The sequence below is a fragment of the Cupressus sempervirens genome, chromosome 7, assembly GCF_028749045.1.
Source record: "Cupressus sempervirens isolate cs-2001-9-10 chromosome 7, ASM2874904v1, whole genome shotgun sequence".
NCBI lineage: Eukaryota > Viridiplantae > Streptophyta > Pinopsida > Cupressales > Cupressaceae > Cupressus > Cupressus sempervirens.
This window is the reverse complement of record NC_143124.1, coordinates 592,757,929-593,046,286: the sequence shown is the minus strand read 5'-3', so window position 1 is coordinate 593,046,286 and position 288,358 is coordinate 592,757,929. Positions and strand designations below refer to the sequence as shown.

Here is a 288,358-nt window from a genome sequence, read left to right as displayed (position 1 = left end):
CTAAGCTATGAAGAATTTGATAATATCAAGGATTGCCAAACCGCTTTTGACATGTGGAACAAGCTGAAAGAAATCTATGGAGGAGATGACAATGTGAAAAGAGCAAAAGCAAAAAGTCTAAGAGGACAATTTGACCAAATGAGAATGAGAGAGGATGAAAACATTGCAAAATATGTTGATAGAATCAAAGCATGTGTCAGTGCAATCAGGGCATCTGGAGGTGATATCAAAGAAGAGACGGTTATAAGCAAAGTTCTCAGAACCTTGCTTCCCATCTATGCAATCAGAGTTTCTGCAATTCAAGAAAGAAGGTGTGAAGCAAATCACAATATCAATTTGGAGGCTATAGTTGGAAGACTAACTGCATTTGAACTAGACAATTTTGACAACTATGTTCCAGCTTCCAAAAACACTGAATCAGCATTTGAGGCCAAACTTTCACTCAAAGATAGAGGCAAAAAGAAATCAGAGTCAGAAAGTGATGATGAATCAGACCAAAGTTTAGACAGTGATCTTGAAGTAATTGAAGCTCTACTGGCAAAGAAATACTCCAGAGGCAGAGGAAAATATAAAGGTAAAGTTCCTCTAATCTGTTTTTCATGTGAAGAAATTGGTCATATTGCAGCTAGGTGCCCAAACAAGCAGAACAATGATGAAAAGAAGGGTCATAAATGGAATAGAAAGAAAGATTACAAATCATTCAAGAACAAAGGTAAGAAATCATGTTTCATGGCTGAAAATTCTAAGGATTCTGATAATAGTGAAGATGAAATTGTTTATATTGCTATGAAAGATGATTCTGATAGTGATGAGGAAGATAAAATGACTCTTATCTCTCATATAAGTATGAATGATACATGGATTATAGACAGTGGTTTCTCTCATCATATGACTGGTGATAAAACTAAGTTTGATCAGTTTGAAGATTATGACGGTGGCAGTGTAAGGTTTGGTAATAATGAACCTCATTTCATAAAAGGAAGAGGAAGAATCTCTCTAACCAAAGAAATTATATGCAACAATGCCTATTGGGTTGAAGGTCTTAAACATAACTTGCTAAGTGTGGCACAGTTACTCAATACTGGATTTAAGGTGGAATTCATGCATGGAAAGGCAAGACTGTTGAATGAGCAAGGAAAGCTGATAGGATCTGGCACACAAACTAAAGGTAACTTGTTCTACCTAGAACTTGGTGAATGCTCATGTTTTATTGCTCAAATTGAAGAAAGTTGGTTATGGCATAAGAGGTTGTGTCATGTCAATTTTGATAATCTGGTGAAGATAAGCAAATTCAAAAAGGTAAGAGGCATTCCTAATATAAAGAAACCTAAGGTCGGTTTATGCAAGAATTGTCAGATTGGTAAAATGGGAAAGACTAGTTTTAAAAGTAAAAGCTATCAGTCTGAAGATATATTAGAAATTGTGCATACTGATTTATGTGGACCCATTGGAATTGAAAGTTATACTGGAGAAAAGTTCTTCATTCTTTTTGTTGATGATTACTCAAGAATGATGACTGTTATGTATCTAAGGAATAAATCAGAAGCTTTTGAGAAATTCAAATGGTACTTGGAAAGAGTAGAAAAAGAAACAGGAAAAAGATTGAAATGCTTAAGGTCAGACAGAGGTGGTGAATTCATTTCACATGAGTTCAATAACTTCTGCATTGAAAAAGGAATTAAAAGACAAGTTTCAGCACCAGGAACTCCAGAACAAAATGGGATAGCTGAAAGAAGAAATAGATCCATTATGGATTGTGCAAGGACCCTAATGATTGAAAAGAACATTGCTATCAAATACTGGAAGGAAGCTATCAGCACTGCAGTTCATACCTTGAACCGAGTACAACTGAAAAAGGACTCATTCAAAACTCCCTATGAATTATGGTATGGCTACAAACCCAATGTAAGTTATCTGAAAGTATTTGGAATCAAATGTTATATTTTGAAGGAATTTAGAAAAGGTAAATTTGATGTAAAAGGAGATGAAGGAATATTTCTAGGTTACTCTTGTAAAAGCAAAGCATATAGATGTTTAAATCTATCTACTCACAAGGTCACAGAAAGTGCACATGTGAAAGTTGATGAGTTTGCAGAGAAATCAGAAGAAGAAAGCAAGAAGGTTCCTGAAGACTACAGAAGATTTATTTACATTGAACCTGATACTATACCAAGTACTCCAGTTAATCAGGAATCCTCAACTCCCGAGTCATCAATGACCGAGTTGCTGAAAGTTCAAACCGAGACACAGGAAGTTTTTACCGAGCTAAAAGAATCCGAGTTACTTTCAGACTCTACCAAGCAAGTATCTACCGAGTCTGAATCTACCGAGCCAGAACAGCAAGAATCTGAAGTACAAAGGGACAACAATGAAACTCATTCAAGAAGTAAAGAACCTGTGTTAGCTAAATATGTCAGAAGGCATCATGCACCAGATCAGATCATTGGAGACAAATCTGAAGGAACTTTGACAAGAAGTAAGTTAAAAGGCACTTGTTTACTTGCTGATTTTGAACCTAGAAATATCAAAGATGCATTGGCAAATGATAGTTGGATTGAGGCTATGAATGAAGAAATAGAACAGATAGAGAAAAACAAAACATGGACTCTTGTATCTAGACCCAAAGATAAGAATGTGATTGGAACAAAATGGGTATTCAGAAATAAACTAAATGAAGATGGCAAGGTATCAAGAAACAAAGCTAGACTAGTATGCAAAGGATATGCTCAAGAAGAAGGTATAGACTATGGAGAAACCTTTGCTCCTGTTGCAAGATTGGAAGGTGTAAGAACCTTACTTGCATATACTGCTCACAAAGGATTCAAAGTTTATCAGATGGATGTCAAGTCAGCATTTCTCAATGGAATACTAGATGAAGAAGTTTACATTGAACAACCTGAAGGTTTTATTGATCCAGATAAGAAGAACATGGTCTGCAAATTGCACAAGGCGCTGTATGGTCTAAAACAAGCTCCTAGAGCATGGTATGAAAGATTGCATAACTATCTTATTCAGATTGGTTTTCAAAGGACTAATGATAACAGTAGCTTGTATATAAAAGAAGGTCTAGATAATAAGATTGTTTTGGCAGAAATATTTGTAGATGACACTATTTTCACAGGCAATGATGATCTATGCAAATAATTTTCAGAACAAATGAACAAGGAGTTTGAGATGTCTATGTTTGGTGAGATTAAATTCTTTGTAGGTCTTCAAATCCAACAAAATAAGAATGGCATCTTCATCACACAGTCTAAATACATCAAGGAGATATTAAAAAATTTTGGTATGGAGGATTGTAAACCAGTTGGAACCCCTATGTGTACTGGATTGAAACTCACCAAGGAAGATGAATCCAAAGAAGTGGATCAAACACTGTATAGATCTATGATTGGAAAGTTGCAGTATGTAGTACATACTAGGCCAGATATTGCCCTTGCAGTCGGTATTGTAGCAAGATTTTCAGCAAAACCAAGAGAAACTCACATAATGGCAATCAAAAGAATAATGAGATATTTGAAAGGAATTGAAGATTATGGGCTATGGTATAAATTTGGAGGTAATTTGGATTTGAAAGTATTTACTGATGCTGATTGGGCAGGAAACCTTGATGACAGGAAAAGCACAAGTGGAGGAGCATTCTTTCTTGGAAAAAGATTGGTTTCTTGGAGAAAGCAAAAAGCAGAATTGTATATCCCAATCTACAGCAGAGGCAGAGTATGTTGCTGCAGCAGTAAATTGTTCAAATATTGTTTGGTTTAAGCAGTTATTGCAAGGAATGAGGATGGAAATCAAAGAACCAGTTGTTATGTTCTGTGACAATACTAGTGCAATCAATATATCAAAGAATCCAGTGATGCATTCTAAGACCAAGCATATTGCAATCAAATATCATTTTGTCAGAGAATTGGTACAAGACAAGGAAATCAGATTGGAATATGTCAATTCAAAGGAACAAATTGCTGACATATTCACAAAGCCACTACCTAAGGATGCATTCTTGTATCTCAGAGGTAAGTTAGGGGTTACACCCCTATCCGAAATTCACTAAAAACAAGTTTTAGTGATGCATCAACACATACCAAAATGAAAATCTATCTGTTGATGCAGTCAAATCTGGAAGCTTTGCATATGAATCAGTACTAAAGGTACATTACAATTCATTTTAGTTCTATTGTCTTTGGCATTTGTTGTCAAAGAGGGAGAGATTTACTTTACTGTCATATATTTCTGAAATTTGTGTGAAAAAGAAAGTTCTTATGTAATTCCTTCACAGAGGGAGATTACTGAAAGAGGGAGAGTCTATCATCTTAGAGGGAGAATTGTTTTGATAACACATTATGCTGATAAGGACTTGTTTTCAAATTTCATTTTTCTATGACATGTTGTGTTGCCATCAATGCGAAAGAGGGAGATTGTTGGATACAATTGATAATTGCATGATTGTCTTTGATGTTACACAAATGTCATCAGACAGAGTCTACCAAGCTCAGAAGGTAAGTACAGCTGTTGACAGAGTTTACCGAGCTTGCAAGGTAAACAAAGGAAGTTCAGTGTTTACCGAGCTCACTCGGTAATCAAAGGATTTGTTGCCGAAAGACAGTGTTTTCCGAACTCACTCGGTAAACAAAGGATATGAGATAGGTTGTCAGTATTTACCGAGCTCACTCGGTCATCGAAGAAAAGTAGCAGACAGTGAAAAGTAGTAGACAGTAATAACCGAGCTCACTCGGTCATCGAAGAAAAGTAGCAGACAGTGAAAAGTAGCAGACAGTATTAACCGAGCTCACTCGGTCATCGAAGAAAAGTAGCAGACAGTGTTAACCGAGCTCACTCGATCATCAAAGGAAAGTCGGAGAAATCAGTGTTTACCGAGTTCACTCGGCGACTGAAGGATTTCACGAAATTCTCTGTATTAACCGAGCTCAGTCGGTTAACCCAGGAATTATTTTCTGTGCAGTATTTATCAAGTTAAGTCGGCCAGCGAAGGATTTCTCGAAGGTTAAGTAATTAAAGTTAATTACTTTATGTAATGTATGAAGCCGACTTATAGCACAATTATTTATAATTGTAACTTGTATTTGAGCTGACTTAAAAATCTGAAAGGTATATATGAAGGATCAAGTTGCGAATTCAAAAAAGGATGTACGAATGTGAACAAACTAGCAGATATGATTGAATATCTAATATGCGAATTATAAGGAAGGTCAGAGCAAATTTTTGAAGGACTAGTGATGCAAAGTTGCATTTGATCAGAGAAGATCCAGAGGAACAGAACAGAGATCTGTATCAGCAAAGATAAGTTGTATTTATTTCAGATCACTCATTGTTACTTTCTAACAATTGTAACAGTGTTTTCAAATCTCTTAACAGAGTGGGTTTAACAGCCTTTTGTAAAATCCTCTAACAAGGTGGCAATTCAGTTGAATTGATCTAAAGACCTCTAGCAAGGCCACTCCTAGCAGGGTGATTAAATCCTCTAACAAGGTCGCACCTAACAGTGTGTTTTGTAACCTTTAACAAGGTTGGCTCCTAACAGGGCTCACTTCAGAAGAGTGAAAAACAGTAACTAGTTACATTGGTGGTTTTTCCCATATTGGGTTTCCACGTTAAATCTGGTGTCTCTTGTTTCTTGTGTTTTCAGTTTGATTATATGAATATCAGCAATGAGTATTTCCTTTGACATCTTAAGGGACTATGGGAAAAGTTTTTGTAGTAACTGATTCACCCCTCCCCTCTCAGTTACTCCATTCTCATTTCCAACATATTGAAGGAAGTTCATCAAGGACCCATTATTTTTGAAGAGGTTTGTACCTAAAGGGCACATTGAAGTCGCCTTCACTCTCATCATCATAAGAACATGACCCCCTTTGAGAAAGGTATAATTTTATGTGCTTATTAAATTTCTTTAAAATATTTTGGCCTCAAGTTGATCTCCTTGATTTAGACATACTAAATGTCTCACTTTCTTCTTCCATTCCTACATTTTCCTTTCTCGAGGAAGACCAATCTAAAAAATGCCTATTCACTAGTACCTGCACTCCACAAAATAAGAAAGATAGGTGGAAATGAGAGAGATGTTTTATAGATAGTAAAAGACATTAATCTCTATTGGGTGTATTGAATTATACCTGATGATCCATGAGACTGTGTGGAATACTTGTAAGAGGGCTTTGGGTTTCTAGATATGTAAATCAATTGTCTTATGTTAGCTAAAAAATTCATGATACATATTTTCTAAATTACATTGAATATTATCATCACATATGAATTATAAACATTAAAAGGTATATGAAAAGTTAATCAAATTAATCATTGATCTATCAAGAACTCAATATTGAATAACATAGGCATTGATCACATAACTGTACATTTCATTCTTGTCATTGATACTCAAACCCCCCTTCAATGTTAGCTAATCAAACCCCCCCATCACTGATATTATTCTTCATCCATCTCATCATTAGGATCATCATCATCATTGACATCACCACCACCACTATCATGGTCATCATCATCATCATCATCCTCCTCCTCCTCGTCATCATCATGATTAGTAGCAACATTATTTGCATCAAGAGCATCATTGACTAACTCTCGATCGTGATCCACTTCTTCCTCTTCGTTGGTATCTTCTTCTTGTATCACATTATACTTTATTGGCCTTCCTCTTGGATCATGTCTAACAGAAAATGACCAACTCAGTTTATGTGGAACCTCTACGTAAAATGCCTAATCACATTGGCTTTGAAGAACATAGGTCTCATCCCCAACTAGCTCAAACAACCTTGTATTAATTATTGGAAATCCATTCTCATGCTCAATAATAGTTCTATTAGAATTATTTGGATTGAGTCATAGTCTGTACCATTTGATGACAAAGAGAATTAATTTGAAGGAATTAAAGTCACAATCAAGTATATCAACCAAAGTGCCATAGTATTGATTTCGAGATTCTTGAGGATGTAAGTTATTTCTAGATGAAATATTGATCACCTGGAAGACTTCACCTATCCCAAAATCACAAGTTCTCTTCATGTCATCAAATAGTTTGATGAAAAATTTATAACCATTGCATAACATATCCTTGTGGTGTTTTGCCTACAATTATGTTAAACATGTATAAATTATGGCATCATGAGTTAAAAAATATATGGTTGATTAGCAAACTTATAAGTACTTGGAGATCTTTTAAACCATATGCTAAATCTATTTCCTTTTGTGTAACATTGGGATCTGCATTACAACGAGTTTGTATAACCAATGAAGACACAAATTCTCATTTTAATCTATGACCAAAATGTTGACATCATTCAATCCATACCATCATCCAATATGATTGTTTGCAATAAACAAATGTATTGCATCCCACTCTTTAGAAACTATGCAAAAGTAAATAGATGACTGACAACAAATTTATTTTGAAGATTAAGAATTAATTAACTACAATAACATCTCATAATTTATTACCTCTCACTTTCTTAAATCTACCATTCCCCACCTAGTACTCCCCTTCAAATTTTTTAATGTAGCCTAGATCCCAAATGCAATCTATATGGGTCTTTGCTGCAAGATTAGAAAGATATTGAGTAATGTACACCATCATCTAGTATACCATATATCCATTAACCATAGAACCCTTGGGACGTGATCTTTGTCAAACCAAACCCTTCAAAAATTTCAAGTGTCTCTCAATCTTTGTCATTGACCTATGTTGTATAGGTCCACACAATTCAATCTTCTCAACTTGGTGTATGATGTAGTATTCTTGTGCATCAAAAAAAGTTGAAGGTAAACACTTTTGCATTTCACACATTAGTAGAATTTTTTTTTTCCCCAATATTTTATATCTTCTTTATGCATTTCCTTATATGATAACCACCTACAAGGGATCAGAGACATAAAAACATATAAATATGAGACTTTACAATATATTACTCATCGATATATTGAAAAAATATCACTGCTTACCTCATTTATTTTCTAAGATCATATATCACTTGTTTGATATTATTGTCAAAGTTGTCTAGGAGTGATATGGGTAGCACATACTACAAGAATTGTCAACTGGTCATTTTATTCTTTTCTAATGTAATACAATGAAAATTGAATGCAATTTCACAAATATATTGTAAATACAGAAGACCATGACTTACCTTGATGAAGGTATGCCAATCATGCTTTTTCAGCCTTGGCCCAAATTCACTTTTCTTTAATATGAGATTTCTTATATTTGTAGCAAATCCTGTAATAAATTGAATTTTTCATATGGCTTCTTTTATGACATTACTTTTGTACTCCGTTAATAACCAAAGAAGGGAACTTTCATTAATTCGGTCTCCATTTCTATTTGATTCAATGATATCTTTCATTGTATGATTGCAATCATGAATTTCACTACAAATTTTGGCAAGTTTTTCTTTGTCACACCTTCCATCCAATACTTTCCACAATGTCTCTGTTACATTCTTTCCAATATGCATAGTATCAAACTAATGCACAATTTGTAGCTGCTCATAGTAGGGCAACCTACTAAATTCTCTGGGATAATATTTTAGTCCCTTTGGAAGGTGGTCAATGATGCCTTGACAACCTTCATGATCATTAATTACATAATTAGCAAACAAAAAAAAATCAAAATATATAATTTCCAAATGTAAACCATTGGGTGGAGCTATACTACCTCAAATTCTATTATATCCAATTGCCATAGGTGAGGTGTCATTATTTTTGACTTTGATGCAGTCTCTTCTTTCCCATTGAAAAGGTGTTCTCAACAATTTTACACTTATGATTTCTATGGACACCTGCTTTCTTAAAATTTTAGAATGATGAGATTTCATCTTTGGACCATACATTGGACATGCAAATTTTCCCTTTATTTGAAGACATACAAGATAATGATACAATTGGATTAAATATGTTCATTTTTGGAATGAGTATTATTGTGTACAACTATATTCCAACATAACATACCACAAAAATGTGTCAACCCTAGGGCATCATGAATTGTCCACACAAGCATTACATAGAATTGAAATTATTTTTGTCCAATTGGTCTAGAGATATCATACATAGTGAAACCATTCCATAACACTAGCAACTCGTTGACAAGAGGTGCAATATATACATTCATATCTTTCACTTGCTACTTACCTAGTTGAATGAACAACATTAGATAATTATTGTGGTCATTTCACTCCAAGACTTATAATTACATGTAGATAACAATAAAATATTAAAATACCTAGAACAATCATTGCCAACATAATGTACCCCCTCTTTATTGACATCCATGGAGAAAGGTAATTGTTGATAACAAAAATAGGCCATACCAAGTAAAATGATCTCATCTCTCCAAATGGATTGACACCATCAGTTGCTAGAGAAAGCTTGAGATTTTGAGGTCCTTCTTTAAAGTATGGCCACTTTTCCTCTATGTCCATAAATGTTGAACCACCTGTAGACATTCAAATAATGTCATCTTGACTTCTATTGCATACATGGTAATCCATAAATTATGCCAAGCTACTACACCTGAATAATTGTTTAAGATGTGGAATAATGGGGATGTAATGAAGAACCTTGCGAGACACCTTTTTTGTCACTTGATCATATCGATATATTCTCATATGGCATTTGGAGATTTTTTTTGCATTTTCATGTTCTTTATGGTGTCTCTAGCTAGAGTTGATGTGGAGGAGGATAAAAATGGCTCACCTCATAGAGATTCTATGCTCTCCTTTTTGCACATTGAAAAACTAAAAGCTGATACCATGCTGCAAGCTGACTCATGGTTGTATAACGAGCTAATGAGTCTCAAAAAGAAAGTGAAAAATATGCAGCAAAATCAGGATATGGACCAAGGTAAGCTCAGTCAGATGGAAATTCAGGTGGGAAACATACCAGTCAAAATTAAAGACTATGAACAAAACCTTTGGTTGCTTATCAAGGAAAGTGGTAATAAAATGGAACATGTTACATCCAGTATCTGTGCTACTACTGCAAGTCTTGGAAAGTTTACCAATGAATAAATTATGTCGCAAGGGGGTCCTAGTAAGAGAACTAGGTAGAGTTCTAGGAAGAGAGTTGTAGAGGCTATTGGTGGATCGACTGCTGATTCCATTCAAGATACTATGGAGATTGGCAAAGAAGTGGTCAAAATGATCAAAGAGATGCAATAGTAGCTTTTACCAGTCTTTGGTCTCTAGTTTTTGTTCTTGTCTCAGTCTTATTTACTGGTCCTAGTAAATGGTTTTTGTTTATGGTTGTGATATCTAGTTTTTAATCAGTTGTTCAAACTAGGTTCCAGGTCCTTGTAAAACCTAAGTTCATTTTTTAGATTTTTTTGTGGTTTCAGGTCCCTGTAAAACCTAATTTTGGTATTGTTTAAATAGTAGGTTTTAGGTCCTTGAAAAACCTGGTTGTGTTTCATGCTTTATCTTTTCTACTTTTGTTGAAGGGTTTTAGGGCCCCTTCAAAACCTATTTTTACTGTAATCTAAAAACATGATCTTCACGACATACATCTATTGCTTGATACTCCATTCCAATATATTTCATAGTGGCACATAATTCTCATACGAGTGAGGGAGAATATTTGATGGTGGTAACAAAAAGTCACCTATAAACCTACACCAAAAAATATAAGTCATTAGTATAAACAATCTTAATGGTACATGTTTCACCTTTTATAGACTATAGTTACGTATATGACAAACCTTAGCATATGTAACATTGTTATGTTAGATAAACCATTCATAACCTTCAAATTCACCAAAAATAATACAACAGAGAGAAGAGTTGATTGGGATCCTTTGTAAAGGGTCATTTTTGCCTTCTCAAATAGATGTAAATCATGGATGGCCTCAATGCCATCCTCATCATAATCATAATCATCATCGTTATCAACAAAAACAACACCATTACCAAATGTGTCATGGATCATTGCATTCGTACCGGCATCTTCAAATTTTTTTAGGCACATGATCATCATCTTCCATGAGATTATGATCTTCTCCTTCAATACTCACACCTCTATGTTCTTCCATATTCATACCCCCATGTTCCTCCCAGATGTGGTGGTCCATATCATGTACTACCCTGAGGAGATTGACCTATATAAAAATGATGATAATCAAACCCCCCTTCAATGTGATAACCAAAACCCTATTTTGTGGTTCATATGTATATTAATTGAAAAAACAATATAACAAACAACTTACAAATGGATGATAATCAAACCCCACTTTAATGTGACCATTGTAGTGCCTCTCACATTTTGTTTTTGCAAGTCATCTTGATAGATGCAAACTTGTTAATCTTTCTTTGTGATGTGATCATGATTGGGACCATGAGTGGTCTACACCCTTGGGGTGATTAGATATATGTTATTTTATCAGTTGGATTGGTTATGCTTATGGCTGATTTATGAGATTATGATGTGTCAGATGGTTTCACTAAGGTTTGTGCTAGTGGTTACCAGGGTTGATATGGTATCATGATGTTGTTCCATGATTACCTAGAGATGTGTGCAAATATTGCACTATATATTATTAACTTGCTACACTTGACTAGGTTCCTATAATAGTGGTTAGTCATTTATTTAACCATATTCACTTATATGCTTAATTGCCTTGTTATGTTATTTAATAACCATTATTAACTCCATTATTAAGTGCTTAAATAATTGGAAATAAATTGTCCATGTTGGATTCATTAGTTATGCGCTACGAATATTTACCTTGTTCATTTCAGTAATTTATGCAAATGGGTTATTTAAATAAAATTAATTAGATGCTTTAATTATGTGATTTTACATAATTGTCACTTTGGCTTTTATTATTGTGCATCTACACTTGATGATGTTTTTTATTCTATAGGACTTATATCGATGACAATGGCACATGGAGTTATTGATCAAACCTTTCATGTTGAGAAAATATCATCCCTGTATGGGCGATGTATCTTTATTATTATTTTAATCCTCTGGTAATTGGTAAATCTAGATTCATAATGTATTATGTGATTAGACTTGTGAGTGTGTTTGTGCATTTAGGATTCCACATTGGTCATGGAAAAGATTAAATTAAATGATGTTTAATGGGTGAGAGGGACTTTAATTATTTGATTTAATCTTTATTTTATTGCTAGCTAATTTGTCATTATTGGATTCCAATTCAATTGAAATCACTTGATTTAATTTGGGTTAAGGGAGCCAATTAGATCATTTAATTGAAATAATCTAATTAATAAATCACTTTTTTATTTGAGGATTTTGGAGCAAATTCCTCCAAACCCACTTGTGAGAAATTAGAGATTTGATCATTATGGGAGTTTGGTTAGGCAGATCGTTGCAAGGTCAGTCTCATTGGATTCATATCAGGATTTTTTCTATGCCAATGTTTTCATTCAATTTAGTGTCCCCATTATTTTATGATGGTATTTCATGTTTTGCTCTCTTGGCTGTGGGGTAGGGCTTTGGAGTTTTATTGGTTTTACTCTGTTTTAGCTTCTATTTTATGTTGCTAAATGTAAGGGAGTGGAGAACTAGTGTTCCTCTCCATTTTTATGCATTCATATTACCCAATTGGATAGGGGTGAGCATTTCTATTTTGTAGGAAATTAGAACTACAAGTTTAAGTGTTGTTATGTAGCTGGATTTTTGTGAAGTATCTGGATCCATGATTTTATTTGAAAAGTGTGATGTTGGGTAAATTTGATCAGTGGGTTTTTTATTCTATCAAATTCCAAGATGTTTTAGTTTTGGGTGTTTTGGCTTTGTCTCATTTTGCATGCCATTGAGGTTTTTACCCATTTCTTTGTTTGAGTTATTTAGAGTTTTGATCTTGTAGCCCTTGCCTTAATAAATTAGGATTGTGGAGTCAAGATGGTTCTAGGACATTCCAAAGTATTGTATTTCTCGATCCAAACTCATATTTCCACAGTGGATTTTGTGGACTTGTGTCTTTTGTCAGATTTTCTAGATTGGGAATCTGTGACTTTTTTGGGAATTTATTGGACCCTTGGTCTTGTGATCCTATACTTGAATTGAGGTTTCAATTTTATTATTATCCAAGAACTTTGAGTTTCAACTTTTTATTCTTGCCTTGATTTGTGTGCTACCCATATTTTGTTGGGATTTGACATTGGTTCCTTGGATAGTGGAAATGGATTATATTCCTTGTTTCCTTGTATGTTATGTTTCCCCTCATGGACATTGAGAATCATGTAGAATCCATACTCCCAAATTTTGGCTAATTGAGTGAGTTCATGATGCTTGGTGATTTATTATGCATTGGGATTTGTGTAGAACCCATACTCTTGGATATAGGCCAATTGAGTGAATTTTTCTACTAGCAATTTTTTATATTTCTCATTTAGCCCTTGTTATTTATGATGATCGTATAGTTGGTGTGCCCACACATGAGCATGTGTGTGTGCACTTGTCAAGTTCTTACAAGACCCAAGCTCCCGGTTGCTTTTCAGTTGAGTTATGTTCATTGGGGTTGGGTTGGGAAATCGCATTGCCTACAGGCACTTATCATGTGATGAGCATGGGTATGTAGGATAGGTTAGTGTAGGGGATTTTCTTGTAACCCTAGATCATATACCTGATAAGGTATACATGTAGAAGTTTCTAGTCAAGTAATAATTAAATAAATTAATGGGTTATTAAATAAGATATGAAAATATCACATTTTTTCACAAGGCTCATCCAGGGATGTAGCATGTTGGCCTTCTAAGGGAGTCCTGAGGGGAATGGCCTGTAATGATGTTCAACTTGGAAGTCCCAAGCAACCTACTCTCCACTAGAGTCCCTACATAGTAGGCCCATAGAGTGTCTGACTAGGACCTGTTGTATTGCATTGTCTCATGATCTTGATTTTAGTCCTTCGTACTATTCGACATGACTGATTAGCCATTGATGGATGTTTGTTTTGTGTGGTTGGGATCAGATCATTATCTCCATCAACATAGTGGGAGTGGGCCTATGGGTGACACGTGTTTGGGAGGCATAGCTACCTATACCACTGCTGGGGACTGATGTATAAAGATGGTCTATTTCTAGTTTGAGGCTGATGCTGGATATTTACTTGGTACTTTAGTGTATCCAAAGCATGTTCCTTTGTGATTTATGTTTTACTTTGGATGCATTTGATATCATGTTTAGATGATAGTAGTTGTTACTTGATGCATCCCTTATGATGATGTTGTATCTTATGGTTTAGATGAGATTCCTTACCATTTCTTTGGATAGTGTTGCTATTGATAGATTAGCATGATTGGGTGTATTTAAACCCTTATGTTGTTATTGATAGTATTGGTGAGAATGATCTCATGATACAACTCCAACTATCTTATTGTCAATTTGAGATTCATGCTTAGATTCATGCTTAGGGGATGGCTAGGGCCTTTGAGGTCTCATTATGCTATTACAGATGGGAGGAAATGAGCATGATTATTTTTAGTTTGGCTTCATTACTGGTGCTTTCCTTCTTTTGATATTTGATTTATGCACATGTATGTTCATTGCAATTTTTCTTTTCGCATGATTACATTAAATGATATGGATTAGATGTTAGATGTATTTGATTTCCTTTATGTTTTTGAGTATTCACACCTCGTTTAAAGTGGTTCTGGTACTCCCTAGTATAGAGGTTCTAACTATATCTTCCTTCTAGAATTGTCATCAGGATTTTTCCATGTAAAAATGGGTAATATTGGTTCAACATTGGGCAAAACTAGAAATGTATCGCACGACTATAGGAAGAAGTATTGTGCAATACTAGAAAGTTTTGCATGGTGGTAGAAAGTTCTATCGTGTGACATTGGTAAAGTATTGCAAGGTAATGGTATATTTTATCGTGTGATACAAGAAATTATCACTTGATAGTTGTAAGAAATGTCGCACAATATTGGAAAAGTATTGACTAGTAGTGTTGTACAGTGTCATACAAACTGGAAAAGTATTGCCTAATTTTTATGCAAAAACTTGCTTGGGAAAATATTAGGTATCTCTAGACTTGTTGGTTGAGTTTCAAAGGGTGTTTTGGATACCCTCTAGGGTTTCACCTCTTCCTAGGTCTTGATAGGTCAGAGATTAATGGTTTACGATTTGTGTAAACTTTCACAGATGGTTTTGGATGCGTTGGTAAGTAGTGACACTTGGAGATCATTGGTTGCTTGGATTGTTGGTTAAGTCTTCCTTTGTGATGTTTTTGATCAGTTGCATGTTGATGTTGTATATATCCATGCTTAATACCTTTAAAAATAATTTATTGGCTTTTATTTATCCATGTTCCAAGGATCTCTGGGTGGGGTATTACATCTAGTATTAGAGCCTTGCTGAAAACTATTGTTCAATTTTATTTTGTCTTTGATGTTATACAAAATGTCAAATCTTTACTAGTCAATGTCTACCAAGCTCACTTGGGTGATGAGGCCAATTTTCAATGTCTATTGAGCATTCTAGAGATAATCATGATCAAAGAAAGTATCTATTGAGTTCACTCAGGCACCAAAGAATGTTTGTAAAAGATAGTGTCTACCGAGTTCACTCTGGCACCAAAGAGAAGTTGGCACATAACTAGTGATAATCAAGCTCACTTGGTTACCAAAGGAAATTTAGTTCAAGAAATAGTGCTAACCGAGTTCATGCGATTAATAAAGGAAGTCTAAAAAAAGTCTTTTCTAAGTTAGTGTTGACTGAGCTGGGTTGGCTAATGAAGGATTTTATTCATTCAACATATTTAGTTTGATGAATTTATTTGTTAAGTCTAGCTGAATTAAGGGATGAATATTAAATATTTTTAAATGTATTCAAGCCAACTTGACAAGGAAAAATATATAAGCATATGGTCAAGTTGCAGATTTGAATAAGAGAAGCATGGGATTGAAAAGAAAAATAAAGGAAGCAAATTGGAAGGATAACAGAGTATCCTAAGTTGACTGAGTTGCAAAGTTTTATTTGATCAAGGAGGATCAAGTATTCAAGCCAAAACATAGATCTAAAATCAGTAATATAGTTTCATCAAAAATCAATTCATATCATTGTTACTCTCTAGTAATTGTAACAGTGTATCAAATCTCTTAACAAAGTTAGCTTAACAACTATTTGCCAAATCCTCTAGCAAGGTGGCATTTTTATATTGAAGTGTCTAAATACCTCTAACAAGGCCACTCCTAATAGGGTGACTAAATCCTTTAATAGGGTCACACCTAATAGTGTGTTTTGTAACCTTTAATAGGGTTGGCTCCTAACAGGGCTCACTTAAGAAAAGTCAAAAATAGTAACTAGTTGCAATTTTTATTTTTTTTATTTTTACAAATTGGGTTTCCATGTAAAATCCTGGTGTCATATGTGTTCATGTTATTTTCTTTATGATTCTTCAAATTAGTTAATTGTGGTTAATAACATGAAACATCTTAAGAAGCATTTATTTCAATAATTGTCAAGTGATTCAGTGCTAATCGAGTTACAACAATATTTTTAGTTTCAACAGAGTTTGGTTTTGATTTGTATTGACATCTAAGGGATCTAGCATATATTTTGTGGTAAATGATTCACCCCTCCCCTCTCAATTACTCCTCTTATATTTCCAACAATTTGTATCAGAGCTTTTGGTGCTTGTAGAGAAGGTTTCAAGGACCTAAGCTAAAGATCAATATGTCTTACAAAAGGGAGATCCCTAAGCTAAACATGGATAACCTCAAGGCATGGTAGGAACTCATGATATTTCACTTGGAAATAATTGGAGACTCAGGCCTAAAGTACCTAGACACCAAGTATGTGGCACCTACTGGAACTATGACTATTGAAGAAATTACAAAAAAGAAGAATCATAACATTATGATGATTGATATTGCTTCAACTCTCAACTATGTTGAATTTGATGAAGTCAAAGATTGTCATATTTCTTATGAGACATGGATCAAGCTCAAAGCCAACTATGGAGGTGATGAAAATGTAAGGAGAGCTAAGGCAAAAAGTCTCAGAGGTCAATTTGATCAAATGAAGATGAGAGAGGATGAGAACATTGCAAAATATAGTGATATAATCAAAGCCAGTGTGTATGCAATCATAGCCTCAAGAAGAAAGATAGATGATGAAATAGTGGTAAGAGAGGTTCTCAGAACACTTTTTCCTATATATGGAATTAGAGTTTTAGAAATTGAAGAAATGAGATGTGATCCTAATAATGATCTATCATTGGATGCACTAGTGGGAAGGTTGACAACATTTGAGTTAGATAACTATAATAACTATGTTTCTAACTCTAGCAACCTTGAGTTTGGATTTCAAGCCAAGCTATCACTCAAGAAGAAAGTTACAAAATCTAAAAGGCAATAGGAAAGTGAGGATGAAGATGGTTTTGATGTAGATCTTGAAGTCATTAAAGCATTACTTGTAAGAAGATTTCCCAAAGGAAAAGGAAAGTACAAAGGCAAAATTCCTTTGATCTACTTTTCTTGTGAAGAAGTTGGTCACATTGCTACAAGTATAAGGGATAAAAGGACTTCAAAAGCTACAAGGATTACAAGGGCAAAGGTAAGCAATCCTACTACATTGCTAAAGATTTTGATAGTAGTGAGGAAGATGATGAAATGGTCTACATTGTTGTTAAAGATGAATTAGATGATGAGAATGAAAAAATGGCACTTATTTCACACATTAGTAAGAATAATACATGACTTATTGATAGTGGTTTTTCTCACCATATGACTGGTGAAAAATCTAAAATTGAAAACTTGGTACATTATAATGGTGGAAGTGTTAGATTTGGCAATGATGTACCATGTTATGTGAAAGTTAAAAGTTGTATTGGACTAACCAATAATCTCAGATGTGATAATGATCATTTGGTTGAAGGACTAAAGCATAATCTACTTAGTGTGACTCAAATGAATAACATTGGATTCAAGGTAGAATTCATGAATGGAAAGGCCAATCTGCTGGATGAGAAAGGAAATCTGGTTTGGATTGGCAAGAAAACAAAAGGTAATCTATTCTACTTAGATCTTAATGGAAGTTCATGTTTTATTGCTCAAGTAGAAGAAAGATGGTTATGACATAAGAGGTTATGTCATGTGAATTTTGATAACCTAGTACACATAAGAAATAACAAAAGGGTTAGAGGCATTCTAAGCCTAAAGAAATCTAACATGGGAGTGTGCGAGAATTGTCAAATTGGTAAGATGGGAAAGACAAGTTTTAAAAGAAAAAAATATCATTCTGAAGAAGTGCTAGAGCTCATTCATACAGACTTTTGTGGACCTATTGGCATAGAAAGCTACACAGGAGATAAGTACTTTATTTTATTTGTTGATGATTATTCAAGAATGATGACTTTTATGTATTTGAAGGATAAATTAGAATTTTTTCAAAAGTTCAAATGGTATCTGGCTAGAGTGGAAAAAGAAATAGGAAATAAACTAAAATGTTTAAGATCAAATAGTGGTGGAGTATTCATTTCTAATGAATTTAATGAATTCTAGAATGAAATAGAAATCAAAAGGCAAGTGTCTACACCTGGTACACCTCAGCAACATGGCATTGCTAAAAGAAGAAATAAATCAATCATGGATTGTGCAAGGACCCTGATGATAAAGAAAAATGTTTTTATCAAATACTAGAAGGAAGAAATCAACACTATAGTTCATGCCTTGAACCGAGTTCAATTGATGAAATATTCAAATCAAACACCTTTTGAATTATGATATCGCTATAAACCTAATGCCTGCTACTTTAAAGTATACTGGAGTAAATGTTATATTCTAAAGAAGTTTGGAATGGAAGATTCTAGACCAGTTGGAACATGTATGCCTATTGGACATAATATTTCCAAAGATGATGATTCAAAAGAGGTAGATTAGACTACATATAGATCAATGATTGTAAAAAGTTGGTATGTAGTGCATACAAGACTTGATATAACATTAGCAGTTGGAATGGTGGAAAGATTCTCTGCTAATCCAAAAGAAAGTCATATAATATTATGATGATAGTAAAAAAAATAATGAGGTATCTAAAGGGTATTGAGGATTATGGTTTGTGGTATAAGAAAGGAGACAAATTTGAATTGAAAGCATTCACTAATGTTGATTGGGCAAGACACACTGATGATAGAAAGAGCACTAGTGATGGAGCATTATTTCTTGGAAAGAAGCTAGTATCTTGGAAAAGCAAGAGGCATAACTATATCTCTCAGTCAACAACATAAGCATAATATGTTGCTACAGTAGTTAATTGTTCAAACACTATTTGGTTCAAACAACTATTGATAGGTGTAAAGGAAAAAATCAAGGATCTAGTTGTTGTTTTATGTGATAATACCAGTGCAATAAACATTTCCAAGAATCCTATGATGCATACCAAAACCAAGAACATTGCAATTAAGTATATTTCTTAATTTATGAAAGACAAGGAGGTAATATTGGAATATGTGAATACAAAAGAACATATTGCATACATATTCACCAAGTCATTACCTAAGGATGCATTTGTGTATCTAAGAGGTAAGATAGGGGTCATTCCCCTATCTGAAGCTCACTAATTAGATTTTAGTGATGCATCAATCAAGCATGTTGAAGATCAGTCAAGTTGATGCAGTATTGTAAAGGGAAGATTGCATATGAATCAATACATTAGGTACATAAAAGTCCATTGATTATGATATCTTTGGCATAAGATGTCAGAGAGGGAGAGTTATGTCATACATTAGAGAAATTTTAAGTCTAATAGGGATATTTTGTTTTTATATATCAAAGATATTCTTTATATATGTTAGAGATGTCAAAAAGGAAGATTGAACTTGAAAGAGGTATTACAGTCATTGCAAATAGAGATTGATGGAAGATGGAGTTCAACTGATAAATGAATTTTTCATGGATAATAATCAGAATGAGACTAAGGATATTATCCTTACTTTTATATTTCTCTAAAATTTCATTGTATTATGACATGTTGTGTTGCCATCAATGCCAAAGAGGAAGATTTTTCAAAACAATTATTCAATTGTATATTGTCTTTGATGTTACACAAAATGTCAAGTCTTTACTAGTCAATGTTTGCCAAGCTCACTCAAGTGATGAAGATAGTTTCTTGTGTCTGTCAAGAATTCTAGAGATAATAATGTTCAAAGATAGTATCTGTCGAGTTCACTAGAGCACCAAAGGAAGTTTGCAAAAAGACAATGTCTTCCAAGTTCACGAGCACCAAAGAGAAGTTGGCACGAAACCGGTGTTAACTAAACTCACTCAGTTATCAAAGGAAATTTAGTTTACAATGGAGTGCTAATCGAGTTCATGAGGTTTACAAAGGAAGTCTGAAGAAAGTCTTTTCTAAGTTATTATTGACCAAGTTGGGTTGGCCAATGAAGGATTTTTTTCATTCAACATATTTAGTTTGATGAATTTATTTGTTAAGTCTATTTGACTTAAGGGATGAATATTGAGTATTTGTAAATGTATTCAAACTGACTTGACAAGGAAAAAGATATAATTATAAGGTCAAGTTGTGGATTTGAATAAGAGAAGCATGGTATTGAAAAGAAAAACAAAGGAAGTGAATTGGAAGGATAGCAGAGTATCTTGAGTTGACTGAGCTGCAAAGTTTTATTTGATCAAGAAGGATCAAGTATTCAAGCTAGAATAGAGATTTGAAATCAGCAATACAATTGCATCAACAATCAGGTCATATCATTGTTACTCTCTAATCATTGTAGTAGTGTATCAAATCTCTTAATAGAGTTAGCTTAACAACTATTTTCCAAATCCTCTAACAAGGTGGCATTTCTAGATTGAAGTGTCTAAAGACCTCTAACAAGGTCACTCCTAATAGGGTGATTAAATCCTTTAATAGGGTCACACCTAATAGTGTGTTTTGTAACCTTTAATATGGTTGGTTCCTAATATGGCTAATTTTAGAAGAGTGAAAAATAATAACTAGTTACAATTGGTGATTTTTCCCAATTTGGGTTTCCACATTAAATACTGGTGTCATATGTGTTCATGTTATTTTCTTTATGATTCTACAACTAAGTTGATTGTGCTTAATAACATTAAACATCTTAAGAAGCATTTATTTCAGTTATTATTGCGTGAAAAAATTCTTAGTGTTTTCCAAGTGATTCACTACTAACCGATTTACAACAGTATTTTCAGTTTCAACAGAGTTTAGTTTTGATTTGTATTTCCATCTAAGGGATCTAGGATATATTTTTGTGGTAATTGATTCACCCCTACCCTCTCAGTTACTCTTATATTTGCAAAAAGCCCATGTTCAAATATTGGGATCTCTGCATATATGTTTCCCACATGGCTGATGTTGTGGTTCTGTGAGTGTGAGTTCCTTGTTGACAGCTTGTGAGCTTTGTTGGTTAGGTATCTACTTAAGATGGACTTGCTTATCCAATAGATGCAACTAGAGCAATGTGAGAAGAAAGAAGTAAGTCTTCCTAGTTATCCAGATGAAATTGATGTGCCTTAGCATGGCTAGTTGCTTGTGTGACTCTATTGGATGGAGCCATTGATTGGTGTCCATGTGTTGGCCTTGAGTGCCTCTTTTGTTTCTCCTTGTAGAGTAAGGTGCATTGTTTTCCTTGTATTCTCCTATTGTAAGTAAATAACTGAATCTTATTTGCAATTATGTGTTATGTCAATTTGGTAATGAAATTTTTCTTTAATTGAGAAATGATTGTATTGTGAATCATTGCAAGGAAGTAGGTGTTATATTAAATCCTTTGGGTTAATGACTTATGTCCCCAAAATGTTTGCTTCTTAAGCTCATGGACATTCTAGTAAAATTTTTCTATATATAAATGTTGCATTGCATGGAAAATAATTAAGGAAATTAATGTAGTTTACATATTCATGAGGTTATTAATGGTATACTACTTGATGTGTGTGAGTGTGTTCTCTAACGTTGCTAGGATGATGTATTCCTTAGAATTGTGTGGTGATTTATCCCTCTTGTGTGACTGTTCTTAGTCATCACATGTAATGTGATTTTATTGATGCCTTATTTTATTTGGCTGGAGGTACTTTCCTCATGTTGTTGGGCTAGCATTGGTTTTCAGTTTTTTCCTTTCTTGGACTAGTCATCAAATTTCTCTAACACTCTCTTTGTGGCTATTGTCACACTTATTGTTGAAATGAGCTCTTTGGTGGTTTACTGTTCGAGTTGACAATTCCCCCATTTGGGCTTTTTGTTTTTGGTTCATGATGACTATTCTAAATGTGTTTTATTGCTGCACAGTCTTGTGTTGTGACTCTATCACATTCATCTCAAACATTTGGTAGTACGTACAATGGATAATATCATAGAGAACATACCAGTTTATGTTTGTGAATAGAGGTAAATGTGTTAATGAAAATGAAATTGTTTAAATGACAATTAAATGTAATGTTTTAGATTATGGTAAAAACAAGTTTTGAAGGGACCTCAAAACCCTTTCACATCCTCAAAAAAGGAAACAATAAGCCGTCCAATCGGAAAGAGTCCTTAAACCTACTAGAAGCAATACCAAAATCAAGTTTTACAGGGACCTGAAACCACTAACAAAGTCTAAATAAAGTACCCAGGTTTTACAAGGACCTGGAACCATCAATATAGTATAAAAACTAAAAGCTAGAAAATAGGACCAAACATAGGAACCAGAAGTAACAACTAGCTAACAAGACTTGAACAGGAACCCGACCAAAAAAAAAGACCCAGGAAACTATTGCAGTTCTGTAATCATCTTAACTACCTCCTTACCAATCTTAGCCATGTCCTGGATGGAGTTAGCAGCAGAAGAAGCAACAACAATCAAAGATTTCTTCCTCAAACTCTGTCTTGTCCTCTTGCTAGGGCCCTCCGAAGATATGGTTCCTTCATTTGCTCTTTTGCCCAATGTTGCCACAACTGCACAGATGCTTGAGGTTACCTGCTCCATTTTTGTTCCACTTTCCTTGATGAGCATTCTAAGATTCTGCTCATAATCCTTTAGTTTTTTTGGGATATCTCCCATTTGCACCTCCATGTGATGAATAATAGCCCAGTTAGCCTCTTGGTTATGTTGCAAGGTATCTACTTTCTTCTTCAGCCCCATTATTTCATTATAAATCCAAGAGTCGACCTGAGGGAAAGAGTCAGCTTTTTGTTTAGTAGAGTGAAGGAAGGAAAGTTTGGTTTCCCTCGTTGGGGAGTCACTCACGTCATCAACAGTGGTGTGTGGTAAGGGGCCAACTTTATCAATTTGTATCTCCCCATCTAACAGCTCCTCCTCACTAGGCTCCACAGGAATATGATGGCTCTAGCCCTCCTTATCTTGTCCCTCTATCTCCTTTATAGGAGTGAAAGCTATCCCCATGTTTTCCTCCTCACTCAAAATGGCTGGATCATCGATTAAATTTTCTTTCTCTTTATCACCTCCCCCAGACACAATATGAGTATCCTCATTATCAGTCTTGCTCTATTCCAAGTTATCCTCAAAAGAGTCTTCCTCTCTCCCTTCCTCATTTTTGTCTTTCATATTCGGATAACCATCCAGGTTAGCGCTAAAATCTCCAGCATCTTTCCCTTCCTCTTCCTCAGGGACATCCTTATTTGAGCCTTCAGTGCCCTCCACCTCCGCATCCTCTTCCTCAATTTGTCTTCAAGAGCTCGAGGGTTTCAATTTAGCCTTAACTTTCTCTTTAACATTCTCATCAGTTTTACCTTTTAAGGGTTTAGGACTCTTTTTCTTGCCAGTGGATGGAGACGAAGCAATGGCTTTATTTTTACAAAAACCCTCAATGAGAAAAATCAGACCTTCATGTAAGATGGGTTGAGACTGTTTCTTTCTATGGGCATTCAAACTTTGGAGCAAAGAAAACTACAAATAGAAAGGGAAGGAAATTTTGTCCTTGTACCTAAATTTAAATGTAATGTTATTCTTGAAAGAAATTTGAAAAGATATGTACTTGTTTTATGATAAGTGACTCTTGAACACTTGCTTCGAAAATATTTCACTTTCATTGTGCATTGATGTTTACATTATTGTTAACTAATAAAATTGTGAAAAAGAAGTAATGATGGTTTTGATGTGAGAATTATCTTTCATTTCATGTCTTATGTCAATTTGAGCATGCCTTCTCTTTTTTGACATTTTGTCTATTGCTTGTCTTGGTAACCAATATTGTCTGATTTTTCCAATGTGTTTTATCTTGAGTGGTCACTCAAACTATTAGATCTTAGGAATCTCTAAACTCCATCATGTTTTAAGCCCTGTCAAGATGTTTCTGACACATTTTGAATGGAGTCAATCAAAATCTAGACATGAAAGTTATGGCCTTCGGAGGGAAGATAATTTTTGTGCTTCCTTGGAGTTGTCCTTTGTTAGTGGGTGCTATTCCTAATGTAGTTGGGTGTGGCTTTATTCAAATTTGAGGTTGAGCCTAGTTTTGAGCTTTAGTACTGGTGTATTCCCTTATGCTTGCCTCTCTAGAGCAAGTAGGCTAGCATGGTTATGCCACTAGCTCAGTTAGTGTTATTTGAGTATGTTTATGGTTGGTGTTATTGTGAGTTTTCCCTAATGTGTCTTGGGTTGAATTAGTGTAGAGGTTGAGAGAGACTCCCTCTCATTCCTAATACTCTGTAGTTTCTTTCTCCCTAAGCTTGTATCTTTAGGAGATTATCTCAGTCAAGTTATTCATTTATAGTTGACTTGAGTTTGGAGATTTAGTTTAGTAGTAGGTTGGGTGATGCATTCCTAGCATGTGGCTAGAGAGAGACGATGTCTTTGGACAAAATTTACCATAATTTGCACTAGTGAGAAGTTAAACTTATGATTTTGTGCATTAGTCAAATTCATTCCAATCTTGTTGACAAGTGATGCCTTGTTTGCTTGGGTTAAGTAACCCTAGTTCCCAGTGATAGTTGAGCCTTTTGTACGATAGAGACTAAGTGCTCTAGTGCTTAGTGGTTAGTTGCAGAGAGTATCCTTTGGAGTGTGCAATTTCGTTAGTGAACCACCATCCTTTTTGTTCAAAGGGTGAGACTACATGGATTCAAGGATGCTCATATGTGGCATAATAGTGTTCTTGGGAATTTTGGGATGGTTATTCTCCATGATTCCAACTTTTGTTGGAAGTCCATAGAGTTTTGACCTAGTTTTGTGGTCACTTGGTAGATGCATTTTGTAGTTGGGAACCTCCTGACGAGGTGAAGTGGATTTCCTTACCTTGTAGCATTGGATTTATGGATAGATGAGTTTTCCTAGTGCATAGGAAGTTCCTTGTTGAAGGACCTTGTGTTAGTATGTCACCTATTTTCTGGTGGTTAACCTATTTTAGGGTTGATAAGAAGGTTTGTGAATGTTGGAGTGATCTGGATTTGACTTGTGGAGAAGTCAATGAGTCATTCCTATTGTTTAGTTTTGATTTTGCACATGGTGTGTTTGGTCTCTATTCTTGGATTACAGACTTCTAGGAGTAAGTCTAGTCTTTGGGGGGGATGTTGTAGTTCCTCTCCCATTTGATTTATGTATATCATCTTGATGGATGCAACCTTTTTTTTATCTTTCTTTGTGTAGTGATCATGATTGGGACCATGAGTGGTCTACACCCTATTTATGTTATTTATTAGTTGGATTGGTTATGCTTATGGCTGATTTATGAGATCATGATGTGTTTGATGGTTTCACTAAGGTTTGTGCTAGTGGTTACCAGAATTGATGTGGTATCATGATTGTAAGGCCCACACTAGTACCCTACTATAGATCTTGATGAAATAAATATGATCAGGAGTTAATTAGGTTATGATTGACATTTTTGTTACTAATAATGATTAATGAGATCCTATTAAAAGACTAAAGTAGATTTTGGTTAATATTGTTGGGTGGATATTTTGCAACGGACAATTTTGGGTAAAAATTCAATCGCAAAATAGGATGACCAGCCACATCATGTGAGATAGAGTCTCTCCTACCTAAAAGGGAAGGCTCCCCCTTCTCACTGTTCCTTGGATCAACTCAAGGTAAGCAAGAAATTGAGAGATTTATAAACTGGGTGCTACTATTATCCTTTCTTCTTAACTTTCAAGAAAGGATCCACTTATTCATAAGGCCAATAATGGGCAAGGTGAATCTCTAATTACACTTCTATCATGAGCTAGAAACAATGATACCAATAAATTTTAACTAACTCAAAGGCTAGCCAAAATGTACCAATTTGGCTCTTAAGTCCTGTTGTATTTCTATATAGTAAAATCTCTACAATTAGGGCACAAAGACTCCTAAAAATAAGAAAAATCTAACTATTTTGCGAATCAAGATGAAAATACAAGCTACAGACAAAGCTTCTAGCTATGGATTTTCACAATTGCTCCTAGTCAAAGCTCGGGCTTCAATTGTTTCTTAACTCTTTTCTATCAATCACAAGATACAATATCAATGACAAAAGATAGTAGGAATCAAAGGTAACTTGAATGAATTATAGACAAAGCTTAAAATTCACACAAATAACAATCTCACTTAATCAAAGTTAAGTCTCAAATACTCCTTTGTATTCACTTTCTCTCAAAATAGTGCTACACAAACAAAGTTCTGCTAGCACAATTTCTCGAGAGCTCTCTTGAATAAAGATAATGATCCTTTTACAATGAGGGGGCACTCCTTTATATAGGCAAAGAAGTTGAGAAAAAGGGGGAGGAAAAAGTGGGAGCAACTCAACCAAATTTGACTAAGTCTAACTACAAAAACTAAAGGGTTGCATGCAACTGCACATGCAACTCGCATTACATACACATGTAACTCAAATTACATGTAATTACACTTTTTCATGTAATGCATCTTCTTCAACTACAAACATGGAAGAAGAAGAAAGAAGACGGAAGAGAAAAGAAAAATTTTGAAAGGCCTTGTACTTGATGATGCAATCCTAGATGATAACATGATTGGGAGTTCTTGTACCTTGTACTACTGCATTCACATTGATAACCATAGTGTTGCATCTTTTGACAACCTCTAGCTCTTTTTGATGAATTGTCCATTATCATGTGGAAACTTGATGTGATCCATCTTTTCTCGATCAAGTTGTCATGAATTCTCCTTTGTAGATCATCACAAATTGGAGTCTTTGACACTTTGAAAACCTTCTTGACGATGTTTGGATGTACACTCAAAACAACTTTCCATCAGCACCTTTAACTCCCTTTTTTTTTTTTGAAGTAAAGTGCTAGGTGCATGGGAATGTGTGTAAATGGAGATTGTCGATTTCCAAAAAGTGACTTGGGCTTTCAAGATGTCACTGCACAAAAAATGGATTACATGTAAATGCAACATGTAATGGAAGGTGGAGGGTGAAATGAGATGCAAGTGTGAGTGAAAGATACACTTTACATGCATATGCAAATGAAGGCTAAGATGTAAAGCATGGAAAGATACAGAAACATGTATTTGCTCATGGAGGTGTGAATGCATATGGAAAGGAGAAAATGACATCTTTTTGACTTTTTAAAAAGTGACTTTTAGTCAAAATTGGACTTTTTAGATGCAATTACATGTAAGATATTTTGTGTAATCGTGTCGTGCAAATGAAAACAAAAAATGAGATAGATGAAAACAGAAGTGAAAAATGGGATTACATGCATGTGTGAATGGCGAATGAGGTGAAAAACATGTAATCACATTTGTCGGATGAGATGTGAGATGTAATGACATGGAAATGAAATGTGAAAAATGATAACACTTTCGCATGTAATGAAGGAAAAACAAGTTTTTTGGAAAAAAAAAACTTGCAACTTCTCCAAATGGAGAAAAATTGGCAAACAAACACACAAAACCAAAACAAAAGAAAAACATACCTTTGAAAACAACTCAAAACATGCCAAGATGAAATGCACTCCAAAGATGAAATTCGAATTTGGAACTTGGGGAAGAACCAAAAATATCAAAATGAAGGAGAAATTCATATTTTAAAGGAATAATGCACATTCTAAGGCAAATATTCTTACAAATGGTATCCATTCAACGATTTCATGCATAAAATCAGCAAAGATAAGCATGAATTAAAATGCATGAAAGAAGAGGTCCACTTACATGAAGATTAAGTGCCAAAAATGAAGGAGAAAGAGCTAAAATAGCAAGTTTTATAGTCTTAAGACCAATTCTCCCTTAAATTCGAATTTTCAAACAATCTTTTGACTTTTTTCTCACTTGCATGTAATGGACATTCAATGGTCAGATTTGACATGAAAGTGCCAAATAAATGGTCTCCATAAACAATATCATGCATTTAAAACTTTAAAAAAATCCCTTTTGATCAAATGTATGAGTTGAAAATGTAATTTTTTGTGTTTTTTGAATAAAAACATAACTTTTTTATTCAAAAATCTGGGCCATTTTTGCAAAAACGTGTCAAAAAACTACATGTTTTTGAGTCATTTTTGACTTGTGAATGCAAAAAAGACTTCTGCAAATGGATATACATGGATCCAAATGCAAAAATGTTTCTTTAAAACACATAAAATTGGAAGGAAAAACGTGTTTCTCCAAGTAAAAATGATTTGGTGTTTTAACACCAAAATAATGATCACAATGTAATGGAATCAGCAAATAATGTCAAAAGGATTTGATTCCAAACAAAAAGCATGTTCTAAATTTGAAGATTTATGGAGTTGTTTGCAAAATTGTGCCCTAGCTTAGGAGTTTTGAACACATTTTTTGGGTGCAATAAACTTATTTTTGATGAGGGCAAAATGATCACCTCTCCAAAATGTGTTGAATGCAATTGATTTCATCCAAATCCATGGAAAAAAATCAAAAGTTTTAAGCAAAATCAGATATTTTTGGAGCAAGAACATGTTTTTTTTCACATAATAAGACATTTTTATGTTCATTACATATTTTAAAACATGGTGGAAGGCAAAAGAGGACCTTTTAGAGTCCATTACATGTTTTAAAATATGTCTTGAGACATAATCTCACTTTTTGAGACTCATTGCATATTTTAAAATGTGTAAGTCTCTAAAATCTCACTTTTTGGAGTTACATATTTTAAAATGTCTCACCTTTTTGATACACAAGCATAAAAACTCAAATTTTCATGTCATTGCATCAAAAAGGTCCACTTTTACAATCTTTTGATGTAATGGCATGAAAAGTATCCTCAAAGTGAATTTTTAAGTGCAATAGCATGAAAAGTTTCCACTTTTTATAGATTTTTATATGCATTTGCACATAAAAAGTCTACTTTGATGCATTTAAGTTATGTATTTCACTTAATTTTATAAAAATGTCATCAATATGGGTCAAAAATAACATTTATGCATCATATTAATCAATATAATACATAAACATTATATTAAAATGACATTTATATAAGTATTTGATTTAAAAATATTTAAAAAAAAAAGTAACTATATAGTTCTATAGTCACTTTAAGTGAAAAATTAAAAAGTAACTCAACTTAAAATTATAACATAAAGTGCACTATAGTCACTTTAAGTTATAAATTTAAATGAAAAGTAACTTCAAAACATAACAAAAAGTGAGTAAAATGTTATATTTTCAAAAAGTGAATGTCAAAATGAAAATATAACATTATATTTTTAATTCGTGCTGTTGCACCTAAAATGTCCACTTTTGAGGCACTAAAATGACTATATCTCTTGACTGACAACTCTGATTGACCTCTAGGTTAGACCGAATCGAAAGAGAAAATGAAAGGCATGACACGAGCAAAACCAAAGGACTAAAAACAAATAAACACAAACTCAAAAGTAAAAAATGGACTTTGAAGGCTTCAAAAATCAAGCAAAGGCTCGACAAAAAGAAAAACAAAAAATACTTGATGAAGGCCTTCAATAAAAAGATTCATTGTACCAATTGGTACTGATTGGTTGATCAATACTAACCAATTAAATAATAAAATAAACTCAGAGAAATGCGAAACTAATTTGAAAAAGTTTCATACTATTAGCTACATTTTGTGGTGACAAAATGCAGGACAACAAATATAAGTATAATACTTATTCAATAACATTAGGTCGATAAGATAAGACTACATGAAAAAAATGAGACTATATGTGTTCAAGCTAAGAACCTGGTCAGGAGATTCAAGGTATTATCTACAAGGCAATTAGGAAAAATAAACTAACATTCACTCTAGTGAGAACAACAATGAATGTAGGTTATAATGACAACAAGACATATGGTCACATTCGAAAATTGGTTTTAAATTATTATGACATAATTATGGGAACATTCTAACAGTCTAAGGAATTAACCCTATAAACTCACACACAAACCCCTCGTAATGTGATAAAGGGATATTGTTAGGAATGTCGCTATGTATAACTTGATTGGAAGGATACTAGTTAACAAGTCTGCATATTAGTGATTTCCACTTAAGACATATACTAGGATCCATTTAATTGCTTAAATGATTTAATAGATATGACTTTAGTATTTCATAGTTATGATAGACAAGTATTGCAATAGTGTTTAGAATGGTAATTTCATTATGATAAGAAAAAAAAATGTTGATACAAATATTTTTATATTGCAATGTTTTGAATATTTTATGGAAATAATTAGATTGAAGTTAATTGAATATGTTAATGCAAGTTAAGTGATATTGGATTATTTTGCACTTATCTGCATGTATTTCTATATTATTTCATTGGGCTACTGACATTAAGTTGAGTGTGCAGGAAAGTGGAATGTAACATCCCAGATAGGATATTTTTTGGATTTCCCTTAACAATACCTTTAGAAATTAAACCTTGAGGATAACTTACAACACATTCGAAAACCAGTGAAATTTCCCAATTAAATAACTATCCTCAAATATAACATTCAGAATCGGGTTTACAAAACATGAGACACAGTGCTACCATAAACCAGAAGATTCTTGAAATTTATAGAACTCGTTATTTGCAATAACATTCAAAATATCAACATGCAACCAAGGTTCATAGACTGGTATGATAAAACCAGAAAACTCTAATAATTTCTCAAACAGTGATGTTGCTTTGTACAACAGCAATATAACATCTAGCAACTAAACGTTATTGTATTTTACAACAGCAATACAATAACCAACAACTAAAATTCAATCTTAGACACAGAAGTTATAGTCAAATTGGAAAAACAAGGAAAGAACCTGTAAGCTCGATGAGACACCTGAATTGATATCTCCCCTGACAATGGGTTTTCGTCCACTGTTTGCCTGCACGAGGGGCTACGTCCTCACACTGGCTGAAACCTGAAGCTTTCTGAAAACTCTCCAAGAGAGAACTAGAAATCTGAATATGAAATCAAGCCTCCTCAATAATGAGCAACTTTCTCCTTTTTAAAACAAAACCCTGACTCTTCAGCTCCTCTTTGGTTACATCTTATTCCCTAGTGGCCCTTCAACTTCTACAAAGCATTTCATCTTGTTCCTCCTTGTCCCCTTTGTCCTCAATATAACATTAAATCGACCCTTTTAATATTTTGAGCCCAAGTCTCAAAGTCAATTTAATATTGCATGAAATAAGACTTCAATATTTTCTAATGTTCCAAAGGGAACATTACAAATCTCCCCTCTTTAAAATTTCTTGTCCTCAAGCAATTCGTACCAGGATCCCATACGAGTCTGCAGGCAGCCCTGAAATCCAAACTAAAAATAATGTTGGCCAAACTACGAAGCCAGGTGTCTCCCTGCAATCTATCAATCAACCGAATCCCTGGATCCCATATAATTCTCTGAAAAAACTCAGCACCTGCACCTGTAAATTGCTCAACATTGATCAATACCATGATCACAATAAAATCCTCATCCAACCAAAGATACAACCAGCCAACACTTGGATCCTTGATCAACCAATACATTGTGTCAAACCTGTCGCCACCTGGATCCCAAAACAATCGAACCCCACATCCATTCGCTATATAGAGGTAAAAATACCTGGTAGTGTCTATAACACAACATCTCTCTATAGCTTCCGCTAAACTCCCATGGATGTGATAACCAACCAAACCATCATGCCAACTGATACCATAGTCATCCTATAACCATGTATCCATAAGAGAACCTTGTGACATAGTAGTAGCAAACCATGTTGGATACATATCAGCATGATGTACAACTGCCAGCTTTCCCTGCAAGTAATCCCCCACAAACAACTGAGTCGGACACTTGTAGCCGCTAATCCCATCTTCCGAAGATGGTGAACACCCATCCCACAAAGGATGATATAACTTTGTAACCAAGCTGGAACTAACTACTACCTCCGAAGATATCGCCAAGGGAGTAGTATCACTAGAAAGAACCATGCCAACTACTGACTTACCAACATCACACATAATCTCTAATACAACATCCCTAGTCTCCGTGCCATCAGTAGTAGAGACCACCACCATGTCAGGCATACCACAACAAACTGCTGCAGCACCCAACTCAATTGAACCTGACCCCAGTGGAAGAGACTCCGATATGCCAATGCTAGTGTCAAGGATGGATGCATCCCCTTCTCCACTGTCTCTGACAATCTCGACCATGGACATCCTCAGATCACCAGACACCATACTCTGTGACTGTATAGAATCTGGTAAAGACTGTAGTCATTCCAACTCCATGGACACCTCAGCCAAATGAAATTGTGACTCCTCAAAAGCCAACTGTGTACTCTCAAGAATCTTAGAAGTCACCACGAGCTGCTAAGTAAGCTCACTCACCTCATCTTCCTTGACCAACAATGCATCATATGCTGTACTGCCCCACTCCATAAGATGATCTCTGTCAGCTACCAACTGCATATAATTCTGTCTCAAAATCTGGATAGCCTCCCATAAAGAGTGGATCTCTATCAAGGAAAAATAACTACCTCCCTAATCAACACTAGTAGGAGAGCCCCATCTATAAACTACTAACAGCTGATGGGCAGCATCGAAATGCTGGCAATCGATGGCAATGTCACGCTCACTAACTCTCAGCTGACTAAACACATGATGGCACTGGCTAGACTATCTCCTACAATCCTCCTCTGCCACACTATCCATAGGAGTAGACACAAAATTACTAATCTTCGGAATACTACCATTCACAATCTGCAAATCAACTCCAGGGCTCATATCAACATACAAAGTATCAAAAACTGTAGAATCGTTGTCCAACTCCTTTGTACCGAAAGAAATTGTCAAGGAAACTAAGTCCTCAAAACTGTCCACTACATCCGCTTGGATGTCATCAATGCCAATACAACCCTGGGACTCATCTGTAATCACTAAAAACTCAGATGTGCCTAAATCATCATAAGCCCACTGCATCCTGAGTGGTCGACTGGAAATGCACACAACTCCCAACACCAGTGTATAGAAACTAATACCAACATCAGACAAGTTGCTGACACATGGAAGGACAACACCGTGCAATCTGCTAATCAAATCTATGATAGCACCCAAACAATCACTGCTACCAAAGAGTGATAACAATCTCCAGTCATCTGAATCCCAAACACCAATATAACAATCCTGAGTCCATATCCGTAAACTAGGATCAGCTGGTAACTCAAGCAAACTGTTTACTCGAGTAATATGACTGATACCAACTAACTCCATGTCATGCTCATCCACATGTCTCTCCGAGTCCTGTAATGCCAATGGAGTACTCCCTAAAGAAACTCGAGTGTCCTCAAGCTCGCGAGAAAGCTTGTCAACTTCCTCCTTCTTTCTCCTCAAGGTATCTGAATAGACTCTGGCAAGGATAAGAAGATGGTCACGATCTGATAGCAGATGTAAATAACTCAAATTCATTGTTCCCATTCCTTCCCTAATTGCCTATAAGTCAACATAAGAAGACTTTGCCTGAATTCCCTTATGTCTTCCCTGTAACTAAACCCTCTGGATGTGATCCTCTATCATATCTCGCATCCTGTCATGATGCGATAATGAAGTCACAATACTGTCTACATTCACCTTTAGCTGGCTAGACAAATCATGTGAAGTATTTCCAGCCTCAACCTCATGTGACGAAGCATCCAAATGTGCTTGGCGCTCCCTCTCAGAAAAGTCATGAATACTCAATGTTTGTTCTTTTTTGCCAAGTAACTCACCATCGTGCACAACAACATCCTCATAATCATCATACGAACTCACTATGCTGTAGTCATTGCCTGTCGTAATCAAACCATCCTGAGTACCTGTGACACCACCCTCTAGCAACCTGTATACAACTGTCTCAACTTGAGTATCAAGTTGACCGTTACTATCAATCTGCATAATACCCTTCACCACTTCCTCCTGCGACTGAGTAGGAGCTGAATCTTCTACCTGGCTACTGATATGTTTTCCAAACTCCTCATGCGAGTTCCTAGTAATTGTATTAGCCAGTCTCTTGTTATCTGTCCTGTGAGATGATCTGTGTATAAATCTAGTCAACTTATCCATGGTAGCTGGATCAGCCAACTTGTCACTCAACTCACGGTTTATTTTGACCATATCATCAACTGCTTTCTTGATTTCAACCCAACTATCTGAATGATTACTTTTTTTGCTGCTCTGTGGTTCCTCTTTCAAGAAGGTAGGCCGTGTGGGACGGTTAACTGACCATGAAGTGAACCTCTTCCTGTCCATTCTGCAAACAATACTGAGCAAACTCCTACAGCAGTCTAATGATCACTGTATTACTCTGTTCTCAGAATTAGTCAAATGTTTGCAAATCCTGTTAAATTTTTATTTTTTATTTTTAACCGTTCCCAAGTTCCTGTAGAATCTCCCAAATTTTCTATATCATTCAATGTATTAAAGTCCAGTCTAGTTATGGAATAATAGAGATAGACATTTCATCATACAGTTTGCAGACCACTTGGAGTAATACTAACATTCTTTGAACTGATACTTGCTAAGGAAGAATCTGAGGTTTATAAAATGCACAGAATCTTAATGTGAAAATAATTTGGAGGCACAATCCAAAGGATGAACTAATAAGAGATGATTCAATTCTGTACTGTTAGATCTAATATCAGGACTTCCAAGATTTTCCACAAATTACAAAAATACTTCCCAGCCTTTGTAATCTGAATGTAGCCCCAAATATATGTTGATATTCAAAAAATAAAGGGAGGAGTATTAATCCCATTCACAAACAATACACAGAATAGGATTTAAGAGCACAACGTTACAGACCTTTATTAGGTTAGGTTTGCTGATAACGACTCCTGCTGTATTGAGCCGACTAGTTAACGATCTAAGAGTTGTAGACCACTTCTGGATTCAATTCCATTTCCCATATTTAATCCCAGTCTTTTCCAATGACGTGAACCTGCTACTATATCTCTATGTTCCTATTTTTGGACGTGATTTTCATGTAAGCTTCTCACTTCCTTCCCATAACTATAAACACTGTAGTTCTGTAAATTCCTATCTCAACGTGAGTCGGACTTGTACTGGCCTGGTATTTACCACAACTTTCAACATACACCGGTATTTTCCAAAGAATGTTACGACCAAAATCTGAATTATACTCTGCAGACACTTCCAATCTTCTGCCAAGATTCGTCTTACTTAGATGTTTTACCCTTGGTTTCTAGTGGCACAATACTTAATAGAGTAGTTTTTATTTCTTTTAACTACTTATTGCAATTTTCTATTCTCATGCTATACGTTGTATTCTGCAAGTCTTCCAATCCTTTAGCATTATAAATTCAACATGTAAATCCAACACGTGCCCAGCTTGAGCCAACTTTGGTAACTTTTTGACAACTCCCGAAAAAAAATTTAAACGTTACACCTGCCTTTACATCATTGGTTCTATAGCTCTCCTTGAAACCTATCAATCCTATTCGGATTGGTCAACAAAACTGATGAATAATGGCAGTCTATATGTCCGTTACCTTGACTGGTGCTTCACCCACGGCTCCTCAAGAATAGCTGTCACTGGTGCCTATTCTAGATTTGTTGTTACATTTAGAATACTCTCTCTCCACGATGTGTTCACCAGCATGAAGTTGAAAATGCCGCCCAATTTAGCAAGACAAATTTTAACGCTATCTCAAAAAAACCCTTCTAGACTGCGTATGACTACACATAAATTTGTGAATTCAAGGCCCGATGGAAAATGCTTACAGTCGCCACGCGTAGCAAAGAGCCTTTAATCTTAATGCCACAGGTCTGAGGTGTCTAGGGATGAATTTTCGCTGCACTGTTCAATTCTCGCGTGTCACAATCTGCTACCTGTACACTCACAAGTTTGCCAAAAATGCCTGGTTTATCCACTCTACCTCTGGTTCATGCGTTCAAATCCTCTGTTACCTTTGATACCCGTAACTCCTTACTGCGCGAGAGACAAATGTTCGGGTAGGTCGAGAATCTTTTGTAACGCTAAGGCTCTGCCATTATAGCTTATTATCTTTATTTCTGTGATCTTAGAGTGCATAAAATATCTTAGAGGCTCTCAGTGATTGGACACCATGACTGTAAAGATTGCAAAACAAGAATATGTTTCTTGATAATTTGATGCTTCTGCATTATCCTTTTAAAACATCTTTATACTTTGCCTGCCACTTCTGCAATTCCTTCAAATAGACTTTCTTTGTCCATTCTGTTGGAGGAGGAGAAAATTTAAACAGCGTAAAGCTGCACTTGCAATGTATGCAACAGATTTCTTTCCATCTGTACTAGGTTGACGTCCTGTATCTTATTATTGTTTCAATGTTCCCCTTCAAATTGGCAAAATAACTAGGCTCTGTTATAGCTTCACAGGCTGGCAGGAAAACCAGCTCTGATACCACTATAACATCCCGGATAGGATATTTTTTGGATTTCCCTTAACAATACCTTTAGAAATTAAACCTTGAGGATAACTTACAACACATTCAAAAACCAGTGAAATTTCCTAATTAAATAACTATCCTCAAATATAACATTCAGAATCGGGTTTGCAAAACATGAGTCACAATGCTACCATAAACCAGAAGATTCTTGAAATTTATAGAACCCGTTATTTGCAATAACATTAAAAATATCAACATGCAACCAAGGTTCATAGACTGGTATGATAAAACTAGAAAAATCTAATAATTTCTCAAACAGTGATGTTGCTTTGTACAACAACAATATAACATCCAGCAACTAAACATTATTGTATTTTACAACAGCAATACAATAACCAGCAACTAAAATTCAATCTTATACATAGAAGTTACAGTCAGATTGGAAAAACAAGGAAAGAACCTGTAAACTCAATGAGACACCTGAATTGATATCTCCCCTGACAATGGGTTTTCATCCACTGTCTACCTACACGAGGGGCTACGTCCTGACACCGGCTGAAAGCTAAAACCTTCTAAAAACTCTCCAAGAGAGAACTAGAAATCTCAATATGAAATCAAGCCTCCTCAACAATAAGAAACTTTCTCCTTTTTAAAACAAAACCCCGAATCTTCAGCTCCTCTCTGGTTACATCTTATTCCCTAGTGGCCCTTCAACTTCTACAAAGCATTTTGTCTTGTTCCTCCTTGTCCCCTTTGTCCTCAATATAACATTAAATCGACCCTTTTAATATTTTGAGCCCAAGTCTCAAAGTCAATTTAATATTGCATGAAATAAGACTTTAATATTTTCTAATGTTCCAAAGGGAACATTACATGGAACCATGGAAATTATTCAGGGAAACAAGGTTCAAACCTATGTGAACATAGTAAAGCCAAGGTGAATCTTTGGAAGATTCAAAACCTCGTTGTATTATGTTTGTTTTGTAATGTGATTGCGCATGGGTGTTATAAGTTTAAAGATCCGAATGATGTAGAGACATGTCATTGTGATGTGTAAGTGTTTTAATGTGTGTGTGTGTGTCATTTGACACTTGCGTTGTCTACGTGTAAATGAAATGTCATATAAGGTTTTTGGGCATAAAGTCACTTAACCTAAATTTAATCCCCATTATGAAATTAAGTTAACCCACCTTGGAGAGTGTTAGGATGAGTTACCTTCATGATGGAATTCAAATTTAAATTTTGGTAGGAACTTTAGAGAGAGCCTAAAAGTGGTTCCCAAGAGATATTTTGGTGAAAATAAGTCTTCCACATGATAGTAGTATAGGTTGGGGGTTTAAATATACCCATAAGTTGGTTTAGGGGACATAGGAGACCCTCTAAAATAATCATTTTCAAGCCAATTCGAAAATTAGAGTGTCACATGACTTCTTTCCTCATCCCACCACTTGGTTAAGTTCCTATTGGTAGAAAGGTATAGGGGTGTAAGAGGGGCAGGTGGGGATGGAAGTGGAGGTCCTTTTAGGGAGCTTGTGCCAAACTTAGTGGTTGTTCACCCACTCTCTAATTGTAGAGACACTTAGGGTTTTTGGGAGAAGAAACTTGGAAGGCAAGGAAAGAAAGCTCTTCATCACCATTTCATAGCCATTAGCTTTGAAGGAGGTTAGTGCTTCATGCCATGTTTTCTCTCATCTCTTGAAAGTTGGAGGATGGAAAATGTAAGAGTGTTCTTGTAGGATTTATGTGTTGCATGTGGTGCATGTGGTAAATGTTATGGATGTGAGTGTGTTTGTTGAATCTATTTTCCTTTGGTTTTGTTTCTTGTAATGTTGTGGTGGATTGAATGTTTTGTTGGGTGTGAAGGCTTCATTCACCCTTGGGAGGGAAGAGAAGCCTTGGGGTGAAGGGGTTAGTTGGGCTCAACATTGAAGTTGAGAAATCCTCCTCTTGGAGAGGGGATAGTTTCCATGGAGTATGGGCTCCATTGAAGCCATATGCCTTTCTATTGTTCTATGGGAGGTATAAATGAGGATATGTGAAGAGGAGTAAGTGTTGATAGCCTTGTTGAGGCATGTGATTATTGATAGCCTTCTTGTGGAATTTTTCTTAGAAGTCTTATTGAAATATTGCAATTGCAAGATTTGTTGTTTTCACAAGGATATGGCATTCTCCTCCTTGAAGAGCCCACCTTCACCCAATGTTTATGATTCCAATTGTGAATCATTGTGCAAGCCTTGGTTGGGGATTGTGAATGTGTTGTTAAACTATGGCATTCATGTTGGTTCTTTTTATTGAGATATTGTTTGAATGTATCTCAGATGATCCTTGTTTCCCCTAGCGCAGGGGTGGCCTCCTTGAGGCCTAGGTTGGGAGGTGAGCTTCCATGGTTCTTAGTTTTTTATTTTGTGTTGTTTGCAAGTTTTGTGAGGATGGATCCCTTTGTAAAGATCAGGGTTTCATCCTTTGGCAATGTTGAAGAACCAGGTGTTTGTGAAGAGTTAAATTTGGTTTATGTCATTTTGTGGTAGTGATGTGTTATCAAATTTTCATGTTGTTGTAAACATGTAAGGTGAAGCTGAGAATTTGTAAATAGTTTTATTTGCAAGAGAAATATTGTGACACTATTTCAGTTGTATAGGGAGTAAAATATCATTCCATTTTAAAGAATATCCAATGTTGTTGGGTAACATACTAAAGTCATGTAAATCAGCTCATTGTTCTTGCTTGGATTTGTATTACTTCTATAAGTCCTAAGAAGCCTTATGTGAGAAAGATATTGTAATGAATTAATCAATGCAATCTGAATGTTTACATTTTATGTTTCCCTATTATGAGGTTGTTTTAAATGGCAAGAAGAGCCCTTGTTTTCAATAGGTTACATGAGATGATTCATTTCTGTTCAATAGTAAGAAATTTTATGTGTGGCCCAAATTTCCTATGGAAACATTATGCAATTGAACTTGAACATTAGTGTATTAAATATATATGATGTTAGATTATATAGATCAATCCCTAGATTAGAAAACATTAGTATGTCAACACTTTATTTCTTAAATGTTCATGGTAGGTATGGAAGAAATTCACTTAGCATGATTTTATAGGCTAAGATTTATAAGGAAAAATAAGTGTTGTAGGTGCACTTCTATTCTTGGAAAATGTATGAGAATGAGGAATTAATTCCTTCTTATTACAGATCAATATAATATTCAAAAGAAATATGCCTAGGATATTTCATAAAGAGTACTATTAGGATTATCATACCCATTTAAGAGGCAAAGGCAACTAGTGTTTAAATGATTATCTAAGAAAAATAAATGTATGACCACTTCCATCGTTAAAAAAAAAAAAAAAAACAAATCATAAAATATTATCCTCTAAGGATGGAAAGAATTTGGGTTAAGTGCCTTTCAAATCAAGGCTCCCTTCAATCTAAAAATAATAATAAATATAAGTAATGGATGTTGACTAGGCATCCCCACCCTTTCTCCATTCCTTGGGCATGTGAGATTTAGTGTATGGGGCTGATCACTATTTTGACATAAGTCAGAAAGCCTCCCCATTTGGCGCCCACCTTTTAGGGGAGAGGATAAGTTTAAAATATAATTTAAAGCTATTTTTTTATACCATCACCTCACATATTGGGAGGAGCATCAAATGCCTAGTATGTGGGAAGAGTTTCAAATTTTGCAGCAAGCACCCATACGTTTAAAAAAAATGAAAAGGACAAATCATTAAACAGACCTCCCTTTCCGCCCACCACCACCATTTCCATTGCCTTGGAAAGGGTTTAGGCACCTAGTGGGGTAGGATTATTTTAAGACTTAAATTTTGTTTCCTAAGGTTTCCATGTCTTAGATAATACAAGAATAAAGGCCATTCGAATTTGCCTTGAGAAAACGTAACCCCACTTGGAAGGAGAGAAGGGCCCATGACCCAAGGCCATGTAAATTCGCTTGGGGAAGATGTAGGGGCTCTAAATAATGGTTACAATGGGAGGCATGTGCAATTAAGATATAAGCAATTAAGAGGGAGAATATAGACCCCATTTAAAATTAATAAGTCATGACTTAGTATAGGATTGTAAGATAGACATAGGTAAGGGAAATTTGGGTAGATTAATACATGTGCTATGGTGTTTGTAGTTAGTGTCATAAATTAATTGGTTTAAAAAATTATTAGATTAGTTAGGATTAATGTTAATAAGTGTAGAAGTTACAAGTAACAAGAGCTCTGGTAGAGCTAGAGTCCTTGCCTATTGTTTAACCAAAAGACGCTAAGATAATGTACATGTTAACCTAAATTGTATACTTGTTAAGATAATGTACATGTTAGCTTCAAAGTTCAAATAATTCTAAATCTTAAGCACATTAATTATGACCTTAAAGAATACAAGAGAATTTCAAAAAATAGTTTTACAAATTATTGTAAGTATGATTTCAAAATATAAGAGCACTTAAGAATAAATAATGTCGCAATTTCTTGACAAACTGATATTGGAAAAAAAATTAACATATGAAGAAGGAAAATAATACTATTATATTTTAAAATTATTTATTTTGATTATTAAGTAATAAATAATTTATAGTTTTTTTAAAGAAATTAAATATATCATTTGTGAATCAAATAAATTCAAACCCTAAAACTTTAAGAAAATAATGTCTCAACAATGTAAAATGAAATTGAAAATTAACTAAACAAAATAAAATGTAAAGTAAAATTTAACAAATGTTAAATTAAAAATAATTGTTCAAGCTATTTTTTCTAATTTGAATTTTTTGTAATATCTTAATTTTTAAAGATTATTATCATTTCTCCAATTCAAATAATAATAAGAAAAATGATAAGACAACCATGAATGAGAAGATTTTAATTACTTTGAAATTCTAAATTTTTTGTTTTATTAAATGGAGGTTTGTGAAGCTTCTAGACTCGTCGTCTTCCTCTCTCCCGAAAGGGCCTGGCTTTAACTGGAGGTGCATCAACAGCCAAAAGTCGATTCGGCTTCATCTCTCGAAGGAGATTCGACCAACCATTAGAGGGGGGCCATAGCCGAGCCTACAACAGTCGAAGCACAGTGCATTCCATGGCCTTTGTTGTCCCTTGCCAATTTTATCTCAATCTTGTGGAGTTTACCATACTGTGCTTCGTAGCCTTTGAAGAAATAACGAGCTCCAAAGATTGTCCTATTGCAGTGAGAGGAATTGAACTTCTCCCCACTTTAACATATGCCCTTCCACTTTGCGAGCACAGGGCCGAGGCCTCTATCGTTGAAGCTCTCACTCTTAGGCCATATTCTGGTGTTAATCACGCCCACAATCACATCTTGACCGTGATTGGATTGAAGCCCCAAATTATAATGCGAGGAGCCTCCCAGACCCAAAAACTGTGGGGAGTGGGTTGTATGCATTTGCCTTACAGCTGATGGAATTACAGCCACGGGCCATCCTTGCTCTCTCGAACTACAGCCTCAGCGCTGCTCAGCTTTGTTGCAAATCCAGATAGAACTATATCATAACTATATAACAACAGTTCTTCATCTTCCCCTTTTGAGCCTGAACTAGAAGTTGCCTCGTTGATGAGAGAGGCATACCAGTGCTCATGAAGTGAAACATGCAAAGGATTCATGGACCTACCTCGTGTGAAGAATGTATGGTTTCCTACCTAACACCTCAGCCATAGCTGTGGTTACATATCGAGGTAGGGAATTCGACCAACCCGGATCGAGAGTTGCATATGAATTCAGGCTGTCATCATGGAAAGCAGTATCTTGAAAAAAAGAGAGGTGGATACAGTTCTAAGAAGAAGATGACAGAGGAAGTATTTTTCATTGTCCATGGCCAGACTACTTTGTTTGTCACTTTTGCTTAATTCCCCAAACTCCCTTGAAAGAAGTCTTCGAATTTAAGTGAACAAAGTCGTGGGTTGGCAATGAAGAGCTCAGATGCAAATTTCATTTGAGCTATGTAAACTTTGGAAAGAAAATCCCATCCACTCCAACTTGCGTAAACTTTCAATTGGGTTTTCAGTGAATTAAAACTTTGACAACTGAGCTTATGCCCAGGTCAAGAGTGAAAGCAGTGAATAGAAAAGGCAGAGAGCTATAGGATTCCTCTGTCACTGTTTGATGTTATTATTCTCATTTCTTTGGATTGTTGATTGTGACTGGTGGTTTGTAAATAGTGCTTGCTGCTAATCTTTCATGTAAGAGAATATAGCAGGGGTTTGAGTATGCCGAGTCTTAGCATAGTCATACCCTTTTTTGGCTACCTGCCATGGCATCAGCAAGGAACTTCTCTAGCACTGTCTCCCTTGCATTGCGATGATAATTTGATGGAGGCGACTGTTTCTAGAAACACTTCCATATGTAGTTCTGGAGTCTTTCAAAGCTTTTGAGAAATGAGTTATTTAGATACTTTATATTTTATGATTGGCCAAAATATTTGGAAGAAGCTTCCAGATATTTATTTTCTAGAATTTTTTGTGGCAATAAATCAAATTAATCCCTGGTAAAAATGTTATTAGCCAATCAAAAAAAGAAATTATTGATTAAAAATTAATTAAAAAATAAAATGATTTTCTAATCTTAGAAGTTGAGGGATTTTGATTTGAAAAATTAATTGTATGTGCATGTGGAAACATTAGTTCCCAGAGGGACTAATAAAAGGATAAATCACAAACTAGTTAGTGGTTACTATTAAATTTAGTTGGTAGTTAATATGATTTTCATGTTAATTAGTTGGCAAATTAATAGGTGTCTAGGGGTAGTTAGGAGTCGACAATTTTTTTAAAAATCATTTCTTTTAAAGATAAAGAGAGGAGTTAGATAATATAATAAGAGAGAGGTGTAGAGTAGTATACTTACAATATTATATATTGAGAAATCTAAATTGTAAATATTATGGAATTTGAATTTGAGTTAGTAATGGTGGAAATAAAATAAAAATAGACTAGGATTTAATTAAGCCAAAAATGTAAGTTGCTTTTGTGTTATCATTTTAAGATGATATGGGTTAAGTAAATTAAGTATGGGTTAGAGATTTATTAGGTAGTATTAAAAGCATATTTGGCATTACCATAATAAATTTATTTGATTATTAAAGTATAAATTTTGTATTTAATTGTTTCTCATTGTAAATCTTTGTATCAAACTTAACCTTAGGTATGGTTGATGTTAAACAGCTTGGGGAGATATTTTAATGGTTATTTGGGATAGCTAGCTAGTTAGTGAGGGGTTAGTATTATTATAATTTTTTTTTTTAAAAAAAAAAGGATTCTAATGACATGTCATTTGTATTAAATAATATATATGAATAATTCATTCATCTTAAAATATATATGCATAGAAACCTTATATAATTAATTCTCCTATAATTTAGCAACACTCATTTCATGTAGGGTATATTGAAGTCTGTTATTGACATTAATAATGAGTGATCATTGAAAGTATAATGTTACTATATGTTATGCGATGGTTGATACATCAGGAATAATTATCAAATGTCACTATAAATATAAAGCATGACATCCAATGGAATTGTTTAGAAACCATTTTAATGATAAGTACTATGATATTTAGCCCCCACTTGATGCATATGTTTGTTACAACACACACACACACACACACACACACACACACATATACATATACATACATATATATATACATATATATATATATATATATATATATATATATATATATATATATATATATATATATATATATATATATATATATATATAATATTTGCAATACATATATATGATATATTACACTAAGAAATTTATAGGTATGTACTACCTCATCCTCTAATGGAAACGAGTATTGGTGATTGACTTCATACATAAACCTCCCTTTATTCGGGATGCACCTTTCATCTGACCATTTTTTACTATCTAGGAAATATCTATACTTGACTTATAAACATCTGGTCCTAAATTATATTTATCAGTGACACCTAGAGCTTAGTTGATTTAGTGGTTGTAAGCATGACAACAAACTCAACTAAGTGTGTTGAACTTCTATAATGTAAACATTCTATATTCAATGTAATATCTATTCAATAATAATTGGTCAGATCAATGTTTGTTTTGCTAAGTAACTTAAAAATAAATTAATAAATAAATAACTAGTGGTTGTGTTTTTGGATTGTAAAAGTTAGGGCATGATAATGATATTGTTCTATGATTGCCCTGAGATGTGTGCAGAGATTGCATTGTGTATTAATATCCTACTACACTTGACTAGGTTCCTCTACCAGTGATTAGTAATGTATTTGACCATATTCACTTATGTGTTTAAGTGCCTTTTTTATGTTATTGAATAACCATTATTAACTCCATTATTAAATGCTTAAATAATTGGAAATGAATTATCGATGTTGGATTCATTGGTTATGTGCTACGAATATTTACCTTGTTCATTTTAGTAATTTATGCAAATGGGCTATTTAAATAATTATTTAAATGAAATTAATTAGATTCTTTAATTATGTGATTTTTCATAATTGCCAGTTTGGCTATTATTATTGTGCATCTATACTTAATGGTGTTTGTTATTATGTAGGACTTATATCCCCGATAGTGGCACACAGAGTTATTGATCAAACATTTCATGCTGAGCCAATATCATCCATGTATGGGTGATGTATCTTTATTGTTATTTTAATCCTCTAGTAATTGGTAAATCCAAATTCATAATGCATTATGTGATTAGACCTGTGAACGTGCCTGTGCATTTAGGATTCTGCATTGGTCATAAAAAAGATTAAATTAAATGATGTTTAATGGGTTAGAGGGACTTTAATTATTTGATTTAATCTTTATTTTATTGCTGGCTAATTTGTTGTAGTTGGATTCCAATTCAAATGGAATCACCTAATTTAATTTGGGTTAAGGGAGCCTGATGCAGGAGCATCCTGGGTTTCCTTGTAATCCTGCACTTTTGTTCATTCTGTCAATTGTTGTTAAGTTCTTAAGTTAATGCTAAGTCTTTGGTTGTTGAGCGATTCCTTTTGTTGTCAAGCTTCTTTGGTTGCTGACTTATCCCTTGGGTGCTGAGTGATTCCTTTGGCTACCGAGCTCCTTAGGTTGCCAAGTGATTTATTTGGATGCCGAGTTCATAGCTACTGCTAAGTGATTCCTTTGGATGTTGAGTGCCAGTTTTAAAAAGCTTACATTTGATGAGTAATCTATGTCTGGTTCCAGTTTGGGCTGACTTTGCTCACATTTAATTTTGGTATAAGCTGTTAATATTTGTTGAGAGCCAACTTGTGGCTTTTCTATGTTCTGGAATCTTTTGTAAGCCATTTTGGAAAGTATTCAAGGAAGTATAGGATTGCGTTTTAGAGTAGAAGAGAGAAAGAGAAGAAAGCAAAGAGGTGGTATGTGTCTGGAAGTGCAAATTTGAAGTTGTATTCTTTACATTTTGGCCATAACCCAAAAGGCCTTATAGCTAGGCATGTACGTTGATCATTTGATGAATCTATAAGAAATATTTTGTTCTCTCCCTTCTTGGTGTTGTTCTTGTGTATTGTTTCCATTGTGTTAACTCTTGCAGGGTGGATTGGATAGCTAGGTGTGCCTTCGACCTTGGTTCTTCTTTTCCTACCCACATCAGGTGGTATCAGAGCTTGAGGTTTGTTGTTGTGGAGATTAGATCATGTAGAACCCTATTTTGGATATTGGTTGTAGGGTTGTAGATCTATGAATTTGACCTATAACTTGTAGAGGGTTACAATCTTTCAGGAACCTAATTTGTAAAGATGGTTTGAGGTAGAGAAAATGCTAATAATGCTATATTGGATCAATTGAGACAAATTGCAGCTAGATTAAATGTTGTGGAGACAACCTAGAGGAGAGGAGCACATCTTGATGATGTAAGTGATGATGAAGCAGTAACATCAAACCATAATCCAAAACTTGAAGAAGATCAAGATGAGGAAAGATTTTTGAGAGTGTTGTCTAGGGCACATTCGAAGCCCATTGTAGAAGTTGTTCCTTATGATGGTAAATTGAATACCAATACTATACTGGATTGGATCTTTGATATGGAGAAGTTCTTTGAGTATGAAAACACTCCTAATAATAGGAAGGTGAAGATTGCAGTTACAAGGCTGAAAGGTCATGCCTCACTATGGTGGGAGCATTTGCAAACTGATAGACAAAGGAGAGGAAAGAGAAGATTGGAGCTTGGGTGATGATGGTGAATAAGATAAAAAACAAATTCCTCCCTACTGATTACCAAGTTAGCTTGTTGAGAGAGATTCAAAATTTGAGACAAAGAGACATGAGTGTAAAGGAATATACTAAGTAATTCTATAGATTAGACATTAGATCTAGACATGTGGATGATGATGTTGAGAAAATTGCAAGGTACATAAATGGATTGAGATTTGGAATTCAAGATGAGATAAGTTTTGTGAAATTGGAGAGTGTGGAAGAAGCAACCTTGTATGCCTTGAAAGATGAAGAGATCTTGACAAAGAAGTATGAACAAAGACAAAGAGGTAGAGGTGGTAGACTCCAGAGAGGCAGAGGTAGATCTTATGGAGAAGGTAGCATATCTGACAATTTTGTGCAAGACAAGGGCAAATCTAAATGGAAGAATGATGACAAAGACAAGACCGAGTGGAAAGGTGGTAGTTCATACTAAGGAAGTACTGGATCTTATTGAGGAAGAGGTAATTCTTATTCTAGAGGTGGATTTCATGGTAATTATTTCAGATGTGGTAAAGAGGGACATAGATCTTTTGAATGTAGATCCTCTAAAAGTGGGTAAGATAACAGAAATGTTGTGATTCAAGGAGATGATGAGGGTTCACCAAGTGGACCTGAAGTTGGAGAAAATATAATGGTGAGAAGAACCTTATGTAATAAGGGAATTGATGAGGAACCTATCCTTAGAAGAAGTCTTTTCAAAACAAGACGTAAGATGGTTCGAAAATGTTGCAAAGTGATCATTGATAGTGGAAGTTCCACAAATTTAGCATCATAAGAGTTGGTTACAAAGTTGTGGTTGTAGAGGTTGAAGCATCCTAAACCCTATCATGTTTCATGGATCAAAGATGAGCTTAAAAATATTGGTAAGTGAGCAATGCCTTGTGAAATTCAAGATTAGACATTACTTTGATGAAGTTTAGTGTGATATTATGCCTATGGATTATTGTCATATTCTATTGGGTTGACCTTAGAAATATGATACATATGCTATACATGATGGAAGATTGAGTCAATATACGCTTTGGGTGAATGGGAAGAAACAAATATTGCTGGCTTTAATTGAAAGTCCAGATAAGGTTAATTGTATTGTTGTAAAAATTTGCATGGTTAATGGGAAACAATTTGAAAAGGAAATGAAAAGGAATCAAGTCTATTTTGCTATAATTCCAAGGAAATTGAACTGTGTCAATAGTAGCTGAGTGCCAAAAAATAGTGTTAGTTGAGTACCAGTCAGTGGTGATCGAGTGACAACTGCTAGTATTGACCAAGTACCAAATGAAATTGTAGAATTGCTGAAGGCATATAAAGAGATTGTTGTAGAGGATATACCTAATGGTTTACCTCCAATGAGAAGTATAAGTCATTGTATGGATCTAATTCCTAGAGCTAGTTTTTCGAATAAAGAACCATATAGATTGACACCTAAAAAAATTGAAGAACTTAACAGACAAGTGCATGAATTATTGCAGAAAGGTTTGATTAGAGAAAGCTTGAGTTCATGTACTATACCTACTATATATATTAGCACCTAAAAAGAATGGAGAATGGAGAATGTGTACTGATTCCATAGCTATCAACAAGATTACAGTGAAATATAGGTTTCCTATGATAAGGATGGATGACATAATGGATTGTTTGAGTGGAGTAAAGTATTTTACCAAGGTTGATTTAAAGAGTGGCTATCATCAGATCAAAATTAGAGAAGGTGATGAATGGAAGATTGCTTTTAAGATAAAAGATGGTTTCTATGAATGGTTGGTTATGCCTTTTGGTTTGACTAATGCACCTAGTACTTTCATGAGGTTGATGAATGAAGTTCTAAAAAGATTCTTGGGTAAGTTAGTGATTTTTTATTTGGATGATATTCAGATATTCAGTAAGACTAAGGAAGAAAATCTTGAGCATATTAGACAAGTATTGCAGAGGTTGAAAGAGGAAAAGTTACTGATTAATTTGAAAAAAGTGTTCTTTTATGCAAGAGGAGATTGTGTATTTGGGATTTGTGATTTCAGTTGATGGATTGAAGATGGATCCTAAGAAGGTTAAAGCAATTTTGGAATGGCCTACACCTGAGAATGTGAGTGAGGTAAGATCATTTCATGGTTTGGCTAGTTTCTATAGAAAGTTCTATTAGTGAACAGATTGTCTTTCTATTTATATGATGATAATTTACTCTATGCCCAAGATTTTGAAAGTACAAAAATGTTCACAACAACTGAGAAAAATTCATATTATTATTTTTCTCTCTGTATTTATAGGTGTAGCTCCTTTGAAAGATTTATCAAGGAATTCAAATTAATTTCACACTTTTTTAAGAAAGTGCATAAGGACTCTCACATACTCTTGGGTAGTGTGGTGACAATTCATTCATGCAATAAAGGAAAAATAATTCACAAACTTTCTCCAAAAACACTTATTCAAAGAAAGGAGTTACATAAAAACTTAATAATAATCATTTAGGAAATTTACCTAAAATAATTCACGATAGAAACAACAAAAGACGTCTCCAATCAATAAATCAAAGCTCACAAAGTAACAATGATTTAAACACTTCGAACACCAAGTTTCAAAGCAGGATCCAAGATGATATATGTATGTATGTATGTATGTATGTATGTATGTATGTATATATGTATGTATGTATGTATGTATGTATGTATGTATAACTTTCTTCATGCACACAGTCATTCAAAAGAAAACATATATATGCTATCTATCAATTACTGTTAAAGTATCTACTTATCAAAATATTTTCTAGCTATCTCTTCTAACCCCTAATTAGTTCAATGCCCCAACATTTATAGTATCATTAAAAATCCGAAAAGCCTCCATTAAAGCCCAGCCATTTTGGTTCAAACAGTTAAGATATGAATAAAAAATAGTTATTTAAAATGGTTGCCAAAATATGATCGAAAGTAACTATCCTGATCAAACTTCATCACCGGTCTTCTCTTCTTCACCCACGGTTTGCCTCACCAATTTCCAGCTTCTGAAGGTGTTCATGAATTCTTGCATTGGATGGGAATGGGGGTTCTTTAAACTCAATAGCTTAGCTCTACACACATCCTTTTTCCATTTGAATTCCTCTATTTTCAAGTTCTAACATGGCATGAGATTCCTGTTTAGACATAACATGGATTCGATATTTGCTAGTGTGACGAAATCACTAGCAGTAGGTGATTCATTATCTTTGATCTTTTCAATAGTATCATTGAAGCTCTTTGTTAATGCTTCAGAATCCATGTTCCCATCATCAAATTGTAGAATTCCTATAGGGTTTACTATGTTCATGTCCTTAAGAAGCTCCTTATGCATCCCAACAATCTAGCTTTCAATGGATTGCATCTCTTTAATTGCTTCTTTATAAATTGATTCTTTCCAACCCATGTCATTTTTCATGATGAACAACATACATGAATCCACATTTTTCATTGGATTCTCACTTAGAAATTTAAGCACTTCAAATCTTTCAACTTCAGTCACCTGAAATACAACTACCTAGCACCGGCTCCATTCGGTTTCCCATCCTAGAATCAGAGTTTGAATCTCTCCTAAGAGTGTTTATCCTTCAACATACACAATAGTGAACTCTAGGATAAACTTGTTACCTTCTTTGATAATAGTATTCACCCAATCCTGCATTGCATCTGCGAGTAGCTTCCCCTTTTACATCTATTTTACCAATTGTTGGTTGTCTACAAAGTTGAGGTCAAAGGACTGAGGAGCTTGAACAATCGATAGGGCTCTGAGACTCATCAAAGAATCAATATAAGTAGCCATAGTCACCACTAAGGCCTTGAGTTCCTTTTTCTCTCTGCTATCCTTTTTAGATTGGGTTAACATATGATCAACTGAGAATTTAAATAAATTATTGCTTGTATTTCTATTGATAGTTCCAAGTTCAACCAAAGTAACTTTGAAGCCTATGCTATCAATCTCTCTAGTTTCAGACTTCTGCTTATATGTAGCCAGCTTTGCTATGATTTTCCCTATTACTAGGTCTTTGATTAAATGACATCAGTTTTCATCTTTTTAACTGTGGAACCACATGCTACATATTTTGTTATGATGTCTTTCACAGGCATGCATACTGGCTATAAATTTCTTTTCTTATTGACTAAACTTGACAACTAGGATGGGATAATGGGGTTAATAGAGATTGCTTGGGTATCTTGGGTAGGAGTCATGAATTTAGGCTGATCCACCCTATGAGCTTCAATAAACTACATGTTTCCATTAGGATTGTCTGAGAAATTGAAACCATCACCCGAATCCTATCCTTGAGTTAGCATCCTTTCCTTTTGAACTTCTTGTTGCATGAGGGCTTCAGACTTAGTTTTAGATCTGGTTCGAGGAGCCATGTTCTGTGTGAGTGCTGGCATCTTTTTCTACTTGCTGAGAGTTGACACACTTGCAACAAAAGATGAAACTTGGATGTCAGAGGTCAATGGTTTAGAAAAAGAAACCATTTTTGGAGATAGTTCATCGACTACTTTCATGCTCTGCCTCCTTATCCAGTTGTCTGTATGAGAGAGAATGGATCTAGTTCTTAGATTTATATCATCTTCCTCTCCTTAATTCCAATCCACTTCCAATTTTCTTAACTCACTGGCTTCCTCCCATCTAGGTTCAATAATATCTGAACCATCTTTAATTACTCTTTCAAGTTGAAATTTCAATTTGAGGGAGCTAATCTGTTGAAGCGTTAATCTTGAATGGTCCCTTTTTAAGACTTCCTTTTCATTCTTACAATCCTGCAATAAATCTTGCAAGTGTGGAATTGTGGATGACTAACCTTCCAGACTAAGAACTTGAGCTGCAAAACCCTTACAATCAAAATCTCTTCTCCCTTGATAAGACATGAAACCAAAGTCGAGAAAATTGCTTCATATGACTGAAGCATTGATCATGCTGGTACAAGTCAAAGGGGCAAGCTTGATAGGAAATACCGACTCCTAATTTTCTTGCAAGGGATTATCTTTAATAACAAGGAATAGTTTGCTATAGACCTCAACTAAAACAAAATAATCAAGTGCATAGCGCGGTAACCTTATGGGCTCATCTTCGAATCTTCCTATTCTCAAATAGGTGAACTTCAGGAATTGTATGTAATAGCTTCCATAATTTTGAATTAGTTTTTGAGTTTCTTGGGAATAGCCTGGGCATGGGTGACTTTTTTAGAGATAAATGTACACTTTCTATCAATACATCATGCACCTTCCTATAATTTTCCAACACTTTATCCTTTTGCAACAAGGGACAATATTGATAGATTGTTATATCTTCATTCCAAATCTCATGGGGTAGGGAAGTGAGATTACTAACACAAGCTATGTAGTATGTAAGGTAAGAAGCCATGTAGAAATTCTCCCTGGTTCTTTAACAAGTCTAAGTTGTGTCCTTAAAGAGCTAGCAATTATTTCTACCCAATCCATCCATTGTTCTCCCTTTAAAATAATTTCAACATAATGGAACATCCATTCCTCAAAAAGGGGGACATCAGCCAAACCTTTAACTCTATGTAATATTACGACAAGATCATAAATATGGGGCTTTAGGTGATCCTTTGTGACTATCTTGGGTAGTCTTGAACCTTCACCATAACTAGTCATTGTCCACTTTCTAGCTAGGATGTTACGATATTCTTTTGGGGTTTCTCGGTGTTCAGCTGGGGATTTCAGCACCAAGGCAATGGTCTCTCTAGATATTGATAGAATAGGTTCTCCATCCTTATTCAGGATACTCTTACTCCTTACATCATAATGGTTGATACAAAGATGGAGCAATTCAAGGCTTAACAAGTAAGGAGGGAAGGCTATGGCTTCAATTAGGCTGCTAGTCAAAATTTTCATACAACCATTGAATTCATCAGCTTGCTCAAGGAAATTTGACTATAATTTCTCCAACCTAACACCTTCTAAATTTGTATCACAAATAACGGGTCTTTTTCACTCTAGACTTGACACATTACCAAAGAAATGCAATATAGATTTCATCTTAAACAAGGAAAAAAAAGGGCTCAAACTGATTTTATTTTTGAAATGCATATAAACAGTAGAAAAAAGAAGGCTTTTATGTATTCTCACCTGCAAGTTGCTAAGAAAATAACCTCTTTTCCTATCTCTTAGCAGCTCCTCCTTTGAATTTCCTTTTTGCATGGTAAACAAAAAGAAAGACTACGCTCTTTTTAAGGAAAAGAGAACTTACATGCAAAATTACAACCTTATAACGAGGCATTCATGATAGATCAATTGCAGCTAATTTTACATGTTCAAAATCTTTTGACGTGACCTTTTTATTAAATAGCTCCTTTTTGTGGCTGTCCTAATAATGATTAGCTTTATCTGACACCCAATCTTTCCTTTGGCAAAAATATTTTTCACTTTAAATCATGATGGCATTTTCCCATTCTTGAAATTAAGGCACCCACTTTGAATGATCACCTATTGACATGATAATTCACGCCATGTGAACTTGAAAATTTCACCAACCCACAATCAATTTTGCTAAAAGGCCTTCATTATAGAACTACTTTGAACTACTTCAAACCAAGCTTTGAAGGGGTTCGAATTGGTTCAAATGAACATTCCAAATTCTTGTGTTAATTACTTGTAGGAAACAAAATTTAGCATAAAAACCTTTGGTTGAACTACTTTGAACTAAGGTTCAAAGTGGTTAAAAGTGGTTCAAAGTGGTTTGGACAAGGATGAGGAAATACATGAAGCTTCAGGTGACTTTGTCCAATGCTTTTGATGATCGGGAAAACATGAAATGACAATGAGAAGCTTTGACGACTAGATAGGCAACCTAGGAAAAGTTCCAATTATGGCGACTCATAATGTGGTTAACAAGTTCATGAGAAATTTCATTGCTATTTGTAATGATATGAAAGATACAATGAGAGGAGATAAAAAGGAATTCAAGTGGACACATGGAGGTGATAAGAGTTTTGAGACTTTGAAACAAAAGGTTGCTGAGTTTCTTGTTTTTGGCTTTGCCTGACTTCAATAAGGTATTTCAAGTTGAATGTGATGCAAGTGGTAATGCAATAGGAGCTATATTAAGTTAGGAAGGTAAACCTGTTTCTTTCTTTAGTGAAAAGTCAAATGATGCTAAAAGGAAGTATTATGTGTATGATCAAGAATTTTATGCTATTGTTCAAGAATCAAAGAAGTGGAGACATTATTTGATTCCTAAGGAGTTTGTGTTGTATACTGATCATAAAGCTTTACAATACTTGGGAAGTCAACATAAATTGAATCAAAGACATATGAAGTGGTTGTGTACTTGCAAAATTTTACATTTTTCATTAAGAATAAGAGTGGAGTTACTAACAAATTTGTTGATGCATTGAGTAGAAGATGTTCTTTGTTGACTAAAATGAAGGTTGAAGTTCTTGGTTTTGATGAAATGAAAGAATTATATGATGTTGATCCTAATTTTTTTGAGGCATGGAGAGAGTGCAAAGAACCAAATCTGATAGATCACATAAGTAAGTATGATGAGTATGATAAGTAAGTATGATGAGTATTCCATTCAAGAAGGTATGTTGTTCAAAGGTATTTAGTTGTGTATTCCTAGAAGTTCTATGAGGTTGAATCTGATTAAGGAAAAGCATGGTGGTGGATTGGTTGGACATTTTGGAATTGATAAGACATTGAGTTTGGTGAAGGAGAAGTATTATTGGCCACAAATGTATAAGGATGTTCAAAAATTTGTGAAGAGTTGTGGAGTTTGTTAAGTTGCAAAAGAAGTAAGTCAAAATATTAGTTTGTATACACCTATTACTGTTCCTATGAAACCTTGGAGTGACATCAGTATGGATTTTGTTCTTGGATTACCTAAGACAGTGAAGGGGTTGTAGTGAATTTTTTTTTCTAAAATGGCTCATTTCATACCATGTAAGAAGACATCAGATGTTGAGCATGTTATTGAACTTTTCATTAAAGAGATTGTGAGATTGCATGGATTACCAAAAAGCATTATTTTTGATAGTGATAGTAAGTTTGTTGGTTATTTTTGGAAGACTTTGTGGAAGAAAATGGGTACTAAGTTGAAATTTAGTTCTACATTCCATCCATAGACAAATGGATAGACAAAGGTTGTGAATAGAAGCTTGGGTAATTTGCTGAAATTTCTAGTAGGAGATAGGCCAAGTAATTGGAAAATGGTATTGGTACAAGCTAAGTTTGCATATAATAATTATGTGAATAGGAGTACAAGGAAGACACCTTTTGAGATTGTTACTAGAATGTAGCCTAGAGGAGTATTAGATTTGAGGGATGTTGTTGGTGAAGACAAGAGAAGTGCTGCAGGGGAAGCATTTGCTGATTTCATGGAGTCTTTGCATAAGGAAGTGAAGTTGAGGTTGGAAAAAAGTAATGAAAAGTATAAGGAGAATGCTGATAAGAATAGAAGACATTTTTTTCAAGTTGGTGATGAGGTGATGGTTCATTTGAAGAAAGGAAGATTCCTTGTTGGAACAAACAATGAGCTAAAGATGAAGAATTTTGTACCTTGTAAAATCTTGAAGAAGTTTGATAGTGGTAATGCTTATGAAGTTGAGTTACCTAATGAGATGGATATATCTCCTATATTCAATGTTGCTGATCTATATAAGTATCATGAGTCAGATGATGAAGTTGTTGCACCTAATGATTATCCTAAGAAGTAGATTGAAGAAGTTGAACAAATATTGAATCAGAGAGTTGACAAGAGCATAAGAGGAAGATATTACTATGAATATTTGGTGAAGTGGAAGAATAGACTAGTTGAAGATGCTACATGGATTTCTCAATCTGAGTTAGATGCAACTTAGGTTGTAACACTTGCATGATTTAGGAGAATTGTTTCTCCAACCCAGGTTGTCTAATGTAGGAGCATCCTGAATTTCCTTGTAATCCTACACTTTTGTTCATTCTGTCAGTTGCTGATGAGTTCTTAAGTTGATGCGAAGTCTTTGGTTTCCTAGTGATCCTTTGGGTGCTGAGTGATTCCTTTGGTTGCCGAGTGATCCTTTGGGTGTTCAGTGATCCTTTGGGTGCCGAGCGATTCCTTTGGTTGCCAAGATCCTTTGGTTGTTGATTGATTTCTTTGGATGTTGAGTTTTTAGTTGCTACCATGTGATTCCTTTGGATGTCGAGTTCATGTGGATGCTGAGTGGCAATTTTAAAAAGTTTTCATTTGCTAAGTAATCTATGTCTGGTTCTAGTCTGGGCTGACTTTGCTTGCATTTAATTTTGGTATAAGTATTTAATATTTATTGAGAGTCGACTTGTGGCTTTTCCATGTTCTAAAATCTTTTGTAAGCCATTTTAGCAAGTATTTAAGGAAGTATAGGATTGAGTTTTAGAGAAGAAGAGAGGAAGAGAAGAAAGAGGATTGTGAAGAGGTGGTATATGTCTATAAGTGTGAATTTGAAGTTGTATTCTTTACATTTTGGCCGTAACCCAGAAGGCCTTACAATTGGGCATGTATGTTGATCATTTGATGAATCTATAAGAAATATTTTGCTCTCCCCCTTCTTGGTGTTGTTCTTATGTATTGTTTCTGTTGTGTTAACTCTTGCAGGGTGAATTGGATAGCTGGGTGTGCCTTCGGCCCTGGTTCTTCTTTTCCTACCTGCGTCAAAGGCAATTAGATTATTTAATTGAAATAATCTAATTAATATGTCACTTTGCAAAAGTGCATATATTGGCTAAAAGTGAGTTTATTCTCACTTCTCACATTGTTATTTGAGAATTTTGGAGGAAATTCTTCCAAAGCCTCTTGTGAGAAATCAAAGTTTTCTCATTGTCTGGGTTATTTAGAGTTTTGATCATGTAGCCCTTCCCTTAACAATTAGGATCATGGAATCAGAATGGATATAGAATATTCTAGAGTATTTTATTTCCTAATCTGAAATCGTGTTTCCATAGTGGATTTGTGGACTTTTTTTGTCAGGTTTTCCAAATTGGGAATCTGTGTCTGTTTGGTGAATATTATTGGACCCTTGATCTTGTGATCCTATTCTTGAATTGAGGTTTTAGTTTTTTTGTTATCTAAGAACTTTGAGTTTTGGCTTTTTATTCTTGCCTTGATTTGCATGCATATTTTGTTGGGATTTTGGCATTGTTTCCTAGGATAGTGGAAATGGATTATATTCCATGTTTCCTTGCATGTTATGTTTCCCCTTCATGGACATTGGGATTCATGTAGAATCTGTACTCCTAGATCTAGGCTGGTTGAGTGAGTTCATGATGCTTGGTGATTTATTCTGCATTGGGATTCATGTAGAATCCATACTCCTAGATATAGGTCAGTTGAGTGAATTTTTATACTTCTATTTTTTATGTTTCTCATCCAGCCAATATTTTCTATTCATCATGTAGTTAGTGTGCCCACACATGAGCACATGAGTGTGCACTTGTCAGGTTCTTGCAAGACCCATGCTCCCAGTTGCTTTTTGGTTGAGTTATGTTCATTGGGGTTGGGTTGGGAAACTAAATTACTTACAGACACTCATCATGTAATAAAGATGGGTATGTAGGGTAGGTCAGTGGAGGGGCTTCTCTCATAACTCCCGGGTCATGTTCCTGACAAGGTATACATGTAGAAGTTTCTAATTAAGTCATAATTAAATAAGATAAAAAAATACCACATTGTTCACACGGCTCATATGGGGATGTAGTACATTGGCCTCCCGAGGGAGTCCTTAGGGGAACAGTCCATTACAATGTTGAGCTTGGGAGTCCCAAGTAACCTACTCTCCACCAAAGTCCCTACATAGTAGACCCATAGAGTATCTGACTAGGACTTATTATATTGCATTATCTCATGATCTTAGTTTTAGTCCTTTGTACTATTTGGCGTGAATGATTAGCCATTATGGATGTTTTTGTTCTGTGGTTGGGATCGAATCATTATTGTTGAAAATATAGATGGAGTAACTGAGTGGGGGGTGAATTAGTTACCAAAAAAAAAAATCCACAGATCCCTTAGATGTCTTAAAACTTAATTACTGCTACCACTTAGTAGCCACATAGAGAAATGATGTAACTCGGTAGATTAACTTGTTAATGATCTTTAAGCATTCACAATTATTAACATGCATGTAAAAGTAAATAACATGAACACAAGGGACACTAGATTTAACATGGAAACCCAATATGAGAAAAAACACCAAGTAACTAGCTACTAATTTTCACTCTTCTGAAGTGAGCCTTGCTAGGAGCTAACCCTGTTAAAGGTTACAAAACACATTGTTAAGTGTGACCCTATTAGAGGATTTAATCACCCTGCTAGGAGTGGCCTTGCTAGAGGACTTTAGAACAATTTAGTAGAACTGTCCACCTTGTTAGAGGATTTACAAAATGGCTATTAGACCAACTCTATTAAGAAATTTAGGAATTACTGTTACAATGATGAGAAAGTAACAATAAGTGACTTGAATGAGATGCAATTGAACTTTGTTGATACAGATCTCTGCTCTACTTCAATATATCCTCACTGATTGAATACAACTCTACTACTTCTCAAGGATATTTGATCCTTCAAAATTTGCTCACACTTCCTCTTCACACAATCGACTCATTTTCATGCTCGCTCATTACAATTCAAAACCACAACTTGACCTTTTATTTATACATTACAAATTGTCAAGTTAACTCAATTGCAAGTTACATTTATCAATAAACCATACATCAGTTGGCTATAAACATTACATTAAACAAATAAACTTTATTTCCCAAAACAATGAAATCCATCATTGGCTGACCCTGCTTGGTAAGCACTGCTCTAGAAAATGATTTCCAGTGTTAACCAAGTGAAGCTCGGTAAACACTGCAAACTCTATAAAATCCTTTGGAGACCAAGTGAACTCAGTAAGAAATAACTTTCCTTCACTGACCATGTGAGCTCGATAGAAATTTATTTCTCTTTGCTGACCTTGCTAGCTCAGTAGAAACTAATTTCTACCGCAGAAGCCTTCAGTGCTTGAGTGAGCTCGGTAGAAACTATTTGCATAGTAAAAACTTTAGAAACATTCTTTAGACTTTGTAATTCTCTTTGCTAACCTTCTAAGCTCAGTAGAATCTGCCTGATAACTGATATGAAATTTGTGTAACATCAAAGACAACACACAATTGAATAATTGTATCCAATAGTTATCTCCATCAGCATGATGGCACTAATAGATTTGGCATCAATTTGCGATGGCTATGTGTCGCAATTACAACAACAATGTGTCACCACTGTGATAGACATTGATGTCATAGTTATTTAGTCACAATTTACGACATCTACCCCTTGCCGTCGCATTTGCGACACCTATCCGTCACTATACAGCCACCTTATTGGCACATCAACCCCGTCACAATTCTTGTGTTTTTCATCACAATTGTGATAGAGTTGCTGTAGATGTGATGACAACGCCATCATAATTTTTGGGGTTGCCGTCACAATTGCGACGGTAAAAGAAGTAAAACAAAAAAAAAATATTTCATGTCTGTTTACTTCGGTGCTCTATTTTTCACCCTGCTTAACATCATGTTCAATGGATTTATAGATCTGTCTATTACTATGATTCACCTTCCCGTGTTCTACAAGCAGAGAGATTCAAAGCTGTATCTTGCTTGGGCTTATTCACTTCCTACATGGGTCATGAGAGTTCCTCTCTCACTCTTGGAATCTTCCATATGGGTCATTCTCACCTACTATACCATTGGCTTTACCCCAAATCCCCAAAGGTATTAGATTCAAGACCATTCGTTTCCTCACAGTGCCATTAATTCAGCACTTGATGACTCTAATCCATTCTCTCATGCAGGTTTTTCTGACAGTTTTTACTCTTATTCGTCCTACACCAAATGTCTCTCTCACTTTTTTTTTAATTGTTGCAGTCGGATGGAGTAAGCTTGTGGCAAACACCTTTGGAACATTTGTACTCCTGATTGTATTAGTCCTTGGCGGATTCATTATATCCAGAGGTACCATACCATTGTCAACAAAGTAGAATAGATTCTAGTAATCCAAACTTGAAATAATTTGACATTCCTCGCGGATCTTGTGTTTGCAGAGGAAATCAAGCCCTAGTGGATATGGGGGTATTGGATATCTCCTCTCATGTATGCTCAAAATGCCATTGCAGTGAATGAATATCTATCAACGCGTTGGATGAAGGTTAGGATCGTAACTGTGTTATAACATATATAGATCAAAAAGGGGCATTGATGTTTGTTTTGTGTTTCAGTTGAGAAATGTTATGATAATGTGATGACCGATTATTGTTGTAGCACTAAGCAAGCAGTGAAACAATTGGTGTGGTAACATTAGAAGCTCGTGGATTGTTTCTTGAAAGCTACTGGTACTGGATGACCATTGGAGTACTGGCAGGATATGCAACTCTCTTTAACTTGCTCTACACTCTCACATTGGCCTATCTAAATCGTAAGTTGAATTCTTGATATCCTCTTTCTCTTGATTGTATTGGGTCATTCAAATTATTTAGATTGTAATTTGAATCCCTAAAATCCCCTTTCTCTTAATTGAATTGGGTGATTCAAAATACTCAAGAAAATAATGATCTGCCTGTCCATGTAAATCATAGTTTTTTCAGAGTCAGTTTTTCATCAACATTTTGCATCACATCCTGAGGATGGATCACAGAGTGTGTTCCAAAATATTGATGAAAAAATCCTTTAACAATCGATTCTAGAAGCATTAACTGAAGAATTCTTATAAATTGTAGAAACTTACTATTAAATCATTACTTATGCAGCTCTTGAGAGACCTCAAGCATTGATTCTAGAAGAAGAATCAGAGGAAAGCCAAACAGAAAGAGAGAGACTACAAGAAATGAAACTTATCTCTTCAGCTGGAAGTAAGCTTGTTTGAAAGGTTTTTCTATGTTGTTTGAATCAAATTTGGAGTGGGTAGGGAGGGATTATCAGTAATGTTTCTAAGGTGTTGTGTTTGAACTTTGGTCTCAGCAATTAAAAGGGGAATGGTGTTGCCTTCTATTGCAAATTATGATGCATTGTTGTTATACTTTTTCATGGCTCTGCTGGTCCTTACTATCCTAGATGTCTTATATAGATTTGTGGTGACATTGAAACTTATTTGTCAATGGAAAAGTAGTCTCCTTCCATCAATAAGAAGTGTTGAATGTTCTAACTTTTATATTATTCTATAATTAATTTAGGAGAAAAATGGAGAAATAAACAATAAAAATCCTTATAGTTTTCTTTATGAAATACAAATTATAGCCATTCTCTTCATATAGTTACATGTTTTTAAAAGTTATAATAGATACACTGGATGCAATCTTACACCAACATGCTAACTCAAATTATCATTCTCATTAGTCTCTACCTCTGGTCATTATATTTGTTTGAGCAATATAGTACTCATACAAACTATCATCACAACAGGAACATAAAATGCTCCACCAAATCGATGCTACAATTAGCATATATGGCTGTCCATGATTAAATCAAGCAAAAGTTGTTCACCAAATAAACTATCTACACTCAATACTCTATTAGGTATATCACAATTAAAATAAATCTGATGGATCCACATAGTGTAAGCAAATGTTGCATAATAATTGATATAATATTACAACATAAGCAATCCAAGTAGAGAGTGTCGTGATTGTCTCATATCAAAGTTGAACCAAAAGAAATTACCATTGTTGTGGGCAATAATAAACTTATTTGTCAAGTACTCAATAAATTTTCATACATATGAATTCAGCTGTACGAAGAGAACACGTTAATATTTGGCCAAAGACATAGTCTCAAAATTTGGCAAATAGAGAAAATGCTCATTCAAATATATAGGGCTCGTAAAGCCTAGTAATTATAACTTCTATATTTAGTGTCAAAAAATCAAATTCTTGAGAATTGGGGAAATTACTTTGTATGCAGTCAAAGAGCCAAACCTACTATTGTCTGTGTTGTCACTCCCTTGTTCCTGTGGCGAAAAAGAAAGCATTGTCACATCATGTGGCATTCAAAGAAGTGAGAGCAAGAAAACAATTTGACAGCTTTGAATATGTAGGTAATAAAGGCTAAGAATTATCATTACATATTGTGCATGTTGCAAGTTTGATAAAGCATGTATTCCATTGCAGAATTACCTAGAAGGCATTGTAAAGTCATTATCCATTTAACATATGTTTGAGTGAATAATTGCTATCTCAGTATTCATTTTTATATTTATATCATAGGCTTTCTTTTGGTTGTGTTGCATATGACCTTCTTCATGGTGAGTGTAGCTTGTAGAATTTCGGCTATTACATAGATCTAGCCAGGAAAATAGAAGCCACACTTGCAGGAAAGAACAGAGAAAAATAGAGCAGCACATAGTGACAAAACAACTAGTTCTATAATGAAAAATGGAACTGCCTGAATTACAATGATGGAATCCACCGAATATAACAACACATTACGATGATGATATTAAGAATTAACATGAAGTCCTGTTCACAATCAAAGCATTAAATTCTGCAATTTGAGAAAAAATTATGCAAAATATTGCATGATAGATTGATGGATCAAACTGGGTCTTCCATAAATTACCTTTTGAACTGAATTATCACCAACAGATCACCGTCAGGAATGAACTAAACTGACAGTTGGAATTTTGAATGCTAAGAATATTAATTTATATCCAATTAAATTTAAATAACACTCTAACTTTGTGTAACCATTTACTCAGAACTAAATCCTTGGCTGCTAATATGGCCTGTGGAAAGTGCTTCTCTTTGGGAAAAATTAAATGACCATCATTGTTCCTAGTTTGTTACATACCTTACAAACATTTCCTAGATTAAACATTTCACAATATTCCTCTATTTTACTCGGTTTGTGAGTAGCATCAATAGTTTGACAGATACTACAAAAGCATGCCGATAAAAGATATTATTAATATATTACATGGAAGCACATACAAAGTGATAAATGATTTTTTTTCTTAGCAACAAGACATAAAACCTATTGTTGCATTCAGTCACAAAGCTATGAGCATTTGATGACGATGCTTCAAATGCAACTGATTATGACTTGCTTCTTAATTATTTTTCTCTCTACCATCGGCTTTCACAACAAGATGTTTATATCTTGAAATAAAAAAAAACTAAAACAAAGACTTCAATGAAGCATTTAGTCACGAAACTATGAGCATTTGCTCATGATGCTTCAAATAAAGCCCTTTATGAATTATTTCTTAATTAATTTCATCTCTATCATCAGCTTTTACAAGGAGATGTATGCATCCTATATTTATAATAAAAAAATACAAACAGACACTTCAAATTGTCAAATATTATTGTATTAGTCCAAACAAAATAAAAGATATTCTGCCATGCCTAAATATCCTAAATAATCTTTTGTCATTTTCCCTATCTCAACAGTTCCTACACAGGCAGCTTCTAGCTTCTCTGAAAATTCAAGTAGTCTTGGATTTTCATCTAGTTCTGCCCTGCCGTAAAAGCAGTAAAAACAATTAAACACAGAGAAGATACTGGAAGTGAATCTAGATCATTCTTAGGATGAATGCTTGTCAGATCTGAAAGAAGTTAGTGGATACACTATCATGTAGATGTTGGTCAAAGCCATAAATAGAATGTGGATCACCCATCAATTATTGAACTTCTAAACCAGGTTCTTGTACCTGTGTGCAAGCCCATGTGTCCATGAAAAGATAGAAGCTATGTTGTTTGTGCTAGTTTCACCTCCCTTTTGATGAACATGGAAATGCTGAGTTATTGTACCATGAGCTGCTTCAGCCTCAATAGTCTTTCCATCAAGGCAAACCTGTGAAATAACTAAAATTAGGAATGATTTGCGAAGAATGGATACAAGTCCCACAGGGATAATGGTTGCAAACAACTAAAAATATTCTATATGTAGACATTAAATTTTGGAAACTTCAACAAATTGGCAATGCAATTAGACTTATGAAAACAGACAGAATTAAAACTGCATCCAAATTTTAGTGATCAACCAGAACGTTTTTAGTCTTCTAACAAAATAAATGTTCTGCGTTGTTAGGAATCTCCTGGCCCTGTAGAAGATTAAGATTTGAAATTTTGAAAAATGATGAGACAAAATTAACTCAGATATAGAGGATTTTGGATCTTGGCTAACAACCCAGAATAGGTCCTCTTAAAACTGGAATACATGAATCATGAGCCCAACTTGAGCCATGCCATTGTGCATGTTTATATTCAATCACAAAAATAAATATTAAAAACCTCCAAAAGTTTCACTTTTGAAATATAAGCTCTTCACAGCCACAAAAATACACAGAATCATGGACACATCTGCTAGACATTTAAATGCATGCAGTTCCACCAATGGATAAAAGTGGCAACACATAATGTCCATGTAAAGATGTCATGGTGTGTACATGCAAACAAGCTTGCTAAAAAATGAACACCATGACAAATGATAGGCAATATGCCAAGTACAGGATATGAAAATTGAGCTTAATTCAGAAAAATATTTAATTAGAGCATACAACTCATCAACCAAATCTAAACCAACTTAAAGTATGAATAAGAATGAGGGTATAGAATATGATGAATGTGTGCATGTTTACTGACAAATAACATAAACACTACTAAATAATCTCTTTTTTAAAAATGATTTACCTGTAAGAAAACATATACACCAAAAAAATAGGTAATTGAACCAAGTTATATATAATAGTAAAGTAGATTACAATCTCACCAGGACAGATGTCATGAGACCAAGAGATCCAAATCCTGAAAATAAAAAATCCAATCAGGTTTGCTTCTAAAGAAACTAATCATGTTTCCTTCCTTACAAAAACAATAGATATATGTAAGATTAGATATAATGATCAATTCAAAGCTAGATTCAATGAAAAATAGTATTTTGCACCACTAACCCTGCGCAAGGAAATCACTCTGCATATCACCGTCATAATTTTTGCATGCCCAAACATAGGAACCATCACTCTTCAAATCATAGGCTACCATGTCATCAATAAACCTATGCTCATACTTTTTCATGAATCATTCATTGAAAGAATTTATTGTGTGCCCGACAGAATCAAGATAATCAACATTGCAATCTTCATATTGTTTTGCCAAGAAACAAAACCAACCAGATTCCTGCTGCGTCATATTTAGCTTTCCAACTGGCCTCATATACCTCCTAGAAGATATTTTTAAACCTACCAATTTAAGTCACATATAAGAAGAATCTCCGAGAATATGAGGATCCTTAAGCTAGAGAATCATAAAGAATGATAACATGGGAAGTAAGGTGTGTTAGAGAAAAAGGTAAAAATAAGATCATCAATCCTTGTCATTCCTATAATGTCAACTATAATGTCATTCCTAAATGACTCTAAAAGACCTTTTAAAACACTCTTCACACACCTATAACCTTAACTAACCCCATTCAAGCCTAAGTTTGCTTATGTTGCACATGTTGGCAATTTTACAAGATCTTGCACTTTGAGTGCATTTTACATCATTTAGGGGATTTAATAGCCTATTACATCATGTAAACACTACCATCCACCCATAACTCTTCCTAGGACACCCTAGGACTTCAAATGACCCCTTACATCATATTGACTCCCTATTTGTGCCAATTTGAGCTTCACTTACATCTTATTGAGCTTCACTTTGTTTCGAGAATAGTTTAATATTCTCTACTAAGTAGGGCCAACCACGTGAAGGTGGAAGCTCATTTGGCCCCACCCCCCTCCCCCTAACATCACTCTACATTCCCCGTTAACATCTAACATTTATTCATTCTTTCAACCATTAATAAAATGTAACATTCAATCAATATCACATGATAACATTCATTAACACATTAGATTCATAAGCATGCAACATTCATCAATATTTTGCATTAACACATAATTCATGAACATTCATTAGCACATAATTAAATTCATTTAGACATGAAATTCAGTCATTAAAAATTAAGGTATGTAGATGACAATCATTTCATTTTTTTCTTTCTATTTCTTTTTTCTATGTAAGCTCTAAGAGGAGCATCAGTGTCATCATCAATTCCCCCCTCATAAGTTCTTTTCTCTATTCTTGATGATCTCAAATTCCTATGCTGTTGCAAAGGGGGGTCCTCTACAATAAAAAATAAAAAAGTTAAATTAAAAATAATTTATTATAATTGTTACAAGTATTTAATTATTTTAAATAACATAACTATGGTGCTCTTTACCTGATCTGACCACATCATTTTGTCTGGACTCAACGTCAACACGCTCATGAACATCCACCCCTCGATCCTCTACAGCTTCTATACAAAATGTTACGTTAATCCAAACACCAATTGCAATTACATATAAAAATTTTAATAGCAAATGTATACCTCCACCACTAGGATGCACATCATGTGAATCTTCAGCATTCAAAGATTGTGTAGAAGGATTGTCAGGCTGCATTCCAACATCCTACTCATTGTTATCATTGCTTGCTTAAAACAGATATACTCACTTTATATTGGAACTTAACATCAAATAATTGGTAAAGTATTCAATTTGAAATAAATTTCATTTAGCTTATTTACCTGTGGCTCAGTAGCATCATTATTAGAACCTTCCACACTGATTTCAGCTCATAGCCATTCAGCCATGGCTCTATAGCCACTTTGGAAGCCAATTCTCTTATCCTCTTCTATGAGGCATCTCTTGAACTCTGAGCCCTGCATTTTTGCGTGGTATGGTGAATTTTACTTGCATTGTTTCATCAACCAATGGAGGGTAGTTAAAATATCAAAAGGAAATACAAAAGTTGCAAAAGTTGAGGATCAGGAATACTTACAACTCGTGCTTGAATTTTCGAAAAACCACCAGAGCCGAGCTTGTGTGTCCCATGCTTTTCTAGTCTTTGCTTTGTTGCCTTTGATGTGTCAGGCAATCTATGAAAATTTTGAAATATGTTAGATAGTATAAATATAGAGGTTAATTAGTACATAATTGCATTCTCAACAATATCACATACCTTGGCGATGTACTCTCTACTGGTGTAATTATATTTTTCTTGTCAGCTTTATACTTTCCATCCAAAATTAGAGCCTGCCACTCAGCCTCAAGAACATAGGGTGGATGCTCGTACCTAGGGTTATCCCGTAAATTTTTTCTATACTGGTCCCTAATATACTTCAAACATAAAGCAGCTTTTTCAAGGAGCTTATTTCTCTCAAATGCACAAGGTCCAAAGAGTTGGTTCATGCTCTCTATAAGATCATCCTTCAACTTTTTGTCTTGGAGATTCCACCTTTTAAGTAAAAAAAAACATGTTAGACTCATAAATGAAGTGAAGCTACCTTTAATATAGTCCAAGAAATGGATGAAAAAGAAAACTATTCTAGCAATGATATGAAATCAAAATACTGGTTTGGGGTGTTAGTTAGGATATGATGTTCTACCAGGTATGCACGGTGGGCCCAAATATTCGCAAACACTCATCACCAAGTTTTTTCCAAAAAACATCATTCCCTACAAAACAATCATGGGATCATTAGTTGATGAATAGTGATCAAAAACTAAATTACTATTATATCACTATAGAATAATAACTTTAAAGTACCTGGAACTTTGGCTACTTTTAATGGAATTCCTTCATCGTCGCTGATGATCAATACGACATCCTTCATTATTTGCATACTAGGAACATAGGAACATCCAAGGAATGATGTTGCAACTCCTATTGCAAAAAGTTTCATAAGTTTACAAGTTTACAAGGTTACAAGGTTACATGAATAAGTCTGCAAGGTTACATCAATAATTCGAAAATGGTTGACTTGCTTTCTCGTTGTTTCTCAAGATGTGATATGCAAATTCTTTAGGTAATTCATATTAAGCTAGCTAGCTAGTTGTTGGTGCTCAAGATCTACCACCCCTTAACCACATAAGTATTCTATTGTTGTTCTATCACTAGGGTAAGGATGGGGACATCATACATTAATGAATTTGACTTAAAAAATTACACAGCTAAATCCTGATAACAATATCACAAATTGACTTGCTATGGAAATATGTACTTCTTATGTATTGAAATTGCTATGCTGTGTAAACATCAGTGAAACAAAATCAACAATTAATGTATTTTTTAGTCTTATTTTCTACTATGTCTTGCTAATAGTAATTTATCAAGTAGCAGCTTCAAACTTTCAATAAAACTTATGATCTTTCTTGTTCAATGATTCCCATTCTTAGATTTGGGGGATGATTGCGTGCAAAGAATATACAAGGAATTAAGAAAGGAGGTAGCATAAGGGTATGAGAGAAGCCTACATTTGATTGATAATATTCATAGGTTTATGTGGAGAATTTTGTATTCTTTAAGCCATTAATTGTCAAATTGTATGGAAGGAGACTCTACATATTCATATTTTTGTTAAAGTTGTGCAAGGTTGAATTGCATATCTTAGTCAAGTGAATTGTGAAGGAGATTATTATTTGATATATTCTATTTATTGATTTTTTAAAATTTCTTGTTGCTGCAAATATATTGTTTCTGTGTATCTATATTGTATTCTGACATTTGAAGTGATTATGGAATGTTCTTTGTGTGGGAAAGTTATTTACTACATTACTTTAGTTTTTGTCACAGAAGATGTGCTTTATGAAAATGAATTTATTTTGTTTTAGTTCTCGTCGCCATGAAGACAAGGTTAGATTTTGTTGGTGATTGTGGATTTCATTGCCATCAAATGGTATTAGAGCTTATGTTCCTAAGTGTGTAGCCATCTTCGTCAAAGGGAGGCAATTTGCACTAGGATCTGTGTGTCAAGAAGGGTGAATAGTAAAGAAGTTGTGCAAAATAATTTATCTATCCTCTAGTAGAGATGAAGCTAGGTAAGATGTGTGCAAATTTTTTCCACTAAATGGAAGTGAGTGGAAGAGATCTTGGAGAGGTACCTCTTCTAGAATCCTATTGGTTATAGAGGATAGAAGTGAGAATAGTTGAAAAAGAAGGTAAAAAGGTGAGAGTTGGAAAGACTTGAAGTGATTGATGGTGAAAAGAAAGAAAAAGAAGAGAGGATTTTTTATTAGATGGATTTTGACAATCCTATGTTGGAGAAAGATTGAAAGAAGAGATAGATGAGTGCGATTCAGAGGGAAGTGCAAAAGTTGAGATGAGAAGCACTAGTGGTCTCAAAAGTGATGAAAGAGGAGATTAGAATGGATAGATTTGCATCAGTGAAGGAATTTCCTTTGGAGGACATAGATGAAGCAGATTAGAATGAAGGTCCAGTGTTAGACAAGGAACCTATTGATAAGAGAAAGTTACTTGAGGGAGAGATCAAGCACCTGAATGGTACAAAAGCAGGGGAAGCTGTAGCAAAAACAATTGAAGGCAAAGAATGTGATGGAGAAGAAATGCCTCATAGACTGAGGAAGTGGTAGAGGAAGATCTGTGGGCATATTTTTTCAGAGCATGAGTGGATGGATAAACTTGGAAGGTGTAAGACAGATGGGATAGTGAAGATGAGGAAGATGTGATTGCAGTAGTGAAATATGGAGAGCTTGTGGATGATGGAGCAGCATAAGGACATGGTGCAAATTTTGATGAATTTTTTGATAAATAATTTGGTTTACCTTTGTTGAAGGTAGGGAAAGATGTTGGCAGATTTTCTCGCGGGATTCAATTGATTACATATAGAGAAAGTTGAGAATGTTATAGGGCATCCATGGAGGTGGTCATTTTTTAGTGGATATGATTCCACAAAGAAGGGGAGGAGAGGAGAGATTATGTGGAGGAAAAGAAGAGAAAATTCTTTGGATGAGGAGGTTAGACTATGGTGAGCACAAGTCAACAAGAGTGAAGAAAAGAAGAGAACAAACTATGTAGGTGGATGGTGAGAATCCCGACGAAGTGCTAGAATAGGTAGAACTACCTCTATCTATGTCAATGATAGATTTTGCTATAGGTTGACATAGTCTAAAAGAGTGGTCCTACTACGTAACTCCATTTGTGAGCCATTCTCACCAGTCTTTACCTAGTTGGGGAGTTTGATGTAAGAGCATCTGATGCGAATCAACAACTAACCTCAAGGAAGCCGATCATCCCTTTATGTTTGAGGAACTTTTATTGCTGGGCATCTCATGTTCATTTTGTAGCTATTCTTGTTGTATGTGGACAACATTTTGCAAGTCTAGAGGTTGTCCTAAGCACCTGATACCTCATTTTATTAGTTTCTTTTGCTTTTCCTTAAGTTTTTTGGAAAACTTTCATCTTCTAAAAGCATCACAGATGTCCCTATTGCTCACTTGAGGGCTCGTTCTTCAGTGTGATGGAAAAATTCTAGTAATTAAGAATATGTTTTGGAACAAGGATTAGGATCATCACGTCAATATAATATTGCTAACCATACATATTTAATGAGCCTGTAAGTTGATATATAATGTACTCAAAGATGACATCGTAAACACATAACACTTAAACACATAACAAAAGAGAGAAAAAGAGGGATTTGTGTACCAGTCGATGGTGCAACAGTCGATGCCTGTAAGCTACATGTTGTCGACTCAGTAGTTGAAAAGAGATTTGTGGTTGTCCTAGATGGAGGCGACGTCATCATAGGATATGAAGCTGAAGAATACAATTGTTAGAGCATGCATAAATATAGAACACATGCATAAATTTAGTCTTAATTGCATGTATTGTCAATGATTATGATAATTCCTATATATATTCAATGGAAAACACAAGTGGGGAATGGAACATGCAATTTACCTGAACCACTTGCGGCACCCTCATCATGGGAATGGGGCTCGAAATCATGCAAAAAACCCTATAAAGACAATGTATCCATATTTTAATTAATGTCATAAAATAGCATAACATAAAAACCATTATTGAACTCCTATTTTTAATTAAAAATTTCATTAATACTTACTTTTAAGGTTTCAGAGGTGTGCAACAATTCAGATGCCCTATTTTTTATTTCCTAAGTAGTAGGCTTAATGGTTTCCAAACGTATAATTTCTCTACCAATTTTCTTTAGCAACTTTTTAATTGAACTGATCGGGTCATCAGTCTCTGCTAAATCAATATAAAATGGGTCCTCCTCAGGGACGGGCTACTGAGGGACTGCAGGTTCCTTTCCCTCCCTCCGACCACTGGCCCTCTGTGACAACAATAGTATTAGTATTAGCAAAATTACTCCAAAACAATGAAGAAAACAACATTACAAAAATAACATTTTGCTTCTATCTAGTCTGCACAATTACAATGAGTTTTACCTGCTCATGTGTAGATGAGCTGGGAACATTGCCAGCATCCCCTCCGGGTGGTTGCTCCATATTGTGCCCCTGTGTCAAAGATCAAGTATAAAAGTGTTAGCCAAAAATTTATTAACTAAATGGTATGTTGGAGTCATTTATTAGAAGTTAGTTTAATAGTATGTACCACCCCCATGATAGTAGCCTCGTTTGTATCTATGTGGTTCAAATTGTAATCAATAAGAAGCTCTTCCCTTGAACGTATTGATTTTATCGCACAGATGAATATACAATTTCCCTTGCACGCCTCAAATATACAATTCGGTTGCTTTATAGTTGACCCGAGACGTGTATTATTTATAAAAACTGTAATATTCCCTGTTGCTTTTGGCCTTCCATCAATGTATATAGCCACACTTTTACTTTGATTATTGTCTTGTTGTTGTATATAATTTGCTAAGAGGGCATACCTATGCATACTTTTTTTATATTGAACAATATGCATCCAACTTTTGTAATCGTAACATGGTCCAACATACTCCATCAATTCAAAAACTTTGTTGTAAGAAACCTTTATGCCATTCATAGAAAATAGGCCCAAACCATGTAATGATGATGGTGCTATGTGATACATCCTCTCGTTAACACAAAAATCAATTTTTATTGGAGGAAGTTCCTTGGGTACCCAATATTTCTGTAGATGTTGGTACCTCAAGGGAACCTCGATGTCGCCTTCCATCTCATCATCATAAGAACATGACCCCCCTTGAGAAAGGAAAAATTTCATGCATTTATTGAATTTCCTTCTAGTCCTTTGACCTCTAGTTAATCTCCCTATTCTAGATAAATTGCATGTCTCACTTTCCTCTTCTATTCCTATATTTCCCTCACTCGAGGAAGACACTTCTAACAAATACCTATTCGCTGGTACCTGCAAATGGGAGAGATCTTAGAAGACATCAATCTTACTATTTATAAGTGTATTAAATAGACTGACTATAAGGAGTATTGACTTATACCTGTCGATCCATGAGACTATGCGGGATGCTCCTGAAAGGGGTTCAGTTTCTTGCAAATGTAATTCAATTATCATGAGCATAATCACATCATAATCATAATCACATCCATCATAAGCATCACATAAAAATTAAAAACATTAAAAGGTACATCACATAAAAATTAAAAACATTAAATTAGTGAAGGGCTAAGCACTTATATTATGTTTTCCCTATGAATTTTATTCTAGGTACAACTCCCTTTTATAGATATATAATGAATTCCCTTTTCTAAACTAAACACTTACAAATGCTTTTTACCTGAAAGAAAATAAGGCTCAATACATTCACGCATCAATATGAGTTTTAAATAGTTTGATTTAATTAATTTAGATTAATAGTTAATTTAGATTAGCAGTATTCTATTTCTAGTTGAAACTTGTAGCTTTTAAATAGATAATGAATGAACTATGTAACCATATAAGAAAAATATATTTCTATCAAGAAATTAATATTAAATAGATTAAGGATTGATGGCATACCTCTAAATTTCATCATCATCATCCTCGTCATCATCATCATCATCATCATCATCATCATCGTTGTCATCATCATCATCCTCATCGTCGTCATCATCATCATCATCATCCTCCTCGTCATCATCATTATCGTCATCATCATCATCATCCTCACCATCATCGTTGTCATCATCATCAACATCAACATCATCTTCATCATCATCATTAGTAGCAGCATCTACATCATCTTCTACTTCTTCGATATCTTCTTCTTCCATCGCATTATACTTTATTGGCCTTCCTCTCGGTTCATGTCTAACAACAAATGACCAACCTGATTTATGTAGAACCTCTGAGTAAAATATCTGCTCACATTGGCTTGGAAGAACATAGGGCTTATCCCCAACTGGCTCAAACGACCTTCTATTAACCATTGTAAATCCATTATCATGTTCAATAACAGTTCTATCAGGATCATTTGGATTAAGTTTTAGCCTGTACCATTTGACAACGAAGAGTACTAATTTGAAGGAACTAAATTCACACTCTAGTATATCATCCAAAATGCCATAGTATCAATTTTCAGACTCTCAAGGATGTAAGTCATTTCTAGATGAAATATTAGTCACTTGAAAGACTGCAGTTATTCCTGAATCACAAGTTTTCTTCGTGTCATCCAACACTTTGACGCAAATTTTTTGACCATTACAGAACATAGCCTTGTGGTGTTTAACCTACAATAATATGTGAAACATGTCAAAATTATTGTATCATGAGTTGATAAACATACGGGTGATTAATAAATTTGTACGTACCTAGAAATCTCTTAAACCACGTGCTAAATCTATTTCCCTTTGCATAACATTAGAATCTCCATTACGATGAGCTTCTTTAACCAATGAAGATACACCTTCCCATGTTAATGTTCGACTAGAATGTTGACATCATTCAATCCATACTGTCATCCAATCAAGATTGTTTGCAATATACAAATGTAGTGCATCCCACTCTCGAGCACCTGTACAAAAAAAAATAGACAACTTACAACTGATTTATTTTGAAAATTAAGAAATAATTTATTACAATAACATCTTATAAGTTATTACCTCTCACTTTCCTCAATGTACCTTTCCCCATCAAGTACTCCCCTTCTAATTTTTAAAAAGGCTCGAGATCCCAAATGCGATCTACACAGATATTTGATGTAAACTTAGGAAGATATTTAGTAATGTACACCATAGTCTAGTATACCATATATCCCTCTACCATAGAACCCTCAGGATGTGCTCTTTGTCAAACCAAAGCCTTCAAAGATTTCAAGTGCCTCTCAACCATCCACATTGACCTAGTGTGTACAGGTCCAAACAATTCAATCTCCTCAACTAGGTGTATGAGGTAGTGTTCCTGTGCATTGAAAAAAGTTGGAGGTAGACACTTTTTCATTTCACACAGTAAATGAGGAATTCTTCTCTTCCAATAGTTTATATCTTCTTTATGGATTTCTTTAGATGAAAACCACCTACATTAAGAGATTCAAGTCACAAAAAATATATAGATATGAGACTTTACAAAATAATATACAATAGATTACATAGCAAGAAAAAAAAATCACGAATATAATAAATATATACAACAAATTGAACAGATATTACTGCTTACCTCATGTATTTTCCAAGATCGTATATCACTTATTTGATGTTATTGTTGAAGGGCTCTGGAGAGATAGAGGAAGCGCGTACTACAGTAATTATAAACCAATCATTTCATTATTTTCTAACATAACATAATGAACAATACACGTAGTTTATAAAAATATTGTAAATATAGAAGAACATAACTTACCTTGATGAAAGTATGCCAATCATGCATTTTGAGCCCTAGCCCAAATTCACTTTTTTTTTATATGAGATTGTTTATGTTCGTAGAAAATCTTGTGGGAAATCAAATTTTTTGTATGACTTCTTTTATGGCATCACTTTTCTACTCTGTTAATAACCAAGGAAGGGCACTTATATTAATCTAATCTCTGTTGCTATTTGAGTGAATGAAATTCTTCAATGCATGATTGGATTCATGAATGTCATTACAAATTTTGACAATTTTTTCTTTGTCATGCCTTCCATCCAATATTTTCCACAATGTCTCTGTTATATTCTTTCCAATATGCATAGAATCAAACAAATGCACAATTTGTAAGTGCTTGTAGTAGGGAAACCTACTAAATTGTCTAGGATAGCTTTTTAGTCCCTTTGGAAGGTTGTCAGTACTACTTTGACGACCTTCACGATCATCAATTACACAATTAGTAAACAAAAATCACAATAGAAATATATAAATTAAAAACATAAACCATTATGTGGAATGACATTACCTCGACGATTAATTCTATTACATTCCAACTTCCATAGGTGAGGTGTCATTCTTCATGGCTTTGATGTAGTCTCTTCTTTCCCATTGAAAAGATGTTTTTTCGTACTTCGATACTTATGATTCCTATGGAGGAAGTGTCTACACTCATCAAACACCTGCTTTCCTAAACTTTTTGAATGACAAGATTTCATTTTTGGACCACAAACTGGACATGCAAATTTTCCCTTTGTTTGAAGACCTACAAGATAATGATATAATTAGATTATTAAATATGTTGATTTTTATAATTAGAATTATCGTGCGCAACTTGAATTCACTATAACATACCACAAAAATGTGTTAGCCATGGGGCATCATGTATTGTCCATGCAAGTATTGCATGGAATTGAAATTGTCTTTGTCCTATTAATCTAGACACATCATACATAGTGACACCATTCCATAACTCCACCAACTCGTCGATAAGAGGCTCAATATATAAATTCATATCTTTAACTTGATATTTACCTACTTGAATGAACAGTAACATTACATAATTATTGTGACTGTTTTACTGCAAGATTTGTAAGTACATGTAAATTAATAACTATCGAATGATAAGATACTTGGAACAATCATTGCCAACATAATGTGCTCCCTCTTTATTGGCATCCACGGAGGAATGTTATTGTTGATAACAAAAATAGGCCACACCAAGTAAACAGATCTCATCTCTCCAAATGGATTGACACCATCTGTTGCCAATGAAATCCTGAGATTACAAGGTTCTTCTTTGAAGTGTTGCCACTTTTCCTCTATGTGCATAAATACCGAACCATCCGCAGGGATTCGAATAATGTCATCTCAACTTCTATTGGGTGCATGATAATCCATAAATTGAGCCAAGCTACTACACCTGAATAATTGTCGCATCTGTGGAATAATGGGAATGTAACGAAGAACCTTTTGAGGCACCTTTTTTGTTAGTCAATTTGTTCGATATCTACTCGTATGACATACAGGGCATTGTGTTGCAAATTCATGTTCTTTATAATATATAATATGATCATTGGGACAAGCATGTATTTCTTGATACTCCATTCCAATACTTTTCATAATAGCAGATAATTCTCGATATGAGCGAGGTAGAATATTTGATGATGGTAACAGAAACTTGCCTATCAATCTACAGGAAAAAATATAAGTTGTTAAGATAAACAATATTAGTGGTACATTATTCACCCTTTGTTAACTATAAAGACATATATGACATACCTTAACATACGTGACATTGTTATGTTGGATAAACCACTCATAAACTTCAAGTTCAACAACAACAATATAGCAGAGAGAAGAGTTGTTTGAGAGTCTTTATATAGGGGCTCGTATGCCTTCTCAAGTAGAGGTACATCGAGGCTATCATCATCATCATGATCAGATACGCTTGGACTAAATGTGTCATGAATCAATGTATTTATACCATCATCTTCAATTGTGTTTTCTGGTGCATGATCATCATCTTCCATGGGATCATTATCTTCACCTTGAATATTTGCACCTCCATGTTCCTCCACTTCGAAAACTATATTCTTCGGATTGTTGTGGTTCGTATCATGTACTTCCTTGGGGAGATCAACCTATATAAAATTGATTAACATTAATAAACCATGATCATCAACTCATCATCAAGTGATTTCATATGTATATAAATTGTCAAAATGATATAATGAACGAATTACCAGTGGATGATAGTCATGCCCCCCTTCAATGTGACCATTCTCCCTACAATGTCTCTTAGTTGTTTTGATTAGCAGTCTTCTATGATTTAAGCCCTTACAAATTTTGCAATGACAATAACATTTTCCATCACCTTTTCTTTTCAAGTTAGACCAAAATCTAGCGATTGTCTCCCTATTTTGTTCTTCACTTATATTATTTGACATGATCGTTCTTTGTAGAAGCAAAAATTGGGCTATGAAACTTCGGTCTATAACTTTCACAAACTAAGCAAAACTGTCAAAAGTAAACAAATCTTCTTAGACCTAGCTAAATACTTTAATATTTTAAAAATACGTTCTTTGACTTTATTCCTAAGACATTTAATCCAATCACCTTTTATAACATTCGGTCAATTGCTCTAGGCAAATTTCTGGATAAGATTATTTGTAAAACTTTGACCAACTGCCCTGAAGGTCTTATTTCAAGAGACCTTACAACATTAAGCCACTAAAAAATATGCAATTTTCATACCCGATCACGTGGATATATAACTTGTGCAACGACCTTCTTGCTTAGCTGTAGAAGCTCTCCAGCAATCAAATCATACAAGCTACAAGGCCTAACAGCAATTTCAAAACATATAAGCTAAAAGTCTAGTTAAAATATACATTAGATTAAAAAATATGCAATTTTCATACCCGAGCGCATGGCTATATAACACGTGCAACGGCCTTCTTGCTTAGCTATAGAAGCTCTCCAACAATCAAATCATACAAGCTACAAGGCCTAACAAAAATTTCAAAACATATAAGCTAAAAGTCTAGTTAAAATATACATTAGATTAAAAAATACGCAACTTTCATACCCAAGCGCACAGCTATATAACTCGTGCAACGATCTTCTTGCTTAGCTGTAGAAGCTCTCCAGCAATCAAATCATACAAGCTACAAGGTCTAACAACAATTTCAAAACATATAAGCTACAAGACAAGACATATTATATGACATGGAAAAAGGAACAAAATTTACAAGTTTTAGCAAGACATATTAAATGACATCATAGTGCTAGAGAGATCACAATTATATGAGTCAAACATAGTCATGAAAAAGCACATAAATTATCTGGTTATTGATTTGTCGAGATATTGTTGTTGATAATGCTTTGTTATAATCTGGTTTAGAAATTTGATATATACTCATTGTTGCTATTTAAATGCTATTTAAATGTATATATTTAATTACATTATTATTATGATGGTTTAAATGGTGATCAGATATGAAAGGGTCAATGTCCTAACATTTGAATATATAAGAATGATTATGCCATCCAAATGTTACCATTCTAAATAATCTAGAAGAATTTAAACTTTTTGGAAGGGATGGGGTTATTATAAGAAATGTTGATGCCTTAAAAGACTTATTCATTGATCATTAATGTTATTTTCTCTTCACCAATAATTGAGTTCTCTACTATTTTCAGTCTGTCATAGGTCGATTGAGTGTGCATATGTGCATGATTGGACATTAGTCATTTTGAGGTTATATTCTTTGTGGTAATAAACTTAAACTTTACATGTGCTATTATATGGCTATGTGATGTGAAATGTACTTTGGATCACTTAGGGATTCATACTCTTGGCTGAGATGCCAACTGAGTATGCTTGTTGCACATTGCCTTTGCTTGCAAAAGGGGATCTATGAGATGTTGTGGATATTGTGATTTGGTATATTAATATATTGGGATATTTCTTGGTAATGTGAGATCTTATTGAGATCCACCCTCTTGGCATGTTTGCCAATGGAGTCATGTTATTATATTGTGTGATCATCTTGGGACCTGCACTCTTGGTGAAGACCAATCAAGTCTTTTGAGTTTATATTGTTACCTTCTCTGAAAAGTTTAAGCCATGGGTGACTTCTGAGGGTAGTATGCATAATAGAATCCCCGAGCACACCATAAGTAGTTTCTCAAGGCTATGGCTGAATTGTGAGGGTAGTTTCACAATTAAATCCCCAAGAATACCAAGAGTGCTACCTCAAGGCAATGGGTGACTTGTGAGGGTAGTTTCACAATTAAATCCATGAGCATAATACCATGAGAACTTCCTCAAGGAAATGGGTGACTTGTGAGGATAGGTGACACATGTATGGGCATGTGATGACATTCCCTATGCACTGTACTCAACCACTGAAGTCCTAGTAGTATGAATAACACCTCTTGGGTATTGGTTGATTTAGTGTGTTTAGATATTGCATTGTGGTCATTGCTTCATGTTGTGTTGCTCCATGTTTTCTCTTAAATAAGCCTATGATTTATTTGCACTCTATATACATTGAGTGGTGTGAGTATGCTTATACCTCCATGTATGCCTTGTGTTCTTGTGTGGGCTATGTGACTATCTCCACAAGCATACTGAGGCAGACCTGAAAGTACCACATGATTGAGTGGTGTAACAAGGCACTGTTGGGGACCGGTGTACAAGTATTAAATCAAATTTAGTGGCACCTACATGAGTTCCTTCTGCACCTCTCTCTCTCTCTCTCTCTCTCTCTCTCTCTTCCAATTTTAGTAAGAGTCATGCATGTATTCATGGATATTGTAATGTAGCAAATTGATGTATATGTATGTTGTTATACTCAAGTGATTTGGCCTTGACAATCATGTTATTGGACCCTAATTGAAGAGGATGTTATGTATTCAACCATATGTTGGAGTTAGCACAGTCTTGGGTGAATATCAACTCATCTTGTGGGCAAGTTTGCTAAATTTTCTTATAGTAAGAACAAGTTTGTTGTGTTGCACAGGGTACCAACAAAATAGTGTATAATATCTTTTTCTTTACCTGGCTTTCAATAAGGGCTGTCAGTGGCAAGTAATCAAAGAGATCTGTAAAATACTTCCATACATTTGCAGTTCCATATTTTCGCAGACATTCATCGTAAAATCCATACCTAAAATTGCAAGAAAACAAAATAATTCTTGAACACAGTCAAAAAATTAAGATAAATTACATAGTCATGAAAAAGCACATAAATTAGTTATTATATGCAATTAAAAGATATATATTTGGATAGGGACATCCATAGGGCATATTGAAGAAATGAAATGGTCATATAGATTTCATATAGGATTTTGAAGATGATAGTGTTCTAAGGCAAATAATCAAGAATCTACCTCCAATCAAACAAAAATCAGGAATCTACCTCCAGTAAAAAATGTTACAAAGAGAATGTGCTTTTTTATATTGATTGTTTTTCATGATTTTGCTACTACCTTGCATAAGTTTTTAGCATGATATAGCTTTAAAATAACTGCCAACGATTTTATTTTGTAGTTTTGATGGTGCTGTGTTTATGTGGCTTGCTTTGGGTTGCTTCTTTGTTCATGTTCAGAAGCATGTTAATTGATGTGCACGTGTCACCAATATTTCCAACAATGTCGTGTTTAAGTTCAAACACTTGTATTATATTATGCAATAGGCTAATCACTAAGTAATGCACTCAAGGTGATCATTGAAGGTTTTAAAAGCTACAAGGAGCAGGCGGCGACTGAGCCATTCAGTCCCAAGCAAAATTGTGTAGGTAATGTTACTTTTTTAGCAGGTGGTGACTGAGCCATTCAGTCCCAAGCATATCTTAAATCTCTTTTAGCAAAGTCTGAACTGTAACATATATGCTTTATTTGTATAGAATCTTTATCTTTAAAAGGTTGTTTGAACTTCATCCTATATTATTGCTATCAATAAAATGACAGTGTGGAGGAAACTTTACAAGGTTGATGAGGTACAAGGGTGAATGCTTTGAATCAATAAGATAGGTACCATACTAGGTCACATGTAGAACATACCTGTAAGTTTGAGACAGATAGTTAGACTTTTAACTATAATCATACTCATATTCCCTCTTCTTTGCAGGAACCCATGGACAAGAATCCATGAGTATTTGATCAAACAAAACCATGAAAAGTTGTCTCAGATTGCATAAAATAGAGATATGATAAATCATTCATGATTTTGCTCAGATAGGGAATTTATTGAAAAAAATGCCAAATACACATTACGACTATGGATGATTGGTGGGGTCTCTTTTTTGTTGGTGACATTTTGGTTATGGGAGCCAAGTTTGTGTTCTTTTGGAGATCCTCTAAAAATCCCATTATGGTTGTGGGATCCAAAATAAATCCCATGGAGGTTTGGGGAGTCTTCTTAAACCCTACAGTTTCAAATCACTTTCTAATGATCATTTCTATGAGGTATGTGATTTTTAAAAGACTTGGGAATCCTATCAAAATAATTGTGCAATCCAATTCAAAATTTGGGAGCATTCCAAAACCCCAAAGTTTTAGTTGGATTTTTGATGATTGATCTTCTAAGGTTGTGGGTGATGATGTTTTTGAGAGCCATGTTAAAACCCATAGTAGTGGCTATGGGAGCCAAGTCAAAACCCAATGATGAGGTTCAAGGAGCCTTTCTAAACCCCGTGGGTCTCCTTGATAGATAGAATCATTATGTTATGTGTGGCTTTAACATTGTGCTAACTTTTGGGCAAGTGGATCTTTGTTTAACTTTATTTTAGTTGTCAATTGTTTTCTTGTTTTGGGTTGTTGTCTTGTAATCATTTTTCTATTGTAGCTATTTATTTTAGTGGGGTACCACATCCCCTTAAACATTTTATTGTAAAGGGTTTTGGATCCCCTTCAAAGACTAGTTTTTCCCTAATAAAAATTATTCCTTAATGTTCCAACTCATCCATTTGAGTTATCCTACATTTGAGATTCAAACTTAATCAACTAATTACCATGGAGACTTGGTTCTAATGACTACATATCCATCATGTATTGATTTGCATCTATAGACTAACTTTCAAAGTGTGGAAATCCTTATTTTTGTAAGGATCAATAATTACTTTAGTGTAGATTAGGCTTTTATTTGTGAAGAGTAGATTCAAAATTTTACTGTAATGTTCCCTTGCTATAAAGACTTGTGAACATACAATGATTTCCCTTTAAACTAATGATATTAGAGTTCCTTCCTTGATTTTTTTAAGTTTCCCAATGAGTCAAAATCTAATTTGTCAATTTGATAACTGTCTAATGATATGGGTTTTGTACAGAATGGCCCAAAATAGCTCTCATGCGAAAAATCTTCAAAAAACCTATAGGAGATATCCACATATAAAGGTCTAAGAGTATTAATAAGCAGGATATTTTATAGAAGCATTTTTTTAGAAGGTTTAGATTTTTATGAACATGACATTGATATAACAGAAGTAATGTTTTGAAATTCAAAGGCATCAAGTAGAATTTCTTATAATAGAACTATACTGAGCTTTCCTATGACGAATAGAACGTGCCTAATATATTATTGAAGACCCAACAAATGATCTATTCAAAATTTTAAAGAGAGGAGTACAACTCTTAGGATCTAAAATAAAAATAACTTAAGAATAGTCCACAATAGAGGTTATACACAAGAAAAACTATATCATCAGCATGCAACAAGGAGTAGTGTTAGTGTAAAAGCTATCACATTTTTAAGACACGTTAACTTCATTACACAAGTGGGAATATTTTTAAGATATAACTCAGAAAATGAAGCACAAAGTTTACTACCAGTTGAAGCTTTGAAAAAAGGTAGCATCTACATTAAGAAAAAAATGAAAATTATGTAAGAAGCTTTCAGAATAGAAGTATGGTACTGGTCTTCACTAAAATAGTTTTTTTCTAAGAGGCACCTAATGACCATGTCTATGAATTTCTTGAGTAATAGTAGGAATGAAGAGCATATCAAATGTTTTAGAAATATTTTTCCAATGCAAGAGATTTCAACATTCTTTTTAAAAATAAATCTATCTAAAAGAAAGCTTTCAGTTTTATTAACCTATGACATGTTGACAAGCAAGACTAAAAGAGAAATATTTTATTTAAAAAATCACAAAGAATTCATCAAACAAGAAAGTTACAACATCCTCTGAGAATAAAATGAAGACTCAAATTATCAAAAAGAAGTAGCAATATGGTAAGAGCAAGAGGATCAAGAGCCATTGATAAAAAAATTCAAACAATACTTGTCGACATGCACCTCTCATAAACTGTTCAGTTGGAAACTGATGCAATTAATTTTGTGCCCTTGACTCAGAGAGGAAGCCGATGCATTCGCACTTCAATGGGAGCTCCGAAGGGAGATCATGACACGTGAATTGATCAATTCTTTTGGATGAACCCTGGAATCCATAGATTCAATGCTTCTCCTAAAATATTTGCACCCTCTTGCTTGTTCGGCTATAATTTCCCCTTAATTTCCCCTTACTCCACTCAGAATGCTTGGCTCTCAATGGTGGTGCCTTCCTTCAAAAACTCTATCACTCCATGCAGGGACCCTCGATTAGAAACTCTTGAAGTATATAATGACAACCAACGTGCCTTTTTTTTTTTTTCTTATAACTTGACAACGTCGCAATTGCGACGTCATCAGGCTATAATTCAAAAAAAAAACCCAAAACAACATAACATTTGCCCGCCGTCGCAAATTGACCCCTAATCTATTAGTGTGGGAGTGGACCTATGGGTGACCATGTGGTTGGGAGGTGTAGCTACCTATACCACTGCTAGGGACCACTATACAAAGATGGTCTATTTCCAGTATGAGGTTAATGCTAGATATTCACTTGGTACTTCATTGTATCCAGAGTATGTTCCCTTGTGATTTATGTTTTACTTTGGATGCATTTGATATCATGTTTAGATGATAGCAGTTGTTAATTGATGCATTCCTTATGATGATGTTGTATCTTATAGTTTAAATGAGATTCCTTACCATTTCTTTGGATAGTGTTGCTATTGATAGATTAGCATGATTGGATGTATTTTTCACTTATGTTGTTATTGATAGTACTAGTAAGAATGATCTCATGATACAACTCCAACTATCTTATTGGCAATTTGAGATTCATGCTCGGGGGATGGCTAGGGCCTTTGATGTCTCATGGTGCTATTATATATGGGAGGATATGAGCACATTTGTTTTTAGTTTGGCTTCATTATTGGTGCTTTCCTTCTTGTGATATTTGATTTATGCATATGTATGTTCATTGTGATGTTTCTTGCTATATGATTACATTAGATGCTCTAGATTAGATCTTGTGGATTAGATGTTATATGTATTTGATCTCCTTTATGCTTTCAAGTGTTCATACCTTGACTAAAGTGGTTCTTGTACTGCCTAGTGTGGAGGTTCTAACTCTATCTTCCTTATAGAATTATCATCAAGATTTTTCCTTGTAAAATTGGGAGACATTGGTTCAGCATAGGGCGATACTAGAAAAGTATTGCACGACTATAGGAGGAATTATCATGAGATACTATAAATTTCTATCGTGCGACACTGGTAAAGTATGCTTGGTAATAGTAAAGTTTATCATATGATACTAGAAATTATTGCCCAATAGTTGTAAGAAATATTGTGTAATACTAAGAAATATCACTTGGTAGTGTTGTACAATGTCGTACGACACTAGAAAAATATCACCTAATTTTTATGCAAAAACCTACTCAAGAAAACAATAGGTATCTCTGGACTTATTGCTTGAGTTTTGAATGTCGTTTTGGATACCTTCTAGGGTTGCACCCCTTCATAGGTCTTAATAGGTCAGAGATTAATGGTTTCTAGTTTGCATAAACTTTCATAGATAATTTTGGATGCATTGGTAAGTAGTAATGCTTGGATATCATTGGTTGCTTGGATTTTTGGTTAAGTCTTCCACTGTGATCTTTGTGATCAGTTGCATGTTGATCTTTTATGTGTCCATGCTTAATACCTTTTTTAAAAAAATATTGGCTTTTATTTATCCTTATTCCAAGGATCTTTGGGCAGGGCATTACAACCATTCTCCCTAGAATGTTCCTTAACTGTTTTGATTTTGATTTTTCTTGTGTCTAAGTTATTACAACTCTTGTAAGGACAATAACATTTTTCATCAGCTTCTCTTTGAAAGTTAGACAACAATCTAGCAATTGTCTTCCTATTTTGATCAAATTCCCTTGTATTATCTAACATGATCCTTCTTCACGGGAATAACTTATTGTTGTACCCTTATTGAATTGTTGTACTTGCTTGATCTATCATTGGTAACCATTTCAACATATTCATTGATATTAGAGAGAAAACCTTGAAAAAAATTGGACATGGGGTACTTAATGTTTATATCTACATGTATGGTTTTGAAAGAAAAAATTTGGTGTACTTAATGTGTATATCTGCAAAAAAATTGGACATATTGTACATAATGTTTATATCTGCACATATGGTTTCGAAAGAAAAAAATGGTGAAATTGATGTGTATATCTGCAAAAATATTGGAAATATTGTACTTAATGTTTATATCTATACATATGGTTTTGAAAGAAAAAATTGATGTAATATGGTTTATATCCTCACAGGGAGATTGTGCCAATACATGCATGGTTACATCTTTGGCTTCCATTGTTGGGCTAGTGTATGGAGCCTTTATATCCAACCATTCATTATAAGTTTCAAAATGTGGTTCATGCATGGCATGCAAGTGATGCATCTGTATATGCAATTTTATCATCTTGGAAAATTGTATTTGATCTTGCTAGTTGGGAACAATTGATTATTCATTTTATTGTACCTAATCTAATGATAGTTCTATAGGAATTTGTAATCAACAACTAATCATAAACTAGACCAATTTATCTAGGTTATGGCTTGGGCATCTACTATTCGCATTTATCATATGGTCTCCATGTTGAAGACATCATTTTTTCCAAAGTGGTAGCAACTTTTGTATCATTGGCTTTGTTCAAATCTTGATTTTAATGAAGTAACATACTAATTTTTAAGTTGGAACAGACTATTTCACTCTAAGATTCTTGCTAATGAGAGTATAAGAAGTCAACTAAATGTAGCCCTTGAAATGATGAATCAATCTATAGAGAGTATGACTATGGAACAACCTAGGGCTAGAGATAATGTAAGGTATCTTAGGGTGACAGAGTAGTGCCAATTTGAGGTACTTCAGTAGCAACAAGCAAAACTAACATATGCTCAACAACAAGCCTCAATTTCCATGGGCAGTGGGATTCACCTGAATAATTCCACTAGTGCACTTCATTTGAGTTGAGCACCCAGGGATTGCCTAAGAAATTTTATTTTTCATGTTTTTATTGTATGGGTGTGAGCCTTAGGGCATTTTTAGATGTGTTGGACATAAGGTCATGTTGACCACAGTAGTAGTACAAGTAGGCTATTTATTGTTCATAGGGTCTTAAACATTTTGGCTAGGTGCAATTAGGGGCTAGCAAGTTCTAAAGCCCTCTAAGCATGATGATGATGTCATCATGAGGTTAGTAGAGTTTGGGATGGATTGAGATGTTGATTTAATCTTAGTTGAGGTTCTTGGTTGAGTTTTGGAAGTAATGGAGGTCATTTGGCTAAAAAGATGTAAAGAGAGAGAGTATAGTTAACATTTATTATTAGGAGCTACAAATTTTATCCATATATTATCACTACACATATTCTCTACTACCAAAGTTATATTGAATCTATTTAGAATTCAATCTATTAATCAAGTTTTCATGAAATCTCCTTTTACTATATTTCCTACACAAATTTTTTACAAGAAAGAAGTCTTTTATGAGTGAAATAGCTTATTTTAAGAAAATGGTCACAATATAAGAGAAGAGTATTGTCCCAATATAAGAGAGCATACTTCTATTTTCTATTACTAAGAAAGAACTTTTAATTCTTTAATGAACTTTACTAAGATGATTATGTCTCCTCTATCTATAAAAATAAGAAAATAAAGGAGACTCATGTAACTTAATTTAAACTTAGCATGTCTAATGACAATACTCATAATTATACAATGACTAAAGATTTAATATGAACCATTCAAAATCCTAGTCAATATTTATTTTCACACATTACAAAAACTTATGAGCTATCTCAAAAACTTATGAACAAGGTGGTACAAGCTAGAGTTGTCATTGCACCAAAAAATTGACATGTTGATGCCCGATACAACCACTAGACTTATAGAATATAGGAGGTGGTTAATCCATGTCACAAATCCTAAAGGGGAAGGTTGGTGGTTAATCCAAAAATTTACCCCCTCAGTGTTACTTGAGGGGATTCAAACTTGTGACCAAGCTCTGATACAACTTGTTACAAGCTAGAGTTGTCGTTGCACCAAAAGATCAACCTGTTAATGCTTGATACAACCACTAGACTTATAGAACATGAGAGGTAGTTAAGCCATGTCATGAATCCCAAAGGGGAAGGCTGGTGGTTAGTCCAATACAAGAAATATATGTCAAATTATGTGCAGATGATGGAAAGTATAAGCATCTCAAAGACCTGGAAGGAGCAAAAAAGAGGCTTGAGCTTGTGAATGGCACAGAATGTCATGAAATAATTTTTTCTTCTTAAAATGGGATAGAGTACAAGATAATCATAGTAGATCATCTTCTACAAGGAACAAACAATTACCAACAAATGTAGTTGGTGGCTGTAAAACCAAATTCTACAATCCTTATCAATGCTTCACCCATTTGAAAATTCCCTTAATGAAACAAACATATAGACTTTGAAAAGTAATCTTTGAAAATGTAATGATTTTGTAATTTTTATATATAAAGGTATTCCTTCCAAACTTCTTCTCAAGACAGTTTCACAATTTTAAAAGTGTAGGTTTCTTTTCATTGTATCTAAGTTAAACCAACATAAAGTAATCTTAATGGGTGATGTTTTGAATAATGTACATTGATGATGAGTTTTAGATGATTTTTATTGTTCAACATTGTATAATAATATAATTCAATAATTTTTCAATGAGCTAATCAATTTAGTGTTGAATTCCTTTTTGTGATTTAGTTTCATATTAGTATTAAAAATATTTTAAATGATAAAAGATCTATGACCTATACTTACATTAATCATTAAAAAAATACAAATATTACATATTGCTACATGTAAAATGAGGGGCAAAAAATAAGAAGAACCACTAAAGCCCACTTCAATTTGACAAAGGAACTAAAAAAAAAATGATTGACTCCACCCGAACCAAAACCAAAGACAAACATAACTAGACAAGGACTGTAGCAGAACAATCAAACGAAAAAATCCACCTCATCATCTCACTAGCCTCTTTAAAACAATGCCCAATTCATTCCAATAATGTTATTAAATATATTGACCTATTATTTCAAGGTTTTATGCATTATATTGGATTAAATAAATGAATTTCATATAATATAGAAAACTATATACTTGCAGTCTCCTAAAACTATTAAGAAGCAAGATTTTTGATACAAATATAAAGATATTGTACCTAAAATATCATGATAAATCATAAAAAAAACCAAGTTTTCACTCAATGATTTTTGAGGAACTCAGATAACATGACACTTTTTTGATTAAACTAAAACTATGGAAAATTCTAAACTATGAACCCATGTTGGTATGGCACCAACAATAGCATCAAAATTATCTCATGGCACCCTAATGTATTGAAGGCCTCCAAAGAAGTGGTGGACGAAGCTATGAATAACACTATAAATATATTAAAGGCCTCCAAAGAAGTGGGAGTGAAGCGTGTGATACTTATGTCCATAATTAGAGTTGTTTACCTAAACCCTAATAGAATTCTACAAGACATAGTCAATGAAAACTATTGGAGTGACCTTGATTATTGCTTTCAAACTAGGGTAAACTAATTTCTATCACTCAAAATTTAATGGAAATATTTGTACACTATTTATCCAACATTGTTGAATTTTTTTCTTTTTCTCTTTTGGAGCTCAGAATTGGTATTTCTATGCAAAGACAATGGCTAAGAAATCAACATGGGTGTATGTAGAAGAGGTGGGTTTGGATTTGATCAGGATTAGTCCTTGTACTGTATTGGGTCCTATCCTCTAGCCAATTGTGAATTCCACCACTATTCATGTTTAAAAATTTTAACTGGTGAGATAATTTTATTACTATCTTCATTCATCCATTTCTTCTTTCTCCTTTCCCACCAATGGAAATGAGATCACTAACTATTTTTTTTTCAATTCTTCTAGGGTCAATCAAGGAATATGTTAATGCAACTCAGGTTTACTTGGCTGTGAGAGATATAGAGAGAGTGCATACATTTATCTATGAAACACCCTCTACCTCTAGTCAATATTTGTGTGCAGAGAGAAGCCTTCACAGAGGAGAGCTCGTGGATATGCTAGCACAAATGTTCCCACAATACCCACTTCCTACCAAGTATGGATTTTAACTTATTATTTCATACTTCTTATTAATTCCAAAGAATTTTGAAATTATTTGCAATTCCACATTGATTGAGTAATGTTAGATTTAGTTCACCTTCATTGTAGGAGCTTGAATGAGAAGAATCCAAGAAAAGTGGCATGTAATTTTAGCAATCACAAGTTGAAGGAATTGGGATTTTCATTCATGCCTATAGAAGATTATGTGGGGTATTTGTGAATTCATTACCCTAGCTCTTCGCCACCCTAGCTCTTGAGTCTTCGCCCTAGCTTAACATTTAACAAATAAGAAATTACTTTTCTTTTTCCTTTATAATCACATGGGCATCACAATTACAATGGCACCATCAACATAAAATGACATAAAAATCATACACAAATTGCACTCCCATCAAAATTCACCCCCAAATGTTGTAGTGACACTGAATGTAAGTTATTTCAAAATATTTGGAAGAATAATGAAGAAAGAAAGAAAGAATCATAAGACTAAAATAGATTTTTTATCTTCATGAAGGAGCATCTAAAACATTACCCAAGAAACAAATTGAGTCATAATAGAGGATAACTAAACAAAAATAGAGAGCCATCACGAAACAACCAAAGCACATCAAGAAGAATGCTAATCCCTAACTGAATAATGAAAATGCTAGATAATGTAGAACCAAGCCTATTTTAGCTAAATTCATAATGCACCATTCATAAAATCAAATAATTGGAGACAAGAATGCTGGAGTTATGAGAAGAATTAAGTTAAGAGACAATATGTGCTTGACTTCTCAGTTTGAGCCTAGAATTGTAAAAGATGCACTTGAAGATGAAGATTGGATAAATGCAATAATTGAAGAGATAGATCAAGTTGAGAAGAATAACACATAGACAATAGTATCAAGGCTTAAGGACAAGAACGTGATTAGAACAAAGCAAATTTCAAGAACATGTTGAATGAGAAAGGAGAAGTTGTGAGGAACAAAGTGAGACTTTTATGTAAAAGTATGCAGAGGAAGAAATAATTGACTATGGTGAAACATTTTCCCCCATTGCAAGATTGGAAAGAGTAAGAACACTACTTGCATATGTTGCATACAAAAGATTCAAGGTCTACCAAATGGATGTCAAGTTTGCATTTCTAAATAAAATTCTAGAGGAAGTAGACTATATTAAACAGCTAGAAGGATTTGTGGAAAAATATCAAAGGAATATGGTATTAAAATGAACATTGTACAAAACTTTGTATGGATTGAAGTCGAAACCCCAAGCATGGTATGAAAGATTAATTCCTATTTGATCATAATTGGTTTTGTTAGAACTAGTGACAATGATAACCTATATTTGTAGAGTGAACCTAAATTTTGTTGGCAATTTGGCCAGGTTACTCATAGTGATGTTGTCATTTATGGAAACATATATTCATTATTAAGTGAGATAATCTTTAGGATAAATTTTTGGGATGTAAACTTAGAAAATTATCTAAGTATCATTTAGTTTTCCTGTCAACAGAGGAACAATTTTGGTTGGTGAGCTTCACTGAGAGAAGATTAGTACGGGCACACTTACATGGAGGTAATAAATCATGTAAGGATGATGTGTGCAAGAGAAAATGTCTATATGAATAGTACAAACATAGATAGTGACAATGTTAAGCATATAGAACAGGGAAAAATATATGTAATCGAGTATTTTGAGTTAAGGAATCATTTTTTTGTTAAAATAATTACTTAACAAATTAGGGATGACATCCTAGATGTTAACGCTAAGTGGGGAAGATTTGATTTTTTATTTTGGCAAGTGTACAAAGAGATAAAGGCCAACCATTAAAGAAATATGGTATAAAGGAAAAGATTTTGGATATGAAGTTGTGTGAACTTGTGTGCAAACTTGTAAGTGTACAATGTTATGTTTTTTAATGTGAATTTTTATGTATGATCATAGCAATGTGAATTGTGATTAAAAAAACTATGAAAAGAAGAAAAGGAAATATCAGATATTGAAGATATTAGTAGAGTGCGTAGAGGTTCTTGTATCTACTCTTTGTATATTGAATTTCATTATATGTTGCATATTTTGGCAATGGGCTTATCTTGCATATGTTTGTAAATTGCATTGTCAACTCCTAGTGGGGTTGAGGCTTATAACAAGGCCTAAGTTCTCTAACAAGGATCGAGACACTATACGAATGCAAGAGACTCCTAACAAGGTCAATGTCTTTCACAAGATACTTTTGATTAGTGGATCCTTTTGTGGGTACCATCCCCACTAGGGTTTTCCCTTGGCCAAGGTCTCCCTAGTTAACAAAATATGGTGTTATGTAGGGTATTTTTTAATGGTGAATATTAGTAATTTTGCAAATTTTAGAATTTTTTCACTAGTAATTTGGCTAATAATTTAAGATTTAATGCAACCTAAATTGTCACAATTTTATTTAATTTAGTTCTAAAATATTTAAAATCGCTCAATAATTTATTTTATTAAAAAAATTTAACTCAAAGATTCGCCACAATATTCGATATATGATTAGATTTGATTTACCTAAATATTATATATTATCGAAGAAATTAAAATTAATTCACCAATAATTATCATAATTATTAGTTACTTTAGGGATATATTAACAATATTTAGTTTTCACTATTGATTTAAAATATAATGTAATTATCCTCATAATTTTCATGAGATAAAACATGTTCAATTTTGATTTATAATATTCCATGACAATTAGCGAACTTATTATTATTGAGATTTGCCAATATTTTCTACTCAAAAATTTTGATTCCAAAATAATTGCCAATGTAAATAATATTTAAAATTAAAAAAATTGAGAGATTCATTGATAAAAATATTTTGGTTTTGTAAAATAATGAATGATTCGCCAATAATTGATATCTTTTTCTAGAGGGGGCTTTCTTAAAGTTTACCCCAGTATTATGAGTTACTTTCATATGTTAGTTATAAGTTAATTAAAGGTATCTAGTTTTGGGGAAAAAATTGTGAAATATTAATTTACCCCCCCCCCCCCATCCCCGCTGTAATTATTTCTTGTTTCTAACAATTGGTATTAAGTGATAAGAAGGAGATATTTCCACAAGTAGTCAAATTGTAATATTGCTATCAGGATTTAGCTATGTAGTTTTTGAGTCAAACTCATTCACCCATGTTTCATGAGTAGTGATTCAACATGAATCCATCTGTCATGAGAATAAATGGAGCACTTAGTACTCATTGGATCTAGGTGGTGCTCACAGAGGTGAAGCATCGGGACTTCCCTAGAGGTCACCCATCCTATTACTACTCTAGCTCAAGCATGCTTAACTATGGAGTTTCCTCCATGGTTAAATCAACTCTACTTGCAACCCCACTTGGTGAAGGTTTTGCAAGTGGGGTTGCAAGAAGAGTGGGTTTAACCATGGAGTAAGCTTCGTAGTTAAGTGCACTTGGGCTAGAGTAGTACTAGTATGGGTGACCTCTGAGGAAGTCTCGATTCTTCACCTTTATGAGCATCACCTAGATTTAATGAGTGCTAAGTGTTCAATTTATTCTCATGAGAGATGGATTCATGTTGAATCACTACTCATGAAACATAGATCAATGAGTTTGACTCAAAAACTAAATAGTTAAATCTTGATAGCAATATCACAATTGGTATCAAAGCATAATTACTTAGAGAAGGCCTAATAACTTGAGTAAGATCCCTATGGATATGTTATAGTTATAGAGGAACCTCAAAGAAGCTCATGAGTAGATTGATATTCTTACTAAAGAAAGAAATACTTTGAAAGACAAGTATGAAGATGCTAAAGATTACATTGGGAAGTTGAAAGATAAGATAGATTATCTCAAGTCCAAGAGAGAGCCTAAAGATTAGATCAAGGAAAATGATGAAGTTTCAAGATTGAAGAAAGAAAATGAGATCCTAAAGCATGAATTAAAGATTACAGATCTAAAGTTGAGATTGAAGGATGGTGACAGTAAAATTGAATCAGATTTGAAATCTAAAAATAAAGATCTAAGATCCAAACTTACCAAAGTTACATCTAAGCTTGAGTCTACAAAGTTTCACTATGCATAACTTGAGAAGTAAAATACTATTGTAAAAGGAGAGTTAAATCAGTCTAAGCTACATCTTTAGAAGTTGTATTCTAGTAGTGAAAATCTTGATGAGTAGATATATAGACAGAGACCCTCTTATGATAAGACAGGTCTTGGATACCTTGGAGAAAAGTCAACTAAGAAGTTTGAAGCTAGAAAAGACCCAGATCTTGTGATCCATTAGAATGAACATAAGGAAGACAATCAGAACAATCATGAGTCAAGTCAGTCTAAAAATATACCTAAGCAAGTTGATGTACCTAAACAACCTGAGCAAGTTGATGTACCTAAACTACCTGAGCAAGTTGAATCACCTCAATAAGTGAGAAATGAATGCAAGGGTAGATGCTATGTATGCAATGAATTTGGTCATATGAAAAAGGATTTTACATATATGTCATTTAAACCTATTTATTTTTTATAATTATCATGGTTTTGGTCTTAGAGTAGTTAATTATAGAAAGCCTAAATTTGATAATAGTAATAATAATGGTAGAATGTTTAGAGGTACTAACCCTACAAAAAATAGACCTATTGGGGGAACCAATGTTATAATGAATGACATTGTGTGATATAAGTGCAACAACTTTGGACATATTTCTAGAGATTGTAGAACACAAGTTAGTCATTTAGGACCTTGATATGGAAACAATGTTATAGTCTATGAGATTTGTGATAACATGGGACACACAACAAGATTTTGTAGGATGAACATGAGTACTATAGAAGGGATATGAACAACAATAGAAGGAATGAAAATAACAGTAACAATCAAAGAGAAATTATAAAGGATCTTGAAGGAAACCTTGATGAATCATGTTAAAGATAAGGAACCATCAAGGCCATATGTTGTGTTGGAAATTCAGTCAAGTGAAGCATCTGATAACATATTGAAGTCAGTGACAGTTGGTAACCAATCATTATCTGATTAAGAAACTTATTCTATAAGAAAAACATTTGGAATTTTGGTTTAGGAATCTAGTTAAAATCTTAGGAGACATTTAGAGACTTGGGCAATTAGTATGTGGTAGAGAATGATGCAATAAAGCTATGGTTAAGTACACATAAGATTTGGATTTCACATGCGAATGCATGAAGAAAAAAAGGTTTATCGGTAAATTGTAACAACTTTTCTATTGACGTTGTACTTGTGCAATTGATGAAGTATATCAGATTTGAGTGTACCATTTGAACGTGTGAAGAGTTAAGGAGAGATTTAAAGGCTTGAAATGAAAAATTGAAGAGCATTTATAAGAAAAACCTATTTCTGTGACAAATAAGGTATTTTACAATTTCATGAAGGTTAAATATGTGAATAATGTTCAGAATTTGCAAGTGAAGATGGAAAAGTCTATGATTCATGGTGTTAAGGATATTTCTAAACCTAAGTTGAAGTTCAACCCAATTCAACCCTTGGACAATGATCCTTTGATCACATTTTTGCAAACCCATAATGATGTTATTCACTTAGAGGATACCAATAGTTTCTCTATATGTAAACTTGAAACTATAGAAGATGGAAATATTGCAAAAGAGTTTGACATAATTTATAATGAAGACATGGCATTTAAGGAAGGTTGTGATCACCTAGAGAAAAATGAACTAGTGAAGTTTATGTTTCACTATGAGTTTGGGAATGAAGAATGGACCAAGATTATTTTGAGTAGCATTCATGATGAAAAATTTTGGATGGGAGAAAATGTGGTTGAAATATCAGCTAATCTAATACATGAAGTTACAAGTTTGAGTATTGAGGGTTCTATTCCCCTAAATGAGAAAAATGTAAAGAAAGTTGTACTTGAAAACACCCAATCAATAAACAATGGAAGAGTCATTGAAATAAGTTCAAGATTAAGGAAGATGATGTGAGGTATGTGAGCAAAATTATGGAAACAAAAATATGTTCAAGCTCTAGAGAAGATGACATGATAGTAGGTCTTATTCATGCAACTTATAGAAAAGGTGAATCTCTGTGAGATACTGAGAAAGCAACTAGTTGAGAATCTTGTGAGGATTAAGAAAGTGAGAAATAACTAGTCCAAATTTCAATCCTTAATCATCCACATGTTCTTTCACCCATTGAAAAGATTCCCATTTATGCATATTTTTGAATTAACTAGTAATGACAAGTGTATAATGAAGAAGATAACCAATTTTAATAAGAGACACCTAGCTGACAAGATTCACAATAGTGCAAACCTAATTATGAGAAATTTTTAGAATGAGATGAAGCAAAGATTTAGAAAACCGCCATCTTTTGTGAGAAAAAACAAGTACATTTCCTAAATGATAAACATAGATTTCACATATGTAAAAGTAGTGGAACCAAGAATGATATATGCATAATCCCCTAGGATATGAGATAACAAAGGATGAAGGTGAAGGGTATGTAAAGGAAATTATGAAACTAGATAAGGATGAAGAGTTTGACGTAATTAGAACCTATGATGAGATTTTGCAGATGTCTTATCAAGCCAAGATTGAAAAGTCAGAAAAAAGGAAACTTGAGAACTTGAGAAAGAAGAGTATGGAGGAATCATAGATGAATCTGCAAGAGGGAAGTGGAGTGAAAAATATATGAAGAAGATTAGAAAAGAGGATATAATGTTTGTGCCACCTTTAATAGAAATGGTACCATCACCTTCAACCCCAACATTATCGGAGGGAGTGACAGTGGCAGTGCCATTTGCACAAACTCTTATGCCACCATATGTAGTAGTTGCACAAGTGCAACCACATGCTACACCAGTAATTCCACCTTCTCATTCTAGTGAGGAAGAAGAAGAAGAAGAAAAGGTAGTTGAGGTGAAAAGGAAATTAGAAAGACTAGCTGAAATTAAATAAGAGCCTACAAAGGCACCTAGACCAAAGAGAGTAAAAGTAATGGTAGTTGGACTTGTCAAGAGACCTAAAGTGTTGATGAAACCTAAATAAAAGAAAAGAATGAGAGGAAAGGTTGACACCCTTGAGACCAAAATATAGGAAGAGCAAGAGAAGAACTGAGCAAGGGTGGGAAACAATGGAAGCCAAAGGTTGAGGCACTAAACAATGCAATCATAAACAATGGTAACTTTCTATAGTTGAACAAATTTAATGATTTGAATAGTAATTTTGAGAAGTTTGAGCTTGAGAACGTAGTAAGGAGGCCTTTAATACTCAGTAGTATGAAATTTTTGGACATACAAAATCTTATTCCAAAATATTTGTATGAGAGGTTGATAAATAGAAAGAAAGTAGTAGTAGAGGAAGACTAGAAAATTAAACAAAATTAGATAAGAAAGATTTGTGAAGTAAATAGTGATGTGCATTTGTAGAGTATGGTAAGAAATCTTGAACCTTTTCTAAGGAACAAGAAAAGGGCTATTTTAATCATCAGAGGTAATTATGAGTAGGTAAACAAAGAGATAGAGACAACTATTGAGAAAATGATAACAAAACTAAAATCAATAGTAGAGGCATCAACAACAATATGATCAGTAATGTTATAGGTAATAGTTGGAATAGATTCCATGCCAGTGGATAACACCAGTGTAACTATTGATACAACTCAAGACCCATGCAAGGACTATTGTCCTAACATTGTTGATAATTTGGTGCAATATCCAAACTCTGATCAAGAAGAAGAGGTGAAGCAAAATGAAGAATAAAAGATGAAAGGAGAAGAGAAAAAGATTAAGGAAATATAAAAGAAAAAGGATGAAAAAAGAAGAAAGTTGGAATAAGAAAATAAGAAATTGTAAGAAAGAAAGAAGAGAGAAGAAGTCAAAGGAAGAAAGAAAGAAGAAAGAAGAAGAAGGGAAGAGGTTAAAAGAAGAGGAGGAGGAGGAGGAGAAAGAAGAGGAAGAAAAAAATAAAAAGAGAGAAGAAGAAGAAAAGGCCAGCAAGTACATAAAGGAAAGTGAACCTAGTTCCTCTAGGTCACCACTTGAGTCTGCATTGGTAGTTTTATCAAGTAACAAGTTAGATGATGATGATCAAGTTGAACTAACCTCATCACTTAGAAATATCATTGAAAAGAATAAAAAGTTGAAGAGTCTTCAAATTTCATTGATGGGAATAATTAAGAAGTTATGGAACATCTTAACTAAGAAAGTCACTGAATTTGAACCCCAAGATAGAGTAAAAGTAGTAATAAAGGCTTTTGATAATGAGTTTACTCATTTATTAGAAGTGGCAACCACAAAGGTGAAAACCTTGCATGATGTGGAATTATTAAAAAAAAATTATGAATAAATCAAGGAGATAAGTAGGAGATAATTTCCATAGCAAGTCAAATTGTGATATTGATGATCACACAGTTAAATCCCGATAGCAATATCACAAATCAAGGAGACTTGAAAATCTTGATTAGAAGATCAAGGAGCTAAGGAAATATTTGATGGAAGGGAATGAGATGTATGATAAATGTGCCATCTCTAACACATTTATCAAGGATATTTTAGATGAACTAAATGTTAAACTAAAAGAGTTCAAACTCTTGTGAATGAGATGAAAAATCCTAGTGTGTCAATTGTGGATTTGGAGAATAGAATCAGCAAAATTTATGATGAAATTAGACTTTTAGAGCTACAGAAAGAAAGGATGTTGAAGTGAATTGCATTGCTAAGGGAGCACCTTACACTAAAAATTGATCTTGTATGGAGATAGTTGGATGAATGCCTATCAGTTAAGGCATCTTATGAGAAGTTTTCTTAGACAGACTTGGAAGAAATGATCTCTAACAAGGCCACTCCTAATAGGGTGATTAAATCTTCTAATAGGGTCACACCTAACAATGTGTTTTGTAGCCTTTAACAGGGCTCACTTCAGAAGAGTGAAAATCAATAACTAGTTGCAATTGGTGGTTTTTCCCAAATTGGATTTCCACGTTAAATCTTGGTGCCATATGTGTTCATGTTATTTTATTTTATATGTTTGCAACTTAGCTAAAGTAATGCTAATCATATACAACATCTAAAATTTTATATGTTAAGCATTTATTGAGCTAATTCATTCATTACCGAGTTACAACATTTTATGTGTGTTTACCAAGTTTCAATAGTATTCAATTTTTCAATTTGCATTTGTACTGACATCTAAGGGATCTAGAACTTATTTAAGCAGTAACTAATTTACCCATCCCCTCTCAGTTACTCCGCTTATATTTTTAACAATTGGTATCAGAGCTTTTGGTGCTTGTAGAGAAGGTTTCAAGGACCTAAACTAAAAATCAGGATGTGTTACAAAAGAGAGATTCCCAAGTTGAACAAAGACAATTTTGTAGCATGGCAAGGACTTATGAGGTTGCATCTAGCTACCATCAGTGATTCAAGTTTAAAATATCTTGATGTTGAATACAAGACTTCCACTAGAACATTATTTATTGAAGATATTGCTAAAAAGAAGAATCATAATATCATGATGATTGATATTGCATCTACTCTTAGTTATGTTGAATTTGATGAGCTAAAGGATTGCAAAACTAATCATACAATGTGGACCAAACTGAAAGATATCTATAGGGGAGATGAAAATGTAAGAAGAGCCAAAGTAGAAAGTCTTAGAGGACAATTTGATCAAATGAGAATGAGAGAAGATGAAAGCATTGCAAAATATGTGGAAAGAATCAAGGCTAGTGTAAGTGAAATCAAGGCATCTGGAGGAGACATTAAGGAGGAAATTGTTGTAAGTAAAGTGTTTAGAACTCTTCTTCTTATTTATGCAATTAGAGTATCTACTATTCAAGAAATGAGATGTGATCCAAATAACAAATTAGGCTTGGATGCTCTAGTAGGAAGACTGACAACTTTTGAACTAGAAAACTATGATAACTATGTTCCTGCTTCAAAAAATATTGAATCTACATGTAAATCTAAACTCTCACTCAAAGAAAAGGGTAAGAAATCAAATTTAGTAAATTAGGAAGTGAAGAAGATGGAATATTAGAAGAAATTTTAGATAGTGATCTTGAAGTTGTTGAAGCCCTACTTGCAACAAATATTCCAAAGGAAGAGGAAAGTACAAAGGTAAAGTTCCTCTGATATGCTTTTCTTGTGAAGAAATTGGTCACATCTTTGCTAGGTGTCCAAATAAAGAAATCAAAGATGAGAAAAAAAGTAATAAGCATAAAGGCAAGAAGGACTCCAAGAACTACAAGAACTTCAAGGGAAAAGGTAAAAAACCTTTCTTTATAGCTAAAGATTCTGATAACAGTGAAGATGAAATGGTATATATTGCTATAAATGATGAATCTGATGATGAAGGAGATAAGATGGCACTTATCTCTCATGTTAGTAAAAATGATATATGGATTAATAATAGTGGCTACTCACATCATATGACTGGCAACAAAGAGAATTTTGAACACATGAAATATTATGATGGAGGTAGTGTGAGATTTGGAAACAAGGAAAAGGATGTATTTCATTGACTAAAGAACTTCTATGTGATAATGCTTATTGGGTTGAAGGACTAAATCATAATATTTTGAGTGTGGCATAGTTCAATAACATTGGATTCAAGCTAGAATTCATGAATGGATAGGCCAAACTACTGGATGGAAAAAGAAATCTAGTTGGATCTGGAAAGCAAACAAAAGCTAATCTATTTTATCTTGATCTCAGTGATTGTTCATGTTTTATTGCTCGGGTAGAGGAAAGTTGGTTATGGCACAAAAGCCTATGTCATGTGAATTTTGATAATCTGGTTAAGATAAGTAAACATAGAAGAGTAAGAGGTATTCCTAGTTTGAAGAAGCCTAACATGGGTCTATGCAAGAATTACCAAATTGGTAAGATGGGATAGACTAGCTTCAAAAGAAAAAAGTATCAGTTAGAAGAAGTCTTTGAAATTGTTCATATAGATTTATGTGGACCTATTGGAATATAAAGCTATAATGGAGAAAAAAAAATTCATTCTTTTTGTTGATGACTATTCTAGAATGATGACAGTTATGTAGCTAAAAGAAAAATTAGAAGCCTTTCAAAAATTCAAGTGGTATCTGGCAAGGGTGGAAAAAGAAAATAGAAAGAGGTTGAAATGCTTAAGATCAAACAAAGGTGGTGAATTCATCTCCCATGAATTCAATCATTTCTACATTGAAAGAGAAATTAAAAGACAAGTATCAACCTCTGGTACACCACAATAGAATGGTATAGCTGAAAGAAGAAACAAGTCTATCATGGATTGTGCAAGAACCCTGATGATTGAAAATAAGGTTGCTCTCAAATACTAGAAGGAAGCTATTAGCTTTGTAGTTCATACCTTGAATAGAGTTCAGTTGAAGAAATATTTAAACAAAATACCTTATCAACTATGGTATGGATACAAACCTAATGTAAGTTACTTGAAAGTATTTGGTAGCAAATGTTATATATTGAAAGAATCTAGAAAAGGAAAATTTGATGTAAAAGGTGATGAAGGCATATCTCTAGGATACTCCTACAAAAGTAAAGAATACAAATGTTTGAATTTTTTTGCTCGCAAAATCATAGAAAGTGGACATGTTAGATCATTGATGAGTTTGTAGAAAAGAGTGAAGAAGAAACCAATAAGGAGCCATAAGGTTATAGAAGATTCATTTACTATGAACCTGATACCTTGCCAAATCTATCTAAGAGAAAAGAAGCTTCATCTCCTGAGTCCCTAGAAACTCCAATAGTTACCAAGTTGTAGACAATGCAACCCAAGCTATAGTGTGAAGGACCCAAGCCAAAATCAGAGGCTACTGAGCTAGTTCAAACTGAGCCTAATGGACCTGAGTCATAGATAGAAGGACCCAAGCTTGAAAATGAAATTCAAGATGAAGATGGCAGAACTCAGTTAATGACCAAACAACCTGTGTTAGCAAGATATGTCAAAAGGCATCATGCACCTGATCAGATCATTGGAGATAAATCTGATGGAACAATAACAAGAAGAAAATTAGAAGGTACATGTTTACTTGTTGAATTTGAACCTAGAAGTGTTAAGGATGCTATGGAAAATGAAAGTTGGATTGAAGCAATGAATGAAGAAATAGAACAAATAGAAAAGAATAAAACTTGGACTCTTGTTCCTAGATCTAAGGAGAAAAATGTAATTGGTACAAAGTGGTTATTCAAAAATAAGCTAAATGAAGATGGACCAGTTTCAAGGAAAAAAGCAAGATTGGTGTGCAAAGGTTATTCTCAAGAAGAATTTATTGACTATGGTGAGAATTTTTCTTAGGTATTGACTAGAATGGTGATAAAAATGTAATTGGTACAAAGTGGGTATTTAGAAATAAGTTAAATGAAGATGGAAAAGTTTCAAGAAATAAAGCAAGATTGGTGTGCAAAGGTTATTCTCAAGAAGAAGGTATTGACTATGGTGAGACTTTTTCTCTTTTGGCAAGACTAGAAGGTGTGAGAACCTTACTAGCATATGCAACACATAGAGGATTTAAAGTATATCAAATGGATGTCAAATCTGCATTCTTGAATGGAATTCTTGATGAGGAAGTCTACATTAAACAACCATAAGGTTTTGTAGATCCTACCAAAAAGGACATGGTTTACAAGTTGCACAAAGAACTATATAGTCTCAAACAAGCTCCCAGAGCTTGGTATGAAAGATTTCATAATTACTTGGTATAGATTAATTTTTAAAGATCTAATGATAATAGTAGTCTGTATATAAAGGAAGGACCAAACAAGAAAATTGTGTTGGCAGAAATATTTGTTAATGATACTCTATTTATAGGAAATGATGACTTGTGCAAAGCATTTTCAGAAGATGAGTAAAGAATTTGAGATGTCCATGTTTGGTGAGATAAAATGCTTTGTTGGATTATAGATACAACAAAACAAAATGGTATCTATATCACTCAATCTAAGTATATCAAGGAGATAGTAAAGAAATTTGGAATGGAAGATTCAAGGCCACTTGGAACCCCTATGTCTATTGGACATAAGCTCTCCAAAAATGATGATTCCAAAGAAGTAGATTAGACCACATATAGATTAGTGATTGGAAAATTATAGTATGTAGTACACACAAGACCTGATATTGCTCTAGCATTTGGAATAATAGCAAGATTCTCCACAAATCCCAAGGAAAATCACATGATGGCAATCAAGAGGATCATGAGATATCTAAAAGGCACTGAAGACTATGGTTTATGGTATAAACTTGGCAGCAATTTGGACTCGAAAGTATTTATTGATGCTGATTAGGCAGGAAGTTTTGATGATAGAAAAAGCACTAGTGGTGGAGCATTCTTTCTTGGTAAAAGACTAGTATCTTGGACAAGTAAGAAGCAAAATTGTACATCTTGATCCATAGCAGAGGCAGAATATGTGGTAGTTGTAGTTAATTGTTCTAATATTGTTAGTTTCAAACAACTGTTGGAAGGAATGAAGGTAGAGATCAAAGATCCAATAGTCATATATTGTGATAACACTAGTGCAATTAATATATCAAAGAATCCAATAATGCATTCCAAAACAAACTACATTTCTATAAAATATCACTTCTTAAGAGAGTTGTTGCAGGATAAAGAAGTCAGATTGGAATATATGAATATAAATGAACAGATTACAAACATATTCACCAAGCCATTACCTAAGGATGCATTTTTGTATCTAAGAGGTAAGCTAGGGGTCATTCCCCTATCTAAAATTCACTAAATAAAGTTTAGCGAATGCATCAACCAAAACCTATTGAAGATCAATTAGTTGGTGTAGGATTATCAAAGGGCATATAGCAAATGAATTAGTACTTAAGGTTCATTCGTATTTTTAGAATTATTGTCTTTGGCATGTGTTTTCAAAGAGGGAGAATTTTACTATCATATCTTTGAGAAATTTTTGGAACCAGAATAAAGTAAGGAACCAAAGAGGGAGAAGTTTTCCAAAGAAGAAGTTTACTAAAAGAGGGAGAAAGTTCTGAATGAACTTGGTAGTAGTTGTTATAGAAAGAATCTAGTGAAAGGAAGAGCTCATACTAATAGAAGGAGTTCTCAAGGCTAAATCCAAAATTTCATTATGCTATGACATTTTGTGTTGCCATCAATGCCAAAGAGGGAGATTGTTGGATACAATTAATTAATTATGTGTTGTCTTTGATGTTACACAAATCTCATATCATTATCAATCAGTATATACTGAGCTCACTCAAGCAGTGAAGATAGTTCTCAGTGTCTACCAAGGGTTCCTGTATTTGCCTAGTTCAGAAGGTAGTAGCTACCGAGTTCACTCAGGCATCAAAGGAAAAGTTGTAGAAAGTGAGTGTTAACCAAGCTCACTTAGTTAATAAAGGAAAGTTTGATAGAATGAATTCTAACTAAGCTCACTCAATTGCCAAAGGATTTTTATGAGTTTGCAGTGTTAATCGAGTTTCTGTTGGCTAACAAAGGAAATTGTTTCTGAGTTAGTTTCTACTGAGCTGGGTCAGCTAACAAAGGATTTTCTTATTTTGGCATATTAAGCTTAATTGATTTTTTTATTGATTCTAGCTGACTAAGATGATGAATATTAATTATTTTAAGTTGTATTTAGTTGAGTTGACAAAGTGGAAGATATAAGTATAAGGTCAAGTTGTGATTTCAAATGTGTGAGCATATTCAAGCCATGAAGATATTATTGAAAATTTAGTGATGAGAAGAGGAAGCGAATTTGAAGGATAAGTAGAATATCCCTATAGAGTAGCAAAGCTATATTTGATTAGGAAGGATCAAGTACAAGCCAGAATAGATATATGTTATCAACAAATTAGTTGCATTCAAATCAGGTCATCTCATTGTTACTCTCTAACCATTGTAGTAGTGATCTAAATCTCTTAACAAAGTTGGCTTAATAACTATTTTCAAATCCTCTAACAAGGTGGTAGTTCTATTGAATTGTCTCAAGACCTCTAACAAGGCCACTCCTAATAGGGTGATTAAATCCTCTAACAAGGTCACACCTAATAGTGTGTTTTGTAACCTTTAATAGGGTTGGCTCCTAACAGGGCTCACTTCAGAAGAGTGCAAATCAATAACTAGTTGCAATTGGTGGTTATTCCCAAATTGGGTTTCCACATTAAATCCTAGTGTCATATGTGTTCATGTTATTTTCTTTTATATGTTTGCAACTCTATTAAAGTAATGGTAATCATAGACAACATCTAAAAGTTTATATGTTAAGCATTTACAAAGCTAATTTAGTCATTACTGAGTTACAACATTTTATGTGTGTTAACCGAGCTCCAACAATATTTAGTTTTTTAGTTTGCATTTTGTACTGACATCTAAGGGATCTAGGATTTATTTTAGTGGTAACTGATTCACCCCTCCCCTCTATATTACTCCTCTTATATTTCCAATAGTTTGTATGTCTGATGATGATCAGGAGCAAGCTCTCAAAGACATAAGGGAACATGAAAATACAAAAGAGTAGGTAGCTTTCTTCTAGTCTTATGAAATTGAACTAGTTCAGAGAGATGCCCCTCCTCATAGTGTTAAACTTCAGGGGGTAAAATTGTCCTGCCCAGACTGTAATTATGACCACACCAAGGCATAACTACACCTTGTTGGCATAGGGCCACCAACAAGCCGCTTAGGGCCATAGATGTCCTTCCATTACATCCCCTTGCATCTTGTAGTCTTATATGTATTTAGGAGTAAAGTTAATGTTAGACCTAAAACCTCACCTAGGTTTCTTATGTCTATGAGTAATCTGGTTAACCTCTTTTGCTTTTAGTTTAAGAACATACCTATAGTCACCCTTTTGATCACATAAAAATATCATTCCAAGTATATATTGCATGTTAGGGAGCTTTACCTTATAATTCAGAGGGAAGTGATATAACACATACACTAACCCATTTATTGGTGACATCCTTTTGTTTCCTCACATTCTGGGCATCTAGAGTCAAGGTAAAACCAAGTTAGAAAGAGGGACAAACTATTAACCAATAGTTTTTGGTGACTCTACTATGGATAGGAATAAGTCTAGTGCTTTGGAGTCTTATTCTCAAAAACTAAAGGTTCCTCCTTGAGGATGGAGGATGGTGACTCTTTGTAAAGAACTTGCATTTGTTGGTTTTGAAGGTCCAATTTGTATTCATGGCTATGGTGATAGCTCAACCTTGGCAATCTCATTTTGGCCCTCTTTCTCTGTCATCCTATATAGCCCTACCAAAAGGATCAAGAAGACACTTTCCAAACTTTTTAGGAGCAAAGAATGAAAATCATGAACAACATATCAGAGCCTTAATTATTGCATGTGTAATTCTTGGAGTTGTGGAAGAGAATGTATTTGTAAGGATTTTTGTTGAATCTATGGTTAGCCCAACTTCTTCATTGTTTCAATACTTGGAAGGTGGGTGCATCATAGGATGAAAGGTGTTAGAAGGAAAATTTCTTGTAAGGTTTAGATCAGTAGTAGATGTGTATTCATTGCTATGCAGCTTCTTCCAAATTAAAAAAGGAGATGATGAAGGAATATGAGAGTTTATAGATCATTTTGATTGTGTGCTAACTAAAATTCCACAAGTTGATAAGCCCAACCTAGCAAATCAAGTTTAAGTTTTTATCAAGGCCATGCAGCCAAAAGTTGGATATTATCTCAGGCATAGTAAGGTAAGTAACCTTGAAACTTCCATAAAAGAAGCCATTGAGATTGAAGACAACTTACTATTATCAAGATGGATGAAAGAAAATAAAATTAATAAGGTCCCTCATATAAAAAATGTTCAAAGTTTTGTCTCTTATTTCAAAAAGCACCAAAGTTTATCTTATATGGCTGAGAATATGAATGTAATAGTTTTTTATCATAAACATTTTCAAACTATGAGTGTGAATACTAATGCTCACATAGTTGATGAAGAAAGAAACGGTTATCTATTACCTCAATCATCTCCTGTTCTTCAGAGAATCTTAGCAAGCAAGGAGACTGCCATTCATGGTAAGGCTTTGAGTTTTGGAAATTTCATCCCTGATATTGATGTTTTTGTTGGATACAATTGATTAATTATGTATTGTATTTGATGTTAGACAAATGTCATATCATTATCATTCAATATATGTTGAGCTCACTTGGGTAGTGAAGACAATTTTTTGTGTCTACCGAGCATTCCTGTGATTGCCTAGTCCAGAAGGTAGTGTCTACCAAGTTCACTCGGGCATCAAAGGAAAGTATGTAGAAGATGAGTGTTAACCAAGCTCACTCGATTAATGAAAGAAAGTTGGATGGAACTAGTACTAACTGAGCTCACTAGGTTACCAAAGGATTTTTGTGAGTTTGCAGTGTTAACCAAGCTTCTATTGGTTAATAAAGGAAATCATTTTTGAGTTAGTTTCTACTGCTAAGCTGGGTCGGCTAACAAAGGATTTTCTTATTTTGGCATAATAAGCTTAATTGATTTTCCTATTGATTCCAGCTGACTAAGGTGATGAATATTAATTATTCTAAGTTGTATTTGAGCCAACTTGACAAAGTGGAACATATAAGTATAAGGTCAAGTTGTGATTTTAAAGTGTGTATGTGCAAGTGTGAAGATGTTATTGAAGAATTAATGATGTGAATAGGAAGAAAATTTGAAGGATACGTAGAATATCCTTGTGGAGTAGAAAAGCTATATTTGATTAGGAAGGATCAATTACAAGCCAAAACAAAGATCTATAATCAACAATTTAGTTGCATTCAAATTAGGGTCATCTCATTGTTACTCTTTAGCCATTGTAGCAGTGATCTAAATCTCCTAACAGAGTTGGCGTAAAAGCTATTTGCAAATCCTCTAATAAGGTGGCAGTTCTATTGAGTTGTCTTGAGACCTCTAACAAGGCCACTCCTAACAAGGTGATCAAATATTCTAATAGGGTCACACCTAACAATGTGTTTTGTAACCTTTAAAAGGGTTGGCTCCTAACATGGCTCACTTCAAAAGAGTGAAAATAGTAACTAGTTGCAATTGGTGGTTTTTCCTAAATTGGGTTTCCATGTTAAATCTTGGTGTCAAATGTGTTCATGCTATTTTCTTTTATGTGTTTTCAACTACGTTAAAGTATTGATAATCACATTTAACATCTAAATTTTATATATTAAGCATTTATCGAGCTCATTCAGTTATTACTGAGTAATAGTATTTTATGTGTGTTTATTGAGCTTTAGCAGTCTTCAGTTTTCAGTTTGCATTTTTGTATTGACATCTAACAGATCTGGGATTTATTTTAGTGTTAATTGATTCACCCCTCCTCTCTTAGTTACTCCTCTTATATTTTCAAAAATTAGTATCAGAGCTTTTTGGTGCTTACAGAGAAGGTTTCAAGGACCTAAGCTGAACATCAAGATGTCATATAGAAGAGAGATCCTCGAGTTGAATAGAGATAATTTTGCAGCATGGAAAGGACTCATGAGGATACACTTGGCTACTATAAGTGACTTAGGATACAAGTATCTTGATACTAAATACAAGACTCCCACTAGAACATTATCAATTGAATATATTTCTGAAAAGAAGAATCATAACATCATGATGATTGATATTGCAATTGCTCTTAGTTATGTTGAATTTGATGAAGTCAAAGACTGCAAGATAGCTTATGAGATGTAAATCAAATTGAAAGATATATATGGAGGAGATGAAAATGTAAGAAGAGCTAATGTAGAAAGTCTTAGAGGTCATTTTTATCAGATGACAATGAGAGAAGATGAGAATATTGCAAAATATGTGGAAAGAATCAAAGCAAGTGTAAGTGCAATCAAAGCATCTAGAGGAGAAATTAAACAGAAAATAATTGTAAGCAAGGTACTTAGAACTCTTCTTCCTATTTATGCAATTAGAGTATCTACTATTCAAGAAATGAGATGTGATCCAAATAATAAAATATCTTTGAATGCTCTACTTGGAAGATTGACAACTTTTGAGTTAGATAACTTTGATAACTATGTTCCTAGTTCCAAGGTTATTGAATATTCTTTTAAAGCTAAACTCTCACTGAAAGAAAAGGGTAAGAAATCAAAATCCAATCAATTAGGAAGTGAAGAAGAAGGAACATTAGAAGAAAGTTTAGACAATGATCTTGAAGTTATTGAAGCCCTACTTGCAAGAAAGTATTCCAAATGAAGAGGAAAGTACAAAGGTAAAGTTCCTCTAATTTGCTTTTCGTGTGAAGAAGTCAATCACATTGCTGCTAGGTGTCCAAATAAGGAAATAAAAGATGAAAAGAAAAGTAATAAGAATAAAGGCAAGGATTCCAAGAACTACAAGGACAAAGGTAATAAGCCTTGTTTTATAGCTAAAGATTTTGATAATAGTGAAGATGAAATGGTATATATTGTTGTGAAAGATGAATCTGATGATGAATGAGATAAGATGCCACTTATCTGTCATGTTAGCAAAAATTATATATGGATTATTGATAGTGGCTATTCACATCATATTACTAGATACAAAACAAAATTTGAGTACATGGAATATTATGATAGAGGTAGTGTGAGATTTGGAAACAATGAACCTTGTAACATAAAAGAAACAAGATGTATTCCATTGACTAAAGAACTTGTATGTGACAATCCTTATTGGGTTGAAGGACCAAAACATAATCTACTAAGTCTGGCATAGTTGAATAACATTTGATTCAAGGTAGAATTCATGAATGGACAGGCAAAACTATTGGATGGAAAGGGAAATCTGTTTGAAATTAGCAAGGAAAAAAAAGGTAATCTATGTTATCTTGATCTCTATGATTGTTCATGTTTTATTTCTCAAGTAGAAGAAAGTTGGTTATGGTACAAAAGGCTATGTCATGTAAATTTTGATAATCTTGTTAAGATAAGAAAACATTGAAAAGTAAGAGGTATTCCTAGTTTGAAGAAGCCTGACATGGGTCTTTGCGGGAATTGCCAAATTTAAAAAATTGGAAATACTAGTTTCAAAAGCAAAAACTATTAGTCAGAAGAAGTCTTGGAAATTGTTCATACAGACTTATGTGGACCTATTGCAATAGAGAGTTATAGTCCAAAAAAAAATTTCATTCTTTTTGTTGATGACTATTCTAGAATGATGATAGTAATGTATCTAAAAGAAAAATTAGAAGCCTTTCAAAAATTCAAGTGGTATTTGGAAAGAGGTTGAAATTCTTAAGATTAGATAGCGGTGGTGAATTCATCTCCAATGAATTCAATAATTTTTGCATTGAAAGAAGAATCAAAAGACAAGTATCAGCTCCTGGTACACCACAGTAGAATGGTATAGTTGAAAGAAGAAACAAATCTATCATGGATTGTGCAAGAACCTTGATGATTGAAAAAAATGTTTCTCTCAAATGCTGGAAGGAAGCTATTAGCACTATAGTTCATACCTTGAATAGAGTACAATTGATGAAAGATTCAAACAAAACTCCTTATCAGCTATGCTATGGCTACAAACCTAATGTAAGTTACTTGAAAGTATTTGGCAGCAAATGTTATATATTGAAAGAATCTAGAAAAAGAAAATTTGATGTAAAAGGTGATGAAGGCATATTTCTATGATACTCCTATAGAAGTAAAGCATACAAATATTTGAATTTGTCTACTCATAAAATTATAGAAAGTGCAAATGTTAGAATTGATGAGTTTGCAGAAAAGAGTGAAGAAGAGAGCAACAAGGAGCCAAAAGATTACAAAAGATTTCTTTACTATGAACTTGATACCTTTCCAAATTTATTTGAAAGAAAGGAAGCTTCATCTCTTGAGTTCCCAAAATATCCTACAGTTATCAAGTTGCAGATAGTGCAACCCATGTTACAGTTTGAAGGACTTGAGTCACAATCAGAGGCTACTGATCTAGTTCAAACTAAGCCTGATGGACTTGAGTCATAGACAAAAGGACTGAAGCTTAAAACTAAAATTCAAGATGAAGATGGTGGAACTCATTCAAAGTCCAAAGAGCTTGTGTTAGGAAGATATGTCAGAAGGCATCATGCACCTAATCAAATCATTGGAGATAAATAAGATGGAACAATGACAAGAAGCACATTATAAGGTACATGTTTAATTGTTAAATTTGAACCTAGAAGTGTTAAGGATGCTCTAGAAAATTAAAGTTGGATTGAAGCAATGAATGAAGAGATAGAATAGTTAGAAAAGAACAAAACTTGGACTCTTGTTCCTAGACCCAAGGATAAAAATATAATTGATACAAAGTGGGTATTCAGAAATAAGTTGAATGAAGATGGAAAAGTTTCAAGAAACAAAGAAATATTGGTGTGCAAATGCTATTCTCAAGAAGAAGGAATTGTTTATGGTGAGACTTTTGCCCCCATGGCAAGACTAGAAGGTGTTAGTACTCTACTAGCTTATGCATCACATAAAAGATTTAAAGTGTATCAAATGGATGTTAAATCTACATTCTTGAATGGAATTCTTGATGAGGAAGTCTAAATTAAACAACTAGAAGGTTTTGTAGATCCTACCAAGAAAGACATGGTTTACAAGTTACACAAAGCATTATATGGTCTCAAGCAAGCTCCTAGAGCTTGGTATGAAAGACTTCATAATTACTTGGTATAGATTGGCTTTCAAAGGACAAATGATAACAGTAGTCTATATATCAAGGAAGGACCAAACAAGAAGATTGTGTTGGAAAAAATATTTTTGGATGATACTCTATTTACAGGAAATGATGACTTGTGCAAAGCATTTTCAGAAGAAATGAGTAAAGAATTTGAGATGTTCATGTTTGGTGAGATAAAATTCTTTGTTGGATTATAGATACAGCAAAACAAAAATGGTATCTACATCACTCAATCTAAGTATATCAAGGAGATACTGAAGAAATTTGGAATGGAAGATTCAAGACCAGTTGGAACCCCTATGTGTGTTGGATATAAGCTCTCCAAAAATGATGATTCCAAAGAAGTAGATCAGACCACATATAGATCAATGATTTGAAAATCGTAGTATGTAGTACACATAAGACCTAATATTGCTCTAGCAGTTGGAATTGTGGCAAGATTCTCACAAAATCCTAAGAAAAATCACATGATGGCAATCAAGAGAATGATGAGATATCTGAAAGATACTGAAGACTATGGTTTATGGTATAAACTTGAAGGCAATTTGGACTTGAAAGTTATTGATGCTGATTGGGTGGGAAGTATGAAGATAGAGATCAAGGATCCAACAGTCATATAATGTGATAACACTAGTGCAATTAATATATCAAAGAATCCAGTGATGCATACTAAAACAAAGCACATTGCTATAAAATATCACTTCTTAAGAGAGTTGGTACAAGAGAAAGAAGTTAGATTGGAATATGTTAATACAAAAGAATTGATTACAAACATATTCACCAAGACATTACCCAAGGATGAATTTATGTATCTAAGAGGTAAGCTAGGGGTCATTCCCCTATCTAATTTTGACTACATAAAGTTTAGTGATGCATCAACAAGAGCTAAGTTGAAGATCAATCAGTTGGTGCAAAATTGGCAAGGGCATATTGCAAATGAATCAGTTTTTAAGGTACATTGGTATTTACAAAATTATTGTCATTGGCATGTGTTGTCAAAGAGGGAAAAGTTTACTATCATATCTCTGATAAATTTTTGGAACTAGAATAAAGTAAGGATCTAAAGAACTAAAGAGGGAGAAGTTTTCCAAAGAAGGAGAAGTTTGTTGTAAGAGGTAGAAAGTTCTGAATGAACTTGGCAGCAATTGTTGCATACAGAGAAAGAATTCAATGAAAGGAAGAGCTCATACTGACAAAGGGAATTCTCAAAGAAAAAATCCAAATTTTCATTGTGCTATGACATGTTTTGTTGTCATTAATGTCAAAGAGAGAAATTTTTGGATACAATTGATTAATTGTGTATTATCTTTGATGTTACACAAATGTCATATCATTATCAGTTAGTATATGTCGAGCTCACTTGGGTAGTGAAGATATTTTTCTGTGTCTACTGAGCATTCTTGTGATTTCCTAGTCTAGAAGGTAGTGTCTACTAAGTTCATTTAGGCATCAAAGGAAAGTATGCAGAAGATGAGTTTTAACCGAGCTCATTTGGTTAATGAAGGAAAGTTGGATGGAACCAGTGCTAACTGAGCTCACTCAAATACAAAAGGATTTTTGTGAGTTTGCAGTGTTAACCAAGCTTCTATTAGTTAATAAAGGAAATCATTTCTGAGTTAGTTTCTACCGAGCTAGGTTGACTAACAAAGGATTTTCTTATTTTATCATATTAAGCTTAATTGACTTTTCTATTGATTCTAGCCAATTAAGGTAATGAATATTAATAATTCTAAGTTGTATTTGAGCCGACTTCACAAAGTGGAAGATATAAGTATAAGGTCAAGTTGTGATTTCAAAGTGTGGATGTACAAGTATGAAGATGCTATTGAAGATTTAATGATGTGAAGAGGAAGAAATTTGAAGGATAAGCAGAATATCCTTATGGAGCAAAAAAGCTATTTTCGATCAGGAAGAATCAAGTACAAGCCAGAATAGAGATCTATAATCAACAATTCAATTGCATTCAAATTAGGTCATCTCGTTGTTACTCTCTAACCATTGTAATAGTGATCTAAATCTCCTAACAAATTTGGCTTAACAACTATTTGCAAATCCTCTAACAAAGTGGCAGTTCTATTGAATTATCACAAGACCTCTAACAAGGCCACACCTAACATGGTGATTAAATCCTTTAACATGGTCATACTTAATAGTGTGTTTTGTAACCTTTAATGGGGTTGGCTCCTAACATGGCTCACTTTAGAAGAGTGAAAATAGTAACTAGTTGCAATTGGTGGTTTTTCCCAAATTGGGTTTCCATGTTAAATCCTGTTGTCAAATGTGTTCATGCTATTTTATTTTATGTTTGCAACTAATTTAAAGTATTGATGATCATAGATAACATCTAAATTTTATATGTTAAGCATTTATCGATCTCATTTAGTTATTACCAAGTTACAACATTTTATGTGGGTTTACCGAGTTTCAGCAGTATTCAATTTTTAGTTTGCATTTTTGTATTGACATCCAAGGGATCTGGGATTTATTTTAGTAGTAACTAATTCACCCCTCCCCTCTTAGTTACTTTTCTTATATTTCCAATAGTTTGTATGTCTGATGATAATTAGAAGCAAGCTCTCTAAGACATAAGGGAAGATGAAAACAAAAAAGAGTAGGTAGCTTCCATCTTGTCTTATGAAACTAAAAATTTCATATTAGAAAATGAGGATCAGTTTGGAAATGAGTACATGGCTGTGAATGAGAGGTCTGGTGATTGGTATAATTTATCAAATCCTTTTTTTTAACTAGAAGATGTAGAGAAGGTGTTACACATTAGAGATTATCCTTTTTTTTGCTTTAATGATGATACAAACTGTCAGGAAGAAGAGTATATATTTCTAACAACTTCTAAATAAAAATTGATCTTTGACAAAGATGATGACATTGGAAGCTCAGTTCATGATCCAATGATAGTAATTTTGAACCCTTCTTTGCATCAACAGTAGTGGATGCATCTACCCAAGGAGGGCACTCTAAATCATGAAATGGAATAAAATCATCCCCCTTTCCTTGTTGAAGAAATCATAGAAAGCTATGATGAAAAGTAGTTGTTTGGGCACAAATGGATTTTCAAAGAATTGATGCACGCTATTACCAAAATGTTGGGAGTTGTCTTAATACAACTCTTCATAGGAGTTGTGCCATGGATATGGAATCCACTATTGAGAAAGGGCTCCTATTTTGTTAAAATAGTAAATGGCTTCACATAAGCAATCTTTCAACTAGTTTCTTTAGGTAGGATTCATCCTACCTCTATACATATGTTAGGTTAGGTGTGTGTTTAGTGTAGTTGTCTTTCCTTGCTTTCCTAATTTTTGTGTGTTTGATTTCCTTTGAGTTGGCTACCCTACTTCGCAACCACCCAAATACATAGGTTCTCCATGTACTACTTTAGACTCTGCAACCCAATGGACCAATGGACCAAGGCAGTGATCTTTGCTTTTTGGTCTTTTCTATAATAAAGGAAGTAGGTAGCCTATTTTTTTGTGTGTTTTTGCCAAGATTTTTGTGAAACTAGAGATTGCTAAGTTCCTATCTAGGCACTAACATACCTAGTTCCCTATTCAAATCTAGTTGTTGCCATGATTTTAGTCTCCTTATATTTTTTAAACTCCTAAGATTTGGGTTGAGTCAATGTGATGGCATGCCTATGTCTAGATTGCCCTTAGGGAAATTTTCTTCTCATTTATCCCCTTATGTGCACCTAAGTGTGCATCCAAAAGTAATCTAATGCATTCATTCATATTAGGTGATTAGAAAAGTGAGGGTAAGTCTATGCATTTCCTAGTCAAGTAGGAAGTTTTTCAGAGGCCCTAATTCTATGATCAAGTATTTCATTGAATGCATGATACATTTGAAGGGAGAGATCATGGTACATTTAGAGTAGATGACAACCAAAATCATCAAGACCAATGCTCAGATCATAGGAACATCATAGAAGAAAGAGAAATCATATTGAATACCAATGAGGCAACAAAAGTATTAAAAAATGCTCAATCTGTTCAACAATAAAAAAAACTCCTTGGTCAAAGGTGGAGAGAATAGAGATGAAAATTAGATTAATATTTTAGAATACACTTGGAGGTCCATGTTACTGGTTAAAAAGTCAAATTATCTTAAGAGATGGATCCTTAACTTTTAGACTAGTTTGGATCAATGCTTTTTGCAACGTCACGGGCTATATTACAGATATGAAAGATAAGTTGCAAAATAGAGAAAATTTGTCCATCACATCCTCGCAGGTGGTAGAATAGTTAAACCTTTTCAAGCTATGAAGATGTAAAAATAGCAGTAGCACTTAAGCTAAATGATATCGCTTCATCACACACGGTCAGCAAAACATTCACTTTCAAGTTGCGAGCTTGTGAAAAGCTAACAATTAACCTATTCATGACTTCACAGATGAAACAAAGGTTAAGTCAAAGAAGGTGGAAAATTTGTGACATGAGGGAAGACATAAACATGGTGAATTCCTTTGTTTATTGAGTCATAGCATTTAAGCCATAACATGCCAGATTAACCATGACCTGGCGAATATGATTACTAAATGCTTAAATCTCTTCATTTACTTGGTCATGCAGTTTAAGTGAATGAGAAGTATTATGTCAGTGACTGAGAAAAAGTAGTTAAGGTGAAGTGATCTTGTACAACATCATTGGAGAAAGAAATGTTAAGCCTTAAACTATAGTGAAGATACGAGATGGTCAATTTAATAGTCATCACTAGATCACAACCTGTTCTAGTCAAAACCAAATTAAGGGTGCAAAGTTGTGACAAAGAAAACAAAATGACACATGTTTAGATGGGAACATCATATTCTATAGTCACCAAACTCTCCAACCAATGAAATAGCCCCACTTGTCTTCCATAATGTACACAGTTGGAAGATGAACCCACATTACAGAGTAGAAAAAAGAGTTAAAAGTCTTCTAATCTCAACTGCCAAATCTTAAAGATTAATGATCATTGCATGGTCATAAGGGGTTAAATGAAACCCAGAGTTAACATGGTGAAGTAGCAAAAATCATTGATCACATGGTCATAGGAAGTTAAGGGTAACCTAAAGTTAAGATTGTGATAGTGCAGAAATAATAGCTATTAAGGTTAAATATTTTCACAAGATCACTAGCTAAGAAGCATTCATTACATTTTAAGTTGTGACCTAGTGAAATTGTTAATAGTTAAACCTTAAAACAAAGTCACATGGTCTTAGGTGGTTCGAATTAATCCTAAGTTAAGGAAATGATAGAGTGAAAGTGTGTATCTACACTATTGTAGGGTTAGATTTAACTTGATATTTTAAGTTGTGACATAGCGAAACCATAATAGTTAAGCCAAATAGTTATTGCATGGTCGAAAGGAGTTAAAATTAATTTTGATTTTAAGTGATGAAGCTACAAATTTTGAGTTTAAGTATAAACCAAGATAGTGATTGCATCATCACAATGGGTTAATCATTACTTGGGGTGAAGGTTGTGAAGGAGAGACAATAGGCATTTGCATGTTTGCAAGGGGTTAAATGAAACCTTGAGTTAACATAGTGAAACAACAAAAATCAATTGATCAAATCATCACATTGAAAGAAGGTAACATATGAATGATAGAGGGACCCACAGAGGAACTCACAAAGGAGAAATAAAGAGGATTATTAGGTTTTGGTCATGATCATTGATAGGAGATTGACGGTGGAGATTGAGACCTACAATGATTGTTAGGATATGAAATACAATTTTTGGTTCCAAGATGGATGCTCTAGATTAAAGAGGAATAATAACCATTTTTGAAGGTTTCTAATCATTTCTACTTTCTTTCTCTGATGTATTGAATTGTAATTGATGACTATTGGATTTTTGAGTGATTCAAGTGCTCTATTAATGTAACTAATGAATCTATAACTAGCCAAGAACCCTAAGAGGGGGCCTATATATGTAAATTTCTAAGTTAATAGAAAGGATTGACATTTCATGCATTTTCTCCCCCTATAACATAGGCTATTGAGTGAGAATCAAGAGGTGTATGGAATGAAGGATTAGATTGATGTTTGTAACTGGGTAATGTGATTTTATAATTCCACTTAGAATTAGCATGCCTAGGTTTCTTTCATTGTCTCCTTCAACTGAGCTAACATGCATGGAGATTAGTTTTTCTAGAATTGTAGGACACATACTTGTGAAGCTATTAGTATTTGGGCTAATTAAAGTATTAGTAAAATGTTAATAGTATGGGTAGTCAAAGTGTTATCTTTCATAGGTATCTCTGATCTTTTCTAGAACTACATAATGTCCTACATTTGTTATGTGAAGTTAGGATTGAAGTGTGCTGAGAGTTTTCCACTGGGTAATCTTGACTGGTTAGAGAGACACTTAGGGCCATAGATGTCATTCTTCCATTACATCTCCTTACATCCTATAGTCTTAGATGTATTTAGTAGTAGAGTTAGTGTTATACCTAAAACCTCACCTAGGTTGCTTATGTCTATGAGTAATTCAAAGGGCAGTGATATAACACATACACTGACCCATGTTTTGGTGACATCCTTTTGTTTCCTCACATTCTAGGCATTTAGATTCAAGGTAAAGTCAAGTTAGAAAGAGGGACAAATTGTTAGCCAATAGTATCATCTTCCTCCAAAGGAAGTAGAACCACAACACAATGAAAGAAAGATACATAAGAGTTATGAAGAAGATTCTTTTTGGACCACTGCCACAAAAAACAAAAATAATTGGTGTTTCCATGTAGAAAATCTAAGAAGACAACACAAGTACAAAAGTATGAAAGATAGCACATGTGAAATATAACATATCATGACAGAGAGAAGACGTAAGATACAAATATAAGAATAATACAACACTTTTGATTCCTTTATCATCTTGCACCAACAGAGAGATAGGGGTCATCTAAATAGATCTGAGAATATGTTAAGCAAACAAAATATGGGGGAAGTGCATAAAATTGAGAAAATACACAAAAAAACACTATGGTAGAGCACTCACTTGAAGCATGTTGCCCTACTCCACTATCTCGGTTAGTGGTAATAAGAGAAGGTGGATAACTTGTGAGAGGAGTTATATCCAACATAGTAGGAACAATAACTAAATCCAAAGAAGGAACCTCGAGAGAATCACTATGCTCTGGGGTATATGTAAGCATAAGTTGCACAGAAAGCATGTTAGGTAAATAAACATCAAGATCAATAATATCATGCTCATCATTGTTTAAAGTATCTTATTCATCAAGATTAATAGAAATAGAATCCAAAATAGGAATATTCATCTCATTAACTTCCTCAACAGTCAAGGTCTAAGAAAAGTATTCATACAAACTTTAGCACAAGCCTATCATTTCTTTCTTTTTTCATGTGCATGTTGGTTAGGCCTAGTTTTATTAGAGATTTGTTAAGAAGATGAAGGTAGATCAACAACCATAGCTTCCTTAACTTCTGATGGAATAAGAGGAGGAACAATAAGAGGCTAAGAAATAGGAGGAGGAACCACACTAGGAGGAGGAACCATACTAGGAGAAGGATCTACACTAAAAGAAGGAACAAAACTAGGAGTCATAGATGTAAAAGGTGGTTAACCATTAGAAATAGAAGAATTAGAAGAAATAGGTGTAGAATTTATAGGTAAAAGAACATGATAAATATCCCTACACATACTTGACCTAGAAATCTTTTGACATTTATGAGCTTGATAAGTTTGAAAAATGTAATTTTGATGAGTAGGAGGTATAGTAGGAAAATATAGCTAAAGGAAATCAAGAGCATCACAATGTCAAGGTCTAGAAGGATGATAATGACTATGATTATCATCTTAATCTCTCCATCAAAAGGAAACTCAATGCACTAATGAATAGGAGAAGTGATAGCTTGCATGGTAGTTAACCAAGGTAAACCAAGCTTCACTTGGAACTAGTCAGAAGTAGGAATAAAAACAAAGGTACTATTCACGACTATACCAGAGAGCTCAAAAGGAAAAGAAATGGAACCTTGAGGATACAAGAAACAATTACAAGTTTGAATTCAAGTTTCAGTTGAGTCATAGAAATCATGATATTTTTTTTTATTATATAAATGTTCCTCAGTAGTGATATTAACCATAGAATTAGGATCAACAAGATACCCATAAGAAGGATATTTATCATTCTAAGTACTAATATAAAGATGAGCATTAGGAGCCTTAAACATATTAGCATCAATAAATGAGATAACAAGGGCTCTAGGATGCTTACAATTTGGTTAAGGTTGAGGTTGATCATTGGAAGTAGAGGGAATCTCTTTCTTAGGTGGAGGTGGAGGTTGAACTACACATTCCACAACATTAAAAATATTATCATTCTATAGTTGTAAAGTATCATCAACATTCACTTTAGGAGGAAGAGAAGAAGAAGGATGTTGAACAATAGTATTAGTAGTATTTTAAGGCAAAGGAAAAGTGTATATGTGAAGATTTTTATTAGGAAGCACCACATATTTATTTCCAGTATCATGTCTATACACAAATAAGGCAATAGAATCAATCAAATGATAAATCTTGTTTTTCAAAGAATAACAGGCCTAAGTATCATTTCCAAGCTAGTGATGAAATTGAAAAAAGGCTTTAGGATTAAAGTGTGGACTCGATGTTGTAGAATAAAGAATTTTTTTAATCTTGTTTTCTTTTATGTCATTTTTATCCTTCATTCAAGGTATACTCCTTTACATATTCAAATCTTGATGCTTGTAAGTGTAGGTATTTGTTTGTATCCTTATTCTTTTTGTAGAAAATTGGTAAAGTCTATGTTTTCCTTTTAAAGCAAAATATTTTGGGTCCTTGCATAGAAACACTTTTTTAATTGCATGCTTGTTTGGGTATTGTGAATAATTCACATTGCATGTAATTTGTGTTGATTTAATTGAAGTTTCATATAAATCATTGGTGTATCATCTCATTTAGGATTTAATATTCATTTTTTCATTCACTTTCTCATCCCTTTTCTCACATAATTTTATTTTTAGGTGATACCAAGAAAGGAAATGACCTTTCAATCTAGGAGACTCACTCTTACCATAGGATTACCCATAGCTTGAGAGATTTTTCATGTTCTAACATGATTGCTAGATTTAACATCTTGCTATAAACATAATCCTGATTGACAATAGTTTTTGGCATGCTCGAGGGGACTTGAACTAATTCTCAATTAATTTAAGTTACACAATTATATTGGTTTTTGGTGTGAAGATCAGTATTTCAGCCTTTAGAGGAAAAATCTACACACACCTAGTGACTCAAGAAAGGAAGAATTCACTGGTTTCATTGGATCAATTGCTAGTATGTTCATATTAATTTTATATTTAGATTTCCAACTTACTATATGAGAAAATATATCAAATTATTATGGTTAGTCAATGAACCCATCTTTGTATTATGACAAAAATTTATATCAAGATCCTTATTAGTTATATACACATAGTCAAAATGTTGGTTTTACTCATAAAACAAGAGTTTATCAAAATAATCAAGGTGGTTATCAGACTCAAGATTTTGAGATTCAAGGTGAAATCCAAGATAATAAAGAGAGTATAAAACATGACAAATTGAAAGATATCTTGCAAGATTTTAACAGTCAGATAGATGAGCTTAAGAGGTAGCAAGAGTTTCAAGCATAGTTATATGAGCGTTCTTATCAAGCTTATCTTCATGAACAAGATGAGTTATCTCATCAAGCCTATACCCATGAGCAAGAAATGAAAAAAATTTGTGATAAAATGAATAAAAGTTTTAGAGATCAGTTGGCTAAAGAAAGAATACACTATGAAGGGCTTTGTTCTGAAAAATAACAATAGTATGAGATGCAAAAGTAGAAGAATCAAGAATTTTTACAAAGGAAGTTGAGAGGACATGAAGAATAAATCAATGTTCTTATAATAAAATATAAAGACTTAGAAATAGGATTAAACTTACAATTCATTTTTAAAATAGAGGAAGAAGCTACCTCCTATCGTTAATCATGTCAATTGGTGCTGGGTTGTCATACCCACTGGTCAGTGAGTCTCGCTCAATCGTGGGATAGATATGAACCGTGTGATGAGATAGCTAGGGTGAATACCGGTAGCATGGATGAAAGGTAGTAAGCTGTGTTGTAAATTGGCCTAAGCTGAGAAGCGGGAATAGCTGATATGTCACCTCGAGATGCAACAACTACTTGATCATCTATTATACTAATGGCTTTGTTAATCTTGACATAGTTGTTAGGTTTCTAAAAAAAATTATGATTAGGTGTGACATCACTCTTATCAACAAGTACATGAGCCATTGCAGTGGTGCTCTCTAACTAGCTTACTTGTAATTGATAATGATGAAGCCCTACACAGAGTTGTGAAAAGTAAACTTAGTTATTAGAATCTTATCTCTAATGTATTTTTGTAAATATGCAATAAAAATATGTTAAATATAAAGATTGAGAACATGATAAGAAATATAAGCATGCAAATTCTTAAATCTACCAATTAAATCAGTCACTATCTCCTTAGGGCCTTGTTTACAATGCATAAAATTAGGCAAAGAAATAGAAGAACCAATATTATTCTAAAATTTTTGTATAAAGGAATTAGTAATTTTATAAAAGGAATCAATATAATAAGATGACAAAGAGAAATATCACTACAAAGCTTCATCACAAAAGTTGCAAGAAAATAGCTTAGCTAAAATCATATGGTTATGAGCATAGCCACTACATAGAACTTGGAAAGTCTTGAGATGTATTACAAGATCACCTTTACCATTATAAGTGTCAAGGTGAGGCATATTAGCTTGTTGAGGAGAAGCAATATAGATAATGTCAAAAGGAAAAGGGCTATCCATAACACATGTGGAAACATTCAACTTAGATTGAGTGAAAGAAGAAAGTTTTTGCAAGGGAGACACCATTTAAGAAAGACTAAGGATAGTGGAATCATTAGAAGAAATAAGTGGCGAATGCACATTCAAGACAATAGGAAGGGTGTGTGAATTGTCTAGAATAGAACAAACTATGAGTAGAACACTAGGAATCATTCTAGGAGGATTAGAATGAGTGGAAGGAAGACTATTATATGAAGGAAATGAAACAGGTGGAACACTCACAAGTAGAGAAGGAATAGGAAGAATAGTAAGATGAGTAGACACAAGCACATAAGTAGTCATGATAAGAGAAACATAGGTAAAAATTCTAGATATAGGCACAAAAAAAGGCAAAATAAGCTCAAGAGTAGAAAGGTGGAGTCACCCTTTAGAAAAAACTTGAGCAGAAGGCTTAACATGAGTATGGACAAGGTGAGTAAGATCGTGAAAAATATTAACACCATGTTCATTATTATGGATCACTTTCTCAAGACCATCAGAAGTAGTGATAGTCTCAATATTGTGATTTTCTTGAAGAAACCAATCATGCATTTTATCAATCTCAGTAGCAAGTTAATCAACTTGTTTAGGAGGAACCTTTAAAGCCTCATCCTTGTCAAGAGATGAGTGAGAATATTCATGATCAATAGAAGGATTAGGATCATGAAAAACCATAGGGTCACTAAGGTTCATAAGGCAAGGATAAGAAGAATCTGGATCAATGAGAGCAATGAGTCTATGACTTCTCCTAATAGGAATGTTATATGTAGGACTAGAAGTACTAAAGATCATACACTAAACAAGGCAATAAGACACAAATAAATATAACCTTATGATATGAACTGAAATCTAATGTAATGTAAAGCATGCAAAGATAGATCATGAGATAATACCAAAGAACAGAAAATATCTAACCAAATCATAAGTGGAAATGTCGCAAGTTAGGTTCACCAATAAATGTACTAGTGGAAATGTGTGTCAAGGATAAGAGCTTAAGTTCATCACATAACCAAACATACATAACAAATAGAGAGAGAGAAATCAAGAAAAAGAGCCCTTTCAATCTTGATTCTAAAGAACTAGGTCTAGAGAGATCAGAGCTAACCAAATAAGGAGGGAGCACTAATGCAAAATAGGTCTAGGAAGAATAGGGAAAAGATATCCAAGTCCTTAAAAACTCTTGATAATATAAGAAGCTAGAGCTAGATATGAGTAAATATGTTAAAGGAAAAAGAAGGTAAAGAATGCACCTTTAGGATCTATTTTAAACTTGTTGTGTTGATCCAAATGAATGGAAATTGTCAATTTTGGGCCTAAAACTGCACAATGGAAAAAACCTAGAAATCTTTTGATGATCTGCTAGAGGCATACTAGCTCTTTAAGAAAAAAATGGATCTTTAGTGGTGCATTGTGACCCTGATTGACTATGTGCGATGTTGATTCTATTTTTGTAGTCCTAAAGATAACTGAAAGGGTACTAAGATCTATAACTTGTTCGTCAATTTGATATTTACAACCTACAATAAAAAGAGGCTTTTATTGTTGATGGGGAGGGGTTTACCTTAGTCAAACCATGGTTTAGGAATTAACCTTGAATATAAATAATTGAAATGGCATGAATGTAAAGTAAAAGTACAAATTCACCTTACAATAGTAGGATCTCTTCAATCAAACACAATGTGCTTACTTCACCAATTGATTTGGTCGAAAAAAATGAAGATGAATGGATGTAGAAGATGCAAAAAAGGATCTTGAATGGATTGAAGAGGAACTTAAACATAAATTCCTTCAATTTATGAAATTCTTGAATTCTTGATCTTCAATAGAGGAATGCTTGAATGAATTCTTGAAGACTTGAAGGCTTGAAAACTTGAGAGCTTGAGTACTAGAGTTCTTGGTCATTTGTGTGTAGATATGAAAATTGATGAATTTTGAGAAATGGAGCAAATGGAATGGCTTATATATAGCTTAGAATTGACTAACTCCTACAAGCCAACCTATCTAGAAATTAACACCCCAAAAGTATTCAGACACATGACCCAAAGAGGAGACCCAAAATAAGTACCAACTAGGGTCACATTGTGCCCCTGACAACTAGAGCCTAGAATCTCCAGGATGCCTTCAGTGGATAATATGAGGTATATCTTGAATCTCCAAAATTAGGTACAAAATTGAGATATAGTCATTATGATGAAAATAGTAGATTCCAAGTGGATAGATGAAGGGAAGGGAGGACCTAGGAGGATAGACCCTACCTCAAGCTTAATTCCATGAAAATAGCAGCTTTAAAAAGGGATCTATTAGGTTTTATCCCAAATCCACCTATAAGGAAGTGATGGGGACATGACCCAAGAAAAAAATGGACACAACAGAAAAGGGAAATTGTATTAATTGAGAAAATAAGCTAGTACAAATAGTACAGAGAAAATAAACTTCAAGACATGCCCTAAGGGCTTACAATAGCATAAATCTGGAGATAATTTCTCCTTTCAGTACCTCCTCTCAAACTCCACTCTGAACTACCTTTTACAATGCCAAAAATCTCCTTAAATAGACCCCGGAGGGTTAAGGACTAGGAGTACATTCTAGAAAGTGCTAGTAGGCATCCACCGATGAAATAGAAGGTTCCAAAAGCTGCATTAGAAGTTGGCACAAATCTAGAAGAATCCAAAAATGGTAATCGAACTTCTGGGAGGCATAACTTTTGAACCGTAGCTCCGATTGACGAACCGTTTACATTTTCGAAAAGCTCTCGAAGCGCTCTATAGCCATATGGACAAGCTTCACTTGTCCCCCATTTTTCAACCCTTTTCAAGGTCATTTAATGCCCCTAACCTGACTTTGAAGCATTCTTAGGAGGTCTCATAAACTCAAAAAACTACAATAACTTTCAAACCATGGGGCCTATTGACCTGATTCTTTTTTTGGAATGCTCTAAATCATGATTACATTCATCTGGCCAATTCACACCTTCTAGTTTACCAAAATGGTGGCCCAATTACATGCTCCTATTTTTTCAAGATTTTCAAACGCACTGATAGTGGAACTGTGAGAGTTGGAACCTTTATTTGACCCAAATGGGTATCCAAAAATGAAAACACATCAAACAAAAACTAAGTCTAAGTACATTTTTTTGGGTGACACAGGATTGCCCTTATACCTCTGGATGCTCCGACATCAGACACCCAGGGTAGATTGAAAAGTGACCTTGTCACTTTATGAATGGTAGAGGAAATCCCAAATGGGAAACCTCAGTTACTAAAATCCAAGTTGAGTCCTCGATCGATCGTCCTTTCCATTTGACCAAATACTCTTCATACTGCCTATTTCTGGTACTCCTACCCACACGATGATCTAGAATGTCTTCTATCTCCTCCTTCTTAGAAGCAGGAATTGGACATGGCTCTAACACCTCATCTGCACCATCATCATGATACTCTGTTAAATCTGCAATGTTGAAAATGGGAGAAATGTGAATACCATCTGGCAGCTTCACCTCATACGCATTTCCTGAGTCATGTTTCTTCAAAACTTTGCAGGGGCCAAATTTCTTCATTTTCAGCTTGTTGTAAGTACCGGTTGGAAATCTTTCTTTTCGTAAGTGCACCATGACTAAATCTCCTACTTGGAATTCCTTATGTCTTCTCCTTTGATCAGCCCTAACTTTATACTCTTGATTCATCTTGGTAATGTGTGCTTGAACCTCCTCATTTAGATGCTTGATATGTTCACCAAATTCCTTAGCTTCAGCACTTGTCCTCTCCCCTTGTTCTATCTTCCTCAATTCTAGTGCAGTCCTTGCGCTATTCCCATATACAATTTGGAATGGTGAATTTCCAATACTCCTATTTATAGAGTTATTGTAAGCAAACTCTGCTTGTGGTAGAATCAAATCCCATCCCTTGGGCTTATCCCCAACTAAACATCTCAGCAAATTGCCCAGACTTTTGTTTACCACTTCTGTTTGGCCATCAGTCTATGGGTGATGCATGGAACTGAATTTCAAGTCTGTTCTCAACTTTTTCCACAATGTCCTCCAGAAATACCCCACAAATTTAGTATCTATGTCAGAAACTGTACTCCTTGGAAGACCATGTAGTCTTACCACCTCTTTGAAAAACAAGTCTGCAATATGGACAGCATCATGAGTTTCGTGGCATGGAATGAAATGTGCCATTTTGGAGAACCTATCAACCACCACGAATACTGATTCATTACCCCTTTGTGTCCTTGGTAATCCAAGAACAAAATACATACTTATGTCCTCCCATGGCCTTGATGGAACAGGCAATGGCTGATATAGGCCAGCATTGTGACTAAACCCCTTGGCAACTTGACAAACTTGGCAACTCTGTACAAACTTCTTCACGTCCTATGAAATTTGAGGCCAAAAATAATGTTCTCTAAGAATGGCAATGGTCTTATCTCAACCAAAATGCCCTGCCATCCCTCCACTGTGTTTCTCCTTAATCAGATTTTCCCTCATGGAACTCCTTGGAATGCACAAATGACTACCCTTGAACAACATGCCATCCTGAATCAAATAGTCTAACCACTTGGTTCTATCTACAGCAACAGGTTCTTCACAAGCTTTCCATGCTTTAGCAAAATCAGGATCCTCAGGGTAAAAATTCTTGAGTTCATCAAACCCAACTACTTCAACCTGCATTACTATAAGCAATGATTGTCTCCTACTTAGTGCATCTGCAACCCTGTTAGATTTTCCACTTCTATGCTTCAACACAAATGTATAACTCTGCAAGAACTCTACCCACTTCATATGCCTCTAATTCAATTTACTTTGGCTATTTAGGTATTGTAATGCCTGATGATCAGTATACAAAACAAATTCCTTTGGCAATAAATAATGCCTCCATTTCTTTAAGGCCTGAACTATTGCATAGAACTCTTGATCATAAACAGAATACTTCTTCTTTGCATCATTCAATTTTTCATTAAAATATGCAATAGGCTTACCTTCTTGGCTTAATACAGCCCCAATAGCGCTGCCACTAGCATCACAATCCACCTGGAACACTTTTCTAAAATCTGGAAGTGCCAGCACAGGTTGTTCTGTCACCTTCTTCTTTCGAAATTCAAAACTTCTCGCAGCTGCTACAGTCCATTTGAACTCTTTTCTATCCCCTCTTATTGTATCAGTTAGGGGTGCACATATGCCACTGAAATTCTTAATAAACTTCCTGTAAAAACTAACCAAACCATGAAGTGATCTTACCTCAGTAGCAGACCTTGGAGTAGGCCATTCCAAGATGGCTTTTACCTTCTCTGGATCCATTTTGAGACCTTCTGGTGATATAACAAACACCAAATAGACTAACTCCCTTTTTGCAAAGATACATTTCTTCATATTAATTAATAGTTTCTCTTCCCTTAGCCTTTCAAGGACACTACGAATATGCAGTAAATGTTCTTCCAAAATCTTGCTGAAAATTAAAATATCATCCAAATAGACAATAACAAATTTTCCCAAGAACTTCTTAAGTACCTCATTCATGAGCCGCATGAAGGTTCTTGGGGCATTCGTCAATTCAAAGGGCATGACTAACCACTCATAAAGACCCTCCTTGGTCTTGAAGGCTATTTTCCACTCATCTCCTTCTCGAATTCGTATCTGATGATAACCACTTTTCAGATCTATCTTTGTGAAGTACTGAGCTCCACTCAAGTAGTCCATAAGGTCATCCATCCTTGGCAAAGGAAATTGATACTTGATGGTTATCCTATTTATAGCTTGAGAATCTGTACACATCCTCCACTCTCCATCCTTCTTTGGTGCAAGTACTGCAAGTACTGCACATGGACTCAGGCTCTCTCGAATCAAGCCCTTCCTCAATAGCTCCTGAACCTGTCTATTTATCTCCTCTATTTTAGTAGGAGTCATCCTGTGAGTAGCCTTGTTAGGCAAACTAGCTCCTGGAATCAGATCTATCTGATGACTGATTTGCCTTATTGGTGGCAATCCATCTAGAACATTATCAGAGATAATATCTCCAAACTCCCCTAGTAAATCTAAAACTTCAAGTGGTGTTTCACTACTACCTTCTTTATCTTTCGTAGGAATCAAAGCATAACACATATGTTGATGTTTCATGCCATCTAAAAACTTCCTTCCATCAACAAGACAAATCCTAGCACTGCTACATACCTTTTCACCTTCCTTTTTCATGGGCTTCAATTTGTGGCGAACTCCATCCTTTGTCAAAGAGTATGTGTTTGCATGTCCATCATGCACTGCATGTCTATCAAACTGCCATGGTCTACCCAACAATAGATGGCAAACATCCATTGAAATAACATCACAGAGAACTTCATCATGGTAACTCCCAATTTTGAATTTTACTAAACATTGTTCACTTACCAGGACCTTATGATCATCTTTTACCCAAGCAATCCGATAGGGCTAGGGATGTTTCTCCCTCTTGAGCTTCAGCTTAGAGACCATCTCTTCTGATACCAAGTTATCAATGCTGCCACCATCAATGATCACGTCACAACATTTATCCTCACACTTGCATCTAGTATGGAACAAACTCCTCCATTGTCCTAGTTCAATCTCACCACTTAGTAGGACTCTTTCATTTACCAAGGTCTCTCCTCTTTCTGCATCCTCTGAATGTGATGATTGTGCATCCTCATCCACATGAGCAACCCTAGCTTGGCCCTCAGCTCTCCTATCTGTCCTTCCTTGTCATTCAAGGCATTCAAAGGCACGATGACCTTCTTCATTGCAATGGAAGTAGGTACCACGAAAGCCTCCTCTTCCTTGTCCATGTCCTCTACCTCTTCCTCTCTGATTTCCAAAGTCTTTGTCACGGGAGCAGTTGAAACCCTCATTCCTCTAGTTCCTACTAGTACCCTCATCTTCATTTTTCTTTTGGGTTTCATTGTGGCCTCCAAATAACCTACCACTTCCCCTTCCTCCTTGACCGCACCCTCTTTGTCTTCCTTTTAAACCTTTTATTCAGCTTCTCTTCAACTCATAGGGAAAACTGGTATGCCTCTTCAACGCTAGTCATTCTTACTAGACTTAATTCCTCCTAGGTGCTAGGTCGCAACCCACTGATATAACGAGAAACCTTCTCCTTATTTTCTTATGCATGCCCCACTCTAATCAAGAGTCGATAAAATTCCTCTGTATATTCTTGGACTGATCTTCCTTCTTGCTTTAACCCATGCATCTTCTTAAACAAATCAAGCTTGTAGTCCACAGGAATGAACTACTTCTTCAATTTGTCCACCATGCGATCCCATCTTGTGATCTTCTCCTTTCCTCTTCTATTTCTTTCCAATTAAACCTCTTGCCACCAGATTTTGGCATGGCCTTTCAGTTTGGCCTTTGCAAACTTAACCCTATCTGGGTCCCTGATATCCTCATACTCAAATTATTCTTCTAGTTCATTGATCCAATCGATCAACTCATCTGGTTTCAGATTTCCTAAAAATACACCCACTTCAATTGTGGGTCTTTTCCCAAACTTAGTAATGGCCCTAAAAAGCCTTTCCTCTGCATGATTCAGAACTTCCCTGTCAAATTCCTCTTCCAGTCCCATTACTTCTTCTTCATTGTCATCCTCACTGTTGTCACCTGCGGCAACATTTGCTCCTCTACGGAGCTCCTCTTGCAATGCCTACACCTACCTTTGGAGGGCTCTAACCTCCTTAGGATTAATAGCTTTGGCCCTTCCACCACACTCTCTTCATGGAGGCATCTTCTAACTCGAACCCACAACCACACAGTCCTGGTGCAAACTGCCTCACAGTCGGTGCTCTATCTACACACTCAGGAAAACTAGCTCTGATACCACTTGATGGGGACACGACCCAAGAACAGAATGGACACAACAGAAAAGGGAAATTGTATTAACTGAGAAAATAAACTTCAAGACATGCCCTAAGGGCTTACAATAGCATAAATTTGGAGATAATTTCTCCTTTCAGTACCTCCTCTCAAACTCCACTCTGAACTACCTTTTACAATGCCAAAAATCTCCTTAAATAGACCTCGAAGGGTTAAGGACTAGGAGTACATTCTAGAAAGTGCTAGTAGGCATCCACCGACCAAATAGAAGATTCTAGAAGCTATGTTAGAAGTCAGCACAAATCTAGAAGAATCCAGAAACGGTAACCGAACTTTCAGGAGGCATAACTTTTGAACCGTAGCTCCGATTGACGAACCGTTTACATTTCTAGAAAGCTCTTGAAGCGCTCTATAGCCCTATGGACAAGCTTTGCTTTTCCCCCATTTTTGACCCTTTTTGAGGTCATTTAATGCCCCTAACCTGACTTTGAAGCATTCTTAGGGGGTCTCCAAAACTCAAAAAACTGCAATAACTTTCAAACCGTGGGGCCTATTGACCTGATTCTTTTTTTGGAATGCTCTAAATCATGATTACATTCATCTGGCCAATTCACACCTTCTAGTTTACCAAAATGATGGCCCAATTACATGCTCCTATTTTTTTAGGATTTTCAAACACACTGATAGTGGAACTGTGAGAGTTGGAACCTTTATTTGACCCAAATGGGTATCCAAAAATGAAAACACATCAAACATAAACTAAGTCTAAGTACATTTTTTTGGGTGACACGGGATTGCCCTTATACCTCTGGATGCTCCTACATCAGGAAGGATACAAAAGAGAAGAAAGAAAAAATGGTCAAACAAGATCGATGATCTCACATTAAATAGATAAAATCCTTCAATAAATTTAGAGCATCTAAATTAAGATGATACAACTGGCAAAGAGAGTTTAATTTGTTAAGTCATTACCAACATGGACATAATTACCATTTTGTGCACTTGTAGACATGATAGAAATGTGTATGTAAGAAAATTAGGTATTGATATAGCATAGGAATTGTTATCTCAACTTAGGGTTTAGGAGTAGTATATCCAATTGCTTTAGTGTGAATAGTGTACACTCAAAAGGTGTCACACTCTAAACCCTTTTATCCAAATGATTTCGTGAGATCAGAATGCCTGGATATCATCTTAGAGCTCCCTATCCATAGAGTGCAAGAAAACATGTTTCAAGTATATGAGGGCTCTTAGCTTAGCCTTAGAGATACTTTTCTTGCTATTAAACATTACAATGGGAGGTTTACTTGAGACAAGATGCATGAATGCAAGTTTCCACAAAGCAGTTCCTTAGATATGCAATGCAAGCATGAATCTACACTAGAATAAAATGAACAAATATAGCTAGATTAAGCAAATGAAAGTATTACAAACTAGCCTAGTTATGCTATGTGAGCTAGATTATACTAAAGAAAACTAAGCCATTATGCAATATGATTATAAGATAAAATTTTATGGATGATAGAAAGTAGACAAGATGTAGAATTTCTCCATAAAAGCTCTCAAGGATTCAAATGGTAAACCTACAACATAACAGTACTCAAGAGTGTGGATCCTTTGAAAAGGGGAGAGCTATTTATTTTATATAGATGGTGGAGATCAAGATCAAATGATGAATTTTCAAGGGTGGAGTTTGAAAATGGGATTGATCCATGTGCACACACAAGTCAACCAATAAACAAAGAGTTGACTTTGCATGTGAGACAAAAAGAGTCTTTTCTTTTAATTTGCAAAATAGAGATAAGACTTTATGTGTGCACATTGAGTGAGTGAGAAGAATGGGATCTTTTATTTAATTAAGAGGGGACATGTTATTTTAATCAAATAATGAACTTAGGATACCATAGTCAAACTATAGGTTATAATCAAATTAATTGATTTTTAACAATTTGGTCTAGGCAAATGATAAATTAATTTAGCCAAAATGATGAGAAGGGGGCTTATAGTCTAGGTGACCATTTTTAGGTGCTTACATTTTCCCCTCTTTGACTAATCTATGATCAATCTAGGAACATATAACATCAAAAAAAATAGAAGCCAAGTAGGCAACAAAGAGATATCTAATTTTGAAGACCGGAATGTAAAAAGAGACGGTAAATCTTGAATGTACATCCTAATAGTGGTTGTACTGAACACTAGGAAAGAGATGATATCAGAACTCAAGAATAATGCTAACACCAAGTAAAGTAGATAGATTGAGAGAAAATGAAAAGATTAAACATATGCTCCTAAGAAATAAATAGTTGTAGCAAGCGATGATAGAGTATTTCTGCCACCTTGGGATCGAAATCAAAATTAGGTAAGGGTGATGCAAAAATGAGCTAGATATTAGAAAATGAAGATATAGAAAAGTTCATGATGATAGATATATAATGAGAACCAAAGAGTGACCAATAGGAATGATAGAATGTCCTAGTTTGACCAGAGTTGACCACAAAGGATAAAGTATGGAAATTAGGTCAAATCAAGTAGAAAGATGATTTAGAAGTGAAATCTATGATTTGAAGTAGATATGAAGTGTAGAAACAATGAAGACATGAAGATGCCCTAGCAAAGATTTGAAGACTAGACCTCAAAAGGTCAGCTAACTGCATAGAAGAAGGTAGAATTTTGAAATGTAATTTTGACTATCAAGATAAACTTGGATTTCAATTTTGATCCTAAAAATGGATCTAGGATGTCAAAATTATCTAGGGGTGCAATTTTCGTGGAATTTTGAGGAGTTTGAAAAATGAGCCAAAATGAGGTCTGAAGGCTATATAAGGTGTCCTAGTGTCATTTTTAATTCATTTGTCTTTTTTGATTTTGAGAGCATTTGAGTGGTCTAGAGAGAGAAACATGGTGTTAATGAATATTTGAGTGGTCTAGAGAGAGAAACATGGTGTTAATGAATATTCTAATCCACACACACTATTTTGAGCACAACTGGCTAGCCAACTATGAGGCACCGGTAAGTTATCAACATTTTGTCATATTTTGGTGTATTTATTGCCTTTTTTGCATGTTTAAAGGATGTGCAAAAAATATCGTGCGATATTTTAAAAATTATTGCATGGGTACTTTGAAAAATATTACTTGATATTTTTCATAGAAAAAAGTATTGCGCGATGTGCCAAGTTTTATCATATGGGCTATACCCAAATCTTGCTCGAGCCAATGCAAAATATTGCCCAGGCAAAAATTATCACCCGAGTATAATAAAAAGTTCCATGGGACATGTTGGTGTTTTAAAACTGAACTAAAACTACTAAGCAACAAAATGCTTAATACCAAGATGACATTACTCACACAATCTAAAGACCAGCCAATTCTTATTAACAAATGTATGTGCAAAGCATTTGGGCCCAACTTCAACAAAACCAAGGGTGGTTTTCTACTCTTTTGGCTCTGCAAAACTAGGGTGGATGTACCCAGGGATGATTCAAGACTAGGAAAGAGTATATGAGGATTAGTTTAGTTTCATTCTGATTCTCATCTCAAATCCTCAAATACATGCATAATTCATGACAATTTGCTAAATACATCCCATATAACAGATATGGCCAAAAGTTCTTCTATAGATCTACAAGTTCTCTCAGCAAAAGTGGCTAACTGAAGCTAAAATATTCCATGCAGACAAGTACTAGCCAACTTTGAAGATTTACAGGAAATGAAAGTAAAATTTGATTTGATGCTACATTTTGACAACCACTTGTGATACTTTTCTCTTTCAGCTGGATCAAATTTGATCAGTGCCCAATCCATTGGGGTTCAGAGTCTATAGTAAATTCTTAGATCTAATTTGTTGCCTTACAAAAAAATTTATCAGCAATTCTTATCAGAACTCATCATTCAAAACCCTTTCCACTACTAAAGCAACCTTATCACATTCACCAAAGCTTTAACTTAATCCACTGAATTAACAAAAATGATAAACAGATATACAACCTAACTGGATTGTGTTCAATTGCACAAGCCTTTACTTATACAATATCAAGATAACCAAGTAATTAAAAGGAGACAAGATTCAAAAAGAACTGATATGGGGACAGTTCACAATTTGTATTCATTTTCTTTGAAAATTGTATACAATTTACAATAGACTCAGAATGACTTTTAGAAAGAAACACATATCATTCTATATTCATGTATTCTCAGAGAAATGATAGAGAAAATACATCACAAACTTGCTTTCAAAACATTGGACCAAAGACAGACTAAGCATATCACTTAGAAAAATAGAATTCGGACCTTTTCTCTAGCCCTGGAATCTCATTTATATAGTGTGAGATGCACAAGCTTCAGGCTAAGATAAAAAAGACATGTGTCCTTTTACAAAATTGGGCATATTACCCTTTTACAAAAGAAACCAGACACCTTAACTCAAAAAGGAACAAATAAAACAGTAGCAGATGACAGCTAGAGCATAAAATCTTTAACTTTGTCTTTTTCTCTGGCTGCTCCTTGTTGATAATGCTTTAATCTCTGCAATTACTTCCCAAACAAATACTTCTCTTTTGGTGGGCCATTCACATTCCTTAACTGTTATTAGTTCATCAACAGTTTTTTGCCACTTGGCATCAATAATCACCCTCCCTTCTATGGTAAACCTATTCATTTCAGTTTCAACCTTGAAAAGGGTATCAACTAGTTCATTGAAAAGACATTCATCAATACCATCTTGGAAAACAAATACCACTTGTGGAAAGTCTATAATGCAATCAAAAGAATGAGACCATTCATTAAAATCTTTTAGCCTATCATCAAAATTAGTAATAGAAAGAATTAAAGAATAGAAACCATTTGTCAACACTTTCAATTTGCTTTGAATTATTGCTAGCTTCCCTATGAAGATTTGCAATACGTATTTTACTTTATCCATAACCTCCTTCACAGTAATAACTTTATCTGGGAGATCTGGCTTATTGGCTAACAAGGGTATCAACCTATCAAAGAATTGCATATATGGCCCCCATTGTCGAAAAATAGGCTCAAGCCATCAAACTACATCATTGCATACCTATTTTTTAGATTGTATATTGATGAATGTATTATAAGAATCTTGAGATATTCTTTTTAGATTGCTTATTCTATGATTTAATACATTCATCAAGGCATTCTTCTTGGTGTTACTATAAGCTTGGGAAACTTCTATTTCCACACTAGTCACAGGCACTGGCATTGTTACTCCTATAGGTATTTCTTCTATTTGGGCCTCTGCTTCTACCATGTGCCTTCTTTCTTCCTCTTACCTTGGTGCATGTTCTACCTCAGCTGCTACCTTGAGTTGTTCTTTGAGGGATTTTGTCTCTGTTTCAAAAATTTTAATTTTTTCCTCCAACTCTTCTATTCTTTGCTTCTATACATGGCTCATTTTGAGCTCTTCTTCATATATTCTTCTAATATCAAGGCATTCATTGCACATTGCAACTAACTTATCCTCAATTTCATCAACCTTTTCTTCATTCATGAGAGAAAAGTGTTTAACTAGACTTGATATTTCTTTCCCAGTAGTGCTCTCCAATGTCCACACAATCATATTGCCCTACACAGTTTCTTCTATATCCATCATCTTGGGCTTCTTAGTGTTAGGGGCTACACTCCATACTGCTAGGGTTTTTGTGTCTACATTAAAACCTAACCCTCTTTTAAAGCCTTCACTACCAGTGGCTTCAAAACTGATGGCCTTGTCTTGTCTTCTCATTTGATCCAACACAAAGGCTTTCTCAATATCCCAATGTGGTATTAGAATCATACCACTCCTGTGTACCAATTCTCTGGCTTCTGTAGCAGTCATTGTTTCACTCTCAGGATCATAAGCTAATAATTTTTCAACTAATTCCTTATTCTTCTCTGGAGTTCATTTTTTTTGATCTTATAAAGAAAAATTTTAAACTCTGATGATTTAATTAAATCATCATCTTCCATGAACTTTTTAGATTGAATGAGCCTGTCATCCAATCTTGATGCTACAACTTGTAAATTAGTAGAAGCCTTGCCTGCTTTAGTAACCCTTTGGTGAAATTTTTTTTTCCTAATATTAGCAAAATACTCACTATTCCCAGATATTACTTGTATGGCTCTACTTACCACCTTTTTAGGGATGTGCATTGTCTTTTGTCTCTTCTAACTCAATTTCCAATTGTGTATCTGGCTTAGGGGATTCTCTATTTATAATGGCTTCCTCTCCCTCTGGCTCATGAGGCATTTGTGACATAATGTGGTCAAAATTGTCAACCATCTTTCTCAAATGATTAGGATATGGAAATTCTGTATAGAAACCCTTAAAATCAGGGTTGGTCCTCTTCAAAGCATTCTCCACTCTCCTTATTTCCTCATATTTCCTTAATAACTCATCTACCTCCCCTGTTGTTACTATCTTGGCAATTAGGTCGTCTATAGGGATTGGCTTTCTTGGAGGTAGAATAAAACCCCTAATGGCCTTGACCTCATTTGCAATGTAACTATCAGGGTCATACATCCTATAGGGCCCAGTAGAAAATTTGTACTGACCTAAATACTCACTTAATTCCTCAAATGCATTTTTTCCTATCTCAAAATCTCCTACTTTAAAAGTTCTACATACAAAAGTAGGCTTATGCAAAGAGGGAGGGATGATTTCTTTATTCATCAATAGGAATTGCCAAAAGAATTCAATAATAGCCAATCTAGGGGGTAAATATTTAGGCAGTAGATGAGGAGGCTATGGGCATGCAAATACTCTGATTAAAGTACATTCTTTAAACAAAAAGATACTCCCCTAGTTATGATCTAATTTTGTCTTTTCATTTAAGAAAGAGGGCCTAAGCAGAGTTTTCAAAACATTGGGTGCCCTAAAGAAAGTATGATCTAATTGCCTCATGATAGCAAAACTAAACAAATTAAAGAACACAAGGGCATTTGAATAAAATAAATCCTTATGCCAAATACGAGTCCAGAGTTGCACAGGTAACTTACCAAATTCATCAAAAGTTTGATCAATGAAATCTTCGTTGATGTATCCAATGTTGTTGTATACGATAAGCTGTATCAATAACAAATAATGGTGGAACTTGAAGTCTTTCATCTCTCCCTTCTTAGCATCACAAATCTGCATGTGCATCCTGTCAATAATGAAGGCCACATAATCATACTCCTTATGGTGGAAAGGGTCTAGTATATCACATGCCATCAGAAAAAGAGAACCATACACACAATCCTTTGCACCATCACTTCCCAGTACTTTGTGCAACCCATACACCGTATTTTTGAAATAATTCTTGAACCTACTCAAAGGTAGAAAGTCTCCCACCTTTTTGGGAATTAGCCCTGCCTTTTTTTACCCTGTAAGGAATATGTGGTAGCATAACATTGTTCACAAAATAGGTTTTGTTCCTTTCAAACTTTCCCTACAAATCTACAATATCAATAGGTACATCCATTTGTCCCATTAATCCAAAGGCCTCAACAAAAGAATTTCTATCCAATGTGCATAATATACTCCCATTATGTCTATGGAAAGCCATGGTTATTGGATTGTGTGAATTTATTAGGGCCTTCAACAAATCAACATCAATGAACACTTCTGGGAATATCAATTTTACCATATTTCTATTCCATGGGTTACACACTGGCACATTCTCTATTCTATTCTAGTAAAAGTACATGAAAAGATCATAACCAGTCACTCTAGGGCACTCAACATCTCAGACAAAAACATAAGGGTCTCTAAAAATATAGTCATTTGCAAATATTGCATTTGATGACCCTGGAAGGAATTTTAGCCAATCTTCTGCATGTTTGTTCAGTTTTCTAACCCTTATCTTCTTTTCTGTCTTAGTGACAGATTTTTTCCTTTTTCCTTTTGGTGTAACTTCTACAATTTCATCACCCTCGTCTTCGACTTCCATTTCTTCTTCACATATCTCTTCAATTTCTTTGTCAGCCATGTTCTCTTCAAACTATATTTTGTATTCTTTTGCAATAGCACAAAACTTATAGAACTCTATAACTTTCAAATTTTATAATGGAATAGGAAACAAGCTTCTTCACAATGGCAAATACGCTAACATTCAATCAAATCCTTGATGTTTTAATACACCTACCAGCTTTTTTATTAAATTTAGCATGCATGAGCTTTAAAACTATTAACACAAGTCGTCATCAAGGTATATCAGCCGCAAAACTTGATTCTAATGTACTTTTCACAACTTTATTTTATTTGGCTACAGTGATTTTCTCTTTCCTGCTTACTTGGCATGACACATCAGCTATTTTATTTGAAATGACTATCTTCTGTTCTTACGCTGAGTCAAACCTTCAATCTTCGTAATGCCGAAAATGCCCTTGATGGATCTCTATGTTTACTCAGAGACATTTCAACATGCTCTAATCGTAAGAACGTAATGACATCTTAGCACTTTTTCAAAAATCCCTTTTACGTTCTTACGATGCCCTTTACCCCATAGGATCTCATACCTTTTCACTACATACTTCCATTTTTGCGATTCAAAATTTTGTCGTATAAGCGTGAAACCCTTATCCTAGCCTTCTTCACCCTTTACGCTTATACGTAACCCTTCACACCATGGTATCAGAAGCCTTTTTACCGTCACCTTCGATCTCATGATTGAACTATTTCTCGTATGAGCGTAAAACTTTTGCTAAAGCTTTCCTTTTTTCCTTTTATGCTCACACGTCCTCGTATCAATGGAAACCTTGAAAATCTCTTCTACGTCGCTCCGCTTACTTTATTTCCCAAGACAACATAAGACTTCAAAACTTACCTTCTACTTTTACGATTTAGCTTTACCTGTAGCATTGGAGAGCCTTCTCAACTGACATCGGGCTCTTACGTTTACCCTTTATCATATAAGCATAAAGCCCTTTATCTTTTCCTTCCTTTATTCACCACTTTACACTTATACGCTGAGACTAAAATCATAAACACGGAGAAAGGAAAACACAACCCTTCATTCATATGCTTACCTTGCAAGCATAAGGGCGTAATGACAAAACTGCCCTTTTCAAATATCAACAACCCAGATTTGATCTTAGAAAATTAAAATAACATCATCATTGATTTTGTGCACATGCAAAATTCATAACTTAAGTTATATGCCATGCGGGCAAGGTCCATCTAACATTGATGTCATGTCTTTATATGATTCTCTTGCACCAGGGCCCATCTGACAATTCAACAGGTCCCACTCAACACCATTACTGCTGAAATAGGGCTTTACGGTTGTGCACAAACTCAATAACATATGCTCGTAAACACAATTGAACCTTACTTTCACTCTTACGAAATCCTTTTACCCGTAAAATTATAAAACTTTCATGCACCCTTTCATATCAAGCTTTATGCCATGTTAGTGTATTATGCCTTTATGCTATCCATTGAAACATATATGCGTAGATCACAACTCAATACTTCTCCACCCCTTTGCTCAAATTGCTTACTCATAAACCCGTAACAAGATTTTTCAAAGCGCAATAAACCTTTATGCTTCTTCGCTTACAAAAGCATTCATATGACTGGGAAGCTTGTGGCCAAGCCATTCCACTACTATGAGAAAACAAAAGTGTATCCCTGTAGAACATGAAATCCTTTACGCTTCTTCGCTGCACTATAAAATGTGACCACAAAAACAAAAGAAAAAAGGTATTTCACTCTTACATGAAACCTTACACCGTGAGACTGTAAAGGACGAACTTAAAGCATTTTACAAAACCTTTTCAAAAATTTGAAGGGGAACCTAGGGTTTTTAGATTTAGGGCATTTTCATGGTTGCGTTAAGAGACCAACCTTGAGAAGTTATTAGAATCTGACAACACATGAAACAAGGCACAAGTAGGGAAACCTAGCAATTTTTTAGAAGTAAGAGGAAAGAAAACCCTAATTTGCTTTAAAACAAAAGACCTGAATGATTTTTCACCAAAATTTTAGAGTTTTCTACACTGTGAAAAATCACACTAATAGGATATTTAATCAGTAAAGGATATCACACATTTCTAGTAAAAAGTGTCGAACAGTCTAATTTTTCAATTTTTGAGTTGAATTTTGCATGTGTGAGCATTGTTTTCTGATGTTACTGATGTTTTCTTGTCATCATTTGGTAGATTGTGTTTGTCACATTGATTATTAGGGCCCCCAAAGTGATGAGGTTGTGTGTTTTAGGTTGCCTTACTAAGGATGAGAAATCCACCAAAGCGAGTATGGGGCTGAAGTAGGTCACCCAGATGCCCCACATACGAGTGAACCATGGGTTGTTGACTACACTAGATGAGCAGTGGGATAGTGAGCACAACACCTTTCACATACCTACCAGAGAGGTAATGATCACATTAGAGGATTTGTACCACATCCTTTGATTACCATATTATGGTGATCCACTAAGCTCTATGTTTGATTTCCCTTTTGGGTTTTAGTTTTTGATATCCATGTGAGACATACTGATGTGAGATTACTTATATGTCACAGGTGTACTATGATCATACCTCGATGAAGGGTAGAGAATTTGTACAAGAAATGTTCTAGGATGTTACCATCCTAGATAAAAATTTGAGTTGGAAGTGACTTATTGATGAATATAGTGATGAGTACCTGCTACAGTACTTATTATGTTTATTGGTTGCCTAGGCTTTGGTTACTGATAGGGGCCATAAGGCCTTCCTGCTGGATGGGTTAGATTGGTAGCAGATCTGATTGGGCATCCCTAGAGGATGGCATGGGGACCGACTATGCTTGCAAATATGTATCATGAATTGCATGAGGTGGTATATCATAATGGACATTCTTAGGCATGTGGGGCACTGGTAGCTTAGATATGGGCATGAAAGAACATTTTTTTCATTCTACCGTGGATTCAGCTATGAGAGCATAGCTAGCCTTTTATCTTTAGATATAAAGAGTTTGTACCATAGATCCATAGTAGAGATGTCACTTATCACTAGTAGATTTTGGATGAGCTAACACTATTTGTGGGGCAGTCAAACCAACAATGTCACAAATGGTCTAATGCTTGGGAGTTAGAGTACATGTGCTACACTCGACCATTAGTCGAGAGGCATGTGGACATAGTTGAGTGGTTCATGATTAGCTAAGTATGGTAATAGTTTATTGAGAAGTAGGTGGTCTTAGTAGAGACTGCTACCTATGCATGGTACCATGGGGAGGAGGCAAATGGATGACTGCCTATGCTAGATTATCAGACAATCCTTTGAGAGATAGCATCCTAGGTGCATGAGCCTTGGGATTATAGGCCATAGGTAGTAGCTATGGAGGTAGACCTAGCATATTTATATGAGATGCAAAGGCATGCATTTCCATGACTCACATAACCAAATACCTCACTTAGAGCAACAAGATAGGGGTGATGGAGGAGGTGGTGGTGGTGGTGGAGGCAAAGGTGGTAGATAGATGGAGACCAGGAGTAGTTCTCAAGCAAGGAGGAGACAAACATAGGCTAAGGCTATGAGGGATGAGGAGAAGGAGGAGGAGCATCCACTAAGACATAGGAGAGTTGAGCGAGTGGAGGTATAAATGGAGTAGTTGGGTAGAGGAGATGATGATAGAGATGATAGGTTATGGGCTATGGAGGTAGAGTTACAAGCAGCTTGAGTGACTATTGAGGTGTGGGACTAATTATTAGTGGATGCCAGAGAAGAGGCTGATAGACGAGAATGATCTCTAAGAGATGAGTTAGCAAAGGCCCAACGAGAGGTGGAGCAGCAGACAACTAGGGCAGCCTACTATCACGAGATATACATTGTTGTAGTTCTGGTAGACTAATGGGTGCCTATGTACTCAGAGAGGGTAGGTAAATTAGAGGTGTGGTATATTCACCGAATAGGAGAGAGACTCCTCCAACAAGGCCACCACTAGCTATAGAGGATGGGAGATAGTCTTAGTTCTAGGCTGATGTTTCATGAAAAAAATTTATTGTACCTCATGTATTTTGAGATGGATATCCATATTTTAGATCTCACATTATATATGTGTTGTGACACATTTTGATATATATGAGATACTTGAACTGATTGATAGCCTTGTGTACTTGTCTCATTTTATGGATGTTTATGGATGTCTCAACATTTGATGTTTCAATTTCCTGCTCATGTATGTATTGTTTTATGTTCATGTTGATATGCCCATGGATATCTCTCATACATGATATTTTAACTTTCATGTGTATGATATAGACTTATGTTTTAAAATATGTAACACTTGGATAGATTAGATGTGATTTTTAGATTAACCCCTGGTGATGATAGGATAGCAAAGAGGTGAAGTGAAAGATCAAGAACATGAATAGAAATGATCAAGAAAAGAAGATATGAAAGCAGTTAGCTGACAATGTCTGAAAGAGATGAAGAGAGAGATCTCCCCATATGTAGGAATGCAAGGTTAAGATAGAAAATGAACCTATAATGCAAACAATTATGCAATGTGGTTTACCAACAAGAAACACATAACATTTGGACTCTAATTTCATCATTGAGCATTTATTAGGGGCATCATAAGATCATACAACCATCACTAGTGTAACTATGAGGATATGAATATGATTAATATCATATAGAAATGTGGAAATCCAATCTAAGCATCAAAGACATGTAAGTCAAGATGGCTACACAATTAGATTCCCTAAGTTTAATATAGCAAGATTACACCCATATCAAGGCATAAGCGCCAGGATAGCCCTCGAGTGTGATCTTGCAAAAATAGTCAAGGATGATATGTTGTAAGTCAAAGTATCATGTAGGACAAACATGAATGCTCTAAACACTGTAGACTAACAAAGTATACCCACAAGAAAAAAAAGCAAGTAAAAATGCCCCATACCACTAGTCTTCTAGTCCATGACATCCTCGAAAGACTATTAGGGAGGGAATACATAGCAAATAAATCATCATAGACAACACACAAAGAAGATAAAGTTAATCATAGCTCAGTTGTTTAATTGTTTAAGTGCATGTGTGTGAGTCACTTGGCCATTTCTTCAAGACTTGATTCTGGTAGAAAGAAATATTGTGACATCCGAGAGAGTAGGTAAACTATTTGAAAAGTGTTGAGAAACACTTGATCTCATTGAGGATAGTGTTGAGAAACATTGTTTTGTGAGTTGCCAAAGAAACCCTAATGCATAAGGAGACATTAATAGGCTAAGTAGCAGTGCACCGGAGATGAGGAAAAGGAACAATTCCAAGCTAGGAAATGTGTTACAGAGTTAGTGATTAAGACTGATAGACATAGGTGCGAGGGCCTCAAGTAGCAACTATTTCTAAGTTTTCACCACTTGGCAGATTGTTTCAAGACTTTTATTGATTTTTTTATATTTTTTGAATTTTTTTCTTTTTTGGTGATACACCAAGCCCCCTATAGCTAGGTTTTCACTAAGATGGTAATTTTTTTAGGGTTAATAGATATGTTCAAATAGCCAAGTTGTGGGCCTTTAAGCATAGAACTTTTCCAGATGTAGGACATTGATAGGCTCTACCAATTGTTGCCCTTCCAGAGTAGAAAGTTGATATGCACCAGTCCTAAATGTTGTTGTGATAATGTAAGGGCCCAACTAGTTAGGTTCAAACTTCCATTTATGTTCCTTGTTTTGCTAATTTTTTGAGTTTTCTCTTAGCAGAAGCTCACCCACTTGGAACTCACAAGGATAAACTTTCTTATTGTAGGTAATAGACTTGCACTTCTGATAAGTCCTCATATGAACAAAAGCAGCCTTGCGACATTCATCAAGAGTTACTAGTTTAGGTACTTGCATAGCCCTATGGTCTTCATCAGCTATCAACCCATGCAAGGAGACTCACAATGAGGAGATCTCAACTTCTAAGGGGAGGAGAGCCTCAGACTCATACACTAAAGAAATGGGTGTGGCCCCTATAAGAGTACATATGCTAGTTATGTAGGCCCATAGTGCTAGATTGATCTATAAGTACCAGTCTTTCCCTTATTTGTGGATTGTTCTATACAGGATCTTGAGCAATGTCTTCTTAGAGGCCTTAGCTTGGTCATGCCCCTAGGGGATAGTATATTGAGGACCAATGTTGTTTGATTCCAAATTTCTTGCACAGTTGTTTGAGGTCCTTGTTCTTGAATTGTCCTCCATTATCAATAACAATGGAGGAAGGAATGTCATCATGACAAATGATGTGGTTGAGTATAAACAAGGTAAAATTTTGCATGTAGTAGCAAATAGTGGCACAACCTCAACCCATTTGATGAAATACTCAATCACTGTGATAATGAAATTGTGGCCGCTAGATGAACTTGGATGAATTTTGTCTAACAAGTGAAAGGCCCATTGCTGAAATGGCCAGTATGTGATAGAGGGTATAAGCTCATGACTAGAAGCATGAATCAAATCACCATGAAGTTGACATTTCTTACAAGACTTAGCATAATGAACAACATCAACTTACATGGTTGGCCAATAATAACCCACCCTAAGCAATTTTTGAGCAAGTGCAAGGCTATTGGAATGTGCCCACAAGTGTTGTCATGGACTTTGGATAGTTCCTTTTCAAACTCTTCTAGTTCTAAACACCTAAGTAGCATTCTGTCTAGAATCTACCTATGCAGGTCACCGAAAACTAAACTATAATGTGAAGCATTGCAAAGGAGTTTGCATTTTTTATTGTACCTGAGGTTTTCAGGAATAACTTGATCACACAAGTAGGAGAAGATGGTAGCATAGTGGGATGATTCATGACCTAAAATAGTATAGATTGCATGGTTATCAGAGGAATCATAGGTAGGATGAACTAGTTCTTCTACCACTCAAATTGTGATTCATGTTCTTGCAACCAGAGGATGATGCTAGAGTAGCCATAGCATTGGCAGCCTTGTTTTCTACTCTAGGAATTTGTTGGAATGTCAGAAAAGTGAAATAGTTCCTTAGAGAATCAATCAAATTCTTGTAAGGTACCAACTTTTCATCTTTAGTTTGATATTCATTGTTGACTTGATTGATGACAAGTTGGGAATCTCCATAGATATGCAATTCATTGATTTTTCATTCAAGAGCCATTTGATCCCATTTGTTAAGGCCTCATATTCCATAATATTGTTGGTGCAAGGGAATAGGAGTTTGTAAGATTTTTGGATTGTCTAACCATGAGGTGAAATAAAAAATATTCCTGCCTCAGCCCCATTCTATATATGAGAATCATTAAAGAACATTTTCCAAGTTCTCTCAGTGATGTACATAATTGAGGCATCTAGAAACTCAATCTACATAGGTGTTGTATCTTCTAGTGGCTGGTAAGCACAAGAAACATATTAAATGTCAAATTCTGAAAGAATCATCATCCATTTAGCCAGGTGGCTGGTAAGCACAACTTTACTTAACAAGTATTTTAAGGGGTCAATTTTAGCAATTAGGTGAACTGTATGTGCCAACATATAATGTCTTAGGTTTTGAGAGGCAAAGATCACTGCAAGGATATCTTTCTCAATGTTGATATAGTTCATCTCATAGGCCACCAAAGTGCGATTGATTTATTATATAGCATGTTCTTTTCTAGTCTCATCACTTTGTGCCAATAATGCTCCTAGAGAGGAATTTGTGCCTGAGATATACAAAAGCAAAGGTTTTTCTAGTATGCGTGGCATCAATACTGGAGGTTTAGCCAACTACCCTTTGATTTTTTCTAGATTATGTTGACAATATTTTTTCTAGATACAGGTAGACCCTTTATGCAAATTCTTATTAAAATATTGAGCTTTATCAGCCAATTGAGAAATGAATCTTCTAATGGATTGTAGACGTCCTTGCAGACTTTTGAGTTAGCTGATATTCCTTGGAGGAGGCATTTCCATGATTTCTTGTACTTTTTCAAGATCAACCTCAATTCCTTTTGTTGATATAATGTAACCTAGTAATTTTCTTGATGTGACACCCAAGGCACACATTTTTGGATTTAGCCTAAGTTGAAATTGTTCCATACAGTTCAATATCAAACTAAGGTCATCAAGATGAGTGTCTCATTTTTTAGATTTTGGTAGGGTGTCATCAACATAATTTTCCATATTTTTATGCATCATATTGTGGAAGGTGGTGGTCATTGCACATTGATAGGTAGTGCTAGCATTCTTGAGCCCAAAGGGCATGACATTCTAATAGAAGGTACCCCTTGCACTTGTAAAGGCTATCTTTCCTGATCAAGAGGAGTAATTTTAATTTGGTTATACTTTGAAAACCATCCATTAAGGAGTACATTTCATAACCCATCATCATATCCACTATCATATCTATGTAGGGTAGTGGAAAGTCATCCTTAGGTCATGCCTTATTTAGATCTCTAAAATTAGTGCAGACTCAAATGGATTTGTCATGTTTAGACACGGGTACAATATTGGAAATCCACTTTGCATAATCAATAGCTCTGATGAAGTTTGCAATTAGGAGTTTTTCCAACTCTACTTTGACCAAGAGGGCTACATGAGGATGCATCTTCCTTAGTTTTTTTTAATAGGTTTTACACTAGGAGAGATAGATAAATGATGCATAATCAGATCTATGTCAAGCCCTAGCATATCTAAGTAGGTCCATGCAAAATTGATCTTCTTTTCTTCAAAGAACTTGGAAAAACTCTCCTTTTCTTTAGTTGAAAATGACTAAGCCACATGGATAATTTTAGGAGATTCCTCTATACCCAAGTTGATAGCTTGTGTAGGTTCAATGAAAACCAAATATCTATCCTAAAAATAGCTTGGCAGAATACCAAGTACATCATCTGTAGGTGCCTCAAGGAGGTATTCACCATTGGATACATCTTTATTTTTACTTTTTTTAGGTTTAAATACCACAATAAAGTATTTATCACCATCTGATTGCTTATTTTTTCTTTTAATTTTGTGACATATGTACTTGATATCCACTTCCATTATGTCAATTGTGGGTTCACTGGTGGAAGAAGTCACAGGTTCAATGGCATTAAGGTAGCAAGCAATCTCATTGTCATTTTGAAATAATAGTGTTTCAGGTCTTTGATGTTGAACTGACCAATCTATGAGATTAGGATGAATCAAGGAAAGGCATGTGGAGCTTCAAGGTTATTCATACAAAAAGAGTCATTGTAAGAATTTGGTATAGCTATGATACCAAATAAGAATTTTCCTTAGGGAAAAATCACTCAAGATTAAGGAACTCAAGAGAAATCACAATAGTAGATCAACAAGGTATGATTAGAATAAAAATATCCAAAATTGATTTATTATCATTCAATGTTCTATCATGTCATGTCCAAGTACACTAGGAGTGCCTAGGAATCAGCATCATGATAAGTCATACAACCAGGCACATGTCCACCAAGAGTGGATTATCCTCCATTAAGCATAGGAGTAAGTGTGATGATGAGAGGATAAGTCTACAAAGGTGTAGCATGAAAAATTATGTTGTAGACACCATGTGCTAAAATAGGAGTGTGAATAACTATGTTGTCTACATGACAACTCAATTAATTATGTAAACTCCAATGTTGTAGACACCATGTGCTGAATTAGAGTTTCTTACTCCAATGTTGTCAACATGATAGCTCATAAAAGTACACAAACTCCTAAGTGTCTCACTAAGAAATAATAAAACTAATGCATTGACCTAAGTAAACTTAAGTAAATGTAAATAGTGAATAATTATTAACACCAACACCCCCCCTTAAGTGCAACTTAGGGGAATGTACTTAAGCTCACAAAAACTAGGATGAAATGCATAATGGGTCCTAGCTACTAGGCCATGTTAGGTACCCATGTACATAATGAATTACAATCTCTCATAAAGTGGAGAAAGAGGGAAAACTACATAGAAAAAACCCTCTCTTAAAAAGAGAGATGAAAAAATTAGATGCATGTATGGATGGAGTAATCAAGACTCCCCCATTATGACATACATCAAGTGTATACAATGGAGAATTAGGATAAGGACAAAACCCCATAAGAGGAAAAAGTCCCCCCATAAAAGAGAAGAATAAGGAGATAAGGTAGTCCCCCCCCCCAAATGTAAAGTGTCAATCAGTGATAGTTTCTCCAATGTAGAAGCTAATCCATGACTGTTGAATGATGTTCCTCCCCTTTGGAAGAAACAATGACCAAATTACAAATGAGATGCTTTCCCTATGTGTAGAAAGAATCTTGATGATGAATGGTGTCCCTAAAACCTACTCAACTATCCCTATGTCAATACAAATAGTCACCCCTTCCAATGTTGTTGAAAAGAGGAAGTGCAGATCTAGCAAGGATGGATGTAGAACATGTTCCAAAGAGCCATCTCCTCAAATGATAAAGAGACCTCCTACAACTATTGTACATAAGAATCCAAAATCATATCAACCTGTGAAGACTGATCATGTAGAGAATGGATAAGAGGGTCAGAGTGAGCCCTTGCAACAACTAGAGAAGGATCTTCTTCAGCAAAGAGAAGATATAGATCATCAATGATGTCTCCCAAATCTGCTATGTGGGACTCTACAAACAAACCTGAAATATCTATCAAGAAGTCATCCACTAATGCTAGAGCTGGAAGACTAGGTGTACCTTATTGTGTTGGACCTATCATTGTCGCAATGGATGAAGTATTCACCTCAAAAAAGAGAAGATGAATATCATCGATGATGTCTCCCACATCTTCAATGTGAGACTCCACAAATAGACATACAATGTCTAGAAGGAAGTCGTCCCATGAAGTTGAAGTAGGAAGACATAGTGTTTCCTACTATAGTGAATCAGAAGCATTTGTGGCTAGAACTAGATCAGTAGTAGCAATATGAGCATCAAGATGTGAGATATCATCTAGAGAGGATGCAATTGCAACTGGAGGTAAAAGATCTTTTGGGAATGGAGGAATGTGTGGATCTCCATACATCTCCTAAAGATAGATCCAAATGTCACAGGGATCAGTTGACTTCATGTCATCAAGTGAATCCATAACCTCCATATCCATAAATAGAAAGAGTGTACAATAAAAGATGGAACAAGTGTCCTCATTGTAGGAAAATTCTTTCACATATGGCAATGCATTATGCTAACTAAGATAAGGGATAACCAATTGACTCCACTCCTTGTAGTTTTGTGTTTTCAAGGTAATTAAATCTTCCTCATCCATGATGTACTAATCAATGCACCCCCCAAAATGCAAAAAGAATCAAGCAACCCCCCCCCCCCCCCCCCCCCAATGTAGGATTCAGTGCTTTATATGTAGTGCATGTACAAGAGGCCACTTGTCAAAATGTAAAAAGTGGACTTCTAATTTTGCTAATTACAATTGTCTTTTGAAACTCAAATCTATCATTAAGAACTATAGCTCAGATGTACAACAATTTTGAAAAGTAATCAAAGCAATATAATGCAAAAAAGGTCCTAAGTTTGAAAGTGAATTTTTTTCTACGCAACCCTATTATTTGATTATAGATCTAAAAATTAGACAAAAAATTAAGCACTTTAAAAAAAATAAAACCTATTTTTGTGTCCAGATGAGCCCGTACAGAGTGTTTCAAGTTGCAAAGTGTAGGATTGGATAGGTACAGTTGCCAAAAAATGCAATCTCTAACAAATCTATGCACCAAAAATAGAAAAGAATAGTACTACTAAAAAGTTTAGAAAATACTACCCAAAATTTTAAAAAATTGCACCTAATTTGGAGTTTGGATGACTTTATGGCCTCTCAAAGTTGGACTATCAAATCAAAACTACATCTGGAGAGGGGCCTGGGCAGAAAATTGCTAAGTTAAATTTGATAGTCAAACAACCATCATAGTAGTTCAAAATTGCCTAAAAATGATGGTCAGATAGCCATCAAATTTAGGCTCATAAAATGATGATGTCAGCAAAAAGGACTACCTCAGTGACATGGCAATACAAATTGCTAACATGGCAGCAGGTATGAACTATACAATCTTGACAGATGTAGGTGTACAGATTAGGTATAGAAAAAGACATGGTTGTAGACATGTCTCTATCTGATTTGCTGAGTTAGCATTGATGTGGACATTGTGCTATGCAACTATTTGAGCTAGTAGATGCTAGGAAGCCGCATGGTAGCTCAATCAGCAAGTGTCCACATGGCACAGGCTTGGTGGGTCCATGTAGGTGGCAAGCCATGGCTCCATGCTAGAGAACAAGTGGTCTATGGAGGTGTGACTACTCATTCAGCAGACTGGCTAATAGGGAGGGTGAGCTATGACTAGCTTCACTATGCTACCACCAGAAAACAAAGGCAGGACTGGAGACTATGCGCAATGATAGCTGACGTGAAACTTGTCGCTGGGAATTTTGAAACAACCAATGGGTGGTGTTTAAAAAATTGACAGTGGGAAATTTTTATCCCACATTGGTGGTGATAAAAACTTTGAATTCATTTATAAACCAAATGCCACTGTAGGTAAGTGAACAATCCGCTGTGAGATAGAATTGGCTAGTAAGTGGTGAGCCACTGGGATCCGATGAATGGATTTCTAGAATTTACAATGAATTTTCCCACTATGTGAAATGTGGACAATAGTTTTTTAGTGAGGTTGATGCCAAAATTTGAAGAATATTTGACCAATGGAATATTTGACTATTGGAAATCTGATTGAAAAGATCATTGTTGAAGTTCAAAGAGGGAGATTGTTGCAAAGAAAGAAGTTGGTTAATAAAGAATGTTTTCAATCATTGTTTTGTCATTGATGTCAAACCTGCTACTTGTAGGAATGAAAATTTCTTATAAGAGCCAAGCATTATCACTTAGTTGATTGATGAAGAGGATTTGATCAACAAGATGTAACAATAGCACCTAAGGGAAAGGTTGAGTTATGGTTTTGTAATTAAGTACAAGATCAACTAAGACAATGGTTAAATGATGTATTAGTAACATACTTGAAGATATAGATGTTGGTCACACTTAGAAACATTGGAGGAATAAGTTGGAATAGAGTTGAATGCAAAGCTTAACTAAGTTTATTAGTAAGTGTCGAGCAAGCTAGTCCAAGCTGAGCAAATTTTTAGTTGGAGCCAAGTAAATGTAAAATCTAGTGTGTGCCGAGTAAACTTCAGATGCGGAGTGAAGTTCAAGTGTCGAGTGATATAGAAGGAGCTGAGTGTTAGAAAAATCTTAGTAGGTGCTGAGTGAACTTCAAGTGCCAAGCATCAATAAAACATAGTTGATATCAAGTAACACAGTATGTGTTGAGCACTAGAATTTCAATAGTGTCGAGCTACTACATTATTAGAAATGTCAAAGATTTGCTAGATCTAAGCTGATAGAGTTTTTACCTTGAATTTTTTGAACTAGTTGGAGGATAAGGATGATGAGCTGGTGGCACACAATTCTATGTAAACTATTTTTGAGCAAATTCAAGAGGATTCTTCATGATGTTTCTAGAAGAAACAAGATGCGGGTTAGATTCAATGAAGCCTACCTAATCTATTTGAACCAAAATTAAAGGAGGGAATAATTGAGTGGGAAAAGAAATTCCAAGGCTTCTATTTAAGGAGTCATAGACCAAGAAACAAGAGCTATTAGAGTGCCAAATTGCAAAGTGTTTGAAGGGTGTCAAGGAGAGGACATCTAGGAGAAGGAAGAATAGAGCACAGAGACTCTACTTTGATAAGTGTTTAGGAGATGATTGCATTGGTACATTGAGGATGGAGACTCAAGGAGACAAAGCTTGAAAGGAGGGCAAGCTGTTAGAGTTGTAGTGATTGAAAGCCAGGCAATGTGAAGAGCTAAAAAGTGATCTGAGATCTGTAAGATAAGTTGTACATTGTAATTAGGTCAAAATCCCTTATTGTTACTCTCTAGCAATTGTATTACTTAGGGTAAAAGAAAATCCTATGGACTTAGGTTGGTTTAATAGCCATTTTTAAATCCTTTAACAAGGTGGCATTCCAAGTGAATATTCTAAAGTCCTCTAACCAGGCCCACTTCTAACAGGGTGGTTAAATCCTTTAACTAGGTCACATTTAATAGTGTGTTGTAGCCTTTAATAGGGCAGGCCTTTCATAGGGCATCACTTTAGAAGAGTGAGAATTGAGTAGCATGTTACTACTAGGTTTTCCCAAATTGGTTTTCCACGTAAATCACTATGTTATGTGTTGATCTTTTTATGTGTTATGCTTGCATGTTGATTTACAGTAACTTGTTGAATAGGAAAGTTAAAGCTTGGATGAATGAATAGGTTTGATGGGCACACTTTACTTGATGAAAAGTTTGAAGTAGGACATTTGGACCTTGAATAATTGATTCACACACCCCCCCCCCCCCCCCCACCTCTCAGTTATTCTAAAGCATTTCTAATAATTGGTATCAAAGCCATCTGCTGATTTAGTTTGAAGGTACTAGAAGTAGGAAGATCAAGATGTCCAAAAGAGAAGTTTCCAAGCTAAAAAAAGACAACTTTTTTGCATGGTAGAGTCTAATGAAATTGCACCTTGGATCAATAGGTGATTATGCAAAAACCTCAATTGGAGTGGAGCATGTAGACCCAACTAGACCCCTCTCTACAGATGATTTGAACAAAAGGAAGGAGCACAATCAGGCGATGTTGGAGATTGCCTCTGCACTCAGCTATGCTAAATTTGATGACATCAAAGGTTGTGACACTGCATTCAAGATGTGGAAAACATTGTCACATACTATGGAGGAGATTAGAATGTTCAGAGAGCAAAGAGAGAAAGCCTCAGAGAAAAATTTGATGACATGAAAATGGAGGAAGGTGAAAATGTTGCTCAATATGGCTCTAGAATGAAAGAAGTGGTAAGTACAATAAGAATTTTGGGTGGTCAATTCAAAGAAGAGACTGTCAATAGAAAATACTTAAGAACCCTACTCCGTATCTATGCTATTAGAGTTTCAACCATCCAAGAGCTAAGGTGTGTATAAGGAAACACACTAACCTTTATAGGTATAGTGGGAAGACTCACTACATTTGAATTCTCCAACTTTGACAACTACAGACCTAAGAACCTTGAATCTGATTTCAAGGCCAAGCTAACATTGAAAGACACTAAGGAGGTGACATCAAAGAAGAAGAGTAGAAAAGGAAAACATGCATCCAGTGATAGTAACACAGATGAGGAAGATGTAGAATAGTTGGAAGCACTACTGGCTAGAAGATTCTATAGAGGCAAAAGTAAATTCAAAGCTAAGCTCCCTATCATTTGTTTCAATTGCAATGAAGTAGGTCATATTGCTGCAAGGTGTACACAGAGGAAAAACTACAAAGAAGGAAACAAGTATAAGAACAAGAGAGGAGATGATAGTAGAGATTACAAGGACAAAGGCAAGAGATGCTACATTGTTGAAGAAGATTCTGATGAGAATGATGATGAAGTAGTCTATGTGGCCATGAAGGATGAATCAGATGAAGATGAAGCAACAACACTGGTGACTTGTATGAACAAAAATTACAAGTGGATCATAGATAGTGGATGCTCACATCACATGACAAGAGATAAAAGTAAGTTTATTATCTTTACTCAGTATGATGGAAATAGTGTTAGATTTGGAAATTATGCTCCATGTCAAATCAAAGGAAAAGGTTCAATTAAACTTACTAAGAATATTTCATGTGATAATGCATACTATGTTGAAGGACTGAACTACAACTTGTTGAGTGTATCACAACTAGGCAATGTGGGTTGCACAGTATAATTTGCAAACAAATCTACCAAAATCTATGACACTGATGAAAATCTGATAGGAAAAGGTGAACAAACTAAGAGTAACTTTTTTTACATAGATATGGAAGATGCAACCTATCCTATTGTTAGACTTGATGATGTGTGGTTATGGCATAAGAGATTGTGTCATGTTAACTTTGACAATCTAATTAGCATCAGCAAAAAGAAGAAAGTCACAGGTTTGCCTAAACTGATCAACCCTAAAAACACAATGTGAAAACAATGTCAACTAGGAAAGATGACTAAATCTAGTTTTAATAGAAAAACATATACTTCCAAAGAAGTACTAGAGCTAGTCCATACAGACTTATGTGGACCAATAGAAGTATAGAGCTACCTAGTAGACAGATACATAATGCTATTTGTAGATGACTATTCTAGGATGATGATTGTCATGTTTTTAAGCAAAAATCTTATGCATTTCAAATGTTTAAGTGGTATTTGGCCAAAGTTGAGAAGGAAATAGGAAAGAGTCTGAAGTGCCTAAGGTCAGACAGAGGAGGAGATTTTACATCAAAAAAATTTGAAATATTCTACAATGACAAAGGTATCAAGAGACAAACATCAGCACCAAAAACTCCACCTCAGAATGGTATTGCTAAAAGAAGGAATAGATTAGTAATAGACTGTGCTAAAACTTTGATGATGTAGAAAAATGTTGCTCTAAAGTACTAGAGAGAAGTTGTAAGTATTGTTGTTTACACCTTGAATAGAGTTCAAGTCAAGAAAGGTACAGATGCAACACATTTTGAATTATGGTATGATCGCTCACCTAATGTAAACCATTTCAAAATATTTGGTTGTAAATGTTAGATTCTTAAAGATACTATAAATGGCAAGTTTGATGCAAAAAGTGATGAAGGCATATTTCTTAGATACTCCACTAGAAGTAAGGCATATAAGTGTTTGAATGCTAACACTAACAAGATAGTGGAAAGTGCAAATGTAAATTTTGATGAGCATGAAAAAGTCCAAGTTGATGATTCCAGGAAGCCAAAAGATTATAGATCTTTTGTATATTTCTATGAAGGAATGACTATTGAAGATGATGCTACCAATCAAGTTGGGAATCAACAACAAATTTCAGTATCAGCCAAGTCACAACCATTGAGTGCCGAGTAGCATTCAGAAGCCAAGTTGCAAAATAAAGAAAATGTACATTCTAACTCTAAAATCAGTTCACATGAAAGAGACAATGAAGTACCAAATGGAAAAGAACAAAATTCCTCTGAAGCTAAAGAAACAAACATGGAAAGAAGGACAAAACCAACACTAGCTAAGTATTTGAGAAGACATCACCTTGCAAAACAAATCATTGGTGACAAGGATGCTAGACCAATGACAAGGAATAGACTAAGGAATGAATCATGTTTGTTGAGCAAGGTTGAGCCTAAAATAGTGAATGATGCACTACAAGATGATGACTGGTATAAAACTATGAAAGAGGAGATAGACCATATTGAGAAGAACAAAACCTGGACCCTAGTTCCTAGACCAGTTGACAAGAATACAATTAGTACCAAATGGGTGTTTAGGAAAAAACTTATGAGAATGGTGAAATAATTAGAAACAAAGCCAAACTAGTTTGCAAAGGGCACGCACAAGAAGAAGGACCGGATTATGGGGAAACATTTTCCCCTATTGCAAGAATGAAAGGAGTAAGAACACTACTTGCATATGCTACTTACAAAGGTTTCAAAGTCTACTAAATGGATGTAAAATCTACTTTTTTTTAATGGTATATTGGAAGAGGAAGTCTACATAGAACAACCAAAGGGATTTGTTGATGACAATAACAAAGATATGGTTTGCAAATTGCATAAGGCACTCTATGGTTTGAAGCAAGCACCTCGAGCATGGTATGAGAGATTGCACAAATATCTTGTGAAGATTGGATTTGAGAGAACAGATGACAACAACAACTTGTACATCAAAGTAGAAAAAAGTAAAGATATTTTGATATCTGAAATCTTTGTTGATGATATAATAGTTGCAGGAAAACATACTCTATGCAAAGATTTTGCTGATCAAATGAAATATGAGTTTGAGATGTCAATGTTTGGAGAAATCAAATTCTTTTTTGGTTTGCAAGTACATCAATTGAAGCATGGCATATTTATGACCCAATCAAAATATATTAAGGAGATACTCAAGACATTTGGATTAGAAGACTCAAAACCAGTCAGCACACTAATGGTAACAGGACATAAGGTATCGAAGAATGATGAATTTGCTGAAGTGAATCAGACATTGTATATATCAATGATTGAAAAGTGGTAGTACGAGGTACATAGTAGACTAGACATTGCATTAGTAGTTGGTATAGTGGCAAGATTTTCTACAAATCCAAGAGAAAATCATCTAATGGCAGTAAAGAGAATACTGAGGTACCTAAAAGGAACTGATGAATTTGGTTTGTACTACAAGAGGAGTGAAAATTTTGAGCTAAGAGCTTACACTGATGTAGATTTGGGAGGCAATATTGATGACAAAAAAAGCACTACTGGAGAAGCACTCTTCTTAGGTAGAAGGTTGATCACTTGGACCAGTAAAAAGCAAAGTTGTACCTCACTGTCAATAGCAGAAGCTGAATATGTTGTTGTTGCTATCAATTGCACCAATATTTTATGGATCAAACATCTATTGCAAGGTATGAAGGAAGAAGTGAATGAGCCTATGATACTTTTTTGTGATAATACAAGTGCCATTAACATATCAAAGAATGTTGTTATACATGGCAAAACCAAGCACATTTCAATTAAGTATCACTATGTAAGAGAATTCGTGGAAGATAAGCAAGTGAAAATGGAATATGTTAGTTCAAAGGAACAAATTTCTGACATCTTCACAAAAGCACTACCTAAAGATGCTTTTGAGTATCTTAAAGGAAAGTTAGGGGTGATACCCCTAGCCAAGGCTACTTGAAGAAAAAGTAAGACTGCCCTAGATCAAATGAGTTGATTGTTGAAATATTACACATTGATGTAGAGGATACTTTAGTATTTTTACTAAAGTAATCAAAGTGCTGAAGTTTCAAATTAGTCACAAGCAAGGTGACAGAGGGAGAAATTGAAAGAACCTGCAAAGTCTATACTTGCATGATAAGATGCTCGAATAGTATGTCTTTGACATTGTTGTCAAAGAGGGAGATAAGATGAAGAAACTAATCAACATTTGAGGGAGAAGATGAAGAAGAATGGAGGAACTGATCAAAAAATATGGATAGAGAAATAAATAGTAGAAGATGAGAAATTCATATAGAGGGAGAGAATGTAAGAAAGGCAAGAAAAAGGATACAACAGCTAAGAGGGAGAAGTATAGAGGAATAAATTGTGTAACCCAATTTTCTTTTTGGAATTTGACTTACTATTCTAAACTAGTCAACATTTTGATAACATGGTTGAATAGTTTGTTCTAATGGTTGATCAGTTTGGTTTGCCATCAATGCCAAAGAGGGAGATTGTTGGAAATCTGATTGAAAAGATCATTAATGAAGATCAAAGAGGGAGATTGTTGCAAAGAAGGAAGTTGGTTGATAAAGAATGTTTTCAATCATTGTTTTGTCATTGATGTCAAACCTGTAAGAAGTAGAGAGGAAGAAATTATGTAATCCAATTTTCTTTTTGGCATTTGACTTACTATTCTAACCTAGTCAACATTTTGATAACATGGTTGAATAGTTTGGTCTAATGGTTGATCAGTTTGGTTTGCCATCAATGCCAAAGAAGGAAATTGTTGGAAATCTAACTGAAAAGATCATTGTTGAAGATCAAAGAGGGAGATTGTTGCAAAGAAAGAATTTGGTTGATAAAGAATGTTTTCAATCATTGTTTTGTCATTGATGTCAAACTTGCTATTTGTAGGAATGACAATTGCTTATAAGATCCAAGCACTATCACTTAGTTGATTGATGAAGAGGATTTGATCAACAAGATGTAACAATAGCACCTAAGGGAAATGTTGAATTATGGTTTTGTAATGAAGTACAAGGATCAGCTAAGACAATGGTTAAATGATGTATTGCTAACATACTTAAAGATATAGATGTTGGTCACACTTAGAAACATTGAAGGAATAAGTTGGAATAGAGTTGAATGCAAAGCTTAACTAAGTTCATTAGTAAGTGTTGAGCAAGCTAGTTCAAGCTAAGAAAAATTTTAGTTGGAGCCGAGCAAATGTAAAATCTAGTGTGTGTTGAGTAAACTTCAAGTGCCGAGTGAAGTTCAAGTGCCCAGTGATATAGAAGGAGCTAAGTGTTAGAAAAATCTTAGTAGGTGCCGAGTGAACTTCAAGTGTCGAGCATTAGTAAAATGTAGTTGATGCCGAGTAACATAGTATGTGTTGAACAGTAGAATTTCAATAGTGTCGAGCTACTGCATTATTGGAAATGTCAAAGATTCACCAGATCTGAGCCGACAGAGTTGTTAGCTTGAATTTTGTGAATTAGTTGGAGGATAAGGATGACGAGCTAGTGGCACATAATTCTATGTAAACTATTTTTGAGTGAATTCAAGAGGATTCTTCATGATGTTTCTAGAAGAAACAAGATGCGAGTTAGATTCAATGAATCCTGCCTAATCTATTCGAACCAAAATTAAAGGAGGGAAGAATCGAGCAGGAAAAGAAATTTGAAGACTTCTATTTAAGGAGTCACAGGCCAAGAAGCAAGAGCTACTGGAGTGCCAAATTGTGAAGTGTTTGAAGGGTGTTAAGGAGAGGACATCTAGGAGAAGGAAGAATAGAGCACAGAGACTCTACTTTGATAAGTGGCTAGGAAATGATTACACTAGTACATTGAGGATGGAGACTCAAGGAGACAAAGCTTGAAAGGAGGGCAAGCTGTCGAAGCTGCAATGATTGAAATCCAGGCAATGTAAAGAGCTGAAAAGTGATCTGAGATCTGCAAGATAAGTTGTAAATTGTAATCAGCTCAAAATCTCTTATTGTTACTCTCGAGCAATTGTATCAGTTAGGGTAAAGAAAAATCCTATGGACTTCACTAGTACATTTGAGCTCATTTTTTGACCTTTATTGGTCAAAATTTTGACCCAATTTTTTACCACATTTTGACCAAATTTGACCAACCCATTGGTTTAAAATTTTCTCATCAAAATTTGACCAACATACTGGTTGGTCAAAATTTCAACTAATCTATTGGTTGAAAACCTTCCAAAGCCATTGTGGAAGTTCAATCAGGAATTGGTCAAAATTTTGACCAATGAAGGTAGAAATTTTGACCAACAAATTTAGGAAAAAATTCAAGCATTGGTGGAAATTTTGACCAATGAAGGTAGAAATTTTGACCAAAAAAGGTAGGAAAAAATTTAGGCGTTGGTGGAAATTTAGACCAATGAAGGTAGAAAGTTTTGACCAATGAAGGTAGAAATTTTGACCAATAAAGATAGAAAAAAATCCAGGCATTGGTGGAAATTTCGACCAATGAAGGTGGAAATTTTGATCAACACGTGTGTAAATTTTTTTTTAGGCATTCTATAAAATAGTTCACATGCCTTGCATATGATATGACATTTTGCATGCATCTTGCACTCTCTCACCCAAGTGATGATGGATTACTCATAGTGGTCTACAACCATGATGCTAAAAAATAGACACAATCAAATCCAAAACAAACTTGCACTAAAAATGGATTGTGGAAATTTGATATTGTTAATTTTGCATGCATGTCTACCACGAAAAATATATGTTTAAGTTGTGATTGTCCTAGTAGACATGTATGCAAAATTAACAATATCCGATTTCCACAATCCATTTGTAGTGAAAGTTCATTTTGGATTTGATTGTGTTTGTTTTTTAGCATCATCTGCATAATCCATCATTAGCCAGATGAGAAAGAGTGCAGGATGCATGCAAAATGTCATATCATACGCAAGGCATGTGAACTATTTTATAGAATGCCTAAAAAACACCAATAGTAACTAATATGAAGAAAACATAATTAGTTATATGATTGAGACAAATCATGTACATTGTATGAAGGCAGTCCATGGCTGACAGGGCCCACCAAAAGATAAAACATATAATAAAAAGACTCATTTTCATGTTTTGAACATATGGGGTACACATAACATGACTTATTATTGCACAATTCAACTAAGTTCAATTAATTTCCACAGGGATTGTCCCCATTTAATGGTGAACATTTTTCCACATTTCAAGCCTTTTGATTATATAAAGAAATGGATAGCATGAAAATTTTAATTAATGTCAAGCCATTTATTTACTTGATATATAATGTGAATAGAACTATTATTTTGCTCAACAACAAAAACCAAATAAAATTATCATCATGTACCCAAAAAGGGATGGATGGAATGTCAGAATCGACCTCCAACTAACTACTATCACCATCCCTCTATATTATAAGTTATAGTGGTGCTCTAGATTTTCTCTATTCCATCATACACTTACATATCATACACTTTACCATAGTTCATATCAACAAGGTTAGAGAGATCAGTTTTGTTTGGCTGGTATGTGGAAGACCTTGATGTTGAGAAGTTGTGTGATTCACGTGGAGTGGAAGGTGTTTCGACCCCTTGGAAGGAAGCTTCATCTCTTTTATCAGCTTCTTTATTTTTTCTTGGAGAAGCATATTGGTTTGAATTTTCCCCATGGCTCCTTTCAAATGATGCCAAGAGTGTCCTTGTTGTTGTCTTCTGCAATAACATAATGTTCACAAAGTGTTAGAATTGTCTCGAGATGAAAAGAAACTATAGAGGCTCAATTGACATGTGATCTTAGTTAATGTAGAAGATAGATTATGAAATATCATTTAAAATGTTGATACAAAAGTCTTCCTAAAACAAAAATGTAAACCATATCAATTAGAAAACAAAAATGTAAACCATATCAATCCTAAAAATTATTTATATCATTAATTGATGTAAAAGAGAATAGAAAGAAATCATAACTGATACCTAAAATGTGAACCTTGTAGGCATTTGATCCTTTGAAATGAACATGTTCTCCTAATGAAGGCTTAAACTAGTCTAGATCCTTGCAAAAACACATGACATGTAATTGAATGGATAAAAATTATGGTACAAGCACTTAAAAAACTTAGACTGTAATTTCCTTACTAGGACTTGAGAACAAAGAAGCACTTGGGAAAACTATAGGTTGAGATACACTTCGTGCATGCCAACACTAGTGCCCTAGTCTGCACACCTTCATGAAAGAAAAAGATGGGACAAGAAAAAATGAGAAGGGTATTGTTAGGAAGCACCATATTTAGGTAGGTCTTAAAAGCCAGGAATGCAAGAAAATATCATCCAAAACATAGAACATACAAATACACAAGGATTCAACACAACATAATACATCAAATGACAATCATGTGATTTAGCCCCTACCCAAGCCCCTCTAAAAGATCCATCGCCTAAATTTTCAAAGAAATACTTACCATAAGCAATTGCATAGTCCAGTCTTATTTGAATGGCTCACTTATAGCACAGAATTGCCTCTTGGAGCCTTCCTATAGCCTGACATTGGATATATGTAACAAATGAACATGAGCACAACTTTCCATAGCTGAAAGTGAATAGTAGAGCTCCAAACAAAAAAAAATTACCTTTAGAACATTCCCTTGATTCAAATGAGCATCAACAATGTTAGGTTTAAGTTTGATTGCTTCCTACATATAAAAACAAACCAATTCAGAATGACAGTCACAATTTTTTCTAGGATGTTTTTCCACATGAAAAGATACCCATGAGAATTTAAAACTACAATCTTGTTGCACATCTTGTTCATTAAGAATATTTGCTCTGTCGTGGATAAACCCCAAGTGATGTGTGAAATATACTACACATAGAATAGTAGCTAACCTTATAATATGCAAGGGCTTTTGTATAATCTCTTGCTTCCATAAACAAGCCAACCAAATTTGACCAAGCAATTGCAAAAGTTTATTGTATGTGCAATGCTTCCATATAGCATAAGTACGCCTGTTCATGTTAAAATAATAAAAAATGTTCAGCAATTTCCAATGTCAAACTTTACCAATCAGGCCAACTTACAATATTTTAGAAGACAAATCCCTCGACCATGTTGAGAACTCTAGCATTCAAGTATTGAAATTATATCAACCAGAAAAGCATCAAGAGAAAAAGTATAGAGCTTACATGTTGAGTTAATCCTTATGCCTTCAACAGATTTCCAAGGTTGCTATGTGCATCAACTTGTATAGTGTACCAAAAAAATCACAACCACAGAATTCAGGGAAGTCTTGAAATACATACAAAATGAACAATTTCAATGAGAGAGGGGCTTACAAGATGAGGATTTAGATGAAGAGCTTGACGGCAACACTCTGCAGCTTCACTCAACCTTCCTTTCCACATGTATGCACTAGCCAGATTAGACCACGCATCACAGAAGTTTGGTCATAACTTCAAAAAAAAATTGGAAAAATATAAATTAATAAAAATGTAAATAGAAGATCTGAAACCACTCTCAAACATCCTACTAATACATAGTGGAGTTAGTATATGTTCAAATAGTAAGGAGACTGAGAAGTCTTATAAATAAGATGGTTTCTTGGAATAAAGATTTCCAATGAACAAAAATAATCAGCATAGCATCAATTCCAATAATGTATCCATCACAGGGTTCAAATGAGATTCAACATATCAATAGACATTTCTAGCAATTTCCACTGAATGGTATTGATCCATTGCAAGAGATATTGGTAGCATGGTTGTATGCCATTTTAATGAGAAATCAATTTTATGGTGATTAGCTAAGTCTACACCAATAACGATTTGGAAATAATTTGTCAAGTAATAAACAAATGGTTTTGAGATAATATAGTCATAAGTGGCATCATTAAGCAATGGAGATAATCAAGGAGATTGGATGCATCCCATTCTCATGTCTATTCATGCCTCAAGAGTGGATATCTTTCAAAATCATCAAAAATAGATTACTTCTCTTTTCTTATCATCTTGGATATGCTCTGTTTCAAGACAACAACCTAATGAGCTTTGCTGGAGCAAGTATGAACATCATATATCAGAGACAATATCTAAGAGATCACACACTTCATATTGTATATTAGAGACAACATACATTGAAGTGCAAGAATTCATTGATAACTAGACACACCACTACTTGCTCCTAACCGATTACTTTCCAATGAATAATATTATAGATTATCAGATATTGTAGTGTGGCTATAAGTAATAAATATCAATTGCATATTTCCATTGTAAATCAGAGATAGCATAATCAATCACTGTAAGTGATAGAATTCATTTTTCACATTGGATATATCCATTGCATGTCAGACGTTTCAATTGCCATATAAAACATATTGTATGCATCATAATCATATATCAGACATTACAATTAACAGATAACTAACATTATGCATATATTTTCCATTGACTATATATCAAAGATCATGTCAATATCTTCCATTACATTCTTAATTCATTTTCATTTGACAAACTAAGAAGTAGAGATTGGAATAATAGTCCCAGCATTCCTTCATAGTCACAAAGGGACATTATATACATAAAATTTAGAGTTGTAAGAGTAGGCTATTTTAATGCTATGTTTGAGAATACCAACCTTCCAAATTTGAATCCTTCCTATTGACTTCACCTCGATTGACCCACTATCCCAATTTCTTTATTTCTTCAAGCACTTTAACTGATGAAAAATGTATTTCAATGAAGCATATTCCATTATAATCAAAATTTTGCAATCAAATGTTATCAAGAATATATTCCTTTCTGTTTAACACCATAAACACCTAATGCTTATTATTGACAAGGAAAAAGATTGAACATGTTGTCATGTGTTAAAATTTTATTAGTACTCTAAGAATTCTTTACTAGCTTATGCATCAAGTGGTGCTTCATCATCAAATAAGAAATATGCATTAATACATTAAATAGATCCTAAACTTTTGAAATAACTGGACATTCAAGAACTCCTTTGTGAAGAAATCCTTTCTTTGCCAATGAAATCTCTTTCTATTCATTATTTAAGCCTAGAAAACATGGTTTCTTTTCAATTGTACAATGAATCTCTTTTTTGTAAAGAGATCCTTTCCTTGTTAATGGAAACTCTTTATGTTCATTATTTATGCCCACAAAACATGGTTCCTTCTCAATGGTATCATAAATCTCTACGAGGGAACTGTCAAATTCTAGGCTTTTACCAATTTCTATTTCCTCATTATTCGTTAGGAACTTATAATCCAATAGCTTTCCACAATCATCATATAAGAGAACCTGAGAGTTCACAATAATGTGTTAGTCCAATGTCCAAGTAAGTTTATAGCATAAATTTCAATAAATTGCTAATTGACACCATTTCTACTAAATTCAAGTTTGTAAATCAACAACAAATATTTTCTAATTTCTAAAGAAAACATGCATATGAATTTGATCATTTCATTGACTATGAATTCATATACACAAACATTCTAAACTACAGACAATTATCATAAACTATGATGTAGCTTTTAAATTCTTCTATTAAAAATGGTGAAAATTGCATGTGCATGCCCTCTTTTCTCATGTTTTGGTCCTATGCCTATGCTGTCCTTTATGTATCAAATAGCATATAAGATGGCATATTGTGCATGGAAGTAGCCAAATAACACTATCCAACTTAGAGCTTGTTGCCACTAATCCCTAAAAATTGATCCCAATCTCTAAATTTACTATTTGTTGCTTGGGTTTGGGTCTACAAGTATAGAATTGATCATAAGCATCTACAAGTCCACATATCTGAACCATTAATTTTTATTGTAAACCCATGCTTACATTTTGACTAGCAATTTTGAGCTAATTGAAGTTCAAGTTATTCCAAATTGCACACTACGATGATGTATTAGGGACTAAAACCAATTCAAATAAATCATCTACAAGAGTAAGAAACATACATTGAGCACATGGATACCACCATTACATCATTTTCCTATGAGCATACTACATGCTTGCTTATTGTTTGATTTTTGTTCATCACTCAATTAGTCCATCTAGGAGTCTAACCAAGGAGATCATAACCCTCGCAATTCAACAGATTTCTCAACACTGCAAGTTCCTTATCACATAAAGCATTTAAAGTGGTGAAAAATCCAAATAGTAGAATTTAGCCAGATCCAATCCACAAATTACAATAACAATTTTGCACAAAGTTGAAGTCCTCACTTGCAGAGATCACATCTACCAACACAAATTTAGCAAGGAGTTTTATAGTCGGATTTCCAGGTCAATAACAGTCATCTAACAGGTTCTAAAATTATGATATCATGATTAATAGACTTCTGACATCTTCATGGTGACATCATCAAATTCAGCACCAAGTACCCATGGATTGAATTTAATTGATTCCACATTTACTATGGCATTTATCATAATATCTGATGTCAGTCCCAACATGTTTATCTATTTAATTGTTATTTTCTTGCTTTAATTTATCAATTAACCATATACAATTATGCAAGTGATTTATTTACTTTTTCATTGTCCTCAATGATTGTAAACATAGTTGGATCAAGCATTTGTATTAATATAGGGTCCAAAAAACAAGAGCGAGATAATGAGCATTTGCAATATCTAACCATAAAGGTAATAGGATAGAGAGGACAAACAATTATCAAGTTTTCATCCAATACAAGCTCAGGTAACGCAGGGCTGATGAAAATTTCCAAGTCCTTAAAGAGAGCTCTTCAGCATCTACACAAGAACATTGCTCCCCTAGAATAAATTGTCTTAACTTTACATTTTCTCTCAGGATACCAATACAAAATTGGATTATTTAAGATGAAAACTTTATGTGAAGTGGAGAACCAACAAGAGGGAAGGAAGAAAAAGAAGCATGTAAAATTGTAAATTGTATAAGTCACTATAACAAAAATAGGGATACTCAAGCATAATGGAGCAGAAATAGGGTGTAGTTCCAGGCACTTTACCTACTATTGCTCCTACCCAGGTAGTCAATGCAAGGGTTCCAATTATCAAACTCTAGCCCCACTAAACGATTAGTGCATAGCTTCCATTCTATATATATTTAGAAGCTTATTCACCTAAAAATGGTTTAGAAATTACTTTAAGTTGTATTCACTGTAAAGCTCTTTTTAGTAGCCTCTTATATATATATATGGACACACACACACTATGTTTAGTAGAATAAGGCAACAGATATGAACATAATCTCCAAATTTTTCTATGTATATATCTAGCACTCAACTTTGTTTGGTTCCGAGTAATGTCTTGCTTTTTATAAATACAGGAGGGACCCATTTAGCTCTCATTTTATTGAACAAACAAATAATCAAGTTACAGTACAATGAAAGAAAATATGCAAGTATCAAAAAGCTGAAAACAAAAGCTGTATTTATTTTCTATATTAATAATAAAAATAATAATACTTAAAACAAGAAGTAATCTCAAATCACTTTCCAAGATCCACAATCAATGTTGGGGAGATGCTGTTGGAAATAATCAAGACTAACAAGGTTACTGAGAGGGGAGGGGTGAATCAGTAACTCTAAAACTTTAATCCATTTCTGCTTAATAACATATTTACCATTCATCCATCTAATCTACTATATGTAGGAAAATATAAACATTTGTAACACATGAACACATAGATTTGGTGACCCAGAAACCTTCCAAATAGAAAGTAAAATTGGGGTGGGGATGATACCCACAAAACTTCAATACTACAGTATAAAGTTGGTCGGTTAAGGCTTACAATGATCACTTTTTATGATTTTCCCTGTTAGGAGCAAGTAGGATTGCAAGATCCACCTTGTTAAAGGATTTACAAACATACAATGAAGTATGCACTCTATTAGGAGATTTACAAAAGACTGTTAAGTCTACCTTGTTAAAGGATTTAACAAATTGATTCACCTGTTAGGATGAAGCAATGGATCTGATTACAACTAATTGCTGATAAGATCCTTTGTGCTTTGATCACCTGATGTGATAGATATATCCTTTCTACGTCAATGTTGACCTTGTTGTATTCCTTTGTCTGCTGGTGATTCATTTTTTTGTTGTATTCCTCTGTTCTGCTAGTAATTCACTTTCCCTCTTCTCAAATTATTGCAACACATCACAACAAATGATATTCAACATCTCATCATTTCAAATGATATATACCATTCCAATATTTACACTGGCAAGGTCGGCCAAACACAAGTGAACAAGCATTCCTGAGTCAGCCAAGTGGTAGAAACTCGGGTTCCACAAACTGACTCGGTGACCTTCTGATACTCGGCATCCACTACAATACACTACATCGTCATGCACTTGGTAAGAGTAGAGGCACGGTTCATACTAATCATTCTAAGTAGCTTGGAACTCGGTAACCATTGGTGACTCAGTGAATATTGTGTCACTCAGTAAAAATTGAATCCATTTATAACCTTCTTCACTTGGTAAATATTGATTCCTTCATTTACCTAGTTTACTCAGTAATCACTGATTCCTTCATTTACCTTGTTTACTCGATAATCACTGATTCCTTTGTTTACCTTGGTCACCCGGTAAACACTAAGTTCTTTGTTTACCTTGATCACTCGATAAACACTAAGTTCTTTGTTTACCTTGATCACTTGGTAAACACTAAGTTCTTTTGATGAATCGGTGAGCATTGATTGCTTGGAGAACACTGTTCTGCTCGGTAACCACTGTTCTGCACGGTAAATACTGTTGATCTGCCCATATGCTCAGTTTCCAAAGGAATGCTCGGTATCAACTATTTTACCTACAGAATTTATAAGGTAACCACTGAATGCTCGGTGTGAACTGTAGACTAGGTGATGAGCTCAATATGCATTTAGAATCAAATAAGTGTTGTGACTAATGACAAATATATCATAATTCCAACAATCTCCCCCTTTGGCATTAGTGACAAAAACACTTATGAGCCAAAACTTATATACAATATCTGATATACTAACAATTGATTTTGTTGAATATACATGGCTTCCTTACATATGACTCCCCCATACAATATACACAAGGTATTTACATGAGCTAGATGACTTTTATTTACAGTATCTCTTTGTCCATTTTGTACACTTATCTCACCAATAACTCTTTCTGAGTATCTCTTTCTCCCCCTTTTTTGACAATAATGCCAAAGAATAAAAAAATAATGTATTTACATAGAAACACCAAAATGTGAGATAAACTCTGAATGTACTTGAAGAATGAGTTGCAGAGTCTTGTCTGATTTCTCTTGCAGGATTTTGCATGTGGATAGAGCTATTTGAACTTCTACAGAGAGTTCAATCACATGGTCTACAATGGAGAAGTTGTTGTAAGGGATCAATGTTTTTGAATGGGCAATGTACTTTTGCATTGTGTCCATGATGGGAAGGGTCATATTCTGAATATCTAACAATGTAGATCGGATCCTTGACTCTTCTCTCAGCAATTCTGCTTGTTTTTCTTACAAAAATTTGATTCTGAGGGGATGAGATGAGGTTGAACTTGGGTTAAGCTTCAAGTTTTGTGTGCTTGCCTTCAGATCCTCATCTATCTTATTCAATTGTTCTCTTATCTCCTTAGTATACTTGATAACATCACAGAGCTTAGCAAAAAGAGATGTTACATTATTAAAAGAATTTTCAATATTTGCCAAAACTGTGGTTAATTCAACCTGTTTTATTGCTATGTGTTGAGCAATGTGCTCAAGCACCTTATTATCAAATTTCTTCTCTGCCTTCTCTATCAACTTTTCTTGACCAGAGGTATCCTCATTGAATTTATTGACTGCCTCTTCTAATTGTAGCAAAATGTGTTGAGAAGTATCAACATCAATACCTATAGCCTCAGTAATTATATTTTTCACTTCATCAATAATTTTAAACTCTCTATCTCTCTCATTCCTTAGTTGTTTCTGCTTTGCCTTCAGTTCTATGCATTGATTGAGCAGTCTTAGTTCATCAACTGAAGCAGTATCCATATCTATCTTTGGAATGACAATTTCAGTAGCCAAGTCTACATCCTCATCAATTGTCTTGCCTGTAAGAAAAAATTTTAATGGAGTCTTTGGTTTTTTTTTTGTACTAACATCTTTGCCTTTGAAAATAGAGACAATGGTTGATGAGGTTGGACTGGCTATCAAAACTGGAATAGGACCAACTAAAGGAAGACTAAGAGAGGGGCTAAATGTATCCAAAATTGATATACTTCTCAGAATTGATGTGCATACTAGAATATTTACAATTGAAGAGCTTACTGGTGCAAAAATTAGTGCTAATGTAGCTGAAGTTGACAAAATTGGAGAGTAAACTGGAAAATTTACTGTACATACTGCAGGAGGAATAGACACTTCTAATGAGGTGACTGTTGTAGTGGATGACTCTGTAACTGAAGAAGTTGCCTACAGCTTGGTAGATGAAGTGGAGGTATGCAACTCAATAGATGAAGTGGTAGACACTTCCATTGATGATACCTAGAGCTGAGATGTGGTAGGTGCAGATGATATATCTGATGTAGTTGTGACCAAACCTGCTGAAGCTGACTCCAACCTTGATGATATCACAGTTTTAGGTGGAGAGTGAGGAAGGGATGCAATAACTGCTGCTGCAATTTTCACAGGGTCATCCTCTTCCTTATCTGCCTCTTCAGCTTCTTCCTCCTTGTCTTCTTCCTCTTTATCTTCCATCAGTGCATGTATCTCTCCTGGTGAGACTGTGATGGATGGAGTGCTATCAAGCTCATAATCACTATTGTTGTCATCATCTTTGATTTCTACTGGGTCTACACTAGGCTTATGTAGATGATGGATATTTTTCCACATGTTTGTAGCATCATTTACAACATGTTCAATGTCTTTAATCAAAATCAAACAAGTGTGGAATTTGATCATCATTTTACCTTCATGGTTTTTCATTTCAACTTTTACTTCTGCTCTAGTGAGACTTGGTCGGAGATTCTTTAGAGATTGCTCATAAATATCTTTTACCGTTTGGGTGGCTAACTCCCATCTTAGTTGCAATCTCTCCAGTAGTTCTTTTGAGATTTGAGGGGCAATCTGGTCTAGGGAGTATTTCCATTTACCCATCTTGCTAAGTACCAGTTCCTCAATCTGCATTTTCTCCACATCAGTTCTAGTTTCAAATTTCAATGCTTTGAAATGTGTGATTCCAGCTCCTTCCTCCAATTGTTTGTGCCTTTGCTCAAATGTGGGTGCAGGCCTAACTAGTATAGGTTCCTGCTTACCTTTCCTGGTTCTTCTGGTGAATACTGTAGTAGGTTTCTTCTTGGGTTTGGTAATGATTACCTTACCTTTCTTCTTTGGTTGTTCCTCTACAGATTCTTCTTCTCCTTCTTCTTCTCCTCCTTCTTCTTATCCTCCTTCTTCTTCTTCACCTTCTTCATCTTCACCTTTTCCCTCAGTGAGCATAAGAGGACTGGTAGAAGTTTTTAATTTGGCTATTTTCCTCTTGCCCTTGCTTATGGCCTGTGGTAGCTTGATTTCAAGCTCAATTCTGGCCTTAGCTTCTTCATAGGTTCCAAAAAATTGTTTCCTTGGGTCTACTAGCTCATTTACCAATGCCTCTATGATATCTCTAGCTTCATCAATATTTACCTCATAAGGAAGAGGTTTTACCCATGCAACTCGGGGTCTGACTGCCTGAATGTATACCTTGTCACAGTCAACCATGAAGCACACATCATCTTTGTAGTCCTCAAAAATCTTAGGAGGGATTCTGAATCTATTATTCATCCTTTCTTTGAAGTCTTCAAAATAATTATCCATAATACTATCAAAATTTTCACCCATCTCTGCTACAAACTCATTTATCTGATACAAAACTGGAATATGTTTCCTCCATACAACTGTACCTTTTGAAGGGAAAAACTTTTTTATATAGAAAAATAAACAAACTAACAAAGAGCCAAATTTACAAGAGTTGGTTTTTGAGGTCCTTATATTGTCCATGTTCTTATTAAATTGTTTTAGCAGCACATCTGCTAGGTCAAACTCCATGTTTTACTTTACAACCTTATGGGCTAAATCTATGGCCTCACAGGGAACGATATTCAATCTGTTGGAAGTATACATCTTATATGCAATTAAATAAATTTTGAATCTTAACTCTGCATCAGCTACATTGTTAGGTTTCAATCCTCTGCCATCCCATTCGGCTAGGGTTAACTTCTGAAGTTCATCCTGACTTAGGGTTTTAGTTATTTTTTATTTGCTTAACATTGGCAAACCTGTGATCTTATGAATCATTTTCTTCATTATCAGGATGGGTTGCTCTAACCACATTTGACCATTATGCACATGGCTTAAAATGTATCTTATCCATTTCATTTGAAAGTTCCTTGGCAGGTGCGGGATATGGGTCAAACCTTTGGTTTCAAGATGTTTGAACTCGGGTTTGAGGGTTCCATCCACACACAACTTGACTAGGGCATTATCCATATCTAGTGTCCCTATTTCTTGAACAGTGTATTTGAAATGAGTATGAATGTTATTTATAAGTAGTACCTTTGGTGGAATCTTCGATTGGGCTCCATGTGGGTCGAGCGATTCAGCTATGGCAGGAACGAGCTTGAAACTAGGTGCTTTCCATTCTATTCCCTTCACAAGAATTTCAGAACCTCTCTTTGCCTTTCTGTTGCTAGTGCTTGCGGATGCCATTGCTTCTTGGTGAATGAATGATTTAAATAAATTTTTTCGCTAGAAAATCACTTCAAATCGGTTGAACTCACTTTCGCACTCTTGGAAATTTTTTCGCTTTGTATGTGAAAAATGAGATCAAATTTTGCCTTTTTAATGAAAAATTTGCCATTAATGCTCAGGTACAAAGGTAGCTGAGATGACCTAGGGTTTATAAGATAGTCATCGACTTACTTGATAAACCTTGAAACTTGGTAAACAAACAAAACTTTCCACATTACCAACCTAGCTCGGTTAAGTCTGAAACCAACCTTGCTCGATAGATGCACCACAGTGAACTATGTCTTGTATCTGAAATAATGATTTGTCATTTGTACTTCTACATTCTGGAACTGCTTAGGATATTGCTTGAAGATGCAGTCCCTGTTCCTTCTTGATGAGTCTAATTAGAAATGGTGGAGTCATCCACTTCTTGAGTGATATAGCCATTATTTGAATTTTCTGGCTCGGTAGATTTTGGAATCCACTGTTGTCTCATCTACTTTCGAATGTTGTCAGCTCTGGCTTTCTTTTCATCTTCAATTCTTCCTATATTCATGCAATTCTTAGATATATGACCAAGTTCGGTACATGTATAACATCTTATAGTAGTATCTTTCTTCCTTAGGTGATGCCTTGCACAGTTTATTCCAATGTGTCCATATTCTCCACAATAGTGACATCTGCACCAAGTATTGTAGTCCCAACCAAATAATGCATTAACAATTTGTTCTGCTGGATTGAATGATTTAGATCTACATTCAGATGCCTTGTGACCTTTTTTCTTGCATTTGTGACATTTTCCCTCAAACTTTGGTTTCTCTTTGCATTCATTTGTTTTGTGACCATGTTGATTACAATTGTAGCATTTACCATTGCTCCAACATCTATTAGATGTATGACCTAACTTACCACAGTGATTGCAAGTAAGTCTTTGATTCTTTTGGGTACCCTATTTGGAAGATTCACCTTCTTCATTGTATCCAAGGCCTGCTTTACCTTTTTTTCTATGAAGAATCTGCTCATTTTGCAAATTCATTTGATCCATATCTGCTTGAGATTTTATCATCCTTTCATTGACTTGTTTTTCAACATTTAAGTCATTTTTCAAACTTTCATTGATTTGTCTTTCAGATCTCAGATCGCTTTGTAAGCTTGCATTGATTTGTCTTTCAATGATTAAATCATTTCTCAAACTTTCATTCTCAAATCTTAGATTCATAATTTCTTCCTTTGCATTAGATAGTTGTCCTATAAGATCTTCATGTTGAAGGAATAGATTATTTCTTACCTCTAGGTCTTCATTTGCCTTGTTTCTCTATTCCAAAACTTCACATAACCTGATGGATTAGACTTCTTGTTCTCTTTTGAGCTTTCTTACTTCTTCTTACAGAGAACCATTCTTTGCTAGGAGTTCCTTGATTGCTTCATTAGCTTCATTTGAACTGCTTGATGGTAAAAGGTCTTCAATCCTTTCTTCAATATACTGATGATCATTCATTTGTCTTGCAAGTTCCTTCCTTCTTTTCAGAGATTGAGAAAGATGCTCCTTTGCTTCATTGAGTTGAGTCATGGCTATTTCCAGATCTAGCTTTTCATTCTCAATAGATTTGTTAAGTCTGAATATCTACATTGTCCTTGATCTTTGCTCAAGCTATCAAACTTTATCCTGAAAACCACAATGCTCTGATACCAATTGTTAGAAATAATCAAGACTAACAAGGTTACTGAGAGGGGAGGGGTGAATCAGTAACTCTAAAACTTTAATCCATTTTTGCTTAATAACATATTTACCATTCATCCATCTAATCTACTATATACAAGAAAAGATAAACATTTGTAACACATGAACACACAGATTTGGTGACCCAAAAACCTTCCAAATAGAAAGTAAAACTGGGGTGGGGATGATACCCACAAAACTTCAATACTACAATATAAAGTTGGCTAGTTAAGGCTTACAATGATCACTTCTAATGATCTACCCTGTTAGGAGCAAGTAGGATTGCAAGATCCACCTTGTTAAAGGATTTACAAACATATAATGAAGTATGCACTCTGTTATGAGATTTACAAAAGACTGTTAATTCTACCTTTTTAAAGGATTTAAAAAACTAATTCACCTATTAGGATGCAGCAGTGGATCTGATTACAACTGATTGCTGATAAGATCCTTTGTGCTTTGATCACCTGATGTGATAGATATATCCTTTCTACATCAATGTTGACCTTGTTGTATTCCTCTGTTCTGCTGGTGATTCATTTTTTTGTTGTATTCCTCTGTTCTACTAGTGATTCGCTTTCCCTCTTATCAAATTATTGCAACACATCAAAACCAATGATATTCAACATCTCATCATTTCAAATGATATATACCATTCGAATATTTACACTGGCAAGGTCATCCAAACACAAGTGAACAAGCATTACTGAGTCGGCTAGGTGGTAGAAAACTTGGGTTCCACAAACTGACTCGGTGACCTTTTGATACTCAGCATCCACTACAATACACTGCATCATCATGCACTCGGTAAGAGTAGAGGCACGGTCCATACTAATCATTTTAAGTAGCTTGGAACTCAGTAACCATTGGTGACTCGGTGAATATTGTGTCACTCGGTAAAAATTGAATCCATTGATAACCTTCTTCACTTGGTAAATATTGATTCCTTCATTTACCTAGTTTACTCGATAATCATGGATTTCTTCATTTACCTTGTTTACTAAGTAATCATTGATTCCTTTGTTTACCTTGGTCACTCGGTAAACACTAAGTTCTTTGTTTACCTTGATCACTCGGTAAACACTAAGTTCTTTGTTTACCTTGATCACTCGGTAAACACTAAGTTCTTTTGATGACTCAGTGAGCATTGATTGCTTGGAGAACACTATTCTACTTGGTAACCACTGTTCTGCACAGTAAATACTGTTGAACTGCCCATATGCTCAATTTCCAAAGGAATGCTTGGTATCAACTATTTTACCTACAGAATTTATAAGGTAACCACTGAATGCTCAGTGTGAACTGTAGACTAGGTGATGAGCTTGGTAAGAATTTAGAATCGAATAAGTGTTGTGACTAATGACAAATATATCATAATTCCAACATATGCTACCACTTGGGGGGTGTTTTCTTCATCAAGTTGAGTCAGACGTCATAAGAATTCAATTAAATTAGGGGCAAATATGTCTTAAATCTCATATCACATGAAGGTTGTTGAACATGAACAACATTTGAACTAGTCATTTGGAAGATATGGTCCCATTAATCATTCCATAGAGAAAAGCTCATCATCAAATCATAAGCAGTGCCAAAAAAATTTCTATAGATCCCTTGTCAGCTTTCAAGATCTCTGTAATAGTCCTCTTCTGATGCAACCATAAATTGTGCCCACCTGAAACTGATGAGTGCTATAAAGCTAATCAAACTATTGCTTGTATTTCCCACTATTATGCTATAAATTTTTGTGAACCTGCTATCTTTGTCAAATGCATACAAAAAAGTTTTTTTCTTATCTAGTTCCCTTTTAATTCAGGGTTAGGCCTCTTCCAACATGACATGTAGTGCTACATCAATGGATGCAATTGTTCAAGTAAGCTTTTTGAAATGGATTGTATCTTATGAAAATGCGGAAGTCTTTTGAATGTAGCTGCATTTTAGTGTGAATAAGGTGCTATCTAGCTCTTTCTTAGCTCTTTTCATTCTAGGTTAAGATTACTTAGGGTATCTTCATCAAATACATACAAAAAAGTTTGTTTTCTTATCTAGTTCCCTTTTAATGTGGGGTTAGGCCTCTTCCAACATGACACATAGTGCTACATCAATGGATGCAATTGTTCAAGTAAGTTTTTTTAAATTATTCATACCTATCAAATCATTTCTTCAATCTTCCATTGTGCATCAATATCAAAAGGATCAGCATTAAGAAATGGTTGCCACATACAAAGCCCTTATAGAATTAGAAAAGAAAAAAGAGGCAGTATCTTAAACGAGCAAAACTGTGTATGTCTCAAGATGAAGGTTAGAATTAATATAAGTACTGATTACAGATTGCTACACATTCTAATTAAATATCAAAATCAAAAGAGGATTTTTCATGATAAAACAAATTCTTCAACAAAAAGAGAAACAAACAACCAGTATCCCTCAATTGCTAAGCATGTAATCTTGGTGAATTTTTGCCACTTGACATGTGGCTCTTGGTCCTGGCTTTAAGAATGATATAGATAATTCTAGGTGTGCCTAGCAATTGAACATCAATGGTGTTAATAGCCTCAATGGAAGCAAGGTGTTGTCGACCCAGAATATAATAAAGAGTACAAATCAAGCTCATGATTATTTCTCAGCACATTTGTATCAACTCCTCTTACATTGACTTCTAATTTAGACTATGAGTATGTTGACACAAGGTTGCACTACAGGCTTTGGTTTCTCACCTTGTAGAAATTGATTCAGGTATTACTATTGTTGGGAAGCAAGTGTTTGGCATTATTTTCAATGGCATCAATTTACACTGGATAGATATATTCAAGGGAGTAGGAAGCTTCACTACATTTCATTGGTAGTAGACTGCTCACAACTTTACCAAACCAACAATGAGCATAATGTTAGCACCTCTTACTAGAACTCCAATAATGAGTGGTCTTGAGAACTATGCATTGATTTCAATGGATTTCACAACTGAAACATCAGAAGTTTTAACTATGAAAGCATTAAAAGAATCTTTTCAAAATCTTGATTGAATGTGATGTTTAATGGAGATCCATTGCTTCTTCTACATGGAAAGTATGGCACTAATAAAGATAGCTATGCTCTTTTTATAATGTGCTTTGATCTTGGGAGTCAAGGTTTAAAGATTTAGATTTTCATTAGTGAGAAAATCACCACTTTCTCCATAGTCTACCAAACCTTTTAAAAAATTTTGATCTGTCTTGTAAGATACTATCACTTTCCACTCTATTTACCAGTGTCAAACATAACAGCAAAATACAAGTCCACTTTAGCTCAAACTACAATAGCATTAATTTCATACTTCATGGATATTCCAAAGATAACATGGATGAAATCTACTTTTTTAATATCTATCTTTGTAGTAGAATTTCGGTGCAAATATCAATTTTCATAAATCTTGAATTGTTAAATATCAGTGCAAATATCAATCTTTGTACGCCTTGAAATGCTAAAGAATTAGAACTTGTTGAATGTTTATCTCCATTCATTTACAGTTCCATATTGTACTAATCCAATGTCATCCAAAGAATTATTTTATCTCTCTAAGCCCCAGGTTTCAAAGGAAAATCCCAACAAATTCATATATAAAGCACAAATGGCCTCTCAATATATCAAGGAGAAATGCATTTAAAAGTGTCAAAGATTCAAAATTAATAGGTCAGACTTTGACAATCAGCAGTACTATTTGATGATGCATCACATGAATTCAAAGTCCTTTGCTTTTTAATATGTTTTGAAATTTTCCTCAATATAAGTGGAATTGTCCTATGGATAAAAACCTACTAATGTTGTGGCTATAAATATGTATGTCAAGGTTATTTTTAATATCAATGCAAGCATTTACCACTCGTGATTATGATAATTAGAAATGACTGTAGTTGATTGATGTACCAAATTTTGATATTATATGTTATATTTCTAAGTCATGCTATTGTTAAAACTTAATCTTCTTTAGTCAATAACTAAAGGACATTTTAAGCCTATTAATCTTTGGATGTGTATGTTACTCTTAAGATAGACATGGTTGTTTAGGATCTTGCTAGTCCATGATTGTGTCTAGTCTAGTATACCTGGTCTTCCCTGATAGCTTCTAAGCTTACAGACTTACAATGTTTATTGATACTCCTATAATATAACCTTCTCTATCTATTTTCATGAACTAAAAATAATGCTAAGACATTTTAACCACATATGCAAAAAGATGCTCAGTGACCATTAACAAAAGAGACCTCTGTTAATGGAAAATAATTGAATAGGCATAGAACAATAAACAAGATTACCTAAATGATGCATCCCTTAAGATGGACTAATTTCAATTCTTCATAATGTAAAACTTTACATAACAAGTCTGGTATAAAAGTGCACAAAATTCTAAGTGATGATGAACTGACTTGTAGGAGAGTTCTTCCTGACCATATCATGACATCAAGGCTAAATGTATTAAGGAAACACTAACAAAGAAGTAAGAGTCACAAACTTCTATATAAATCCTACCATTCACACAAAATCAGGCTAACAAATCTTGGACAAAACTTTACAATTGTCAGTGGTCACCAAGGTTGGGCTCACAAAAACAAATATCCTTGACTGCATTAGACATATTATTTTGATTGCAAATTAAATTTAATGGTCATTAATTGAAATTTTTTTAACCATGTTACATGGTAATTAAGAAATATCACAAAGGAATAGTTAATGTTTGTCAAATTTATCAGTACACTAATCAGTAAATCTCTAACTCTCTTTTTCTATCACTATCATTTGTATGACATTAACCCTAATATAGGCATACCAAGTTGTATAGAGTAGCATGTGTCCACTGCAAAGTGAACAGGGCATCAATCATTGGTATGAAATAAAGTTAACCATGAGAAATTATGACATTCCAAAAATAAAGATCAAAACATACATCATATATCCAGAATAATTGGTATCATAAAAATCATAAATCTCTTTGTTCATAAATTTTTTAGCATAATACAGTAACACTAAGCAAATGTCCACTACAAAGCAAGCACAAATATTCCTTTCTGGTGTAAAAGAATTGACAATAGGAAAGAATGGCATTCCACCAATTTGAATCATGTATCCAAGATAGTATAATTTAGGAATTCTAGAATTGTTTACCAATCATGAGGACCATATTTCTTCACCTTGTACCTTAGAATCATTCCATCATTAGAAATAATGAGTGAAATTTGGGTAAACAACCCTATAGAAGAGGATATAGTGCTTTCAGATAGCAATTAATCTCATCTCAATATGAATCACTTTTCTCAAAGTTGGATCCTGTTGTCTGAAGTAAACCAATCTATCTAGTTTAGCACAAACTAAGATCATAATTGACACACATGTACTAAAGCTCAATGACCATATCCACTCTTTACCAAATCATAACATACTTTAGAAATCTGTCCAATAAAATCATGATCAATCATCAAAATGTATTTGATTAGTTTTCAGGAGAAGTAGGGATCAAAAATGTAAAATTGGCAAATTGTTAACTAGGTGCAAAAAACATTGTTCCTGAAGAATAAGTATAATCATAAATGCACTTGAATATGAACTTGTGACAATTGCTTCTTCCAAGCAAATGCCCACCACTTGTGAAATATAATGCACATCTAACAAGAACAAATACCATCAGGCTGGGAATTATCTATAGAAATTTTAAAATATATGGAATGTTTCCTAATGACTATTGAAATTGCTGAGTGAATTTTTATCCCAAAAATTCAAGTCCACAAATATAGATTTGGTAAATTTTCCTAGCTTGAACATTTTAGAACTCTCAGTTCACATAGATATAACTAAATAGATTTTTTTCATTTTTTTTGAGCTGCAAATGCTCGGTGTTTTGCTGCTAAGCACTGACCATATTATTCATGTCCAGAAAACCAACTTCAAAGATTAGACACAGAGAAAATCATTTTTTGGTGGATATGCACATATTGACAGTGGAAGGCAGCCCAATAACACAGAAAATGCAGCCTATAGCAGCATCACCCCAACATTTTGAGGTTCCAACTTATTGTAAGTTCAACCCTACCATCCAAGCAATAAAGTATCAATACTATAACCTTTTCATAACACCAGTAAGTGGACTTTCCTTACAAAACTGGTCATTGACTCAATGAGATACCCAAATATATATTCATCAACAAATATGGGATCTAAATCTTAGGCAATTTATACTCTTTTCAAAACATCAGAACCTCTATGAGGATATAATCGATGTTTGGTTCATGAGTATTTTGGCATAAGGAAATATTTCTTGTGGACTACTAAAGCTCAAGGATAAGATGTTCCCCATACTTTCAAGAGATCCAAGATTGAATCTCAAAGAAATTAAATTTCTCTGGCAAAGGATACATCCCAGTTAGAACTGGCCTACTAGTTCCAATGAGCCACTGAATAAATCCAATTAAAGAGAATCATCACAACCTTGTAAACCTTGAGGCCCTAAAGTTTCACTTCTTAACACCCAAGAAGGTTTCCCCTACCCCTATGAACACTACCTTAATATCTTGCCAGCTAAAAGCACATGGGTATTGGCATGCTCCTAAAATTATATCCCAATTTTTTGCAATTGCTAAAGCAAGAAAAGAGGAAAAAATAACAAAATATATCCTACCTTTCAAATTTTCAATTATCCAATCTTCACCGGTACCTTAAGATTCAAAACAATGGCCAAGAGCACCCAAAACTCGTTCACCACCAATAAAAAGAGCCAAGAACAAGCCCAAAAATAAAATAAGTAGGAAATTATAAAATCTTGCATAATCGACAACACTGAAGAACACAAATTTTAATAATAATTAGTTTACTCATCCTGGAAAATGGAATGTAGTCTAAAATGTTGATGCCAAAATTCTCTACAAAATTTTATCTACCAAAAACATTCATATTCACTAAAGTGGATTTGAAACATCATGTTTCTAAGAAAAGTCAATAAAAAAAACTTACTATTGGGAGGACCGTTGAATTCCATGTAGAACTCATGCATTCCATCATTTATCATCTCCACCTTGTAATCCCCCACCATCCTATTCAATCTAGAGATTTTATTTAATAGACACAAACACACCTAACTCAATAAAATACCCATTGGGACAACATTAAGATGATAAAGCTAACATCAAGAAAAATAATAATAATTACATACAGTTTCATAACATCCATCTCTCACCTCTTGCTTGGAGAAGACATTGTGGTGCTCTGAATCTTGCAACAACCCTCAAGAAAAAATTCTTGCACCCAACACCCACCTCCAAATTGATGAGTCAAAGTGTACCCAATATCAAAATACCAGGTCTATTGGCCTGTGTAGCCTCTCATATTGCTTCAGAAGAGCTCCTGCACACACGTGTTAAACAAAACAATGAAATATTCAAAACCCTTTTTAATTTTCACATGTTAAACTCGTGTTGGTCAAAATTTTGACCAACACACACAGGCATAGATTTTTAAAAAACATATTTTTCCTTCCATATTCTGACCAATCTAAAACATTTTAATAGATGGTCAAAATTTTTGGTCTAAAAATGGGGTCAAATGTACTAGTGGTTAGACTCAGTAGAATGCTTGCATCCCTTCGTACATACCCCTATCATTCAAAGAGATTAAATAATAACCCTTATAGGTGAAGATGGCCCACCTTCTAGTATAGAATTATTTAGACCATATTTGCAATATACATGTTTATCTTGTGGCTAGGTAAGAGATATTGAAGTCCTTGACATCATGAACATATGACCCATGAAAACAAACCAAGGTTCAAATACTATCTATGTTCTCCCAAGTTTCTAGGATGGGTTTCTGGGATGGCAAATTTTTTTTGCCAAGTTTGACAGGCTTCCCTTATTTTTGACAAATTTCTACATTCTAAGAATAAAGACTTCAAGCTTGATATTGAGGTTGTGCATGAGATTTATATTGGGTAAAGATTTGATCTTGGTGAGAATGCATTAATCATATGGTCATTATACCCACCTAAAAAGAGACCTATTATACTAGATTTAGATAAAGAAATTGGTCATATGATGAAGTTGAAGGTTGGTGAAATCAACCTTGTCATATCTAGAAACATGAATCATGATATGGCCAAGTTTAATAGAGCCTAAACTTTGAAACTAGTTAAAGAAAAGGAACACTAAGGCCAAATATGAAGGGTAGTCGAGAAGGGATTCTTCCTCTAAGCCAAGGATTACTGTAGCAAGGTATTCACAATTAAAGGAAGGATATAAGAAATTGCAACAGGAGCATTATTGAAAATAGTAACACATAAAAAATATCAAATTTGATATTGTTTTGATAATTTTCTTAGCACATGTGTATCATCTGACACAAAGATTGGTGTGCCTTCCCATGTGTATAAAGATGGTGCATGTTCATCGCAATTATATTGTCTATTCTCTAGAACTCTAGGATATGCATGCGAACTATTTGACAGAATGCTTGTCTCTTTTTGAAGTAAAGGAAATCACAGCAAGTTGTGGTGATAAATTAGTTGAATTATTAAAAATGTCTTTCTCTTGAGCATGCAGCATCCGAGCTACTAAAGGTGCCTTCCACTATCCACAGATGGAAATGAGTATCTTACCCATGCCTACAGTCTCATTATCATTAACTAAATAACAAGTCACAGCTCAAATACAAGGTGTTGACTCTTCTCAAGTCAAGATGAAAGTGCAGATTCACAGTCATGGTAGCACTTGATAGGAAGTTTTTCCTATGCATGGGAAGGTGCAACAAAGTTTGTAGATGCACGAATAATCAATTGAGTGCTCATGTCATGAATTCCTCTTCGATATATATTGGGTAGAAGTTGAGGTTAGGAAACATGCCAATTGTTTGACAAAATAGTGTCAAAGGAATGTCATCACATAAAACATGTTGTGCCTAATAGTGAGAGGAGTGTATTAAATTGAAGAGGAGGAGATTGAATTATCATGCACCATACTGCCAGCTACATGTCAAAACTACGATGAGAATACATGAGAATAAAGAATGCGGCTAAGGTGAACCATAGACTCTCATTATCTACACCATTTAATGGCTATAAAGCTCACAAGAATTATTTGATAAAATACCTATCTCATTTTACAATAGTAAATTACCGAAAGCTAAGTGGTTAAGAAACAAACAGGGCAAGTTTCAAAGAATATTTGAGTCATAACTTTGTTGTCTAGGTTGAGACATTGAAATTAATGATTAGAAAAATGAATATGCATGAGCAAAATATTAGTTCCAGAAATGCAGATGCCTTAAAGGTTCCAAATTCAACACAAAGAGAACACATACCAATGCAAGATGCCAATGCAGACTCTTATAACATCATAGTCGCATATGCCTTGAATGTTTCGAAATCCAAATCAAGATGCCAATGCACTTGCAGTCTGTTTCCCTCTAGGTGATGATGAACTCCCTCTACCAGTGCCTAGCTATGAACTTGTTGCCACCATTTTCAAAACCTATTAGCTTTTACAAAAGAAAACACGCTTCTAAAAACACTTTTTGGGTGGATCATAGTTATCCCAAATGATGGGTATTTAAAGAACAAATGTGATGCCCTACATGCCATGAATATAATCAAAAGGCCCATCAAAAGGAATTATATTTTAGCATAGAGTCATTGATCATGTAGCACAAGAATGTGACAAGATTTTTCCCTGATCTTTGCAAATCGCTCTCGTCCAGCCTGTAGGCAGACCAAGACACAAAATGAGCTCCCTGTGAACACCCATAACATTCAAAGCATCTAGCTTGTGGAATCATGATCATCAGTAACTACATCATGATATGTTGTGAAGGAATTCAAGTGTAGAGATTCTAAATATTTTTGGAAAAATCAAGGAAACCCCTACACTGTGCTCTAGGTCCAACTCCTTCCCGCGTGCTCCATGAAACATTAATGAAATTGAAAATGATTTTTGATTTTGAAGTTAAGCCCATGTTGGTTGAAATTTTGACCAACACGAGCTTAGATTTAAGAGAAATGAAATTTTTCCTTCTATAATCGGACCAACCTTTACCTTTTTAATTGATAGTCAAAAATTTTGGTAGAAAAATGAGGTCAAATGTAGTAGTGCTTAGGTTGGTTTAATAGCCATTTGTAAATCCTTTAACAGGGTGGCATTCCAAGTGAATGTTCTAAATCCTCTAACTAGGCCCACTTCTAATAGGGCGGTTAAATCCTTTAACCAGGTCACATTTAACAGTGCATTATAGTCTTTAACAGGGCTGACCTTTCACAGGGCATCACTTCAAAAGAGTGAGAATTGAGTAGCATGTTACTGGTGGTTTTTCTCGAATTGGGTTTCCACATAAATCATTGTTTTATGTGTTAATATTTTTATGTGTTATGCTTGCATGTTGATTTACAGTAACTTGTTGAATAGGAAAGTTAAAGCTTGGATGAATCAATAAGTTTGATGGGCACACTTTACTTGATGAAAAATTTGAAGTAGGATATTTGGACTTTGAATAATTGATTCACCCCCCCACCCATTATTCTTAAGCATTTCTAACATCGGCTTGTAGGGGCCAGGGTGTCACTGCTCGGTTCCTGCAAAAAAAAATTCTCTCCAAGCCCAATAGGGCAATTTTTTTTTCAAAAAATACAAAATTTTGAAAATAATTGTAGAGAAGGATAAAATTTTAGATCTGAAAATAAAATTCACAAATCTAAATAATGATCATACCAGAGTTACAAATTGGGCCTCTAGGTGTCAGTTGGAAAAAAAAAAATTCCTCAAATTTGACTATGGCCCAATATAGGAAAATTTATAGTCATTTTTCACCGAATCAACATTTGGGATGCAATGGTGAGGTCTGCTTTGGCTCTAGACACTCCCAATATTTGTGGATTCTCTAGATCTGGGTCAAGGTGTTGAAGCAAGAATGGTCTCAAATGTCTATGTGGAGAATCTCTCCAAGCTCTAATACCATGTAAGAATTTGGTATAGCTATGATACCAAATAAGAATTTTCCTTAGGGAAAAATCACCCAAGATCAAGAAACTCAAGCATAAGCACACTAGTAGACCAACAAGGTATGATTAGAATAACAATATCCAAAATTGATTTATTGTCATTCAATATTTTGTCATGTCATGTCCAAGTACACTAGGAGTGCCTATATATAAAGGCCTCTAGAATGCTTCTAGAATGCCTACGAATCAGCATCATGATAAGTCATATAACTAGGCACATGTCCACCAGGAGTGGATTATCCTCCATTAAGCATAGGAGTAAGTGAAATGATGAGAGGGTAAGCCTACAAAGGTGTAGCACACAAAATTATGTTGTAGACACCATGTGCTAAAATAGGAGTACAAATAACTATGTTGTCTACATGACAACTCAGTTAATTATGCAAATTCTAGTGTTGTAGACACCATGTGTTGAATTAGAGTTGCTTACTCTAGTGTTGTCAACATGACAACTCATAAAAGTACACAAACTCCTAACTATCTCACTAAGAAATAATAAAAATAATGCATTGACCTAAGTAAATTTAAGTAAGTGTAAATAGTGAATAATTATTTACACCAACAGTCATCTCTAGTGACATGAGAATTCGAGCCTATAGAGAAAGTTGCAAAGGAATCCAGATCAGGAATAGACCTAGAAGGACCAGCATGGTCCACTAAAGCATTTTGTGAACCAAACTCATCTAACCCTACACTAGACTCTTCCATTTCATTCGGGTGGGTTGCATAGGTGTGAATGACATCCACCCCTGATTCACAAGATGCATCTGATAGACTTTTCCAATCATACTCACAAGAATTTGTACTTAGATTCCTAGCAATTAAGTGAGCAATATTTTTCTAATCTATCCTTTGTTTAAGTCTTCATGGGAAGATTCATTGTGTTTGTGTTGTCTAGAAGTAGAAGCTTCAACATCATTGTGGGTAGCTAGTGTATCTTCTCCCCAAAGCAAAGAAGTGAGAGGCATGAAACCCTCATCTTGCAAAGTGGCAGCAACAAAGGGAGGATCATCATCCTCTAATTTGGTAGATATGGAAGCTCTTCTGTCAAATGTCAGTATTTCATCTTCTAGCCCAAAACCTAGGCTAGTAGTATCTCAAGTGTTGCCACCCTCAGTATGACTTTAGGGTTCAACTAGAGCTTTTTTGTTTACTAGTTAAGGACCCATGGCCCTGATAGCCCATATTTGTGAGAAGTTTATATTCTTTTCTATAGCATTTAGGAGAGATGGGAGTAGTGACTATGACTTCCTCCTCATCTTCATTTTTCCTATATATCCAATTTTTGATTGCTTGTTCTTCTTTTTCTACTTCTAGGGGAATTGAGGATTGACAAAAGGTGCCAAAAATGGTCATTGCAGAAGCCGAAGGCTTCATTTTGGCATAAGGTTTCCCATAAGATAGAGGGGAAATAGGTAAAGTAGCAATAGAGTCTAGAGTATATTTGCAAATGCCTAGGCTCATCATTTTCAATTTCTATTTACACTTAGTAAAGGATGGTGTCAACTTGTGAGAAGAGCGATTATGTTGAACCAATATTTCTATAGCAGATAACATGTTTATAAATATTGAGTTGTCTCTAGGGACAACTATCTCAGTGCCATTCAATAAGAACTTGATACATTGATGATACATGGAAGCTATTGCTTGCATGTCATGAATCCATGGTCATCTCACCAAAAAATTGTATGCAAGTGGTATGTATAGTACTTTAAAAATGACATCTTTTTCAACTAGACCAACTCAAATTTGGAAGCAATATCCTGGTCGCAAGCCTATCTTTTGGTTTTGGCTTTTTATAAGAAGATGCATACTAGCTAGACTTTATTTTTTATTTATATTTTTATAATTATGTAAAACATTTGGGTTTTAGGATCCCTATAAAACCTATTTTACTTAATCAAAAACTCAAATTTGGAAGCACAATGAGACCTTTAGGAGGTCTTGTTGTGGCCCCACAACACATGCCCCATTCCTTACTAGGAATGGGGACCCCCTACCTTTTTTTGGACTCCCGAACTCATAGTTTGAGATTTAGAAAAAAAAACAAAAGTGTTAGAGTCAAAAATCATAAAAGATCAGAAAAATTGAAAAAGTTGAAAAAATAAAAAAATGAAAAAGACAAAAAAAAATCAGAAAATGGAAAAAGATATAAAAATATAAAATTTCAAAAAAAAAAAAATGCTTGCACTGCATACACACCATGCCCTATTCACATGGTGTGTGATGAGTACTTGCACGCTTGCACTAGGCACGCAACTTGCCCCATGCAAGTGGATGTGGCTATAAAAAGCACCCCACCATCATTAAAACCCTATCCTTGTCTAAGTATTTGGTGAGCACATTTTGAAGTAGCAGGTGCATCCAACATTCCATTGCATGTGCGCATGGTGCTACGCATCCACAGAGCACACATTACGCGTATTGTGACTCTTGCTATTGGGTGGATCTCATATGCATGCTTGTGCGTGCTACGGCTCTTGCCACCACGTGAATCTTATACACATGAATCACACACACTGTTGCTCTTATTGCGGCATAGCTCTCATACTTTCGCTCACATGCACCGCAGCTCCTATTGTTGCGCGACTTTCCCACCATCTCAGCCAAGCACACTTTTAAATAGTACCTACCCTGCACCCACTCCAAGGAGTGCTTTGCACCTACAGTGCCCCACGCCACCGCTCCATGGAGTGCTTTGCGCCTGCCATGCCCTGTGCCACCACAAGCACTCTCTACCCATGGTGTGCACTCCATTCCTCCACCCTCTTGTATTGTACAAACCCTAACTGCTGGGGCACACACCATGTGCACTCTCTTCCAGCACACCCACGTGTTTCTTCACCCCCTCTAAAAAAAACTTAAGAAATTTTTTTTTTTTTTTTTAAATTAAAAAGGAATGGAGTAATAAATAGTTTTTTTTTTTTAGAAGGGTGACCAAATTTGGCGTTTCATTTTGTTCTTTATGATTATTTTATTTTCTTCCATTAGTGAAATGTAAAGCATTTACATTTTTTATTTCCAAGTTTTATTGTTGACCTAACGAGCATTTTTCTTATGTCATGTAGAGATTAAATGGCATCCACATGAAAAATGACACCCAAGCCCTTCGTATTCAAGTTTCAAGGTGTACCATCAAAATCAAGATTCCATGATGATTACACAAAAATCAGAGATATTGACCTAGGACACACAGATTTGGGAGAATTTTTAATAATTTGCAACAAGCCCACCAAGAGATCAGCTCTAGTATCCTCACTAATTCGTTCTGGGTTGGTGAGTGTAGCTTCACATCCCGTATCAGTGTAGTCAGCAGAACTAATCATGACACTGGCACAACATTTTTTTGCTGAAGAGAGAGTGGTCAAGAGTGTCAAAAGAGAGGTCATATTGGACCTACAACCTGACAACATTGAGAGGGTCTTCCATCTCCTAAGGATCAATCAATTCATTAGACTCTCATACGAAGCAGCAGAGAGATGGTACCGAGAGCACCAGCAAGAGGCAACTAACATCATACAATCCTCTTACCTCATTGAGAAGCCTCCTAGGGGAAGGATAATGGGAAAAGTGGATATGACTCAAAGATAAATGAAGGAGGACATTGGATATTTCATCATCCTTTTGATTAGAGTCATGGGTTTACCTATAGTAGGCCACCTCAGCACTTTCATGGTCAACTTCATTGAGACTATCAAAGCAACGAAGATACTACTAGACAGGGCCACCACACTAAGTGAAAACTTGTGTGAGCAATTAAGGGTAGTAAAAGACAAGAAGAAGTTGTATATGACTTCTTACATGGCATACCTGCTCACAGTGAGGGCGAAAAACTACCTCAGTTTGTACAGGAGAGGCAGTATACAGAGCAAGGAATATATAATCATGAATGATGTGTTCATTTTTTTTATCATTATATTCATTGAGGGAGATTATGGAAAGAGGCTATCTAACGAATCCAAAGCATAGATTACAATTCTCGGAGCCTACTTCATCCAATTCAAAACGTTCACATATCTGTGGGTAGCTGGTGCCTCCATCAATCCTAAGAAGCTCCCCAAGTATCCTAGTGACAAATAGGTGCTATTGGAGATTGCACAAAAAATTGAGTCAGCATATGAGAAGATAAAGAGACAATGGAGACCTTGTTGAGCATGGCCCATGGTCATTGGACCATACTAGGTGAAACAGAAACAAGATATTTTTTCATTCAAGTGGGAGTGGGAGAATTATCCCCTTGAGGAGTACAACTCTCCTTAGCCCTATTTTGATAATATCAGGAGAGTGGAAAGTTTGGCAGGAAGAGAGTTTCACCATGAGGATTCTATTGAAGATCACTAGATGAATGCAACAAATGACTATGATGTCTGCATAAGGGATTATTGTAGGATGACTTTGTATCTAGCAGAGAAGGCTCTCCAATTGAACATCCTGGAGGAGATAAGGCAACAAGATTTGAAGGAGTTACTGGGACCCCTATTTAACTCAAACAAAATAGGAGAAAGGCCCATTATGAATGCTAAGGTTGACAGGGAGGAGGCCAATGATATTAATCATCGGGCGAGGCATCTCATCAGAATGACAAAGGATTGGATCAAGAAACCTTTTCCACTTGATCCAATACCTAATGCAGTGATCTTTCATGCACATGCTCACCCAGAAAGAGGTAGAGGGAAAAAAGTAACGATTCCTACCTTTGCGGCCCAGTCTCCTATCAGGCCAAAGATAGTATACCAACTTGATTGCTCGGTTGGATACTATCACCCTCTAGAGAGGAAGGGAAGGAACAAAAGGATGAGGACCTCCCCCTAGAGAATTCAAATAGAATAGGCTAAAGCACAAGTGCCTCCCTAGCAGCAAGAATAGAGTGCACTAGGGTCCGAAGATACTGGAGCTACTCAAGTCCAACATGAACCTCAATTGCCTCCCATTGTGCCTAGCCAACTAGAAGAGCAAGAGATTCCACAAGTTTCTATTCCTCCTATGCAAGATGAGCTAGCTTCTTCTTCTGTCCCCAAGAAACAAAAGAAGAGGATTAAGATCCGGATGAAAAAGAGGCAAAGGATCAACAGAAGATTGGTGCCTTCCCCATCTATTCTTGAAACCCTTCTAGAAGGGGATGAAGAGGAGGAAGAAGAAGAATCAGAATAGGAAGAGTAACAAGTGCCCCTACAAGGAATAAATTGGCTAGCAAGAGCCACTAAGCTATAAAGGAGAAAGAGTGCCATGGGTACCTCACCATCCACCCAAGAAGAACCCTTAGAACTCTTTTCTTCGGAAGATGAAGTATCGTAGTGGGTGCATGAGCAGAGTGATGAGGGCGATGAAAATTTTACAATGTTAGATTTTGGTTTTGTACCCATGGGTATAGAGTTGATTAGGGATAAGATCAGGGACACCCCTATAGGTGAACCTCAATAGGAAGACTGGACACAGATATCACCAAATACACAGGGTCCTGATCTTACTCCCCCATCTCCACCATAAATTATGGTGGTAGATAAGCGCTCAGCTACTCCTCCACCTCAGAGTTTAGAAGAAGAGCAGGTTCAGAAGGAACCATCATAGGAGGAGAGACCAGAACAAATGGCAACCAATGAAGTGTCGAAGGAGGGACAAATGGTGGAATATTCTCAACCACCTTCCCAAGACACTAAGGTACAAGATGTAGGTTCTAATCAGACTAATGCTATAGAAGAAGAGCCCTCCCAATAGGAGACAAATCCGAGCAGGAGTGAAAAAGGGAAGGAAGTTGTAGAACATACCCCTTCATCATCAAGAGCCAGGTCCTCAAAAGAATGCATCCCTAGATGGATTTGGAAGGAAATAATAAGGAGTACTAAGCCTCAATTCTATGCTTCAGAGGAAGAAATTTGTGACATTACAAAGATTTTGAATAAACTTGAGTCTCCATCTCATAAGGCAACACCGTTGGCATTCATCATCAACACATAGAACCACGAATTGTTTGCACAAGTGGTTGTCCCTCTTGAAGACATAGATGTGGAAAGCCTTGGTCTTGAGGATTACAAATTGAAGGATGTTATATTGGGGAGGCCTACACAAGATTCAGCCTGATTAATGATGACCATGGGAGTCAAAGAGGTCCTCAAGAACATGGAACATGATGTGGCTGAACTCCAAACACTTTGAAGGTAGGTCAAGATCCTGAAGAGATATCTAGCCGAAGTAGTTGGTCCTCTGGGCCTTGAGCACCCTGAGCAGACTTTGAACACTATACCTAGAGAAGGGGGAGGTGTACAGCTAGATCCATTTTTGAAAGCCTATCAGCAGTGGCGAGAAAGTTTTGAGGAGAAAGGATTTTTTATTATTATAGGGAATTTAAAGTTACTGCATGCTACACAGGAGAATGTGAATAAAATCGTAGCAATTTTGAAGTAGGACTTCGAGATTATGGATGAAGTAGAAGCCTAGAGTAAGGATTTGGAAACTCTACAAGCCATAAAGGGGCAAAGGTACCGGATTTTGATTGATGCATATATCATAGAAGAATTAGATATGACTGATGACTAGATAGAGAAGATAGTGGATAGCAATAAAATAATGGAAACATTATGTGAGGAGATCCATCAACTCAAGAACTAAGCCCAAGAGAAAATTTTGAAAGTGGAGAGACACTATAGTGATGCATGCTTGGATATTTTTGAAGATGATGAATGAGAGAAGTTATTGCCTATTGAGGTTGTGGTAGTGAATTTTAAGAAGACTTTTGAGGAAGCATCTAGAGATGAAGATATTTGACAAGCCTTCAGGATAGAAGAAGCCTTGTTAGAATTGGATACCAAACTTGGGGATTTTGGTGATACCCAAATTGAGGTATGTCATGCCCAAAACTTGAAGGCAAAAACACACACACAATTTTTTTGAATTAATAATTAAACATGCCCTAGGTTTTAAATGATTGATAATAGTATTAGTACAGGTTCTTTACTTTACGTCTTAAGGTTATAAACATGAGGGCGATTACATCATTAAGATTTTGAAAATTTTGTTATTAGATTGATATCGATCTTGAGTTATGCTATTTAAGAATTAAACATATCAAAAGATACTAACAATGTAAGTTACTCTTAACTTTTGGCTAAATGATAAAGGAAACAATCCAACATTCTCTATTTGTTTAACATATGCTAACGTAATGGAACAAGATAATAGTTTCATAATGAGTTTGCTAAAACCTTAAATGTTTAAAAATTTATACTAAATATATTAAAATGGATAACCTAAAACCAACTCAAAATTACACAACATAGTTATCAACTAACTTAATAATTAAAAGATTTAAAATAATTTCAACGTTAACTTAAAACTTTATTAAATTAAACTAAGTACACTTTAACAAATTAAAGTTCATTTTAAACTAACTAGATATATATATAAAAAATAATATTAATAAAGAAACTAAGATCAAATAATAAGATAACTAACTAATCTAAGACTAAACTTAAAGTTTAAAACTAACTAAACACTATCTCCTAATCTAACTACAACTTAACTAAACTCTTAACACTCTAACATATTTAATAACATTTTAATAAAACACAACTTAACATAATTAATAAACTAACAAAATATACTATTTACACACTAAAAGAAAACTTAAATGAGAAACTACCTACAACTAGCCCCCTATTCTAAGCTCCCCCCCTACACACCTACTAACTCTACCAACCCCCTAAGCCCACCCTACTCCTAGGCCCGCCCCACCCCACGAGGCCCTCACATCTCCAAGCTGCGCGCTGCCCGAGTCTGACTCGGCACGTACTGTCCCAGGCCTAAGTCGGCCCCAAGTGGGAGGTCAGTGCTACAATAAGGCTCAAGGTTGGACATAAGCACAGACCTGCTTGCTAGCATGTTAAATCAACTAAATTTAAATTCTTTTCCCCAACACCTACGTCCATTTCCAAATGATGAGGGGGAGGGATGGGACAAGGGTCAGAATGACGTCATCCCATGTGATGACCCAAGACTTGCAATCCATTTTTTTTTTAAAGAAAACCCTTTAAAATATGCATTTCTAAGACTGACGCCCAAGGAGAGAAAGTTGGGCATTGATGACATAAAGTTTTTATGGTAAGAAAGGATATTTAGAATATTAAAGTTATAAAGGTTTAATAACATATGCATTTTTTTAGATATCATTTATATATATATTGTTTTATTTCTAATTTTAAACACTAATAGATTCTTAGAATATTCTCTGTTACAAAACAAGGATTATCACATTCTCTCATACAAACTCCAGCATCCTGTAGGTGGATTATTTGATAATTTGTCTACTCTCTCTCTCTCTCTCTCTCTCTCTCTCTTGAAACTCAATGTATATTTTTCTTTTGCAACTATATTACCACAATAGGTGCATGCATTCGCTTATAAATTTCTAGTTTATTATTTCCATGAACCTCAAATGGCCATGCATTTCAATGAAACCACATTACATGAAATAACCATCTACGTATTCATTTAACTATCTAATAAAACTGATGGATCAACATTGGAACAATCATAATGACTAAACTAGTCTTAAGGCATTTGGGAAAATAAGAGATCAAAATGATAATGCTCCATTCCTTTTGAAGGGAGTATCAAAATACACAAAGTTATTTCTCTATCATGTTCCAATTTTAGCTTGGATCTCTTGACATAATTCTTCCTACATGTTCTTGCAAATTTATTTTCAACACATTCAACCATGAACTAATCATTTCAAACTTGATAAAGACACCATACATTTACATGGATTAGCAACATCTCTCTCTATAGTCCATATGAATAGAGGCATCACCATACATCACAAATTGAATCATGTATAATTGAACATCATGGTTGCATCTTATCTTTGATACACATTCATATGACAACATAGAATACGAAAATTTTAAGAGAAGTAAATTTACTCAATCACTTATTTTATTATCAACCTGATTCAAAGCTCAGTCGGGAAAGAATCGGGAAGAAAACTCGGCTTCGTTGCCATATATAATAAGGTTTAAAAAATACAATTTACAATAGGATCTCAATCCCAATTTTCAATAATTTTATCAAATTTTCTTCATGATCAAATCAAGGAATATGTAATGTTTTCTGAATCTCTTTTCAAGAACCATGGAGGAAACCAATAACTGATCGGGTGACAACCAAGCAGAACCAAAAGAACATCAAGCATGCATAATCATACATGGTTTACACAATAAGATTCACAGTGAATCAAGACTAGGGAGAGGTGGATTCTTCCAACTGGAGAAGTCAAGCACAACACCAATTCAGATGCCCAATCGAGGCCAATAACCAAGAACTTATGTTCTTCCATTTAAACTTGCCATACTCATACCAGGTTTGTGCTGATGGGTAGGGGCCCATAACACCCTACCCTTTATCCCTCTTCTCATCATGAGAAGAGACTCTACACAGGTTGGAGTCCAACTAAACAGACCTCTCCCAAAATTGGTCACTTCTGCCCTTCCCTAGGGTGAGTAATACCAAAACACCCATGCAAGGAAACTCAAAATTTCAAACATAAACAAGAAAGGAAAACAACCAAAATAACCAGGTTTACAAATCTTCCCAACATACCCACAACCATACAATAGTAAAACAATAACAAGGTAACAAGAACATGAAACAAATCATAAAAAACTAAATAAGGGAGATGGGAGTTTCCTACCTTCACAAAGAGGTAATGGCAATGAACCAATTTGAGTAGAGTATCCCTCCTTCCTTCAAGCTTCAAGAAAAACCTCTCTAAATGTAGAGATTGGGTAACAAAACCACTAGACCAAGGAAGGCCTCTAAATAAGCCTCCAACTCAACCACCCAAAAAGAGCAATAACTATCTCCACCCACTTAGCCACTCTAGAAACTCCTAACACAACCTACACCATGGTTAAACCCTAAGAGGAGGTGGGGTAAGACAACTCATGACAACCACTTGCAATTTTCGCACAAAGGCAAAAAGGGACTTTTTGAGTGCCCTCAAAAGTCAAAGCTAGGGGCTTAGGGGTTGGAAAAGACCCCTAACCCATACCCACACCCAAAGGTTAGAAAAAAAACATGTTTTAAAGCCTTAGGGAAGAGGTTAGAGTCAAAATAAAAATCTAGGAATAAAATAGGTCCATCTAACAACTCTAACTAGCAAATTAAGCACATGAACATTTTACGAGTGTCTAGCGACACTGAAAGAGCATAATTACGAACAATAGGGTTTCCAAATTTTAGCACATGGAGATCAGTTTTGTTCCTCCGTAGGGTTTCTCGGCTAAATATCTGCACACTCATTGCACACATCAGTAGTCCCAAAAATCACATGTACATATATACGTATCAGAAATTTACATAATTTGAAACATACATAAATCAGGGTTTTCTTGCATCCTACTTATATCCTTAATCATAAAGATTCCAATTCAATGTGTTAATCCCACATTTTACTGATTTCATCAACATACATATACATGAGCATTAAATGACAATCATCAAATATATCTGGAAATAACATCACACAATATGAAATAATAAAATATGTTCTAAGCATCAGATAATGTCTCGACATCTTGAGTCATGAATAACAAAAAATAAGGGTAATGTATCACTATGCTACGATGGGTCGGGGCGAGGCCTCACAAGGTAGATAATTATCGATAGAAGATCAAAGAAAAATATGAGGCTTTAGATCTACCAGATGCAGCTAAAATTATTGAGATTATAGAAAAATTAAAGGGCAAACATCCAAACATAGCTTTGGGATGAAGAAGAACAAAACCCAGATGCTAGAATTTCAATTTTGACACTCAATAAAATTTTGAGATTTTGACCCTGTCGAAGTCTATAGCTCTGCAGGTGTGTAGGTTCGTAGGTCAGAAATTTCAGAGGTGCGCCAATAGTTAAGTGCCAATTCCAAAAATAATGTTTTACATGCATCGAAAATGCATTCTGATGGTAGTTTAACTTCAACACACACCTAGTATAGGACCAACTTCCAATTTTGGCACTCCTAGACACTTCCACTTCGACTTGGAGCTTTCTCTTTCTCTCTTCTCTCATATTTCTTTGTTTTGAACATGTAAAAATTTGATGCATCCAATTAATGAATATAAAATGGATGGAGTCCTTCTAAGCACCATTTAAGTAGTTAGTTTGTATATAATTAGTTTATATTGTTAATTAAAAAGAATTTTATTGCATGAAGATATCTCTCACTCTCAACACAAATTGAGGAGATGATTTCTTATAGATACCCTATTGTAATATGTAACAAGGGCTGCCATTATTATGCAATAAAATTATGCTTTTGGTGCTCGCATTTAGAGTGTAGTGATTCTTGCCTGAATGTCTCATTGTTTTGTGAATTTTGGTTCATGAAATTGTGATTGAGCCAAAGGTTTATTGCATTGTTTCTAGTAATGCGATCTTTTAGTTTTGGTGTTTGCTACAAATTGATGAATTCCACTGATGTAACGAGCTCAAGAAGAAATCACCAAATTGTGCCTAAATAACTCTTTGTCTCACATGAGCGCACTTTTTGTCACCTTGCAATTCAATGAAGAGTGAAACATCATTTGGTTATTGGAATTTCCCATCGACGATTGCATTAGTGGAATCTAGTAAGCATTGCTCCTATTTTCATTGGTTACCCACCGATTTCTTCAAAAGCTTAACTTATAGATGTGTTGTTTTTTGTAGTTTATGTTCGTTAGGATTTCAATTTCACATTATTTGCTTCAAATTTCATGTTATTTTCTTTAAGTTCTTGTTATTTTTCTTTATTAACCCCCTTGTTAGAATAAGATTTCATACTAGCTACATGGTTAGATTGCATTCATAAAAAACATAAAATACAAAAACATAGTTTTCTTTTAGTGTTATTTTTGAAATAGTGTGCAGATTCTACATCCCATCCAAAAATCAAAATGAACCAGCAAAGGCCTCCTTGTGAACATTCACATTTATCTTCAACTGAGTGTGTTCTAGTAGGTCACAAGATCACTCAGAACCTTGGAGTCAATTCACAAAATCAGCTTTTCAAGAGAGGAGTTCGCAAGAATTATTATCGTTTAGCATCATGTAAAATGACAACTCAATAGAAGTGGGGCTAGAAGGAGGGCCACACTTTTAGATCTCAGAGAAAAGTGGAAAATTTTCCAAAGTTTTGAAATTTTTCACTTTTTGCAAAAATCTATGCTTCACAGAAGTTCAAAAATTTTTTTGAGTTTTTGACAAATTTAAGTTTGTAGCTATGCAGCTCCACAAGTATTTAGGTTCATAGATCTGCAACTTCACAAGTCCGTAGGAGAGAAAAACTCTATGGTGCACAAAATTCAGTGAGGTGAGAAAGTGTACTTCTTCAGAGGTGTGATTTTTCTAGAATTGATGCAAACTAGAGGATATTGATCCAAAATCTCCATTTTAGCAAGCATTAAGGTCTACGCCAAGTGCACATGAGTTTCTTGAGCTTACCCACTTCCACAAACCATGTAATGATAAGGGGATACCCTAAATTCAACTATTTCCATTTGAACTTTCATCATCTTCTTCAACTCCACCTCCACACCAACCAACTGGTGGACCATCACATATTCCAATAGCTACACCTCAACAACCACCTTTAGGTCTACCAAACCCTTTGATGGCCTTCTTCACAAATGTCGTAGACTCACCAATAAACTTGAGAGGTGCACTCCATGACCTCCCTAAGAATCCTGAGAAGTTTTACCCAAGATTCATCTATGGTGAGACATGAACTACCAAAGATCACATCAAGGTATTCAAGGAAATTTGCAACCACAAGCATATTGCTAATGAGGATGTGGTTCTTCATTTATTCCCCTGCTGTTTGGGGGAAATTGCCTTCAATTGGTATGTTAATTTTCCACCTAGATGCATTGGAGATTGGGATACTTTCAAAAAACTGTTCTTGGAACAATTCAAAACATTCATCAACCCATCTATGATACATCAACAATTCACATCAATTAAAAGGGACCCAACTCAACCATCGCTTCCATATGGCATATCACAAAGTAGAGACACCATACACCATACTAGTTGAAGCTACTATTCAAATTTATTTGAATTCTATGGACTATCTTAGTACAACTTTTCTGAGAAGACTTCTTTTAGCAAATATTGACACATTGGATAAAGTCTTCACAGAGGCAATTACTTTCACTAAGCCAGCTAATCCTAATGGAGGAGGATTAATTCTTCCAGCTCTAGTTATCATAGCAATGCCAACATATCCAGTCAGAGTACCCACAATGCCTAGTCAGTTCATACCTATGAACCTAGTTCCATTGCAATAGGCACCTACTCTGCAAAACCCCGCTCTAACATATCCAGGGTTTGAACCTCTGAAGGTTGCCATATTTGAACAAAAGGTAGTAACACCCGTTGAAGTAGACAATGGTTTTATTTTTGAATTTGATTAGATGAAAAAGACTATGTCCCAAATAAACAACAAATTGACTCATCTAAGGTTATTGCAAGGATAGAACAACAACTTCCAAAGAAATAATGTTGGTCCCTAAAATAACAATTATGGCCAAAATTATAACAGGAACTTCAGTGGGAACAACAAAAATAATGCAGGAAACAACGAGGGGACCAACTTCAATCCTCCTGATCATAATAATGGCTTCCAAAGATAGAACCGATAGTGGAACACTTTGCCGAATAATGGAAGTATTCCTACTAACAATAACAATAACAATGTTCAGTATGTAGATATTAATTAGTATGATGACACTCAGAATGCACCCAACAATGATGGTTCACATTATAATGGGAACCAAGAGATGACTCAAAGTTCACAAGTGAATGATAATGCTCCTCATGTGCAATTTAATGCTATGCTACTAGAATTCTATGGTTCTACACAGAATGTGCAGGTGGAGCAACTAGCTAGTGAAGAGTTCTCTTTTCCATTCAGTCAGGAACCTAATCTTCAGCATGATGAGATTTTTTATTTTTGAAATGACAATCAAAACACATATAATCTGAGAAATAGAAAAGAAACTTTGATAGATGGAATTCCTCCAGCTTTACAACCAACTCCTCCCAATCCGAGAGCGAACAAAAACTTGGCATCAATTAGGCCACCATATGGAGGACAGCAGAACCAGAACCAAGTGAACATGCCAACAATATTGAAGAATCTTGCTTGGTCTACTGAAAAGTATAACACTGTCAAAGACTTGAAATGAACCAAAGAAAATATGTCTATGTTTGACATGTTGCAAAATTGTCCACAACAGTGAGAAGTGCTCATGAAGACTATGGAACATACAAAGGTACCCCACAACACGAATATGGTCCCTCAAAAGACAATATCTCAACAATTCAATGCTACAGAAGCAATGCCTACTATGTTCAAAGACAAGGTTGAAGTACCCTCATTCTTGCTTAGCATTAGTATATATGGAAAGAATCTCTACAATTACTCGATTGATTGGGAAGCCTCATGTAATGTCATGCCACTATCAATAGCACAAAGGTTAGGGGTAAGTCCTCAACCTTCCAATTAGATAGTGATACAGTTGGACAAAACAGAGGTGAAAGTCATCGGCGTGTTGAAAGAAATTCGAATACAGTTGACAATCGATCCCCGAATTCAAGATGTCATTGATATACATGTGGTGGACATTCCAAAAATATATGGGTTGCTCCTCAATAGAGAATGGATGAAATGCCTAAGGGGATGGTTTTCTATGGATTTCACTCAACTATGGTTACCATGGAAAGGATTAAACAATCAAATCAAGATAGATGCAACCCAAATTGAAAACAATGATTATAGACTGCAATGCCCCGAATGAGATAGCATTCTTACAATCAGATTTGCATTCATACAAGGTGATGGCATTCGACACTATTCCAATGAAAGCATCCCAAGATCAGGATGAAGAACTCAAAATGTCAATACCAAAGGATGAGATCATGATACAATTCATAGAAAGCATGGTGACTAATTTGCAATGCTTGGGAGAAGAAATTGATCCTAGTATCTTACTCCTCCCTAGATTTTTTTGATTACACAAAGTTAGCCACTCCAAATTTGAATGCTCATTGTGCCAAGAAGCAGTCGCAAAGGTGTTAACACATGTGATGCAAGGCAAGGACAATCAAATTCTAGAAGAGAGACTCACAGGAGATCAAAGTCATATAAACTCAACTGAGTCAACAAAGATGGAAGAGGGAATTGAAGATCTAAATTTATCATATAGTCATACCTCTTCAGATGGTGGAGGTTTGTCTTCTCCTCCCCAAGGATGATCAAGATTTAGAGAAGAAGATGGTACACAAAAGGCCAAGGGTGGACTTTGGTCGTCATTCATCCTAACCCAAAATAGATGAAATTAAAGAACTGATAGAGGAAAATCAAGACAAACAAGAAAAACATACATTTCCTCTATCAACATGTTACAACAGGGAATCATCAAGTCCACCTTGCTAGAAGTTGCAATGGGTTCCCAAGAAACAATCTTTCAACTCTCAGATCAAAGGGAAGTTAAGAATGAACAAACACAAGGTTAGAAAGCCCAGGGAAAATCTAATTTGGAAACTTCACTTCAACAGTTCTAAATGCAAATTAGGGGCTAGAGTAGGTATAGAATTGGTTGATCCAAAAGGTAAGTCCTTTTATGCAGCATATCGATTACAGTTTAGATGTACTAACAATGCTACAAAATATGAATCATTGATCCAGGGACTTCTCTTTGCACTTGAGAAAAGAGTCACGACCCTCATATTCGAAGGAGATTTTTAGTTGGTTATTCATCAAGTAAAATCATTATACTCTTGTAATGACAAAAGGTTACTTTCCTATAGGAAAAGAGTATGGGATTTACTGGATGATTTTGAAGCTTTAAACATCAGGTCCATTCCAAGGAGGAAGAACATGGTGGAAGATGCTCTTGCTATTTCAGCAAGTGCATTACAACCATTTGAAAGAAAAAAGTTGAAAAGATTTTTAGTAGAGTTGGTTGCTGCCCCATCTATTCCGGACAATATTACAAACTTTCAAGTCTTTCAAGATGATCAACACATACTTGAATTTATCATGTGCAAAGGTCACTTTAAAGGACAATAAATTGATGACAATCTAAATGACAAACCTAAGGATGATGAACTTGAAGATGAAAATGGAATCCTAAATTTAAAGATTAACGCTATTCCCAAGGGGATGCTTGAGTTAGAACACATTTTTTATTGTGATGAATCAGCACTTAATAAAAGAATGATCCAAGAAAAGGGTATTGAGGAGTGTGATGAATACAACTTAGGAACTGAAGGAGAGTTGGGGATTGTCCGAATAGGGAAAGCATGTAATACACAAGAAAGGGAAGAAATGTTCAAGCTGCTTACTAAGTATAAGGATTTCATTGCTTGGGGCTATGAAGAGCTAAAGACATATGACCTTGATATTATAACTCATGACATCTCGTTGAAACCAGATGCCAAACCTTTTTGACAAAGGCAAAGACCTGTCAATCCCATCCTCGAGACCCTGACAATGAAGTTAAGAAATTGCTAGATGCAAAGATCATATTTCCCATTCACCATTCTACATGGGTGGCTAACTTGGTTCCCATGTGGAAGAATACTAGAGAGATTCACCTTTGTGTAGATTTTTGTAACTTGAACCTGGCATCTCAAAAGGACAATTATCCTCTACCCTCACTTGATGAGGTTTTGCAAATTGTAAATGGTTCAAAGATTATTTCTTTCCTAGATAGATATTCAGGATATAATCAGGTGATGCTTGAAGAAGAAGAATGACTAAAGATAGCTTTAATAACTAAATGGGAAACTTTTTCCTACAGGAGAATGCCTTTTGGACTGATTAACGCAAGGGCTACATTTCAGCGAGCCATGGATGAAGCTTTCAAGGGATTGGTAAATAAGTGTATAGTCATCTAGATGGATGATTTAACCATCTTTTCAAAATATTGAAGCAGTCACATTGCTGATTTAAGGCAGGTATTCAATAGATGTCGCCAGTACAGCATATCCTTCAATCCCAAGAAATATTCATTTGGGGTTACTAAAGGAAAGCTCCTAGGTCATATCATTTTTGAAGCTGGGATCTTCATCGATCCTGATAGAATCAAAGCTATTCTAAAGTTATCACCTCCCCATAGTCGAAAAGAACTCAAGTCTTTCTTTGGGAAGATAAATTTTGTGTGAAAATTCATAAGCAAATTTGCAAAAATAGTTCATCCCCTTAATGATTTACTCAAAATGGGGGCTAAGACGGAATGGGTTCTAGAGATTAAAAAATCATTTGAAGATATCAAAGTGGCCATTTCTACGGCCCTAGTCTTGGCAAGTCCTGATTATGAGTTATCTTTTAAGATCTATTCCTTTGCTTCTGAACACTCTTATGCAAGGATCCTAACACAGAAGAAGGAAAAGGATGATGAAAGACCAATTGATTTTATGAGTTTCTCTTTGAAGAATACAAAGTTGAATTATCCAAACCTTGATAAACAATCCTTTGCATTAATCAAGGTGGTGAAGAAGTTCTATCATTACATACTGAGAAGTAAGGTGTATGCAATTATACCTGATCCAGCAGTAAAGACACTTTTGATGCAGAATGAACTTAATGAAAGGAGAGGTAAATGGATGGCCATACTTCAAGAATTTGATCTCGAAATTCAGCCTATGAGATTAGTAAGAGGTCAAGGTTTTTCAAGAATGATAGCTGATAACTAGGATGGGAATGAAAAGGAGTTCAAGTTTTATAGTGAAACAAATGAAGATGATCAAGATAAGAGGATCATATCTCAAGTTGATATTGGTCAAGGTGTGGTGATAGACGTTTGGTATCAAGACATTGTTTATTATCTTCTATAGAACCAATGTCCTAGTTGGATGAATAGTTCACAACATAGGGGACTCAAAATGAAGTGTGAATCCTACATGCTACGAGACAACAAGTTGTACAAGAGAAACTATGAAGGGATTTATTTGAAGTGTTTAGGCTATGAGGAAGCAAAGGAAGTCTTGGAACACTTTCATGAAAAGTATGGTACAAGACATGGTTTAGCAGAAGCAATGGCTCACATGATTCTAAGATCGGGTTATTCTTTTGGCCCTTGATATTTAGAGACACTTTAAAGCATGTACGCTCTTTCCATATCGATCAAACCAGTGCCAATAGAGAAAGGAATTCAAAAATGCCCTTATAGCCTGTGTACGAGATATGCCTCTTTGCAAAGTGGGGGCTAGATTTCATTGGTCTAGTTAATCCACCATCATCAACTAGACATGCATTTATTCTCACAGCTACAGATTACTGCACACAATGGATGGAAGCAGAAACATTCAGAGATTGCACTACTAAGGTGGTAACAAACTTCTTGGAAGAACAAATTGTTACTAGGTTTGGAATGTCATTTGCCGTTGTGTGTGATAACGGGTCCAATTTCACATCTGCATTCTTGACCCAATGGGGATTTAAAAATAAAGTCATTATCAAGTTCTCTTTGAATTATTACTTGCAAGGAAATGCGGTAGCAGAATCTACAAACAAGAACTTGATCATAGTTATAAGATGATTGTTGAAGGAGAACCCTAGGGATTGGCATATGCAACTCAAATATTCCTTATGGACCGATCGAGTGAGAGTCAAAAACACTTTGGGAACTTCTCCATACTTGCTTATTTACAAACAAGAGCTAGTATTTCCGCTCAACCTCAGAATTCTTGTTTTGAAGTTCATGAGTGGATATGCTAAAGATGCTAACAAAGTACAAATTAGATTGATGAATCTTTTAGAGATGGATGAGAAACAGACCACTGCATTGGAGCACATCACTAAACATCAAGCTATTTTGAAAAGATGGTTCAACAAGAGAACCATGATTAAATCATTTAGGATTTTCGACCTTGTTCTACTTTGGTATAAGGTGAAAGAAAAGTCAAGAAGCCATACCAAGTTCCAATGCTTGTGGATAGGCCCTTATCAGATCGAGGAAATTCTTAGAGAAAACACTTTAGGCCCATTCCCTTACAGGGGGAATTTCTTCCCTTGCCTGTAAATGGGTAGTTTCTAAAGCATTATTTTGAGGCCTAAAAGACCCAAAAAAAAAAAAAAATTAGTTAGATTTTATTTCTACATTTAGTTTAGATTTTTATTCCTACAAGTGTGTTTTGTTTCTACAAGTGTTTTTTTCTTTTATGTTGTGTGTTTTCTTTCAGTCGTGTGTTGCTTTTCAAAGTTGTGTCAGTCTTTGGGGGTAAGGTGTACTTGAGATTTTTTCTCAAGATTTTACCATCCACTCTTTGGTTCCAATTTCAGGAAGAGGTATTTCTTCGTCAAAACATTTGGATGATTGTGTGTCTTATACCAACCAAGAAATGAACATTCCTTGGAGAAATAGGGGATTTTAAGTCTAGAAATCAAAAGCCTAGACCAACAAGTTCTCAACACTTTGCAAATCTAAAAGTTGATTGTTTTAGGTGTTGTCAAATTGAAGTCAAAGATGACGAAGGATGATCCAAGCTCCAAATGGTTCAAACGAGAGGGGCCTTCTTGAAAGGTTACTAAGATCATTGCTTAGCGTGAGACTTTCTAAAAAGTTCTAAAAGAGGAAAACAAGGGATGTTCGCAAGAGATTGAATCTAAAAAACAACACCAATGTCTTGACTACACAATCTAAGTGTAGTCAGGATACAAAAGAAAAAAAAGAGAGAAAGAAAAAGAAAATAAAAGAAAGTATGGTGTTAAGACTAAAGGATTCTAAAGATCTAAACTAGCAAAAGGATAAGTTTTCAAAACAAAGTATCTTGTATCCAAAACATGGCTTCATCAAAACTACATGGAGTGATTATTCAAATAGTCAGGAAATTAGAAGGAACATGGCACCCCGCTAAGAGACCTCAAACTATTCTCTCATCTGGTCAAGCAAATGATCGATGAATAGCCTTTGTGGAGATCCTGAATGAATGAGCCAGGAGGAGTGGAAGATTGTTTCTAAGTTGTCAGAAAACTTTAATAGACCACATCCTGAGACGTCAAAGGGAATGAACACATGAATCACACACTGAGCTTGAAGGTTTTAAATTCTAGAGTTTTGATTGTAGAGACATCCAAAATAAGTTCAAGATGTTCAAAGTTTAATGGTGTTTGACACACATCGAAAGAATGTTTGCTAATGAAGAAATGTCTTCGTCATTTCTTCATTTTTTTGGGGTTATTTTTTGTGGCCCTACAGCACACGCCTCATTCCTTACTAGGAATGGGGGACCCCCTACCTTTTTTCAGACTCCCGAACCCACAATTCAAGATTTGGAAAAAATAAAGTGTTAGAGTCAAAAATCATAAAAGATTAGAAAAATTGAAAAGTCAAAAAAATCAAAAAATGAAAAAGACAAAAAAATTGGAAAATGGAAAAAGATATAAAAATATTATTAAAAAAATGCTTGCGCTATGTGCGCACTTCACCCTACTCATGTGGTACACGACGTGCACTTGCGTGCTTGCACTAGGTGCGCATCATGCCCCACACAAGTGGACACGGCTATAAAAAGCACCCCACCATCATTCAAACCCTATCCTTGTCTAAGTATTTGGTGAGCATGTTTTGAAGTAGCAGGTGCATCCAATGTTCCACTGTATATGTGCATGGTGTTGTGCATCCACAGAGCACACATTGCGTGCATCGTGGCTCTTGCTACCATGTAGATCTCATACCCGTGCTTGCGTGCATCTCTACTCTTGCTGTCACATAGATCTTATACATGCGACTCACACGTGTCGTGACTCTTGCCACCATGTGGCTCTCATACTTCCACTTGTGCGCACAGCGGATCTTGCCACCACGTGGCTTTCCCACCATCTCAACCAAGTACACTTTTAAACAATGCCTACCCTATACCCACTCTACGGAGTGCTTTGCACCTGCGGTGCCCTGCGCCACCACTCCATGGCATGCTTTGTACCTATAGCACCTCACGCCACCACAAGTTCTCTTCGCTTGTGGTGTGCACTCTATTCCTCTGCCCTCTTACATTGTACAAATCCTAGTCATGGGGACACACACCGCACACACTCTTTCACCACGCACCCATGCATTTCTTCACCCCCTCCCCAAAAAACTTAAGAAAAAATTAAAAAATTAAAAATAATAATAATAATACAAAAATAAATAGGAATGGTGTAATAAATAGTTTTTAAAAAAATAATAAAGGTACTCAAATTGGGCGTTTCATTTTGTTAATTATGTTTATTTTCTTTTCTTTCGTTAGTGAAATTTAAAGCATTTTTTTTTTTTTTTCCAAGTTTTATCATTGACCTAATGAGCATTTTTCTTGTGTCATGCAAAAATTAAATGGCATCCACATTCGGAATGGCACCCAAGCTGGTCGTATTCAAGTTTCAAGGTGTACTGTCAAAATCAAGATTCCATGATGATTATGCAAAAACCAGAGATATCGACCTAGGACACACAAATTTGGGAGAATTCCTAAGAATCTACAATAAGCCCATTGAGAGATCAACTCTAGTACCCTCACTGATCGTTCTAGATTGGTGAGCGTAGCTTCCCATCTTGTATCGATGCAGTCAACAGAACTAATCATGACATTGGCACAACATTTTGTTGCTAAAGAGAGAGTGGTCAAGAGTGTCACAAGAGAGGTCATATTGGACCTATGACCTAACAACATTGAGAGGGTCTTCCATCTCCCAAGGGCCAATCAATTCATTAGACTCTCATAAAAAGCAGCAAAGAGATGGTACCAGGAGCACCAACAGGAGACAACTGACATCATACAATCCTCTTACCTCATTGAGAAGCCTCCTAGGGGAAGGATAATAAGAAAAGTGGATATGAATTGAGTATACATGAAGGAGGACATTGGATATTCCATCATCCTTTTGAGCAGAGTCATGGTTTTACCTGCAGTAGGCCACCTTAGCACTTTCATGGTCAACTTCATTGAAACCATCAGAGCAGTGAAGATACCACTGGACTGGGCCACCACACTAAGTGAAAACTTGTGTGAGCAATTGAGGGTAGTAAAAGACAAGAAGAATTTCTATATGACTTCTTACATGGTATACCTGCTCGTAGTGAGGGCGACAAACTACCCCAGTTTGTATAGGAGAGGAAGTATGCAGGATCCCAAAGCCTAGCCATATATAGTTTATCCTCAACTGGTAAAGAAGAAGCTCTCAGCATAGAGCAAGGAATATAAAATTGTGAATGATGCATTCATTTTTGCGATCATTTGATTCATTGAGGGAGATTATGGAAAGAGGCTATCTAATGAAGCCAAAGCATAGATTACAATTCTCGGAGCCTACTTCATCCAGTTCAAAATGTTCACATATCTATGAGTAGTTGGTGCCTCCTAAGAAGCTCCCCAGGTATCCTAGTGACAAACTGGTGCTATTAGAGATTGCACAAAAAATTGAGTCAGCATATGAGAAGATAAAGAGACAACGGAGACCTTGTTGGGCATGGCCCATGATCATTAGACCATACCAAGTGAAATGGAAATAAGATATTTTTTCATTTGAGTGGGAGTGGGAGAATTATCCCCTTAAGGAGTACAACTCTCCCCAACCCTATTTTGATAATATTGGGAGAGTGGAAAGTTTGGCAGGAAGAGAGTTTCACCATGAGGATGCTATTGAAGATGACTGGATGAATACAAAAAATAACTATGATGTCTACATAAGGGATTATTGTAGGATGACTTTGTATCTAGCAAAGAAGGCTCTCCAAATGAACACCCTAGAGGAGATAAGGTAATAGGATTTGAAGGAGTTACTAGAGCCCCTATTCAACTTAGAAAAAATAGGAGAAAGGCTCATTATGAATGTTGAGTTTGATCGGGCAAGGCATGTTGTCAGAATGATGAAGGATTGGATCAAGAAACCTTTTCCACTTGATCCAATACCTAATACAGTGATCTTTCATGCGCATGCTCGCCTAGAAAGAGGTAGAGGGAAGAAAGTAACAATTCCTACCTTTGCAACTCAGTCTCCTATCAGGCAAAAGATAGTATACTAGCTTGATCGCCCGGTTAGATACTATCACCCTCTAGAAAGGAAGGGAAAGAACAAAAGGAAGAGGACCTCCCCCTAAAGAATTCAAATAGAACAGGCTGAAGAATAGGCACCTCCCTAGCAGCAAGAATAGAGTGAACAAGGGTCTAAAGATACTAGAGCTACTCAAGCCATGGATGAACCTCAATTACCTCCCATTGTCCCTAGCCAACCAGAAGAGGGAGAGATTCCATAGGTTTCTATTCCTCCTGTGCAAGATGAGCCAACTTCTCCTTTTGTCCCCAAGAAACAAAAGAAGAGGATTAAGATCTGGATGAAAAGGAAGAAAAGGATCAACAAAAGATTGGTGCCTTCCACATCTATTCCTAAAATCATTCTGGAAGGGGATGAAGAGGAGGAAGAAGAAGAATCAAAAGAGGAAGAGGAACAAGTGCCCCTACAAGAAAAAACTTGGCTAGCAAGAGCCATTGAGCTAAAAAGGAGAAAGAGTGCCACGAGTATAACTTTTCCATCTACCCAAGAAAAACCCTTAAAACTCTCTTCTTCAGAAGATGAAGTATAGCAATGGCTGAATGAGCAGAGTGATGAGGGTGATGACATTTTTACAATGTCAGATTTTGATTTTATGCCCATGGGTATAGAATTGATTGGGGATAAGATCAAGGACACCCCTACAAATGAACCTCAACAAGAAGACTAGACGTAGATGTTGCCAGATACATAAGGTTCTAATCTTACTCCCCCATCTCCACCACAAATTACGGTGGTAATAAGGGCTTGGTTACTCCTCCACCTCAGAGTTCAGAAGAAGAGCAGGTTGAGAAGGAACCATCACAGGAGGATAGACCAGAACAAATGGTGACCAATGAAGTGTTGAAGGAGGGACAAATGGTGGAACATTCTCAACCACCTTCCCAAGACACTAAGGTGCAAGCTACAGAGTCTACTAAGACTGAGGCTACAGAAGAAGAGCCCTCCCAACAGGAGACAACTCTGAGCAGGAGTAACAAAGGGAAACAAGTTGTAGAACATACCCCTTCATCGTCAAGAGCTAGGTCCTTAGAAGAATGCATCCCTAGATGGATTTGGAAGGAAATAATGAGGAGTACTAAGCCTCAATTCCGTGCTTCAGAGGAAGGCATTTGTGACATTCCAGAGATTTTGAATAAACATGAGTCTCCATCTCATGAGGCAACACCATTGGCATTCATCACCAACACACGAAACCAGGAATTGTTTGCACAAGTGGTTGTCCCTCCTGAAGACATAGATGAAGAAAGCCTTGATCTCAAGGATTATGAATTCAATGATGTTATGTTGGGGAGGCCTACATAGGATTCATCCTAATTAATGATGACCATGGGAGTCAAAGAGGTCCTAAAGAACATGGAACAGGATGAGGCTGAACTTCAAACACTTCTAAGGCAAGTCAAGATCCTAAAGGGATATCTAGCCAAAGTAGTTGGTCCTCTGGATCCTAAGCACCCCAAGCAAACTTTGAACACTATACTTAGAGAAGGGGGAGGTGTACAGTTGGGTCAATTTTTGAAAGCCTATCAGCAATGGTGGGAAAGTTTTGAGGAGAAAGGAGTTTTGATTATTATAAAGAATTTGAAGTTATTGCATGCTACGTAGGAGAATATGAATAAAATCATAGCAATTTTGAAGCAGGACTTTAGGATTACGAATGAAGTATGGACCTAGAGTAAGGATTCACAAACTCTACAAGCCATAAAGGGGCAAAGGTACCAGGTTTTCATTGATGTATATACTAGAGAAGAATTAGATATGATTGATGACTAGATAGAGAAGATAGTAGATGGAAATAAAGTAATGGAAACATTACATGAGGAGATCCATCAGCTCAAGGACCAAGCCCAAGAGAAAATTTTGGAAGTAGAGAGACACTACAGTAATATATGGAAGTATCCCCGTTCTTTCTTAGCATCAGGATATATGGAAAGAATCTCCACAATTGCTTGATTGATTTGAAAGCCTCGTGTAATGTCATGCCACTATCAATAGCACAAAGGTTAGGGGTAAGTCCTCAACCTTACAATCAGATAGTGATACAGCTAGAAAAAATAGAGATGAAAGTCATCGGCATGTTGAAAGACATTCGAATATAGTTGACAATCAATCCCTAGATTCATGATGTCATTGATATACATGTGGTGGACATTCTAGAAACATATGGCTTGCTCCTAAGTAGAGAATGGATGAAATGCCTAAGGGTATGGTTTTCTATGGATTTCACTCAGCTATGGTTACCATGGAAAGGATTGAACAATCAAATCAAGATAGATGCAAAACCCAAATTGAAAACAATGATTACAAACTACAATGCCCCGAATGAGATAGCATTCTTACAATTAGATTTGGGTTCATACAAGGTAATGGCGTTCAAAACTATTCCAATGAAAGAATCCCAAGATTAGGATGAAGAACTCAAAATTTCAATACCAAAGGATGAGATCGTGATACAATTCATAGAAAGCATGGTGACTAATTTGCAATGCTTGGGAGAAGAAGCCAATCCTAGTATCCTTCTCCTCCTAGGATTTTTCCGATTACACAAAGTTAGCCACTCTGAATTTGAATGCTCATCATGTCAAGAATTAGTCACAAAGGTGTTAACATATATGATGCAAGGAAGGGCAATCAAATTCCAGAAGAGACTTGTGGGAGATCAAAGTCATATAAACTCAACTAAGTCAACGAAGATCAAAGAGGAAATTGAAGATCTAAATTTATCATATAGTGATACCTCTTTAGATGGTGGAGGTTTTTCTTCTCCTCCCCCAAGAATGATCAACATTCAGAGAAGAAGATGGTATGTGAAAGGCCAGGGGTGGACTTCAGTTGTCATTCATCCTGAACCCAAAATAGATGAAATTAAAGAACTGATAGAGGAAATTCAAGACAAACAAGAAAAAAATACATTCCCTCTATCAACATGTTACAACAGGGAATCATCAAGTCCACCCCACCACAAGTTGCAATGGGTTCCCAAGAAACAATCTTTCAACTCTCAGATCAAAGGGAAGTTAAGAACGAACAAACACAAGGTTAGAAAGCGCAGGGAAAATCTAATTTGGAAACTTCGCTTCGATAGTTCTAGATGAAAATTAGGGGCTAGAGAAAGTATAGAATTGGTTAATCCAAAAGGTAAGTCCTTTTATGTAGCATATTGATTACAATTTAGATGTACTAATAATGTTGTAGAATATGAAGTGTTGATCCAAGGACTTCTCTTTGCACTCGAGAAAGAAGTCATGACCCTCATAATCAAAGATTCTCAGTTTGTTATTCGTCAAGTAAAATCATTATACTCTTGCAATGAAAAAAGGTTACTTTCCAATAGGAAAAGAGTATGGGATTTACTGGATGATTTTGAAGCTTTAAACATAAAGTCCATTCCAAGGAGGAAGAACATGGTGGTAGATGCTCTCGCTATTTCAACAAGTGCATTACAACCAATTGAAAGAACAAAGTTGAAAAGATTTTCAGTAGAGTTGGTTGCTACCCCATCTATTCTGGACAATATTACAAACTTTCAAGTCTTTTAGGACGATCAACACATACTTGAATTTATCATGTGCAATGGTCACTTTAAAGGACAAGAAATTGATGACAATCTAAATAACAAACTTGAGGATGATGAACTTGAAGATGAAAATGGAATCCTAAATTTAAAGGCTAACACTATTCCCAAGGGGATGGTTGAGTTAGAACACATTTTTTATTGTGATGAATCGGCACTTAGTAAAAGAATGATCCAAGAAAAGGGTATTGAGGAGTGTGATGAATACAACTTAGGAAGTGAAGAAGAACCAAGGATGGTCCAAATAGGGAAATCATGTAATACACAAGAAAGGGAAGAAATGCTCAAGTTGCTTACTAAGTATAAGGATGTTATTGCTTGGAGCTATGAAGAGCTAAAGACATATGACCCCGAGATTATAACTCATGACATCCCATTGAAACCAGATGCCAAACCTTTTTGACAAAGGCAAAGACCTGTCAATCCCATCCTCAAGCCCCTAATAATGAAGGAAGTTAAGAAATTGTTGGATGCAAAGATCATATTTCCCATTCGCCATTTTACATGGGTGGCTAACTTGGTTCCTGTGCAGAAGAAGACTGGAGAGATTCGTCTTTGTGTAGATTTTCATAACTTGAACCTGGCATCTCAAAAGGATAATTATTCTCTACCCTCACTTGATGAGGTTCTGCAAATTGTAAATGGTTCAAAGATGATGTCTTTCTTAGATCAGTATTTAGGATCTAATCAGGTGATGGCTGAAGAAGAAGATCGACTAAAGACAGCTTTCACAACTAAATGGGGAACTTTTGCCTGCAGGAGGATATCTTTCAGACTGATTAACATAGGGGCTACATTTCAGTGAGCCATAGATGAAGCTTTTAAGGGATTGGTAAATAAGTGTATAGTCATCTACATGGATGATTTAACCATATTTTCAAAAGATTGAAGCACTCACATTGCTGATTTATGGCGAGTACTCAATAGATGTCGGTACAACATATCCCTCAATCCCAAGAAATGTTCATTTGGGGTTACTAAAGGAAATCTCCTGGGTCATATCATTTCTAAAGCTAGAATCTCCATTGATCCTGATATAATCGAAGCTATTCTAAATTTATCACCTCCCCATAGTCGAAAAGAACTCAAGTCTTTCTTTGAGACGATAATTTTTGTGTGAAAATTCATAAGCAAATTTGCAAAAATAGTTCATCCCCTTAATGATTTACTCAAAAATGGGGCTAAGATGGAATGGGTTCCAAAGATTAAGAAATCATTCGAAGATATCATAGTGGCCATTTCTACGGCCCCAGTCTTGGTGAGTCCTGATTATGAGTTACCTTTTAAGATCTATTCCTTTTCTTTTGAACACTCTTGTGTAGGGATCCTGACACAAAAGAAGGAAAAGGAGGATGAGAGACCAATTGCTTTTATGAGTTGCCCCCTGAAGAATGCAGAGTTTCATTTGCAGTGTAGTGATTCTTGCCTAAATGTATCATTTTTTTGTGAATTATGGTTCATGAAATTGTGATTGAGCCAAAGGTTTATTGCATTGTTTCTAGTTGTGTGATCTTTTAGTTCTAGTGTTTGCTATAGATTTACGAATTTCATTGACGTAACGAGCTCAATAATAAATCACCAAATTTTGCCTGCATAACTCTTTGTCTCGCATGAGTGCACTTTTTGTGGTCTTGGGATTTGATGAAGAGTGAAACATCATTCATTTATTGAAATTTCCCATCACGATTGCATCAATGGAATATAGGAAGGGCTACTCCTGTTTTCATTGGTTCCCCACCGATTTCTTCAAAAGCTTAACTCGAAGACGCATTATTTTTTGTAGTTTATGTCTGTTAGGATTTCAATTTGACATTATTTTCTTTGAATTTCATGTTATTTTCTTTAATTTCTTGTTATTTTTGTTTATTGACCCCCTTGTTAGAATAGGATTTCATACTAGCTGCATGGTTAGATTGCATTCATAAAATACATAAAATACAAAAACATAGGTTTTCTTTTAGTGTTATTTTTGAAATAGTGTGCAGATTCTACATTCCATCCAAAATCAAAATGAACCAATAAAGGCCTCCTTGTGAAAATTCACATTTATCTTCAATTGAGTGGGTTCCAGTAGGTTGCAAGATCATCCAGAACCTTGGAATTGATTCACAAAATTAGCTTTTCAAGAGAGGAGTTCGTAAGAATTCTTGCCATTTAGCATCGTGTAAAATGAAAGCTCAACAAGTCTTTTGACCTCATCATAGACTTTGATAGTGATCTTACACCTAGGGTCAATGGAAAATTTAGAGATGCCTAATTGTTAGATCACATTGAACGAGATGATGTTCATCCCTGCACCATTGTCTATCAAGACTCTATGAATGCAAGTACATAATATTTAGACTTCAACATGGAGGGCAAGATTATGGGGATGACTGAGAGCTCTATCGTCTTCTTTAGAAAAGGTGAGATAGTGATGTGAAGGAATATGGTTCACCATAGCTTGGAATCACTCTACATCAATATCTATGGGGACATTGGTAGAATGCAAGGCTTTTTCAAGAATGTCCTTGTGCAAAGGGGATAATTCTAACAACTCAAAAATGGATATTTGAGCTGGGGTATGTTGTAGCTAGCTGACAATGTCATAATTGGATATTGTTGAGGTAGTTGCTTATTTGGAATATAAAGCATTCTTAGGATCACTAGCGACTTTTAGAACAACTTTAGATTCCCCCCTAGTGATAGCATTAAGTGGCTCACTTTGGGAGGAGGAAGATTATCCCACTCGAAGGACCATCTTAGGTTGGGTATTACTATGTTGGCGTGGAGAATTTCTCATTTTGAGGACAACCTTGGGTCTTTCATCCTCAGCATCATAGTTGGGTTGATTATCAGAATTAGAATTCATCATGCAAAGATATTCAATAGGTTCAATCATGTTTATAACGTTATCAGTGTTAGTATAGGCATAGTTGATCTTAGAATCATGATTTTTCTTAGGAGCCTTGGAAAATTTAGCTTTCTTTTAGGAAAGGGTTGCTTGAAAGCTTTATGGTCAAATTTTTTAACAAGGCCATCCATGACAACTTTACCAGCATCTATAAGATCTTGAATGACATCTTTGAGTTTAAAATAGTGATCAGTATTGTGGCCTTTGCTTCTATGATAGTTGAAGAAATGACCCTCTTTCCACCAATCAGGCCTGATGGGTGGGTCAAATTGGCGAGAGTTGTCTTGAAGCATGACCAATTTTTTTGGAATTAAGGTTTTTAAGACCACGCCATAAGGTTCAACCATTGGCATGTAAACATTTCTTTTCTTAGTAAACTTGGTGTTCTTGTCAGATTTTTTTAGTTTCGAACCCTCTTGTTGTTTTGCAGTGTAAACAGCATTGGAAAGATTGAACGCAAACTCCATGGTCTTAGGAGCATCCACTACTCCATCATTGACAACACATTTTTTTTTGTTCCAAGATTTTTTTTTTCCTTTTCCATTTCCATTGCCATTTTTTGTTCACAACAATGTCACCCCTCTTGATAGCAACATCCTCAATATGATATGCACTCTCAATCATTGCATTGACGGATGTGAAAAACTATTTTCTTAAGTCAAAGTAAAGTTCTCGTACAAGTGTGTTGACAAAGATGTCAATTTTCTCAGCCTTAGGAACTTGTCGAGGGTACCTAAAGTATAGGGATCTCCATCTCTGAAGGTATGTTGCAAAAATTTCTCCCTATTTTTGTTTGATGTTGCACAAGTCCAACATAGTTATGAGATGTGAAATGTTATAAGAGTATTGTTGGATAAAACATTGTGCAAGTTCGTCAAATTTTTTCAGAGGGGGAGTCAATTTTATGAACCACTCCATAGCTTTGCCTCTTAATCTCCTAGGAAACAATCGCATAAGATAAGTGTCTTCATGCATGAAATCCATGCTAATAGCATAAAAATGCCTCACATGATCATGAGAGTCACCATTTCCATCATTTTTTTCATACTTAGGAACCTCTATATCCTTAGGAAATGGAAGCATGTATAAACTCCTATCAAATGGGAGAGCACATATTGATTCAACAAATGAAATTTTAGGTGGCTCTTTGAAAGTTTGTAATTGTCCAAGTTGTTTCCTCAATTATTGCATTTCTTCTCTCAAGATTTCAACCTTGGTGGGCTCTCACTTTTTTATTATTCATTGTGCTTCAAAATCTTGAGGGAGTTTCCACCCCTTTGCTATCATATACTCGAAGTATTGGTCCTCATTTTGCTCCAAAGCTTTGAGCATCAATTTTTGAGTGACCTTGTCTTGTTGAAATCTTATGATATCTTCACTAGTGATCTCATCATCACTTTCGTGATGTGATTGTAATTTTCTAGGTGGTGATGGGCATGCTCCCACATTGACTCTAGGATTCCTTGGAGGTATGTTGTTTCCATCATTGCCACTGAGGGGAATGTGATCAAATGCATTGTGGTAACAGCCTCTTCTATTTTCCTCATTGTGTGTATGAGTGTTAGGCTCATCTTTTTGATAGGCTCTTTCTCTAGCATGTATGGCTTCCATAAGTCTTTCGTTTTCATGTGCTTTCTCTTCTAAGAGGCATTTGATCTCTTCAAGATGCATGTTGGTCAAAATGTTGTCTTCACTCGTAGGCATGTCAAAGGGTGTACGAAATGGGTTTTCAGAGTTGTAAATCAGATTATGTCAAATGTTGGTTGTGTTTGATTGAAGTTAGGATCTTCCACACAAGGTTGTCTATGAGGGTGTCTAGGTGGAGTTTCCAATTGTGCGAAAAAGAAAGAGGGACGACTATCATTACCAACTTGAAACCTAGTTGTGACCAACATGTTAGGATATGTCTTTGCTTGATAAGACAAGAGAAGTGTTTCAGATTTTAAGCTTGTACAATCAAGAATAATCACTTGTCAAAGTAAAATAGATGTGTTGTCAATAGTGTTCAAGAATTTACAACACCAGTGACTCAAGCCAAGAAAGCAAGCAAGAAGCTCAGTAGAAAATAGTTAGCATAGAATAGTAATCGAATTTTGATAAGTGATCATCAATGATTTTTGAGACTTACATCTGACAGACTAGACTCATCTTTTCAACTTAGGACAGTACCTAACAAACAGATTTGAGACTAGACTCGGGAAGGAATGAAGTGACAAGACCCGAGATCAATTAAAGTGCACCACAAACTCTATTTTGACAGCAAAATAACCCAAATGATAATTTTTGAGAAGCCAAGTGATAGTAGGACAATAATTTGTATTGTACGACAAAGTTGATAGTAACTGGGCAACAATTTTCTCCCAGGTGACACTTTTTCCTAAATAGGGCAATAAAACTCAGTATAAGTAGGCGACATAAGTCAAAGTAACTAGGTGATACATTTTTGGACAAAAAGTATCGTACGATATTTCTCCAAAGATAATGTGATAGTTTTCCAGTGAAATGTGAAAAAAGACAATTTTGACTCAAAAAAATTGTGGTTCAGTTTGTCAATCAAGTAGTTTTCATATCAGACAGTGTGAGACTTCAGTTTGTGTCAAAGGATAGTATGGTTTGCAAATTGTAGGGGTATTTAGCATGTCTCAAACAATTGAACAAGGGCCAAAACAACCTTGCCAATACACATTTGTGATATTAGAACAACCTTCCTACCAAATTTACCAAGATGTTTGATTTGTGAGAATATTTACATAGGTCACCACATTTGAAAACACTTGCCAAGCAATCTACCTAAAATTCATGGTTCATTACTCAACAACTTGGCCCACACTAAGTGCTCCTTTGCCTCACACCAAGTGGTTTCCCATAAGAGATATCGGCTTTCTCTTGGAAGTGCCATAAGCATAACCAAGGGAACACAGATGGTGAGTGTAAAATCTTGGGGTGATCTAGGTAGTCCACTAGGATCGATCCTTGCACCAAGAAGTTGAGTGGCAAAAAATGATAGCTATTAACTTAAAGTGTTTAGAAAGAGCTTACGTTCATAATGCTCCTCTTGCAACCAATTAAAGGACACCCCACTTGCGATGGGTAATAGACCTCGCAACCACAAGAGCACCTTAAGCATTCTTGCTTAGCATTTTCTTCATGGTCCCAATCCCACAAGTACTCACACTAAGCGAAGATAAACAATACGTTTACCAAGGTTTAGTGTCCTTGATAGCCTTGAGTTTATAGTGAGTTAGAATAGTCGAGTTTTCTTCTCCCCACTTAGGTTGTTCCTCTTGATTGCTCAAGAAAAGGCCCTCCAAAGGATTCTAACTAAAAACAGACTGGATCCACTTTCAAGAGTCAATATTTTTGATTCACCATGAGGATGAAGAGCATTCCTCTCCTATCTTGGTCATTTCCCCCAAACACATCAAGAAGTTCCAATTACCCCATTTCTTTCAAAATCCAAAGGCAAGTCAAGATTTTTGATTCATCGCAAGGATGAAGAGCATACTCTCTTATCACCAAAGAAATTCAATCACAAGTTTAATGTGCCTACAAAATGAAAAGAACTAGTAGAGTGTCGCACATGAAATAAATAAATAAAAGAAAGTTTAGTTTTTACGCTTTGGGCAGCCCTACAAACAAATTTTAGTAGCCCTTGCACATTTGAAGCTTTGACATGTGTTCTTTTCAAGGTAATTATGCAAGCATTTCAAGGAAACAACCTACAAACACAACTATTAGTCCCACAAGTTAGTCTCAAAATAGCATAAAATCTATAAATGAACCTTTTTCAAACTATCACAAACCTATAATATCCAACAGATAGTAAGCAGCAACTGAGAAACTGGCCGAATCACTCAAACAACAAGCAAATTCAAGCCAGGCAACAATTTTTGCTGGAAGACTATCGTACGATACTTCTAAGTATAATCATGTGATATTTTTGCTTAAGATGGACGATAAAACTTACTATATTGAGGCAATAAAGTGAAGTAAGGGCGTGCAATACTTTTACTAGAAGAATATCACTTGATAGTACAAATAAATGTTGCATGATATTGGAAAACTATTGTCTGACACCTGTGACTGTAAAATTTAAAATAAAAAAAAAGGTGCTAATAGAAAGTGGAAAATGCAAGAAATGTAGTAAGATAAAGAGAAAAACTAGGATTTTTTGCCCTACAGTGGGCACCAAAAATGTACACTCAAAAGGTGTCACACTCTAAACCCTTCTATCCAAGTGATTCCATGAGATCAAAATGCTTGGATGTTGGCTTAGAGCTCCCTATCCACAGAGTGCAAGAAAGTATGTTTCAAGTATATGAGGGCTCTTAGTTGAGCCTTGGAGATACTTTTCTTGCTAGTAAACTATGTAACATGAAGTTTCTTTGAGACAAGATGAAAGAATGCAAGTATCCACAAAGGGGTTCCTCAAATATGCAATGCAAGCATGAATCTGTACTAGAATGAAATGAACAAATGTGGCTAGATTAAGAAAATGAAAGTATTAGTTATGCTATGTGAGCTAGATTATAGTAAAGGAAACTAAGCCATTATGCAATATGAGTCTAAGCTAAAATGCTATGGATGCTAGAAAGTAGACAAGAAGTAGAAGTTCTCTACAAAAGCTCTCAAGGATTCAAATGGTAAACATGCAGCATAACAGTACTGAAGAGTGTGAATCCTTTGAGAAGGAGAGAGCTCTTTCTTTTAAAGATGTATGGATGGTGGAGATCAAGATCAAATGATGAATGATCAAGGGTGGAGTTTGAAAATGGGATTGATCCATGTGCACACACAAAGTCCACCAATAAACAAAGAGTTGACTTTGCATGTGAGACAAAAAGAGTATTTTCCTTTAATTTGTAAAATAGAAATAAAACTTTATGTGTGCACATTGAGTGAGTTACAAGAATGGGGTCTTTTATTTAATTAAAAGGGGATATATTCTTCTAATCAAATAATGAACTTAGGATAGCATAGTCAAACTATAGGTTATAATCAAATTAATTGATTTTTAGCAATTTGGTATAGGCAAATGATAAATTAATTTAGCCAAAATGTTGAGAAGGGGGCTAATAGTCTAGGTGACCATTTTTAGGTGATTACAAATAGTTACCTTCATAATGTTCTCACTTGTGTTGTGATATACACTATATAGAAAACCCACACCATATGTATCACTTTGTATAATCTTCCTTAGATTCTCAATGAAGTGGTTTACCTCTCCCAACAATGTTCTTGACTCATATGTTGTTAAAGACTTTCCAATTCCTTGTTAAACCTTGTTAGTTATTCATTAAAATTTTATTTTAAAGGATCATCATCATGATAATGATGATGGGTTATTTTAATGTTAGGTAAGATGTCAATTGGATTGAAGGAATATTTTTCTCCTAAGTTACTTGGTTAGAATAAGTTATCATGCAACTCAAGATCAACATTATTATTGTTTTAATATGGGAAGAAATGAACCTATAGTTCCTTCTCACAAGAATCACATATTAATAAAAAAAATGAGTTATGAAACTAATAAAAAATTACGAGAACCAACAATACACAAATGCTCTTAGAAAATACAAAAGAAAAGCTAGAGGCAACCTTTATTGGATAAGGAAATTAGTTAATGTTTACAATCCCTTTACTTAATTGATAAGATTTATTACAAATGTAAGTAATGATAATACAATCAATTAAATATTGATATACAATTAGAATAAGGATGCATCTGATTAAACAAAGATATGAAATGATAACAAATATGTATCTGATTAGGAAAATGATTAAACAATGTGATATGAAACTTATATGATTTAGTGCAGATTAAAGGAAACTAACTTTTGGTGTTCTTCAAGTTGCAACACCTCGTTCTCTCTACTCTTTTAGAGTGGTGAGGTGGCCTTTCCATGAGATAAAGAGTTTGATCTTGAAACTTTGAGTCTTTATTGCTAAATTTAAGGACATGCAATTGAAAGGTGGGAATGGTGAGGGGAAGAATGTCTAGCCTCCTCCTTATCTTATTAAATGTACTTCTAATGAGAAAAGGTTCTTAATGAATTATGTTGAAGTGATAAGAAACAATAGGATTTATTCCAAAAGATGGAGAAAATTGAAGACACCCTAAAGAGGATAATAGAACATAGCTTCAAGATCATAAAATTTTATTCTAAAAACATGTTGACCTTAGTTGATCGATTGAAGTCTTCCCACCTAGAAAAAGTGGTAGATGAACAAGATGTGATGTTGATTAGGGGGGATGAAGGCCCAAGAAAACATATCAAGTCCAACACTAGGAAGAAGAATGTTGCTCTATCTCTTGACATTGTGGAGTACAAGAAGGTGCCTCAAAGGATAATCCAAATGGAATAGGAAGTGAAAACTCCCCTAAAGAACTTTTCTTAACTTTATTTTTCTGTTGCTCACTCTTTTTATGGTCTATTGGTTTTTTTCTAGCTTTTCATCTATTTTGTATGTTGATTGGCTTTTTTCTAGTCTTTTTGTTCATGTTTCTCTCTTGTTTGGTGTATGATCTTTTAATGATATATCTTTTTTAATAGCTTCTTTGTAAAGGGTTTTAGGACCCCTTCAAAGCCTACTTATGCATTGATAAAAAATACTTATATCATTCAATCTATAGATTTGTAGAAGAAGTGTGCCATGCAAAGCATGTGTACTAAATTGAAATAGTCCACATGGTCATGAAATGTTTTTAAAAAAGTGACTAGTCAAGTGGAGTGAATTAGAGGCTTAGGTGCAGATTTTGGTTTGGTTGAAGTAAAGGCATGATGCAATGTGGAATTGTGTGTCATGCAAATTACAATGTCACACATTTCTTAACTAGGATCATGTATAAAAGAAGGTGGTATTCCTCCTATAGATCACAAGTGTAGACAACATGGCATAATTGAGCCTAAAGATCTTACATTAGTTGTTAAGGTATAGAAAAAACATAGTTCGAAGGAACAATTTTGGTTGAAAAATAATTAGGTGGGTCCACTACTTTTGGGTTTGGTTTTTTAGCATGTCGTCAAGTTGATTCATTATAGTAGTGTTGAACAAGGGGAAAGGAGATGCAAAGGTCTCTTTAGTCTTAAGAGTAAATTTGACATAAGGGATGGTTGTGAAATCTCATGATTTTGATCAATAGGATTCGTGATAAATGGGTTCATGCTTATTCTTTGTTTGGATATTATGACCTTACATTCCCTTTAGTTTGATTGTGGTGAGTTTGTCAAATATTTCATTCTTTCATCCAATTTAACAAATAAATATTCAAGGGCAACTATAATAGATTAATTGTAATAGATTTCTAGAAGCATAAATAGAACTATAATAGATTGAAATGTGTTTTTTTAATATTAGCACCCTACACATAATTCTCATTATTTACATTTGATTGTTCATGTGTTGGAGCTAGAGTTCCTCTAGCCACTTCTATTTGGTTTTCCAATTGCATAGATACATAAGGATCACATATGCCTTCATATGCTCCTTTATAAGTCATATGAGATACTAAAGCATTGCTCAAGTCCCTTTTTCTATTTTACCTACCTCTTTTTCAAGAAATTAAACTATGCCAAGACAATGTGCAAGGTTAACATCTTGTCAACAAATTTGAGATCAAATGAAAAAATGATATTCATATGGGAGGAGAGAATTGGTGGGACATGATGCTCTTGAGATTGTCCCTTCATGGCTTGTAGAGTTTAAATGAAATTGGGTGAGGTCTTGTTTCATCATTTTAATTATTATATTGTGCATAGCCATAACAAGTTTTCCAAGTCCTCAAATGCATATTGACCTTCACCATTGATGCTAATCTAATTTTAACATAACAAGAATAAAATTGTACCATGAGCCCTTCTTTTAACAAACTTGTAATTTGTCTCAAAATCAATTCTACATTAAATTAAATCAAGTTGTGTCACTAACACTAGCATAAAATAAATCCCCACCTTAAATTAAATGGAGCTTAAGCCCTAAACTAAAGCTACTCATTTTGTACACTAGTTGATCCCTTATCCTAAACAAAATTAAATCCAAACACTAATGCATTTGAACTAAATTGAACCTTATCCATAAACATAATCGAAGAATAAATCAACATAAAAATTAAACTTGACACTTTACAAACATAATATGTAATGTTAAATCACATTAAATCTTTACACTCTACAAATTGAACCCTAATGCTATACGAAATTCAACACAAAGCCTTATCCATACTCAATATTAAACCAAACTTGACCCTACCCCTAACTCAAAGTTAAATTATACACAAAAATAAGAAAAAACCAAATCCATAAACATATTCTAAAATTCATATTGACTGAATTGAATATCTATATTAATCCTAAACCAAATTAAACCCTAAACCTAATTTAATTTAAAATGGATTGACCTAAACACGAACCAGATCTACTCCTAACATAAAAGCAATGGAACCCTAATCACAATGCTACACCAAAGTTTTTGATAACCCAAAGGTTACTTAAACATTAACTAGATAGTGAAATATTTATCCAAATTGAACTCAAGTCCTAACCCTATGGTAAATTTATATATGCTTCCAAGTGAGAGAGTCATTATTGTCTGTCATAAGCAATGTACTATTGCATTCACTTTGTTCAACTACTAAATTAGTTTCAGCAAATTAGAAATAACTATTAATTATTTTAATATAATTGAAACATGTGTAAAGTTTTATAATTTATTTATAACTTTTATATATAATTCAAATTATATGTTTTGGTGAATTTATATTGTGTTTTAGAAGCCCTTTTTTTAGGGTTTTCTATGTCACATTTTTCTTGGCCAAATTTTCACTACAAACAAACAAACAACTTTAATCTTATATATTAGTATAAAAGTTAATGACATTGACAATTTCTATATTTCTAAATTTTAATTATCTCATAGTTTAAAGAGAACTATTTTCTATTACATGAACTCTTTACTATAACGTAAAAAATTATCACACTTCTATTAAAATGAAGAAGATTGTTGAAGTATAGAAATGAAGAAGATTGTAGAAACTCATCATGGAACAATCATTATTTTGTCAGTGATGTCAAACCTGCTACTTGCTGGTGAGACAATTGTTAATTTGGTTTGAATGCTACCATTTGACTGATTGATGAAGAGGATTTGAAAAGAAAGGATAATAAGAGTACTAGAGAAAGGTTGGGTTATATGGTATATAAAAAGAGCACTAAGACCAAGTAAGACTTTGGTGATATAGTGTATTGTTTATCTACTTAAGGCTACAATAAAAGGATACTTAAACAAAGACAAGAAGAAGACTAAGCAAAGAAATGTGTATGTCAAGCCTAACCGAACAAATAGTGCAAGCCAAGTAAGTCAGTGTAGGCCAAGCAGAAAGTTAGTTGAAGCCGAGCAAAGCAAATAGTGTGTGTCAAGCACCAGTTAAACTTAGTGTATATCGAGCAACCTAGTGTTGACCGAGCATCAAAAGATAGTTATCACCTAACAAACATCATGTTATTGTCGAGTGACAGTAAAATGAGTTTGATACAAATTTGAGCCAACAAAGTTGATTTCTTAAATTGTATGAAGCGTGTTGAAGATAAGTATGATGAGCTGGTGACACAAAATTCAATATAAATCATTTTGAGGTGAATTTGAAGAAGATTGTACGAGAAGTTTCTAAAGGGAACAAAATAGAAAAGAGGGTAGATTCAACAAATCTAACCTAACCCTAAGATGGATGATTGTGATGAAGCGGCAAAAGATCGAAATACTATATAAGGAGATAACATGCCATAAGCAAAGAGTAAGAACTAGAGATAGACAAGGAGTCTTGAGGCACTATTTCATTTGGTGGCTGAAGAAATGAACTTGCAGTTGGTATACTAAGCATGAAGGCTTAAGGAGGTGAAGGCTTGAAGGGTGAACAAGCTATCAGAGATGAAGGGGAATGAATGTCAAGTAGAATGGAGAGTTGAATAAGAGATTTGTAATATGCAAGTGAGTTTTTTGGTTATTAGATCAAGTCCTACTATTACTTTCTAACAACTGTATCAGTCTGGATAAATCCTTTGGATTAAGGTTGACCTAATAGTCACAAATAAATCCTTTAACAGGGTGACATTCTAATGGAATGTTTTAAAGTCCTCTAATGAGGCTCACTCCTAACAAAGTGATTGAAATCCTTTAATCAAGGGCACATTTAACAGTGTGCATTGTAACCTTTAACAAGGTTGGCTCCTCACAAAGCTCACTTCAGAAGAGCGAAAATTAGTAGCATGTTACTGGTGGTTTTTCCCAAATTGGATTTCCGCGTAAAATCCTTGTGTCAAATTGTGGGATTGAATTTGTGGTATTTCATGTTTACATTTATGCAAAGTTCATTTGACATAGGACAATAATATACTAAGGTTTGAGATATTAGACGATCAATGCATGCACATGTATTTGTTAAGTACAAAAAAAATTATTTGTTAACTAAAAATTAATAATTTATGTGATAAATACTCAACTTTAAATAATTTATAAATATTTCATTCAAAAACTAACAAATAGTATAAGGAAAATAAATAAAAAATTAAGCATCCAACTATTATTATGCAATACAATATAGACCACATATCACAAATGTGGTGGATCCATCCATCTATCCATTATAAAATACAATAAAAACTTGCCTATTGTTTCACATTCATAAAATAGATTTAACTTCTTAAATATTTGAAAATAAATAAATATTAGTATAAAAACTCATGACCATTAATTGAATTAAATGAGTTCAACTAATAAGAACTATATTACTTTTAATGTAAGATATTTTTTTTATCTTTCATCACTATTATCAGTAAGGAAAAACACTATTCACAAGTTTGTTTTTAAGCTAAATTTTTTAAAATATCAAGCTAAAAGCTCTTAAAATTAAATTTGTCAAAATCTTAGATAAAGTTGGGGTTAACCTATCTAGTTATTCATCTAAAAAATTATTGAATCAAATATTTTCATTAAATTAATTTGACCTTCTTTAAATAATATTTTTCTAAAAATTACTCTTGTTTTCCACTCCTAAAATATCATTCTCCATAACTCTATTAACTAATTTCTAAACGAAACTAATGTATCTAATAGAAACTAAGAATTGAGATTGATCCATCCATCTATCTATCCATTATAGAATACAATAGAACCCAACTACTACTACTTAGTCATAAATTTATATAACCTCTTAAATATTATTGTTGTTATTATCAGACAATAACATTTACCATTTTTCACATACTGTTAAAATATTATTTAAACTAAATTTGGAAGAGACCAAATTTTTAAATAAAGTGGGTGAACAATAATAAATATTTTTAAAAATCTTTTTACTATCTAAGTTGTTAAAATATTATTTAAACTAAATTTGGAAAGACCAAATTTTTAAATAAAGTTGGTGAACAATAATAAATATTTTTAAACATCTTTTTACTATCTATATTCTTTATTTAAATTACTAACAAAAATGATTTTGAATGTTATTTATCAATATTAATTTGAATTTGAATGCATTAAATACAATAACTAAGTTGTATTATATCATAAACTCATTATAATTTACTATGACTAAAATGGTCACAATGTGGCAAGGCCAATGGCTATGGGGCAACTTATATGCACCTCTAAACAGTGTTAATTTGTTAAATATTCAAAAGTCTTTTATATTTTCCATTGGAAGATGGGCCTTTTCACAACCCAGTAAATTTAACTTTTTGTTTTAGATTTTGAATGGTATTGTTGTTGCAAATAGTCTTTGTACAATCGTATTGCAGGATAGAGAATATTTGAATCGATAAGGACATTGTTCTATTGTTGTTATGTTCTATAAGTTGTTGATGAACTGTTGCTACACAGATGTCTTTTATGATTGTTTTGAGTTCCTCTCGCCTTGAAGACAGAGTAGTTGGTTTTGTTTGTGTTAATGGAAATCAATCCCATAACCACGGATCTTTCTCTAAAACTGGGGCATCAGTTGATTGGGCTGACAAGACTCCTTTACCCGGGAAGACAACAGTGGGTGAAAACACTCAAGAAAACTAACGAATATTGTTGAAATGCAGAGGTACTTGTCTCCCAGTCTACTTAACTAATCACTGTTGAATAATAATTTGACTGATTTGTTGAAACAACCAATATGTGGCATTCATGTTAAGATACCCGCCCCTGTTGAGAAAGGTTTGGTTTGTCACAGGGTGAAAGATAAATATATTGATCTCATAGGAAAACGAGATTTCAGTAACCATTAGCTGTTTTGTATATTTTTCTGAGAGAGCGTTAGATTGTTGATTTGGGATGCTGTGGACAATCTGTGTTTCCTTGATAATTGAGTGCCTGTCAAAAAAGATTTGTTCTCAAATCCGTCCAGAATTATTTGTTTCCTTTGCTCCTCGTAAGTGATCTTGCTATGTTCACTCACATAATCATGTACCGGAATAGCTATTTTTGAGAACAGAGATTTGGCATCTGATGTCAGAAAATGATAGGAGATGCTAGTGTCGTAAGGTACCCAGAAAAACTAGACACAGTGCTACAAGTGTAATTGTAGAAGTTGGAATTGTGTAACAAAGAGGAAGATCTATGATGAGAAGCAAGCCAACCAGGAGCCTACAAATGAAAGGGAACAGAGGCTAGAAGACTATCAATCATAGCAGTGTTCAAAATTAGAAGCACACCAAGACTAGAAGTTTGTACCTTTGTTGGGAGGATAGACCCTAAAGGGTTCACGCACTACACTGTCAATTTGCTAAATCAATTGAACTTCAGTGAATACAAAGTCCTCCAACTTTTACAAGCACCAAGTTGAGAGAACTTACGCACTTAGATGGAATGATCTACACATAGAAATATGAACAAAAGACAAATCATATAATGTTCAAGGATACTCAAAATAGGTTATAAACTTATAAGGTAATAGGATATCAAAACGCAGAGGTACATTCCTTCCAAGCTAATTGCTAGCAGTCTTTACTCAAAGATAATCAAAATAACTATGAGTAATGTTAGTGAACAAATTGTCTTTTCCTACTAAAACAATAATTCAATCTATGCCCAAGGCTTGGAAAATCCAATAAAGTTCATAACAGTTGGGTAAACGTTATGTTATTCATTTCCCTCTGAATTTTACAGGTACAGCTCCCTTTACAAAAGCTTTATCAATAAATTCAAAAGATTAAAACTAACTGAAATATACACTTTTGCGAGAAAGTGTATAAGGGACGCTCATGTACTCTTGGGTACCGAGGTAATAATTTACATACTCAAGGAATTGATACATGAAAAGCTCATAGTCTTTCCACGAACAAGCAAGATTTAACTTGGAAACAAACTTTACAACAATTCAAACTGAAACTAGGGGAAGATAAATGAAAGTGAACAACAAAGAAACAACAATAGATGTCATACAGAAGTAATCAACACAGTTCACAAAGTAACCGTGATTAGCATGTTTTAGCTGATTTCTCATTGCACTGGCTATCAATTCCGCCCAATCCAACAGCTGTTCTCCCTTCAGAATGATTTCTATGTAATGATACATCCAGTCCTCAAAGAGGTAAACATCCGAAGAACCCTCAACCCGGTGTAATAATACCATGAGGTGGTGAACATGAGGCTTCATATGATCCTTGGTGATTATTTTGGGAAGTCTTGAACTACCTTTATAAAAAAAATTTGTCCACTTCCTAGCCATCATGTTACGGTATTTGTCTAGGCTTTCCTGATACTCAACTAGAGACTGGGTAGGGCTAAAAGTAGCAAAGGTACACTCAAGCAGACGCAAAACTGATGAGATAGTCTCCCTAGAGATGGATAACACAGATTCTCCATCTTTATTCAAAATGCTCTTTGTCCTCACATAGTGATTAATACATAACTGGAGTAACTTGGGACTCAAAAGGGCAGGGGGAAAAGCCGCAACTTTGATCAAACCACTTGTTAAGATTTCTAGACAACCATCAACTTTGTCAACTTGCTCAAGAAAATTCCCTTGCAACTTCTCAACTTTGACACCCTCCAAATTAGTATCAGAAATGATAGGCCTCCTACACTCTAAACTAGAAATGTTCTCGAAGAAACGCAAAACAAACTTCATTTTAAGAAAAAAGGAATAAAAGATCAACACTACTTTGTTCTTTGAAACACACATAGAGGAAAGAATGAGGGGTTTCCTATGTTCTCACCTGTAATTTGCTGAGAGAAAACCAAACCTTTTTCCTTTGCTTATGGCTGCTCCTCCAATTTGCACTTTCGCATGATAATACAATGAAATGGGAAACTCATACTTTAAAAGGAAAGGAGACGTACTGGCAAAAGTACCGCCTCATTATGAGGTATTCATGGCAATTTCTTTGCAGCTTAATTTGCACGCTCGAAACTGTGAGAAGACACCTTCATTAAATGATCATCCTTTGCGGGTATCTTTGCAATAATTACAAAATTCTGACAAACAATCCAACTCCTGGATGAAAGATTTGCCTTTTTGAATCATGATGACAACCAATGTTGCATCTCAACAAAAGTTAAATCTGACACAATCTTCAATCATTACTTCTGACATCATAATTGCATTCTCGGGAACTAATCGTCCTTGGAGAATCATTAATGCTTGCTCAAAAACCTTTAGCGATTGAACTACTTTGAACTACTTCAAATCGAGGTTCGAAGAGGTTCAAACAAACATCTTCATTATGCTCAACGGGTCCCACCTGCAGAAAATGATTAGTATCAAAACCTTCGGTTGAACTACTTTGAACCAAAGTTCAAAGAGGTTCAAAGAGGTTCAAGACATGAGAGGTGAGAGAGACATCACAGGGTTAATCTTTATATGGAAAGCTTGGTGACGTTCGTAAGATATGAGACCAGGAAGGGCTTGCTCAATGTATGACTGCGGGCTTCAAAGGAACCCGGGGAAAGTTAAAAAAATGGCAACTCAAAATAAGGCTAACAAGTAAATAGGAAAATAGGGTTCGAAATGCAGAGGTTAAATTCCTTCTTGTTCATTGCTGTCAGTTCTTACTTGAGAAACTACAAGATATTGAAGAGTGGGAGCACTGCGTAAAGAGAACATTAGTGTCTAACAAATTCAATATTAGAGTGCCATTCTAAGAAAATTAGTAAAATATTTATAGATAAGCATGCTAGAGGGTTATCAATCAAGATGAAATGCATTAGATGGAAGAGGCTTATCTATTGGCTTTACAAGATGAATAGAAGTTGTTAAGAAGATTTTGAAAAAAAAATCGAGTGGAGTGATTCAACAATTTTCAAACAGCAGGATAGGTATCATATGAGGAAGAGAAGACGATGAAGGAAAAAGTGATATTTCTGACAAGGGGTAGAGAAACGATGCAAGTTGTCAAAGGAAGAGACTTTGAATGAAGGTGATGAGGAAATGGCAGGTGTGATAACCAAGAAAATTAGTCATATGGTCCATATGTGCACCAGAGTGAATGTAGCTCAAATATAAATAATAGTCCAAAACCAAGAGATCACTTAAATCAACCGGAAAAATGAGAACCTCATGATGAGAAAAGCCTTGCTGAATCCAATCAATAAGAAAAAATATCAATGTCTAAGAAACAATGTATTCAGAATCTATTGTGAGTCAATAGGCAAGCACTGCAGATCAGACATTGACAGAAAGAGTACTTGAAATTTAGTTTCTCAAGAGAGATGGAAAATAAGTTAAATTAAAATGCATGAAATATTGACATCCTACAAGCTACGTTGGTTATAGGACTACTGGGTGATAATAATGAACAATGAAAGGCCAGTCTTAGCATTGGTCACATTGAAGACGAAGTAATTTGCATATTGCCAACACCACCAATGGATGGAGAGTGAAGAATTTGTACTGATTTTAGGGACATCACCAAAATTAAGATTAGAATGCTACAGTGTATCATAAAAACAACAAAAACTCTATAAACTTGTAATCATAGCATTGTATCTATTATCAACATCAAAATATTATAATAATAACACTGAGCTCAAGTATCATTGTTTTGACTTTCAACAATAGGAAATTTATACTAAGTTTCAGTATCTAATGAATTATCTAAATCTTCATCTTCTTCTTCACCAAAGGCATTCGTTGATTCACCAATAGTGCCTATGGCAATAGGATGAGCTGTACCAATAAAATTATCATTTTGCAAGTCCTCAAACGCTTATTATGTTTTCACTGTATAGAGAGCTTGTTTGTCTATAATTAACATCCTACTTGAAAAATGTTACAAAAGTAGTTTGCAACCTTCACCTATTGAAGATATCATTTAATGTTTAAAATATGATTTATCACTACAGAGAGCTTCCAATTAATTGAACATGGGTCATAATTAGCAATAGGATATAAAGAGTTCACTAGAAGAAATCTTAAGGGATAGTTTAATTTGATTTAATAAATATTTGTACTACAGCAAATTTTGTTTTGTAATGCTAAAGATCTTATTCAAATTATGTAGTAATTATTTGATGCACTAAATTATAGACTGTTTCTTAGTAGAACTGTACATGGTTAGCGCTTGGTCTGCCCTGGTTCAACCTAGGTTCGGCCTAGGTGAACCAGCTTGCATGAGTTGGAACCCTGGTCGAACCCACCGGCGAACTGGGACCAGGACTGTGAACTGGTTTAAAATTCACGTGGACCAGAGGGTCAGGGGCAAACTGGGTAACTTAGCTTTTTACGCTTATAAATTTTCCAAGCTCCTTGATAAGATTAATGAATGAAAGTTTAAACACAATTTTTACCAAGACCAAGGAAGAATGTATGCAACATATTAGATAGTTAATGAGAGTGCCAAAGCAAGAACAATTGCATGTGAATTTGAAGAAATGATCAGTTATGTTAGAAAGGGATTATTTATTTATCCCACTAATTCTAAAGGTTAGAAGAAATGGGCTCTTTGAAAAGGTTAAAACTATAATAGATGTTGAATCCAGAGTCACCCAGGTAAGAAGTTTTTATATTTTGTTACTTTTATTATTTTACCAAAATTTTAGTAGTGCTTAGGCACTGCAGACTACAAAAAGAAGTCTGCATATGGACATATTCAATTGAAAGAAGCTTTGAGCCAGTTAAAAAAAGTTTTTGAAAGCACTAAATTGCCTTTGTCAGATATTAGCAACGTATTTCAGGTTGATTATGATGCCATAAGAACAACAATTCAAGTTGTATGAAGTCAGGAAGGGAAGCCAGATACCTTTTTCAGCGAAAAAAAATTAATGAGGTCAGAAGAAACTTTTTTCTATATGACTAAGAGTTTATGCTAACTACAAGAATCAGAGACGTCAACTATTACCCAAGGAATCTGTACTAAAAATGCAACTCACCTGTCAAGATTCTGAGTTTATTGATACTCAATCCAAGCTGAATTACAAGCACATATGGTGGGTTGAGTAAGTTGTAAAAATAATCGTTTGCCTCAAAGGATAGATCCAACCAATCAAACAAAATGTAGATGCTGTCAGCTAGGCTACTAAAGCATGCCATTATCGATCATTGCATCAATGGAAGTGGTAGATTTGATGCCACCAAAGACTTGTAACAATATGATGCTAATTTTATAGAACCTATGAAGGTACGTAGAATCATTTGCTCATAAATAGGATCATATGTATGGAATATTTCTGCAAGATGGATATTTGTTCAAAAGAAAACTATAATGTTTTCCTACAAGTTCTATAACTTAGTAAAAGAGCTGCATCATGGAAGATTAAGTGGCATCTTTTTCAGGGATAGCATTTGGCTATTTTGAAAGAGAGATTTATCATCTTACTTTAGATATCAAAATATTTAGCAAGGTGTCATTTATGCCAACATGCCAAAGACAAAAGCTAATATCAGTGCTATACATATGGCCACATATTGGTATTTTTTGTTAGGTTAGTCAAGGAGACAAAGGGGAGATGACCTGATGTTTGTGGTGGCAGATAGATTAGAGCTAGTGGTGCTTAAGAAAATGAGTGAACTTTTTCTTGAAAAAATTGGTTGCATGAGGTGCCTCAAAAAATAACATCCATTAAAGATTTTAGGTTCTTGAGTCATTTCTGAAGACTATTTAAAGAGATTTGGAACAAGTAGAGAATAGTTCAACATTCCTTGCATAAATGGATGGTCAGACTGATGTCGAGAAGAAACAGATTGCATCATACAGGAAGTAAATAGGTGATGCGGAGGATCTGGTTTCTTAGTTCAGACTGTAGAAACATTCAATGGCCTCACAAATACAGAGAATTTAAAGAGTATTCACGTAGGAAGACAGCAGGCCACAGACATTCACAGTATCATAGTATCTAGGAAATACAAAGAAATAACACACATTTACATGTAAGTTAAAGTATGTACTGCAATCACCTAAAATTGGTCTAGCCTTATCAATAGACCTAAATCTTAATAAATTGCCCTAAACCCTAATCAAGGCATCAAATCAAATCCTACAATTTAATCTATTTACTTACATGATTCATCATGTATCAATCATCAATTTTCAAACATCAAGGAGCATTAATTAATTAATTGTCCTAGCCAATTTTATATTTTTTTAAATCAAAAATCAAAATACTATGGCTAGTGATATTAATTAATGTGAATTAATTGTCTTATTATGTACTCAACTCACAAAAGGACAAACAAGTTAATTCTAACCAATGAGCTTCAAATGCAAGGATCACTCAACTTGCAATCTCCATCGTCCATCGTCCATCGTGAATTGATGTCAACTATTGAATTCAAATTCAAATCCTTTCCCTCCAAGGAAAATCTATATAAGGCATTATTCATCTAGGTCATTTGCATAAAGGATCTCTGCCAAATTATTACTAGATCCTAGTAATTGCATTTTGAATTTTTGAGAGCATTTTAAAGAGAATTCATCATCCTAGATCATAATTCACAACATTTCATAGCTTAATCAATCATGTAAGTTCATCATTCTAGCTTGCATCTTGCTTAATTGTATCAACTGGAATCAAAATTTATCATCTAGATCATAAAATTCATATCAATTGCATTCATTTATATACATTCCAATAGAATCTTCCATTTTATCGTGGTTTCTCACTCATTTCATGCATAATCTGAGAGCAAATTCATAAGTAGATTATACTCACCTTGATGAGGAAGCAATAAATAATTCAGTTTCAATTGTGTTTGCTTTGATTGATTTCTTATACTAACCCATTGAATTAATGAATTATTGAAGTGGCCTGTTGCAGATATGCAGGTTCCACAATTAACAAACTATTTTGGTGTCCATTGTGGGCCCCTAGCCCCAAATTTCTCATCAAAAAAATCTCAAAATTTGTGCTTGCAGGGTCTCTGTCCAAGCAGAAATTCATTTGATAGGCAGTCTTGGATCATACAGGGTATTTTTGAATTGTCTGGTATCATGTCTTGGCTCATATGAAATCATAAGTCGTATGGGATTGGTGCTTGAATTGTATGGGGTTTTCTTAATCATATGGCACTAATTCTTAAAGTTGTATGGCATATTAATTGTATGGGTATAGACAGAAAATTGTATGGGGTTTGAGACAAGAGAGAGCAAGTTTTTGAGTTTTTAGATTTTGATTTCCATACTAATGATGATCTTTGTTGTTGTCTTCTCTGTTGTGATGGTTTTAATAGCTTAACAATTGTTTGTAGGGAATATTGACGAAGATCTAAATCAAATTACTAACAATTGTCTTATAAGTTGCCTTACGGAGTTCAACTGAACTCTGTGCTTGTTCTTAATTTCAATTCATTGCATAGGCACCTAGTTAATTTGGTCAATACCTGAAAGACTTTTTATTGTGTTAGGGGATTATGCTCTCACTTTTTTTGAGGTGATCAGAAACCTAGAAGCACAATTGACTTGTTGTGGCTTGGGAAACTCCATAGGTGCTCTTCATTTCATCCAGAAAAGATAGAATGTTAAGGGCTAAAATGAATGCATGTTTGATGTGCTTAGAATTTCAAATGTGATAGGAGAGTATGCTCTTACTTCATTGAGGTGACCATACTTCAGATTCATCTTCGCATTCGAGATTACACCTTAGAGACCTTGTTGTGGTGGGAAAAAGTACTTACCCCACAAGAATGGCTCAAATTCAATACAAGCCAAAGCCAAGCTATCCCATCCACTATAAATAAATGCTATCGTGTCAAAACCACGATAGACAGATAAGGTTGGGATCACTCCTCTAGGGGAGCCTTGATGTTCCAAATGGGAACTCTTCTTAAATTCCTCTAGAGTGCAAGCCGCCTTTTAACCTTGTGTTCTTTTCATGGTCCATAGAGATTGTTTTGTCTTTAGAAAATTCTACACCACCATTTGTATACCCCTAGTTGTGAGGTGGAGGGCTCTTGGATTTCATCACCTTGAGCTCGAGCAAGCTCCAAAAGGGATCCCCTACCCACACACACCTTGAAGGATTGATCACGTGTTTTGACTTCTTGGCATTTGCACTCAAGATTACCCATTAGATGACAAGGACAATACACACTAGATCTAGGTATACTTAGACTGGGCCTATGAATTAAACATCGCAACCGAACCTATGAGGGATCAATTACTTGTTTATGTGCTTGTCGATGTGTTATACCCATAAAAACACTTTTTGAAAACCTTTTGATTCTTAGCTAAGTGTTTCCCTTAGAGACGAGAGAAATGTGCTTTCTATCTTATATGTGTGTTCACAAACCTCTAAACTGACGAATTCACCTGGGACCATATTGGAAAACATCAAAATTCACCTAGACATTCAGTGGCAGAATACTCCAAACACCTAGAGAATTGTATCAACTTAGGTTCTAGATCGTACCACATTTCTAAATTGTACCAACCTAGGACTTGGATCATATGGCATATCTTGAGTCGTATGAGTCATTGCATAGACTTGTATCAACCCTATCTTGGATTGTATCACATCTATGATTGCCTAGAAACTTGTATTTAATTGTATGTCCTTGAATTGTATGAGCCTACATCTTGAGTTGAACCATGTTCTTAATTTGTATGAGGCCAAATCTTGAATTGTATGATGTTTGATCATAAAATCGTACATAAAGGGTCATATCTCAGACAGTCAGTACTTTTGTAGGTCAACTTTAATCTCAAATTTGGATACCATTTTCAGTTCCTGTCAAATCAAATCATCATAGTTCGCAAAATCTGGCATTAACACCTTGCTTTCATCACACTTGAGCAATTGGTCCTTGTTTATTAATCATCATTTGTGTGCTATCTTGTTCAATCAATCAAAAAAATATGGTTTTAGAGGTCGTCCTTAGGGATCATCAAACCCTCACCTAGACCTCCTAAATCAATCTCAAACATCATCCTCAATTCAATTCAAATCTGGACAAATATTGCACAACCTATCAACATCAAATCAGATCTATCAATTGAACTATGTTGATTCTATCTTGGTCATCTTAATTTCATGGTTCAGACCAGAAACACCTTTTATCAAGGAGAGGCATCAAGAATCAATCCTCTATATGATCAAGAATCACCAAATCACATGAATCAAGGAAATCAAACTAATTCAAACATGTCTTGTCAAAACAACGATTGGAGAGGGCATCATGATAATCAAAGTAATCATAAGATAAGATAGATAAGATACGATAAATTTATTAATGTCCAACAAAAGACCACAATGTGGGTCTATGGGATTGGAAGCTTACATCAAGAAAAAGCAGACAAACGGAGCACCAAACGGTGTCCATAAAAAAACAAGCACAACAAAAGAAGAAGAAAGCAGAAGACATCACGGAAAAGATTAGGTATCTGTCTTCACAGGGAAAAAGTTTAACGACTGATTTGTGCAGCTACGAAAGGCCCTATGATGAAGCTAAGTGCTACGAGAGGAGTGTTGCTGGCAAAAAGGTCCCCTGCTAGGTCTCACAGATTTGGAATGGATTGTGTTAGGGAAATTGTACGGTCGCTTCACACCCCGAGCCGGAGTCAAGGGCGAGAAGGTCGTAATAAGTTGTGCCTGGGTCTAACTCCTGGGAAATGATAGCTGTGAAGTATGGTCACGAAGCTGTAAGGACTCATGGAGATAGAGCCCAATGCAACACTGATCGGTGTACCTAAAAAAATATGAGAGGGATCTACAGCAATCAAAGCAATCACGATAGTTATGTTAGTGATGAAGAGATTACTAAAGAACATGTTAGGAGATGATAGTTCCAACAGGTTATGGATAGGATCCTATATGCTGAAAAGAAAAAGTATTTTATGCACCTAGCCTTTATGGGAGTTAAGCTTCTTAAAGATTTCAATGTGGAACAGCAGAAAACACAAAAAGTAGAAACTCCTTTATCTATCTCTTCTTACTAAACAACTTCATGCCATGCAATCTAAACTCATGGAAATGAAGTTAAAGGACAAACCCTCAAACAAGTATTCACTTGAATCCATATGTCCTTTTATGTTTGACAAAGACTTGTATATGCCACCATTCCATCAAAGTTTGACATCCCTAAATATGACAAATACACTAGAAATGGTGATCCTCAAGACCATGCGAGAGAGTTTTGCACTCTTAACATGGAATTTATGTAATGATTATACCTATCTAATAAGGCTATTTCCAAGAAGTTTGGGTGGGGTCCTCCAAGTTACTTTCAGGCATTAAATCATTCAAAGATCTAATCAAACGATTTATCCAAAAATAATCGTATAACATTCAACACATTGTTACTATGTTGGATCTTTGTAAGATATTCTAGACAAATCCCTGGAAGCGAGAAAATGGATATCTTCATAAACAATCTGATTCAAGAAATGAATTATGCTCTTTAATTACGATTTCTTCCCACCTTTGACAAAATGATGGATAGTGCTATCAAAATTGAGGATGTTTTGGTGAGAAAGGGCGAGATCAAGCTATACAAAGAAACCGAGTTCTCAAACAATCCTAACAACAATGAAAAGTCTAAATATTGGAATAAGAACAAGAATGTAGTAAATGACAGAGTTGTGGAAGAATCCAATATCAAACCAAAGATATCAATTTTTTATCTTTCAAGTAGCATTCAAGCTGCCAAAGCTCCTAATACTACATCCACATACAGTAGCAATCATGAATCAAACAAAGACAAAGCATCGTGGAATGTTGGTCTTAAAAGAAAATTTACCCCTCATGGAGAACCATTTGAAACAACATTTTGACTTTTGTCATACAAGATCATCAAGTTATCAGAAGCAAGACCATGGGAACCTCAAATCAAACCTAAATGGTGGAATGATGATCAGTACTACGAGTACCATTGAAAGGGTCACAAAGCCAATGAATGTATGAAAATCAAACACATGATTCAAGACTCAATCCATAATGAAACAATCATGGTTGATGGACATAAGACTAACAATGATCGCACAACATTTAAAGAGCCACTACCTAAGTATGAGTAAGGTGGATCATTAAACTCTAAAGATGCTAAAGTGAATTGCACTTACTTTGACGACAATGTGATCAACATGCTTGAAGCCTATGAGCAGTTGGTCAATGTCATCATCATCAAGGATAAGAAAGAGTTTGAATCTTCTAATGTTGTAACAAGAAGCCAATCAAAGATTTCTCTCAAAGGGATCTCATCCAAACAACCTCTCTTGCCTCAAAGATTGATCAACAAACTCTCTTGCCTCCATTTTAAATGTCGTGTCCGATGGACCTCTTTTGCATGTGGTGATTTCTACTTCTTCCTCTTTCACTTCTAGTACAAGTAAGCATGGATGTTTAGAGGATACAACTGCTTCAATGGGTAATTGCAAATATTTTTCTAGATGGACCAACATATGAATTTTTTTTAATAATCTTTTAACCAATCTCACAGCCTCTTCTTGTTCTCTTACAAATTCTGCTATTTGTGTAGGAGTCATCCCCTTATCTTTGTGGTTGCACATTCCCATTTCTTTGCCAGAAGTGTGCATAAAGTGAAGTTTAACTCAAGAATATGAGCTATTAAATGGTTTACTATCACAATAATTACACTTCCAAATATATGACCCACTGCTTGCAACCTGTGATACTCTTGTGTTATGTCTCCCTCCATAAAGGAGATAACTTTGAATTTATCAGCTCCTTGCCCTCCCACAAAACTTTCACTACTACCCATTCTTGCACAATGAAAAATCTGATTTCCTACTATTATAAGAAATTTTAAAAATAAGAAAAACCTAGAAAATTCTAGCATACAAGTGCAAAAAAAGATACAAAAAGATTAAAATAGAGAGCTAAACTATAATTGAAAAATTTATTCCCAAACTTGAAAAAGTCAATCAAAATCTCAAAAAAACTCATTAGAAGACTCAAGAATAGGATCAAATGCTTACTTTAGACACTTAAATAATCCTCTGTGGAAGCTATTTGGCACCCCATGAATGATTTTCTTTGAAAAAACCCATTCGCCCTTCAAAATGCCAAAACGGAGACCAATGAGAAGAGAGCAAACAACAAACAAAATGAGAGGGATAAACAATGAATGGCCTCTATTAGGGCTGTTTTAGGGTTTAATTGTAAAAAATATAATAATAAATGTTATTAGCACATGTTTTAAGTGAAATGTTTTTCACTTCATAATCTTTTTAAAAAAAATTGTTGGGCTCGTGCACAAATGCCCGTGGATGCTCCTGGGTGCATAGGGAAGCTCATTTGGATCGTAACATCTACCTGTGGATGCTTTATGATGGGTAGGGATGCCAATCGCCAAGCATCTACATGAAGATGTTATACTCCCTATGGGCTTCCAAATGCATTCGCTCTAGTATCCGCATCCCAGGACTAAGCAAGTGCATCCAGTAGTGTAGCTTTTGGATATTTCCTTGTATACCATAGTTGTGCATATCTTTACTCTCTCCCTAAATCATCCTTGTTTCCTCTTTTCGAAAGTGATAATTTCTACTATTTTTAAATCACTTATCGGATTCTTACGATGATCCTCAAGCTACTTCTAATAAGTTGTGTTCTCTAAAACCAATAAATCTTCGTCACATAAGGGGATCCCAAAGATCTCCATCTCTATTGCAACTTCCTCTCCATAGTAGAGTGTTTCCACTGCTACAACATTTTTGGCCTCTTCTTGTGATAGGATTCATTCCTTCTCATTGCAGTCTTCCAACTCTTCCCTTTCATTGCTTTCATAAATTGTTCATTCTATGGATAGTAAATAAAGAGCTGACTTCATAGGAAATGCAGAAAAACAGAGACAAGCGCTATATGGAACAATGGCTCACACGATCAGGAGTAAATTTCTCTGATACCAAACTGATGCAGAGGTTCTGGCCTGTCAGTACAGACTGTGGAGACATTCAGTGGCCTCACAAATACAGACAGGAAATTGAAGAGCATTGACATAGGAAGACAGCAGACCACAAACATTCATAGTTTCATAGTAACTGGAAAATATACAAATAACAGACATTTACACATAAGAGAAAGAATGTACACGAGTGAGGATTCCCCTCCCCACAAAAGGATGTCTCCTAATTTCTAATCCCACAATTCCAATTTTAAATTCCTGTTTCTCACACCACCCAAACTCCTAAACTACTCAAACTCATAGGACCTAAACTGACTCCAACTCTCCATTTTTAGAATCCACATTGCAGCAGTTCATAATAGACTGAGCCACTTAAAGCTGTTGCAAAACATAGTGAAAAGAAAAAACAGTTAACTCCTCTTCCTTTTATGGGGTTGATTGGCAGTCAACCTCCTGATTCTTAAGAGCCTATTTGCATCACCATAACAATTGGATCTAATATTGTCACAAGCTGAAATTACTTATAATAATTTATTGAATAGGATCCACTGGAGAATTTACCTTCAACCTGGTTTATGGAACAAACCCAAAAGAGTGATTGATTTATATGAATCACCAATGGGTGAATGAAGAAGCAGAGAACTAATCCTTGACTGAGCAAATGTAAAAGATACACAATATAAGAGAAAAAGTGGCAGACAAGCAAACGACAGAAGGAAAAGTCTAATGAAACCAGAAGACTTAAACCATTTGATAAGTCAATCAAGCAATCGTATATTTGAGAAAAGAAAGATTTTCTGCTATGAGCTACAACAAGCTCAATTGCAATAAAATAGGCGCTTGCAAAATCCAAAAGCAAAAGTACCTACCAGGCAGAACAATGAAAAGAAGTGCATATCTCACAATTTTTAGTTTTCTTATTTCCCTACAAGTGAAAAAATGGGAGAAGAGGAAGGACCATGTTTCAGGCTGGAAACAGCATAGTCAGTAAAAAGTACAGGTAATTAATTTACTTGATGAAAGGACCATCAGCACATAAAGATATTGAATCTGGATTTCAGAAACCAAATCCATGAAATTCCAAGAGTAATATTACTTGAGCATTTCAGTGGCACACTAAGCATCTCCCAAAGTAAAAAGAGAACAGGGGCATCAGATGCTGTGCAGATAGATGTCCTAAAGACCAGGAAGTTAGCATTGCGCGGAAACATGAATCCAGAAAAATCAGGGAATGCAAAGGGATTTGTCTCCCAGTGGACATAATTAACCATAGGCGTTCAACAATACCAACTTGTAACAGTTTGTAAATGAGCAATAATGATGAGACAATGGCCTTTTCTGAGGGAGGTTCAGTTAGAGTTGAGAATTAAAAAGATTTTAGTAATAACTGACTGATTTCTGTTTTGTTTAAGAAACAGATTTTGTATTTTTGAGAGAATAAAAAATTTGCATAAGCTAAGCATTGTGATAATTGATAACAACAAAAATTGCTCCCTACATTAGCAGAAAAAGAGAAGATCAGTCTGTGCCTTAATGGATAGTAAATTGACATACTTTGTAATGGCCCCATTTTGGGATTGTTGTAATGTTATCCCTAGAATCACAAATTACATTAAACAAGAATCGTAAGATGGTTAGAGGTATAAATTTACCACTTCAAATGCCTTTTTGCAAGGTAAATCCTGATTTGGGTGTTGCAATCACCAAATAAGGGAGGAGTATATATATTATATATATATATATATGTACATATGAATACACACACACACACACACACACACACACAAACTAATTATACTGTTAGTGTAATATGATTTGGCTTAAACTTTACAAATTGATAATACAAAGAGATGCGCAATCCCAACTTAGAAACTAGGTAACAATAGAATGCATATTTAAGATCATGGAAGTAACATGCTTATAGCACTTAACTGTCACGACCCTAACCATAATAAAGACATGAGGTGCCCACACTGTCACTGTCCTTGGCCTAAGAGCAGAAACTCCGCCCCCCTTGGCCCCATGTTTCATGGATTTGGTGTACCTAGTGGAACCTTTGCACTGTTCCCCTCCATCACTCTATCTCATAGTTCCGAGAATTGCGGCGATTCACGTGATTCACACGATTCGGCGATTCGATTCAAGCCAAACAATTTTTTTGTGAATTGGTGAATTGAATCAACGATAAAGGGTTTATGAAATAAGTTACTAAATTTCAAGGGTTTTTTTAATTTGCCGATTCACAATTCGATTTGGCCTTGCCGATTCCGATCCGATTCCAATTCTCATTACTTTGCTCTATCTTACTCATCTCATCTAGTTAAGGGTCCTTTCCTTAGCTGTCACAATATTGAAAGGATAAAAAATGTGTGCCCTTAACTCGACCCTAAGCCCAAGAGTGGAATCTCTCGTCCCTCTTAGCCTCATGCTTCATGAGGTGGTGTGCCTAGTGAGGCCTCACTGTTCCCCTTTATTGCAATTTTTTCTCATCCATATGGACTATCCTTCACAAATAGTGCCATTGTATATGTAGCCCATGCCCATTCTAGTGCAGGCCTTATCCCCTTGCCTTTGTATGATGTTGCTCATGTCCATTCCCCTGCAGGACTTATCCCCTGCCTTTGTATGATGTAGCATGGCCCATTCCACTGCAAGGCTTTTCTATCTTGTGAGTTATTAATCTAATGCAGTTCCATTTGATGCATAAACAGTGCAACATAGATTTAATATGTAATCAATGTAAACAGTGTACATTTATGAAGTTACATATTTATCAGTGACCAATGTGAAGCAACTATACGCAATTAAATTATTAGTGTGCTGTCATACATAACATATGAATGATTATTAAGACAGCAATGTCTAAAATGAACAACCATTTATAATTAAATGGTATGCACCTGTTTCAGTATTTAGCAGACAAGGATAACTCATAGTACTGCATATGTATAGTGAGTTGCTCATACCAGATATCGTTGAGTACTGATATGGATTGCTGGTTGTACATATATATTGGTCTAAGCTTTTCCGATGATTGATTCTTTTTCCTACATCCAAATTGACAATTCATCCTGCCAGTTGCTTCCAATTAAGAGTGACCAGATATAATGACTACTCCTTCTCCGCTTAGTATCTCTTTAGTGTAGGAGTCACACTCTTTCATTTTGTTAATGCCCTTATGAAAGGGTCACACCCTTTGGTTATGAAAAGATACATCTGTTGACAACAACAATTGCCCCTTTCACTCCTTATTTACTCTTCAACTTTCTCTAACTTATCAAATCCATATTTACTATTTTTTAAATATGCACATACCCCATTTAAGATCTGGATATCCTCTTCTTATTTTCCTTGTTCTTTCTCCATTCTTATTTCAGATCCCTCCTTATACTTCTGCTCTAAATCTGCTCTATCTCTCCTCTACTCCTTTTCTTCTCCAATCCATTTGATCCTTCTACCCCTTAATCTTCCCATGTAAGGGAGAATTGACACCTAAATTCATCATCTCTGCCTTTTGGCAAGAGTTGTGACCCTTCATAATTCCCTCCTTTCAAAGAGTCATGACTCTTCATCATTACATCCCATTGAAAGAATCACAACCTTTCATAATTACATCCCATTAGAAGTGTTACAACCCTTAATAATCACAAACTTTACAAAGAGACAAGTACAACCCTTCATCATCACAACACTTACAAAGTCAATACCCTTCACCTTTTGAAAGTCACTTCCTTATTTTATTCCCTTTCCTTTCTCTTAATACCTCCTCAATCCTTATGATGCACTCTTTTTATTTAATCCTATTTCAAGAAGGGGACATGACATACTTCTAAACACAATCAAGGCTAGCTAGTACAATCAAAGCCAGGTCTTGCTTAAAAATTCACAATTTACCCATGCGAAATACTGTTCTGTCATCTTCACAAAGTAGCCTTACAATTTGCCCCAAGAACTTATCCCTGCTAATCAAATTCTGTGACAACCTCTAATAGTAACATACAGAAAATAACCCAGAAAACCAATTGGAGGTAGATGATGAACCCAAAAATTCTAACCAACAGATATTTTGTATTTTATTAATATTTATTTAAAACCATACACAAGCAAATTGAAGTTCATGAAACTAATACAGCTTACTGAACATGCTCACCCTCAAAACTAGACACTGTGGTATTCCTGTCACCAGTCTGAATGCAGGACCTCTGCTTAAGGCTTTCTGTCCTCAAGAAGCCAAACTTTTTGACCTAGAAGCTTTCGTCCCCAGGCGACAGCTGCTGAGATGCAACATCCAATACAAGAAAAGAAATGAGTTTCGTTTTCAAATTTCTGAAGGTTATCACTTCTCCTCTGATCAACACATTATATAACTCAAGCCCTCCTTTCCTGGTATATCTCAATCAAAGGCATGAAATCCCTCAAATTTTGGCAGTAACTGGGCTAGTTTTAACCAAACAAGAAAACAAATATGCTATAGGATCTACAATCCTTCCTGAATTACAGTGTCCCCTACATTTTAATTTAAAGATTTAAGCAGATGCATTGAGGTGGACCTAGAATTGCCCCACCAACTTAGGTTTTTTTCTGCACTTGACAATCATCTGGGGTTTTTGAATTCCCACCAATCAGTGTTTTTATTTTGTATTTAGTAAATCTTTTGAATTTAATATGTAAAAAATAATAAAATTTATGAGACTACCAGCTTCAATAAATTCTGGAGCTTGTACTTTTAAGCTTAAACTGTATATAAAACTTATGGGACCATCTGTATTGAAAAAATTCTTTAAAATATCAACAGCACCCACCGGGATTTTTAGGAAGCTCCTGTCCTGGGACCCCACTTTAACAAATTTAGTTCCTCTAACTGGCAATTAGCTTAAAAATCAAATTTTCAAGGTGAGGCAGTTCCAAACAGAACTGACCACATCCACCTTAATTCCAGTCCACTGCAGTCCTAAGCAATTGACCACATACCCTCGTCATTCCAGTCCTAACTGTAACTACTGTCTCAACTGCACTACTCATATGCTGAAAGATCAATCTCTAAGTGACTTCCAACAGAACATTTACTTTTAACTTCTGACAGAACACTCCAGACCTCTCACATAGTGCTGCAAATTAAAAAATGAAATGACAACTTGGATGCTGTAGACAATTGCCACTGCACGTCCAAGACTACCATAAAAGGCATTTTCACCTAGACTAATGCTTATGTTTTGAGACAGATTAAAGGATTAATGACCCGTGACAAATACATTACTGTCTTTTGGAAGGAAGCATACACTGACTGTTTTGATTCGTCCTATGCTATGCTCATATGTTCAAAGATGCCCAGCCCATTCTCAATGTTCCAGCAGGAAAAGTTTCCAATCCTTTTTTCTAAAAGTCCACATATACCAAACCATAAAATAATCTTACCAAACCCTTAACCGTGAAAGAGGAGAATGCCTACAAGCCTACATATGACCAAACCAAAACACTAAACTCTCTTCATGGGCATAAACTAGCCTATAGAATGGTAGGGCAAACTAGATTGACAGGAAGGAAGGCCGGGTCTTGTTAACTTATTATGTATCTGATTCAAATTATTTAATCATTAAATCTGTCCCGACTTAGCTATTTTTTCTGTTCTCTGTAATTGTTTCTTTGTTCCTCTGAGAGGATATGTATCTGATTAAATTGTCTAATCATTAAATCTTTCCCGACTTAGCTATTTTTTCTGCTCACTGTAATTCTTGAACGCCTTACTGAGAGGATATGAACTTGTCAATAAAACAACAGAAAGCAAATAAGAATATCTGCTTTTCCTATTTTTTGTGAAAATCTGCAGAAATTAAGGGCCCGTTTGGTTGCAGGCATAGGAATTGGGAATTAGAAGAGAAAACTTGAATGGGAATGGAAATGGGGAATGAGAATAGGAAATTACAATCCAATTCCATTTATCTCTTGTTTGGTCACACGAACTTGAATTGAAGATTGAAGGTTCGAACCCAATCAAATTTTATGAATGAAAAAGAAAAAACATAATTTATAGAGGGTTTCATGTTCTCACACGCTTAGTTTTAACAAATTCATGGCATTTGTAAAAAGAATCTGAAGCAAAAAACAGTGAAGCGGGTGAATCCAAATCCCCACATCGAGCGATCGAATTGTGCTGCTGAGCGATTCATTGGCCACTGTGCGCTAGTCCTCCGTGAGTAGAATCTGAGGAATATATATATTTTTTCCTATGTTACCGGATTCACACCCTGGAGCTCGGGTCCGGATTCGAGCCCGGGTCCGCGACGGGTCCGGGCAGGGTCCGCATTTTGGCTTGCAGGTCCTCCCGGGTCCGTGCTTGCACAGACCCGGGAGGACCCGCAGGCCAAAATGCGGACCCTGAGCACGGACCCGGGAGGACCCGCAGGCCAAAATGCGGACCCTGCTCGGACCCGTCACGGACCCGGGTGAATCCGGGTGGACCAGCGGCAGGTGGGGCCAAAAAGTGGCCCAAAAAAGCATTAAAATTATGTTTTTTTCATTATTTTTTTGGCCAAACCCTAAAGTAAGGCCTATTAGATGCATTTCATTCATCTAATCTCTCATTTGCTTTGTCATTTTGCTCTCTCATTTTGGTGTGGCCATTTTGCAAGTTTGAAGAGAAGGTTGTAGAGATTGTTTGTGGAGTCTCAAATTCTTCAAATAATCAGTGCTGAGTGTTCCAAGTATGCATTTGATCCTTCCTTTTGCTTCTTTCATAGTTTGTTTTTAGTTTTTTAAATTTTTTATATTTATTGTTCTAAATTTTTATCAAGTTTTGTATAAGTTTTTAAATATTTTTTTAAATTTGTTTTTATAGATTGCAAGAATTCAAGAATGAGTAGTCAGGGTTCAGTGGGTCGAGTGGGATCCCAAAGATTTAAAATTGATAAAGGCTCTCCTTTGTGGAAGTATACAACAAGAATTGAGCAATGCGCTGGTGGGGGAGGGTATATATGGAAATGCAATTTTTGCCAAAACCAATATAGAAGCTCCTATTTCTGGGTTAAACATCATTTGATAGGTCCACCAGGTCAAGGGATTTCCATGTGTGAGGGCCCCCAGAGGGAGGTAAAAAAGGGTTGCCGCCTCCTCAAATAGCAGGCATGTTAAAAGAACAAGAAGAGGCTGATAGGTTAGTGTCAAAGGCAAAAAAAAATAAGTCAAAGCAAATACCACCAACACCACCCTCCCAAACAATTAGTAAACCACATCCCTTCCTACCTACCCCATCTATGGATGAAGATGAAATAGAAACACCCGCATCCCGCAAGAGAGGCCCATTAGATACGGCATTTGAAAATGACAAGAGAGAAATTGCTGACATAAAGGTTGGGCGTTGCCTCATTACAAATGGTGTTTCATTCAATCTAGTGAGATCCCCTTATTGGAGAGAGATGGTGAAAGCAATAAATGATGCACCTCATGGTTACCAATCCCCTGGATATGAAAAGTTGAGAACCACCATATTGCATAAGGAGAGAAAGAATGCAGAAAACCTCCTCAAACCAATAAGAGATTCTTGGATCCAAACGAGGGTGAGCATTGTCTCTGATGGATGTAAAGATTGCAAAAACCGTCCATTAATAAATGTGATTGCTGTTTGCCCCAAGGGGGCAATGTTTTTGAAGGTGGTTGATTGTGAAGGGCAAGTAAAGGATGCAAATTTTATTGCCCAACTTCTCATTGAATCCATAGAGTCTGTGGGAGTTGACAATGTTGTCCAAGTAATAACGGACAATGCTAAAGTTTGTAAGGCTGCAGGTGCTTTGGTAGAAGCACGATATGAAAATATCTTTTGGACACCATGCACTGTCCACACCTTGAACTTGGTGATGAAAACAATGGGCAGCCAAATTGAATGGATGAAAAATGTGTATGAGGAGGATGAGAAGATCCAAATGTTTGTGACAAACCACCATATGTCACAAGCAATTTTCAAAACTTTCTCCCGCTTGGAATTATTGAAGGTAAATTTTAAACTTTATTTAGCTTCATTTATCATATTAATTTTTGTGTCATACTTTACAAAATTTAATACATATTCTTAAATTTTTGTGTTATCAACTTATCATATTAACTTACAATTTGAATTTTCATGGTAATAGGTTGCTGAAACAAGGTTTGCTTCACACACAATCGTCCTTAGACGACTTGTGAGGGTGAAAGAGGCATTGGGTCAAATGGTTATTAGCAACAAATGGGGTGGATGGAAGCAAGCTGATACAGAAAAGGCCAAAACTGTAAAGGATTTGATCTTGAGTGATAATTTTTGGAATAGGGTGGAATATGCATTAGAATTCACCGAGCCCATCATGTCTATGCTTCGGTACGCCGACACGGATGAGCCTTGTTTGGGGAACATATATGATGCCATGGACTCTATGCTAGAAAGACTGAAATCAATAAGTTTAATTTTTTATACAATACTTCATCCTTGTTTATTGAGAGATTTTGATTTTTTATTTTAATTAAGTTATTAACACTACATCAAGATAACTTACATGTACATCATTTGACATCCCAGGTCATTAAGAGGAGAGAGCAGGATCCTGATACCTTGTACACTAAGGTGGAGAAAATTGTTCTACATCGTTGGAATAAGATGACTACACCTTTACACCTCTTGGCATATGCACTTTCTACTAGATATTATAGCAGTGAGATACTTGCTATTCCTGGTAGAGTGGCACCATATAGAGATCCTGAAGTTGCTGCTGGATATAAGAGGGCACTTAACAGGCTCTTTAGTGATCCTGATGTGGCATCAAATGTTAGGAGAGAGTTTGTTGATTTTGTCTCAAGCAAAAATGCAGAGCCTGATGCAATCAATGACCAAAGTAAATTGGATGCCATTGGATGGTGGTACTTACATGGGGAAAGTTACATGTACCTCCAACCTCTTGCCATTAAGATCTGGTCACAAGTATGTATTTAAGTTTTTTTTCCTTTTCTTATAGCCACTTAGCTTGTCGAATTAGCACTCTTAAATTCCTATTGTATTGTAAAATTACTTAGCTAATTTTTTAAAATTTGTTGGTTGTCTCTCTAGGTTGCAAGCTCTTCTGCTACTGAGCGGAATTCGAGTACATACTCCTTTATCCACTCAGTGAAGCGTAACCGGTTGGGTTTGAAGAAAGCAGAGGACTTGGTATTTATTCACAACAACTGGCGCCTCTTATCACGCAAGGATCCAGGATATAAGAAGGGACCAAAGAAGTTGTGGGATGTACTACTTGAGACTTCTAACTTGGATATGACTGTCCAAGATATATCTAGAATTGCCTTGCTAGATGTTGAGGAGGACGAGGAGGAGGATGTGGCTACATCTGGGGCTAGTGGAACCGGTTTGGGTTCCAATGATGTGGAAAATGTCAATGATATAGATGAGGATGAAGCCATTGATCCCTCATATTTTGATGACCCATTTGACCTTTGAAGGGCATTTGCATCTTTGATAAACTATGTTTAAACATTTGTCATTGACTCATTGAGTCATTTATGATTTATCACTATGTTTCACAGTTTCAAACTTTATTAAGTCATAATTTATTATCTATCAATCTGATGAAGTAGTCTATGTTTTGAAATTCCATTTTGCATTTTAGTAATTCAATGTATGATTTTATTTACAACATTAGCATAGATTAATGAGTGAGTATTTAATGTTTATCTTTGACATTTGGCATTGATCAATAATCAAGTAACATTGATATATTCATACTATGGAATGACTTAGTTTTACTTTTACAACTATATGAGTTTATATTTTTTTTGCATATATATATATATATATACTAACGAACCCACCCACGAACCCAAATGGGAAAAAAAAAATTGCCCGAACCCATGAACCGAACCCCGAACCCGAACCCGTCCCCGAACCCGAATCAGCAACTTAGATTTTTTCAGTATCATCAGTTTGAAAATGGCCATGATTTTTCATTTTGGGGAGCTCCAACAAGAAGTTATAATGAAGCGGATCTGAAAACATTTTCAAATAAGAAAAATTCAAAATAGGAATGGGAATAGCAATTCCAATTACAAGTATTTTGGAGAATGGACAAATGCTCAGTTTGGGGCAAAAAGGGAATACGTATTCCTATTCCCAATTCTGATTTGGTGCACCAAACAGAGAATTAAAAATGAATTATAATTTTCTATTCCTATTCTAATTGTATTCCAGCAACCAAATGGGCCCTAAGCCATTTATCCACTCCACGTTTGGGGAAGGGAGTAGGCAAAATTTTCAGGATTCATTTATTGGCACAGGCACATAGGAAGGAATATTATGTTACCATCCCTTCCCTACTATGGAACTGACTAGGCAAACTTGGATGCTTGCACAACTAGAAGTCTTCTAAATAATCTTGCAACTTAATTTCACAGCCTTATCATAGGTAGCAATAGACAAACTTCTACTTTTTCTCTGTATGTTTTTAACTCTTGGGCAGCCTTCCTTCATATTCCTTTTTCGAGCTCTTCAACTTCATTCCTCTCCCTTGTGAGCTTTTACAGTTCATTCTTCTTATTATAGATGGCAGGCAAATTAGCATGAATATCTAGCTATGTCATGCCAAGTTCTTGGGTGTAGGGACATCCTTTGAGAATGGATGGATATTTTTAGGGGCAACTTTTAGTGGGTAGGTAATAAAAAGGAAATTTTAGTTTTTCTTTTCAAAGAAAAGGAAATTTCAAATATTCTTTTTGAAAACATTAGTAAAGCATTCATCGTATACATTATAGAATCCTAATACATAAGTTTACCACTGAATTGAGATTTCGCACTAGTCTAACACATAAATTAACAAAATCTATTAATTTTGTGATTTGAAAATTGAAGGTCCACTGAAAAAGTAGTTTCCTTTAAATTGTCGGCAGCTCTCCATGGCTGAAGCAGCCAGTGCTCTCTAGCAAGATTTATGTGAGATGAGAATTGTGGCATGCTGGTTGACAATTATTAGGTTTTAACTTTTAGTGCGTACATACTAAAAAGGAAATTTTAGTTTTTTTTTTCAAAGAAAATGAAATTTCAAATATTCTTTTTGAAAACATTAATAAAGCATTCATCATATGCATTATAGAATCCTAATACACAAGTTTACCACCGAATTGAGATTTCGCACTAGTCTAACACATAAATTAACAAAGTCTTATTAATTTTGTGATTTGAAAATTGAAGGTCCACTGAAAAAGCAGTTTCCTTTAAATTGGTGACAGCTCTCCATGGCTTGTAGTGCCCCACCCGGAGATTTTTTGGATTAAGGATTCAATACAAGCCAAGATTTTTTTACAAGTATGAATGCACATGACAACATCATACAAGAATCACAAAGATCACAACGGAAGACTTAACCACAATCCCGGCAACTAATGAATCTTCAAACACCACTACCGAACTAACCAGTGTAGCGAGACGGGCTGCGAGTCGGGCGAGTCTCCCGAGTTGGCGAGTCACCAATGGCTTGCCGGGTCAAAATAACCCATGACCCGGGCTCGGTGGGTCAGGTGATGTGACTCGCCTGACTCGCAGGTCATGGCGTGACTCACAGGTCATGATCCACTTGACCTAGCTGCGGCAGCTAGTTTCCAGTTAAGTTAAAATAACACAAAAACAAATTTTTTTTAATATTTTTTTGGTTCTTTGTTATTCTTATAACCCTAAAAGGGCTTTCATAACACTCTTGTGAGAAAAAGAAAGAGAAAGAGAGAGAGAGGAAGAAGAGAAATAGAGTGTCATTGTTTTGCAACCAGCTGAAAGGAAGAGGAGAAAAGCTTGCATTTGTGACATTGGAGCAACTATACGCTTGCATTTAGATCATCAAGGAGTTTATAAGAGTTCTTCTCAACACTTCCCAATGCATTTCAAAGAAGTAAGAGTTGATTTTTTAGATTTTGATTATTTTTTTTCTCTTTGCTTATGGGTTTTTTGGATAATTTTTTTTTGTATATTTATGGGTTTTGTTTTACTTTAGATCTTCATAAAATACAATGCTTAAATGGTAATATTTGGTCTAAAATGTCTTATTGCAGCAACCTTTACATTTTTCCTTACTCATAATGGCTCCTGGAGGTAAAAAACCCAAGCTCTCTAAAGGCAATAAAAAAGATGAGTGCTGGAAGTACACCATAGACTTTTCGGGCAGAGTAAGAACTCAAACACAATGCCTATTTTGTAAGGTCATTAATAGTAGGGGGATAAATAGATTGAAATACCATATTGCTGGCATATGTGGTCATGACGCTGAGCCTTGTAAAGTTGCAACTGTTGAGGTTCAACGTTTTTGTAATGTTGCCTTAGAAAAATATGAACAAGAAAAGGAATTAAAACTAAAACAATTAACAGAGTTAGCTCAAATTGGTTACAATTCCCTTCCACGCTTATCTGGAAATGTTTCTGTATCTAGTTTTACACCCGGGCTAGATTCAATAGGCTGTGTTGGAGAAGGTTCTTCCCTTCCTCCCTATCGTTCTAGTGCTTCTACTAGTTGTACTTCTTCTACCTCTATTCCTTGCACTGCTAGTGGTGTTGCCCCTTCTAGTAGTACTGGCTTTACCTTTCGTCTTAGAGCCAAAAATTCTATGTTGGACAATTTTTTTGTACCACGTTCCACTCCTGGTGCACAACCCTCACTTGAGAGCTTGAACTAGAATATGGAGATCCATGAAGCTAGAATAAGAGCAATTTGCAAGTTTTGGTTTTTCTACAACATTCTATTTATAGCAGCCAAATAATTCAATTTTATAATTTTAACTTGATCTTGAAAATTTGAAATATGCTAATTAAAATATTTTTATAAATGTAACAGGACTCCTTATTGGCAGGGGATGTTAGATGTGGTTTCCATCTGTGGTGTTGGGTTTAAAGCCCCCACTCAAGATGAGTTGAGTGCCCCCCTCTTACTAGAAATGGTTGAGGAGATGAAACTTGAGTTGGAGGACCATAGAAAGATTTGGAGCCAAAAGGGGTGTACCATTATGACGGATGGACGGACAGATAGGAGGAATAGGACCCTCCTAAATTTTTCAATTGTTACATCCCAAATTTTGCTCTAATTTTTAATTTGATCATTATTGTTGGTTTAGCAAATTATTTCTTTTCATGATCATGTGAAATGAGTTAGTTATTTATATACGTTGTACAAACTGTTGATGAAATGGTCAGTAACCTATAACTGTTATTAGATGATTAGCAGTTGTTGATTTAAATTAGCGATTAATATGTTCTATTTTGAATTACTATAGAATTAATATTTTGGCGAGAATGTTTTACATGGGTGATTGCAGGAGAAGATTGATGAGAGGGGAAGCATTGCTAAATGGGATCATCGGAATGGAATGTTCGTTTGGTTCAGTCAACAGGATTGGCAGGTATGACCTTAGACTTCCTTGGAAGGGATATGATGAGATGTCCACAAGTTATATCATGGGACCCGCATGAGCTATTAAGGAAACAATATAGGAAAAACATAAAATAATCTAATTTAAAATAAAATACATACCTTAAGAGATTGTTTATTAATTTTTATCATATCATTACAATAAACACTTACATATAAACACACAATTATAAAAATGAAATGGCACCAATAAATTATAATAATATAATCTAATGATTGATGAGTAGGAGATAATTTCCACAGCAAGTCAAATTGTGATATTGCTATCAGGCTTTAACTGTGTGATTTTTGAGTCAAACTCATTGACCCATGTTTCATGAGTAGTGATTCAACATGAATCTATCTCTCATGAGAATAAATGGAACACTTAGCACTCATTGGATCTAGGTGATGCTCACAGGGATGAAGCACTAGAACTTCCCAAGAGGTCACCCATCCTAGTACTACTCCAACCTGAGCGCGCTTAACTACAGAGTTTCCTCCATGGTTAAGCCCAAAGCTTGCAACCCCATTTGCAAAACCTTCAAGTGTTGCGCCTTATGAACCATTCATTAGAAAGCCCCTTAAGCTCATCAATTGATATGTAGGAGATAATTTCCATAGCAAGTCAAATTGTGATATTGCTATCAAGCTTTCACTGTGTGGTTTTTGAGTCAAACTCATTGACCCATGTTTCATGAATAGTAATTCAACATGAATCCATCTCTCATGAGAATAAATGGAACACTTAACACTCATTGGATCTGGGTGATGCTCACAGGGGTGAGGGAGGTCACCCATCCCAGTATTACTCTAGCCTGAGCGCGCTTAACTACGAAGTTTCCTCCATGGTTAAACCCAAAGCTTGCAATCCCATTTGCAAAACCTTCACCAAGTGTTGTGCCTTATGAACCATTCATTAAAAAGCCCCTTAAGCTCATCAATTGATAAGTAGGAGATAATTTCCACAGCAAGTCAAATTGTGATATTGCTATCAGGCTTTAACAGTGTGATTTTTGAGTCAAACTCATTGACCCATGTTTCATGAGTAGTGATTCAACATGAATCCATCTCTCATGAGAATAAATGGAACACTTAGCACTCATTGGATCTAGGTGATGCTCACAGGGGTGAAGCACCGGGACTTCCCAGGAGGTCACCCATCCCAATACTACTCCAGCCTAAGCGCACTTAACTACAGAGTTTCCTCCATGGTTAAACCCAAAGCTTGCAACCCCATTTGCAAAACCTTCACCAAGTGTTGTGCCTTATGAACCATTCATTAGAAAGCCCCTTAAGCTCATCAATTGATAAGTAGGAGATAATTTCAACAGCAAGTCAAATTGTGATATTGCTATCAAGCTTTAACTGTGTGATTTTTGAGTCAAACTCATTGACCCATGTTTCATGAGTAGTGATTCAGCATGAATCTATCTCTCATGACAATAAATGGAACACTTAGCACTCATTAGATCTAGGTGGTGCTCATAGGGGTGAAGCAGCGAGACTTCCCGAGAGGTCACCCATCCCAGTACTACTCCAACCTGAGTGCGCTTAACTACGGAGTTAAAGCCTGATAGCAATATCACAATAATTTAATGATGTCACCTCATCAATATACTTATGTGAACGTATATAAGAACATATTATAATAATAAAATAAAACTTATAACTCTTCAATTCCTTTTTCTTCCTTATTTCTTTTCCCTCTTTATTTTCTTCTTTTTCAAATCGAATTAATGTTTTTGAATTCGAATGGACATCTTGGAAACTGATAGAAGCCGAGGAGTCTCGAGTAGCCTTTAAGAAGCCGTGAATCGACCAAGGCAGCATCACTTTTTCCCACGTCCGATACGTTTTTCCATTTCAAGTCGTGAGAATCGTTTCATGCCATGAATCTTCTTTCCCAACCGAGCCATTCATTCAGTTTGCTCAATCAGTGTTGTATAGTTCTTGTCTTACTCCGCCATCATTGAAATCCACAAACCAAGTGTCAAAGCTAGCGAGTGAAACCAAATTGCCAAACAAGAGTTCTAGCCAAGGACGGGAGGAGCCACTTCCCAACAAACTTCAGGCCCAATCTCAGGTCATGATTTTATGCATTTGTATTCATAAATTCCTCTTTCCTAAATATAAGACCGACTGCAGCCAGCTTTTACATTGCTAGGAATGTGAATGGTAAAATATAGGTATTTGTATTTCCTTCCTTTTTGAAGTATAAGTCCGACTGCAATCGGAGATGCAATGCTAGGACTATGAATATTACAATACATGCATTCAAATATCATAAGTCTTCTTTCTTTGACTAGAATTCCGAATGCAGCCAAACATACTTAGTTTAAATACAAATACCTTGATGATGGTCTCTCGCATTTCATAGTCATTGAGATCTTCTTATTTTTATCTCTGTAAATTGTAACATCATTATGAAATCAAATGGTAGCTGTAATGATTATTTGAACCAACATCAATAAACATGTTATAATTTCCGAAACAAAGATCAGAATACTCGGATTCTCTAACACCTAGGATTCACCAACAAAGATGCCATTAAAATGGTGAAGAGGTGTAAATAAAACAGAATGATCATAATCTTTCAGGCACCTAGGATTCACCAGCAAAGAAGCTATTGAAATGGTGAAGAGGTGGAGTTAACCTTCAAGAACCAAGAATGAAAATCAAATATGAATATCTAAGTAATGAAACACTTAATAGCTCATGCTTTTCCCGGTAATGGAATATGTTGTCAAGTCGAGTGGTGGTGATTGGGTCTATGCACCCATCAAAAATCCTTGGCCAAGGTAGTTTATAGGCATATGTGTCATTCTATGATCACTTGATGTCCGTAGACGTCAGTAATATAGGTATAACTGATTGGGCACTCAAAACCACCCGGTAACTCAGATGGTTGGACTGAAGAACATCCCAAGCCCGATCTCGAAGTAGGGAGGGTCATTCTAATATGTTAGGATGTGTGGGGATAAGTATGGTCTGAGGTTGGAAGGTTAAGCCTATGTCAATGCTTCTCGTCTCACCAATGCCAAAGCTTGCACAACCAGATAAAGGATCCTCAGTTATTATTGTATGTTTTTTTTTCGCTTTTTTACTTGTTAATCATTTAGCATGAATATTAGATAGCCTTTTTATTTCAATTAGGGTAGATAATTGCCATCTAAATTTGAATAAGAATATGTATACTTTCAGTTAAGCATGATTTTAGTTAAGGATGATAGTCGTTGCTTTATTTTTCAGCTGGAAATGTTATCAGTTAGGAATGGTTAAACTGTTTACAATGAATATGTTTTTTGTTATATCAATTGAATGAAAATACAGTTGGATTAGTAATAGTCGTTTAACCGAATATTAATACAGTTATTTCCTGAAATCTTTGTCACGTGAAATGGAATCAGTTACTTTGTAATAGTTAGAAGATATAGATCTTAAGATCTCTTTGAATTGGTTATGAAAATTCGTTTGTTACATATGGTATTAGAGCACTGGGTTCAACACTGAACCTAGGGCACATTACCATCTATGTAAACCTAGAGTTCTAGACTAATTGCACAAGATGCAAGTACGTAAAACACCCTGCAAGAAGGCTCAACATCTCATTTTTCCTTATTTAATTAAAGACATGCCTAAATACAACTACACCTATTGCTCCATGCCCCAAGACCACGAAACTCTGAACCAAGCATTACAATGGATGAAGAAAGAAAGAGTCAAATGGACTCCTGCTAGTAAAGCAACATATAGGAACAAGTTCATTCAAAACTGGAACACTCGACAAAGCAACTCTCTTTTACAGTTCCACAAATCCTGGATGGTGTGAGATATGTACCAATCTGAGCTAAAATTAAGTATTGTAAAGCAAGACTGAATATTTTGATGTAAAAATCCTCAATAAAGGAATTTTTTGTAAATAAGTTTTCTCAGTGTAGCAACAAAGTAAGTTAATTTAAAATTTTATTTCATGCGTTTCATGCATTCACAAGCTCTTTATTTTGTGGAAATTACTAAACATGTATGAATTCAATAACTTGAAACAAATTTGTAAAATTAACAGGTGAAACCAATAAACAAATAAAATGAATAGCAACGAGGATGTTGCAGATCAAGGCATAATTCGTGAAAACACTCAATCTTCTAATGACTTGTTACTTCAGATCTTGCAAGAAACGCAACTAAAGTTGGAAAACATGGAAAGAAGAATGAATGAAATGGCAGCCCAAATGGGGCAAAATCGCGAGGAAACTCAATCATCACCTCCTCCTAGAGCAGAGACAGAAGTCTTCGGGCATAACAAGAAAACCTCCTCACCCAAACAATCAGAAAAACAAAAGAAACAAGAAATAGTGGCTGATCTGTCAGCGAATATTAAGAAAATCAAACCACCCAAGTTTTCCGGTTTTGAGTCCGAGGAGGAAGCATAAGCTTGGTTAACTAAAATGGAGCAATATTTTGAAATTAGAAATTTCTCTGAAACCTCAAAAGTAGTTTGGGGAATATACATTTTACTGGAAAAACTGCAACCTGGTGGGAAAACACCAAAGTTGAGCAAAACATTAAAACCACTAAGATCACTTGGGAAAAGTTTGTGACCATTTTTAGGAACCGCTAGCTGCCCCAAACCTTTTATGATCAGAAACTTTTAGACTTCCAAAACTTGAAGCAAGGAGATATGTCAATACATAAGTACTAGGAGAAATTTGCTCGACTGTTAAAGTATGTACCACCATATCAACAAGATACCAATCTGAAAGTGAGAAAATTCATTATGAGTTTTAACAACATAATAGGTGGAGCAGTTGATGTTCTCACTCCTCACACCATGGAGGAAGCTCTAGAGAAGGTTGTTCGGCAAGAGCACAAAATCAAAAAGGATGACTCCATCGAAGACAATAAGAGAAAATCAAGCTATAATTCAAAAGGTGCTGATTTTGGACCCCAGAAAAGATAATTTAAGGACTTCAAGTACAGCAAACCAAAGTCAAAGGGAAATGGGGTTAAGGATGTTAAAAGTAATTTCAATACAAATAAGAATAATAAGAATAATGAGAGGAAGGGACCACTTTATGGATGCTTCACTTGTGGAGGAGATCATTACTCTATTAAATGCCCCAACAAACCTAACGTCAATCAGCCACAACGATCACCTTTTCCACAACAACAACAAGTTTTTCAATAGAGGATTCATGCAACCCTGGATAATAGGCAAGAAAAACAGCAAATAGGCCCTATTGAAACTCCGAGTAAGATTTACGGAAACCCTGTCTCCATTTTAATTGATATTGGAGTTTTTGAATGTTTTATATCACTTAGACTATTAAGTAGGTTTCCAAAAAGATCTAGCTTTATGGCAAAACCATGGACAGTCGAATATGCATACCAGTCAAGGGCTAAGAAAAACAGCAAAAACAGGTTTTCAATAGAGGATTCATGCAACCCTGGATAATAGGCAAGAAAAACAGCAAATAGGCCCTATTGAAACTCCGAGTAAGATTTACGGAAACCCTGTCTCCATTTTAATTGATATTGGAGTTTTTGAATGTTTTATATCACTTAGACTATTAAGTAGGTTTCCAAAAAGATCTAGCTTTATGGCAAAACCATGGACAGTCGAATATGCATACCAGTCAAGGGCTAAGATAGAGCAGTGCCTGTTTGAAGCTCAGGTTGACTTTCCAAATTTTTCAACAAAATTGAACTTGTATGTAGCACCTCTCGGGTCTTACGAAATTATCATCGGCATCAATTGGCTCAGTGAGCATAAGGCCAAGGTGGATTGTCTTGCCAAAATTGTAAATTGTTTGGATGATCGAGGTAGACCAACAAGCATTACAGGAATTAAACATGAAATTAAATCAAAACAAATATCTGCCATGCAACTTAAGAAATATGGAAGGAAGAGCTATGAGATCTTTGCCATTAGGGTTGACAACATGAGAGAATCTAAAAACACCACCTATGGAGATGACTATATCTATGAGGATGGGGAAATCAAAGAGAAGTTAAAGGAATCTTTCGAGGAAAAATACCCCCATCTAAAGAATTATCAAGATGTGTTTCCTGAAGAAATCCTTGGGTTACCTCCTTCCCAAGCCTTTGATTTCATCATAGATTTAATACCAGGAGCAAAACCCATATCTTGGGCACCATATAGGATAATTACCACAGAATTAATGGAGCTATAGATCCAACTACAAGACATGTTAGATAAGAAACTGATCTAACCCAGTGTCTCACCATGGGGAGCCCCAATGTTGTTTGTTAGGAAGAAGGATGGAACCATGAGATTATGCATAGATACAGAATGCTCAATAAAGTTACCATAAAAAACCGGTACCCACTTTCTAGAATAGATGATCTTTTTGACCAAATGAAGGATGCGACAATGTTTTCAAAATTTGATTTAAGGTCAGGTTACCATCAGCTTTGTATAAAGGACGAAGATATACACAAAACTACATTTAGAACTAGGTATGGACATTACGAGTTTACAGTATTGCCATTCGAATTAACCAATTCCCCAGCAGCTTTTATGAACTTAATGAACAACATATTTCAAGACTACCTGGATAAGTTTGTGTTAGTCTTTATAGATGATATTCTAATCTATTCCAAGAACGAGGAAGAACATCAAAGGCATTTAGAAATAGTTTTGCAAAGATTAAGTGAACATAAATTGATTGGAAAATTATCTAAGTGCGCCTTTTATCAAAAGGAAATTCAATATTTAGGGCACATTATATCAGCTCAGGGCATAGCCGTAGATCCATCAAAAATAAAAACAATTAAGGAATGGCCTATACCAAGAAATCTATCAAAAATTACAAGCTTTATGGGATTAGTAGGATTTTATAGAAAATTTGTCGAAAATTTCTCAAGGATAGCTTATCCAATCGCATCGCTTCAGAGGAAAGGAAAGAAATTTATCTAGACAGAAAAATATCAATTAGCCTTTGAGTATTTGAAAGAAAAATTCCACAAAAGCAGTTCGTAGTTATAACAGATGCATCCGGAGCAGGATTAGGAGGTGTGTTAATGCAGGATGAACAGGTCATTGCTTATGAATCTAGGAAACTGAAAAACTATGAACAGAATTACACACCCCATGATCTTGAATTAACAGCTATTGTGCATGCCTTGCAAATGTGGAGACATTACTTAATCGGAAAACCTTTTGAACTTAGATCCGCTCATCACGGTTTGAAATATATTTTCACCCAACCAAATCTAAATGTTAGACAAAGAAGGTGGCTGGAATTTTTAGCAGACTATGAGTTCAACATAAATTATATTAAAGACAAGGAAAACAAAGTGGCAGATGCTCTAAGCAAGAGAAGGCATATCTCTGCAATGGCTACTATAAACTTCAGGTTAAGGGACCAAATTTTACAACATTTAGAACATGATGAGTTTTATGCAAAAATCAGCCTAGCTCTTATTAGGGATCCACAGGATTCTAAGTATTCGGAGTTTAGTTTAGAAGAGGATGGATTACTAAGATATCACGACAAGATCTATGTACCCAACAACCCTGAACTCTGAAGACTGATTTTAGGAGAATTCCATTCAGCCCCATATTTAGGACACCCGGGAGTAACAAAAATGCTATCTAATATAAAACCCCTATATTTTTGGAAAGGGATGAAAAGGCAGATAATAGAGTTTGTCGCAGGTTGTTTAGAATGTCAGAGAGTAAAGGTAGAACATCGATACTCAGCAAGTCTTTTGCACCCTAATGAGGTACCTGAATGGAAATGGCAGATAATTTCCTTGGACTTTGTACAAGGATTACCTATGACACGAAATCGACACAATACCGTTTTGGTTGTAGTTGATAGATTGAAAAAGATTGCTCATTTTATACCTGAGAATTTAATAGATGGAGCACCAGAGATTGCTCATAAATTCATAAAAGAAATTTTCAGATTGCATGGAATTCCAGAGAAAATTATTTCAGATAGGGATGCTAGGATAACTTCTAGATTCTAGCAAACATTATTTTCAGCTTTGGGCACTAAATTAAACATCAACTCAGCCTATCACCCTGAGACAGATGGTCAAACAGAAAGAGTGAATCAAGTATTAGAAGATCTTCTGAGAGTATATTGTATGGACCGACAATACCAGTGGGAAACATACTTACCCTTGGTAGAATTTGCATATAACAATTCTTACTAGTCCACCATTAAAATGGCTCACTTTGAGGCCTTGTATGGCCGTAAATGTAGAACTCCTGTGAGTTGGAATCAATTGGAAGACAGAATCATTATTGGACCTGAAATGCTTAAGGAAATGGAAGAATAGATAATCCAAATCCGTCAAAGATTAAAGGAAGCTAATGACAGACAAAAAAATTATGCTGATGCCAAAAGAACACCGAGAGAATTCTCAATAGGAGAAAAGGTATTACTAAGAGTTAAACCTCAAAAGAGTACCATCAAGTTTGGGAAGAATGCCAAGTTAGCTCTGAGGTATGTGGGACCCTTTGAAATACTGAAAGTTGTGAACCCAGTAGCTTACAGAATTGCTTTACTACCAGCCCTTGCCAAGATGCATGACGTCTTCCATGTGTCATATCTTAAAAAGTACATTACCCACCATGATCATATGATCGATTGGAAATTACTGCAGGTGCAAGAACCAGGGGTGGTAGAGGTAGGACCACTCAGAATACTCGAGGTGCGTAAGCTACACTTACAAAATCGGGAGGTGACTCAATGCAAGGTCCAGTGGGACCAATATGCAAAGGATAATGCCACTTGGGAGGATTATCATGAAATTTATCAAAAATACCCTCATCTTTTCTCTAGAACTGGAAACTGAACATTTCTTTTCTTCCTGTATAAATTGATTAAGTATTGTTTTAAGTTTTGTTGTTATGTTCATCGAGGACGATGAAAAATCTAAGGGGGAGGGTATGTTACATCCCAAATTTTGCCCTAATTTTTAATTTGATCGTAACTATTGGTTTAACGAATTATTTCCTTTCATGATCATGTGAAATGAGTTAGTTATTAATATACGTTGTACTAATTGTTGATGATATGGCCGGTAATGAATTATCCTTTTCATGATCATGTGAAATGAGTTAGTTATTTATATACATTGTACTAACTATTGATGAAATGGTCGGTAACCTATAACTGTTATTAGATGATTAGCAGTTGTTGATTTAAATTAGTGATTAATATGTTCTATTTTGAATTACTATGGAATTAATATTTTGGCGAGAATGTTTCACATGGGTGATTGCAGGAGAAGATTGAAGAGAGGGGAAGCATTGCTAAACAGGATCATTGAAATGGGATGTTCGTTTGGTTCAATCATCAGGATCGGCAAGTATGACCTTAGACTTCTTTGGAAGGGATACGATGACATGTCCATAGGTTACATTATGGGACCCGCATGAGCTATTAAGGAAACAATATAAGAAAAACATAAAATAATCTAATTTAAAATAAAATAGATACCTTAAGAGATTGTTTATTAATTTTTATCATATCATTACAATAAACACTTACATACGAACACATAAATATAAAAATGAAATGGCACCAATAAATTATAATAATATAATCTAATGATGTCATCTCATCAATATACTTATGTGAACGTATATAAAAACATATTATAATAATAAAATAAAAATTATAACTCTTCAACTCCTCCTTTTTCTTCCTTATTTCTTTTCCCTCTTTATTTTCTTCTTTTTCAAATTGAATTAATGTTTTTGAATTGGAATGGACATCTTGGAAACAGATAGAAGCCAAGGAGTCTCCGCTAGCCTTTAAGAAGTCATGAATCGACCAAGGCAGCATCACTTTTTCCCATGTCTGATACATTTTCCCATTTCAAGCTGTGACAATCGTTTCATGCCGTGAGTCTTCTTTCCCAGCCGAACCATTCATTCAATTTGCTCAATCAGTGTTATATTGTTCTCGTCTTACTGTGCCATTGTTGAAATCCGCAAACCAAGTGTCAAAGCTAGCGGGTGAAACCAAATTGCCAAACAAGAGTTCCGGCCAAGGACGGGAGGAGCCACTTCCCGACAAACTTCAGGCCCAATCTCAGGTCATGATTTTATGCATTTGTATTCATAAATGCCTTTCTTTCTTGGTATAAGACCGACTGCAGCTAGCTTTTACATTGCTAGGAATGTGAATAGTAAAATATAGGTATTCGTATTTCCTTCCTTTCTAAAGTATAAGTCCGACTGCAATTGGAGATGCAATGCTAGGATTGTGAATATTACAATACATACATTCAAATATCATAAGTCTTCTTTCTTTGACTAGAATTCCGAATGCAACCAAACATACTTAATTTAAATACAAATACCTTGCTGATGGTCTCTCGCATTTCATAGTGTCATTGACATCTTCTTAGTTTTATCTCTATAAATTGTAACATCATTATGAAATCAAATGGTGGTTGTAATGATTATTTGAACGAACATCAATAAACATGTTATAATTTCCAAAACAAAGATTGGAATACTCATAGATTCTCTAACACCTAGGATTCACTGGCAAAGATGCCACTGAAATGGTGAAGTGGTATAAATAAAACAAAATGATTCTCTAACACCTAGGATTCATCGGCAAAGAAGCCATTGAAATGGTGAAGAGGTGGAGCTAACCTGCAAGAGCCAAGAATGAAAATCAGATATGAATATCTAAGTAATGAAACACTTAATAGCTCATGCTTGTCCCGGTAATGGAATCTGTTGTCAAGTTGAGTGGTGGTGATTGGGTCCATGCACCCATCAGAAATCTTTGGCCAAGGTAGTTTATAGGCATATGTGTCATTCTATGATCACTTGATGTTCGTAGACATCAGTTATATAGGTATAACTGATTGGGCACTCAAAACCACCCGGTAACTCGGATGGCTAGACTAAAGAACATCCCAAGCCCGATCTCGAGGTAGGGAGGGTCATTCTAATATGTTAGGATATGTGGAGATAAGTATGGTCTAAGGTTGGGAGATTAAGCCTATGTCAATGCTTCTCCCCTCACCAATGCCAAAGCTTGCACAACTAGATAAAGGATCCTCCGTTATTACTGTATGTTTTTTTTTCACTCTTTTACTTGTTAATCATTTAGCATGAATATTAGATAGTTTTTTAATTTCAATTAGGGTAGATAATTGTCATCTAAATTTGAATAAGAATATGTATACTTTCAATTAAGCATGATTTTAGTTAAGGAAGATGGTCGTTGCTTTATTTTTCAGCTGAATATGTTATCAGTTAGGAATGGTTAAACTGTTTACAATGAATATGTTTTTCATTATATCAACGGAACATGAAAATACAGTTGGATTAGTAATAGTCGTTTAACTGAAAATTAATACGGTTATTTCCTGAAGTCTTTGTCATGTGAAATGGAATCAATTACTTTGTAATCGTTAGAAGATATAGATCTTAAGATGTCTTTGAATTGGTTATGAAAATTTGTTTGTTACACTTGTTTCTAGCGGAGGTAATTCATCATCCTCTACTTCTTGAAATCTAAAATTTAATATATTATTGAATAACTAAGATTGTTTTTTATTGACTATTGATTCTTAAATAATAATTATTTTATTTTATTTATACTTTTAGGATCCACCATGTTTTGAAGTCTATAGATGCTTCCTCACATGTCAAAAATGCAAAATTCTTATGTGAGGCTACTGAGGAGGTCATAAGAGAGGTGGGGGAAGAGAATGTTGTCCAAGTGGTGACTGATAATGCAGCTAATTATATTGCTACAGGTAAAATTTTAACTTCTAAGTTCTAAAAAAATTATTTTAGTTTTTCATTAAATTTTTAAAATTAAAATTTTTTTAATACATCAAAAAATTTCATTGTTTACTAACTAATTTAAAATTGCTACAGAAAAACTTTTGATGGAGAGACACCCAAGAATCTTTTGGACTCCATGTGCGGTCCATTGCTTCAACCTCATGTTAGAGAATATTGGCATGCTTGAATGGGTGAAATCATGTGTTGCTAAAGCCAAAAAAAATTTGCAAATTCATCTATACTCATGCCTTGGTCCTCAGCATTATGAGGGAATACACGAAGGGAAAGGAGTTGGCTCATCCCGGTATCACAAGATTTGCCTCTAATTTTATCACACTAAAATCCTTGTTGAGTTCAAAGTTAGCTTTGAGGTGCATATTTGTTGTTCCACAATGGAGTTCCCCCTCCTTTGCCACCACCCCTACAGGGATAGATGCCACAAAATGCATTTATGATGAAGAAAGTTTTTGGGAGCCATGTACGGAGATTGTGGAGGTAATTTAAATTTTAAAAGCTTAAGTCTTAAAATTTTATAAATTAACTTATCTCATACATATTTTTGTTTTATTTTCATTGTGCAACTTTGCAAAGTTTCATCATTCACTAAATTGTTTTTTTGTTTAATTGTTTTGTAGATCGCTGAGCCCCTTGTAGCCCTCCTACGAGTTGCTAATGGGGAGAAGCCCTCTATGGGCTACATATATGAGGGCACGGATAGGACCAAGGAGGCTATTAAGGCCAAATATGTAGGAGTTGAGGACAAGTATGGCCCTATTTGGGACATAATTGATAGGAGATGCCAAAATCAGCTTCATAAGCCCATCCATGCAGCAGCTTATTACGTCAATCCAGCATACCCTTTCCGTGAAGATTTCAAGGCAGATGAGGAGGTTCTTAGTGGCCTATACACTGTGATATCGAAGATGGTCACTAATGCCATAGATATATTGCTTGAGATGGATGCCTATAATAATGCATCAGGGCCCATTTTTTCAAGTCAAATTTACAAAGCAAGTCGTACAAAATTGCAGCTAGGTAAAAATTGCAGCTTAAGCCTTATACAATCTAGTTTCTAAATTTATAGCTTTAAAGTTCAAATTTTGAAATGAGACTAATATTTTTTTCTTTTCCTTTTTTCAAAATTCAGATAGATGGTGGCAAATGTTTGGGCCTTCAACCAAAAAACTTCAGCAAATTGCCATCCGCATAATGAGCCAACCAAGCAGTGCTTCTGGATGTGAGCGCAACTGGTGCATGTTCGAGCACATCCACTCGAAGAGGCATAACAGATTGTCTGTAGAGAAAATGAATAAGCTAGTCTTTGTGTATTACAACCTACGCATTAGGATCAGGGAGATTTTGGATAGTGACACCTCTCCGATTACTCTAGAGGAGGTTGCTCCAAAATCTGAATGGATCACTGAGGCTACTAATCTTGTCTTTGATGATGAGGACCTAGAGTGGGTTGATGAGGCAAACAGAGAGGCTAAGGTCATGGTTATAGTAGCAGTGGACCAGAGAGCTCCAGTTGTTCCTAGTGGCACCTCACTGGCACTGGCAAAGCTAGAGACTACAGTTGATTCTAGAGGCACCTCACAAGCTGATGCTATGGCTAATCAGTCATCCAGGACCTACCTTAGATGCCTTACTAAGAGGCATTTTATAGATTATAATGAGCCTGAGGTCGAGATTGGGGATGAGGATGATGATGACAATGAGGACTAGGAGCCATAGCTATAGTCTTGTTTTAACATTTTGTTTAACTTAACATATGATCAAAATTTGGAAAATTTGATGATGACTATTGATGTGTTGGATTTCATATACATTTTAATAGATTTCATACACATTTTAATGGGTTTCATGGATTTATCATTTTATATATCTATGTTTTACTTTTATAATATTTCCTTCAGCTACTGTTTAGTATTTAGCAATTTACCTTTTGTAGTATTGTACTTATGTAATCGATGTATGTTTAACTTTTAAGTATGTGCATTATAATCAAATTACCTTCTATTTAATGATGTTATTGTGTTTTTAAGCTTTATTCAATAATGGGTACATGGAATGTTCTTTAAATCCTAAAAAAATTCAAAATTTTGAGGTTTTTTCACTTTGCCAAGTCACTGCTGAGTCACTGGCAAGTCCAAGCCGGGTCACAAGTCAAGTTACCCTTGCCGAGTTTGAGTTAGGTTTGAGCCACGTTACTTTGGAACTGACACACACAAACTCAAGAACGAAAACCAAAGACAACTTCAAAACACAAAATCTTCGATCTGTCAAATCATGGAACCACTAGCAATCCTAAAGGGTACTCAAATGTCCAAATTGCATTCTCCGAAAACAACAGAGATGTCTCCTGTTTTTCACGCGAGAGAATAACACCTGACAGTCTCGCGCAAGGAAGTACCTCTTCGCACGAGAAAGTACACTAAGCCATGCGAGGAAACACCATCTTGCACGAGGACATGCTTGGCCCAGCAGCCAAAACACCCAAACTGGTATGGGATTTCGCGCGAGGAAACCCAACACACCATGCGAACATTTTCATTCTCGTACAAGAAAGTACAATTTCAAGCGAGGATACAAATTAGCAAACCAGAAAACATAAAGGTAAAAAGATAGGAAATAAATCTCCTCCACACCAAGGAGCACCGGATCCATGTAGATCGAGGAACGAACACTCGAGTGCATAAAAAACAAGATGCCATGAAACAAGAAAGAGGAACATCTATCCATCTAAACCATAGCAGGAAAAGAACGTACTGAAAGCATCATCACAATGTACAGAAGCAACATCGCAATGCACTAAAATAACAAACTAAGTACGCGGTTCCTCCCAACCGTTAATAGCGTCATAAGACCATCATGGATCCTAGAAATCCCCCGTGCGTAACATCCCAAACTACCGACCAGATTGTCGATGCTATCTTATGAGGACATCACTACTAAATGTACAACAACATAAGAATAAGGAAATCTAACATGCTAAAAGTCAAGCATTAGATAATCCAATAAATCAACCACATCATCTATCATATGCTAACATCATACAAATAGAAAACCTAACATGGTAACCCAATAAGCAATAGATACACCAACGAAGCAATTCACATCATCTAATCATATGCTAAACATCATAATAAGGAAATGTGTCAAATAAACTAACATCATCTAAACATGATATTCAATTATTCCAATGAAAGCATAAATCACAAGAAAGCATACTCCAAAAGCCTAAGTATCAAGTGGAAACATCCAGCAACGGTTGCACTAGGACAATAGACCGTCTCTGTACACTGGTCCCTAGCAGTAGTATAGGTAGCTACGCCTCCCAACCATGTGGAAACCCGTAGGTCCACTCTCGTCGTGCTGATGGAGATAATGATCCAACCATAAACACACATAAAGCAAACATCCATGGCTAACACTCACGCCAGACAGTATAATGACTGAAACCAAGAACATAGACAATCCATAAACTACAGGTCCTGGTCAGACACTCAATAGGCTACTAGGTAGGGGCTGACATCATGGAGAGTTGCTTAGCATCGACAAGCCCAAGCTAGTATTGGCAGCTCAGACTTTCCAATAGAAAGAGCACATCCTAAACCTTTTTATTATCTTAAGTTTTATTACTAACACATTTTATTTAGTTATCACTTAATTTAAACTTCCTCTGCCAACCTATGGCACTATGATCGCCAAGCTGCAAGATAGAATCCCCCTCCATATGCTACCCTACCCTACCCATGCTCATCCAACGATGACTTCTTGTAAGCATGCATATTCCCAACCCAACCCCAATGATCATAACTCCTGGAAGTACGACTAAAGATCAGGCCTCATAAGTCACCCGACAAATGCATGTGCACATGCTCATGTGTGGCGCACCACCATCATGAAGATCATAACACAAGGACTGGATGAGAACACAAGCAAAATATCACTCAACCGAAAACAAGCTTGGGAGGACGGATTCTACACGAATCCCAATAAACAATAAAATAATACATCATGAGCTCACTCAATCTGGGAGTATGGATTCTACACAACTCTCAATGATGTAGCAAGACCAAACATCATGAACTCACTCAACCGGCCTCCATCCAAGAGTATGAATTCTACACGAATCCCAATGATGCAGCAAGACCAAACATCTTGAACTCACTCAACCGGTCTCAATCCGAGAGTATGGACTATACGAATCCTAGTGTCCATGAAACAATAACAAGAGTTCAAAACAAACAATAGCACCATGTATAAAATCACCCAACTGAACACAAAGTCGGGAGTACGAATGTGGCATTCATCCCAATGCAACATAAAAAGTGCAATAATGGTCTAACTGACATCTTACGGATAATCCAAGTCCACGACCAACATCATGCCAAGAAAATTCGAGAAAACTGGGTAGCATGCAAACCGAACCGAAAAACCTCAAAACTCAAAAAATTTGAAATTAAAACCCATTTCGTCTGAGGGCACAAAAACCACAAATATCAAATAAAATCTAGGTTTGGAGTCCATATGCAAAAACGGCCAGCATAACGTTGCAAAACCCCAAACCCTCAACCTAAAAAACAAGGAAATGCTCATACCCGCCCAACCGGGTAGAGCTAGCATACAAAAACGGAGGGGAACACTAGTTCTCAGCCTCCTAAGTCCTAACAAACGTCTACCAAAAACAGAAGCAGAAACGGAGCCAAAATAATAAAACAAGGGAGCCCTACTTCACAGCCAAAAGGGGCAAAACGGGAATTTGAACCATAAAATAAAAATCCCGCATAAGTAGCCAAAAATCGCGGCAATCCAAGGTCTCCCTGAGCTAGATCTAATGAGATCAGCCTCACAACGATCTCATGTCCGTAGCTCCAACAACAAACAGAACAGTAAATCCTCATGAAGAAGATTTTGGGTTTTACTCTCAAACTTTTTAATTCAAAAGTGAGAAGTAAGGAATTAAATTCCTTTTTCAATACTCATTCACTTTTCGAGTGAATAATCGATTAGGGCAAATAACTAGCCAACCTAGTTCAACCTCGAATCGACCCAAACAAAAACAGGCTTTTCCTAGAAATAGGAATTCATCTATGGCAAAGTTGCCAAAAATTAAATTCAATAAAATTAAAAGCCCGAAAACCCCAAAAACACAGAATTTCCTTAACAACCTTCAATATAATGCGAACCTCTAAATGCACAGACACGCTCACAGGTCTATCACATAATGCAAATGAATTTGGATTTAATAATCACTGAAAGGATTAATTAAACAATTAAAATTAGGATGCGTCGACCATACAGGGATGACATTGGTAAAATATGAATGGTTGAACCACTAACTCCATGTGCCACTACCATAGATATAAATCCTGCACACTAAAATACATGATCAAGTGCAATTGCATATAATAACATAGCCAAAGCAATAAATGCATTAAATACTTAATTGAACCATTTATTCAAATACACAAAATAATCCATTTACATCACTCACGTTTGCATATAGCATAATGAAGCCAGAATGAAGTAAATAACCATAGCATTAAATCCATCACATAACATAATCAAAGATATATCCAAAAACCGGATAACCAGATATCATCATAAAACACACTGCCATCTCAAAATGGCATCATTGTGCAATATGATCAACTGAGCAGCATAGTAGTCTAACATCTATGATACTGAAATCAAGTATAATACCTAACCCTCATATCATGATCCCTTCCCAAGGAGAGATCAACAAAGTTGCATCTATTGGAATGACTTACAAAAGTCAAATGGGAGAGGCACTACATGGCTGAAGTAGCCAGTGCTCTCTAGCAAGATTTATGTGAGATGAGAATTGTGCCGTGCTGATTGACAATTATTAGGTTTTAAAAAAGCTTACAAAGAATTGTTGGTATGGCATGTAGTTGCCAAAATAAGGGGTATTGGACTTGTTGATGGCAAAAGTATCATCATCTTACTAGCGACCTAAGTTACCAATCCAAGTTCGGGTTCAAGTTCAGGTTTGAAGAACCGATTTGCTAGTGCAACAAAATTTTGAAATGTGATTTAGGTTTGTTTGGGTTCTTTAGTACAAAAACATGTAAGCCAAGAAGAATGAATTAAGATGAGAATGTCACATAGTATCATAATAACAACAAAAACACTATAAACTTGTAATCATAACATCATATCTATTATCAACACCAAAATATTAAAATAATATCGAGTCCAAATATCATTGTTTTGTCTTTCAACAATTAAAACTTTATACAAGTTTTAATCATCTAATGGATTATCTAAATCTTCATCTTCTTCTCATCATCAAAGGCATTAGTTGATTCACAAATAGTGCCAATGTCAATGGGATCAGCTGCACTAATGACTTTCTGCTTTTTAAGTTGTTGAATCCTTGTTACTTTTTCATTGTGGAGAGAGCTTGTTAGTTTTTAATTAACATCCTACTTGAAAAATGTTATACAAGTAGTTTACAACTCCCTTCACTTATTGAAGATGTTGTTTCATGTTTAAAATATCATTTATCTCGATATAAAGTTTCCAATTAATCGGACAGGGGTCATTATCAGCACTTGGACATAAAAATTTCACGGAAGATATATCAAGTGCTAGTTTTATTTGATGTGATAAATATCTGAACTTAAGCAAATAATGTTTTGTAATGTTAAAGATCTTTATTAAAATTTTGTAATAATCATATTTTGCATTAAATTATAGAATGTATCTCAATGGAATTGTACTTGGTTCGCACTCGGCCTGCTTGGGTCTGCCCTGGCTTGACCATGGTTCTACATAGGTTTGGCCTAGAGGAACCAACTTGCTTGGGTTCCAACCCAAGTGGAACCCAAAAGGGAACCGAAACCAGAACCAATAACTGGTTTGAAATTCGTTTGGTTCGAAGGGTTGGGGGGAGAACTGGGTAACTAAGCTGGCGACTAGTAAGGTGAGACTATTGTTTCATCCTTGGACTATAGCATTTAAACAAAGCTATTGACAAGTCCTTTTGTTTCAGTGTTGTGTTTTTCTTCTTTTAAATAGATTATTTTTGGCTGAACCATAGCCATCCCGATAATGACCAAAACATCCCCTAAAAGAAAAATATGCCCAAGCGATATTTTCAAAAATGAATGCAAATCAGGGATGGTTGGGGAAAATTTCTGACCCAACAACAGGATCTAAAAATGAGGGAGATGCATCCATGGGATACACAAGTATCTATGATCATTTCTATCACATGACATTGAGTCTCAGTGGATGATGCACAATCAAAACATCAAGGCAGTAACCCAAAGCCATTCCAAGATGCATGTTTTCTAGGGATACTCAATCTATAAAAAAAATGTGATCAGTCATGTTGTCGATTGCTTCTAAGTGGTCAAAGAGTTGGTTTTAGTAGTCTTAAACAAAATTGGGCCTAGTGCACCCAATAATGCAAAATTATAATAATACACGTGTCCAATATGTTAATGGCTCAGTTCATGCCTTTAGGTGATTGCATATGATTAAAAATAAAAATCCAACTCTCAATTGAATCTATCTCAAGTCTAAATAATTGCAAGCAAAAGTTGAAAATATTCAAGTAAAACTCTTTTCAAAGCCGACTAACTTGCAAGGAAAGTACGATTGAAAATCTATGCACCCTCCAAATTGTCATTAAGTACAACATATCATGATCATTGGTAGACAAAGCCATTGAAATCCAGTCAGAGAAGGATTATGTTGGTGAAATACAGGGACTCGCATCTCCTCCCAAACCTCGAAGTACCCTTCTCTGAGATATCCCAGCACCGGGTACTCCAAGTACCCCCACCTCCGCCATTCCGCAACCACGCCGCCGCCCAATTTTACTGTGTTGCATATTCAATGGTTCTAGATCATGTTGCAATTTTGCTATGTTTGAGTATTTTAGTTTGGTATGTTATACCGAAACATCATTTCATAACTAGCATTTCAAGTTTTATATGTATAGTATACAAAACCCCTCCTTGCCTGGCCGTCCCCTTGCCGCCGTCCCCCCAGCGTCCCAAAATTGAGGCCCATTGTCCCCCATCCCAGAAACTCATCCTGACGTACCCCAGTGTTGGTGTTACACTGATTATGTTTCGGAGATGAATGTAGTTCAAAGACATTAAATTTTCAATCTGTAATATTGAAGGTCATTCTTCTGGAGTAACCTGTGTAACAATTTTTCTCATCAATCAATTACAGAAATATTAAATATTCCATAGCGTTGTAGATAGCTTTTATGGAATAACCCTATGAAAAAATATTGTCATCATTCAAAGACATTAAATCTCTACAGTCCAATTGTTTAATGTTTTCAACTTTTCTAGATTTAACTGAAACATTTTTTATGAGAAAAATTGTTACACAGTTTAATCCAGAAAAACATACAGATAAATTAGTTATCCTTTTCTCCTCTGCAGATAAAATAGTTATCTTTTTCCCCTCATACAGATAAATTAGTCATCTTTTTCCCCTAATACAGTATCAGGATTTGATGTCATCTGATGCACCATGAAGCTGATCCAAGAACTTGTCAATGATAGATTTTTCGATATGCTTTTTCTTCTACACATATTTTATCTTTTTTACCAGAAAATTATGTCGGGAAACTGTAGACACTTAAGATTGTTCTGCACAAGTAGGAGAAAGTGGTTGAAATCATCGAGGCTGATTCCCAGGCTTGAAGCATTCTGACTACAACACCACAAGATTAACTCAATTGACAATACAAACCTCAAATATAGGTAGGGAACCTACAAATTCTTTCCTGGGGAAAGATTCTTCTTTTGGGCACTGAAGTTTAGATGTATATGATTTTATGTAAAAGATACTGAGACATTTGAGATCCCCTCAAACATCAATGAAGCAATGATGGCCGTAAGTGATTCTCATGTTTAAAAGATGTTGTAATGACTTTACTGATCTCCCTATAGGCTCTCGACAGGTCAAAGGCAAAAACTGTAATTAATTGTTTTTGTCCCTTGATTGGGTATGTTTGCGTTGCTCTCTAATCCTGTATAATACCAATTCACTGTCTTCAAATATTTTAGTTGAGGGGATCGGATTCTATGCTTTTCTTAAATGTTCCTCCACCGCAATAAGATGTGCATTTTTTTTACCATTCTTCTTCTGTTTTGATTATAATGGTGCCTTCTACATGTGTAAATGGAAGAGACCTTACTATCACATGAAAATTTCAAGGAAAAACAATCTTCAAATTCTTTTGATCCAATGTCAATTATAAATCGGCTGCCAATATATCTTCATGGCACAAAACATCTCATTTATCTGATATTTCATCATCCATCTGATGTTTTAAATTCTGTCACGCCAAATAAAATTTTATTGTCAAATTGTACTCATCTTTGTCAGTGTTCATCGAAATCATATATTTTCATTAATAAACAATGTCTATGAATTATTTTATCCGTATAAATGGAAGAGACCTTTCTATCACATGAAAATTTCAAGGAAAAACAAATTTCAAATTCTTTTGAACGTTTATTGATTATTTATTGGCTGCTAATATAACTTCTTGGCACCAACACATCTGATTTATCGGTTATTGCATCATCCAACTGGTGTTTTACGTTCTGCTATTCAAAATAAATTTATATATTATCAAATTGTACTCATCCTCGTTAGTCGTTCATTGAAATCATATATTTTCAATGATGAATCCAGTTGAATGTTTTGAAATATTCAACTGGGTTCAGCATATCATAAGATAATTTTTATCACCATATTCAAATTTGAAAGTTTCCTCACCTAAATATGTACATAACAAATATTAAAATTTAGTTAACTGTAAAAATTCATGCATACTCCGTTGCTAGCAGCTCTAGTGAATTTTATAGCTAAACTTGGGTTATGGCTCAGAAGCCCATTCTCCAATGTGAACAGAAATCTGACGAAAAGACGACAACCTCATTGGAACAAAAAATATTTCATTGCTGAAAAGAAATTGCTTTTGCATCTACATTAACAATGATTGAAAAGATCACTCCACTGTAAGGGACCGTGACTGAAAAAAATAGCTTTTGCATCTAAAATTACAAGACATGTTTGAGCATTCTTTATGATAAGTGTAAGGGATCATTACATGTTGCATATCCCAAATTCAACAAAAAATGGAGAGGAAGGAGGGTATAACATTTTGGCTTACTATAGAGACGCATTTTCGATTCTCGCCCACTTCAATAATTCAAATTTCCACAAAGCCAAGTGAATCTACTCAAACCAGGCTAAACAATAGATATATCTTGCATACAACTTCACAACTCGTTGACCTAACGGAGACACATAAATAGCCTGAAATCAATTAAAACCATTTACAATGAATGACATGGGTATTGATATCAACCCATTTCATGCCACATAGACGGTACGTGTTCCAGTATTTGATGCAATCTCGGTACCTTTCTCCAGAACAGAGGCTCTATTCTAAATGAAGTCTTCTTATTAAGCAACCTTTTGGCCTCGCACATCTCGTTCCATGCACGGACTATCTCATCGATCTTGAAACCTAACCCTGTAAAATATTTTTCATCAATTCATGAATAAATCTTGTAGCACGTCTGTAGTATCTCAAAAACTGTCCACTAAAAAACCATTAAAAAAAAATTAAGGTCCTCAGTGAAATTGAAGATGACTTCTCAATGGCGAGAACTGTTTCAAATTTCAAATTTGCTTTTTTAACGGATTAAGTTTTCAATGAAGTTTATTTCATTACCTTCTTGATTGATTGCATTGGATGAATGGTTCTTCAGCAGTACAGCAATGTCTGTTGGAGATGTTCCCGCATACCTAAACTTCTCGACGGCAGCTTCCAAATGTTCTTCCCACATCGGCAATCCCAGTTTGAACTCAACATCCGAATGATCAAAAAGCATGTTCCCCCAGAATCGATTGATCTCAGACCTCATTTCAGTAGCGCTTTCTGCAGCATCATCAGCAGACAGCACCTCCTCCTTGAAGCCATTAGAGTAGCTAACTTTTTTTGAAAATTCTATGCTTGGAAGAGGATTCTTTAAGGCCTGCAGATGCTGCTCTTCCGATCTCTCCCACATTTCAATGCCCGTCTGCATATTCTCCTCTGCGATACTGAAAAGATGTAGTGTTTCTGAAGCGTCCCACTCCTCTAACTCAATATTAGTAGCAAGAGCCAGGGAGCAACCGAGTCTGGCACTCTCGTAATGCTGTCGCGCCAGTGCAAGGAGGCCTTCATAGAAGTCTGGCTTTATCTTCAAAGCTTCCTCATATTTCTGTCCTGCTTTAGTATATTCCCCCTGGGCCCAATCATACGCAGCTTGCAGTTGAGTCATTACCTCTTCCTTCGAAGAATTTTCTTCCAGATGAATCTTCTTCGTTGCCGTGCACATGTGGACATTACCCCAATTAAACAAGGACACAGCTGCAATCTCCTGAAATTTGCTTGCCGCCATCGCAAACAAACGTAGCGCATCTTCACTTGTTGCCGTCTCTCCCAAAGCCTCTGAACAGAATTCCATGCCCATTATTTGCAAATCGATATGTGCTTCTGGGTCTATACCCAGATGTGTCCTAAACAACTGCGCAAATTCATGAATCCACTTATCCAATTCCACTTCACTGCTTGAAATGCTCCCTTTAATTCCATGCCCGTTCATCTTCACCCTATCTCCTTTGCAATAGTTCGCGTCCTCAAACAGGGGCTCCTGAATTGGGTCAACCTCAACCACATACAACCTCAAGTATTCAGATGAATCCCCAACCTTTTCAGCCAATCTAAGTTCTTGGGTACTTGTAATAGTGACAAGATCACCCTCTGAATCCTTGTATTTGATTAGAACGGCCCTAGAATTTGGGTACCTCTCTCTCACTATTTCTCTCAACTCCGAAAGCCTGCAATTTAATGGCATCTGTGCAAGCCTGATATCATCTTGATATATCAACTTCACTGCTCTACTTTCAACCTCCTCCGATGCTGCTGCCTCTTCATCTTTGTCTTCTTCTCTTTTTCCCTCCCCTTCTTTAACCCTTGTTGTCAGCCTCTGGGCGATGTCCAGAGCATCCATATCATTGGGTTCTGCCTGGAGAATAGCTTCCACATCCTGCAAAGCCATATCTACCTTCCCCAAACCTTCATAGGCCTTGGCCCTTCTCAAACGAGCCTTTTTATAATGAGGGCTAGTAGCCAAAGCCAAACTACACTCCTCAACAACGCCCTCATAGTCCACAGGCTCTATGTTCATCAAACAAACTGCTCTATTGCTATGCAAAAAAGCACTCTCGCTGTGGTCAGAAGGCACAAGCTTGAGAGCCTTGGCATATAGCTCCATGGCTTCCGCAAACCTCTTGTTCTGAAAATATCCATTGCCCTGGTTTTTCAAATCTTGAGCTTTTTTTATAGAAACTGATGTTCCATCACCCTCTCGCTTGCCTGCCGCCGAGCTTCCCCTCCTAACTGGTCGTGTGCTTGCACTTTTCTTCTTCTTTCCTCCTGACCTCCCCATTTCTGGATTACCAATGTCGAAAAATATACAGAGACCCTTTATCCCACAACCAAAAGGGCGCGGCCTCACAAAACGATTGGATTCAAACCACCCAAATATAATATCGGATTCAAACTACCCACACATCGTATTGAGGTATAAAACCCAAAATGGGTCGTCTTGACTCCTCACTTAGGACAACAATAACAATAACAATGGCGGCCAGTGCTTCTCACGCCTGGAAGGCAAGGAAGAAGCCAAAAAGCCGTTGATTTTCCTGTGTCTCTGTTGTGATTATATCAAAACAAATTGTCGTTCGATTTTCTCGTAATACTGGTCTTAATTGTCTGGCTGGAATTTTTAACGCATTATTCCTGTCCTAAATCTCCTTCTCGCCAGGAGAATATTCCTCAGATCTCAAGAATGAAACACGTGGAGATACACTATGAAGTTAATGCCGTTTTCCTCTTAAACTCCAAGATCTATGGGAATGAGAAATGACAGTTGTTGGATGAATGTGAGTCTCGTGACGCAAGTATGGAGGTCGTCCCACCACCGTTGCTTCAATATGACGGAGGCCGTTTACTTCCAACTTAAGAATCCTCCTGCCTAGCATTGCAAGCAATTGCAACTGCATCAAATCTAACTTGTAAATGGATAACCATGGTTTCTTCATCTTTTACGTCGTTTGCTTCTCTACACTTTTTAAAAATCCAGTCATCATTGAAAAAGAATGTGGTGCTACTAACGAGTCTCATATTTAAATTTTTTTATGGAAAGCATAAGGAATAGTAATTTTTTAAAGGAAAATACTATCAAATTCGGAAGCTTTCACGTTGTTAATTAATGGATTGTGGAAAAATAATGAGTTTAAATTTGAACGAATATTGATATTATTAATATATTTGTTTTTATAATAATTTTATATGAATTTAACTTATATTAATTTTACTTAAATCATGAATCTAATTGTTGGAAAATAATGTCTCTCAAATCTTTTTTTTTTTGGTTCAAATATTTTTTTTGGGAACAAAAATTTAATATAAATATATAATATTACAAAAGAAAGTTGATTTGAATTTTTAAACTTTGATACATTATATATTAAATTACTTCCAAATACCAAACTATTTCATTATTTTTGCTATGATTTTTATATAAAGTTTGAAGTTTCATACTTATATTAATATATCTATTATTTTATTCTAATTATTAATTCATAAAAATATTGAACAAAAAGTCTTAACTTTCTACAATTCTACATCTATATGGTTGCCACCTTCTTTTAGTGACAATTTATCAATTAAAAAATTATTATTTAATAAACACTTTATTTAAAAAGTACATAAAATTATATAATAATTATTTCTATTATATTTTTTATTTCTTTTGATTGTTTAGAAGTACACACATTCTAGAGGTGTTTCTTTTCATTAAATTGTAAGGTTTCTATGTAGATTAAGGTTCACAAAAATAGAAGTCTTAAGAATGATTACTTTCGATGTATTATTGATATAAGTATATAAGTTAATAACAATTGTAACATAATATGGTAAACATTTTATGATTTTTAATTTTTAAATAGATGACATAACCATTATTGTTATGGTTAGTTCTACTATTACAGTTAAGGTTAGTAGTAGGGTTATGGTAAAGGTCAGTGGGCTTGGGTTAAATTTAACATTATTATTAGGATTGTTGCTAGTATTGTGGTTAAGGTTAGTGTTAGGATGATAGTTAGGTAAAATGTTGTATTATGTTAACAATTGCAATTAGAGCTTGGGTTAGTAATATGGTCATGATTATTGTTAGAGATCAAATTATCATAAGGTTTATAATGTGGGTTGAGGTTAGTACAACAAATAGGGTAAACGATCAAAATAGGTTTGGCATTAGGGTGTGATGTTTAGAGTTATGAATAGTAATGCTAACAGTTAAGGTTAGGAAAATGGTTATAGCTAGATTTAGAGTTAGGGTTGGAGTTTTGAGTAGGCTTAAGGTATTGTTGGGATTATAGTTTGAAATAGGGTTAGTATCACAAATAACCTTAGCATTTAACCTATAGACATGGTTACAATTAATTTGAATGGTTTAAAGTTTTGATTTGTAGTGGCTTGTGTTTGCATTCTGTTCCATGATTATTTTGTCCTAAGAGATACTTTGATTATTACTTGTTTATTTGCATGATGAAATGCTTTGATGACTATACATTACTTTCATTACGAGTGTCATAGCTACTAGATGCTAGATCATGTTGCAATTTAGTTTGATCATATTGGTATAATGATGCTAGTGATGTGACACGATGCTTTATGAGGATACCTGGTGTATTTTATATACGAACTTGGACTATGGTTTATATTTTATCAAATGGATATTATTGGATTCATTATTGGTGTACTTTTATGTTGTGGATATTTGTCTTTTACCTCCAATAGATATATGCTCATATGACTATAAATAATTATTTAAATGTTGGAGTTTAAATGTTATGTCAAGTGATTATATGTTGTTATACTATATTGCACCACTATTATGTGTTATTGTCTGTTGATGCTAGATCAAAGTGGGAATGAAGTCATAGTCACTTGCGAGATCTACATAGTGTTTTAATCTCCTTCAATGTGACTATGTGTCTATTAGTGATTTGACTATTTATAGATTCAACATATGCACTTGATGCTTTCTTTTTTATCGAACGAGTACCAAGTACATTCACCCTAATTATAAGATCTGAGTGTGTACCTATATCTTTGATAGTGGCACTAGAACATAGCAATTGTCATCCATGTATGGGAGGCTTATCTGTATTATTATTATTATTAACCTCCTAGTAACTGCAGTAATTTTGAATTCGTAATGCATTATGTGATTATACACATGAGCATGTATGTTCATATAGGGTTTTTAGTTGTCACGAAGAGTATTAAATTAAATGTAGAGGGATTCTAATTATATGTATTTAATATATGTAATTATTAGCTAATTTATCATAGTTAAATTCCAAATGCCTAGAATTATTTTATTTAATTCAGGAAAGGGGCCAATTAGTCTATTAAGTTATTTATTATTCTATTTTATAAGTCACTTTATTGAAAGTGCTTTATCATTAGGCAAAAGTGAGTTTAAACACTCACTTCTTACATTGAGAATTTGAGAAACTGCTCCAAAACCCTCTTAGATAATTTCTTGTTTTGTTTATTGTGGGAATTTGACTTGTTGGGTTTGTAGCGGAGTACTCCATCTTCTCTAAGATTTTCATTGTCTTCAAAGCTCTTTCTATTTCTCTCTTGCACATTCTAATTTCAAGATTTTGTTGAGAGGTAGAGCTCTCTCATTTTTAATGTTTTAATTCATTTTATTACACTTCTTTGATTACTAAATGGTTGGAGGTTGAGAACTAGCATAACCCTTCATTTTCACATGATTTTGTAGCCCAATTGGTCACGTATGGTTATTTATGTGACTATATATTTTAAAATACAACATTTGGTGTTGTTATGCTATTGAATTTTGTATGTGTTCTCAGAATGGGACTCTTATTGGATTTTGGGGAGTTTGAGTTCATTTTAGAATGGGTTTTCAATTCCAACAAATTTTGATATGTTTGGTTTTTGGGCATTTTTTCTCATGTTGCCAAGATTTGAGCTAGGATTTTGTGGCATGTGTTTGGATGATTGAAATGGATTGTCCTCTATGTTTCCATCCATCTTACTTTTTCACTTTGTGGCTTTTGTATTTGTAGGTGAATATGTACTCCCAACAAGATGCCTGGTTGATTGTATATCCATTCTTGGATCTTTTGATTGCACTTTTGAAATCCAATCCTTGCATATGGTTTTATCATTATTTCACATGGAGTCGATTGTGCCTATGTGTACAAAAAGTGTCACACTTGTATAAACCATTATTCTTGAGAATACCCATGAAAGAGGGCATCTCAAGAGGCAGCTTATATCTCTTTATCTATGATGTGAAAAGGCTATAATATGGTGGCTCTAAAATGAACCAAACTATGCAACCCTTGCAAGGTGCACCATAGAATGAGAGATTTAAAGATTATAGCAGGAATGCCAGCATCCAAGAATCTAAAATGAATGTAATACAAATGTAAGCTATTCTAAATGAAACGAAAGATAACAAAGAGAACTAAGCTAAAGCATAAAGGAAACTAAGCTAAAAGTATGTCATAATGTAAGTAGAATGAGAGCCAACCTAAAATGCAAAAATGCAAGAATGCTCCAGGTCTCCAAAATCACCAACAAAACCTACAACATAACAATAGCATGAGAGACTAAGATCCTTGAATGAAGAGAGAGACCTCCCTTTTAAAGAAAAATAGACGGTAGAGCTTAAGAGGCAAAAGAGGCATAATCAAGGGAGGAGAATGAATCTTGAGTGATCCATGTGCACAAGCATCTCCACCAATCGTGATGAAGAGTTGACTTTTGCGAAGGTTTCAAATATGTGGAGGAGAATTAAAGTTACTTTTAAAATAGAAGATTCCTCCTACCTAGAAAATTGTCCATTCATGTGTAGAAAAAAATGCATTTTCTTTTATTTCTAAAATAAGGGAGATGTTTTTGTGTGTGCAACTTAGGATAAGAGATGAGTGGGGAATTTTATTTAATTAAAATGGGGACATGTTCTTTTAATTAAATATGAACTTAGGATAAAGTGGTCAAACTATAGGATAAAATCAAATAAATAGATTTTTGGAGATTTGATCAATAAGCATTAGACAAATTATGCAAAAATGCTAGAAAGGGGGCTCATAGTATAGATGACCATTTTTGGGTGATTACATTTGTCCCTATTTGACTAATGTGTGACTGGTTTGGGAAAACCTTACATCAAAGAATGAAGAAGCCAAGATGGTAGAGAGATCTAACTCTGAAGAACGAAGCACAAAGAGATAGCAGATCCTGAATCCACATTCTATTAGCAGCAATATCGAACATTTAGAGAGAGAAAAGACAATATCAGTACTTGAGATGAGCACTAATATGTCAAGAAAAGAAAGCAGATAGATCAAGAGAAAATAGATAGTTGTAGCAGAAAGCAATTTACAACAATGATAGAATATTCCTACCCCCTCAGGATTGAAATCAAAATGAGATAAAGGAGATGCAGAAATAAGTTAGATTTGATCAAATCAGAACAAAGAAAAGTTCATCATGATAGATAAGAGATTAAGACCAAAGAGTGACCACTAAGTAATGAAGACATTCCCCATTTGACTAAGTTTGACCAAGAAAGATAAAGCACAAGAATTAGGTCAAAGAAAGAGGAAAGATGAAATGAGATGAAATAGAAATGAAAGCAAAGAGTGGAAGAGAGTAGAAATGATGAAGAAATGAAGAAATGATGATTGCCCCAACAAGATGTTGTGATGTGGAGCTTAATTAGACTCAAAGGTTTATTTGGCATGGTTTTCTCCCCATATTATTTATATAGGGGTTTGGGGGTAGTGCACCCAAGATGGGGTTAAGGGGCAATGCCCCAAGTGCGCTCCCTATCACAGTACAGGGTGGGGTCGAGGGGCAATGCCCCTATGGGGGTTTTCAAGGGCAACAAGCCAAAAATGCCCCTATTTTGTAAAAGTTGTTGGCTACTATTTTTCCTATTGGAGGACTTATTCTTTTTCTAATTTTGTAAGTGACAAAAAAAAGCTTATATAAAAAGGCTTAGGGTTAGGGGTTTCATAATGTAATGGTAATATTGTAGCTTCTTGCGGTAGTATTGAGCTGTAAGGGATTATAGATTGTAATCTCTAGACAATAATAATATTGGACTTGCTATTAGTGGATGTAGCCTAGGGATTGGGTGAACCACGTTAAATCTTGGTGTCTTGTGTTCTCTTTTATGTGATCTATTATTTTCTAGTATTGGTTATATTTGCATGTAACTGTTATTTATGTTTGAGGTTAATCCTAACAAGTGGCATCAAAGCTAGGTTGTCATCATTTTTTTTAGCTAGACCGTCATCATTTCTTTTTTTTAGTGATCTTTTGCAAGAAGGTCTCACGATTTAGTGGGAGTAATGGCAGACAAGGGTAAGTTGAGGGTTGACAAGTTTAATGGGCAAAATTTTCAATTATGAAAAATGCAAATGGAGGACTATCTTTATCAGAAGGATTTATGGAAGTCGTTGAAAGGGAAACCAAGAATCAGGGATCTATGACAAATGACGAATGTGATCTTTTAGACGAAAAGGCACTTGGAAGAATTTGATTATGTCTGGCACCATCGGTAGCATTTAATATTACAAAAGTGAAGACGATAGAAGAGTTGATGCAAACCCTAGCAAAAATGTATGAAAAGCCCTCCACTTCAAACAAGGAATTTTGCATGAAGCATTTATTTAATATGAAAATGACAGAAGGTGGATCTGTTGCAGATCATTTAAATGAGTTTACTACCATTACTAGTTAGTTAACTTCTATGGGTATCAATTTTGATGAAGAAATTAGGGCTCTCTTTATTTTGTGTTCTTTGCCTGAAAACTGAAATGGTTTGGTAATGTCTGTAAGTAATTCCATTTCTGGATTTGATACTCTAAAATATGATGATATGATTAGTGTTATTTTGAGTGAGGAAACTCATAGGAAAACCTTAGGTGGATCTACATCAAGAAGTTCTTTGAATGCACAAAGAAGAAGTAGAATGATTGAGAGAGGAAATAATTCCAAAAATCATGGGAAATCAAGAGGAAAGTCAAAGGAGAAGAGGTCTCAATCTAGAGGACCAAGAGATTTTTAGTACTGTGGGAAATCAAGGCATAAGAAGAAAGATTACTGAACTTGAAAGAACAATGAAGGAGATAAACTAGAAGGGAACAAGGAGGCAAATGTGGTAAGTAACAAATCTAAAGAGGATGCTTTGCTTCTTTCTTTAGAAAATATTGATGATTCATGGGTTTTAGATTATGGTGCTTAATTTCATGCTACACCTCATAGAGGTTATTTTATTAATTATGTCCAAGGGAGTTTTGGACTTGTTTATTTGGGGGATAATGAACTCTGTCAGATTGTTGGAAAGGGAAAAGTTAAGATTAAGTTGCAGAATAGGAATCATTGGCTACTACATGGGGTGAGACATGTTCCAAGGCTGAGTAGGAATTTAATTTCAGTAGGGCAACTCGATGATGAGGGTTGTGTAGTTACTTTTAATGATAAAAATTGGAAGGTTTCAAAAGGTTCCCTTGTAGTAGCAAAAGGTGTAAAAGTAGGCACCTTATATCTTTGTACAGGTCATATTCTTCCTTCTACTTTGATTGTTTTAGAGAAAAATGAATGTTTAGGAATAGTTGTTGCAGTTGAGCAAGGAGAACAAATAGTTGTTGTAGATTATGACACAATGAATAGACTTGGGCACATGAGTGAGAAAGGTATGAAAGTACTTTATTCAAAGAAAGTTTTACCAAGTCTAAAATGTGTTAATGTGGATTTCTATGAAACTTGTGTGTATGGAAAACAAAAGAGAGTGAGTTTTGTGAAGACTGGGAAGGAAAATAAAAGTGAGAAATTAGAGCTTGTCCATACAGATGTATGGCGACCAGCTTAGGTATCTTCCCTTGGTGGCTCTCATTATTATGCTACATTTATTAATGATGCAACTAGAAAAGCATGGGTTTATTTCCTTAGACAGAAATTTGATTTATTTCAAAATTTTAACAAATGAAAATGCTTGGTTGAAAATGAGACTAGAAAGAAATTAAAATATCTCAGATTTGATAATGGTGGTGAATATTGTAGTCATGAATTCGAAGATTATTGCTTTGCTAATGGTATTTGTAGACAGAAAATTATTCTAAGGGCTCCATAGGAAAATGGAGTGGTTGAACGCATAAACAAGACTATAATGGAGCATGCAAGAAGCATGAGGTTGCATGCAAGGTTACCCTTAAACATATGCATAGAGGTTGATAATAGTGTTTTATATTTGATTAATAAAGGTTCCTCTACTCCTTTGGGTTGTGGTATTCCAGAGGAAGCATGGACTAGTAAGAAGGTGAATTATTCTTTCCTCAAAACCTTCGATTGTGAAGCATTTTCTCATATAGATTCTGAAAATAGAACCAAGTTGGAAGCTAAGTAAAAGAAATGTGTATCTATTGGATATGGCATTAATAGATTTGGTTATAGGCTTTGGGATTTTGAAAATTGTAAAATTGTAAGAAGTAGGGATGTCATATTCAATGAGAAAGTGTTGTACAAAGATATATTGCAACAACATGAGAGGAAAGAAGATGATTATATAGTGTTGGATGATACTCTAAAAGCTGATGTTCCAGTAATTCCTCATGATCTACAACAACCACAACAACAAATACCACACACCCCGGTGAATGTTAGACAGTCAAAAAGGCTAAGTAGACTTCCAGAAAGATTTTCTCCTTGTATTCTATTTTACTTATTGATACTGGTGAACCTGAATGTTATGATGAAGCTATGTAGGTGGATACAAAGATTCAATGGGAGTCTACAATGAAAAAAAAATGGGCCCTTTGTTGAAAAATAAGACATGGGATCTATGCAAGTTGCCTGCAGGTAAAAGGATTTTACAGAATAAATGGGTTTACAAGTTGAAAGAAGAGGATGGAGGTAAGAAAATATTCAAAGCAAGGTTAGTGGTAAAAGGATTTGTACAGAAAAAGGGCATTGATTTTGATGAGATATTATGTCCTATTGTTAAAATGACTTCTATTTACATTATTTTAAGTATTATGGCTACTGAAGCTTTGCATTCAGAGCATCTTGATGTTAAAACAACCTTCCTTCATGGTGATTTGGATGAAGAGATATATATGGCTTTGCCACGGGGATTTGATGTCAAAGGTAAGGAGAACTTAGTGTGCAAATTGAAGAAAAGTTTATATGGCTTGAAGCAAGCACCTCAATAATGGTATCAAAAATTTGACAGTTTTATGCATGAGCATGGATATAGTAGATGTCATTTAGATCATTGTGTTTATTTTGAGAGGTTGGATGATAGTAGCTACATTATTTTATGTTTATATGTTGATGATATGCTTATAGTTGGGTCTAACATGGATCACATTAAGGGGTTGAGATGCCAGTTAGCACATGCATTTGCTATGAAGGATTTGGGGGCAGCAAAACAAATCCTTGTTATAAAGATTTGCAGAGATAGGGAGAACAAGAAATTGACATTATCTCAGGATGATTATATTGCGAAGGTGTTGTAACGTTTCTCTATGGAGAATGTTAAAGCTGTTAGTGCAGCTTTACCTAGTCATTTGAAGTTGACTAAGGAGATGTGTCCCAAGACACAAGAAGAGGAGGATAAGATGTCTAAGGTACCTTATGCTTCAATTGTAGGAAGCTTGATGTATACTATGGTATGTATTAGGCTAGATATTGCACACATAGTGGGAGTTGTTAGCAGGTACATGAGTCATCTAGGAATTGAGCATTGGAAATTGTAAAATGGATTCTCAAATATCTGAAAGGAACATCCAATAAGTGGTTACACTTTGGGGGCTCTACTATTGATTTACAAGGCTATGTTGACTTAGATTTGGTAGGGGATATTGATACTAGGTGGAGTACTACAGGTTATGTATTTACTATTGGTGGGGCAACAGTGAACTGATTTTCTCGATCATAGAAGGTTAATGCTCTATCCACTACAGAGGCAAAGTATGTTGCTGCTACAGAGGCAACCAATGAGATGATATGGCTTCAGTTAATCTTGGATGAATTTGGACACCCTCATAAGGATAATTATTTGTTTATAGATAGTCAAAGTGTCATTCATCTTGCAAAGAATTCAGCTCTGCATTCAAAGACAAAACACATTCAGTTGCGGTACCATTTCATTTGTTTAGTTTTTGATGATCGACAGTTAAAGTTAGACAAGATACATATAGATGACAATCCAGCGGATATGTTTACAAAGGTAGTGACAAGGGAGAGGTTGAATTCCTCTTTAGCTTCAATTGGTCTTCTCGACTGAACAAAATAAAAGAACAATAGAGTCCAGGGTGGTTCGATATATTCTAGTCGGAGCTACAGGTTTAACAGTGCTATGATTAGACTCCAAGTGGGAGGTTATTATTGTGGAGTCTGATCAATCTCCAAATGAGAGATTATTGTGATGTGGAGCCTAATCAGACTCAGAGGTTTATTCAATGTGGTTTTCTCTCCATATTATTTCTACGGGGGTTTGGAGGCAGTGCCCCCAAGACGGGGTCAAGGGACAACACCCCAGATGCGCTCCTTGCCGTAATATAGGGTGGGGTCGAATGGTAATGCTCCTGTAGGAGTTTTCAGAGCCAAAAATGACCCTGTATTGTAAAAGGCGTTGGCTACTATTTTTCCTATTGGACGACTTATTTTTACTATTTTTCATGTAACTGTTATATCTGTCTGAGGTTAATCCTAACGCAAGATTCAAAGGTTAAGCCTCAATAGGTCATCCAACTACATAAAAAAAGGAAGAAATGTTGACTAGCAAGATGAACCAAAATTTGGATTTCAATCCCAAAAATGGATCCAAGATGTTGAGATTAGAAAAGATAGGTCAAAAGTATAGATGAGATGGTAAGATAGAAAAGAAGAGAAAAATAGGAAAGAAGAGATAAGATAAGATCCAGAAGAGGCAAGAGAAGCATGAACATGGTTAGCTAACAGGTCCATGAAAGCTAAAGAAGAGAGCTCTATAACATGCATAATGCAGAGCTAAGCTAGAGTGAACCCTAGAATGAAAGTTAGTACAAAAAGGTGCAATTGCAAGGGTTACATAAGTAGGTCCTAGTTTTTATCATCAAGCCTTATTAGGGACATCAATAGATCATACAATCATCACTAGCATAAATCATGAGGATACGAATATGATCTATATTAGATAAAAATGTGGAAATCCAACCTATGCATCAAAGACATATAGGTCAAGATGACTATGCAATTAAATTCCCTAAGTTTAGTGTAGCAAGATCATACCTGCATCGAGACACAAAATATCAAGATGACCATAAGCATGCACTTGAAAAAAAAGTAGAAAAGCAAGATGCTCAAGACACCTAAGATTGACAAGGTATACCCATAGGCAAAAAGTAAAGAAAACATTCCCTATGTCCCTAGTCCTCTAGTCCATGACATTCTTGAAAGACTATTAGGGAGGGAACACATAGCAAAGAAATCATCATAAAAAATACACAAAGAAAGATAAAGTTCATCATAGCTTAGCAAGTTTAATGTTTAAGTGTGTGTGTGTGTGTGTGTGTATGTCACATGGTCATTTCCTTCAGACTTGAATCTGTTGGTGAGAAATATCATAGCACCCTAGGTTGTAGGTAGATTGTCCAAAAAGTGTTCAGAAACACTTGATGTCAAGTTGGGGTAGTGTTGAGAAACATTATTTTGCCAAAGAAACCCTAATACACAAGGATACCTCAATAGGCTAAGCAATTGTGCCCCCAAGATGAGGACAATAGACAATTCCAAGCTAGGGAATGTGTTGTAGAGTGAATGATTGAGACTAATAGACATAGGTGTGAGGGTCTCAAGTAGCGCATGTTTCTAGGTTTTCACCACTTAGCCAATTTTTTCAAGATTTTTTTCAATTTTTTTTGTATTTTTATATGTTTTATTTTTATTTTTTGTATTTTTTTGGCATCATATATGATTTTTTTGGATTTTTTAGAATTATTTAGAAATTACTAGTTCCCAAGAAAGATTGCATCATTTTGTCTCATTTTCTAGCAAGGTGTAGAATATGGAGTAGAAATTAAGTGGATAAGATGTATACAAAATAAAGAATGAAGCAAGTGAAAGTGATCCTCAAGGACTAATTCCTCAAGAGTACCCAAGCCAAGGAAAGAGTAAAATAGCCATATGAAGCATGTTTGGGATAAGCAATGGAAGTAATGAAAAAGATAGCATGTAGGATAATAAGTGAAGCCAACAAGTGGGATAGCATATGGGATAATGCCATGATATCATGAAAGCATATAGTCCAAAAGAGTGGATATGTCAAGAAGCTTAAGAACAGAGTTTTATTCTTTATTGTGATTAAGACCAAGGGGTCAACTAGATAGGATGGTGATGGGATAGAGCAATAAGAATGAAGCTAGATATGAAGACTATGAATGATTGAGCAAGCACACTAGAGAATCTCGTGGATAAGGTAGCCAATATGCAGGGATAGCTTGTCAAGATAAAAGAGGAAAGATGGGATAGGTGGATTATGGAAGAATTACACATGATGCCAATTTTCCAGGTTTTCATCATGGCACTTATCCAAGGTGCCACAAGAAGTGGTTTTCACCATAGGACAAATTTATTTCTCTTTAATTTTGCTACCAAGGCATCACAAGAAGTGATTTTCACCATAGGACAAATTTATTTCTCTTTACTTTTGCTACCAAGGCAACACAAGAAGTGGTTTTCACCAAGGCACTTTTTTCATTTTTCGTTCCATTTTTATTTTATTTTTAGAATTAGATCAAGCTTTAAAAAAATAAAAAATGGATAGTGATCCTATAGGAAGGATAAGTCA

At 35.1% G+C, this 288,358-nt stretch overlaps 3 protein-coding genes and 1 pseudogene across 4 annotated transcripts; 2 read left to right on the top strand and 2 right to left on the bottom strand.

The window, feature by feature from the left end:
* Positions 1–63,251: 63,251 nt before the first annotated feature.
* On the bottom strand, positions 63,252–186,100 carry LOC149548141 (cytosolic isocitrate dehydrogenase [NADP]-like; annotated as a pseudogene).
* A 71,045-nt stretch (positions 186,101–257,145) lies between these two features.
* LOC149548140 (uncharacterized) lies at positions 257,146–257,739 on the top strand. The gene has a single exon (XM_089794231.1). The coding sequence runs from the start codon at positions 257,146–257,148 to the stop codon at positions 257,737–257,739; it is 594 nt and encodes a 197-aa protein (XP_089650357.1).
* A 5,867-nt stretch (positions 257,740–263,606) lies between these two features.
* On the top strand, positions 263,607–265,067 carry LOC149548139 (uncharacterized). The gene is made up of 3 exons (XM_089794230.1): positions 263,607–263,837; positions 263,978–264,377; positions 264,490–265,067. The coding sequence occupies exons 1-3, from the start codon at positions 263,607–263,609 to the stop codon at positions 265,065–265,067; spliced, it is 1,209 nt and encodes a 402-aa protein (XP_089650356.1).
* Positions 265,068–273,290: 8,223 nt separating this feature from the next.
* LOC149548138 (protein CLMP1-like) lies at positions 273,291–276,285 on the bottom strand. 2 transcript variants are annotated; one of them, XM_089792161.1, is made up of 3 exons: positions 274,093–276,285; positions 273,779–273,891; positions 273,291–273,649 (listed from the first exon to the last, which is right to left on the bottom strand). In XM_089792161.1, the coding sequence occupies exons 1-3, from the start codon at positions 275,852–275,854 to the stop codon at positions 273,635–273,637; spliced, it is 1,890 nt and encodes a 629-aa protein (XP_089648287.1). In that variant the 5' UTR covers positions 275,855–276,285; the 3' UTR covers positions 273,291–273,634. The 2 variants fall into 2 exon arrangements, with proteins under 2 accessions (XP_089648287.1, XP_089648286.1); XM_089792160.1 differs by having other exon boundaries at positions 273,570–273,891.
* Positions 276,286–288,358: the final 12,073 nt, after the last annotated feature.

Bases quoted from the DNA above. Each gene is read 5' to 3' on its own strand.
- LOC149548138 (XM_089792160.1), bottom strand. From the start codon at position 275,854: ATGGGGAGGTCAGGAGGAAAGAAGAAGAAAAGTGCAAGCACACGACCA. The intron at 273,892-274,092 runs GTAATGAAATAA...AATATTTTACAG, and splicing joins CAATGCAATCAATCAAGAAG to GGTTAGGTTTCAAGATCGAT.
- LOC149548139 (XM_089794230.1), top strand. From the start codon at position 263,607: ATGAGGGAATACACGAAGGGAAAGGAGTTGGCTCATCCCGGTATCACA. The intron at 263,838-263,977 runs GTAATTTAAATT...ATTGTTTTGTAG, and splicing joins CATGTACGGAGATTGTGGAG to ATCGCTGAGCCCCTTGTAGC. The intron at 264,378-264,489 runs GTAAAAATTGCA...TTCAAAATTCAG, and splicing joins TCGTACAAAATTGCAGCTAG to ATAGATGGTGGCAAATGTTT.
- LOC149548140 (XM_089794231.1), top strand. From the start codon at position 257,146: ATGGCAAAACCATGGACAGTCGAATATGCATACCAGTCAAGGGCTAAG.